At 36.3% G+C, this 254,270-nt stretch overlaps 1 protein-coding gene and 1 long non-coding RNA gene across 11 annotated transcripts; one reads left to right on the plus strand and one right to left on the minus strand.

The window, feature by feature from the left end:
• The first annotated feature begins 10,367 nt into the window (after nt 1-10,367).
• On the plus strand, nt 10,368-209,416 carry HMGCLL1 (3-hydroxy-3-methylglutaryl-CoA lyase like 1). 9 transcript variants are annotated; one of them, XM_077903580.1, is made up of 9 exons: nt 10,376-10,596; nt 58,570-58,650; nt 58,876-58,983; nt 85,503-85,598; nt 87,560-87,708; nt 97,471-97,534; nt 99,294-99,482; nt 204,643-204,768; nt 208,396-209,416. In XM_077903580.1, exons 1-9 carry the CDS (start codon nt 10,489-10,491, stop codon nt 208,504-208,506), a joined length of 1,032 nt encoding a protein of 343 aa, XP_077759706.1. In that variant the 5' UTR covers nt 10,376-10,488; the 3' UTR covers nt 208,507-209,416. The 9 variants fall into 9 exon arrangements, with proteins under 9 accessions (XP_077759707.1, XP_077759710.1, XP_077759709.1 ...); XM_077903588.1 differs by lacking the exon at nt 10,376-10,596 and adding an exon at nt 33,537-33,557; XM_077903586.1 differs by lacking the exon at nt 10,376-10,596 and adding an exon at nt 49,761-49,835.
• On the minus strand, nt 66,466-227,853 carry LOC144317337 (uncharacterized). Of its 2 annotated transcripts, XR_013383304.1 has the most exons (4): nt 227,777-227,853; nt 206,293-206,464; nt 134,721-134,920; nt 66,466-66,627 (listed from the first exon to the last, which is right to left on the minus strand). It is a non-coding gene; the product is annotated as an uncharacterized LOC144317337 (long non-coding RNA). The 2 variants fall into 2 exon arrangements; XR_013383305.1 differs by lacking the exons at nt 66,466-66,627; nt 134,721-134,920 and adding an exon at nt 204,709-205,120.
• Nucleotides 227,854-254,270: the final 26,417 nt, after the last annotated feature.

The following is a 254,270-nucleotide window of genomic DNA, read 5'->3' on the forward strand; positions in this document are numbered from 1 at the left end:
TGAAGACCATACTTACAAAGGCAAAAATCTTTAAAAAGTATGCTGTATGATAGTTTTTATTTTGAGTGAAAATATCAGTTCTGCCACACATGTTAAGATAGAGAAGTGGCAAAAGAAATCTAAGTTTTTCAGGCTCTTATTTGTAAGAAGATAATATTTGAATGCTAAGAGATATAGGATTTCTAAACTAATTTTAATGATTTTGTTTTGAACTAATGATAATACAAATATATAGATCCTCTTAATATTTGAATCATTATAAAGTAAGAAAACATGTAGACAGCTTTAGGATATTTATGGGTCTCATACTCCTAATAATGGTTCTGTCAGGATATGATCCCAGGAATCTAATTCCTTGGACTGAGCTTTAAATCCCTGCCTGGGAAATCTGGTCTTTGATGGAATTTCAACAACTCAGTGAACAGGACTAAGGGGATGAGGGAACCTACTTATTGGGAGAGGTTTTACATTCGTAGGAAGTCTATTTTCCATGGGTTAAAAGTTTGAAATCATGGGAAAAAAATGTAAACCAGAAATGATCCATGATTTTGACAGATTCCATTCTTGCTTAGTGTGATTTCAGCAATGCAGCTCTAGCCTGATGATAAAAAATGTGTGCTTTGAAATCAGACTGCTTGGGTTTGAATTCCAGCTGTCTTACTGACTAGCCATGTGATATCATGTGACTTAGTTAATTTCTCTGTGTTCACATTGGCTTATCTGTCAAGTAAGAATTACAGAACCTTTCTCATTAACTACATAATGTGTACTTAAAGTACTTAGGATAGTTCTTGTCACATGATTAACTCACTGCCATCATCATCATTTATACCAGTGATTCTCAACCACTGGTGGGTTTTGCCTTCCAAGGGACTTCAGTGGTACCTGGAGATAACTTTGGTTGTCATGACTTAGGGGAGGCTACTGACATCTTTTGGGTTAGAGCACAGGATTCTGCTAAAATTCCTACAATGCACAGGACAGCCCCCACACAAAGAATTAACAGGCCCAAAATATCAATAGTGCTGAGGTTGAGAAACACCAATTTAAGCTATTCTGTTGCTGGAAACGAAGTTTAAAGGCAAACATTTTTAAAATGTTGCAAATAATGCTGATTAATCCTAACATTAACTCTGTATTTTCCAAGTTTCTGTTAAGCAAACTGTGAGTTATCAAGAATCAGAAATCTCTATGGAGTGGCAAAAGTTTCTGAGGAAATAAAATATATAAGGTGACAAGTGTGTTCCTACAACATAGAGTAAGAAGGTGAAACAGAAGATGCTGGAAGAAAACTAATGGGAGCAGGGACTGAGCAGGACGAAGGGAATCTCAAGAACTTGATTTTAGGGATCCTGTTCTCTTTCTCACTCCCATCTGGGGCTCTCATGGGTCTATAACTTTTTTAGTTAATTTCAAACTTTAAAAGAGTTAATGAAAAGTTATCCAAACATTATGAATCAGTTTTTGAAAGTTGCAAAAAATAATATTGCATTATAGGATAGCCATAGATTATTGCCTTCAAAATTCATATAATATTCCATATTGAAGCATTTCCATTTGTGAGTTTAGTGGAGATTTGAGGCTGGAAAAATACAAAGCATTGAATAATGCCACTTATTATTTTACACTGTTATGATTTTTTACCCTTATAATTTTTAACTAAAATTTTCTTGGAGTGATGGCATTCTAGTTAGAAAGGGATTCCATTATCCAATTAGTGATGAACTCTTTAGAGAATTATACTTCCAGGAGAACACTGGGAAACTGTTGGCATGACAACTACTTTTCCATGATGGAAAAAACTTCCTTAAGTGGTAGAGTAGAACTTCTTTAGTTCAGGAAAAAAAAATACCATATGATATTTGGAGAAATAGACGAATGAGTATTCCAGGTGACAGAGAAAGAAAAAATGAAAAGTAAAAAATCATCAAGAATTTAAAAATTATAATTCTTATTATATAGATATTGTGATAAACTTATAGCATAGACATAAGTTTATGGCTTAAATAACTTCTAAAAAGAGAAATATCACCACCACCACATGGGATCATCAAGATGAAGTATCCATCTACAAATTTTCTTGAGTACTTAGAGCTTTGTCTTAAATCCTCAAATAAGACAGAGAATATATAGATGCTGGAGTTATGAAGAGAGTTCTTTAATCTTATGTTAACCTTACGGAAAGTACTTTTAATGTCATTAAGCCTGAAAGGTCCTCAAATTTCCTACTTAAGACAAAATTGGATTGTATTTGGAACAATACAATGTTCCATGTATTCTCCATGTATTGTGGAAATCTCATAGAATGCAGAATCAGAAGACTGAGCTCTAAAGCAAACATTATAACCTCTCTGAGCAAAGCTTTCCTTTCCTACAAAGTGTTATGAGGAACAAATGGCTGTGTGTATGAATAATGTCTGTCCATCATTTATTCTTGAAAACCATGACATGAAAATGCTAACACAAAGGGTTTAAGAGACACAATTTTGAATCTCTCACATTTCCTTTTGAATTTGCTATAGTTGCTCAAGATCTCTGAGCCTCAGTTACTGCAGCTGTTAAATGGAGATGAGAATTCATACACATAGTTAAAATAACCAGTGGAGTGCTTAATAGGTCTTGTCACTTAATAAATACAACCTTTCCTCCCCCCTGCTCACAAGAACATGTATGACATACTTACAAAATCTAAAGTTATATATAAAAGTCTGATTTGCAAAATAAATACTTTAAAGTTAGTCTCTTTAGCACCTCCAGTGGATTTATGTGTTTATGTTCATCTCTGTCAAAACTGAAAAGGATCATTATATTTGTAATTTCCACAGTGAAATAATCACGAACATAAAAATATCATTAGATCAGGTGTTTTTATTAACTTTTTAATTTAAGGTTATTTCCATGTCTTGATAGTTCTTGGTAGTAATGTAGTCCATTATCAGTTGATCTTTCTCTTCCCATCCTGCTGCTTCTCTTCATCATGGTGGGCTTGGTCTGTCTAATCCTCTCAAATGTGCCCTCCTTCCTGGTGCCTTTTCTTATGTTCCTAACTGAAAATGGAGTGTGCTCTGCTCCTATGGTTCTCCACTTATATTATCACTTGGCACTTATTATAGATATTTAGTGACATATTTCACTAGAAAATTAGAAGTCTCTTTGTTTTATTTTTATTTTATTTTTTATTTTTTAAAAAAATAGATACTAACTTTTTTATTTTTATTTATTTATTTTTAATTTATTTATTCAGAGAGAGAGGGGCAGAGACACAGGCAGAGGGAGAAATAGGCTCCGTGCAGGGAGCCTGACATGGGACTCAATCCTGGGTCTCCAGGATCACACCCCGGGCTGCAGGCGGCGCTAAACCGCTGCACCACCAGGGCTGCCCTCTAACTTTTTTTTAAAAGAAGATTTTATTTATTCATGAGACAGAGAGAGAGAGAGAGAGAGGCAGAGGGAGAAACAGGCTCCATACAAGGAGCCTGATGTGGAACTCGATCCCGGATCCTGGTATCACACCCTGAGCCAAAGGCAGATGCTCAAGTGCTGAGCCACCCAGGCATCCTGAAGTCTCTTTGTTTTAAAGACTGTTGATCATTACTCCCCCACACAGTAGTATAGTGCCCTATACTTATTATACATTAAATACTCAATGCACATTTAATGAACATGGAAATTATGCTATAATGTTTTTTAATCTAGAGTCTATAACTGTGGCATTTAGTGTCTTACATTCATGTAATTAAAATGCATCTGTTACCAATATCTTAGATATTATATATGTATAATTTTATTTTTTTTCTTTGAATGTCACCACTAGAATGGGAGACCCTTAAAGTCATAAGGGTATGTCTTACATGTTTGTTCATATTTATTTTCCCATTTACTGGGCATCAAAAAAAATATTTTTAGTGAATTAAACTAATGTTCTATAGAAGTCATTAAATTTAGATTTATAGATTCCCTCCAACTGGAGCAATATAACACATATACATTCTTAACTGAATTTGATTTGATTTTAAAAGAGGAGAAAAGGTAGAAACTAAAGATTATTGAACACCTACTATGTGTAAAGCAAAATACCAAGTGCTTTGTACTTGTATTTGATATCAATTTGCTTTCTCATTCAATAGTGATTGATATAGATTCAAAGGATGATAAGTGTTCATGGGTAAGAGTTAATATAGTTCACCTATTAAGGTCACATTTACTATAAACCATCAAAATATATCAACTGATTGATAAAAACGTTTTCCAAATAGAGTCTGAGTTTGTAGTTAATGGAATGGAAAAATACTTTTATATCTATTGACAAAAATTATGTGCACTGCAGCCATCTAATGAACTGATAATAATGAACAGTCAATGTCTGTACCTTTTATTTTACAATATAGCTTGCAATGCTAATGCTTTTGGATTCTTCTGAATTAGTGAAAGAAGAAGTAGACTCCTACATCTGGAGAAATGTAGTTTGCAGCTTTGTTCTGATTTTTGTATCTAGTGCCAGGTATCCATCACCTGGGTGGGGTATTATTTTGGTAAAATAGATCTCATTACTTACTCTCAAAAAAATGCTCTATTTCAGAACAATGCTATTGTTAATGGAACTTTGATTTTAGGGACCAAATGCCAAGAATGTTTTTAAACACACTGTTATCCTTCCCATCAATTTAGATCAGCCAGACAAAACATATGTGAGAAGTTATCTAAATTTTTCAGCAATAAAACCGAGATGATGAAAGCTTCGCTTCCCCTTAGGTATCATCCAGTATTGGTAACCAAGTTGTTTTCATTCTTTCTTTTTTATTGTTTAAGGCTGGAGCACATTAGTCTTGTGATACTTGCCAAAGTTCTACAGCATCATTGTTTGAGACTCACCATATGTGTCTTTGATCCCTGCCCAGTAGGTACCTTGGCTACATGCCAGTTTGGCACTTATTACTATTACTATTTTGATTTTTTTACGTGCTTCTGATTTTATCCATGCTGTCATCATACAAACCCTTAAATAGCCATCTTTGGGGCAAAAGGAACTCCCAAAATAACCTGTTTTAACTGGACTTTTCTTCCCCAAGAACTTACCACTTGAGAGGATTGATAATGGTCAGTCTACTTAGTTTTGGGTTGACTGGTCTCTGAAACACAAACCCATTCCCATTCGGTTTTTGAGAGGCTTTGTTTAAGATACAGACAATGCACAACTATGGAATTTATTATTGTCATTTTATATGGAGAAGATATAGGGAGCAGGATGGGAGTGGGTATAGATAACATATGACTTAAGCCTAGCTTTCTTTCTTGTAGATTAGTCAAAATATCAGAACTGTACAGTAAGTTTCTCAGTTTCTCCAAGTAAAACTTAGTGTTCAGTTCAGTTCGCCATCTCCCAGATTCTAATTTTACTTTCCAAGAGGTGATAGGAACTTTGGGGACTGAAAAGTATCTACAAACACAGTAATCATTAAAAAGGTTTCAAATTAGAATTCTATTTAATATGGAGGACAAAGCTGATGTGAGAGATGACTGTCCCTACCCTCAGACACTGATATCAAGGATGTACCCAGGGTCTAAATATTGCCAAGAAGCCCACAAGAGTGTACAGGTCTTTATAGCCAGAGGCTGGGGCTCTTATCACATGGGAATGGGATATCCAGTGACCATCTGAGAAAAGGAGCTAATGGAACCAAGGTCATGAGTCATTTGGTCTCCAAAGGCAGTTCCATGTATACAAGATGGAAAAGGCTCACCTGACTATGTGAGTGGCAAATGAAATCCCTGCACGAAAACTGAAGCCAAATTCCATTGTGCGTGCTTTTAAGTTCCAGGTTCATAATATCCTTGTGGATATTAAGCTAAGATACTAACAAAAACAAAAAATAAATCCTAGAGCTGTACACTAAACTTATTGGAAACCCCAACCAAGCCAAAGTGTAGCCATCCTTTTGGGATGTACTAATAGCCTATACAGGATTCCCATAGGGAGCGAAAAAAAGGCTTGGGATGCCTGGGTGGCTCAGTTGGTTAAGTATCTGCCGTAGGTTAGATCATAATCCCAGGGTCTTGGTATCAAGTCCCATGAGCCCCACGTTGGGCTCCCAGCTCAGCAGAGACCCTGCTTCCCCACCCCCTCTCTTTCTGCCACTCCCCCTGCTTGTGCTCTCTCTCCTAAATAAATGAAATCTTAAAAAAAAAAAAAAAAAAGCCTTCACCAAGGATAAACTTATAATAGTAAATTACTAACCATATGAGTAAACACTGTATACACGAAACCAATTTTGTTTAAAAACATAAATAGAAATTAGGGATGCCTGGGACGTTCAGTGGTTGAGCTTGTGCCTTCAATCCAGGGCACGATCCTGGAGCCCTGAGATTGAGTCCCACAAGGGGTTCCCTGCATGGAGCCTGCTTCTCCCTCTGCCTGTGTCTCTGCCTCTCTCTCTTTCTCTCTCTCTCTCTGCGTGTCTCTCATGAATAAATAAATAAAATATTAAAAAAAGAAATTGACAGAAATACAGCATCCTAGATTTCTATTGCTGCACTGTTTTTGGAAGATTAATTAGACAATTATTTACACATTCTATCATATTCTAGCTATTTCCCTTTCAAAAATAAATATAAGACTTTACTGTAGAAGATTATTATTTTGATCATATATATGCATATATAGATATCACATAGCCATTAGCATCATAGTTTGAAAGAATTTAATTCAATGTTGTATGAAAAGGGCAGAATAAGAAGCCAAGGTAGGAAAAATTTATTTTCTCTTTGAGAGAAAATGTTAAAATATTTCTTGCATTAGACTGATGGCTGATTTCATTGATATCTTCAAGTATCTTTTGTATTTCCCGAAGTGTGTGTATTATGGAACAAGATGCAAATGATAGTACAGCATGGGAGAGCCCTGAAATTTTAAGAACTGCAAATACTTTGATACCTGTGGAGTTAAGAAGAAGTTTGGAAAACCAGTAGGAGATGAGATTGGAATAACTATCTTCAAGAAAAACTGAGTGTCTCATTTTAATAAACTTCTCTGCAAAGGTTATAAGAAATCTCTAAGAATTTTAAGCTTAGAAATATTGATCAGGTACATATTTTAAAAAATTGCTCAGGCTGTACAGTGTGATCTTTGAATACAAAATAAAACAAAACAAGAGCACTGTGGTAGTAATAGCTAAATTTTATTGGGTGCCTACTATGTGCCAGAGACCAAGTGTTGATCACTTTTTATATTCTAGCTCATTTAATCTTTACAATGGCTCTGTCAGGTAGGAAACTTTATCATAATCCCCCTACACATAAAGAAACAGAGGCTAAAGAGCTTGCTGAAGACCATTCAGTTTGCAACTGGTGGAACCAGGCTACCATCTCAGGTATTCTAAAACCAGCTCTTGGGGTCTCCCTCACTGTGCTACGGTGGTGCCTTTCAAAGAGAAATGTGGCAGAGAGAAGTCAATAGGAGAGCAGAGAGAGACAATAGGTCCAAGATGGCAGTTAACTTCTCTTTTTGGGAGACTGGAATTTTGGTAGGAGCTTAAGGAGGGAAGGGAGTCAAGAACAATTCAGGAAAGACAGGTACACGTGAAGGTTTGTTTTTTTTTTTTTTTTAAGATTTTATTTATTTATTCATGAGAGATACAGAGAGAGAGGCAGAGACATAGGCAGAGGGAGAAGCAGGGACCTGCATGGAGCCTGATGTGGGACTCGATCCTGAACCCCGGGATCACACCCTGAGCTGAAGGCAGATACTCAACAGTTGAGCCACCCAGGCATTCCATGTGAAGGTTTTCTATTCTTTCTTTTTTTTTTTTTTTTAAGATTTTATTTATTTATTCATGAGATTCACAGAGAGAGATGCAGAGACTTAGGCAGAGGGAGAAGCAGGCTCAGGCAGGGAGCCTGATGAGGGACTCTATCCCAGGACAGGGATCATGCCCTGAGCCAAATGCAGACCCTCAACCGCTGAGCCACCCAGGTGTCCTTTCTTTTCTTTTCTTTCTTTCTTTCTTTTTTTTTTTTTTTTAAGACCATGTGAAGGTTTTGAATGAAAAGTTACTTATATTCACTGAAGACAACAGGAAATTTAATTCCTTTTAATTTACAATGATTTTTTGTATCTTCTTATATTTGAATGATTGAAATACAATGAAAGAGAAATAGCTCAGTCCTGATGCATAATGATAGAACAGAGTGCAGATCATAATATGCCACACACACGGTGATTTTTAACAAGTATTTCCTATGCTGCTCTGATGAAGCCAAGTTTCTTAGCTTGCATACAGGGGTAGAAAGAGCTACATTGCCACCACAGGGATGTGTTGTATCTATTCTCATTTCATTTAGAGCTTTCTTAATTTGCATTAACAGGAATACATATTGAAATTTCATTCTGATCATGAAAAGAAAAATGCACGCTAACTTAACATTAAATTTTCAGCATTTATAATTAACTTTAACATCAAACCTTACCTTCTAGCAAAAGCCCATCTATTTTCCCTCCCTTTCATTTGATAGATTAAACATTCTTAAGATATTTAGTCCTTATTAGTGCTAATGACTTTGGTAGTTACAGGAATTATAGTTTAAATTTTTGATACAGCTTTTTCCATATGAAAGGCATTAAGTAAGCCTGTGTCAACAAATATTTTCCTTTTTATAAGGCTTTTCTGAAAAAACAAAACACTATATTACTATGGTGAACTGATTGGGAAATGACATTTTCTGAAGAACTTTCCTATTTAGCAAACTATTAAGCAGTAAAGTTCACTTCTAGGTGTTTTTCATAGCAAAGGAACATACAGTATCTGGCTTAGAAGTCATATTCTTCAAAAGTTTAGGCTTCACTATGAATTGTCAAAACTATTTCAAGTTTTGAAGGACTGACTCCATTCTGAAGATTACCTTGTTTACTGTCGTTCCAATCGGTCCTTTTAAATTCTTTCAAAAACTCTGTTCTCTGTTAGAGTATTACAGCAGGGAGGGGAAAAAAAAGGTAATAGGCATTGGTGCCACCTGAATGCATTACAGTTGTGGAGGAAAAATAATTAACAGTCGAGCTCTGCTAAAAACAAAACAGAGTGGATTTAACCCTAGGAATACACACCTATAAAATAGTCACTTTCAGGTAAATCATAATTGGGATTTTGTGTGCGTGCTTTAGGAGTTTTAAAGACATCCAATAATTGCATGACTTCACTTTGGTAGGGCTCAGGACACGTTCTCCAAGTTAACGCTCCTTGGTCAAAGCTGTGAGATCTATGATCCCCTTATCCTCTTTGTCCTTTCCAGTGCTGTTCCACTAAGGATCTATATGATATCTCCCCCCTTCTTTGCCTTTTTCTGTCCTTAACTGCTTTGTTTCTATGGCAAATGGAAGTCTCACCAGTCTCCCAAGTAGTAATGATTGCTTCCTTAATCTGAGTGTTAAATTACTTCTAAGTATGTTTGTACTATGTTTTACAAGATAATCTTTGGATCCTTTCATCTGGTTGTGCAACATCAGCCAGCTTCTGATTTCTATTTGCTGCAGGGACCAGTAGAGCTGACTGGTATGCCTGGCCATGCATGCTTGGCTGCTCAAGACTCTTCTTGATGAATATCTTTTCAGTTGCAAGCTGCTGCACCCACTCTGAGAAGTTTTAGAGTGGGTCCAGGTGATGTAAATATGCCTGTGAAGGAGAGGAGGTAGGGAAAAGGTCTGTTCCAGGGCCATCTTCCCAATCCCCTCCACACCAAAGATCACTCCTCTTCTAATACCCTAAGGATTTATGTAGCACTTTTAGTTCCAATGAATTTAGCCTTTTTTTAGGGCTTCAACAATTTTGAGTCGGGCATCTCTTAAGCAACTCAATTCCAGTTCAGTGCTTAACCTGTAGTACCGACTTACTGACACCAAGTTATCTGTGACATCTCTGCCATTGCAGCGCTCTCTATATTTATTTTCCTCTTTGTTAGAGCTGTATTTTACCCTTGCAGACGGGCTCAAGACGGTTTAAAATCGAGCTGATCGTCATCAATCACCTACGCGAGTGAGTCCAACGCTGGACAAACCCTACACTAAGCACGAAATCCTGCAGCTGGAAAGGAGCAGACTCACCGGCACAGAAACGCATGCGCCCTTCCTTTTATTTGCACCCTCTTTCTCGCTTAGGCTCTGAACCAGGTGAGAAGCCGGTCAGTGGGGCGTGTGCGGATCGCCCCGCACGCCCGGCGCAGCGAGGGAGAGGCGCCACACCTGGGCGTCCGTGGGCTCCGTTCCGCTTCTCCGCGTTCCGGGCGCCGCAGGTGCTCCCCGCGCTCCCTGCCCGGGCGCGGCCGCCGCCGCCGCAGCCGCCGCCGCCGCCGCCGCCCGCTCCCCACCCTGTCGGCGCCGACGCAGTGCGCGGAGCGGGGCTGGTGCTCGCCGCCTGCGCCCGGAGGGGCGCGCTCCGGGCCGGCGCAGCTCGCTCCGCGTCCCTCTCCTCCCGGCTCCCGCCTGCGGTCGCGGGCCGCGCCATGGGGAATGTGCCATCTGCGGTGAAGCACTGCCTCAGCTACCAGCAGCTTCTCCGGGAGCATCTCTGGATCGGGGATTCAGTGGCTGGGGCGCTCGACACTGCGCAGGTACCACCTCGCGGCCCAGGGCGTCCCCATCCTTTTGCGCACAGCCGGCTGCTCTCTCCCGGTTATGTCATCCACCGCACCCCAGGGCCCTCCCTGCAGCACTTCTGTCTGGCTAGGCCTCACCTGGTAAAAGGTTCCCCATCATCTCTGTGCCGTGAACACGTAGACCCGCCTCCACAGCTCAGACCCAGCAGAATCTCTACCTGTGACAGCCTTTTGCAGGACGCCTAGAGGAAACGGGTTCTTCTGCTTTTCTCTTGGAGGGGCTGCATTATACTCCATGCCTAACTGTAGCCATTCCTCCAGGGATAGTGCCTTTATTATCTTTATTTTATCCTCCCTGTACCGTGTGACAAAGAGGACAATGGGTGGCAGGAAAAGGCGTGACGCCAATGTATAAGGCTAGGAAGACATCGTAGGGTGAAATTATCTAGCATATCCTTAATTATTCCTAATGCATTTATGCTTCGACGCACTTGAACAAGCTTGGGGGGAAAGATTGTAAGGACCAGCAATTTCGAACCAAAATTTATTCCCGTGTGATTCCTGAAAGCCCATTTTAAGGCAATAGGCAACTTAATTGTCTACGTGTTTGCAGCTTAATGCATCTCAGACCAATGGCAGGTAAATGAAAAAAGAAATTTGCTTTTCCTTTAAAAGAGCTCAGAATTAAAAATTTCGCCAAATAGGAACAGTGGTTATTGTTATGTGAACATTAAAGCATGGAAAAAGGAAGGGGCAGTCTAGGGGTTGGACTCTTTTTATTTTTGCTGGATGCAAAATGTTTATCCGTGATTCATCTCGTGAGCAGAATAATGACTTGTGTTAGTTATACTATTTCAGTGGGTGAACATAATTTGACTACGTGGCTTTAAGTCAACTATTTTAATACTAGGTATCCTTTTTCCTGTAGTTTTACATTTAGTGTATTCTCAGTTTATGAACGTGTGAAATTGTGATCTTTGTTCTGCAAATCAGAATTCAGCATTTGTGGATTCTTTCAAAACCAGTCAGAAGATACACTGCAGGACGCGTGGGTGGCTCAGTGGTTTGAGCCTCTCCTTTTGGCTCAGGGCGTGATCCTGGGTCCTGGGATGGTTTCTCATGGGGCTCCCCACAGGGAGCCTGCTTCTCCCTGTGCCTGTGTCTCTGCCTCTTTATCTCTATGGCTCTCATGAGTAAATAAATAAAATCTTAAAAATACATTGTTTCTCATTACTTAAAAGATAGCCATGGTCATCTGGCTCAAAGCCTGTTGCTGAGAGCGCATGAGAGGGAAAGTTCTTCTCATATGTTCACATGTCTATTTAATTTTTCTACATTCTAATTTGACTTTTTGCTCTTACAACTTTTTTTTTCATAGTTTGTTATAGAATCAGGAATCCTCTTTTTATTCCCTAACTCTGAGACTCCATGATGTTGCTGTATTAACATTGTTTTTCTCTCTCTCATATTCTGATTTTTGGACTGTGAGGGCATTGATGGAAGCTAGGCTGCTATGTGAGGATGTCTGCCCTGTTAAGATGTGGAAGCAAAGTAATAAAAAATGACTAGGAGTGTGAGAAATAGCTATTCCTTCACTAAATATTGCCATTTTATCCCCTGACTTCTTTGCCTGGGAAACTCTTACTCATTTTTCAAACACGGCTTAAATGTCACTTCTTTTTACCAACTCTGCCCTACCCAGAGTTAATGCCCACATTTCTGTGCTTCCATGGCATTTTATGCATAATTCTGTCTCAGTCCCAATCTTGTTGAATGGTAATTTTTTATATCTTGTCTTATTTGAACTCTGTATCATTGACTTCTGACATTGACTCATTGAAATTGGTCTTCCTTGGCTTCCATTAAACAACACCTGTAACTGCTTTAAGCCGTACCTCTCTGGCTCCTTGGTCTGGAACCAGACTGACTCAGTGGCCTATCCCTGTCTGGTTAATGACCAGGTTCCTTGTGACTTCCTATCCACACTCAGGGTTTCAGTTGCTATTTATATATATGCGTTCTCTGGGTTTATATTCCTATCTCCCTCTTAGGCTCCAGTTTTATCATTCAGCTGCTCACTGGACATTATCACTTTGGATATTTCAAAAGCAATTCAAACTCAACATTTTCAAAATTGGATTCGCTTTCTCCTTCCTTCAACCCCACACCTTCTCCAGTATTTCTTGTCAGAGGAATACCATCACAATCTGTTCAGTTCTATATGCCACAAGGCAGGAGCTCCTCAGGAGGCAGCAGCTCTTCATTTCCTATTTTCATTTAATTTCATCCAAAGTGTCACTAAGTTCTGCAATTTTACCTCTTGAATTTCTCTCAAATCCATCAATTTCTCCAACTTTATTGCTACTGCCAATTTTAAAATGGCACTGTCTCTTGTGGACTACTAAACAATTGGAGTCCTTCAACCCAGGGTTATATAATTAGTTGGGAGATAGTCTGTATTTTGAATGGATCCCTGCCGTGTTCCCCCTCTCCCCCTCACTTTACAGCTTTGTACTCATTTCCATTACTTTCAGGAATGAATACCAAAGGTTTCAATGTGTCTCTGAAGCTTCAAAGGGTGTATTTACTGCATTTCTCTGCAACATCAACTTAAGATATTTTCTTATTCTTGCTTGCCACAGTGGCCCTCTTTGAATTCTTTGTAATGTTTCTTCTTTCTCTTTGTTTTCCCCTCTGCTGGGAAGATTATTTTTTAACGAATTAACTTCTGTTCACCCTGTGGATCTCAACACAAATGTTACTTTCTCATAAAAATCTTTCCTAGACTCTTAAGGCAAGCAACTCCTGTTTCCTAAACGGCTCAATGAACAATTCATTATATATAATATGAATTATATATTTATATTTGTGATTATCTGTTGTGTAGTTCTCTACCAGAATCTAAGCATCATAAAAGTAAGGGAGAGATCTACCATTCTTAGCAACTAACAGAATGTCTGGTTAGTTTTTCATGGCCAGTAAATACTTTCTGAATGAACGAATTAACTACTGTTTATCTGCTGTTTATGGGACCATGAAATTCTTTGAAGCATTTGCCAAATTAGTGATTGGTACATTGTGGTACAATAATAAATAGTAGTTAAATGAATCCTAGTGTGATGAGAATGAATACTTGAGATCAATACAGTTTGGTCTTAGTGATAGAAGATGGATATTGTCAACTCTCTTACCTTTTCATCTCACAGGAGCTAGTCAGGCTTTGATGGGAAGAAGAGCTAAAAATAGTTTTTTTTTTTGGGGGGGGTGATGAGATAGCATGGTGCTTAACCAATTACTGTAAAATCTGGCAGAAAGAATCATGAGAAGGACCCCTGGGATTTGAAACAATTTGGTAACCATTGGGGAAGATACAATATTACATTTTGAAAGAATCCTGTGTGAGATAATGGAAGATTGGAAACTTAGATCTTTTTCTGCTACCACTTCATTGTGTGAGTTTGTGTAGGCAATATCCTGGCTATATCTTAAAATTTTAGTCTACAGGTGAGGTAATAATGTATCCCTGATAAATGATTAGGTTGAAAAATAAATATGGGCATGTGTATATGTAAATATTCATGTATTTGAAGTTTAACAATTTATTATCCAATACACAATGGATCAGTGTGAATACAAGGTGTACAGTACTACAGCTCCACTGATTAAATTCTTTGAGTCTCTAATTTTTTGCTAATAACACTGATTTTGCAGAAGATTTTTTTTTTTTTTTTGCAGGAGGTTAAAATTGATGATCATCCTATAGTTCAAGCTATCTTTTAAGCCTATTGTATTTTCCATTTGTCTCTTCTAAAATGCATATGAAGAAGCTGGTTTAATTGGTATGTTTAAGATTTTGATTAAATGTAAGGTAACTGGTAAAGCAATCTCTTTTTGATTTCCAAGTGCTGTTTAGGCAATAGCTAATTTTTTTTTTTCATATATTAATACCCTGTTGTGACAATAAAATTCTCCAGGGTCTAAATTCTAAATCAAATAATATTTTAAATGCAGTGATGTATAAAAGCAAAATTATAAATGGACATTAAAATTATAGTACACTATATCCTGTCCTTTAAGTTATATTTGCCCTCAGAAAAAAATACGATTCAAAAAAAGTATTTGATGTTAAAAGTTCTCAGGAATCTAACCTAAATATATTTCTGAATAAATTTAATAAGAGGATAATGTGACTATATACTTTTTAGTTTACAGTTATGCAGTTGTTAGTACATTTACTAAATAGGATGACTGGGGAGGAAGTTTTAGAAAAGAACCAAGGTACCATCTCACTTTTTTTTTTTTTTTTAATTTGTCTCAAGTGTACTTTTTTCTCTATTATTCTCCTCCACTTTTACTCCTTTTATGGCATATTTTTATTATTCACTTCCCCCCTGCCATAGCTTGTTAATTATATACCATTTTTACTGCACTCTTGGTTGTTATCTCTAAGATGTCAACATATGACCTGGACTTATTAAAATATGTAAATTGGTACTTTTGCAACTTATTAAACATACAAATATAGTATTTAAGCCTCATTACTGACTTCTACTTTTTATATTGTATATGTTAATTTTGTTATATTTGTAATATGTATGTATACAGTTAATATACTTTTTATGTTTAGAATATATTTCTTTGCTCTTCATTCCTTTATCTCCATTTTTCCATCTGAAATTCTTGTCCTTCAGCTAGTAGTTCTTTTACTATATTCTTTAGGGAAAATCTGATGATTTTTCAGTTTTGTTTGAAATTACATTGATTTTGATACATATATACATATAATAAGCATAAATATAAGTTAATATTGACCATAGATATACATTCCATATAAGGAATTAAAATGCATGACAACAGCACAAAATATAGATTTCTCAGTAGATACAATGGAAGCAAGAGACAATGAAGCACTGGTCTTATTTTTGCCTCTTTAATGGTAATGAGTCTTCTCTTTGTCTTTGGTTTCCAGGAGTATGACTATGATGTATCTAGATTTAACTATCTTTGCATTTGCCAATAGTTTGTAGCATTTTTTGGATCTATGGCTTGATGCTTTATTGGTTTTCATAGGTTTTGGAAAAATTTCAACCATTTCTCCATAAGTATTGCTTCTTTCTCTCTTAATCTCTCCATTTGAATTTATAATTTGAAAAATCTTAGAACTTTCCCTATGCTCCATCTATTTCTTACACTTATTTTTGTGTTTTTCATATTTTTTCTCCATCAGTCTGAATATTTTCTTCTCACTTGTATTCCATTTCACTAATTCTCTCTTCAGTTGTAATTTGCTGTTAATCTAATTTATTGTGTTTCATTTTATATTTTTGAGTTAATGCATTTCTATGTAATTTTTAAAGCCATTTTTTTGTTCTTTGCCATGATTTTTCATCTTGTCATGAATTCTTGAATATTAGAATTATTTTAAGTTCCATGTCTGATAACTCCAATGTTTGTATCTCTAGTTGGTCTGATTTATATATTTTTTGTCTTGGAATGCTTATTGATTTTTGAATGTCTGTTCAACACCTGAAATGAAAACTATAGACATAATTTGAAAGTCCTCAAAATAGCCTTCTCCATAAAGGATTCTTTTCCCCCCTATTTACTCATTTCCCCTTGTTTGCCCCTCCGCCTACTTCTGGCAACAAACAATCTGTTCTCTGTATCTATGAGTATTTTTTTTTATCCCATGTATAAATGATACTTTATTGTATTTGTCTTTCTCTGCCTGGCTTATTTCACTTAGGGTAATGCCCTCAATATCTATACATCTTGTCACAAGTTGCAGGATTTTTTTTTTTATGGCTGAAAAATAAGCCTGTGTATATATACTACATCTTATTATTCATCTATTGATGGACACTTAAGTTGGCTATTGTAAATGATGCTGCAGTGAACATGGAGCTGCAGGTACCTTTTCAATATAGTGATTCCCTTTCCTTTGGATACTTAGAGGTAGAATTGCTGGATCTATTTTTAATTTTTAGAGGACCCTTCATACTGTTCCAAGGGGCTGCACCAATTTACATTCCCACCAATAGTACAGGTGTGTTATCCACCCCCCACACCATCCTTTTTAACACTTCTTAGATTTTTGAAAGTAAACATTCTAACAGGTATGAAATGCAGAAAGGGTTATCTTTAGCTTTTAGCAAGTATAAGCATATCTTACCTTAAGCCAATCAGATATTTAGCTGATTTGAGTCAGGGTCTACTTTATTTGTAAGGATTTGTCTTTTTTCTTCATCCTTACTTCTATTTTGTCACTATTCAGGGGTTCTAACTAAAAAGCCTAGGGTATTTACCAGAGTGTTTCCTCCTAGGTGGGCCTAAAAATCAAAGTATTTTCTCCACAGCCCCTAAGAATTCTAGAAGCTCTGATGATCTTCTCAACTGTTGATGTAGAATTGGCAGATGTTTTAAGAAGTCATGGCAGGGTGGGTCTTACCATTTTGCTTTTCTTATGCATGGCATATTGGCCACTTAAGTACTCACTACCTTGGCCACTCTCTAAGGCTGTCAAACAAAAGTTTTCATTAATGTTTTGTCCAGATTTTCTGGTTGTTCACAGAAATTCACTGAACAAACTAGTTAAAATATTAATTTAGCATATTACAAACATTTTGAGACAGTTACATTCTAGATAATATGCAAACTGTTTAGAGGAACTATTTATTTACCCAGCTTTACAAGATATAATTAACATATAATGTATAATTTTATGGTATACAGATTTGATACACTTAATTATTGCACAGTGAATACCGTGTTAGCTTTAGCTAACACTTGAATCACATCACAGAATTATGATTTTTTTGTGTGTGGTGAGAATATCTATGATCTACATTTATAGCAAATTTCAAGTATATAATATAGTATTCATCACTTTGCTATACATTAGATTTTTAGAACTTATTTATCTTATAATGGAAAGTTTGCATGGAGTAATAATTTAAAGCTCAAATACAGAATTAAAAGATTGGCTGCTTCATGTGAAAGTGATACTTCATGGAAAAACAGACTATCCCAATGGTTTTCACTATAAATAAAAATTATGAAAGAGAAAAAATATTTTAAAAATAAGAAAAATTATGTTCAACTTCAAAATCTGGCTTTAGAGAGGCAGTATAACTACTCCTTCCGTGTGACATAGTTCAGTAAAATTTGTTGAATGAAGCAATGATTAAATGCATAGTCCCTTCATAATTGGTCTTTATTGATAGAAGTTTATCTCAGATCTGTTTTTTTTTTTTTTTTCGGACATGAAGTTGGTGAACAAATTTTGTTATTGTCATTAACTTTTTCTTTTTAATATTTTACATTGCCTTATTTCATTACTGGTTCATTCTTTCTTTTTTTTTGTTGATTTGTAAGCCTTTATAGAAGTCTACATATTTTATCAGTTTATTTGAAAAGGATTTTGTAGGTTTCTTGATCCTCTTGCCTATATGTGTATGTTTGTATCTTTGTGCATTTGTATGACATACTAGCAACTGATTTCTATTTTTTGAAAAAAAAATTGTATCTCCCTGTTTTCTGAATTTACATTTTAATTTTCTTAATTTGAACATTTAGCTCATATTATTTGTCTTTTTTAAAAAAATAAGTGCTTTAAGACAGTTCACATCCATTTTTCTGTCATTTTATTTTAAATTGTGTCTCTAAAAAGCTAATATGTTTATATGATTGTGTCTATCCTTAATTAGGTGGATTTACCTTTGATTATATGTGATTATGTATAACTATTGATATGTTTATTTTCTGCCATATCTAATAGCCTCACCATTTTATACTTATTTTTGAGGCTATTTGTACTTCTTGGTATTTTTTTATATTTAAATTGATATGCTTGTTTGGAACAAACCATGTATTTCACAGAGTGAACTCATTCATTTTTTTTTTTTTTTTTTTTTTAAGATTTTATTTATTTATTCATGATAGTCACAGAGAGAGAGAGAGAGAGAGAGAGAGAGAGGCAGAGACACAGGCAGAGGGAGAAGCGGGCTCCATGCACCGGGAGCCCGACGTGGGATTCGATCCCGGGTCTCCAGGATCGCGCCCTGGGCCAAAGGCAGGCGCCAAACCGCTGCGCCACCCAGGGATCCCATCATTCATCTTGAAGAAAGTCTGTTTCATTATTATTACACCATGGGTCCTCCACATATTACTAGGTATATTGCCACTCTCAAGACTCTCTTTGTTAACAAAAAATATCTGACAGGTAGGTGGAAGTAGAATTCCAGAGACTTGTAGTACTGATGAAGCCAGAGATTATAGTCATGGGCACAACAAAGTTAGAAAGTTGAAAATATTTGTGGTCAGAATCTTAAACAGTGAGCAGTCACAAGCAATAATAAGCCCTTTGTATAACCATGTGAATTAATGGCTCAGCTAAAGTAAGATTCAGTAAATTTCAGTGGAAGTTGATTATTGGATAGAAGGTTCACCATGACATTAAGTACACTGCAGAGTAATATCAAAATTTCGGGTTAAGAAAACAATGGCAAACTAAGTTCTAATGGCTTTGATGTATAAGGGATATAAGTCCTCAGAAAGGGCTAAAGGACTGTATGGCCAAATCACATGGATCTCAGAGGAGCAAGAATTATTGTACAAATAAAGAGTGACAGTTTTCAGGAAGTAATAGAAACTGCAGATGCCATCTGTACTTCTGGTCATTAAGCAAGGTTATAGAAAACTGAGCAACCTCTACATGAGAGAGTTACCAGTCAGTGCTTTCCATAAGGGTGATCAAGGCTTGATTTAAGGCCAGAAGATGATGGGAATGTTCAGGAAAAGGGTTGTGAATGTCATGGAGCTTGTGACTACAGGTTGAGTTTCCAAATGGAAAAATAAAGAACTTGAATCTTTATATAACTAGAAAGGCAGAGAACTACATGAGGTTCTATAGAGGAAATAGATGGTTGTTGGGAATAATATATAGGGAAATGACTAAAGAAAACAGGATTGTGAAGTAAGGTGGGTTACCTAGTGTTTGATCCTCAACAGTCTTGTGATGGATGTGGTTCTCTTTGGGTATCTCTGTATCAGCTAAGTCTTAGATTTACTGCATTTCAAGAGCATCCTTCTCTCTCGAGCATGTAGACTCCATATCTTGGAGTCTCCTTTAATTTGAATTGACTTATATGTGCTTTTGAAAAAAGAAAAAAAAGAGAAAGCTTTTTGTCAAGGTTGTTCACATGTTGATTTCCAAAGAGAAATGCCAGAAATGTGAATGCAGAGACCAAGAGCAGAAACCCTGATGGTTGTGGCTTGGTCTCTGTACCATTTGGAAGAACGCTCCCATGTACTTCATCCTATGCATACTGCATCTAAGATGCAGACTTTTTATAACTTTTTCCTATTTTTTAAACCAATTAAGATACATTATTTTGTATGAGTTCTCTATTCAGAGTACTTTTATGGTTCGGTAGCTATCACTGTGGAGAGTTCAATATGTACTAGACACTGCCTAACTGTTTTATGTATAGTAACTCATTTAATCCTCCCAACAACCCAGTTTATAAACTGAATAATGGGGATGCAGAAAGGTAAAATAATTTGTTCATGTTCCACAGATAATGAATAGCAGAGCTCAGAAATAAATTCAGGCAGCTTCTAGTTTCAGAGCCCCCAATTTTTACTAATATGTCAGTGTTTCTTCAACTTTTCTGGTGATAAGAATCATTTGAGGTGTTTATTAAATGTACCAGAAATTCTGATTCAGTAGCTCTGAGATGGAGCAAAACTATCACTTTTTTTACATTTTTTTTTTTTTGCTTTGTTTTTGAAAATCCAGTGCTGAGACTGCCATCCCTCTATCCTGTATCTGCTTTCAGAGGGTCTGCTGTCATATCATGTTTTCTCTAGTCTATCTTTCCAGAGCTCCTGGCTGCTGTCCAGGAAAGACTCCTATGAGTTTCAACTTCCCTTCTGTCCTCTTTGAGGTTGAGACTAGAGTTCTGCCTGGAATAGAATTGCATTGGATACAAAAGGAAAAACAACTTGGTTTCCAATAAATTTCCTGTTCCCTTCAATCTCCAATACTTTCTGTCCTTGGATTTCTGTTGGCTCCTGTATTTCTTGCTTTCTCTTATTCCAGCTGGCTTTCACATCCTTCCCTCCCCCACTCTGTGTTCTTGTTTTTTTCATTAGCTGTGAGCTCCTCCAAGTCTTTTGGCCTTCTTTATGCTTATTCACTCTGTGCTGTAACTTTCCCTGACCCTTTCTTCTCTCCTTGCCTATCCCTTTCCAAGTTTAACTTTTATTTTTGTTTTTTATTTTTCCTCATCAACTAAGGGGTTAGACAGAACCATGACTTTATGGGTCACTGTCATGGAACAGATCATAGTAAGAGAGAGAAAGCAGAATCATATATTTGGGGAATATTGTTATTAACAGAAATTCTGATTTGAAAGTGATTGTCCAGTCTGCTTGAAGCCCTAATAATAAAAGCAACATATAGAATCCCAGGGTTCTCCTGCCGGTCTCTCTTGTTGGTTTAAGTGGGAGATGCAAATCGCCTGTTACACAGGTGAACAGAATTTAACCTCTGGAAATATTTTCTTTGGTCAAGACTATACTTAAAAGATAAGTACATAGAAATGCAGGACTTGGACTCTTTTATTGTATACTTAGCTGCCTCTGGCATCCAGATTATCCTCCTGTGCCAGTGGATATTTGATTTTTGTTACTCTTGATGGACAATTATGTGGGGATGCTTTAAAGAAACCGCGGACATTTTTCAACATTGGCATATTTTCAACAATGTATACCCTATTCATAATACTCAGCAGGCAGGAGTTATGTTTAAATTACCAGAAGTTTGCCATCTTCCCCTTTGGATGATCTTCCTTTTCTGAGAGATCAGAATTCATTCCTAAATGAACACTCAGGTGTTGTTTCATATCTTCTACATCTGACCAATTTGGGGCCAAATTTTATGTTCTGTTCTTCAGAAAATAATTTTGGTTAGCAGATCTTGCTCCTGAAACATTCATTCTAAAATCAGACTTTATATAAAGACTTTTATGTGAAGATAATTGAGAACATTATTCAAGTTTATAGATGTTTATATTTTTAGATTTTCTTCTTTATATGAAGGCCTAGCAATAATGTAAAGGAAGGCCAAGTAGTGGGAAGGCTCTCTGAAAAATACAAAATGTAAACAAAAACTGCTATTTCTACATAGTGATGAAGGGACCAGAGTTGTTCCCAGCAGGATTTTGATAAGAGGAAATGATATTTCCTTCCTTGGTTTAGAGAGAGGAAGGGCTGTGCTCTGGCTCTCTGGTGCTGGCAAGGTGTTAAGGAGCATGGTGGGCAAGAAGGGGAGATAGAACCGCTAGAGCTTCTGTCCCAATGGCACTATTCAGCCATGTTTTCATTTTTCATTGTTGTCTCCTGAAAGCTCATTTCTTTATCCTGCTTTTTATTTGAATCCTGCTTTTTACTGCATTCCTTCTTTGTGACTTGGTTAAAAACATAAACCTGTAAATACATTTTAATGCAGTGCTGGGGGAGTCTGTGAGGATGATAATAGTCTTTGTGTTGGACGTAGATTTGAGGTCAAATGGGATTTGGATAGATTTCTGGTCAGAATAAGATGATTGAAGATTTATGGGCAGAATTAATAAAATCATGGAGAGTTATTCATTTAGTTGTGAATATTTCTGTGTCTGAGTATATACATGTCAACCTACATCTGTATCCTCTATTTGGTCTCTTGTCTCTTACATGGAAAAAGAATTTAAAGGCCCTAATCTTAAAAATTGCCTTTTTAGTTTTTTTTTATGTTTGATTTGAAGATGGATGCTTATGTTTTGCAAGTGGTGAATCTCATGAGTATTTTGCTTATCTACCCCTCCCACCCACCCCCACTGCCAGCCCCATTCCCTGTATAGTGCTTGGAAGTTCCATCTTCCGCATTGAAGTAGTTTCCTACCAAATATGTTTGAAAAGATTGAAGTATCTCTATATTTAATACATGATATTTTTAGTGCTAGATTGAGATCTTCTCAGGAGACGAAACTATATTTTATTTACCTTTCTGTTATCCAGGAGACCTACATACTCAGGTCTTTTAAAAATATTTATAGAGCTAAATTGTTTCTATGTGTTAAATACAGCAAGCATCCACAGTACAAACTTCAGGTACTTTCAGCCAAATTAACAGACTTTATGATTGGCAAAAGCAGTATCAAAAATATTATTTTTGTAAACTAGAGTTAGTTTTAGCTGTACTGTATTATTTTTCATATTGGACTCTAATGTCAATTTTTAAATCCAGGTGCTAATTTTTTTTTTTCTTTCCTGGCTATGAAGGTAGAATCTAGCTTTTCAGTCACTTCCCATATCTCTGTTTTTACTGAGTTAATTCACACGGTGTACAATATGCATCTTCTCAGGACTCTGTTTTATGGAAGAAGTAGTAGAAACATTGACGGGTATAATAATAATACCCTCAGGGTGAAGCAGCTTCTCTATTGCAGTGTCTAAGCCATGGTCTCTGGTTTTGGATTCAGTGTTTGGGCTGAATATCCCACTGATAGTAAGCGCATCAAATGTCACCTTATGCTCGTTAACTTTCCAAGTCACGCTTCCTTGGATTTGTGAAGTAGGGAAATGCAGATGTCAGGAAACTTCGACTACATAAAAACGCCTTCAATATAAGTTTCACTCTATGAAATCAGCATTTCATAAAGTCTTTTTGGTGAACTTTATTAACAAGCAATGGGATCTAGGAAGCTTGGCAAACAAGGAGGCAGGAAACCCCAAAGAGAACATGTCTGTCAGACGTCTTTCCTTCTGGGGCTTGCTTCCAAATGTTTTTGGATCTTGAAGGAAGTGGAGTGGCTCTCTGCCACCACTCTCATACATCTGTAACCCACTGAGTGTACAGAGTCTGGCATTCACTTTTTAAATTCTTTCCTCAATCTGTATTTATTTCACTGTGAAATAGAAGCTGATCACATAGGTTGATGTTGAAGTCAAAATATGAATCTTATTTTACTTAGGCACAATTTCTACTTTCTGAGAATTTTGATTTAAGGACTGAGAATTCTCAGATTTTTAAAAATGCTGTGGCACCATTCAAATCTTGCATTTTATAGAAATCTGTGGACCTGGTCAAATATAAAAGTTGAGGGCAATTTGGAGTTCTGTTTTCCTAGGTTTTAGGGCTGTGTTTAAAAGACCTGTGGAGTAACAGATGTAGTTATTCAGAGTTTGACTCATGAATGTCTGCTATCACTTAGTCCCCATTCCCTTATGACATGATTTTAATATTTAATATAATTCTGCTAAATGTATGCTCTAGAAAATATTGAAAGAAAGAACGAGCTAAGGGAGATGGAACATAAGCCTCTGTAAATACTCATCTCTAGAGAGGTAGATCTCTTAAATATCTATTTGCCTTTAAAGAATGTACACAGATACTGACCTTTTGATGAGAAAGGAATAGTGATAACTTGTTAAATAGAATGTATATAATTTGTCTTAATCAAAAATTATTATTTAGGGGCAATAGTATTATTTTAGCCTTCCTGCTCTCAATTTGCAACTGATTTACCAAATAGGACAAATGAGAGAATAGAAGAGATACAAAATGCTACATCAACTGTTAATAGAGTATTATTAACAAGAACTTGAGAATTAACAAAGCACTGATTTTTTTTTTAATATTTATTTGACACAGAGAAAGAGCACAAGCAATGGGAGCGGAAGAGGGAGCAGGCTCAGCAGGGAGCCTGACATGGGGCTCCATCCCAGGATCCCTGGATCATGACCTGAGCTGAAGGCAGATGCTTAACCAACTGAGCCACCCAAGTACCCCTCACACAGCATCAGTATCAGCAGCCACTCTTTGCCAGATGGCCAACTTATTCCAGTGACTTTGCTAAGGGCATTATTTAACTTCTGAACTCTTAGATTTGTGTGAAAAAGATCCCATTATGTTCACTTTTAATAGGAGTTGAGGGAGGCTCAGAGTTAATAAAAATCTCTGCAGGCCACATAACTAGGAGAGACAATGGACTTGAATCCATATAGGTCCAAAAGCCAATATTTCTCATGCTATATCCTGTCAGTCTATTGACCAGTACAAACTTCAATTATAAGAAAATTGTTTGTACTCATTTACTATAACTTCTTTTCATTTAACATAATCAGTAAGGTTCTAGATTAATCTATCACTTTAAGGAAGGAAACTGCAGTTGGTTACAAATGACTTGGGATGATTATAGCTCATCTTCCCTCATTAGTTCATTTTGAGATCCAGTATTTAAAAACCGAGGTGGATGAAGCTGAATGAATCATTCTTATTTCAGAGAGAAGTTATTCAGATTCTTTAAAATGATGCCATTGTTCTTCATAAATCTTTCACAGCCTTCCCCTTTTGCTCTGTACCTAACTAACAGCAGCCCTTCATTTACTGATGGTTTTATAGGATATTTCTGAGAAATCTATCCCTTCTTAGTTTTTCAGTAGCTAGATTAAACTTGGGGCAAGTACGGGGCACCTGGGCGGCTTAGTGGTTGGGTGGCTTAGTGGTTGAGCACCTGCCTTTGGCTCAAGTTGTGATCCCAGAGTCTTGGGATTGAGTCCCGCATCAGGCTCCCTTCACGGAGTCTGCTTCTTCCTCAGCCTATGTCGCTCCCTGTCTTTCTGTGTCTCTCATGAATAAATGAATTTAAAAGTATTAAAAAAAAACTTAGGGCAAGTACAGTTGACTTAAAGTCATACCAAAAAGGTCTGATTTATATAAAATGCATCATATCCATACCAAATATTATGTATGTAGACTTCACACACCTGAAAGTTCCTGGCTAAGTTTTGTTGGAAAAATCTATTTCTTTCAACTACTGCATCTTTATTCTTTTTTCTAAGTGGTCATCCAAAACTGTAGTGTGTAGAGGAAAACCACACTATAATAAAATAAATGGAACAACAACAACAAAAAAACTTGGTCACATAAAATGTGCTGATGTTCTATTGTGAGGATAATAAAAACTCCTTATTAGTAAGACCTGAGCTGTTTGAAGCATAGAAAGCAAGAATTTTCTGTTTGATACAGAAGGTCAAAAAGTAAAGATAATGAAACAAATTGTATATAATTAATCATTGAATAAAAAAAGGTAATGGGTGGGGATCCCTGGGTGGCTCAGTGGTTTGGTGCCTGCCTTTGGCCTAGAGCGTGGTCCTGGAGTCCTGGGATTGGGTCCCGCATTGGGCTCTCTGCATAGAGCCTGCTTCTCCCTCTGCCTGTGTCTCTGCCTCTCTCTCTCTCTCTGTGTCCCTCATGAATAAACAAATACAAATCTTAAAAAAAAAAAAAAAAAAAAAAAAAAAAGGTAATGGGTGAGAAAGAAAAAATAATCACATAACCACAAGGCAGTTGTTCTAGCCCTACAAGGTATCCCTAAGAGAAAATCTTCAAGATGTTTCCATTTGAGAAATAAATGAGAAACCAGTCACATTATGACTGAACATTTGAGTTGAATTTACACCATCACAGATGCACTTTCATGTTGCTTTGCTGTTTTCCCATTTCTGCTTAGCAGTTCTAAGAAGCAATGCTGAAGTAGGGAAAGTTGAGGTGGCCTCTTGCTGTAGTTCCTCCTTTTTTCTTGCCACTGGGGCTGACTTTGTTCTTTGGGAGGATCAAGCTGTATGGCTGCCCGATCCACCCCAGAGGAAGCCTCAAGCCTCTTGACTTTTCTTTTTTTAAAAGATTTTGTTTATTTATTCATGAGAGAGACACAGAGGGAGGCGGAGCTATACACAGAGGAAGAAGCAGGCTCCTTGCAGGGCCTGATACAGGACTTGATCCCAGAGTCTGGGATCACAACCTGAGCCAAAGGCAGATGCTCAACCACAGAGCCACCCAGGTGCCCCAAGCCTCATGACTTTTGACACGACTTTTCTTTTACTAATGAAAGCAAAAGCAAGAGAGGAGTAGCAGCTTCTTTTTAAACTGTTGGTAAAGGGAAATAAAAATGATTATTGTTATGAATTTTGTATGAACTCCTGATAACTAGTTTTGATGAAACCACAGGCAAAACTTGGTATCAGATTAATTAATTACTCAAATTCCATGTACTAACTTTCTTCTGTTTTCGTATTCCTAATGTAGTTGGAGAACTTATCCATTAACTAATAGGAATAGGAGGAAGTAAATGCCAGGGAATAATAAAAATGGGCCGAGACATGCTAGAAAATAGATACCTCATTAATTTCTAGGAAGAAATCCTGTGTGTGAAAAATTAAATTTGTGCCTAATCATTAGTAACATATACAATTCTCATAGATGATAAAGACCACAGGAGTTGAAAACCAGAAAAACAAAGCATATTCTTACATACTTTTGTTATTTTTGTATTACTATTGTGGCAGAGTATAATTATATTTGGATTGTAGGGTATGTGTTTTATTTTTCACATTTTGGCCTTAACATCCCTATAAGCACATATTAACACTTTATCAACCCTAGTTGATACTTTATAATTAAACATTGGATACTTTCCAAGTGCTGACACATTTTAGTTGCTCTAATTTTCATCTGGACAAACATTTATAGCTCATAATCTTGTTCCCGTGATTATGTTTATCATCATGTGCAGGCATATATACCTACTCACTGAAAGTCACCCCATCCATGTCCAAATGTGTTTATGAGTATGAATGTCCATCTTCATGTATGTAGGTTTAGGTCTATGAATATATGTAAGTTCATATTTATTACTGTTGGGTAAATGATAGTATATCAAAGCATGGTTTTTTTTGGAGTCAGAACACTCAGGGGAAATGATGAGCTGGGCAAAGAGAAATTAGGAGCTGGAGCAATTGAGATGTGTCTGAGACTGATAGAAGAAAAACTGGGAGAGACTACTGAAAAGTGGGCATTTAAAAGAAGAAATTGATTTATTTTTTTATTTTTTATTTTTTTAAAGATTTTATTTATGTATTCATGAGAGAGAGAGAGAGAGAGAGAGGCAGAGACACAGGCAGAGGGAGAAGCAGGCTCCATGCAGGGAGCCTGACGTGGGACTCGATCCTGGGACTCCAGGATCATGCCCCGGGCACTAAACCGCTGAGTCACCCAGGGATCCCCAAGAAATCGAATTATATAGAATCTTCCACAGTGCCTCTCATTTATCCCCCCTGCCTTATAGTTGATTGCTTGAGTTATTCTACTGACATCTTCTAGTGTCCTTGAGATTTCACTATATTATTTCAAACTTGAACCACTATGAGTTATTACATCTGGTATTACGTCACTTTGGACAGTAGGATCTATTCTTGCCACACCAAACCTGTGTAAGTCAACCATTGATGTTCCAACTTTTTCCTTCCTCAAGGACTCTAAAGAGGCCCTAGAAGCCCGATGGCCTGGTGGTGGGGGCAGCAGATCCTGAGGCCTTTCCTGAGCAACCATCTCCCATTCTCTCAAGCTGTTCAACATTAACATAATGACTACATATATGTTTCTTCTCGTGTGCTGTAATATACATAGATGTTACAAATATTGGTATTTCTAAATACCACCAAAAATTTAATGGGAGGTAGAAAAATGTTCAAATGACTTGAAAACTTTATAGAGTTTGTGGAATTGTTTGAGATTCTGCTTTTATGGTTTAAAATTTCATCTGTTAATTACTCTAGCATATGCTGGAAGACTAGTTTGAAATGGTCCCGATGAGGAAAGATAAATCATTTTCATTTAGACATGAAATAATGGTATTTGAAAAGAGGAAGTTAGGAAGTGCTATTCATGCTATGAAATTAGAATGGAGATCAATATAAAGATTGTGATTTTAATTTTTATTTTTACATTATATTGGCAGAGGGATTTTATTGAATTTGTAGTTGATAGTGATGGGCTCTTAAATGTAATCGTATAGCTTTTCTTTTAAGTTGGCTTAAACAAGACTCCTGGTTCTCAAATTGTGGTCCTTGGATCAATAAATAGTATCACCATTATCTGTGAGCTGGTTAGAAATGCAAATTCATGGACCCAGCTTGACCTAATGAATAATGATCTCTGGAGATGGGCCCAAGAAACTGTGTTTTAATAAGCTCTACAGGGGATTCGCATGCACATTAAAATTTGAGAAATACTGATCTAAAGGAATTGCCCATGACTAAAGGCCATTATGATCTATACAGGAAACAGCTGGAATGATGAGGCTTGAGCTTTGTCTTAGTCTTGTATTATAAAGACCTTACTTCCAAAAAGAATCTCCATTAACTGAGGTTGTAAAACAAATATGATCAAAGTTTTTAAAATGATTTTATAAGAATACAGTTTAATTATATTCAAAGTTATTAATATGAGAGTCCTAACAATAATTTTAATAAACACTGAATACTTTTAGTTTAGAATAAGTGGTTTGTTGGCATACTTGTTCCCTGAATAAATTGAATAAATAATGCTGCTGAAATAAACTAGTTATGTGTAGAATAAAATTAAACTTTATTGAGCAACCTGATAAATTTTGTTAGAGATTGAGTTTCCAAATAGAAGCTTAGTTTGCTTAGCTGGAAGGAATAAAGACTAATTAGTCATTGCATGTAACCTGTTTGTTAACTGTTCCTCTGAGGGGAAATTGAAAATCAGCCTTTATGGTTTATTTTTTTAATGGAAATTGAAAAAAAGAACATTGATTTACTGCCTAAAATGGCTGATAAAGTTTGCATCCAACTTTAGTAGAGCTGTGCACAAAGTTTTTTCTTTGTTTTGATGTTTTAGTCTGCAGATGTTAGCTGTTTTTGTGAGGAAATAATGGTGTTAGCTATGAGTTTTCTTGGAAAGAAAGAGCTTAAAAGCTTTAGAGTGCTGGAATCACAGTCTGCACAGCCAGATGAACATGGATGGAATGTTAGGTGAAGCCCATGGGGAGTCATTCCACAGCAGCATCTGGAAGGAAACAATAAGTGACTGCAGGGTTTACTTTTCAGGCAAATGATTAAGAAGTGATTAAATGAAGGTGTTAGGATGTGAGGGAGGGAAGGAAGCACTGAAGGTGTATATATAATATGGAACGGAGGGATTATGGAGAAGACTTAACAGAATGAACCATAGATCACAGCTGAACTTATAAAAAGCTGGAATTGGAATTTGAACAGACTAGCTTATAGGTATCACATGAAACAGAACGTGAGATTCACATAATACAGAACATACTCGAACATATTTATTTGAAATAGTAAAGGACAGTGATGATGTCTAGTTATTCAGAGCCACTGGAAATCATTTCTTAGAGTTGGAAAGACATCCTGCATTATACCTTTAGAGTCTTACTCTGATTACATTGGCCCTACTTTAAAGTCCTAAGAGAGCTCTGGGTTTTGTAAATAAAAATCCAAGGCTTTGATCAAGTAAGTGGTTGTGCTTTAGCAGTTTGATACCACCTTGTTCATAATACATAATGACAGTGTTGCTTTAAATTGCTTTCTACAGAAATTTTTTACTCTTTTCGTAAATGATCAGATCTTCCATTCCTTTTCTCTTAGTGGCTATTTTCCACTCTAAACTGTGAATGAATGAATGAATGAATGAATGAATGAATGAATTGTTGAATAAAGGAAGGAAGAAATATAAAATCTCTATGTTTAGATGTATAGGGATAGGAAAAATCCAGCCCCCCCTCCCCCCCCCCGGTTCTTTGGGCTGGTCTATTAGTTAAATGAAAGAAAATAATTTCATTAAAGGAGTCCCACAAAAACATAAGTAGCTCAAGGATAGTCCAGCAGTCGAGGCTTATACAACATCCCAAACCAAGGAGAAAGGGAATAGGGATCTGGAGCTTCAAAGAAGGGAAAGACAATTATTAGGAAGATGGGAAGAGCAAAAGTTTGGTAAATGTCATGCTACACAGAAAAAGTGGGACACAGGAATTTGGACAAACAGGCTCTGCAGAGCTCCCCCTAGCTTACCACACCTAGCCTATAATTCTTACAGTTATCTCTGGTGATAGCTCTCTTCCTGGACCAGGTCTGAATCTAAATTCTTAAAGGCAGTTAATGGGGAAGTAAAAAAGCTCTTTGAGTCTTTTGGGTCTTGATTGTCTTCAGCTCAAAATAATCTATATGCCAAAGTGACAAATTCTGGGGAGACTCATTCTGAACCCCCTTCAGTCTCACCTATAAAATTTTGCTAAGAAGTTTGACAGTCCAGAATTTGAGTTGGTAGATTATTCCATTTCCCTAAACTAGTCTCTTACTCCTGAGAATAGATGTGTTCAGTTAGATAATTGTGTCTCATTTCAGGAGGTGGTGATGCAGATGGACTCCCAAAGCTAAGTTTATGGTGCAATCAGGTTTTATTCATTCATTCATTCATTCATTCATTCATTTTAAAGATTTTATTTATTCATGAGAGACACAGAGAGGCAGAGACAAAGGCAGAGGGAGAAGCAGGCTCCCTGCATCCCTGATGCTGGACTTGATCCAGGACCCTGGGATCACAACCTGAGCTAAAGGCAGACATTCAACTACTGAGCTACTCAGGTGCCCCTGTTAGATTTTTAATAAGAGACATTCCTATGGAAACAAAAGAAAAAAATGGTTAATGATTAGACTGTAATCCCAGTTTCTGAGCTCTGAAGGCAGCTAGTCAAGAAAATTTCTAGATGTCTGGCTTGAAGCATCCTCAGATGGAGTGAGGGCAGGGAGAGGCTCTCTGATAGACATTCCTGGTTTGTAGTTTGAATGTCTTGGTGATCTTTCTAGGTGGTCACCCAGCAACTGGTATGATTATTGTCTATACGTAAACTGTTGTGTTTTCTCTGAAGTTCATAGCAAATTGTCCAACTCTAGCTTGTATGGCTTAGGGAAAAGGACAATTTTAGTTGTTAATGATTCCAAGTCAGATAGGACAATTTTAAGTTTGGAGAATTTTAGCCGCATACTGAAAAAAAAACTGGAAGAATTTAGGATTCTTGTCCAATTTATAGATAGAAAACAAAACCTTGGACAATTAACGCACTAGAATTTGATATTCACAAAGATTTATATTATTAAAACATAATTTTCTCTATAATCCCTATTTTAATCAAAGTAATAAGGTAAACAGACTAATCTGTTCATAAAATCTAATATCAATAAATTTAACCTAATTATTTACATAATTATAGCAAAAGTAGTGATTGATCATATAGGCTCTTTTAAATCTGCTTTTCTGGAATTTTTTTCTTTGAGAGAGAGCACATGCATGCTGGGAGTGGAATAAGGAGAGAGAATCTTAAGCACGATACACACTCAGGGCAGAGCCCAAGGTGGGGCACAGTCTCATGACCCTGAGATCATGGCCTGAGCCCAAATCAAGAGTTGGTTACTCAACTGACTGGGCTGCCTAGGCACCTCCCAATTTTGCTGGAACTCTTTATAAAACAATCTCATATTGAACTCTAAAAGCCTCTTGATGTGAGGATGTCAAGCCAATGACTTGCCATTAGACGTCACCAGCAATACCTATAGTTTCAGGTTAATTTTTCTCTTCTTAAGGTCTACCAAATATACTGAGGTTTCTATACTTGCCAGAAAGTAACCTCATTCACCTGGCAAAGCTGATGGGAACCCTATGAGTAAGGTGCCAGGCTGATTTTTCCAAGGGGTTTTTATTAGCTTCATAGAGTCAATCTTAGTTCCTTAAAGCTATCTGGTCATATCTGAGTTTGTGCACATCATTCTCCAAATATGATATTCCAATCAAAGCTTTGGTGACATAGCCTACGTTTCAGATTGTGTCCTGTTACAAGATGAAGAGATTCTTACTGAACTTAGGCAAATAACTATATTGCCATGAAAATAAGAATACTCCCAGAGGGTTTTCAAATTCTGGAGGGATCAGGCAAGGAGAAAAAGATGTTTTGTCTTTGCTTATTAAGATATATTCTGCTAAATTGTTCTAAGTCACAGCTTAAGAGAACAGATTTTCTTATGTTTGGAAAACATGTGATTAAAGAACTGGTAATATTTTAAACAAAAAGTCATAAAAATTAAAATCTTCCTCATCAGTTCCTCAAGCCCATGTAACCAATTTGTGTTGATTTTGATCTTTTGTTAGCAGTGTTATGAAGCCATCAGTTTTCCCCCCATGGAGTTCTGTAATTGCTTACTTCAGTGGTATGATTTGAAATTTAACAAAACTGTATTTTAGAGTGCTTATCAGAATCCTTTCATAAATTTCTTTGAAGCTGAAACACTTTTGGAGAAATACTTCTGCAACAACATAAAAACAATAACCTTAAGTGACAAAGGCTTAAAAATGTCAATGGCTAAAGGTCAGATGAGAGTTCATTATAATGCAGTTGACAAGGAATTTGGTTATTTCTGTGACACACACAATATTTTAAGATAATCAGAATTACAAATGATAACATTGTAATGAGGATACACCAAATTTCTAGGAATGTTTTATAATTTCTGGAATACTTATAAATACCTACAAAGACAACATAAAAAAGACAGCTTACTATTACTATTCTTTTGACAATGGTTCCCATGTAATTTAATATATGAAGCTTAATTAGTTTAACATCTTTTTTTTTTTTTTTTTTTTCTTTAAGGGACAGGAACAACTCTTTCGAGACATTCCAGGGACCCTCTGAAAAATCTCAAAGTTGGTTCAAGGTCAAAGATATCGTTTAGAACTTGATTTTGGGGAAATTTGTCAAAAATTTCAAAAGATTTTAAAACAGTCAAAGGGGATCATACAGAGGTCACTGTGAAACCATACTTAGTTATCTATTTAGCCATAGTGACAAAGACTTCAAAGGCAAATACATAAAATAGTTTAAAAAAAAACCCTAAAACAAAATCCATAAAACTTTGCTTTTTTAATAGAGAAAACTCAGTTTTCTTGAGTAATCAAAGACTTGATAACAGAAAGCTATTTTTATAAGACAAATTGTCAAAATTTTTGTTTTCTAGGTATATTAAAGGTAAAGAAGATCCTTTTACACTGTCTTCTCAAGGTCAGTCCAGTAGTTCAAGAAACCTGTCTTCTTAGTAGATGAAAGAAAATTAAATTCCAGTTTTACATAAGTATACTGTTGATAATAAAGCTTATTTTAAATATACTTATAGTAACAATTCAATTTTAGCGGCTTGATTACATAGGTAAAATTTAAGTCCTTTTTAAAATTAATTTTGGCAGTACCATCCAGAGTTAGAAGATACCACACATCAACAATACACATATATAGACAGTCATGATCATAAAGACAAGCACAGACCTCATAGTTTCCATTCTAAAATTTTAACCATGGAATAGATATTTGTGCAGAAGGCACATAAGGCGACTTTTTTTTTTTCCCCCTAAGGTTCAAATAAACTTTTCTCTTTCTTTTGAAACATACCTTTCTGAAGTTGGCATTTTAAAGTAATGACCTAATTAAGAATTCCCAGGGAAGGTGAGGTAAAACATTTACATTTCAAAGGCACAGTGAAAGAATGCAAGTTCCTCTTAGAAGGACTCTTCCTCCCCTAAGGCCAGAATTTTTACAGTACTTAGAAGTCTTTTGAGATATATAGGGGAGGTTTTGGGATTAGTGAAAAAAGGATTAGTGGCCTGTGTGTTGTGCCTGGAGCTGCATTTCTGGTTTTTCAAAGATTTTTTAGATAAGGACAGTTGCTTTTAATTCCTCAAAGAACTGGGGAATATTCTGGATAATAAAGATTTGACCTATCCATCCACCTACATTGGAATGTTTTCCTTTTCCTCTGGACACATTAAGCTTAGAGCAGAAGGTCTAAAAAGAATACTAGGCTATGAATATCAGCTTCCAATGTGGCCAAGATTTCTAATCAGAGTTATTAAGTCCTTTCAAATATCTTGTCATATTTCAGCTGGGACAAATGGTAAATATTTCTGGTAGTACTAAACAACTCTGTGGACCCAAGAGGTGTCCTTAAGGAAGGTGCAGAAGATATCGTCACAAGATCTGGAATCATTCATAAGGATAACCAAAAGAAAGAACTGACAACCTGCATAGTCCAGCCAGATGGAAAGCCAACCCAGATTCTCAGGGCACAAAATAGGACAAACAAGAAGGCAATACCTACCTCTGAGACAGAAAGGATCAATAACCAATAGGTCTGGATTTGGAAAGGAAGAGATGTCCTATTTTATTTTCCTCTCTGGACTCTGGGCCGCATAGACAGAGATGCAAAAGAGCTGAATCTGGCAAGAATCTTTGCTTGTAGCTGGCTTCTGCCAGTTTTCCTAAGGTCCCCTCAGCAGATTCCAATATCTGCCAGAATTTGGCAAGATTTTTCATTAATTTTAATTTCCCTTAGCTATTTAAGTTAGCAATTTACCAGAAAATTCCTCAGAGTCTCGTCAACCCCAGGAGGTTAGGAAAGTCTGTATAAAACATTCAACAACTCTCCTTTCTGAATTCACAGTTCAGCCTTAGACCCATTCACTGTAGGGTGAAAACTTCCAGTACTGCTTCTATTAACCTCTGTACATTCACTTCTAGCTGATACATTTCCTTATTATTTGCAGGAGGGTCTGGGAATTTGCTGAGGAGACAAATGGGGTAGTTTTTAAAGAAGGGAAATTAACATCGGGTTAATGTGGACCCTCATTTTTATTATAAGTCTAATTTCTGTTCTTAAGAGCATCCCTAAGATTAGCCATTATAATCCTCTGTGTCCTCTTTTTAATTTGGTCTTTCCATACCTTTCCATAGGTATCAATAAGACAATTACTTAGGATGAGTACTCTTAAAATGTTTTTCTTTCAAATATAGCAAATTCAAAGGATCTATCATTTAGCCATTGAGGAGTAGGATCTTATAGTCTTAATAGTGACTCAAACCAATAAGCGTTTCTGCAAAAGCCATCCCAAATGAGAGTACAAAAGATGTAGCCCTCACAAAAGTCCAGAAAGTTCACTTCCAGGGTTAGTCTAAGAAAGCAAAAAACCTTTCTTGTCACACTGGTTAGAAAGGTATAGTGCAAGTGGTCTATAGTGTCTCATAAGAATATGAGTTGCCTCCAGTCATAGTCCTGCTAATCTGCGACCCTGGCCAGGTGCTTCTGGAATAGGACTTTGCCAGCACTAACAACACACTGAAGATTGAGATGACCAAGATCCTTTATGGACTGAGACCTTTTATGACAAACTCCCCCTGAGAGCTGGCACAATTGGACAAAGGGAATGCCACCTCACCCTGGACCCAGTCCAGCTCAAGTTGGACTAAGTCTTGTTTTTCTTATCAGATCCACATCCTATTTGGCTCTTCTGGTTTCACACTGATACGTATATCTTTTGGTTGGTGGAGACTAGCAAGAATATTCTCTGGTTTTAAAGCCAAGCTCTCAGGACATAAAACAAAATGACTATCTCTGGGAGAAAGGAATCAATAGAAAATAAGAATACTCATACCAAATTTTGGCAGAGTTATACCTAAGAAACTAGTTTAAACAGTATTTTTTCCTGGTAATCCAAATTTAAAAAAGGAAAAAGGACTCTCACTACTCTTGTTCCCATTAGATCCTGCAGGTAGAGACTGGGGAGACTGACATGGGAAGAATTCTTACCTCTGCTGGTGTTTGTCAAAAGTCCTAGGATCTCTCAGCTACAAAAGTCCCGGAGTGAACAGTGTCTAGCCTGCTGAAGGTCACTTGTAGGCACAGAAAAATTTTCATTCTCTTTCTAGGTATTTTTTTAGGGGGGGTGGATTTAGGAAGGATAGGACTGGTGTATTAATTAAACTGACCAGAGACAGATTAATAGGAGAAAAATGTAATTTCATTTCAAAGACACAAGAGGCTCAGAGACAGGCAATTAGGTTTATATGTCATCCTGAGACCAACAGAAGAGGGTAGGGGTCTGAAGTTTTAAAGGGAAGAAGGATAATTCACAGGAAGCTGGGAGTAACAAAAGGTTGGTAAACAAATGTTTGTCATGACATGCAGAGATAGTAGGATATAGATATTTGAATGAACAGGTCCTGCCAAGCTCTCTTCAGTTTACCATTCCTAGCTTATATTCTTCATAGTTAATCTCTGATAATAGCTTCCTTCTAGACCCAGGACCTCTATGTGAATTCTTAGAAGCAGTTAACAGGGAGGTAAAAAGCTCTGTCTTTAAGGGCCTTGATTGTCTTCCGCTCAAAATAATCTGTATTCTGCATTTTGGGGAAGCTTGTTCTGAACCCCTTCTAATGGTAGGAGATGGTTTATTTTTCCACAAAAGGCTCATATTTATCATTAAAAACAAAAATCGAGTTCATTTCTGAATAGGGTTGGTTCCATTACTAGGTGAAAGGTCTGGGAGTATTTGCCTACCCAAAATTTATTCTGGGTTATCTCAGGGTAAAGATGGAACATTGATAACCAAGATCATAGTCCTGACAGATTCCATGGTCAGGAATCTCACTTTTAGTGAGATTTCGAATGTTGGGATAGTTCTAGGATGGTGGATCCATTGCAAGATAGAAAATTTTTTAAAAAATCAAGAAGCAGGTTTGGAGGAAGTAGTGTTGAGGACAAGTCTTTTTTTCATTGCCAGTTCTGTTTATATAAATATAGGCACTGGAAAAGGCTCACTTTCTAGGACAGTCCAGGTATTGGGATTAAAGCATTCTTGATGGAATGGCTTTGCTTATTTGTGATTATTCTTGGTTATCATAGTAACATAGACTGAAAGTGATAGGGGCAGAGACAGGGATCTTACCTGTCACTATGAAAACTTTATTATGATAGGGGTAGAAGGGATATATAGTGAAATTAAGTCTGTATTCCTTCAAAGTAAATTAATGTAGGAAATTTAAGTGAGATGGTCAAGTAACTTATGATCCATAGTTGAGTACAATGAGGGTAAAAGGGAGTAATTTTAATTACCCTAGGACAACAGGTATAAACCAGGACCACTTCAAACAAAAAGGAATGTAATGGCTACCTTATATTTCAGAGTGTCTTATTGTAGTCATCCATGAATAACCCTTCAAGCTTTTTAACAGTCCTGACTTTAAGAAAATTTCATCCTCATATTCCACCTATTTCTGTTAATTCTTGTGTTAAATAAAAATTACAGAAACCCTGTTCTTTGTAAGGTCATCCTCTACCTATTACATTATAAAATTGACCCTTTTTACTTTTTTTTTTTTTGTCTGTTTAAATGAAGTCTGAAACAGAACTGAGTTTTCTGGGTAGGTTCTACCTGAATTCTGGAAAGGCAGGGTGTTTTAGATTGACCCCAGCAGGTTAAACTTTTGTCTAAGTATCCTGTTGCTCACTTGTTCAGCTTGAGAGTAAGACTCTGTGGAATGAATTAGGCGTAGTCTTAAGTACATGGAGCACATTTAAGTACTGTGTGCTTACCAGCTGTACTCTATTTAGGCAACATAATTTATTGAGTATTCCCCCTACTTCCCAATATATGGAGAACATTTAAGCAGGGCTAGATTTCGGCGTACATGGAATGAACAAATACACACATGATGTGATTTAAGAAGGATCAGAAATTCAGCCGCCACAGACCACCCCTCACTAGCCGGCTCACATTTCCAACATTAGAGACACCTCTGGGGTTTAAGATAGAGTGTCTCTAAAATGAAATTGGCCACCTGGAAAGGAAAGTGTAATAAAGCCGGTAGCAAACCTCATCAGTTGCATTCAGAGCCCCAAGGAAACAAAACATAAGTTTTAATTAGAATTAGGGCCAGGAAAAGTCAGTATGTTAGAAAGCAGAGACAGATGAGAAGTCAGAGAGAGAAGCAGTCTAGAAATTACTGAATGCAGGGCTGGGGTTGCTGTGGACAAGTGTCCTCAGGAAGCAGGAGGTACAGCCAGGTAACCTAATGGAGTTCTGCTCCAGCCTGGCTTGAGGTTTGAAGCTCCAGACAGGGCAGCACTGGAGTTCACAGTGAAGGTGGGAAGGAGTTAAATGAGGAAGCAGATTTTGAAAGACTGGGAATAAGTCTTTACCTAGGCGCCCTCTATACTGTCAAACCCTTTATTTTCCTTTATTACTTGTTTTTACTTTTTGCTCATTCTTCTCCACTTAACACAGGCCTTCTAGCTCTTCCTATAACAGTTAACACACCGGATACATTTCCCCCCAGTCAACTCAGAGAATGTGGCACAAGCTGTTAGAAGGTCCTTTCACAAGACCTCTGTATAACTTGGCTTTCAGTCCCATCACCTCCTTCTATTCTTTTCTCAAAGTACACCTTCTTAGGTAAACTTGCAACATGTCTCCTGTCCTCCAAATTCCTCTTCCATTTCCCTCATTGATTTCTTTGTAACACTCATATTTATTTATTTTATTTTATTTTTTGCTGTTGTCTGCAAACTCCATGAAGGAGTCTTTTGCCTCTTGTGTTCACTGCAGTATGTATGCCATGCTTTATCCGATGAATGGATAAAAGAAAGTCCAGCTTACTAGTCACAGAATCCTACAGAGCCCTTGGTAATTGATGCTGATAGCAATGATCACAATTCTTCTACTTTAATATAGGGGCCCCTCCCCCCAAAGATTCTGCATACCTGCATACTGGTAGGTGTTTAGACCCTCAGGGTCAAGACCGGATATATCTTGGTCTCTATCATAGCCACTAATACCAGTAGAAAATTTCAACTCTATCCCACCCTGCTCAGGAGAATCTGTACAACAGAAACATCTATATTCCTTTAGACCACAGGACATTCTAAGAATAGCAGTGGTCCAGATGTGTGACCTAACTTCGTTTAGTTGAAGCTTCTTTACCACATGCAACTTCTGTGTTTTTGAAAGCTTTCCTTAGACAGTTCATGTGCAAATAATGATTCCAGTTGTCATCCAAAGACTAGAAGAAAGCACTACATACAGTGAATTTTTGTTGGTTTTCTAAGTCATAATGAGTGTGAACACCCTTTATTATGTGACTAACTTGTATAAACTCTGATTTAATAAATCCTATCCATTTATTTATTCCATAAGTGTTTACTGAGCATGTTCCATGTGCCAGACTCAATTCAGAGAGCTGGGATACAGCAGTGAACTTAAATGAGTCCATACGCTCAAGGGACTCTTAGTCTAATGGGAAGAGACAGACAATAGATAATTAAATAGATATACACACAATATGCTAGGTGGTGATGAATCCTAGAAGAATAATAAAGATTAAGGGCAATAAGATGGTGAAGAAGACTTTAGTTGTTGTTGTTGTTTTTTCCCATATTGGCTTTATAAAGAATAGAGACATGAAAAAAAGAGGAAGTGAGTCACAGAGCTACATGGGGGGAAGAGCAGTCCAGCAGGGGAAGTGTTCAAGAGATTGCAAGGAATTCATTGTGGTTGGAGCAGGAGTGAAGGAGGAATGGTAGAGGAGCTCAGGAAAGTAATAAGGTACAACATCTTGGAGGCCTCAAAAGCCATGGTAAAAACTTTGAATTTTTCTCTAAGGGAAATGGGAAATCATGGAGGTTATTGAACCAGAGGAATTATGTGATTGGTTTTATGTTTTAAACGAGTTAGTACGGTTGCTGTCTTCCAGAGGGGGTGGCAAGAGTAGATGTGAAGAGGCAGCCTACAGTGCTCTTCCAGTAATCCAGGTGAGAGATGATTATTTCAAAGATAGAATATGGTTTGCTGACTGACCTGATAGAGGGCACATGAAGAAGAGAGGAATCAAGGATGAGTCCACGTGTAGGCTTTAGCTGTTACCTTAATCTATTGGGGTCACTATAATAGAATACTATAAATTGGGGGGCTTATACACAACTAATTTATTTCTCAGTTCTTGATAATGGGAGTTCCCAATATCAGGGGGATGGCTGATTCAGTGTCTGGCGAGAATTTACTTCCTTCTTGTGTCCTCACATGGTGGAAGTATAGTGAGAGCTCTTCAGGGTCTCTTTTATAAGGGCACTAATCTCATTCATGAGGTGTCCACTGTTATGACATAATCATCTCCCAGAAGCCCTGCCTCCAACTATTATCACATTGAGGATTGGGTTTCAACAGTCACATTGAGAATTTGTGAGGGCACACATGTTCAGTCTTACAGAAGCAGTTTAAAAAGAAAAATATGTCATTTACTGAGATGTGGAAGCTTTTAGGAGGACAGATTGTAGAGGAACAAAGAAGTCTCAGTTTTAGACATAACCACCCTTAGGGTCCTGCTCTGGACTCCATGCCTCAAAGGGTCACGTGCATTGGTTTAACTTTTTCGAAATTATCTAAGTCTCCTTCCACTGTTTTGAATGTTTCAGTATATTTTATTCTCTATATATTTTGAATATCGCAAATGATGAGATTTCTGAAAATTCTGATAAATTTTGCACTCAGGAAGCTTTTGTATTCCATTTCCTATAGTGGCAGTTATAATAATTAGTGTACTCTGAGAGTGATGACAAAATGAGTAACTGGGTTGCTTGAAAGCATTATGAGCCTATGCTCAAGAGTATGGGTCAGCTTCATTCTGACCCAATGACTCAATGCATCTGATGCTTCATTACACAAAAAGATCTACATTGTTCTTCTTGTTGTTGTCATTCTTCTTTTTTAAAAAAAATTTAGATCCTCCGTACCTTCCTTTGATGTTGAAAGGAAGAAAAAAATTAAAATCTAGCTTGTAGAGAGGATTATGGGCCTTTTTTTGTTACTCTTGCCTTGAGCATATGATGCCAATCAGAATTATTAATTATTTAATTTGCTTTTTAAATTCATATTTTTTTCCAGGAGGACATTTCCAACAAGTAAGTAACTGTGACTCCTATGTTCATTTAAGGCATTCTTCAGCCAGATTTTGAATATGAGCTCTTATTTACCCTCTTAATTGAGTGCCCTTCTGTTGCCTCTCAAAGGTTCAAACTGAGGTTGACATTGCCAAGTGGAACAGGATGGGTGGAGTCGATGGTGTCAGCACTGGAGGTGGATAAAATTGTTGGCAGGCTCCAGAATAGGATAATGTCTCCAAAGTGTTCTGAGCTCCTTGTTGAAAGACCTTGAATAATTTCCATGTATTATTTTGATTGTGGCTAGAATTACAGTAGCTCTGCTATTTACAATGATTCCTTTCATTGTAAATTTTAAACAAATTGGTATATTTTAAAGTGATAGTGGAATAATTTTAAGCTATTCTTTTAAAATATTCAAGTCTTTGTGTTAGTCTTAAAGGCACATGATAAACATTGATCAAGTATTAACTCTTCACTAAGTTAAATGCTTTATATTCATATTCAATCTTCACAATATACTTATAAGCCAAGGACTGCTTGGCTCAGAGGAGAGTCACATTCCCACTTTAAAAGGAGGGTAACGAGGAATAGTAATCAAATTATTTCCTCAAGTTTGTGCATCCAAATATGTAGTAGAGCTAGGTTTGTGCATCAAGTACCTGGTAGAGCCAGGTTTTTTGTCTCCAGAGTTTCACTACCACATAAGATGGCCCTTGCACTGTGCTTTTTAAAAGCCTCCTAGGATTTGCTTTAGTAGTAGTATTAGAAACAAAGGTACTAGAATAATGATTTATTTTAGGAAAGTTTTAACTAGGGTAAAACCACGAGAATTGATTTCTATATCCAAATGGCTTTCTTTGACCAATTTCTAGCATTAGCTACCCAGTTAGAATTAAGTGAATGAACAAAACATGACTGCGTGTGCCTTTTATTTGTCTAATGGCCATTATGTGTACAGTATGGAGCACGGCTTTCCCACAAATCTTCATAGCTGTTATGATCTTTGTTTTATTTCACGTGTTTTCTCAATGCTTTGCCAATGCTTTGTTTTATTATTTTTTAATCAAACTATTGTTGACACACATTATGTTAGTATCAGGTGTACAACCTAGTGATTCAACAAATCTATATACATTATGCTGTGCTCACCATAAGTGTAGCTCCCATCTGTCACCATACAACACTATTAACGATACCATTGACTATATTCCCTTTGCTGTACTTTTCCCTTTCACCTATTTGTTCCATAACTGGACGCCTGTAACATCCCACTTGCCTTCACCCATTTTGCCCATCCTCACACCTCCTTCCCCTCTGGCAACCATCAGTTTGTTCTCTGTATTTAGGAGTCTGTTTCTGCTTTTTGTCTGTTATTTAGATTCTGCATATGGGTGAAATTGCATAATATTTGCCTTTCTCTGACTTATTTCACTTAGCATAATATCCTCTAGGTCTATCCTTGTTGTTGCAAATGGTAAGATCTTCTCCTTTCTATGGCAGAGTTATATTTCTGTTTGTGTATGTGTGTACCACATCTTTATCCATTTGTCCACTGAGCGACACTTATGTTGCTTCCGTATCTTGGCCACTGTAAATGTTGCAGTAAACAGAAAGATGCTTATATCTCTTTGAGTTAATATTTTCATTTTCTTTGGGTAAATATCCTGCAGTATTACTGGCCCATGTGGTATTTCTGACTTTTTGAGGAGCCTTTATACTGTTCTTCACAGTGGCTGTGCCAGTTTACATTCCCACCAACAGTGCATGGGGGTTCCTTTTCTCCCTACATCCTTGCCATCACATGTTATCTTGACTTTTTCATTATAGTGCTTCTAACAGGTATAAGGGCATACCTCATTGTGGTTTCATTTGTGTTTCCCTGATGATAGTAATACTAAGCATCATTTCATGTATCTGTTGGCCATTGTCTGTTTTCTTTGGAAAAATGTCTATTCAGGTCCTCTGCCCATTTTTAATTGGATTATTACTACTTTTGGTGTTGAGGTTTATAAGTTCTATATTTATTTTGGATATTAACCTCTTATCTCTAAATATTAAGATACATAATAATATGAAAATTAATGAAAAGAAACTACTAATACGGAGCTGGGAGGCCAGAAGGGGTGGCACTCATGTTCTATCACTCCTTGTCAATTGCAAACACAACAAGACGAGATTTATCTTTGTAGATTGATACTAGTTTACTAGGCCAGCAGAAGAAAGCAAGGTTTTTCTCTTCTATCCCTCTCCTGAAACAGCCTGGCCAATGAGAGGCTATCACAGATCAGCCAGTGAAAAGCCACTGTACTTTGAACTCCTACTTTACACCAGTGGAGTTTTTGTTTATAACAGCCTCCCCAAATGTTCCTTTATAAAAGAATATTCCTCACCTTTGTTCTCCTGACTTGCCTATGGTTTTGTTCTTAGCCTGCTTGTCCCAAATTGCTTTTCTCTGCTATTTCTGAATAAACACTTTTTTTTTTTTTCTGGTAAAATAACTGGCAGTTTTATTTTATTTAAGGTTAACAGTAGTAAGAACACTAACACCATACTGAACATCACAAATAGATTTTGGCCTTGTCTGTTAGGTACAATCATTAGCAATAGATAACTGGAACTGGTATCTACATAGATAGCAGATACTAAAGTAGATAGCTACATTGAGAAGGCCTAGGAGCCCATACCTGGACTCAGTGTGAAAGACTGCCATGTTTTATTACTGTTTCCTGCCCTCTGTCTGAATTAGAGGAGTGGTAGTATGCTTGGCATTTTGGGTCAGTATATGCCCTATAGAGACAGGGTTGCTATTGTATTGATCAGACTTCTTGGCACTTTTAATTCTATACTGAATGTTAAGCACTTTTGTTTTGTTTTGTTGAGAGGTCTGAGTTAAAAAAAAATCAAAGTTCCATGAATTACTTCTATAATTTTTTAATATATTTGGAGTATCCTTTCATACTGTGAGAACTTCACTCATTGCTATAGTGGATCAATGTGATGTTCTGCAGAATGTCCAGATAGTTCAGGTCCCTTTAAATACATTAGGATACATGGTAGGAGAATTAGTATAGTCCTGAGAGAATTCTACAAATGTTTACTCTTATTTATCCCAAACAAGTGGGAGTTGTTTATGCTCTTCTATCAGGTATACAAAAGAGCACATCTGTCCAATCAATGGCTACCTACATGTACCTGAGGCAATGTTCATTTATTTTTGCAAATATATTACAACAGATACAGAAGTTACATTTGGGGTTGAGTTTGTAGAAGTCCATTGTCATCCTTCAAAATCTTATTATCCTTCTGGTTTTAGTAGAGGTGGTACTGGGGATTAAAGTGGGTTATGATGAGGCTATCACCACTGTATTCTTCCTATATTCTTTAAATATGTATTGGCAATAATCTCTGCCATTTCTCTCAGTTCACCCAGTGTACTTCTTTTATTTTCCCTTCTTTTCTTTCTTTTCTTTTCTTTTCTTTTCTTTTCTTTTCTTTTCTTTTCTTTTCTTTTCGTTTCTTTCTTTTCTTTTCTTTTCTTTTCTTTTCTTTTCTTTCTTTTCTTTTCTTTTCTTTTCTTTCTTTTCTCTTTTCTTTCCTTTTCCTTTTCCTTTTCTTTTCTTTTCTTTTACTATTTTGTTATTTCAGCTGAACAGGAAATGAGAAGAGTGGACAGTTTCAGAATCTCAGAAGCTTCCACTTGCCTTTCCCTGCTCTAGTAGTATTTATATTACAGGTCAAGTGACAAAAGTGTGGAAGCTATTAAAACTCCCAAATATGTCTATTTCAATTTATATATTCAGAGACTGGAAAATGGCCATAGAGGAAAAGGGTAAACAGGTTCTTGGAGGAATACTTGTGTGCAGAAATTTGGTACTTTTGACTTAGTACCTGTGAGAAGTGGAACAAGTAGGAGTAGGCAGAGGAGAGGTGTAACTGCAGTGTGACACCAAAGGTCTCCATCCCACCCAGGTCTCTGGGGCTGGTAAGGTCCTTTGGAGTTCCATTCACTGCCTTACATCAGAGGGAGTGGGCAGTTCCTGTATTAACCACTCATTGGATGATCAGAGATCTAACTATGGGTAAGGTGGCTTTCTTTAGTTGAGGCAGTCCCTGAAAAAAGGCTAAATGAAATGTCGTCAGGTGCCAGAACTGCAGCTTCTAGGATTGTCTTGGTCCTGAAAGGGATAGCTTATGAGCACACCAAAACATGCATTAATAATAGCAAAATTTCCAAAGACCTAGATTCTACCTAATTTCATTATCTCTGTCTCTTGTTCTGCCACATATAACACTCAACAATTCATCACTCACAGATACCAAAAAACTGTTAACATGTCATGAGATAAGAGACACCATAAGTCATTAGTGTTTTATTTTCAAAGAATTTTTGGTGTATTCTCAGGGATTTTGGTTTTTGCCAATCAGAAAATACATACTGGGGATCCCTGGGTGGCTCAGCAGTTTAGTGCCTGCCTTCGGCCCAGGGTGTGATCCTTGGGTCCTGGAGTCCCACATCAGGCTCCCTGCATGGAGCTTGCTTCTCCCTCTGCCTGTGTCTTTGCCTTTCTCTCTCTCTCTCTGTGTGTATCTAATAAATAAATAAATAATCTTTAAAAAAGAAAATACATATTACCTAGTAGAATATTTTGATAAAGGGGCTTCGTTAAGATCTGAAAAATTTTATTTAAAGTTTGAATGGATTCTCTAGTCTTCTTGTGCTTAATAAAGAGTATCATAAAGCTGAGAACTCATAGGACCTCTCTGATGTGATTTCATAGTTTGCCATTGTTATCCAACCAACATGGCAAAACAAAAAGTAATGTAAAGCAATGTAATTAATTGCTTTTTGCGAATGATAATGGAAACCCAAAATTAAATAACTATTTAGAACAATGAGTTGTGGCTTCTTAGCCACAACTTGCCTTAGTAATAAGGCAAGTTTCTGCAGCAAAAACACTGCTATACCAGCTTGGGTGTATGAACTTTAAAACTTTGACAAAATTATGTATTCCAATAGTTTTCCTAAACTTTGTGGCTATAAGGTCATGCTGCTTGTATAGCTAGTTTAACATAGATAGTTGTGTATTCTATTATAAGCTACTGTTTTCAGAAATTTGTCTTCCTTTATGTTCTGTCTCCCTTTCTGATATTTCCCACACATTTCTTCTCCTAACTCTGGGAAGCGAACTAGGGGTGGTGGAAGGGGAGGAGGGCGGGGGGTGGGGGTGAATGGATCACGGGCACTGAGGGGGCCACTTGATGGGATGAGCACTGGGTGTTATTCTGTTTGTTGGCAAATTGAACACCAATAAAAAATAAATTTATTATTAAAAAAATTTTAGAAAAATCTGCCAATTTTAAACAAGCTCTTTCAGAAAATAGGAAAGAGACACTTCTCTTTTTTTTTTTTAATTTTTTAAAAATTTATTTATGATAGTCACACAGAGAGAGAGAGAGAGGCAGAGGGAGAAGCAGGCTCCATGCACCGGGAGCCCGACGTGGGATTCGATCCCGGGTCTCCAGGATCGCACCCTGGGCCAAAGGCAGGCACCAAACTGCTGTGCCACCCAGGGATCCCAAAAGAGACACCTCTCAATTCATTTTATGAAGCCAGCATAACTTTGAGGGAAGGGGAGGGAAGGAAGGGAAGAAAGAAAAGAAGGAAAGAAGAAAGAAGAGACAGATACACTTCTTCCTCAGTGGGCAAAAGCTTGGACATGCATGCCATGGAAGAGAATATCCAAATGGCCAATATGAAAAAAATGCTCAATTAATTGGTCATTGGGAATATAAATTAAAACTGCAATAAAGTATCATTACATGTACAAGATTAGATAAAAAATTTTAAAAACACAGAAAAAAAAAAAGAAATTTGTCTTCCTAAAAAAATATTTCCATGATGAAACTTGGTGTATTAGATGACATATCACATTTTTTTCCTGGGAGTTGGAGTTTTTCTAAGTGTGTATGTGTGTGTGTGTGTATACATTTTCAATCAATATGGCTGCTTTTTGGATTTGTAGGAGCTAAAAACAATCTTAGTGGTTAAATAATATATATATATGTAATATATATATGTAATAATAATATATATGTAAAATATATTTTTATATATTAGCAAAGACATTAAGGAAAAGCTAACTTTCCATACTTAAAATATTGCAAGTCCAACGTTTTCTCTTGGCTTTCTAATGAACACTTTTATTACTGTTTTAAACTTTAATACTGTGATAATGATAATAGTAATGAAAAAGCTATAGATGATGTTGGCTAATTTTTCATAAAGTTTATTTTATTAAATTGCCATAAGTGCAAGAATAAATCATTTTTTAAAGCCATGATTTTTTAAAAAAGATTTTATTTATTTATTCATGAGAGACACAGAGAGAGAGAGAGGCAGAGACACAGGCAGAGGGAGAAGCAGGCCCCATGCAGGGAGCCCAATGTGAGACTTGATCCCAGGACTCCGGGATCACATCCTGAGCCAAACAAAGGCAGACGCTCAACCGATGAGCCACCCAGGCATCCCAAGAATAAATCATTTCTTAAGCTAAATAATGTAAATAATAGCCACCACTTAAAGAAGCATAGCTGTGTATGCAAGATCTCATGCAATGTATCCATACATTGAAGTTTTTCTTTTTTAATTCTTTTAAAATCATCTTAATATATTCACTGGACAGATTATAGAATTCTCGCATTAAAAAGGACTATTCTTGATTTCTTCAATTTGTTTCTCCTTATGTTTCATCTCACTTTTATTTCTATTGATTTCCATTCATGTTTCATGAACTTAATTATGTTAATATTCTGTATTTTCAATCATACACTAATTTATAATAGTTATGATTTTATATTAATTTATAATAGTTATGATTTTATTAAGGCATTATAATGAATACCTATTAAATATGTGTGTATATATTTATTGCTCCAGACACTTTTATTTATTTATTTTTAAAGATTTATTTGAGAGAGAGAGAGTGAAAGCAGGGGAAGGGGCAGAGGAAGAGAAAGAGAACCTACAAGCAGACTCCCTACTGAGTACAGAGCCTGATTCAGGGCTCCATCCCAGGACCCTGAGATCATGACCTGAGCCAAAACCAAGAGTCAGCCACTTAACTGACTGAGTCACCCAGGTGCTCTACTCAAGACACTTTATTTTTAAATTTAATTTTATTTAAATTCAATTAATTAACATATAGTATATAATTTGTTTCAAAGATAGAGCTTAGTGACTCATCAGTTATGTATCACACTCAGTGCTCATTACATTATGTGACCTCCTTAATGCCCATTACCTAATTAAGCCATCCCCCCACCTGCCTCCCTTCCAGCAACTCTGTTTGTTTCCCATAGTTAGGAGTCTCTTATGGCTTGTCTCTCTGATTTCATCTTATTTTTCTGTCCCTCCCCTGTGCTTATTTTGTTTCTTAAATTCCACACATGAATGAAGTCATGATAATTGTCTCTGACTGACGTATTTTGCTTGGCATAGTATCCTCTAGTTCCATCCACATCATTGCAAATGGAAAGATTTCATCTTTTTGATGGCTGAGTAATATTCCATCACACACACACATACCATCTTTATCCATTCCTTTGTTGATGGACATCTGGGTCCTTTCCATAATTTGGCTATTATGGACATTGCTGCTATAAACAGTGGGGTGTGGGTGCCCCTTCAGATCACTGTTTTTATCCTTTGGGTAAATAACCAGTAGTGTAATCACTGGGTGGTAGGGTCAAGACACTTTTAAAAATGGAATTTATTTAACAGGGAAATGAACTTTAGTGATACAAGTGTTAGGAGCCTCATTCAAAAAAATTTTTTTTAAGATTTTGTTGAGAGAGAGAGCATGAGCAAAGGTCGAGGGGAGAGAGGAAAGCAGGCTCCCCACTGAGCAGGGAGTCCAGTGCAGGGCTCTACCTTCTGGGGATCATGACCTAAGCCAAAGGCAGGCACTTAACTAAGCCACCCAGGCACCCCCCCTCATTTTAAAATTTTTAATAAATTTAGATCTTATGCTGTCCATCATTCTATATTTCAATCTGCTGTATTGGCAGATAGTCTTGCATAATATTCTGCTTTTTTGTAACTGCTCTTATTTAAGTGCTCATAAAATTTACATATTCCCAGAAGGAATTCATATTTAATTATGCTTTATATCTACAGTGACACCCAGCATTAGTTTTCCATTTAGTACCTAGAACAAATATTAGTATGCATACATAGAGAAGAGTGTTCACATTTTTATTTTTTTATTTTTTTTTTATTATTATTTTTTTAATTTTTATTTATTTATGATAGTCACAGAGAGAGAGAGAGGCAGAGACACAGGCAGAGGGAGAAGCAAGCTCCATGCACCGGGAGCCTGACGTGGGATTCGATCCCGGGTCTCCAGGATCACGCCCTGGGCCAAAGGCAGGCGCTAAACCACTGCGCCACCCAGGGATCCCTGTTCACATTTTTAGAGCTTGTTTTTAATCTCTGTTAAACATTGACCCAATGCAATTGGGAACAAAGTCCTGCACACATTCCCCTTTTCCTTTTGGCTGTCAAAAATTATTAAAAGGTAAGTGGATACCTTCTTTACCTTTTGATTTTGTAAATTAAGATATATTGTTCATAAAATTTGAAGTGACTTAATAGTACATTACAAACTTATTTTTACCTCATTACAAGTAAATTCTTAAACTGCCAGAGATTGCTTTTGAGTCAACTTTGGGACATGGATATTCTGAGAGAAGGGTTTCAAATATCAGCTTTGTTGATTCATCCCTTCATCCTAGAAAGGCACTGGAGAGAAAATGTCTTTAGATTGCTCCAGAGGGCCAAGGTTTCCGTACATATCTATTTAATCAGTGATAATGCTTTATGTGTTTCTGACTATGTTAGGTTAAAAGGGAAATATCTAAGAACAAATATGAGAATGTGGAGGTTTTAATGTTACTACAAAATGGACTTTGTGCATATTTAAAATGAGATGAAAAAACTAGATTCTTTTGGAAAAGTGGACAATTAATGCTCCCTTAAAAAGTTCAGTTTAGTTTCAGAAGAAAATCCTACAATTTCTTGATTCAGACTTCTCATCTGTGTAGTGGGAGCATTTGATTTGGCTGGCATAGCAGTTCTCCGTGGGAAGAATACTGGCTATGAAACAGGATATGTCAATATTATAAAGACTTTATTTACACATAAAATTACTCCTCAGGAAATGAAGTGAGTGGAACATATAAAAATCTGTCAGGAAATTTCTACGGTGTTTTCTTAGAGGGGAGAAAAAAGCAGTATTTGTAGAGTGAATAGTAAGGAATCATCTATCACCATCAGGGGGGTTGATTGTATATACAGAAGCCACCCAGATATATTTTATGTATAAATATAAAAAATAAATACATGCACACACCTCATTAAGATTTCAGAGAAACTCCCATCAAAATATGCCTTCCATTTAATTTTATGTAAGATTGAAAATGTGAGTAAAGCAGCCCATTTATGTTCTGCATAAAAGAATGGTTCATTATTTCTCAACCTTAAGCTCAATAGTTTGTGGTATATTTAATCTCATCCTAAAGAAAACTAGAAAAGGAGCCAGAGAACTTAGTTGGGTAACCTTAGAAAGTCACTTAATCTCTCTTTCAGTTCTGCCTACCTCAAAGGGTAGCTTCACAGATGAAATGTAGATAGAAAAGTGCTTTGGAATAATACAGCAACGTGTAAATGCAAGATAGTATTGCTTTTGTTGTTCTATGAAAGTGAACCATTAGAAATCTGATACCAAATGTGGGCATACATTCAGCCATATAACATGGCTTTTTGAAAGCCTTGTTCTGGATAATACAGCTTTTGTTTTTCACTAGTATCCTCCACTACTCCACATTCAACAGGATACACTGAGCTCAGTAACATAGAGCTTTTAATGCTATAAAAATAAATTCAGACTTTAGACCTGTTCAAAGACTATGTAGCTAACTTCTACACACTTAAAAAAAAAAAAAACCCTCAATTCCTTAGAACTATAAGTCTATAAGTCATTTATCAACTCTCATAAATTCACTGTAAAGAAAAAATTGCCATGGCTACACTGCCTCCCCTCCATCCCCCCCCCCGAAGGTAGCATGCAGAGCCCTATGCCACTAAAGTATAAGCTTGTTATGGGCAGGGGTTTGTTTGTTTTATTGATTCATTTCTATATATCCAATAACTATAATAATATTGCTGATATATATTGAATAAATGGAGGGCCCACCTTTTCTAAATTTTAGATGTAAGCTTATTAATCCATTTAACGGACAATATTCAAGTGTTTAGTATGTGTCCATTCTGATGACTCTGAAGGGATCTTTGGTTTTGTTTTTGTTTTAAGTAGGCTCCACACCCAGCGTGGAGCCCAACATGGGGCTTGAACTCACAACTTTGAGATCAAGACCTGTACTGAGATCAAGAGTGGATGCTTAACTGATGGAGCCACCCAGGTGCCCCTGATGACTTTGAAGGTTTATAATAAAAAATGCAAAATAGGCAAAGTGGTAATTTAAAGACCTATTTTAAGATAAGTCTCTCTGGGATCATAGAAATGAAATTCATGAATTCTATTTGGGGAGCTCATAAGAGTCTTGAGTAGATGACTAATTGAATCTTAGATAATAAGAGTTTGTTGCTGAGTATTAATTGAGGTAATAAAGATGTTGAGCAGCAATTCTTTATGGATCTCTTGCATTTCTGTATGACTTATTAGCAAGGCATTGATTAATTTTCTTTGGAAATATCTTTTCAAGGTGTTTGTCTAGTAAGCAACTTGGGAAATAGAGCAAAGGACAGGCATGCTAACTGCCCATTATGAAACACTCAGGTTCCCCAAGCACAGCTCCTGTCATACTCAGAGAACCAGTGTGAAGAAATGTTGTTGCTCTGACTACTGCTATTAATGTGAACAATAAAGCCTTTGTCTCTGATTCAAGAGCTGCATATCTTCTGCCAGCACCCATAATCTGTGGCAGGGTTGCTTATGAGCTAGAATGTAGGGTAAAATCTTAGTCCTTCACAGGTTGTGACAGATTGTTAATAAGAATGGTATAGAGAGGAAGGCACGACTTCCTGAAAGAGGAAGAATGAGAACTTTTCTGATGGATTAAAGGTATTTGAAGGAAGTCAGTGGAAATTGTTAACAGATATATTGACCAGATTTTATAGTCAATTGAGCAAAATATGGTCTGTTTTATTGTATGTTAATGATAAGAAATTGGGAAGATGGTGGCTGTCTGGTATAAAGGAAGCAGATTCAAGGGCTGAGTAGTGTCTTGGTTATGCTAACTTTCCTAGGGACAGGGGAGCCTCCTTGGCCATCTGGCAGTCAGTCTCAGGTCCACCTATTGTAACAACTAGCACTAAGATCAACACTATGTGGGCTGAAGGTTTTCTTCCCTCTTTCTGTCAACAGTTAGTAGGAGTATAGAAGGAATAAATTTGGCCAATGTTACAGAAAGAACCCAGGTAAATCATAAAAAACTTTAGTTCAGTTGGGAGTTGAGGGGGTGGGGTAAGTAATGCTTGTGATAGAGGAATAGCAGTAACCGGACCTTCTTACAGCTTAGCCTGTCCTGCTGTCTGTCTGCCAAAGTTAGATATAATTGGAGATGACAGCAAAAGGTCTCTAAGTCTGTGAATCCTGGCTGCTATACAGAAACTTTGGCCCTCTTGGGGAGATTTGGCTGGGATAGACAAACTCCTGTGAGGAGCCATAGATGAGTCAGTCATTGACTAGTATGGAGGATCAAACTGCCCCAGGTTGTGTTTATAGTGCCGAAAGGCAACATAGAGGAGAATGAGAAGGGAGCCAAAGAATTCTAAATGAATTTTATAGACAGCCTTGCCACTTTGTAAAACTCCCTTAGCCAATATCTTGTGACTGGATGAGGACTTAGAGATGTTATCTTGATGATGGATCATGTGCAAGTCCAGTCCATGTCAGCCAAAGGGAACAAATCCCATTATCCTGCTGGAAACCAATGCAGTTATATTTGCATTGGTTTCCCTGATGCTGGGTTCAGGGGTTCCCTAGGTTAAAATCAGCAGTGATAGTAATAATGATTTTTATGTGTAATGTAGGGCTTGTGTGGTTTCCAGATATCGCAAGTTCATCTGATTGAGCTGGTAAGGAGCTACTAAGCTACCCCAAATTGGGAGGAAATGTGCCTTATTGATATAGAACTGATCTCTCCCTCTGTGCCCCCAGATCATTCCCAACCTTCTTCTTCCATCTGCTTTAAGAAAAAAGATGGTTTTTAGTGCATAGTTTCCCATACATACTGAGAAACTTTGGGGAGAGGGAATGAATACTCAAATGTTTATGGCTATCATATAAAGGCATCAAAGTCATCATCCTATTCAGTACCATGACAGTGGGGAGTCTTGTTTCAACTGATGGGGTTTGGGCAGTGTTCACAGTGGGAAAAGAGAACCCAAGTAACCTTTTGGGTCAATTCAGTGTACTGTTGTCGATTACACATCTGAACATATAGCAATAATTGATGAGTGATATGACTATAATTGTTGGTCCTGTAAGTGCCAGAGGAGATCATCTCAAATAGGAAGAACTGCATGTCCCTATGATGGTGATTTTACAAATTGGAACTTTTAACACAGTCAGGCAGCCTCCACCTGGAGGTGCTGGTTAGGATTTTGGACCTCTCCCTGCCCTGACATAGCTACCAGTTATCTTTTGAAAATCAGGTATTCTCTTGCTGTTGAATTTTAGTTGAAACTGGACACCTGAGCAGTGGAGGCCTTGAGAAACAGGCTTCTCTGGCCTGTTTCCATTTTGGGAGTTCAGCTTGGACCCTGACTAACAAGGTAGTACAATCTCAACAGGCCTCACTAATCAAATCAAAATGACATATTCAAGAAAGCAGTCAGCCTGTCCCCAGTGCAGTCTCAGCTTTGCACAAAAAAGGTAGCAGCTGCCCTCTGCTGCCCACCCCACTGCCTGAAGCAGAGTTACTAATTCAATGGTGCCCTCCTGTTCACAGTGCTTTTCCTGATGCCTTGGCCTGGCTGGCTGATGTTTTGGCTAGGCCAAAACCTGATGATGTCCACAGGGCTGCTGCAGTTGTAAAGTCTCTGTAGGAGCTGTACAGAACTAAAAATGGGTGTGGTCACTTTACCCACTCAGGAGCACTAAAGACTATTAATTTTTTTTTTCTGACTTTGGGGTTATGGTCAGTGCCCTAGCTTACTTGTCTGCCATTTGAACATCTACAGATTGACAAATCAAAGACATATGTTTGTGTGCTCTGCCTGTGGGTGTTAGGGATTAGGGAGCTAGCACAAATCCTGATCCTCTAGCTACTGCTATTGGTGTTACAAGCCTTTTTTCTCTCACCCAGAAATCTTGTGCTTTCCACCAGCATCTTTGGCAGGCCTTGCTAGTTAGCTTACAACTGCCCCATTCTTCATAATTGGTAACTATAAGGATATACTTCTAATGTAAATGGTGTAGGAGAGTTGACACTTATTTTGTCTATATAAAGCATAAATTAACTGCTTCTTATTGGCTTGGGATTCTTATTTAAGCAGTGATTCAGAGATGGAGGCTCTTTCAATTTTTTTTTTTTTTTTTTTTTGTCTTTGTCAGCTTTCAAGTTTGCCATATTCCTCTGCATTAAGCTGGCCAAAGGGGAAGGAGCATGGAGGGATATGCATGGAATATTTCCATGGACCAACCCTAAAAGTAGTACATATCATTCATCTTTATATTCCCTTGGTTGGAATTTGTTCAGAAATAATTCTTATGTAGGGGAGAAATGCAGTCCAGGTCTACGCCCATGAAGAAGAGAAATGGGTTTGGTGGAAAGTTTTTCCTAAGGACAGAAGGAATTTCCAAACCAACAGAAACTTCATGTGTACAGACATGAAGGTGTAGAAGACATGATTTTATCATGGCTAAATTCAGAGAATGCATGAAAGGAGAGTGTGGTAGAAGATGAGAGGCTTGTCATGAATCATTTCACTTTAAGCTGATAGATCTCTCTGAAGGTCTGTTGGATGCTGAAAGATTTTAATCCTGGAAAATCAAGATTAGCAAGACTTTTTAGGGAAGTTATAGCAACAGAAAGGCTGAGAAAAAAAATGACAATTTTAATGAAGCCAGTGAGAGAAGAGTTTCACTAATATAATCAACAGGTAATTATTGAGCACAGTCTAAGTATTACGCATTGTGCTTGGTGGTGGGTGTATGCCAAAGTCAAACCAGTAATAAATGGACCACGTAGATACAAATGGTAAGAGAGAAGGTAAAGAATAGCATGTTCTGGAGAAATACCTGCGGAAAGGCATGCGGTGGGGAAAGTAATGAGATAGGTTTTGAATCACTGACTTCTATGTACTTGAATAGCATTTAGGTGAAATTTTTTTGAAGGCATTGTTGATGTATTGCTGCAGCTCCTTAGAGAAATCAATACAGAGATAGTAATCCCTAGAAAAAGACTGGAAATCACCAAGAGAGGGCTCTCACATCATATATATTCATGTATGTGTTGATTGATTTGGTTTGCTGTTAACAAGGGTAACTTGTTAACTCTTTGAGCTTACTGAACACACTTTAACTTTCTTTTTTTTTTTTTTTCACTTTAACTTTCTTATTTCTCAGATGCATGGCAGAGGGAATAGAGATACAAACCTAGAAAGACAAAAGAATAGTATTATATTCAAGAAGAAATCTAAAATAATATCATGTGAGCACATATATTGCTTTTGTTACAATAAGAAAGTCTGCATTGTGTGAATGGAGGTCTCAGTCCTTGGGTTCCCCATGAGAAGATTTGCTAGGGGATCTGTGCTGGATAGACCTCCAGAAGGAAAGTAGTAAGCACAAAGCAGTTAATTAAAGCACAGTTACACTCCCAAGGTAGGAGAGTGGGCAGGTTCCCGGACTTGGAAGCGCCCCCAGGTTGTTCTTGGATTGGATATTATTGGGTCTCTCTGGTCTGAGAGGGACTGTGAAGTGCTGTGGGGTGGTCTCTAATGGGGGCTGCTTCCAATCAAATGGGGAACTCCTCCCACAGGTTGGGAGGGGGGATTTTTAATCCTTGGAGGTTTGTACTAGGAACCATCCTGCCAGATTTTTCCATCCTGCAGGGCTCTACCCACAATGCAAATACATTTTAATGAGTATAGAGGATACCCTGGGGCAGGGGTGGAAGAGGAGAGGGCATGTTCCACACCTGTGGCTCTTTGGTCTGTCAGCCTTACGGTCTGAGAAGCCACAAAGTCAGGATGTTGTGCTTCCAGGCATTTATTGTGCAGCTTCATTGTCACTCTCCCTGCCTCCAGTTCATGTCTCTCTCATTCCCCTTCAATGGTTGGGACTCTGCCTCCAGATGTTCTCTCCAGCACTCATATCTAGCTTCTGCCTAACACTTTGAGACGGCTGAATTTGGTTGCAGTTCACACTTTAGTTTTTCTAGTTTATTTCTACAACAATGTTGCAGAGGAGGGTTTTAAATTCTTGAATTGAATTCAGCATATTGTTATACCTTAAAAAAACACTGTGTTCTTTGTGTACTTAAAACACTGCTGTTGAATAAAGAAGTGCTCTTCCTCCATGAATGCTCCAAGCCAATTGCTGTTGCAAGTGTAGTTTCAAGAAGCAATCAGCGATAATGAAAAAACATGGTTTAAGATTGGCCAGTTGTGTCTTTGTTTCTGCAGTCCCAGGACTAGAGTTAATAGGAAAGAAGAGTGAACTTTCATTTACTCTACCTTCCCATGCCATCTCTATCATTTAGTGCCTGGTTGAAACCATGGCTTCTGTAGATGAGATGGTTTCTTGATTGCCATCCCAAACTGAGTTTAAAGCCAAGGAACCCCAGGCTGCTTCTTAATCCTGCACCCTTCCAGCTGCAGGGATTACAACCTACTCAGAAGATGTAGAGATGAGAAATATTTTCCTTTTTGGTTAATTTTTGCTTGTTGCCCAATTTCATGGTAGTGCTGAGGTTGGTGTGTAAACATTGTAGCAGGGATCATCCTGGTTCTTTTCTTGAGTTAGCACTGAATGCCAATAAAACCTCATATTGCCTATAGACCCTAAAAGGGCCAGGGAGCATTTTTCTGTGTCATAGAAACAGACTGTGTCCTGCATCCAAACCAGCCACTCCCCAGTATTTGTTGATGTTTGCTACAAGGAGAGAGTGAGACAATACATATTGGTTAGCCCACATTCATCATCCCCGTAGAAAGGCAAGATGAGAAAAGCTCTGAAGTACAGGTCCGGCTGATTTTGATTGAGATTATTCTAATTTTAACTGCAATACAATGTTTAGAAAGGCTGTTCTTATTTTTCCTGTTTTAAACTAATGTCTTTCTAAATATGACGTGTCCATAGTTCTTGGTTTAGAGCCAGAGGTTCCAGAGTCCAAACCTTCTGCTGTTCCAGATTTTAGCAAAAGATAGAGTATTAACACTGGCCTGACAGCTAGGTGTTCCCAGTGGAATATTGAGGGTTTCAGTCCCAATGGAGGGGCTGTGTCCTTCAGTAAGCTATGTCTAGGTGATGGTTGTGCTATGTGACACAAAATAAATAGTATATCTTTTTCTCCGGTCTCAGCTGTTTGGGCACAGGCCAGAAAACCAAAGTAACATTACTCAAGTTCAGGGTATAGAGTGTGGCATCTTTATCATGACTCTGCTCTGTAGAAGTCTGTTAATACAAAGATGTAATTTTATTTTTATTTTTTAAGATTTATTTAGTTAGAGTGAGAGAGTGAAAGCAAGAAAGAGAGCAAGTGAGCATAAGCAAGAGAGGCAGAGGGAGAGAGATTGCCAAGCAGACTCTGTGGTGAGCATGGAGCCAAATGCAGGGCTTGATCTCAAGACCTGAGATCATGACCTGAGCCAAAATCAAGAGTAGGACACTAACTGACTGAGCCACCCAAGTGCCCCAAAAGATATAATTTTTAAATGAATTCTAACAATAGCAAATTTGCCATCACATGTACAGTTACTCAACAAGTTTGCACTTTAGGTCATACATGGTACCTTTCCCATAGTTATGGTTTTAAAATTAATCTTTTCAATTTTAATCATAATTAGATTAAATATCATTAAACTAGAAGAAAAAATGACATCATGTTGCCAGTAATATAAACTTAGTATTTGAATTATAGCATTGTATTGATTTCTTACCATTTTAGCTTTCTGGGGTGAGAAATTTACTTAACAAAGTGTAAATGTTTGACTTTTTAAATAATCAAGTTTGATGTTCTAATAGCTAACCTGTTTTTCTTGCCTTGTATTTTCCATTTCAGGAAACATCTCAGTTATCTGGACTCCCTGAGTATGTTAAAATAGTAGAAGTTGGACCTAGGGATGGATTACAGAATGAAAAGGTAGTTTGATATTAGTTTTATATAGTTTATTTTGAATGGTAAATCAAAATATTTATTAATATCCTAAAGACTTATATGGGTTTCATGGTTTACATGATTGTTCTCAATTGGTATTAAATTCACGCATCTTAAATACGATTTGCTTTTGTTGAGAAGTAATTTTCTACTTATGTTCAATGGACTCTATATAAATTACTTATAAAATAATGTTTAATGCTTTCATAGGTTATAGTTCCTACAGATATAAAAATTGAATTTATCAATCAACTTTCCCAAACTGGCTTGTCTGTAATAGAAGTGACCAGCTTTGTGTCCTCCAAATGGGTACCACAGGTATGTAAATCCATAATTCCCTAACTGAATATTTAATTCAACTTTTCCAAGGTTTAGCGAATGCTCTGATATAAATTGTGATATTAACCTGATATAATTACTAGTTTACTATCTTTTTACAAAACATTAGCCCATGCATTGAGACATGATTAAAGAAAAATCCCTATCATGAAATATCTTCTATCTATTAAGTTTTAAAAAGTTTTTTGGAACTCTGTCCTAAGCCTGAGTATATGATTCGATATATTGAGTCAATAAGTCACTTAAATAGCAACTTAGGAGCCTCCCATCCATTTATTATTTTACTGACTTGATGAATAATCTGAATATCTTCAGGTGCTTTAGCTTTTTTTGTCTTAGAATGAAGTATTGATAAGTGGCCTGATGATTCCTTCCCCATGTAATCTCATATTAATCAGAAATGTAGATATGAAAAAAAAAAAGAAATGTAGATATGTACTCTTTGCCATTTTGGGGGGGTGAGCCAGGAGGAGCTAAAAGAGAGCTTTCTTTTTTTTTCTTAAAGGTTTTATTTATTTATTCATGAGAGACACAGAGAGAGAGAGAGAGAGAGAGAGAGAGAGGCAGAGAGAGAAGCAGGCTCCATGCAGGGAGCTCAATGTGGGACTCAATCCTGAGACTCCGGGATCATGCCCTAGGCCAAAGATAGGCACCCAACTGCTGAGCCACCCAGGAGTCCCAAAGAGAGACAATCTTAAGCAGGCTTTACACTCAGCATGGGGCCTGACACAGTGCTTGATCTCATGACCCTGTGATCTAAAACCAAGAGTCAGATGCTTCACTGATTACTTTCTCATCTCATTCCCTTGGTTCTATTATTCTCTAAAATCCTCCTTCATTTACTTTCCCAATTGCTTTTTCTCTATCATTTCCCTACAAATTTAGGGTTCCCGTAAGATTCTGCCCTCAGTAATTTTCTCTGACTGTGCTCTCTTCTTTGTGTGTCTTTCCACCAGCACTAGTCACTTTAAAAGGATGAAAACTCTATATTTCTGGTCCTGCTTTTTCTGATAAGCTTCGGCTAGATGTGCCACCAGTACCTCAAACTCAGTTGAGTCAAAATCAAACTTCTTTCTGACCATCCTGCTTTATGTAAATAGCTCGTCAGTTCTCTATGGAGTCCTGGACCTCAGTACTCAAAGGTCTCTCTTTCATATCTAGTCAGTTACATAAAAATTATTTTTCCTTAGCATAGCCTATATTTCTCTCTTGGTAACATTAGTAATCCACGCTCTTATTAACCAATTATTGTGGTAGTCACTTAAGTGATATTTGTAAACATTATTTCTCCTTTCCTTATATTCTAAAATCTTCTAAGTTCTTTATTTTTATTATTTTTTAAAAGATTTTATTTATTTATTTATTCATTCATTCATTCATTCATTCATTTATTTATTTAAGAGAGAGAAAGAGAAAGAGCCAGCCCAAGTGGAAGGAGGGGCAGAGGTAGAGGGGGAGAAGTACGATTTCCTGCTGAGCACAGTGCCCAATGCCAGTTTTGATCCCAGGACCTTGAAATCACAACCTGAGCCAAAGGCAGGTGCTTAACTGACTGAGCCACCCAGACACCCCTCTAAGTTCTTTAGAGATTCCTTTCTCCCCATTAAAAAAAAAAGTCTGGAAACTAGTCTGGTATTTCAGGTCCTCTATACCTTAGCCCTTTTCCTTTCCTGCCTTAACTCTATTTTTCTACTTCATTTTGCTAAATGGTCTGCCAAACCAAATTGCTTCTTCCCTAATTATAAGTCCTACCTCTGTATCTAAATAGTACCTTATCTAAACTTACTTATGTATATCTCAATTGCTACACTGCTCTGTCAAAATAAGATGATGCAAAAAGGCTTAAAATAATAAAGCCTTTTCAATTGCAAGACATTAGAAGCACCAGAAGCCACAATAGAATTAATAGTAATACATCACTTTTCACAGAGGCAGTTTTCAAATATCAACGTTACTTTTATTTTTTTCAAAAACAAAAATGTAACTTTTCTTCATCTCAGTTGTCACTGTTTATAATCATATATGTTTTGGTAAACATTTCTTAAATTACCTGCTTCCTTGACTATAAGAATGATGGAGGTAGCATCCGTGTCTGTCTTGTTCATCACTGTGACCCTCACTTAGTGTCTAGTAAGTAGGTGCTTAATAAGTTATTGTGAAATGAATAATGAACCAATCAGCCTGAAACAATAATAATGCATACCTTCAGTTTTGGGGGATGGACAACTGACTCTTTTGTTCATATATTTGGTCCTATGTAATGAAGGCCACAAATCTTTTCCTTAGGAAGGCACAGATAGCCTTATGAGACCGGACATATTTCCTTGATATTACCATTTTATAAAATGGCTACCCATTGTTATTTTATTAGCTATCATTAATTTTAAGGGAATGTGAGACCCTTTTTATCATATTTAAGTCTTCATGAAATTGCTTCTATTTGATTTATTTAGTGCTCATTTCAAAAATTTGATTACTGTTGGAGAGAAACTGGAAAGGTAGGTATAACTTGAGGGTAACGGCAGGAAAAAGGAGAGGTCTTGGTCATTTTAATTGATGATTAATCAAAGTTGTATTTCAGATATTATATTTTACTAGATCCTCTCCAAGATATTTTTATTTTCCAATGTTTTTGTAAAGCTTCCTACAAAATATTCTTCTTTGCTAAAATGATGCCCCTTGTCACATTCTATTATACAACACTGGAAATTATTTGATAGATTATTCTTGAAACTAATCTAGGACATATTCAATGACATTTAGAAAGATGAGGCTGGAACCCTCCCTGGAGGGCCATACTTCCTGTTTCTAGTTAAGAGAAGAGATGGTTAAAGCAAAAGGGAAGGCAGTCCCTCTGTATGCAATAATAGGAAAATGCTTTCTGGTCTCACGTTAAGTAGATATGTAATGAGACAATAAAGTAAGATGATTTATTCTGGGCCTGGTATGGAGGTGAATTCAGGACTTAACCTATTGAGATTTAATGAATACTTCCTAGACTCAAAGTATTATTGAATAAATGATGGAATTCCCCACGTAGCTCCTGAGGACAGCTGTGGTGAGGTGGAAATACCTTTGGTACTATGTTTCTGTCTACATTCTGCCCTGAACTTGAGTAAGTGATTTAACCACCTTGAACCTTGGAAGTCCCAGCAGTGCTGCCTATAGCATGAGGATGTTTAGGGCAATAAGGCCCATGAACAGATCCCTGCATGTGAATGCCCAGAGTACAGAGCACCTGACCCCTGACTAGCACCCCATAGTGTTATTTGAGTGAATGCTTAACCAGCAGATAGGCTGACTGACTGACCCTGGACTGCATACAAGTAACTTCCTTCTTTATCATGGAAAGCCTTTTTCTTAAAGGCTTTTTCTTAAAATGTGTTTAAATATTGGATCAGGTAGGCCCAATCTGAATAATTGAAGATACTTATCCTTCAAATACTGAAGAATATGTTACATACTTTTACTTTTCATGTGGTTATATGCATTCCAAACAAACAAACAAAAAAGTGTTTTAAATAAATCACAAATCTATAAAAAAAAAAAAAGGCGGTGTGCCTGAATCAAAAATAGTATCAGATTGATTCTTCCAAAGTTGTACCAGTCACTTACTACATAACATATCAAGGGATTTTTCAAAGGACAATATTGAGAATATCCCATTTTTGCAATTTGAATTTCCATAGTTGTGTTTGTGTTGTAGATTTCACTGAGCTTGCCTGAGCAGAGCAGTTTTTATTGTTGTGGTTAGAGATTATCTCATCATGTAATTCTGCTTTCATTTTTTTTATGCTCATAAAATGTCACATCAGCAGAACTAATTCATAATGTTAATTTTTCTTTTGAAATTTTACATCATAATAACTCATTTTTGAATAAAATGTCATGACATCAGACTACTCTAATGTCTGAAATGTGACAGAACAAGTTTAGTGCAACAGCTTACATGTGATTGAAGTAATTTCTACTTGTTTTAAAGACTGTGAGTTTGGCTCTAAATCAGTCTTCTATTAATTCTTTGCGTTTTCTTCCATTTCTTTCCCTTAAACATAGGTCATGGGAATAGTCTTCTAGTTTATGTTTAGATTGCTGCTTGTTCACTTATTCTTTTTTTAGCATTTTAAAGCGTTTTTACAGTTGCCTCCCACTGTTTTGTTTGGCAGCAGCTTTCTAAAGCAGCTAGAAGAAAAGTTCCACAGTAGCAGGGTGCCATATAAAACAGGATCCCACTCCTATAATCTAAATGGCCAGAGATGATAAAATACCTGCCATTAATAAAAACATGTTCTTTACAACTTATCTGGAAAAAAGATTTCCTAAGAGTGACATATAATATACGAACATTTGAAATGAATCCAGATAGCCCCTCACTTTCTATGGAATGAACAATAACAGCAGAAAGAAAACATGTTTATAGAGATAGATAGACCTACTGCAATTTTGGAATGCGGCTCTTAGTACTAAGCTATTTATTTTTTTAAAGAAATTTTTAAAATTTTGTTTATTTTTTCATGAGGGGCAGAGACTTAGGCAGAGGGAGAAGCAGGCTCCTTATAGGGAGCCCGATGTGGGACTTGATCCCTGGACCCGGGATTATGCCCTGAGCCAAAGGCAGATGCTCAACAGCTGAACCTCCCAGGAGCTCCTAGTACTAAGCTATTTAAATCATTATAAATACAATAATTTCCAAAAGTGAAGTAGCATTTTACATTCATCGTATTTACCGATTTGGTTTTAAACATTTTCATTCACATGAGTGATTAAAGTGAACATCAATCATTTACTGAAAAATAAGACTACATTAACCTATACACAGCACTGTATGTCTATATAGGTCATATGCAAAGTCTCAGCAAATGCTTCCTTTTAAGTTAACTTTTAACTGTTGAAACCAGTGGGTACCAAGTCATGACACAGAAATAGATTTTCTATGTAATAGTAGAAAGAAGTATACAGAAAAGACTATAACACTCACAAATCAGTTGAACAATTAAAAATATTGCCGAAGTGCAACGTGAGCAGTAAGGAATGTATAAACTTTTCCCTGCCCTCCTTTTAGTGTGTAATAGAGGCCTTTTTTAGTAATGAAAACAGTTATTGGATTGAAGTTCCAAATTCAAATTTACATTGATGAGATGCAGGAGGCTGTAGCTTCTGAGTGTCCTCCTGCTTCTCTTTCTGGCTCTGTTCTTGTTAAAAGGATGAGTGTGTGTGGAGAAGAAGCAAGGAAGAGTGTAAGTTAGCAGAGATGTCCAGTATGTAAGTGAGAGTGTGTGTGTGCATGCACACACACGCATATGTGCACATGCCCGTGTGTGCATGTGACAGAGAGAGAGGGAGAGAAAGAGGTTGAGAGAGCATATGCCCTCACACAGAGAACACCCAAATTATTTTGTTTATGAGGCAAGATAACTGACGGTAATTTCATTATCTGGGAAGTGATCCCGTGAAAGTCTCATTCATTATTTCCCAGATGAATTGGCTCCTCCCATCTCCCCAAAAAGGATGCAGGAGAAATTTACCAAGACCACAGTTCCTGTTTCATGACAACAGGAGTCCTTTTACCCCTGGCTAGTTGGGGAGGAACAGCTGAATGAGGATCAGAATTTAACCCTCTCTACAATGGAGTTTGCCTTAGTGTGCTCAATGCTCAATTCTCTGTTTAGGACACTCTTTTCTGCTACACACTAAGGTTGACTTTCAATTAATTGCTCTCCTACTCCATACCTTTAGGCCTTCCATATACCATTTCTAAAGCAGAGATGTGTCTGTGTTAATTATCATAGTCAACACTAGGTACCAGACAATTGGGATCAATAGACTAGTCACTGGTGATGCCTCCATTTCCTTTTCATATCTCCTGAATTGGTAGTCCAGTTGTACACACTAGTGCTGCTTCCTTATAAAAAGGATTCTATCAAAGTTTTTGTTTTTGAGAGAGAAAGATAGTGTATACACACATGGGGGGAGGGCAGAGGGATAGACGCCTAAGCAGGCTCCTCCCTCAGCCCAAAGCTCCCCACAGAGCTCCATCCCACAACTCTGAAACCCCCAACCCCAGCTGAAATCAGGAGTTCCCACATCTAACCTACTGGGCCATTCAGATGTCCCCAGAGAAGTTGAAAGTTCCATTTTTTTAAAAAAAAGTAATAGTTTCTAACTCTACTAGACCGTTTTTTTTTCCAACTTATTTGAGCATATTGAATTTCTTACATGTCAAATAATAATTGCTCAATATTTGTTCAATATATGACCTCAGAAAAGAGATAGACACAAAGTTCTTTAGTATATGAGCCCTGATAATTATTCAAAGTAAATGGGGATAAAATTATGAAAGCCATATCAACATAGATAAAATATGTTACCTCTTCATGAGAATAAAAAGCAAGCATATAATATTTTCTACCTCATTTTTTCCTCATCATATAATGAAATAAGCCACAGCCTCTTCAGATTGTTTCAGTATGTCCAGTGTTTTTCCATTGATTGTGTAACATGTGGCAAATATTCTATATGTATGTGCATATGTGTATTCACATATGTGAACCGGCAGTTGCCATATGCCCCTGAAAGCTAGTAAAATGAATGGTTCTTTTGATTATCTGCATAACAAATAATCCCCAAATTCAGTCTCCTGACAAACAGTAATAACCATTGCTTTTGCTTATGGTTTCTATCAAGATTTTTGACATGGCTCAGTGGGGCACTTCTGGCTAGAGGTGGCTAGAGGTTTTCCAGAAATGGTGGTCAGAGCTGGAATAGCAGCCACTGTGAGGCTGGGGCAGGTGAGGACTGGTTGGATACCTCTTTTTCCATGTGTTCTTAGAACTTCCCTATGCGTTCTCTCTGTATAAGCTATTTTGGATTTCTTTATAGCATGGCAGCTTAAGACATTTAAAATGGTGGCTTAGAGTTGCAAAGGTGAGTGCTCCAAGAGGCAGGCAAAAATGGTGTGCCTTTTATAACCAAGTCTTATAAATTTTATGGTATTATTTTTCCATAATATATTAGCTGAGGTAACTACAAAGCCATCCAGTTTCAAAGGGAAGAGATAGATGTCCCCTCTTGATTGAGGAGTGGTCTTCTAGAGGAGTATATGAGAGGGTAACTAACATTGGAGCTGTTTTTATAATCTGTGACTCTTGTATTTTTAAAAATGATACAATAATTTAGTTTCTTGTTATTTCTTACTAATAATTAAAGAAGAAATATAGGTCATAGAAAAGCAGATTCTGCATTCTAGAATTCCTAAATTCCAAAAAAGTAAATATTTTAGCACTGTTAGGACTGCTAACATTTACCTCACTCCTACCTACTCCCTTTATAAAATTGTTGCACTTCAAATGGGTTTCAGATTGGTATTTGAGTGGGAGAGGATTGTTGCCTAGACAAATAAGAGATGAAGGGGAGAAAGCTGCCTTCACAGCCCTCTCGACATCTTTTTCCTCCTCACCTCTGGTTAAGGCAGAAATGTTGTAGAAGCTGTTGAAACAGAGTCTTAGGCCTTTGTCTTCATAACCACTGCTACTCTGGAGTGAAGCCAGCTTTTCCCCATGTCTCATTTTCTAAACATGAACCCAAGTAAAAGAGGAGGCCTTGGGAGAAGAGAATCATGTCCTGCTGGAAGATGGGGACAGAAAAATACAAGAAAAAGCCAGAAAGCAAGAGGTAAAAGTTAGAGACTTGTAATTGGTCTCCATATCCCCAAATCCCTGCAATCCATCTGAAGATGGTGAGCACACACAGCTGCAGGAGCACACACACCTTCACTGTAGAATATATTATTTCTATATAACCAGAAGCTGTGCCTTCCATGTTTAGACCCGCTCAGTAGAATTGAACTTCTGGATTGACATGTTTTCAGATAGTCTCTTTTAACCTATCTGGCCTGTCCAATATGTATACATGGTTCAGTTCAATGTGTTATTTAGGTAATGTCTGCTTCCTTTTGAGAGAGTAAAGAGTGGAAAGTCCTTTTAAAAAAATGTAGCAAATAACGTATTCTAGAAATGGAAAGTAGCAATTAGATTTTTGTTGCTCTTTGTGAGCAGGAAACATCCTGCATCATTTTAAGTTACTGTATTAAAATATTTCTCTAGATTTGCATCAAAACTTTTCTCCTTTTAAATAAGAGTAATCACATGTATTCATAATACTATACCGTAGGCTCTCTCTGCAATATGGTGGTGAGTTTGATTTATATACTATACAAGTTTTGCTTCTAAAATAGTGGATATTACTTACTATAGCTTTACCAATAGTGATGATGTAAATTTTTTACATTTCTCTGATCAAGGGGGAGAGCTTTGCTTAATCAATCTCTATGTTTTTAAGCAGTGATTAACCTGAACTAAAATATTTTGAAGTAGTTTTTAAAATATTGTACAGTTAGATCATCAATACTGTTCTTACATGAGGCAAGCAAATTGTGTAAAGCACAGTCAAAATTTTCAAAGCATAAAGCAAATTTTTAAAACACTTGTCTCAGAAAAGAACATGGAAATATAAAAATGGGTGTTTCAGTTATAATAGGGACACTGCTGTTTTTTTTTTTTTTCTTGTTGAACTGGCTTAAGGTTATACTTTGCAATAAAATTGGAAAAAATATGAGTTGCTAACATTGTACATATTACTCAGTGTTCAACACCAACTTATTCTGTAGCTAAGATGTAGTTTCACTACTGTATCCAAAGCAAAAGCAAACCTTATAGTTAAGAGCAATAATGTCAGCAATTCTACTGCTTAGATTTCCTTATTTTTTCATGCTGAAGGTATAATTCAATGTTTTTGGACTTTTTTTCCTCATGAGGCCAAAAACTGTTACTATACTCAAAGATTTATTAAGCTCAGCATGTACTGATTTTATGATTACTTAATTTGATCAACTGCATTTTGACTAACAAATTGGTTTTTTTTTGTTCTTATGTTTATAAAAGCAATCATAACCAAATGTTTAAATACTTTATCTCACCTTTATTCACTTATACTAAATTTATTGTATTTATCATATTTTCTCTAAGTTTTCCCATGAAAGAAACAGTTGTTCAAAGCCAATTTTTGTATCTGATTAAACCAATCTTAAAATCTGGTCTTGTGGAAGATCTATATGCATTGATCGTTGAAAGGTCTGGATATAATATAATTGTATAAAAGCTGAATAGAGGTACATTTTAGCAGAGGAAAGACTTGAGTCTGACTTTTTAATGCTCTTTTTTTGCATTACTCTGATTAGTTTGTTGATCAACATGTCAGTTTTGTTTTAGTGTAAACTCATTCCATTGGTATGTCTTCTGACTAAACCACTTAAATGCCATCTGCTATAAGAGAAGCAGAGTATGCCAAGGAACTAAATTTTTTTCAAAAATTGATGATCCCTGTACACTGAGCATGGAAAATGAAAATATTATACCAATCATTTTTAAATAGAATGATTGAAAAGACTTATTTTGTTAACATGTTTATAAAGAATTATGATTTCTAGTTAATTTTTAAAAAGTGAAGTTTCTTTTTGTCTAATTTTTAGGTGTACATGTGTGAACATACACACACACACATATACACATGCTCTGATCTAAAATGCCTGGTTAAATTTTTGGAAAGCTTTTTAGGAGTAATAGGCAGTAACAGAGAAGTAGATAAGTATGAATAGTAAAGTTAACATTATATCCCCAAAATCACATTAAACAATAGATAAATTTTATATTTGAAAATGTACACACTGAGATATGTATGCTAGTGTTTCACTTCTTCCACATCTGATAAAATTAGAGGACTATAAAGTTGTATTTTCATATAGTATACCTGTCAATCAAAAGCATATTTTATAAATTATTGATTTTATTATGTTTTAAACATTTTTACCCAAATTCACTTACCTTGAATAGTCCATTTATAAAATTAAGTCTGATCATAATTACACTTTAGAAAAGAATGTTTTATGCCATCTATGAATTTTGGATATTTATTCATTGTTACACATATAGAACACTATTGGAAGAATGATGTTCATTTTATAAAGGTTTTGGACAACTTCTGGTTGGTGACTGCAAAGGTTATAGTTTTCATTGTTCTAGGTATTCACATTCATGTTTGCCTTTTAAACTGCATATTTAAGTACTTTTTGAAATACCAACATGTCAAAGCTGGTTCATGCCAGTAACTTTAGAACACTAATACAACTTACTCCTAGCTTTCATGTACTTCTGTGATGTGAGACACATTAATAAATTATAACACTACTCTTAGTTAAGATTGATGAATTTTGTATTGAATTCAGCTTATAATATGTAGTAAGAAATGCATTTCTTAGTAACCCCCAAATAGTTTTAGTTTTCTCCAAGCTCTTAGCTTTTTATGACATTATTACATCTACTGTTTAGATATAACATACACATTTTCTGATGGAATGATAGAAAATCTGAGACCTGACTTTTACTCATTTATGATATGATTGGCAAAGTATGTTTTTATCCCTCTATGGCTTGGATCCTTTCCGTTTATTCATTCAGCCATTCATTGCTTTTATTGTATCTATTAAAAACTGCAGTGAGATCTTCATTGAGCTCAAAGCTCAGTGCATTCAAACACCATTGAATAATGGGTATTTGCTTACAATAACCATGATATTGACATAATGAGGCAATTGTAAAATGAAAATGGCTAGTGGGAATGAAATCACTAAAAACAAAACTTAGAGGCTTTAAAATCAAGTGACTATCTGTAAATTATTTATAATAATACAAAACCTGGTAACCAGAACACGTTAAGCAGTTTGCCATTGGTCACTCTGTCCAATGTTTTAAAATTCTGCATTCTGTATTGTTCACAAGAAAGAAATCTCCAGATCCACCTAATGGCCAAATCATTGTATCAACATCATACAACTTTCACAGTGATGGCAGTGCTTGTCACAATAATGAGACTGTTTTTGCTACAACCCATATTGCCAGTGAAATATGGCTTATCAATCTAGGCTTACCCTCTTATCAGTGTGACTATCCACTGTGCATGGAGATGGCTTATAGAAAGAAGTGAAGGTAGAGAAGGAAACTCCATTTAGTTAGTATAGAATAAGTAAAATTAGATACAGCATTTTAAAAATGACTTCTTCCATGCATGGAAAATAGCAATGTTGACATTGTTATTATCAAACACAAGGCATGATATATGAGAGACAATACAGTTGAATGGAAAGAAAATTATATACTGGGAGCTTTGAGACATTTTGCTCCTACTTCAGAGTGATGTAGGGACCATGATTGTTTTGACACAGGAAGACCAGGAGGGTGGTCACAAAGGCATTGATCTGAACAAAGAATAACTGATATGTATTTGTTATGTTTACCTTAAGACACAGGGAAACATTATTGAATATAATAGCTGGTCTTTCTATCTGAAACACAGGTCTTCCAGTCTAAAATATACAAATCCATTGGGCAGATACGGTTAATTTTATAACTTAAAAATGAATATTTGTAGACATTAATGAATTATGATTAAAATGTCCTTCCTGGATTTGCATAAGCATAGGAGTCAGATGTTACTTGTTTTGGTCACTCTTGAGAAGCATGTGTGTTCCATACAATACAGGGCAGTACAAAAGTCCTTAGAATACAAAGGTAATGTTGAATAAGGAAGTACAGGAAATTATACACCATACCAAATTAGTTTTAAGGCTTTTGGACTTAAGAAGTTTTTTAAGTGTGGTGTCAGACCATTTTAGTAGTGTAGCCAAAGCAAGGTATTGAGTAGGGGGAAGAAAAAAAAAAAGTAGATGTTCAATTTTCCAGAGATTTCCTGTGTTTATTATTATAAGACTGTGATTTATTAAAACTGTCTTAATTCTTCAAGCAGACCAAGATTTCCTGTGTGCTACTGAGGCTAAGATATATGGGGTTTGTGCAAAGAGTCTGTGAATGAGACAGGGTTATAGTACCCAGGCTACAATGCTATTCATAGTTGGGTAGAGCATTTTCACCCAGAATTGTCAAGAAGAGCTCTAGTCTCTCATTTTTTCTTATTACTGAAATTATGAAAGTATTATTACATTTAAGAGGAGTTACTGCTCAAATTGAGTTTTGAGTTACAGTGTCTAAAACCACATTACTTACATTTTTATAGTAATCGATGGCATGTGTTGAAGAAATTGTACATTCTGTATTGAATACTTTTCTGCTATACTCCTGCATGTAGAAAGTAATACCATTGGTTATGTCTCATCTGGCTAGTGGAAATGGCAGGGAAATGCCTTCTGACATTTCCTGCTTATTTTGAACTTATGTAAATGTTGTCTTAGGTGATGCATGGTGGTGGTGGGGCAAACAAAAACCAAAAAGTACTTCAAAAATATATTTTTTTAAGTGATTCAGCAGACTATATTATCAAGCGGGGAAAAAATGAGGGTATAAGTCCATGAATTTAAGTGCATTTCCTGGCAGAATTTTACAATGGTTTATTAAGCAGAGAATTTATAAACATAGATAGACTCAGAAATATGGATGTATCAAGAATAAGACATTCCAAACTACTTTCTTGATAGATTTTTTTTTCTGGAGTGGTAAGGAAAAGGAATACTATAGATGCCATGAATGTGTATTTCAGGAAGATCCTTAACTGTCTTGATATTGTTAAGAGCATAATAAGAAAATTCACCAAGATTCTAAATTTCCAAACTTCTGTTGTTTTTAATCCATGGAATTTTTTTCACCCTAGATAAGACATTATTTGGAACTTCAGTATGTGCTACAGATAGAAAAACTACCTTAAAAATATTTGTATAGATCCCTCCAAGATCCTGGGAGGTGCTCTAACAATGTCCTTACCTCGTCATATAGTTCAGTGAAATTTACAAAAGTTAGATATGTTTGCATTGTTCTTAAAGAACCTTCCTCTCATATTGCAGTTGTTTTAGATCCACATAACCTGCATTTACCTCTGAATAAAAATAAAATGAATCTTCTTTATTAAAGCAGGGGTGAGAGTCTCAAATACACTGATTTCTCTTCCCTTTAATGGAAGCCAGCAAAAGCCTTTGTAACTGAGTCAGCTGTGTTTCAATATTGTTGATGTCTAGCATCTCCTGAGAAGTTTTGAGACTACAGATTGCTAGGTGCTACAGGAGAGCAGAACCAGAATCTGTACAGATGGGTGTAAGTAATCTGTATTTTTTTATGATACCTCAAATAGCTCTGATGATGAATCAAGTTGAGGAGACACTGGTTTAGAAAATTAAACCATGTGTCACTACCCAAATTATTTAGCTTGAAGATGGGATCTTTCTAGGAGCTTCTCCCTTGACATGACACATGAAATCTTCAGCAGGACTAACATAAAGATACAGACAATAGAAGATATAGGGAGTATGTTTATCAGAGTTTTAGAGAATGTGCTTTATAGTCAGATAGTCCCATCCAGACTCTCTCTCTGTCACTAGCTGGGTGATCTTCCTCATCTTTGATACCTCCAGTCATCTTCTACAGAAATTATCCCTCTCATTGGGGTTGTTAAAAATGTTTAAAGAGGTAATGTATGTAAGGAATTCAACACATACAGACCTAACATATAGACTGGCATAGAGCAAATGTTTGTTTTTATCATTATCACCATCACTAACAGTAAAATCTTAGAAGAATTAGTAGAGAAAAAAAAATCATGGTCCCAGATGGGTTGAATTAAAACAGAATAAAGGGCAAGGATGAGAAATTTCAGTTAACTTCAACAACCATTTATTAAATGCCTCTTTTATTCAAATTCTTCAAGGAGCTAATACTTTGGGGAGAGAGAGACACAAGACAGTATACAAAATATGATGAGAGCAATGTTAGGCACATACATAACTATGGAGATAATAGAGACATGTGAATCAAACTGGTGTTTGAGAATGTCTTAGGAGTTTTTGAGCTGAATATAGGATGAATTAAATGAACTTAGATGAAAAATGAAGAAATAATTTTCAGGCAGATGGAATGGTACATGCAAAGGATCGGAGATGCAAAGCAGCTTGACGTAGTATTGCAAACATTTTGCTATGGCTAGAGGAAATTTGGGAGCACTTCAACAATAACTAGATGGGCTATTAAGGAAAAATAGGACTCTGGAGTTCTCAAAACATCCAAGGGCTTAGCTACAAGCTAGTCTGGAATCTCAACAGTGGGGGGAGGAGAATAGGGGTCCATCCAAGGAATGAGTAATTGATATAATGCTGTCCTCCTAGGTATATTGTGTTTATGGGTGTCTGATATAAGATGATACCAGTTTGCTGGAGTCTAATAAGTTAGGGTGGTGTGATCTAACCACAGCACTCTGGACAATGGTGATGCTCATGCAGAGCAATAGAAAAATCTTATTCCATTGGGTCTATATGAGTTGAAGGAGAAACTTAATCTAAAACTTTTATTCTTCACTCCAGGATGGAGTTTCAGACTCTTCTAGACCATGCATATATACATTAGAATGTCAAAATGATTAAGTCCTTCCAGTCTTCATTTGTGTATCCTATAAAAGACTAAAAGGGACCTAATTTGTATCCTACTATAGGAGTTTGAAAAATCACTTTCCTTACCTCTCCAAGTGTCTTATACCCTACATGTGTTTTAGAGTATCTTGTTCTCTAAATGATTCTTTCTTTATGCTTCTTAGGTTCTGAATATCTATATTCAGATATGGAATCAGTCCCCTGATTCCATATCACAGTGGGTACCTGGCTTGCACCACCAAAGATCAAATATATGGGTCAGGGTAAGGGAAGAATCCATGTGACAATGACAGAGCTTTCTTTCAATGATGATGGGTCATGGAAAATGCTCTAACTCAACTTTTACTCTGTTTAGGATCTTTTTTTTTTTTAATTCCGTGGAAGTTGTCAATGTTAATCATGCTACCCAAAGAACCCATACTGTTATAGTCTCTTCTTCTCTTGTTAATTTAACTTCCTACTGATGCTTGTGAAGAGCTGTCAAGTTTAACTTTGTTGCCTCTGTCAAGGTCCCTCATCACAAACTTTTGAATAAGAATATGCAGTTATCCAATGAGCTAACATTAGGCATGTATGGCTCGGTTGCCTTCCTCTTCAAGGATTGTGTTTTTGGTAAGGTGCCATGTATGGTTTGATCCCTGAGGTGATTCAGTTTTGAGGGTAGTTGGCCAGCCCTTAGGTCTCATAACTCCAAATGAAGTAATAGTTGTACTGTTGCTGATAATATTTGGACAGTTCAGTGTTATCTTTCTGTTGCTGAGATTTGGGAATCACTAGGGGACAGAAGCTAACCATGTCTAGGGAACTTCCAATTTTGAAGCTATCAGCTGGAGGATCCTCATTAAGAAGAGAGAGTGTATAATGTTAAGTATAAAATTAGGTAGTAAAATTTATTTACTATTGATTTTGAATGAGCAAAAAACCTCATGAAATTTTAAAAGTTTCAAGTATTGGGATCCCTGGGTGGCGCAGCGGTTTAGCGCCTGCCTTTGGCCCAGGACGTGATCCTTGAGACCCGAGATCGAATCCCACGTCGAGCTCCCAGTGCATGGAGCCTGCTTCTCCCTCTGCCTATGTCTCTGCCTCTCTCTCTCTCTCTCTCTCTCTGTGTGACTATCATAAATAAATAAAAATTTAAAAAAAGTTTCAAGTATCAAAGATACCTTGAAATTAAGGAAAAGTATTTTAAATATTAAGGGTCTGAGGTTCCATCATAATACTCTTTTTTATGGGAAGGAAACTTAACATGAGATCTACCTTCATAACAAATTTTTTCTGGGCACCATACAGTATCACTAAATATAGGTAGAATGTTGTACAACACATTGAGAACTTAGCCATCTTGCATAACTGAAACTGTACCCATTGAATAATGACTCCCCATTTCTCTCTTCCCCTCAGCCTCTCACAATCACCATTGTACTCTCTGCTTCTATGAGTTTGACTATATTATAGATACCTCATATACATGGAATTATTCAGTATTTATCATTCTACATTTGGCTTCATTTAGCATAACGTACTCAAGGTTCATCTGTGTTGTTGCATTTGGCAGAATTTTCTTTAAGGCTGATGATGTTTTGTCCTAGGCTGATGCCACATTTTCTTATCCATTTGTTCAACAATGGAGATTTAGATTATTTCCACATTTTGAATATTGTGACTAATGCTGCTCTGACTTGGCAATGCGGATATCTGTTTGAGATTCTGATTTTAATTCTTATGTATAAATACCTAGAGGTAGGATAGCTAGAACATATGATATTTATATTTTTAATCTTTTGAAGAACTTCCACACTGTTTTCCATATGGCTGTGCCATTTTGCATTTCCACCAACAATAAATAAGAGTTCCATTTTCTCCACATCCTTGCTATTTCCTATATTTTTTATACTAGCCATCCTAACAGGTATAAGGTAATATCTTATTGTGGTTTTGATTTGTGTTTCCTGATAATTAGTGATGCTGAGCATTTTTTCACGTCTTTTGGCCATTTGTATGTCTTCTTTGGAGATACGTCTATTCTTTGCCCATTTTTAATTAGGTGGTTATTTTTGCTATATGGTTGTCAGTATTCTTTATATATATTGAGTATTAACCTCTTATCTGATGTATGGTTTCTAAATATTTTCTTCCAATTTGTAAGTTGCCTTTTTCACTCTGTTTGCTGTGCAGAAGCTTTTTTACTTTGGTGTAGTCTCACTTGTCTATTTTTACTTTTTTTTGGATTTTTGGTGTCATATACAATAAGTCATTGCCAAAATCAGTGCTATGAAGCTTTTTACTTGTCTCCCACCAGGGGTTTTACAGTTCCAGGTCTTAAATTTAATCCATTTTGGGTTCATTTTTCTGTACGCTCTAGGATCAGGATCCAATTTCATTCTTTTATATGTTGGTATCTAGTTTTTCTAGCACCATTTGTTGAAGAGAATGCTTTTTCTCCATTGTGTATTTTTGGTACACATGTCAAAGATCAATTGAACATATATGTATCAGTTTATTTCTGAGCTTTCTATTCTGTCCCATTGGTGTATATGTCTGTCTTCATATTGTTTTAATTACTGTAGCTTTGAAATATATTTTGAAATTAGGAAGTGTATCCATATTTATTCTTTCTCAAGATTAATTTGGCTATTTGGGCTTCCTTGTGATTTCATATGAATGTTAGGATTATTTTCCTATTTTGGTTAAAAATGCCATTGAGATTTTGATAGGGATTGCATGTTTCATTTAGAGATCACTCTGCATAGTGTGGACATTTACACAGTACAAAATTTTGGAATCCATGAACATGGGATGTCTTTCTGCTTGTTTCTAGCTTCTTTAATTTCCTTCATCAATGTTTTATTGTTTTCATGTACAGTTCTTCCACCTCCTCGGTTAACTTAGTTCCTAAGTATATTATTATTTTTGATATTATTGTAAATGAGATTGTCTTAATTTCCTCTTCAGATGATTTGTTGTTAATGTATAGAAATTTAACTGATTTTTAAAACTTTTTTATTTAAATTCTATTTAGTTACATATAATTTATTACTGGCTTCAGGGGTGGGATTTAGTGATTCATTAGTTGCATATAACACTCAGTGCTCATTACATCAAGTGCCCTTATTAATGCCCATGACCCATTACCCCATCCCCCACCCATCTCCCCTCCAGCAACCCTCAGTTTGTTTCCTAATGTTAAGAGTATCTTAGTATTTGCCTCCATCTCTGTTTTTATCTTATTTTATTTTTACTTCTCTTCCTCTGTGTTCATCTGTTTTGTTTCTTAATTTCCACATACAGCTGAGATCATATGGTATTTGTCTTTTTCTGACCGACTTATTTCACTTAGCCTAATACCCTCTAGTTCCATCGATGTTGTTGCGAATGGCAAGATTTCATTGTTTTGACGGCTAAGTAATATTTCACTCTATGTATATATCATATATTCTTTACCTATTCATCTGTCCATGGACTCTTTCCATATTTGGCCTATTGCAGACATTGCTGATATAAACATTGGGGTGCATGTGACCCTTTGAATCACTGTATTTGTAACCTTTGAAGAAATACTTACTAGTACAATTGCTGGGTTGTAGGGTAGTTCTATTTTTAACTTTTTTGAAGAACTTCCATATTGTTTTCCACAGTGGCTGTACCAGTTAGCATTTCCACCAACAAGGTAATAAAGTTCCCCTTTCTCCACATCCTTGCCAACATCTGCTGTTTTCTGAGTTAATTTTAGCCATTTTGACTGGTGTAAGGTTGTATCTCATTGTGGTTGTGATCTGTATTTCCCTGATGCTGAGTGATGTGGAGAATTTTTTCCTGTGTCTGTTGGCCATTTGAGTGTCTTCTTTGGAGAAATATCTGTTCATGTCTCCTGTCCATTCCTTGATTGAATTATTTGTTCTTTGGGCATTGAATTTGATAAGTTGTTTTATAGATTTTGGATACTAGACCTTTATCTGGTAAGTCACTTCTAAATATCTTCTCCCATTATGTAGGTGGTCTTTTAGTTTTGTTGACTGTTTCCTTTGCTGTGAAAAAGCTTTTTATCTTGATGAAGTCCCAGCAGTCTCTGCTTTTGTTTCTCTTGATTTTGGAGATGTGTCTAGGAAGAAGTTGCTGTAGCAGAGGTCAAAGATGTTGCTGCCTTGTTCTTCTCTAGGATTTTAATGGATTCCTGCCACACAATTAGGTCTTTCATTCATTTTGAGTCTATTTTTGTATATGTTGGAAGAAAGTGGTCCAGTTTCATTCTCCTACATGTGTCTGTCTAATTTTCCCAACTCCATTTGTTGAAGATACTGTCTTTTTTTTTTTTTTTCCTATGGGGTATTCTTTCCTGCTTTGTCACAGATTAGTTGACCATGGAGTTGAGGGTCTATTTCTGAGTTCTCCATTTGTTTCATTGATCTATGTGTCTGTTTTTGTGCAACTGATTTTTGTATCCTGCAAGTTTACTTTTTCTTTCTTTCTTTTTTTTTTTTTAGTTCTAAGAGGTTTTTTTATTTTTGTTTACATGGTGCCTTAGAATTCTCTACATTTAAGATCATGTCATCTGTAGACCCATGGGTGTCTTAGTCAGTTAAGCATCTTACTTGATTTTGGCTCAGGTCATAATCTTAGGGTCACAAAATTGAGCCCTGTTTTGGGCTCCACGCTCAGCACAGAATCTACTCAAAATTCTCCCTCTCCCTCTCTTTCTGCCCCTCATCCTTCTGTCTGTCTGTCTCTCAAATAAATAAATATATAAATATTTAAAAGATCATGCCATCTGTGAACAGAGATAATTATACTTCTTTCTTTCCTTTGCATGCCTTTAATTCTTTTTCTTGCCTAATTGCTTTGGTTAGGACTTCTAATTTTTGGCAAATAGAAATAGAAAGAGTGGGCATCCTGTTTATTCCTGATATCAGAGGAAAAGTTTTTCACTATTGAGTACAATGATAGCTGTGGGCTTTATGTATGGTCCTCATTATGTCAGGGTAATTTTACTCTATTCCTGAAGTCTTATTTGTTTGAGTATTTTTATCATGAAACAGTGTTTAATTTTGTCAAATGCTTTTTGATGAAGCTTTTTTTGGTCAATTTTTGACATATATTTAGATGATCATGTGGCTTTTATCCTTGGTTCTGTCACTGTAGTGTATCCCACTAATTTCTTTGTGCCTGTTGAGTCTTTCTTGTATCCTAGGGATAAATACCATTCGGTCATGGTGTATGATTCTTTATATATTCTGGTTGGTTTGCTAGTATTTTGTGGAGGATTTTTTCCTCTGTATTCATTAGGAATATTGGCCTGTGCTTTTCTTGTAGTGTCCTGTTAGTTTTGGTATCAGGGTCTTATAGAACAGCTCCTAATGCATCGTCTTAAAAAATGAATTTGGAAGTATTCCCTCCTCTTTCATGTTTTGGAAGAATTGGAAGAAGGATTGACATTAAGACTTCTTAAATGTTTGGTTGAACTCATCTAGTCCTAGACTTTTCTTTGTTCAGTTTTAAATTACTGATTCAGTCTCATTGCTAGTTGTAGTCCTGTTTTGATTTTCCATTTCTTTCTTTTTTCTACATTTTCTAGTTCTTAATTAGCCTCTTTCATATAATAACACCTTATAATATTTTCTGTGAGAAGCTAGAAAGATGATTCAGTCTTTTGTGGTGTCAAGGTCCTGATTTTGTTTTTTTAAATATATTTTTTGACAGGTTAGTAAAGTGTATTTCAGTATAATAATCCATTTTTGGTAATGTCTTGTTACATTGTATCTAACACTTTGTGATGTGTAGCCTTATACGCATATAGTTCAGAAGAGTTACTATAGTTTTGTGCTCTTCACAGTGAAGAATTTTGATAGATATTCTGTCATTTTTGTAAAAGATAAAAACTAAAATATGAATTATGTATTATAATTTTATATACTGTATATTGAGTATATTTCTGATAAGAAAGGACTTCCACTTAATTTGACACTGATGAAAACTGAATCATTCACTTACAATTTTACACATATAATGTTTAACAGAATTTTCTATAGGCTAGCTTCTGGCAGTATACATTTTGAAACTTGTTTCTTCTCAAATAATTACATATTTTTGGTGCCAGATATTGCAGAACATGGTGAATATGGAGTCTGCTCAACTCTAGGGTAACAATTTCATTAGGAGGTGTAATTGAGTACTATATGTTATACAATGTATTTTAAGTATTTTAAATATATAAGAACAATATTCTTGAGGAGCAGAACAGTCATGAGCTGTCTCTAGTGGGAAAATTTGTGCCTGAATTCATACATAAAGAACTATAATGTAAGAACTTAAAGGAATCAAATGCTGTTCCAATCTTTATATACATTACTTGAAGTCATTATAGGAGACCCACTGTATAGATTAAAGCAACATTTTGTGTAATTGTCTTTTTGTTTTCTCATACTTCTTCACTGCTCAAGAGCAGTAAAACATCTTGCCACCAAAACATATTTCTCACACTCAGCCTGTTTTCCTCCAACTTTATTGCTAATTTGATTATTTAGATTTTCTATCAATCTTGTCCTCTTGTTCCTAGCACTTCTCAGTTTTCCTCATAATATTCTATAAGGAGAAATCATGTGCAACAGTCTTGTTAGAGTGAAACGGAGGAAAAATTTGAGTTCTTTAGTCAGTGGTTGGAGTGAAGGAAGGGGCAATAGGTAATGCTCACCCATGGATGATTCTTGACTTGGTCATACTAGTTATAACAGGGCAGAGAGAAAAGGAGTAAAAGTAGAGTTCCATATTTAGGTTGTAAGATCCAGTTGTAAGAGGTGGTCAAGTAATATAATTTGGCAGATACCACTTACAGATATCACCATGAAGATGGAATCTCTTAATACTTTTCCCCTCATTTTAATTTTAGATTCTACTCTAAACACCTTTGCCATTTAACAACACAATGCTAGCTTGAATTCTTAATATTTCCATCCATAAAAACAGTACAATCTCCTTACCTTAAACAGAGCCACAGAGATGCATTGAATAATTTTCCATGGTGATGCAAAACAATTCAAATCCTCCTATCTATTTTGCAGTCTTGTTAGTGACTAAACTCCTATTGAGTTAAAATAATAAATGTAGCTTTTTTATTGTCATCAATGTGTGTGAGATTTCTATGTAAAATTTTATAATGCAACTCTGGAACTTAATGGCATTTACCATGTATGATCTTTGTAATTGCATTTTTTCTGGAAAAAGGAAAAAAAAATCAGTCTTAAGCGAATAGGAATCAGTTTGTCTACAAAAAATAGAACCTCTCAGTTTTTTCTGCACTTCTATCAATAGTTAACTATAAATATGTATTTCACTTTATTGAACATCTCAGACAACATATATTCAGTTGGAACTGAACAAAGTCTACTTAGTGAATATTCTGTTTTCTCTGACAGCAGTTATTTGGGAGAGAGATAAATAGTAATAGATATTTTTACTTTCATTAGACTTAAGAATGAAAGAATTGTGTGATTTTAAAAAAAAGATTCTATAAAATATTTCTCCAATAATTGTCTGAAGAATTTTAATAAAAAAGTATGTTTTAAGTTTAGGCTTATCAAACCCTTCCTTTTCAGTACATAAAAGTTCAATTGATCATAGAAAATATATGGACATATATGTGAATAATCTTGTTCTATGAATATTTTTAAATAGTTTCAGGCTCTATGAATAGTTTTGCTTCAGTAAACTTTTATGAATAATTTGCTCTGTTAAAAAACTGGCCCCTGAGTTATTTACATTTAGCCTAGACAAGATTTAGTTTAAATATTTGTCATTATTCTAGTTTACCAAGAAAAATGTTTTTTTCTCTTGCTCCATAAAACTGCAGATCACATGACATTTGTATTTTGTGGTCTGTTATATATATATGTACACACATATCTTTTCCCACTGTTCTGTGTATTATATATGTATAAACTGTGTCTGCTTCATTTTTCTATGCATGTTAAATATGTAGTAAGTGTATAAAATATTGAATCAGTATTCAAACACCGAAGTCAAATTTTAAAATGATTTTCTTAAGGTCTTAGGACACTTTAAAATTAACTTTGGTATCCTGGTATCCTATCGATGTAAATTAATAATTTGTGTACAAAATATAATTGAAACTTGTTTTTTCTCTCATTAAATTTATGAGAAACCCTTTATCATTGTTTATGATTTGTGCATTATCTTGAAATCCGAATAAACTCAGGAAATTTGAATGAGGATATTATGTAGTTAGAAGAGATTATAGTATTCAGATAATGGCAAAATATTAGTAAAATGTGTAAATATATAATGTGGAGTATCTAAGTCTAATTACTCCATGACAATAGCAAATAAAATCTCTAAACTATATGATTGTTACACTCTAAATTTTATGACCTTTTGCATATCCTTAATACCCTTGTAAATTGTTACACAAATATTATTACTTGAATCCATATATAAATGTGGATTCCTAAGATTGGTTAGCCATCATACAGCTGGTTATGTTGACCAGATAGACATAGGTATTGCCATTTCCAGACTGTGGCCAGATAATACCAAAGTATATTATCAACCAAATTATGGAGATTTTTATGATCTTAAATGAAAAGTCAAAGCAAAATCTTTAAAGTACGTTAAATCAAACCAGATGTAGAAAGGTTTCATTAAAATGAGAAAATGGTGCTATAAAGGAATATTTCCATTATTTGAATAATAGCTTAAACTTCAGACATTTAAAATAACATCAAGATTGAAGTATAGCGGGAATCCCTGGGTGGCGCAGCGGTTTGGCGCCTGCCTTTGGCCCAGGGCGTGATCCCGGAGACCCGGGATCGAATCCCACATCGGGCTCCTGGTGCATGGAGCCTGCTTCTCCCTCTGCCTGTGTCTGCCTCCCTCTCTCTCTCTCTGTAACTATCATAAATAAATAAAAATTAAAAAAAAAAAAAGATTGAAGTATAGCATAAGCTTCCTAAGAGAAAAAGAAAAAAGCAAGAATTTTATACCTTTAATTTAAATCTGTTCTATTTTATTCATTGTAATAAAATTATATCCTATCATGATCTTCTAAACCTCTTTACATAACTGTCTTTATTGACCAAATTTAGACAGAATGCTACTTTTTAAATGGCCTCATTACAATGACTATTTTTTAAAGATTTTATTTATTTATTCATGATAGACACAGAGAGAGGGAGGGAGGCAGAGGCACAGGCAGAGGGAGAAGCTCCATGCAGGGTGCCTGAAGTGGGACTTCATCCTGGGACTCCAGGCTCACTCCCTGGGCACTTAAACCGCTGAGCCACCCAGGCTGCCCCACTGTGACTATTTTAAAAAACAAAAAAGCACTGATTTGTTGGATTCAAATTCATGTATTTATCATAATTTTACTAAGGTGTCTTTAATGATTATCAAAGTTCAGCTTTCATACTTGGGAATTTGATTACTATCATTTCTATTCATTTTTTTCGTTTTACTGATTGAAACATCTATTAAATTGTTATTTCATTCATTCAGATTTTTGTTTATTTACATGTATAATGAAATAATAGAATTCAGGTAAATATGCTGGCTGTTGTCTGGTGGCCTTAGTTTCTTTGCACATGGACTGCTGCACATGGCCTCTCTGCAGAAGCTAATTTTTCTCACCGAATGTTAGCTGATTTCCTTGCAGTGGTTTCATCCAAAGAAAAAAACCATACGAGAGCTGTATCCTTTTCCATATCCTGGGCTCTCAGGTCACATGCTGTTATTTTTGCTATACTCTATTGCTTAGAGCAATCACAAGTCGGCCTAGGTTTAAGTGGGAAGTAAACACAGTTCACCTCTTGATAGGGACTGTTGAGCTTCTAGAAGAGCATTTGGGATTAGAAATACTGGTATGGCCACTTTTAAAATTTTATTTTATTTTATTTATTTTAAAGATATATTTATTTGTTAGAGAGTGAGTTGAGGGGAGGGGCAAAGGGAGAGAATCTCAAGCAGACTCCTCACTGAGTGTAGAGCCCAACCCAGGGTTTAATCTCAAAACCCTGAGATTATGCCCTCAGTTTAAATCAAGAGCTGGCTACTTAATGACTGAGTCACCCAGGTGCCCCTGTCTTTTTAAATTTTTATATGCTGTAGTCATGTTCTTTGTATCCCATACTTACAATTTTCCTAGACTGTTATAGGCCCTACCAACTTTTCCTTATTCTGAATTCTTTTAACCTGTGCTCACATTTATAACCAGTATATTCCTTTGAATTGTTAAGTTTCCATGTGCATCTCCCCAACCATATTGCAAATTATTTAGTGCAAGGACTTTAGTTTCCTATATTTATATTTGTCACAAGGTCAAGCATAGGGTTTTGGACACAAAAGGTGCTTACTAAACATCTGGCTTCAAATCAAACAGACTTAAAATTAGAGACTTGGCTTCTATGCATTATAGATGAACACAGTGATTAGTCTTTGTACAAAATGCATATATCAAGTAGCAGATAGTAAATGTGATCCTGAAGAAATAAGCAAAAATCATATTTTAGAAATAAATGTGTTTGGATTGACTGAAATCTGGAGGCTTAAATGTCAATGTTATGATGGCAGTCAACTTTTTTTGCATCTTAAATATATAATTTTAAATTTAAAATGTACTAAAAACTCATTTAATCCATCTTCATTGAAAGTATTAAATTTGACTGGCATTTCACTGAAAATAATACCAATAGACTAATAACAGTAAATATTATAATATTTCACATTTTAAAAAAGTGTATATTAAGAAAAGCATTTGTACTTCAACTCATTTTTATTTCATTTTAAAATTAAAAATAGTATTTATTGTAACAAACCACAATGTATAGAGAAAAAAACGTCTTTCCTCATCCATTCCCATATTGAAGATACAGACTTTGGTTTGGTGCATGTTTTTATAGCTTTCTCCATGATCATTTTGTAGACTTTTCATTGTTTATATATTATTCCTTTTACTTGTTTTTCCTGCCATAATTCATTATTCTTAAATATATAAAGCTCATGGTTATGTCAATGGTAATTTATGTGATGATTATGAGATTTGATCATCAGTTTTTTGGTCTAGGAGGCTAAATTAAAGACTGTGGCAAACAGATTTGATATTTTAATTTAAATTCAATTTTTAAAGATTCATAGAAAATACAGAAAAATAAAGGCTTGGAAGGATGGGTTAAATTTTCTTACTATGTACTCTGTTGTATGCATTTATTTGCATTATGAGAACAAATAGTAATCTAATGATAGTAATGTATAGGACACTATGACTATTACTAAAACATTTATGCTAACCAAACAATATAGTAGGATCCCAGTCTTGTTAAATTATTCAAACAGATGCATGATTTTTTTTTACTAAACAATGTAAAATTTCATACATTGAAAATTATCTGAACATAAAATTTTCATACGGAAGGAAAATGCATAGCATACTGTCTTTAAAATTCTCCCCCACCTAAGGGTGCCAGGGTGGCTCAGACAGTTAAACATTGGGCTCTTGGTTTCTGCTCAGGTCATGATTTCAGGGTCCTGAGATTGAGCCATGCATCGGGCTCCATGCTCAGCCGAAAGTCTTTCCTAGACTCTCTCTCCCTCCCTCTCTCTCTGTCCCTCACCCTGCTTGTGTTCTCTCTGTCCCTCTTTCAAATAAACAAATAAATAAATCAATAAAATCTTAAAAACAAAAAAAAACCTTTTTCCCTAGTCATAAGGATATTTTATTTGAAGCTTGGGCTGTGAAATGAAGAGACTAAAGATCAGTGAAGTGAAAATAGTAAAGTTAAGAATTGCTGACTATTTGTAATCAGTCATTTAACCAGATCCTGTTATGTGAATAAATTAAACTCAGATCTAGTTTTTAATGTATTTGTGACTTTAAGAACTACTTATCTTTAGCTATGTTGGCATAGCTTGTTTTTCTGACATTAATTTATAAAATATAATTGTGTGTGTAATTATAACCTTCCTAAAAGCTAAACACATGCTCAATAAGTATTTAAGGTTAAATAAATATTATGTATTTCAGATGGCTGATCACACTGAAGTGATGAAAGGCATTCATCAATACCCAGGAGTTCGATATCCTGTCCTTACTCCTAATCTTCAGGGTTTTCACCGTGCTGTAAGCGTGCTACTAATTATTTTTAAATCAGTCTGCTTCTTATTGTTTTAAGGATCTTTACAAAGTTAAAACAGTATTGGATGTACCTCCTTTGTTACTCTGTATTAAATGCTATTCTCATATACACACATGAATACATGGCGATCGATAACCTCAGGATCTTATTAGGGAATGAAGTGTTCCACATAAATGGCCTTTGCAGTTTAATGATTCGGGAATCAAAACACAAAAATACAGTTATCCATTTTGATGAAATTCTTTTGAAAGCATAATTTTTTGCTTCCCTCTTTAGTAAGGAATATAGAATTTAACTTAAATATTTCTCAGTATAATTATTAATAGAGTGGATCATTTCTGTCAACTTTTTTGGATCAGCTTTCTGATTCTGTTCCTTCCCTCTAGGTGAAACTAATTACTGTCATTTGCAGCTGCCTATCACAACTTTCCCTGTTCCTCTCCTGGTTGGTTTCTTCCAGTCCTATGTGACTTAAGAATTTATATGCAAAAAGTTTTAATAATGACACATACAAGAAGAATCAGGGCAATTTTAAGTAAAGGTTTGAAGTATTATGCTTTCATGGCTTTACTGTAAAAGTTTTGCAGTAGCTATTTCTGGTGTTCATGAATATTTTTCACTTTTGTCATTGGGACTGTGCTACATAAAGTAAAAGTTGTGGGTACTAGTTGATATATCACCCATTGTGTATCTTGTTAAAACCATTATTCATTTGTTTATTTTGATATTTTTTATCCCATTGTAAAGAAAGTAAGAGGCATTTAAAAATTATAAATATTGCTATCGTTGGTCTTAAGAGAGTAAGGAATGTCTCCACCTTGAAAAAGACATAAAAACTGAGAGCCCACTCTCCTGCTAGCTTGGAAGTGCAGATAATGGAGTGCAAGAAGTGCTTTGGGAGTCAGGCACACCTGTGCTCAAAGCATGACTTCAGAACTTTTAGTAGCTTTGGGACCTTGTGCTTACGATTTAGCCACTTTGAGCCACAGTTTTCTCATCTATAAAATGGGAAAAGTGGAACTTGGCTTATAAGATTGTGGGTTAGAAATAGAGCACACAAAGTACTACCAACAGGACTAACACATAATAAGTGTTCAAATAAGTAGAATTTTAATTTTAGAAGCTAAAAATTCACTTACAAGACTAGAGGCAGATATATTTTTTTTAAATGTTGGAGAGAAAAAAATGACAGATTATTTCTTCTTAATATATTAAGAGAGTATCAGAAAGAGAGGAGAATCTTTCACAGTGCCAGAGATACATTATTAGAAAGTCTTTAAAAATCCAGCTGGAAAATGAGAAAACTTGGTATTTGAAAATAAGTCACTAGAGAAGCCTGGAGCAAGGACAAAAAATGGCAAAAGGGAAAAATGATTAGGTTAATATTTTGGATTTAAAGACTAGCAAGGGGATGGTTATAGCAGTCCAGGTATGAAACAATGGGAGCTAGGTTAAGAGACAGGAAGAAAATTTCAGGCAAAGTCTAAAGGATGAATCGGAAAAACATTTTTCTGTGAGGTTATAGGAAGAGGAGAAGAACAGAAAGCATTTACTAGCCTCTATTTTAATAATAATTGGTCTAAAAATAATGGTTCACTTAGATATTAAAAATTTTTATTGGGATGCTAGTATTTTCCATAATTACAGTTAAAATATTTCTGGAGCTTACACATAATTTAGGAAACGTAAAATTAAATTGGAATGCCATCACTGTGTTTTCTGTGCCTCAGATTTATGGGTGTTGCATTTGGAGAATTACTTTCTTATCACCAAATATTTTTAAATTTGAAAAGAGCAGATGTGGCAGGATGAGCAGACTCTAATTTTAAATTCTAAGGCAAATATTAACACAAGGATGCTTCTATCCGGTGGTTAATATTTCTTCTATTGCTATCATTTAAATTTTTGAAATTACTAGGTTTTGCCTTTATATTCTCTTTTTCAGGTTGCTGCTGGAGCTACTGAGATATCAGTTTTTGGTGCTGCATCTGAATCCTTCAGCAAGAGGAATATTAACTGTTCTATTGAAGAAAGTATGGAGAAATTTGAGGAGGTCGTTAAGTCTGCAAGGCACATGAATATTCCAGCACGAGGGTATTTATGAAATCCCATAAATGCTCTTTAGTTAATATCTATTGTGTAAGCTCATTTATGAACCATGTAGACATTATTTTACCACTCATTATATATGTAGGGTATCTTTTGTACCTTGTATGATCAGGGCCACCACTGTAGGGTAATACATCTTGTGTATCTCACTTAATAATTATTAGTTTATCTAGCTTTGAAGTGTATAATTCAGCTAAGGTCAGGGGCAAACATGACATTGCAAACCTGACATTGATAACATGTTACTCATGTTATTAATACTTACTCAAATGCAGCCATCTATTGATCTCAGCCTACTGTGGGTTGATAAATTTATATTAACTCATAGTAGTGTTTGGGAAGGAATCCTCTAATGTGGTTTCCACAGCTTTAACTTTTTTTTTAAAAGAACCATGACTTTTTCTTCAAATACTACATTATGTCGAACCTCAATAGCATACCTAAAACATAAAATTGAGCCTTTGAGCTGCCCTGGGAAATTTGGCTCATCATTTCACCCATTCAACCTCCCCTTCAACAGCCAGCTTCCTTGTTTTCCCTTTATGACCCTAAAGCAAAGGTAAATGAGGGAGGAAAAGAGAGAGACTTGTTTTGATTCTTGCCTATTTCCAGAACCAGCAGTTGCAGCATGCACTGCAAATAGGCTCTACTCCCAGGCCTATGCTCTGTAAAATGTGTAATAAATGTTTACTTAAGAAACAATTTGTTTCTAAGATATTAGCTAATTGTCTGTTGCTTTTTATAACTATAGAGATATGATAATCTTACCATCTTAACAAATTAAAATGCTTCTCCTAAGAGAAGCCTGAGAGCTGTAATTGGATTTAGGTACAGGTTGTGCTTCTTTGATTGAGGTGAGCAAAATTCATAGTGGTAAGGGAAAGTTCAGTGGTTAATGAAAAGGCAACACCCAATTTTCAGTGACAGTATGTGAATAGGGTTAGAATCTACTCAAGGTCATTTGGAGAGCAAATGGAGTTAGACCACACCACAGGTAGCTATCTCCTTGGTTGGCTTACTTTTGTACCTTCTTTTTCCTCTTTCCATAGTAAGAGTTTCCAGAATGAGTGTTTAAAGATACAAAATTGTTTTTGTAATTGAAATATACACATATCATGGAAAGCACATACAAGAAAAATTTTAAAGTGTGCAACTCACACTTCAAATAGGAAGGTTTTGTTTTTCAGATGGGAAGGGTTTTTTAGTGTTAAAAGATGGATGTCAACATAAGTTGTATAATATATTTATCTTAGTTTTTCTCTTATAAAGTAGGACAGGTAATGTGTTAAAGCTAATAGAAACCCTAAATCTTCTTGAATATGATTGTTGAACAATTAACATTGTCCCATCAGCAAAAAAACTTCTAGCCATGCTACAAACTTAAAAAATTTGCCAGGCCTTGGTAGGGAGGTCACAGAGTGCAAGTTGGATGAGAAGTGACCCACAGTCTAATGCAATCAGCAGAGTATATTGGAAACTTGCTATAGAGCTCAACAATACACAAATTTATGTTTTCCACTGCAGATTTTGCTCCTTTGGAGCACAACTCAGATTTTCTTCAACACTGTTCATTTTTAGAAATATACCTTTCTGGATGTGAGTTCGTTATTTGTGCAGTTGAGAATTATCTTTCTCCTCCCCCAAACTTTTATAGAGTTTAAATTAATTTTTACTAACAGTCAAGATTTTATATGCTCATTATTAAAAGTCATAGGTCATTAGTAATCATTTAAGAGTCATGCTCAACTAGTGGAAACCAAAGTAGATGCTTCAGCATGTCTTACTATGGCAACATGGCAACAGCTGCATCAACATGTACTTGATCACCATCCAGAAAATTTATGTCATCAGCTGTCAGATTTAAAGGCCATAAGGCAATACACATTTTATAAATGCTCACTAAAACAGTTTAAATTTTTATAAAAATAGGTAACTTTCATAGGGTCTAAATAGCAGCTTTTGCTAAAGTTATAAAGGCTATTGTTGAATTCCCCCCTCCCTGAAACACACATATACACATGCGTGTGTACACATTTTTTACATGTGCTCAGGACTTTACATAACATCTGGGACACATTGGGAAAACATACCATGCTAAATCATTGACATAAAATGCAAAGTCAGCTAACTACTGCTGAATATACATTATATATGAATGAGCAATGAAATGTCTACATTTTAGACTTCAGCTTTTAAATGTGTAATTCATATGATATATGTTCAAAATGTGTAGGTTATTTTTCTATTATCTAAATTTTTAAAAAGTTAAAAAGGCAAAGAAAAATGTCCGTGATAAAGGTAATTGTTTTCTCTATTTTTATCAATGCATTGTTGAAATAATTATCTCTTGGTTTGTCAAGATCCTTTCAAAATTGAAATGCCTCAAGATATGACGTAGTACCCTAATATGTAAGTCATTTAGTTTTATTCCTTCTTGTCTAAGTATCAACTTACCTTGAATGAAGTCACAAGAATCACATACTCACTTTCTCTGTGATAATATTAGTTTTAAAAAAGGAAATTATCACTAAGGAGCTATTATTAATTTTACTATTAAAATGCTTATACATATATTACAAATTCACAAAGTCAGCAGTTGTGTGTATCAAAGCAAAACTTTTTTACGTAATTACATCTTAGGCCTCTCCTATAAAATCGCTTAAAATGAGTTGATCCATGATTATTCTGAAAGTCTGAGCCTACTGAAAGTTGATAGAATTGTATTTGTAACATTTTTTTCCTAGAAGTCAAACAAAATTATCCATCCATTGTTAAAAAAAATTACACAATTCAAAATTATTTAACTGTGAACTGTGCTGAATTTTTTAAATTCCAGAAAAGAAAAAGGTGCAAAATAATGAGAACAAAGAGTAAAGGACAAATTAGTAGTTAAATGAATATAGATAATTGTATATTATCTATATGTTTATTTTGGAGAGAAAAACAAAAGCAATTTTAGGAAGTGATAATGTTTTACTTTTCAAGTTAATGGTTCTGTTTTCTTTGGGTAAATAGTAGTGGAATCACTGGATGGTATAAAATTACTATTTAATTTTTGAGGAACCTCCACTTTGTTTTCCACAGTGCCTGCCAATTTACATTCCCACCAATGCACAAGGGTACTTTTTTTTTCTACATCAGTGCTAACACTTGCTATTTCTTAAATCTTTTTGATATTAGTTATTCCGAAAGGTATGAGATGATAGATAAGTCCTTGTGTTTTGATTTACATTTCCAATATGATTCATGACGTTGAACATCTTTTCATTGTCTCTTGGTCATATATCTTTTTTGGAAAGGTGTATTCAAGTCCTTTCCCCATTTTTTAATTGGATTATTATTATTTTTTTTACATTGAGTTGTGTAAGTTCTTTATATATTTTGGATATTAGCTCCTTATCCATTATATCATTTGCAAAAATTTTCCCCCATTTTATAGGTTGCCTTTTTATTTTGTTGATGGCTTCCTTCAGTGTGCAAAAGCTTTTTGTGTCGGTAGAATCTCAATAGTTCATTTTTACTTTTTTTTTTTTTACAGTGCATATTTTTTTGCATCTCTTGTTCTTAGTGCCTACTTTCTTATCCAAGACCAATAAAAATCCAATCTGGCTTCAAGACTTTTTTTAAAAAAGATTATTTATTTATTTATTCAGAGAGAGAGACAGAGGGAGAAGCAGGCTCCATGCAGGAAGCCCGATGTGGGACTCAATCCCAGGTCTCCAGGATCACACCCCAGGCTGTAGGCGGCACTAAACCGCTATGCCACTGGGGCTGTCTTGGCTGGAGGACTTCTGAATAAGATTATATAAGTGTATCACTGACCAACTTCTTTGATGAAACCCTCTTGATGTTAGGAAATTATTGTGCTTAATGATTTTTTGACTAGCTGCTAGCTCTGTATAATTTCTAGGCTCTAAAATGGCAATCTTTCTAACTGCTGTGAAGTAAGGGCACTTCTTTCTCCTCAAAGTCGTCATTTTTCACTGGTTTTCCCTTTGAGAGAGAATTTTAACACAAACCCATTTATTCAAGAACTTGCATCCTGCTTATTTGTTAGCCAAACCATTTTGCCCATGTTGTATTTCTCATTCTTTCTTTGTCAAAATACATGTTGTTACAGATTCTGATCCTGATCCTGAAGGTAGTAGCAATATTATTGAGTGTGATAGTGAGCTTCCCAAGTTTCAATTTTTTAAATACACAGTGACCAGCAGTTAGTGTTTCTCATAACTAATGTAGCAAATAACTTCCATTGGATGATCTACCCCAATGGAATTCAGTTGCATGTATAGCATCATCTTCTAAGTGGACAGTTTATTGGTCAAGTTCCTTTCCAGCCTCTGTTAAACTGAGGCCTTTGTGTTGGCCTGGAAGAAAAATTAGAAGAGCAATTCAAAGCATCATTTACCAAACACGGTACATAAAACTCTAAAAATGAGACATCTGTTAAAGCTATTTTCTGTCATACATATGGTTTGAGGGTTTATACTTTTTTTTTTAGCCTTACATATTATTCTGGCACTGCTGTGTATCAGAATAACACATACCCAGCAATAGTTAATATGTGTAAGCTGTATTGGTACAATCATATCTCAACAGCTTTCATACAGAGCCTTTGAGTAAAGAATGTGTTTTTTCATTTCTCATGAAATTAGCATTGTAAAGCAAAAAAGAGCATCTTAGCAGAATTGTTCCTTGAGACTAAGGAACAGTCTTTATTTCTTATATCATCTGAAGCATTAAGTGTTCAACAGGCTCTCAACAATCAACTTTTGGTTGACTTATTAATAATGGAATGTTATTTTGTATTGTTTATAAGTGGATGTACTCTGCATGACTGCATCAAAACAGCTCCTACATTTAAATATCTTAATTATGTTTAATTGACATCACATGTCATCTCCTTGCTCTTGGCATTGCATTTCTCTTCTGAGGATAGCAGTGGTTGATTGTTTCCATTTAAAGTGTTTGCAACATTTATTCCAGGCTTTTCCTCATCCTTTTGGGGTTTTTTGGCAAAATGATTAAAGTATGTAGGATAATTGTGGAAAGGTAGCGTTGGGTAAGGCTTCACTGTAGGTACTTTTTTGACTCAGTTTCACCAGGTAAAGTTGTTAAAGACTTGAATGCCTGTTTCTCTTTTATCATGATTTTGCACAATACCGATAAATGGCCTTAACAAGCACAAATAAAAATAAAACAATTCACATTTCTATCTGCAGAGTTTATTGTAACCCATGCTTTGAATTTTATCATGATGAGCTTCAATATAGTTAGTGAATCCTTTATTATTTTGTCATCCTATATAATGTTTAAAATATTATTCTAAGTCTGAACTCATATGCTATCCTCTCTGGCTACAGGATTTAGAACATTAATGGTCTGAATGAGGCTATCCATTTAGAGTAAAGATTAGGAATTTTGTAGAAAATTATTCAGATGATGAAAATGGGACCTTAATACATATGTGCATTAGTTCATTCAAGAAATATTGACTGTTTTATGTAATGTACTGTCTAATGATACTGTGTGGAATATGAAAATGAAAAAGTGGCCAAACTTTGAAGAGTTTCCAGCAGACTGAAGAATAATATTATATATAAATATTATTATATTGTCAAAAAACCAAATACATTAAGAAAAATATCTTATTCAGGTTTAAAGTAATACTGTACTAAATTTCTCTGGTTGTTAATTACGTTGGAGAAACGTAATGCAGAAGGTGTCAATAAAATGAAGTCATTAAAGATAGGTAAATATATGGAAGCATAATCAGAAATAATGGCCTTTTCAGGTGGGGCAGGAAATCTACAAAGAACAAAGGCATAGTGAAGAGAAATCTCAAGAAATGTTTAAGTAACAGGAAAAGGTTTACTTTCATTGGAATGGGAGTTTTTGAAGCTGTGTAATGGGAAAGAGGTAGTAAGTTATGCTGAAGTTTCACAAATTGCTAAACTTGAATACCAAACTTATTTGGTAGACAATGAAAGGCAACTAAAGATTTTCAGAGTATAAACCTATGTAATTAGATCTATGCTGTAGTCATATTATTTTGTCAGTAGTTACTAGTGTACAAATGAGTGGAGTGACACCAGAGGCAAGGAAATCCCTTAGGAGATGTATGCAGCTGTCCTGAAGAAAATACTCAGGGACCATTCTGTACTCTTTGGGTGGGGGGGGTGGCACTACAAGCGGTCACATGCTAGCTGGAGCCGAAGAACCAACCAACCCAGTTACTGAATATGTTCTCAAATATCAGCTTTAAGTGATTTGGCAGAACAGATTCTGAAAATTGCTATTATTTTTTTTTAATGGCAAATGCAGGGGAAACAGGAATGAGCACCATTTTGGACAGAGTAAACTTAATATGGCATGTGAATGTGTCAGGAAATCAGTTTGTAATGTTCGTGAGATTTGGAGTTATTCCTGGAATTATCTATCTATGTGATGATGAAAGCCAGAGACTATGGGGGACTGAGTTGATGCAGAGGCTCCCTTTTGTTCCCATTACTAACACATAAATATAACCACTTTTAAAACATATAGCCAAACTCAGAAAAGAAAGTCCTCAGATTTCATCAAAGAAAGTGTGGTAAGCATGCAGGTTGATGCCACTAGCATATGGGGTATCTATTTCAGATGTAACTCCTAGTGTCTTGAAAATGAAATTTTAATGTCTATAAGAGGAAAAGATAGATACTCTACTAAAGTATAGATTTGAAAGTGATTATTCTTGGAGCTAGGAATCACCTCCTTGCAAATGCAAAGTCAGTAGAACTTGTGGAGTATTCTGAAAAACCAAATTAAGTAATTCAAATAGAAATTTGTCCAAGAACTGGTAAAGTCCACAGGGAAAGGGTAAAAAGAAGTCAGATCTTGTTTACAGAAACATTTGAATAACTCAAGACTCTCATGGAACACCTACAGAAACTAAAATAACTATAAAAAGTCACAGTAAAAATTATATACCACATGATGATACAAAGTACCCTAAGAAAAAAGCAAAAAGAAAAAGCAGGAAAACTTTAACAGAAAAGAAGGAAATAGAAGAATCTGAATAGAAGATGATAAAATAACCCTTCAAAATATAGAGGCAAAGGAAGAACATAGAAGAACAAATCTTTACAAAAAATAATGAAGCTTTTGCATAAAGAAACTTTTCTTGAAATGAAAAATACATTTATTAAATAAAAATGACGATTGCATTGAGCAGCAGATCACAAAAAGTTGAAATGGGTATCAGTGACTGGAAGTAGGATTTAAGGAAATTGCAATAATAAAACAGAAAATTTTAATAGAACTTTTAAAAGTGAGGTTAAGAGCAAATGCCTAAGAAAATTTTCAGAAAGAGAAAAAAGGGAAATTAGATATGAGAGGCTTGATTAACCACTACCTTGAGGATTTTCTAGATTTGAAGAAAAACATCAATGTAAATATTAAAGAAGTATAACAAGTCCTGACATTCTCATGGTAAAATGTAGAATATTAGATATAAACAGAGACTCCTAAGGGTAATAGAGAACAAATTACTATAAAATTGGTATAAGGCATTACCATTAGATAGCAAAATTCTCATCAGCAAAACTGAGACCAGAGATGGTAAAATATGTTTAAAATGGCAGAATGACTGTTAACCTAGAATTTTATACCTAGCCAAACTACTATACAGTAGTGAGGGTGAGATAAAATCATTTGCTGACAAAATGGTCTGCAAGACTCAGCCATTACTGAAAGAAATATCGAAGGATGTAGTTCTATAAAAAAATATGTTAAGCCAAAAGTAAGAAACTGGATAAAAAAAAGAAAAGAAAAAAGAAATGGAGAGGTTATAGTATGGGGTTTCAGCAGAGTATGAAATAATTTCAGATATGTCTGTGAGAAATTTAACCACCAGCCAATCAAAAATAGATAAAAGGGGCTATGGCATAGTAGTGAGGAGATTCTTTAGACTAGATACTCTCAAATCTATTTATTATCCCTAGTTACCCAAGGGATTACAGGGAAAACTTGAGTGAATGAAAATGCATGTGGACAAAGTTAAAGTCACAGCACAAAGTGATATCATTCCCAGATAAGTTGGGAATGAGAAGTTTGTTTGCTTTTATTGTTTTGCACTTGTTTTTTTTAGGATTTTTTTTTTTCATTTTTAGGGAAATAACATGTAAATACATGGCTTTAATTTTCTATTTAATCACATCTAGATATTTTGGGTTTAGAAAAAAGGTGATTATACAGACGTGTACACACAGACACACACACACACACACACAATTTATCTATGATCATTGTATCCAAATTGAAAATATGTGTTCTACCAACCTCAGCCATCTTTTCCAAGTGTTAGATATACGTAACATTTCCTTTCCACTTGTGTTGATTAAATTTATATAGATTAGTCAAACAAAATTATAGTAACTATTAGAGCAGAGAAATAGATTTCCTCTCCAGCATAACTTCTAAATTTTAATTGAATTAGCCTCTTTACTCCTCTGTCCTCATCACGCTACCTCCTAATTTATTAAATTGATTATTTTAATTTCAAAATAAAACTTTTATTCACATTTTGATACTTTTGAAATTAGATTACATGTTGGAATCAATAGGTATGGGTTGAATCATTGAATATATAGTTTATTTTTTTACTCCAAAATCTTTTATGAAATTCATAGCGTATCTTATAATGGACAGCATCTTAGAATAATGGAAATACAGTCTTATGGTCTGTCTTGTTTTGTCTCCACTTTTCCTCTGACAACCACTTCCAGAGTTCTCTAAGAGTTAACATTTCTGGAAAACTACTCTGATCTTGTCAGTACATTACCTAATAATTTTGAGTGATCTCAAAGTTCAGACTCCTTGGCGTGGCATTCAAGGGCCTTATTATCTAAAGCCTGTGATATTCTGGCTCAGAGAATTGGATCTCCAGCCTCATTTCCTACCACCCCTCTCTCATGTGAATTGCTTCATCCCTGACAATCAACCACATGATGCATTATTTTAATACAAGTGTTGTAAAATCTCCGAGGAAAGTTTAATAAAATGAGATTGGTGTTGAACTGAAAATAGCTAAAACAGGCTTTTTCTAAAGCTTAATACTTTAAGATGGAAAAGTAGCATTATTTCAGGAAAGGCTTGACTTTTTTATTAAATTGTCGAAGAAGCTTATGGAATATCTTTATTTGGAGTCTTTTAAACATAGACTAAAACTCTTCTGTTTGGGATGATTTAGGTATACCCATGAGAGATAAACAAGATGAACTTTGAGGCTGTGGCCAGGTTTAGGAGTTTGGGGGTGATTAATGACTGTATCTAAATGAGGCCAAAAGATCCAGATGGGAGTGAAGAGAAATTCAGTTAGTCATCTACATGTTATCTCTCTGATTCCAGAGACCTGGATATTTGACAGTTGGATGTATGTACTTATTTAAATAAAACTATGTAGTTTGGTGGTATTTTTTGCTTTGAATGTTCATGTGTTACTATAGTATAAAAAACTCCACAAGATAAACATCTGTTATATTATTCTCTTCAGCCATCAAATAACATACATCAAATTGTAATTACTAGATAAAAATGTGAGTTAAATTGAAAATATTCCAAAATGGCTTTTATTAGTTCTGAGAATAATGGATTAGTGTAAAATACATTTTGATGACTTTTTATCAATTTCTTTATTTTTATAAAATGAAAACAGAAATGATTTATCCATCATCTATATATTTATATGACTCTGTGTTTTAAACTTAGGTATGTGTCTTGTGCCCTGGGCTGTCCATACGAAGGAAACATCACACCACAAAAAGTGACAGAAGTAAGATACCCCTGGTTTCCTAGTTCTTAGTAAAATGATGTATATTATTTTTAAAAGGGGACTATTTTCCTTACTGTTATTGCATCTGCACAGCAAAATTTAAGAAGAACCATGAAATGGAAGACAAGTTTGATCAAGTTATTAACTAATTAACTGTTTATAGCTCTTGAAAAAGTTAAGTAACATTTGAGTCTTATCATTTGGGTGCTCAAGGTAAAAGAATAAAAACACCTGTTTCATTTTTTCCTGGGTAGAACTCAGGGAGCGACCTTTCCACGGTCCATCAGAATGTGAGGGCACTTGCTGCACACACACTTAAACTTCACTTTGGTTGCCCAGCTAAGGTCCCCTTGTTTTCGTCCTGCACACTTTGGCACTTGTGTCAGAGTATACACCACTTTTGCTGGACACTGTTTCTGTGACCTTGAGATCCTATAGCTCTTACTGCTGAGATTCAAGTTCCTTTTATTAGCAGTTGTGCGGGAAATTGATTATAGTCACTAAAGACCTGCTTATTGACATTCACTTTCTATTTCCTTCTCCTACTTATTAATTGATACCAATGAATACAAGATACTCAGTCTTTGAGACTATAATAGGCTCTGCAGAACTCATTTGTATATGAAATATTAATTTGCATCTGTTGTTCTTTTCATATATTTTGTAATGTGGTACTGAAGTAGTGAAGATTGCATTGTTAGAAATATCAGAATTTAGGAAGGATAAACTTTCAGTTTGGCTAAAGCCATTCCTCTTTTGTACTTTCATTTGAACTTTTGAAATTTACTGTAGATTTTTTTTTCAAATGACTGCTATCCCATAGTCTATTTTGTAAGAGAGACCTTTGCACACAGAGGTCTATAGTATAAAATAAAGAAGCTTCAATGTTGTAGTCCTTCACCTGCATGGGACCCTTCTAAGACTTTGTTAATAATTTACATTCATAATTGCATATACTTTTCTTAACACTTCCAACATGTCCTTACTAGCATCATCATTAGTGTAATTCTAAAAACATTAATAATGCTTAGAAAGAAAATATGCTAAGTAAGAGTGTTTGTTGCCTATATTTTACAGAAGAGAGACCAGAGCTTTAAAGGGTAATTCTACCCAGTATCACATTACTAGCATGAGTGGCAGCTGAGATTTAAATCCAGGCTTGTCTGATTCCAGAACTCATGTCTTTGTTAACATACCATGCTTCCTCCTTGCAAAGTCCTATTGCTCTTTCAAAGGGACATTAGTAACCTAGCTTAAAGGGAACTTACAGTTTACTTTGCACAAGTACATCCATTTATGAGCCAGAAAAAATAAGTTAGAAATATATAGTAACTACCAATCACAGAACTACTTATTTACAGAGCTGGAATTAGTATTGATATCTCTTGAACTCTAAGAGCACCTTGAGAAATACTACTTCCAAAGTAAATTTGTAATGCTTCTGTTTGATTAAAGGGTTGAGAAAGGAAGCCTCTCATAATTGAAATTGTAGCTTATAATTTCATAACTGAACAGTGTAGATAGTTATGACTCTAAGGCAAACTTTAGAAAAAATATAGTCATATCTTTGTAACTTTTATATAATACTTAGGATTTAATAAACAAGGAAAAAAGACCAGAAAACTAAAATATAAGGTTTTCCATGAATACAAAACTAATCTTAGTTGTGACTTTTACTTCTAGGTTATTGCTAAGAAATAACAGGGTTTGAATCTGTTCATTTCCATTGTTTTTACTAACTCCCAACTTTTCCTGACAGGTATCTAAGAAACTGTATGGCATGGGCTGTTATGAGATTTCTCTCGGAGACACCACTGGAGTGGGAACTCCAGGAAGCATGAAGAGAATGTTGGAGAGTGTCATGAAGGAAATCCCATCTAGTGCTCTTGCTGTTCATTGCCATGACACATATGGACAAGCCTTAGCAAATATCCTTACGGCCCTTCAGGTATTTTGTGTTATTTGTGTATGTGTATAAAATGGATATCCTTACTTATAAATGTTAAGAGCTTTAGTGGGATAATATTTATAAATTGCTATGAATGTAATGTTTAACAGTGTCTACCACATGACAAGCATTCAGGAAATTTCTGTAAATTACACACTTCTTTTTAGGGCAATTATGTCTCCTGTTACTATTAATTTGATTTGATAAAATTTGTTCTTTTTTACTGAAGGGTAGTTGACATACAATATTATACTAGTTTTAGGTGCAACATAGTAATTCAATAATTATGTACATTAAGAAAAGATCACCACAGTAAGTGTAGTTCTTCTTGGTCACCATATAAACTTACAGCAATATGGACTATGTTCCACATGCTTTTCATGATTATGACTTTGTTTTGTAACTGGAAGTTTGTACTTCTTAATACCATTCATCTATTTTATCCATTTCCTCTATCCCCCTTCCTTCTGGCAACCAGTATTTATGAGTCTATTTGTGTTTTTTCTTTGCTTGTTTGTTTTGGTTTTTAAATTCTGCTTATAAGAGAAATCATATAGTATATGTCTTTTCCTGTCTCGCTTGTTTACAGAAATGTATTATTATACACACAGAATTTGTCTTTTTTATCTGGCTTATTTGCAACATCTATGTTGTTGTAAGTGGCAAGATTTCATTTCTTTATATGGCTGAATAATACTGCCTTGTGTATATATGTACCACATCTTCTTTATCCTTTCATCTATTGATGGACATATAAGTTGATTTCAGGGCAGCCCAGGTGGCTCAGCGGTTTAGCACCGCCTTCAGCCAGGGGGTGTGATCCTGGAGACTCAGGATCGAGTCCCACGTCGGGCTCCTTGCATGGAGCCTGCTTCTCCCTCTGCCTGTGTCTCTGCCTCTCTCTCTCTCCCTCCCTTGTGTCTCTCATGAATTAAAAAAAAAAAAAAAAAAGTTGATTTCATATCTTGGTTATTGTAAATAATGCTGCCACGGAATGGATAGGTGCCTATATCTTTTTAAATTAGTGGTTTTGTTTTCTTCCAATAAATGCCCAGAAGTTGAAATACTGGGTTGTATGGTATTTCTATTTTTAATTTTCTGAGGAAAGTATATAACTTTTTCCACTGTGGCTGCCCCAATTTACATTTTAACCAACAGTGCACTAGAGTTACTATTTTTCCACATCCTCACTAGCACTTATTATTTCTTGTCTTTTTGATACTAGCCATTCTGACAGGTGTGAGCCAATATTTCATTGTGGTTTTGATTTGTATTTCCCTGATGATGAGTCATACTGAGTATCTTTTCATATGTCTGTTGACCATCTGTATGTCTCCTTTAAAAATATGTGTCTAGGGACACCTGGGTGGCTCAGCAGTTGAGTGTCTGCCTTTGGCTCAGGGTGTGATCCTGGAGTTCCAGGATCGAGCCTCGCGTTGGGCTCCCTGCTTGCTTCTCCCTCTGCCTATGTCTCTGCCTCTCTCTCTCTCTCTCTCTCTCTCTCTCTCCATCATGAATAAATAAATAAAATTAAAAATAACAACATAAAAATGCATGTCTATTCAGGTCCCCTTCCTATTTTTAATTGGACTTTTCTTGGTGTTAAATTGTGTAAGTTCTTAATATATTTTGGACGTTATCCCCTTATTGGAAACATCATTTGCAGATACCTTCTCCCATTTGGTAGGATGCCTTTTTGTTTTGTTGGTTTCCTTCACTGCGCAAAAGCTTTTTATGGTGGTGTAATCCTAAAGTTTAATTTTGCTTTTGTTCCCTGTCCCTGAGAAGATGAGTATAGAAAAATATTGCTAAGCCCAGTGTCTAAGAGATTACTGCCTGTGTTTCATATTAAGAGTTTCATGGTTCCTGGCTTCATATTTCTGTTTTTAATCCATTCAAATTTATTTTTGTGCATGGTGTAAGAAAGTGGTCCAGTTCCATTCTTCTGCATGTAGCTGTCCAGTTTTCCTAGCACCATTTATTAAATAGATAGTCTTTTCCCATTGTATATTCTTGACTTCTTCTTTTGAATATTCTGATGTCCTTTGTCACAGATGAACTAACCATCTCTGGGTTTATTTTTGGCTCTCTGTCCTGTTCTTTTGATCTATTTGTTTGTTTCTGTGCCAGAACCATTCTATTTTGATTAGTTTAGCTTTGTAGTATATTTTGGAATCTGGGATTGTGAGACCTCTAGCTTTGTTCTTCTTTCTCAAGATTGTTTTGGCCAATAAAGGTATTTTGTACTTCCCTACCAATTTTACAATTGTTTGTTCTAGTTATGTGAAAAAAAATGCTGTTGGTAGTTTGAAAGGATTGCATTGAATCTGTAGATTATTATGGTTTGTATGAGCATTTTAATGATGTTAATTCTTCCAATCCATGAGCATGATGTAGCTTTCCATTTCTTTTTGTCGTCTTCAATTTCTTTCATCAATGTCCTATGGATTTCAAACCACAAGTCTTTCCTGCTTGGTTAAATTTATTCCTAGGTATTTTATTCTTATTGATGCAGTTGTAAATGAAGATTGGCCTTTTTCATTTTTCTTTCTTTCACTTTGTTATTACTGTCTAGAAATGCAACAGATTTTTCTTTATTAATTTTGTATCCTGCAACATTGCTTAATTCATTTTGTGGTTCTAACAGCATTTTTGGTGTACTCTTTAGAGTCTTATATATAGTATCATGTCATTTGCAAATAGTGAGAGTTATACTTCTTCTATAAAAATTTGAATTTTTTTTTGTCTGATTGCTGAAGCTAACTGGCAAGATTGGATATCCTTGTCTCATTCCTGATCTGAGAGGAAAAGCTTTCTGCTTTTTACCATCAAATATTATAACTGCGTTTGTCATACGTGGCCTTTAATATGTTCCATTTAAACCCACTTTTTTTAAAGAGTTTTTATTAAGTGATGTTGAATTTTGTCAAGTGTTTTATCTGCATCTATTGAGATAAGATTTTTATTCTTCATTTTATTAACGTAGTATATCATGTATATTGATTTGTGAATATTGAATCATCCTTGCATCCCTGTAACAAATCCCCCTTGATTTTGGTTAATTATCCTTAATGTATTATTCATTTTGTTTGATAATATTTTGTTGATGATTTTGCATCTATGTTCATCAGAGACATTAGCATGTAATTTCCTTTTTAAAGAGTGTCTTTGTCTGTTTTTTGTATCATGGTAATGATGGTTTTGTAGAATGAATTAGGAAGCTTTCCTTCCTCTTTAATTTTTTTGGGATAGTTTGAGAAAGATCGATATCAACTCTTCTTAAAATATTTGGTAGAAATAACCTGTGAAGCCATCAGGTTCTGGACTTCTGTTTGTTGGGAATTTTTTGATTTTTGATTCAATTTCATGGATCAGTCTTTTCAGATTTTCCATTTTCCTGTGTCAGTCTTGGAAGAGTATATATTTCTAGGAATTAATCCATTTCTTTTGGGGTGTCCAAATTGAGATGTATAATTTATCATAGTAGTCTCTTATAATTCTTTGTACTCCTGTGGTGTTGGTTGTTATTTCTCTTCATTTGTTTTTGATTTCATTTATGTCCCCTCTCTCTCTCTTTTTTTTTTGTAATGAATCTGGCTTTCAATTTTGTTTACCTTTTCAAAGACCCTGATCTTAATTTCACTGATCTTTTCTACTGTATTTTTAGAATTTATGTCATTTATTTCATTCTGATCTTTATTACTTTCTTCTACTAACTTTGGGGTTTGTTTGTTCTTTTTCTGGGTTCTTTAGGCATAATGTTAGATTGTTGAGATTTTTTCCTGTTTCTTGAGATAGGCCTTTTTCTCTATAAAATTTCCTCCTAGAACTGCTTTTGCTATGCCCCAAAGATTTTGAAGTAATGTGTTTCTGTTTTCATTTGTCTCCATATACTGTTTGATTTGCTATTTAATTTCTTTGGAGACACACTCACTGTTTACAAACATGTTGTTTAGTCTCCACTTGTCTGTTTTTTTTTTTTTTCTTGTAATTTCTAGCTTCTTTCTGTCATGTTTGGGAAAGATCCTTGATATGATGTAAGTCGTCTTAAATTTACTGAGACATGTTTTGTGTCCTAACATGGGATCTCTTCTGAAGAATTTTCCATCTACACTTGAAGGAATGTGTATTCTACTGTTTTGGGATGGAATTTTTGTATATATCTATTAAGTCCATCTGGTCTAATGTATGTTTAAAACAAGCATTTCTTTATTGATTTTCTTCTGGATGATCTACCCATTGATGTAAATGGGGTGTTCAATTTCCCTACTATCATTTAATTACTGTCAATTCCTCCCTTTATGTCTGTTAATAATTTGCTTTATATATTTAGCTGCTTCTGTATTTGGGTGCATAGTTATTTATAATTGTTATATCCTATTGTTGGCTTGATCCTTCTTTCATTATGTAATGTCCATTTTGTCTCCTGTTACAATATTTGTTCTAAAGTCTATTTTGTGTTATGTAATATTGCTGTCCTAACTTTTTTATTTCCATTTTTCATGGTACATCTTTTCCATCCCTTCACTTTTCATCTATATATATCTTTAGGTCTGAAGGTAGTCTCTTATAGGCAGCTATATAGATGGTCTTGCTTTTTTTTAATTCATTCAGTCACCCTATATCTTTTGAATGGGAGCATTTAGGGTATTAACATTTAATTATTGATAGGTTTATATCTATTGCCATTTTGTTAAGTGTTCTTTGGTTGTTTTTGTAGTTCTTTGTTTCTTCTCTTGCTCTCTTCCCTTTTGATTAGTGACTTTCTTTAGTACTGCTTGAATACCTTTGTCTTTAATTTTTGTGTAGGTATTATCAGTCTTTGGACTGTGTTTACCATGAGGTTCATATGTAACATCCTAAGTGTATAACAATTAATACTAAGCTGATGGTGGCTTGAGTTAGAACACATGTAAAAGAACTACATTTTTATTCCTCTTCTCCATGTTTTATGTATATGAGATAGAAAATGTCTATTTTCTCTGTTGTTTTGTGAATCTCTTGATTGATCAATTTACTACCATTGGATGTTTGTATACTTGCTTTTACTAGTGAATGTTTTTCCATTAATAATTTTCTTCTAGTTATTGTCTTTTCCATTTATCACTTTTCATAAAGCTGGTTTAGTGGTGATGAACTTCTTTAACTTTTGTTCATATGGGAAACTCTTTATCTCTCCTTCAATTTGAATAACCTTGCCATATAGAGCATTCTTAGTTGTACATTTTTTTTCCTTTTAGCACTGAGTATATCACGCCACTCTCTTCTGGCTTGCAAAGTTTTTGCTGAAAAATCAATTGCCTGACAGCCTTATGGAGTTTCCCTTGCATGTAATTAGTTGCATTTCTCTTGGTGCTTTTAAGATTTTTCTCATTATATTTACTTATTCTGTGTCTTGGTGTGGACCTATTTGAATTCATCCTGTTACTGGCTCTTTGTGCTTCCTGGACCTGGCTGTCATTTTCATTCCCCAGCTTAGGGAAATTTTCAATTATTTCTTCAGGTAATTTTTCTGTGCCTTTATCTGTTACTTCTTATTCTGGGATTCCTATAATGTGAATACTAGTACATTTGATGTTGTCTCAGAGTTTCCCTAACCTAAACTTGTTTTTTTGTTTTTTAAACAAAATATCATTTTTGTTGTCTTGGGTACTTTCCATTGCCCTTTCTTCCAGATGCCTGATCCATTCTTTTGCATCTCCTAATCTACTGTTGATAGTGCATTTTTCATTTCAGTTATTTTATTGTTCAGCTTTAACTGGTTCTTTTTTTAAAATTCTTTTGTTGTTGTTGTTATTGTTGAAGTTCTCACTGACTTCATCTACTCTTCTTTCAAGTCCAGTGAGCATCTTTATAATAATCATTTTGAACTCTTTGTCAGGTAGATTACTTAACTCTATTTCATTTAGTTGTGGGTTTTTTTTGTTGTTGTTGTTGTTTTTATTTTTATTTTTATTTTGTTTTTTTGGTTTTTTTTGGAAGCTTTATCTTATTCTTTTGCTTGAAGCATATTCATTACCTTCTAATTTTGTTTGACTTTCTGGTTTGTTACTATGAGTTAGGTGAAACAGCTATCTGTCCCAGTCTTGAAGGGGTGGCCTTATATAGGAACATCCTCTTTGTAGACTGCATGTGTCTGGAAGCTTTGGCTATCTGGCTGGAGTCAGGGTAGAATTGGGTAGGGTGCCTTACACAGGAGGATCATTGGCAGCATGGGTACAGGCAAGAGATATTTTGAGTTGTTTTGTGACCAGGATGCCTTGGCAAAATGACTGGGGCTGCAGTGGGTATATGCTGGGGGTGTCATATTGTATGCTATATGGGAGCATCCTTGGTGGGACAGCTATAGCTGGGGTAGCATTAGTTGGGGGGCTTTGCTGGAGGAGCTATATTATGGGGACTACTAGAGTTGGTGTGGGATCAGGGCTCACTGAGGAAGCAAATTGACTAGAGTGCCTGGGTCCTGCTCTCATCTGAGCTATCATTCTGGAGAGGGAATGGAAACAGTGGTGCTCCCCAACACCCCCAATCCCAGAGAGAGAGCAGGGCAGCAGTTCTCCCATTTGATCGATACTCTAGAATTAGTAAGTAGGCTTCCCTAACTTAAAGTCTAAGGGCCCTTCAAACTACTGCTTTTTTGCCACACTGCAGGTCAAACAAATCTCTGCACAGCCCCAGCCCTATCCTTCCTTCTGCAGTTCATAGGATTGGGGTGAGAATTCCATTGCTACCCTGTCTGCATCTCCCCTGCCTTTCTTCATATGGTCTCTTCATCCTTTGGTGTGCAAAAGCAGTTCATTTTGTCCACAGTTCCTCTACAGGAGGAATTGCTCCATATATAAGTGTAGATTCCATGTTTCTGTGGGAGGAGGCAAGCCCAGAGTCATCTTAAACCACCATCTTGAGTCCCTCAGTCTTTCATTTATTCATTTTAAAGTATTAGTCCTCTTAGGGCTATGTCTGCTTTTACTAACCCTTACATGCTCTCAGCCATAAAATTTAGTAGACTAAAGTATAATAGCATTTTGAGGAGTAAAAAATATAGAGTATTCTATTATGATCATGTAACTAATGCTTTTGTTGATAATTTGGTGCTCTATTAGAGGATATAGTGTTAAAATATTCTACATTTTGTTTAGCATGTTTTTCTGATGTTACAGGCATCCTTTTGGAAGAACCCCTGGTTTTTATCAAGTATATTCTTTTAGAAGACATCTGGAAAGTTAGATGATTGAAAATTACATATTAAATTCTAATTCTAATAACTTTATTATTTGGAATTGTTAACACAATACATACAAAAAGTATTTTAAGGATATGTCTTAAAATTAGTGTTATTTTGTTAAACTCAGCTAAAAATAGGTTTGTGTGATTTTTTTAGAACCCAAGATTTTGACAACTAAAGATAAGACTGACTCAAAACTTTCTTGTGAGGCTGAAAATCAATATGTAAAGCTTTATGTCATAGACTTCAAGAGTACAGTTGTTTGGCAGAAGTTAAAAAACAATGTGAAGATCAAGCCCTACAAAGGGCTTATTTTGACTTTGTAGCATATGTGCACAAATCTTTAGTTATCCTCTGGAATAGGATATGAATGAGAACAGAAAATGATATCCCATGGATTTTTGGGCATGGGAATTTTTACAATTTTCCCTTCCTAGGTATTCTGGTTCCTAAAACAATAGAGAACTAGGTATCACTTCAGGATTCCGTGTTTAGGTACAACTGTAACTTATTAAGTGTTCCTGACCAGCAGGTTCCTGAAGACCTCTGTCTCCCACTGCCCACCCCTCATTTATACATATGAATATTCCTTTTTTCAATTTATTTCTTTCTCTCTTCTCTCCTCCTCCTCTCACTTCTCTCCTTCCCTTCCCCTTCTTTTTGTCATTCCTTTATATGGGTGTATCTTCTATATGGTAACACTTTGAGTAGTATTTAATTTGCATAGCATATTTACTATATAATGAATGACAATTTAGTTATTTGTGATTCGGAGGCATAATGCAAAATATGTGCACCCAAACTTCTGCTTCTGGAAACTTCCTCTTGAAAATGCCAAAATTCAAAATCCTTCTGATACCCTATTATAATTTTAATGGTTAACAATGCTTATTTGAGGAAATGACGTTTAAAATTAGATATAAAGCATGACAACTAACCCATAAATGTGTGTGCATGCACATGCACATGCCAGTGTGTGAAAAGAGAAGTTCAAGCAGATGAAACACCACTTGGGCAAAAGGCATTGTGAGAGAGGAGAATTATGTCCTAGGAACTAAAAGAAGTCAAATATATTCAGAAAAGAAGCTAAGCTTTTTGACATATGGTGAATTAGCTGAATTGGAAAGAGATGAGGACCAAGATTTGGGGGCATTTTCTCATCCTGCAACAGCCATATAAATGGTCAGGAAAAAAACCCAGGCCCAAACAAGATGGGGAACATGGATGAGAACCTGTATGAGGTGGAGACCCCTCCAAAAATTCCAGGCCCTCAAAGGGAAAACCAGCAAAAATTCACCTCACAAGGGGAGAAAGCAAGAGTATTCATTATGGCTTTGGCTATGTATAGAGGTAAAACACCTAGTCTCTCTTTATACTTCATAACAACCTTTTGTCAGCCCCTCATGTAGATGCAGGGTTCAAATTCATATCACCTGCAGAATGAAAGACTCAGGGAGATAAATTATTTTTGAGTGGTTGTGGAGTAGTGGCATCTTCAGATGCCAGGAATCATATAACTATTTTTTGAAAGAACACACCTTTAACATAAGATGAGCTATTTGGGGTATGTATGTATGCGTTGTGTGTTAGAGAAGGGAAGGGACAAAGGGGTGGGTATTCTTGTCAATTCATGTGGCAGTTAGTAGAAAATGTATCTACAGTTGCCTATAACTGTGTTTTCTGTTCTTGTACTGTGTGCACTGGCATCAGGTATAATGGGAGGTGGGACAGCAGAATGGAGGCAGGGGGCCCGGGAAAGCAGTAGTGTACTTAGTAGTGTACTTCCAGCTCGTCTTTACATTGCCCCAGAGCGTAATTTGTAGTCACCATATAAATAGGTAGAAAAGAGGTAACAGTGGCTTTACATGATGTAAAGCAGGAAGGCTAGTTTAAGTGAACAAGTGAAGAAGTGACCAAAAAGCAGAGGCCTGCTGAGGAAGCTAAAAGTTGTTCCTAAGTTCTTTGGTCTTTTTTGTCACCCCCTTTTGTATAGTTTTGAAAGTCAGTGACAACATCAGAAAGAAATACTGCTGCTTTCTCTGAAACTGAGTGTAGCTGGGACAATCTTTAATGTTTTGAAACTTGTATGTTCATAAACCTAGCTGGATATGGCACTGGACTGTCCCTGCAAATGCACATGTACTAATCCCCAGCAACACTGAATAGACTGAATTCTCCAGGGTCCTTCTCCTTTTCTAGTCTCCCATCCCCTCCCCAATAACAACGGCCACAACAACAAAATAACCAGTTTTACCTTTAGTGGAGGAAAAAAGAAATGTCTTGGAAAAAATGGCTGGTGTTTAAATAGAGGGGAAATCAGAGAAAGTTCCGCTTCGTCATGGACAGAGCTAACCTTGGCTTTGGGAAGCAGTGGCCATACTTCATTTTTTAAAATGGAATCTTTGAAGTGGCTTCTAGTAAAATTGGTGGTGGATGTGGTGTGGATATCATTTGCTTTAATTTAGGGCTTGAGAAACAGTTTACAGCGCTCTAAACTGGAAGTTAATATTAAGTCAAGGAGACATATAATAAGTGGAAACTTGGCCACAATGGTAGGAAACAAATGAGAGTTATAAATGGAACATCCCCCCTCAGTCTGGAAAGCACATACTAATCGTGTAGTAGAGATCTTTCTTGGGCTCCCAGGTTTTGTATGTTTTTATTATATGGCTTATTCAACTGTACGTAATTGTATGGAAGTCAAGAATTCCTAATTATCAGATATTTAATGTAGAGAAATAATTTTGAGACTATAGCTTTAAGTGTAGGATATTTATAACCACTCAAAACTGAAAGAGCAAGAAAAGGAGGTGACAAAACATACATCTTAGTAATGGAAGAAATGTACATGAAGCAATATACTTACTTAATTTTTTATGTAAGAAATTGAGTTTCACCCTTCTCATGTTCCCAAGTTACCTGAGTAAAACACTAGTGAACAAATCATTTCATCTGTTTAATACCAGACAATTGCATAACTTATTTTTTTACTCAAATGATTTGTCTTCATAACCAGGTAAAAATGGAGTAAAACAAATATCCAGTACCACAAATCACAGTACATGTTGATTGATAGGATGGGGACAAAACAAAATAGGCAATATTTAGCTTTCTCCTCAAGAAAGCTACTTTGTGACTTTTTTTCTTTCTTAAGTTTAACAGACTTAGTTTTTGTGCCTTTCTTAATAACGTTTTCCATATGTTTAGTATTCTCTGTTAGAAAAGCCAAATTATTTTCCTAATGTTTTATATCAAAGCATTCATTTTTATATTGCCTCTTACTAAACCATACTTAAATGCTACCAAACAGCAAATGTTTTTATGTAATTTATTTTTGAGGTTCACAAGGAGGATTTTTCAAAATTCCGTTCACTAGTCAGAGTTGTCTCCATTCTCAGTTCTGCATCTGTAGAATGCATACAATGATGTCTCCCTCCTTAAATTATGCAAAATTGAAATGAGATATAGAGTTCCTAGAATGATTGACTTGGTAATACTGCATTTAGTACTATTATTACAGTCATTACAATTAAAACTACTAATGACAGTAATAATAACTTATTACTCCATTTATTTGTGAGTAGACCCAGGAGATATAAAGAGTTTACATGCATTAGATGTTGTTCGTTATTTTTAACATCAATAAAGATCTAAATAGAAATCAATGAGCATGAAAGAAAACAAAAAGGTGAAAATTGGATGCCCTTAGAGAAGTTTTACCAAACATATCAATATAATCAATATTTATCAGACACTTGTAGATGTTAGATACAGATGTTAAAGTCTGAGCAGTACTGCTGTAAAGAAGATTGTTTTAGTCTAACTTTATATTTTCAAAACTTTATGACTGTAATTTTTTTCTACGCAATTAACTTTCTCCAGCATGGTATTATGTTGGAAAATCCTCTTACTGTAAAGTGGGATAATGTGTAAATTATAAAAAAAAAAAAAAAAAAAAAAGTGAGAGAGAAAAGAGGACAAGAAGTTCAGCAGAAATTTAGTATTGTCCAGATTTCAGGTGTGTACTACTGGGGCTCCTGAGCCATAAAAGTCTTTGTGAAAAAAATGAAAAGTACCTTTCTGTTTTTTATCAAGTGTTTGGATTACTTGCTTATATCAGTGATGAAAAACAATCGAATATTTGAATAACGTTGCTTTCTTTGATTTATCTCCAATATCCTTTTATTAAATAAACTTCTCTCTGATTTTAGCAATAAGTGATCAGTTTTTTGTTTTCAGAGATAACAGTTTTTACTGATTTCAACAAATGCACAGGTTTTTAAAAGAGGTAGAAAAGCTTCTTAGCTAGGTGGCATTTTAAACTGGCATTCAATTAATTAGCATATAAAAATACATGAAATTCTATTGTCATATGCTAAAAATTAAAGTTTTTAATCTTTATACAATGGATTATGCTTAGATCATAAGGTTGAAGCTTACTCAAAAGGAGAGCATGTCCAAAAATGCTATGCCTCTCCCATAGCAATGCATCCATACTGATTAAATAGGAAAATGTTATAAAAATTATAAGGTTTTTTTTTTTTTCCAACATAGAGAAGGTTCTATGAGAACCTGAATGCTGAATTCATCAGAATATTTTGTTTTCTCTTTAATTGTGGTTTAATTATGCAAAAAAAAAAAGAAAAACAAAACAAAACCTTGTTTTCCCAACTATAATCAGAACCTTTATTTTATAGTTGATTGACCCTCTGGGATAAAGGGATATATATATGGGGAAGACTATTTACACCTTGTGATCTCTATTCCCACCAGTCAGAGCTTTCAGGATCCAGGAAAATCCCTAATACATATTAAACAAACCATCTTTTTTGGAGTAGGTTGGAGATGCAGTCCTGGAGATCAAATGTGAACAGAAAAATAGAATCAAGAACCATGTAGCTCAGAGTGGAGAGTGGACCTGCTTGATGTCTCTTCACTTCCTGTGAGCCTGAATGTTGTGCTGTTTGCTTCATTTTCTTGAAATTACCTAGTATTCTCCCAGTGGGTACTTTTTGTTTTTTTTGTTTTTTTTTTTTTTTTTAAGATTTGCAAGGAACATTATGCTAAGACCCTGAGTTTTCCATTATCTATAAAATATGATAATGAGAACCTTTCATATTTTTCTAGATTCCCATTTCCTTATATGCAAGATATCACCCTGGAAGATAAATCAAAGAACATGTTCATATCTCTTTCATGACATTTTTTTATCAATTCATAACAGATATAATCAAAGTATCTTCTTTGCTCTTTTTAGAAATTTTAATTTTATTAGCATGACCATATTATTCCAAAGATTAGATTAATCAATGTTTCTTTGTCTTTACCTCTCAGTGTACCAACTAAGACAGAAATCCTGGCCCGAAGCTCTTATATCATTTTCTTTGCATATAATCAAGTTTTGAATCAGGAAGGTAGACTAACCTTGGTAATTTTTTTTTTTTGTACTGTTATTTAAAAATTAACCATTTTAAATTTAAAATGAATCCATGTTGTTATCACCCTCAGGAAAAAGATAACATTTACTCATACAATTATTTCCTCCCCACTTAAGTCTTTCTTCTCTTTAGTACTTAACTTTGGCTTTTATATTATTGGTGGCTGTTTGGGCCAGGATATGATATGATTCTTCCCTTGGCATAAGAGATGGAAATTTCAAAACTCACTATCTTTTCAAGCACCTCTCTTATTTATTCTGTAAATGTCTCATCTTATTGTTTTAATCTTGTGTTCAAGATCTTGTTTTCAACCAAGAACTCATCACATCTCTCTCAACACATATGGTTTTAATTTGGCAATCTTGTTGTTTTGCCCTCTTTGTATAAAAACACATTCAGATTTTCATTTTCTATTTTTTTCCAAGTTTTTTTCCTCAAACTTTTTTTGTCTCTTGGAAGTTCATATTTACCAGGAAACTTTATATACACAAATAATCTTGCCATTCAATACAATGTGGGAACACTCATTTTCTTTTAGAATATTGGTTTGAAATTGATCAGTTTAGTATTAATACAAAGTATTATTCTCTTGACTAGTTTTTTGGCTTACTGTAATGTAACCAGTTGATGGTTATATGCCTAGCACTAAAAACAAAAACAAGCACACAGAAAATTGGAACCACTGATAACCCTAATAGCCAAAGTAAAAAATCCCTCAGCTTTATTATTTGAACAATTTTCTGATATGTTGCCAGATATTTTTTTTTTTTTTTAGATATTTCTAATTCTGGGCTTGAACTAGGTGGTAGTAATAATATATGTTACTAATGTAGCTGTTAGATCACATTGGCTGATTTTTATAAAACTACTTCTTAACTGTTGCATACCAAACTTGCTTATAGTACTCTTCGTAAAAGTTAGATTCAAGAATAGTTAGTAGAGAAAGAGAAACTTAATAAATGCATGTCAAGGGATGCCTGGATAGCTCAGTGGTTGAGCTCCTGCCTTTGGCTCAGGTTGTGATCCTGGGGTCCTGGGTTTGAGTCCTGATCAGGCTTACCACAGAGAGTCTGTTTTTCCCTCTGCCTATGTCTCTGCCTCTCTTCTGTGTCTTTCATAGTATATAAATAAAATCTTAAAAAAAAAAAAAAGTGCATGTCAAATGTGGAATCCCAAACTGGAAGATATACAAAGTCTTTTTCCCCTTTATAAATTTCTTTAATAGAGAGCAGAACATAAAATAGAAATTATGCCTATCAATTGAGACCATTAAGAATTATAATTTATTTATGCTCTTTTAACCAAAAATTTGTCTTCCTTCCATGGGACAGTTTCTCTGCTATTTGGTATGATAGATAAAAAGAAACAGATGAAATACTATGACTTTACTTAATATTTTCATTTCTCAAAATATTAAAATCATGTCAAATTGCTTAAGTAATGTTATTTTCACCTAGGTTACAAATTTAAATTCTGTGGACTTAAATTTTTAAAAATCGGTGTCAATTATAAAAACTAAAAATCGTTATGGATGTACATTTCTAAAGACTTATCAAGTAAAATATTTTATAATAATTGTCTTTTGTGGTTTTATTGAGATATAATTGAAATCACTGTGAGTTTCAGGTTTACAGCATAATGATAACACATTTATTGTGAAATTATTACCATGATAGGCTTAGTTAGCATCCATCATCTCATGTAGATACAATAAAAAGAAAAAGCAAGTAAGGATATAAAACTTTTCCTTGTTAAAAGAACTCAGGATTTACTCTAACATTTCTATGTATCATACAGCAATGGCAACTATAGTCATCATGTTGTACATTTCAAATGTTTATCTTATAACTGGAAATTGGTACCATTGGTACGTTTTGACCACTTTATTCCAATTCCTCGTCCCTCTACTATGGCTTCTGGTAACAATAAATAGGATCTTTTTTTCTTAGTTTGGTGGGATGTTTTGTTTTGTTCTTTAGAGTCCACATATAAATCATACAGTGTTTGTCTTTGACTTATTTCATTTAACATCGTGCTCTCAAGGTCCATCCATGTTGGCACAACTGGCAGGATTTCCTCATTTTTTATGACTGAGTATTGGATATATAATACCACAACTACTTCCATTTACCTGTCAGTGGACACTTACATTGTTTTCATGTCTTGACTATTATAAGCCACAGTGAACAAGGGATGCACATAAGTTTTCAAGATATTGTTGTAGGTTTCTTTTGGATATATTCCTAAGAGCGAAATTTCTGGGCAATACAGTATATTTTTGAGGATTATAATATTGTTTTCCATAGTAGCTGTACTTGTTTACAATCCCACCAACAGTACATAAAGGTTTCCATTCTGGAACGCTTGGGTGGCTCAGTGGTTGAGTGTCTTCATTTGGCTTAGGGCGTGATCCTGGAGTCTCGGGATCAAGTCCCACATCTGGCTTCCTGAATGGAGCCTACTTCTCCCTCTGCCTTTCTCTGCCTCTCTCATGAATAAATAAATAAATCTTAAAAAAGAAAAAAAAAGGTTTCCATTCCTTCTTGATCTTGCCAGCATTTGTTATCTCTTGTCTTTTAATAATGGTCATTGTACAAGTGTGAGGTAATAACTCATTGTCATCCTTCCTTCATTTCTTTAGGATAGATTAGTTTAGAAATATTGGCTGACACTTTTATCTTTTTTTTTTTTTTAACATTGTATTTATTCATGAGAGACACAGGCAGAGGGAGAAGCAGGCTCCATGCAGGGAGTCCACTGTGGGACTGGATCTCAGAATCCTGGGATCACAATCTGAGCTAAAGGAAGATGGTCAACCACTGAGCCACCCTGGTGCCCCCTCTAAAAAATATATATATATATATTTGAGAGAGAGAACACAAGTGGGAGAGGCAGAGGGAGAAGGAGAGAGAATACAAAGCTGACTCCATCCTGAGCACAGAACTTGACATTGGGCTCAAACTCATGACCATGAAATCACTACCTGAGCCCAAACCAAGAGTGAGATGCTTAAATGACTGCACCACCCAGGCACCCTGGCATTTTTTAATTTAAGTATTTGAGCATATTATTTCATTCTCTCTGGCCTGAAAATTTCTATTGAGAAATCCACTTCTATTGAGAAGTCTTATGTGTGTTCCCCTGCATAGACTTCTCTATTTTTTTCTTGCTAATTTTAATACTCTTTTTTGTCTCTGACTTGTTTTTTTTTAAATAGTTGACACAAAATATTACATTAGATATAAGATCCTACTATAACACCATTGACTATATTCCCTATGCTGTACCTTTTGTCCCTGTGACTTATTCATTCCATTGCTGTGACTCTGTCTCCCATTCCCATTCACTAATTTTGCCCATCCTCCTACTCCCCTCCCCTCTGGGAACCATCAGCTTATTCTTTGAGTCTGTTTCTGTGTTAGCTTTTTAAAATTTTCTGCATATAAATGAAATATTGTATTTGATCTTCTTTGACATTACATTTAACGTAATTCCCTCTGGGGCATCCATGTTGTTGCAAATGGCAAGATGTTATCAATTTTTATGGCTGAATAATATTCCATTGTGTATATAATTACTTCCTTTTTTATCTCTTCATCTATTGGCACTTTGCTTCCATATCTTACTGTTATAGATAAAAATGCAGTGATCATTAGAGTGCATATATAGCTGGTAAATACCCAGTGGAATTACTGGATTATATAGTATTTCTATTTTCGTCTTTTTGAGGAAACTCCATACTGCTTTCCACAGTGGTTGCACCAGTTTACATCCTCAACAACATTTCACAAGTGTTCCTTTCTCTTCACATCCTCACCAACACTTATTTTTTGTCTTTTTTTATTCTAGCCATTCTGACTAATGTGAAGTCATAGCTCATTGTGATTTTGATTTGTTCTTACCTGATGATTAGTAATATTGAGCATCTTTTCTTTCATGTGACTGCTGGCTAGGTTTATGTCTTCTTTGGAAAAAAATCTCTATCCAACTTATTTGTCCATTTTTAATGGATTATTGGTTTTGAGTTTTATATGTTATTTTAGATATTAACTCCTTACCAGATATATCATTTGTGAATATATTCTCCCATTCATTAGGTTGCCTTATTGTTTTGTTGATGGTTTCCTTTGCTGTTCAAAAGCTTTTTCAATTTGGTCTAGTCCCAATAATTTATTGTCTTTTGCTTCTTTTGCTTGAGACATATAGAAAAATGTGACAAGCCCAGTATCAGAGAAATTACTCCCTATGTTGTCTTGAGGATTTTTTTATGTTTACAGGTCTCACATTGAGATCTTTAATCCATTTTATGTTTGTGCACGATATGTGAAAGTGGTCCAGTTGTTTTTTTTTTTTTTTTGCATGAGGATATCTAGTTTTCTCAGGACCACTTATTGAGGAGACTGTCCTTTCCCATTGTACATTCTTGCCTCCTTTGTTATAGATTAATTGATCATATAAGAGTTACTTTATTTCAAGGCTCTCTATTCAGTTTCTCTGATCTGTAGGTCTATTTTTGTGCCAGTATCATAGTGTTTTGATTTCTATAGCTTTGTAGTATATCTTGAAATCTGAGTTCGTGATGCCTTCAGTTTTTTTGTTCTTTCTCAAGTTTGTTTTGGATATTTGGGGTTTTGTGTGGTTCCATACAAATTTTAGTATTACTCTAGTTCTGTGAAAAATGCTGTTGGTATTTTGATAAGGATTGCATTGAATCTGTAAATTGCATTGGGTAGTGTGGACATTTAACAATATTAATTCTTCTAATCCATGAACATGGAAAATCTCCACATTTGTACAATCTTTAATTTCTTTTATCAAAATTTTATAGTTTTTAGAGTATAGATCTTTTACCTCCTTGGTCAAGTTTATTACTAGTTTTTTTATTTTTTTTTGGTGGTTTGTATTAGAATTGTCTTCTTAATTTCTCTTTCTACTATTTCATTATTAGTGTATAGAAAAAGAAAAACTTTGCATATTAGTTTGTATGCAACTACTGAATTCATTTATTCTTATAGTTTTTTTGGTGGAGTATTTAGGATTTTCTATGTATAGTATCATGTCATCAACAAATAGTAACAGTTGAACTTACTTGCCAACTGGAATGCCTTTTTCCCTTGTCTGATTGCTATGTCTAGAACTTCCAGGACCATGTTGAGAAAAGTAGAGAGTGGGTATCCATGTTTTGTTACTTATCTTGAAGAAAAGCTCTCATTTTTTAACCACTGAGTATAATGTTTGCTGTGTTTTTTTCATGTATGGCCTTTATTATGTTAAGGTGTCCTCTAAACCCCATTTGTGAAGAGGTTATATCGTGACCTGATGTTAAATTTTGTCAAATGCTTTTTCTGTATATATTGAGATGGTCATTTCATTGATATTCTTCCTTTTGTTAATATCTGTCACCTTGATTGATTTGCAAATATTGAACCATCCTTGCATCCCTGGAATAAATTTCATTTGACTGTAGTGAATAGTACTTTTAACATATTGTTGAGTATGATTCGATAATATTTTGTTGAGGATTTTGCATCTGTTTTCATCAGGAATATTAGCCAGTAGTTTTCTATTTTGTAGTCTTCATCTGTTTTTGGTATCAGGGTAATTATGGCTTTACGGAATATATTTGGAAGATATCTTCCTCTTTTATTTTTTAGAAATATTGGAGGAGAACAAGTATTAACTGTCCTTTAAATGTTTGATAAAAATTCACCTTTGAATTTATCTGGTTCTGGACTTTGCTTGTTTGGAGGTTTTTGATTATTGATTCAGTTTTGTTGTACTAACTTGTCTGTTCAGAATTTTTATTTCTTAAGTTTTGGAAGACTGCATGTTTCTAAAAATCTATCCATTTCTCTTAGGTTATCCAATGTGTTGACATATGATTTTTAATAGTATGGTTTTATAATCCTCTGTATTTCTGTGGTTTCAGTTTTTCTTTTTTATTTCTGATTTTATTCATTTGGATTCTATCTTTTTTTCTTGATTGGTCTGGCTAAAGATTTATCAGTATTGTTTCTTTTTTCAAAGAACTAGTTCTTGGTTTTATCAATGTTTTCTATTGTGTTGTTTTTTTTTTTTTTGTCTTTGTTTCATTTGTTTATTCTGTGATCTCTATTATTTCCTTCCTTGTACTAACCTTAGGCTTTTTTTTAGTTTTTCTAATTCCTTTAGTCATAAATTTAAATTGCTTATTTGTAATTTTTCTTGTTTCTTCAGGTAGGCCTGTATTGCTATAAACCTCCTTCTTAAAACTGCTTTTGCTGCATTCCAAAGATTTTGGACCACTGTCTTTTCATTTGTCTCCATGTATTTTTTTTTCATTTTCTCCTTAATTTATTCATTTATTCATTGGATATTTAGTACCATGTTGTTTAGCTTCCATGTGTTAGTGTTTTTTCCAGTTTTTTTCCCCTGTGATAGATTTCTAGTTTCATACCATTGTGGTTCATATGATGCATGTGGATCATATAATGCATATGATCTAAATCTTAAACTTAGTGAGACTTGTTCTATGGCTTAACATGTGATCTAAATTGGAGAATGTTCCATGTGTATTTGAAAGAATGTGTATTCTGCTGTTTTTGTATGGAACGTTCTCTATTTTTCTGTTAAGTCCATCTCTGCTAATGTGCCATTTAAAGACACTGTTTCTTTATTGATTTTTTTTTCTGAATGATCTATCCATTGATATAAGTAGGGTGTTAAAGTCCCCTACTATTATTGGATTATCATCAACTTCTCCCCTTATGTCTGTTAATATTTGCTTTGTGTATTTAGGTGCTCTGTTGTTGGGTGCATAGATATTTACATTGTGGTAACCATTTTGGATTGATCCCTTCTGTCTCTCATTGCAGTCTTTATTTTAAAGCCTGTTTTGTGCATTTGAAGTATTGCTATGTTGGTGTTTTCCCCCTTTCCATTTGTATGGAATATCTTTTTTTATCCCTTGACTTTCAGTCTGTTAGTGTCTTTAGGTCTGAAGTGACTCTCTTGTAGGAAGCAAATAGATCTTATTTTTTAAAAAATCCATCCTTCCACCCTGTCTTTTAATTGGACCACTTACACTATTTACATTTAGAGTAATTATTGATGGTATGTACTTATTGCCATTTTGTTAATTGTTTTCTGGTGGTTTTTGTAGTTCTTTTCTATTCTACTCTTGACCTCCTTCCTTGTTATTGATGACTTTCTGTAGTGTTATTCCTGGCTTTCTCCTTGTTTTTTGTGTATCTACTATAGGTTTTAGGTTTGTGATTATCATGAGGTTCATATATTGCATACTAAGTATACAGCAACTGATAGCAGTTTATATTGTTGATGGTCACTTAGTTTCAAGCATATTCTAAAAGAACTTTTTTTGCTACCTGCCCATGTTTTATGTATATGTTGTCATATTTTAGATCTGTTTTTCATAATTTTCTACTAATTATGTTATTTTCTTTTCCAGTTAAAGAAGTCCCAATAGCATTCCTGGAAGGCTGGTTTAGTAGTGATAAATTCCTTTAACTTTTGTTTGTCTGGGAACTATATCTCCATTCAATTCTGAATGATAACCTTGCCAGTTAGATATTGTTGGTTGTAGTTTTTTCTCCTTTCAGCCCTTTGAATATATCATGCCACTCTCTCTTGCCTGCAAAGTTTCTATTGAAAAGTCAGCTGAGGGATGCCAAGTCCCACACTGGGCTCCTTGCAGGGAGCCTGCTTCTCCCTCTGCCTGTATCTCTGCCTCTCATGAGTAAATAAAATCTTAAAAAAAAAAAAAAAAAAGAAGTCAGCTGATAACCTTATGGAATTTCCTTTGTACTTTGTTTCTCTTTTGTTGCTTTTAAAATTCTTTGTCTTTAACCTTTGACATTTTAATCATTATGTGTTGTCCTATGGACCTCCTTGGATTAATCTTGTTTGGAACTCTCTGTACTACTTGAACATGGTTGTCTATTTCCTTCCCCAGGGTGGGGAAGTTTTCAGCTATTTTTTTCAAATAAGTTTTCTACCCCTTTCTCCCTCTTATCTCCTTCTGAGACTCCTATAATGTTTCTGTGATTGATATTGATAGAGATCAACCCTTAAGCTGTCCTCATTTTTTAAAATTATCTTCCAGCTCAACTGATCTGTCTCCTGTATATACTCATCTGATGATATGTTTTTCAATTCTTAGGTGGTTCTTTTCTGTATTTTATGTTGATTCTGTATTTTCTTTTTGTTGAAGTTCTCAGTGAGCACTTTCCTCTCCATTCTGCTGAGCCTCTTTATGTTCATTATTTTAAAATCTTTATCAGACATATTGCCTATCTCCATTTTACTTAGTTATTTTTTTCTCAGGTTTTGTCCTGTTCTTTCATCTGGGCATATTTTTCTGCTTTGCTTATGTTTCTGTGAATTACAACAGGTACTTAACCAAAACCTGAAGGAATGGACTTATATATGGTCATCCCCAGTGTAGACAGTTTGTCTGGTTGACACTGGCTGGCTAGAATTGTACCTAGTTCCAAGGCACTCTGTGCTTGGGCTACCATTGTGACATGATCACAGCTGAATTGGGCATGGCTTGTGGGGCAGTCACCAGACTCTCTATGCAAATAGAACTCTGGTTGGGTAGCTAAAGCTGAAGTGGGTGTAAGCTGGTGTATCTGTGTGCTCTCTTCAGCAAGTGTATCTTGGCAGGACTGTTCAAGCTAAAGTAGGTCAAGCTGGAATGTCCTAGAGTTCTCAGACAGGGATGACCTAGTGAGGGCCTAAAAACAAGGTGGGCACAAGCTAAGGGTTCTCAGGGTACCTTGGTTGTGTGAGGAGACATGAACCTATAAGTCTTGGAGCACTGTGCACCAGAAGTACCTTAGCAACCTATCTGGAGCCAAAGTACTATGGGCTTGGAGTTTGCTAGTGTGCTTTATGCCAATATTTTCTTGGTGGCATAGATGGAGCTATAGTGAGTCTATCTATAGATGGAGCTATAGACATCATGTGCCATGCTTGGGCCAACTCGGTCTGGTGTGGACTAGGGGCTCAGGGGTCACTGAGGCAGTAGGCTAGCTTGGGTGCCAGGACTCTGTCCATATCTACTACGTCATTGTGGAGAGGGATCTTAAACCATGGTTGCTCACTAGCCCCTTAAATTCAGAGTGTTTCAGTAGCTCCTTGCTATTTGGAAGGATTCTAGTGCTAGTCCCATTATATTATAGTTTCTCTTTTAAACCATGGTTTTTTCTGTCTATTTTTCCTGTGCCCCAGTGTGTCTAGGCCTGGTATGGGCTAGAGGCCCAGGACTCACTGAGGTCACTGGTCAGCTATGGCACCTGGAACCTTGCTCCCTTCTGTGCTATTAAGCTATGGAGGGAACTTGAATCATGGATCTCACCAACCCATCAGACCCAGAGAGAGGTCTAGTAGTTCCTCTGCTATTTAGCAGGGTTCTACTGGCTGCCAGTAGGTTCTACTTGGCTGATTCCTTTATATTATAGTAGCTTTTTTCAACTTATTTGTTTTTCTGTGTCCTAGAGCAGAGAGATCTGCTCAATTTCTCTCAACCATCCCTCCCCATCGTAGTTTGCAGTGTTGCAGAATACCGTTCCATTCACTAGCATGCGTCCATCTTTCTTGCTCTATGTTGTCTTTATCTTTTGCTGTGTAGAAGTTATTCAGTCAGCACTACCTTCTTCAGGAGGCATTACATTATACATTGAGATTTGCTGTGTCCATGGAGGAGGTGAGTTCATTGTCTTATCTTACCATCTTAGACTGGGATTCCCTTCTCTTTGACTTTTATAAGAGATTTTTTTTAAAAAAATATTTATTTATTTATTTATTCATGATAGACATAGAGGCAGAGACACAAGAGGAGGGAGAAGCAGGCTCCATGCTGGGAGCCCGAAGCGGGACTCAATCCCATGACTCCAGGATCTCACCCTGAGCCAAAGGCAGGCGCTAAACCACTGAGCCAACCAGGCATCCCCTCTCTTTGACTTTTATTTCATTAATAATAAATTTATTTTTTATTGGTGTTCAATTTGCCAACATACAGAATAACACCCAGTGCTCATCCCGTCAAGTGCCACCCTCAGTGCCCGGCATCCATTCACCCCCACCGCCCCCGCCCTCCTCCCCTTCCTACACACCTAGTTCGTTTCCCAGAGTTAGGAGTCTTTATGTTTTGTCCCCCTTTCTGATATTTCCTACCCACTTCTTATCCCTTCCCTTCTAATCCCTTTCACTATTATTTATATTCCGCAAATGAATGAGAACATATGTTTGTCCTTCTCCGATTGACTTATTTCACTCAGCATAATACCCTCCAGTTCCATCCACGTTGAAGTAAATGGTGGGTATTTGTCGTTTCTAATGGCTGAGTAATATTCTATTGTATACATAAACCACATCTTCTTTATCCATTGATCTTTCGATGGACACCGAGGCTCCTTCCACAGTTTGGCTATTGTGGACATTGCTGCTATAAACATCGGGATGCAGGTGTCCCGGCCTTTCATTGCATCTGTATCTTTGGGGTAAATCCCCAACAGTGCAATTGCTGGGTCGTAGGGCAGGTCTATTTTTAAGTCTTTGAGGAACACCCACACAGTTTTCCAGAGTGGCTGCACCAGTTCACATTCCCACCTACAGTGTAAGAGGGTTCTCTTTTTTCCGCATCCTCTCCAAAATTTGTGGTTTCCTGCCTTGTTAATTTTCCCCATTCTCACTGGTGTGAGGTGGTATCTCATTGTGGTTTTGATTTGTATTTCCCTGATGGCAAGTGATTCAGAGCATTTTCTCATGTGCGTGTTGGCCATGTCTATGTCTTCGTCTGTGAGATTTCTGTTCAAGTCTTTTGCCCATTTCGTGATTGGATTGTTTGTTTCTTTGGTGTTGAGTTTAATAAGTTCTTTATAGATCTTGGAAACTAGCCCTTTATCTGAGACGTATTTGCAAATATCTTCTCCCATTCTGTAGGTTGTCCTTTAGTTTTGTTGACTGTATCCTTTGCTGTGCAAAAGCTTCTTATCTTGATGAAGTCCCAATAGTTCATTTTTGCTTTTGTTTCTTTTGCCTTCGTGGATGTATCTTGCAAGAAGTTACTGTGGCCGAGTACAAAAAGGGTGTTGCCTGTGTTATCCTCTAGGATTTTGATGGAATCTTGTCTCACATTTAGATCGCTCATCCATTTTGAGTTTATCTTTGTGTAGTGCAAGGGAGTGGTCTAGTTTCATTCTTCTGCATGTGGATGTCCAATTTTCCCAGCACCATTTATTGAAGAGACTGTCTTTCTTCCAGTGGATAGTCTTTCCTCCTTTATCGAATATTAGTTGACCATAAAGTTGAGGGTCCACTTCTGGATTCTCTATTCTGTTTCATTGATCTATGTGTCTGTTTTTGTGCCAGTACCACACTGTCTTGACGACCACAGCTTTGTAGTACAACCTGAAATCTGGCATTGTGATGCCCCCAGCTATGGTTTTCTTTTTTAAAATTCCCCTGGCTATTCGGGGTCTTTTCTGATTCCACACAAATCTTAAAATAATTTGTTCTAACTCTCTGAAAAAAGTCCATGGTATTTTGATAGGGATTGTATTAAACGTGTAAATTGCCCTGGGTAACATTGACACTTTCACAATATTATTTCTGCCAATCCATGAGCATGGAATATTTTTCCATCTCTTTGTGTCTTCCTCAATTTCTTTCAGAAGTGTTCTATAGTTTTTAGGGTATAGATCCTTTACCTCTTTGGTTAGGTTTATTCCTAGGTATCTTATGCTTTTGGGTGCAATTGTAAATGGGATTGACTCCTTAATTTCTCTTTCTTCAGTCTCATTGTTAGTGTATAGAAATGCCACTGACTTCTGGACATTGATTTTGTATCCTGCCTCACTGCCAAATTGCTGTATGAGTTCTAGCAATCTTGGGGTGGAGTCTTTTGTGTTTTTTTTTTCTTTTGTGTTTTCTATGTAGAGTATCATGTCATCGGCGAAGAGGGAGAGTTTGACTTCTCTGCCAATTTGAAAGCCTTTAATGTCTTTTTGTTGTCTGATTGCTGAGGCTAGGACTTCCAGTACTATGTTGAAGAGCAGTGGTGAGAGTGGACATCCCTGTCTTGTTCCTGATCTTAGGGGAGAGGCTCCCAGTGCTTCCCCATTGAGAATGATATTTGCTGTGGGCTTTTCGTAGATGGCTTTTAAGATGTCGAGGAATGTTCCCTCTATCCCTACACTCTGAAGAGTTTTGATCAGGAATGGATGCTGTATTTTGTCAAATGCTTTCTCTGCATCTAATGAGAGGATCATATGGTTCTTGATTTTTCTCTTGCTGATATGATGAATTACATTGATTGTTTTATGAGTGTTGAACCAGCCTTGTGTCCCGGGAATAAATAATTTTCTTAATGTACTGTTGGATCTTGTTGAGAATTTTTGCATCCATGTTCATCAGAGATATTGGTCTATAATTCTCTTTTTTGGTGGGGTCTTTGTTAGGTTTTGGAATTAAGGTGATGCTGGCCTCATAGAAAGAGTTTGGAAGTACTCCATCTCTTTCTTTCTTTCCAAAGAGCTTTAGTAGAATAGGTATGGTTTCTTCTTTAAACGTTTGATAGAATTCCGCTGGGAAGCCATCTGGCCCTGGACTTTTGTGTCTTGGGAGGTTTTTGATGACTGCTTCAATTTCCTCCCTGGTTATTGGCCTATTCAGGTTTTCTATTTCTTCCTGTTCCAGTTTTGGTAGTTTGTGGTTTTCCAGGAATGCGTCCATTTCTTCTAGATTGCCTAATTTATTGGCGTATAGCTGTTCAGAATATGTTTTGTAAAATAGTTTGTATTTCCTTGGTGTTGGTAGTGATCTCTCCTTTCTCATTCATGATTTTATTAATTTGAGTCTTCTCTCTCTTCTTTTTAATAAGGCTGGCTAATGGTTTATCTATCTTATTAATTCTTTCAAAGAACCAACTCCTGGTTCTGTTGATCTGTTCCACAGTTCTTCTGGTCTCGATTTTGTTGAGTTCTGCTCAAATCTTTATTAACTCTCTTCTTCTGCTGGGTGTAGGATCTATTTGCTGTTTTTTCTCTAGCTCCTTTATGTGTAAGGTTAGCTTTTGTATTTGAGTTCTTTCCAATTTTTGGATGGCTGCTTGTATTGCGATGTATTTCCCCCTCAGGACTGCTTTTTCTGTATCCCAAAGATTTTGAATGGTTGTATCTTCATCCTCATTAGTTTCCATGAATCTTTTTAATTCTTTCTTAATTTCCTGGTTGACCCTTTCATCTTTTAGCAGGATGGTCCTTAACCTCCACGTGTTTGAGGTCTTTCCAAACTTCTTGTTGTGATTTAGTTCTAATTTCAAGGCCTAATGGTCTGAGAATATGCAGGGGACGATCTCAATTTTTTGGTATCAGTTCAGACCCGATTTGTGACCCAGTATGTGGTCTATTCTGGAGAAAGTTCCATGTGCACTTGAGAAGAATGTGTATTCAGTTGAATTTGGATGTAAAGTTCTGTAGATATCTGTGAAATCCATATGGTCCAGTGTATCATTTAAAGCTCTCGTTTCTTTGGAGATGTTGTGCTTAGAAGACCTATCGAGTATAGAAAGAGCTACATTGAAGTCACCAAGTATAAGTGTATTATTATCTAAGTATTTCTTCATTTTGGTTATTAATTGATTTAAATATTTGGGAGCTCCTACATTCGGGGCATATATATGGAGGATTGTTAAAGGATCTATCCAACAGAGGACCTAAGTATGATATAGTGTCCCTCTTCATCTCTCACTACAGTCTTCGGGGTAAATTTTAGTTTATCTGATATAAGGATGGCTACCCCTGCTTTCTTTTGAGGACCATTTGAATGGTAAATGGTTCTCCAACCTTTTATTTTCAGGCTGTAGGTGTCCTTCTGTCTAAAATGAGTCTCTTGTAGACAGCAAATAGATGGGTCCTGTTTTTTTATCCAGTCTGAAACCCTGCACCTTTTGATGGGGTCATTAAGCCTGTTCACGTTCAGAGTTACTATTGACAGATATGAGTTTAGTGTCATCATGATATCTATTCAGTCCTTGTTTTTGTGGATTGTTCCACCGGACTTCTTCTTAAAGGGGAATCTTAAGAGTCCCCCTTAAAATTTCTTGCAGAGCTGGTTTGGAGGTCACATATTCTTTCAGTTCCTGCCTGTCTTGGAAGCTCTTTATCTCTCCTTCTATTCTGAATGAGAGCCTTGCTGGATAAAGTATTCTTGGCTGCATGTTCTTCTCATTTAGGACCCTGAATACATCCTGCCAGCCCTTTCTGGCCTGCCAGGTCTCTGTGGAGAGGTCTGCTGTTACCCTAATATTCCTCCCCATAAGAGTCAGGGATTTCTTGTCTCTTGCTGCTTTAAGGATCTTCTCTTTATCTTTGGAATTTGCAAGCTTCACTATTAAATGTCGAGGTGTTGAACGGTTTTTATTGATTTTAGGGGGGGATCTCTCTATTTCCTGGATCTGAATGCCTCTTTCCCTTCCCAGATTAGGAAAGTTTTCAGCTAGGATTTGTTCAAATACATATTCTGGCCCTCTGTCCCTTTTGGCACCCTTGGGAACCCCAATTAAACGTAGGTTTTTCTTCCTCAGGCTGTCGTTTATTTCCATTAATCTGTCTTCATAGTCTTTTAATTGTTTGTCTTTTTTTTCCTCAGTTTCCCTCTTTGCCATCAACTTGTCTTCTATGTCACTCACTCATTCTTCCACTTCGTTAACTCTCGTCGTTAGGACTTCTAGTTTGGATTGCATCTCATTCAATTGATTTTTAATTTCTGCCTGGTTAGCTCTAAATTCTGCAGTCATGAAGTCTCTTGAGTCCTTTATGCTTTTTTCTCGAGCCACCAGTAGCTGTGTAATAGTGCTTCTGAATTGGCTTTCTGACACTGAATTGTAATCCAGATTTTGTAACTCTGTGGGAGAGAGGACTGTTTCTGATTCTTTCTTTTGAGGTGAGGTTTTCCCTCTATTCATTTTGCTCAGTGAAGAGTGGCCAAAAACAAGTTGTATTGGGAAAAGGAGAAGAGAGGAGAGAAAGAAGGAAAGAAAAGAGAAAAAGAGAAAAGGAAGAAAAAAAGAAAAGAGAGAGAAGAAAAAGAAAAAGAAAGGAAAAAAAGAGTGGGGGAAGCAAACAGGAATCAAAAAGAAAATAAAAAAAAATACGGGGGAGTATCTTCTGATTCTGTATACTTTAAGTCCCTTGAGTTCCCCTGGAACTTGTCCGTCTAGTTGTTCTGGGGGAGGGGCCTGTTGTGAATTTCAGGTGTGAGCACTTGGGGGAGCTGCTCAGCCCCCTCCTGGTGCAGGGCTCAGTGGGGGTTGTTTACCCCGTGAGGCGCCAGGAGGAACAACCGCAGTGGCAGGGCCAGCTCTGGCGCCCCGGAGTCAGCCCCCTCAGGAACTCCGGAGCTCTCCGTCTGCAGGGCCTGGAGGCTCCGGGGCGGGGCCGCTGATCTGCTCAGCTGGGGCAGGAGCGTCCTTCGGTCCTGGGCCCTCCCGGCCTCTGCCTGTCCCAGGGGGAGGCCGCATCCTGGGCTGTGTCCCGGCGCCCTGTGCTCCCGGTCCGCGCTGTTGGATTCGCTCCCGCCCCGCAGCCCCCTCCGTGGAGCCGCCCCCGAGCCTCCCCCGAGCTGCTCCTGGAACCGCACAGCCCCCTCCTCTGCCCGAGCCCCCCGAGCTGCTCCCGCCCCGCAGCCCCCTCTCCGCAGCCGCCCCCGAGCCACTCCAAGAGCTCCCGCCCCGCAGCCCCCTCCGCGAAGCCGCCCCCGAGCCCCCCCCGAGCCCCCGCCCCGCAGCCCCCTCCCCGCGGAGCCGCCCCCGAGCCCCTCCGAGCTGCTCCCGCCCCGCAGCCCCCTCCGCGGAGCCGCCCCCGAGCCCCCCGAGCTGCTCCGGGTCCCGCCGTGCGTGCTGCAGCCCTTAGGGAGCTCGGCGCACTCTCCTGGGCGCAGGTGTCTGTTAGTGTCCCCGGGAGCCCGAGGGCATCCCCGCCCTCCTGGGTCCTGCTCCACCTCCCTGCGAGCCCCTTTCCCCCCGGAAGGTCGGTGCAGCTCCTGCTTCTCCAGGATGGGGCTCTCCTGTCCTGGGGACACTCGCCCCGGCCTCAGCCCGGCTCCTCGCGGGGCCCCTCCCCCTTGGAGGCCTTTTGTTTATTTCTTTTTCCCCGTCTTCCTACCTTGGTAGAAGCACGAACTCTTCTCACTGTAGCATTCCAGCTGTTCTCTCTTTAAATCTCAGGCCGAATTCGTAGATTTTCAGGGTGATTTGAAGGTTATCTAGGTAATTTGGTGGGTGGGGACAGGTGGTTTGGGGACCCTACTCTTCAGCCATCTTCCACTCTCCTCCTTTTTGACTTTTAGTAACTTATAACATATCTGCATGTAACATTATTTGTACTCAAAGTATTTGGGCCTCATGAGCTTCTTTGATGTGGATGTCTACTTTTCTTCCCATGTTTGGTAAGTTTTCAACCCATATTGGTTTTTTATTTTATTTATTTGACACAGAGAGTACACAAGCAGGAGAGCAGCAGGGAGAGGGAAGAGAAGACTTCCTGCTGAGCAGGGAGCTTAATGCAAGGCTCTACCCTAGGACCCTGAGATCATGACCTGGGCTGAAGGCAGACGTGTAAAGTGCAGAGCCACCCAGGTGCCCCTCAACCAATATTATGTTTTTTATAAAGTTTTTTTTTTTTATTTATGATAGAGAGAGAGGCAGGCTCCATGCACCGGGAGCTCGTCCTGGGACTCGATCCCGGGTCTCCAGGATCGTGCCCTGGGCCAAAGGCAGGCGCCAAACCGCTGCGCCACCCAGGGATCCCCAACCAATATTATTTTAAAGATATTTTTGTCCTTTTGTCTTTCTCATCTTCTTCTGTAATTCCCATGGGAATATGGTTCTTTTTTTTTTTTTTTTTCATTGTATCTCATAAGTTTTTTTGGCTTTTTTCACACTTTGATTTTGTTTCTCTGGATAATTTCAAACATCTTATCATACAAGTTGTAGATTATTTCATCTGCATGGTTGAGTCTGATTTTGTAATGTTCTTTGGAATTCACACTTATTTTTTAGCTTGTTTGGTTTCATAGTTTCCATTTAACTTCTCATTTTGTTCATGCATCATTTTCCTAATTTTGTTTTGTTGTCTTCTGTTCTTATAATTCACTAAACTCCTTCAGGAGGACTCTTCTGAATTATCAGATGGTTTTTAGATTTCCTTTTCTTTACAGTTATTGAAGCTTTATTAATTTCCTCTCCAGTTTCCTATTTATTTGATTTTTCTTAATCCTTGAGTCTGTATGTTATTATCTGCACATTTGAGTAAGCAGTCTTCTCTTTCAAACTTTGAAGATTTGCTTTGTAGGAGATAGTCCTTCACCAGTCAGTTCAGTTTGAGTTTCTGTACATGTCCACTGGTAATATCCTTGGGCAGGTGGGACCTACCATTAGGATCTATTTTGAAAAAAGCAACTATTTGAGGTAAGGACTGGGGGGATGCCACAGTTTGGGAACAGCTGGAAACTACTTCTGGCTTGGTTCCACATACAAATGAGTTTGTAGAATGGGCTCTAGCTATGGTTGCCAGGATTCTCTTCTCAGGCTTACTAAATAGTTATGATTGACTACTATATTTATTAGTAGCTGGGGATATGGATTAGCTTCTCTGCCCTGACAGGGCTCTTTGTGGTCTTAGAGGACCCATGTTCCATGTTCCCTGACCCAGTAGGGCCACTGGCTTTACATTGTTGGTGATGAGCTCTGTCTGCTGTCAACTCAAGCATTGTTCTGTTACACAATATTCAAGTATTCTTATCAGCCTTTCTGCTCAGATGGGGTGAGGATCCATGCTCTATAGTGGGTAGGGCTATGACAGTTCTCCTGCCTGGAGAGAACAGGTAGGGCAAAGTCAGGAGCTACACCCAGCAATGGGCAGTGCTATGAATTAATTCCCTGTCTGGATGGAACAAGGGAACCAACCCTTCATGCTTGGTAGCGGTTTTGCTCTGAGAGTGATTGGCAGCATATATATCTATAGATATATAGAGATATGTAATTTGAACAGCAAAGTGCTCTAAGTAGTGAGAAGAATGTATGCAAGAGTAAGTTTGGTTAGTGTTTGACCTTGGAGAGTTTCCTGTATGAGCAGAGGGAATTTCAGGTAAGTGTCACAGGAACCAAAGGGTGACAATGTGTGCACCAAACATGAAAAAGCTATTTATTTTGTTATTCTTTTACTGGCAATGGACAACTATTTGATGTTTGCAAATCAGGACAAATTGATTAATGCCTTGCTACAGGAAGTTCACTCAAAATTTGATGTGGAAGATGAGTGGTTTTGATTTTGGGTGATGCAGAGATAAAAAGGCAAAATTAGGAACACCTGGGTGGCTCAGCAGTTGAGCATCTGCCTTTGGCTCAGGGCATGATCCCAGGATCGAGTCCCACATCAGGCTCCTTACAGGGTGTCTGCTTCTCCCTCTGCTTGTGTCTCTGCCTCTCTCTCTCTCTCTCTGTCTCTCATGAATAAATAAAATCTTAAAAAAAAAAAGGCAAAATTACAAAGACCAGAGACACAGACACTAGAGTAAAGCCTATTACAATAGTCCCTTTCTGGTGATAAATGATTAGAGGGAAAACAGAATGAAGGACACATATGAAAAATGTTATTTCAAAGCAGACTCCATGGGACTAGAAAGTGCTCATTTATTTATTTATATTTGAGTATGTATAGATGAGGGTGGTTTAGGGAATCAGTTAATGACTCCCAAGACTGTGGGTTTAGAAAACAGGTGATTAGGATATTTTATCTTTTCAAGATATGGTGAACTTTATATGAAGAAATGCTGCAATCTGTTAATGATAGCAATCCACATTTCATGAATCTATGTTCGACATGACCATAGCAAAATAATTCCTCTGGGCTGCCTCAATCCATAAGGTAAATAGATTTCTGAAAGGCCTGTCTGCCAAATAATTTAACAGTGCAGTCAAAACTAAATTCTACATTTATTATCTTACTGTTTAAAGCAGTTTTAAAGGGGCATATTAGTTTTTTCTAGCTTTATTGAGATATGATTTAAATACATCACTATGAGCTTCAGATGTAAAGCATAAAGGTTTGGCTGCATATTTTGTGAAGTGATATAAGTTCAGTTAATAGCTATAAGTTTAGTTAACATTTCATACACAATAAGAAATGGAAATGGAATATTTTTCTTTTTAAGGAGAACTAAGGATTTACTCTTAACAATTTTCATATATGTTATACAACAGTGGCATTATGATTACTATGTCATATATTATATCACTAGTACTTATCTTCTGGCAGTTGGTGTCTTTGCCCACCTTGCTCCAGTTCCTTCTGTCCACCTTCCACATCTGGTAACCAAATATTTGATCTCTCTAGGGTATTTTTATGTGCGTGCTTTAAATTTAGATTCTAGATTTAAATGATATAGTTCAGTATTTGCCTTTGTCTAACTTAATTCACTTGGCATAATTTCTTCAAGGTCCATCTATGTTATTGCAAGTGGCATGATTTTTTTTTATTGCTGAGTAGTATTCCATTGTGTGTAGATACCAAAACTCTATCCATTCATCCATGAATGTGCACTGAGGTTGTTTTCATGTCTTGACTATTATAAATGCTTCATTGAACATGAGGTACAGATCCATTTTTGAGCTAATGTTTCCATGTCCTTTTGATATATTCCCAGAAGTGGAATTGTTGGATCATATGGCAGTTCTATTCGTAGTTTTTGTTTGTTTTATGAGCCTCCATACTGTTATCCTTTGTGGCTGCACCAGTTTGTAATCCCACCAACAGTACACAAGGTCTCACCTTTTTTTTCACATTTTCACCAGCATTTTTAAATTTCATGCCCTTTCAATGGTAACCATTCTAATAGGCATGAGGTAATATACCATTGTGGTTTTAATTTGAATTTCCCTACTGATGAATGATGTTAAAATATTTTCATGTGCTTCTGGGCTATTTGCATCATGTCTTTAGAAAATTTTCCACTCAGACATTTTTCCATGCCCAGCATGGAGCCTAACACAAGGCTTGAACTCACAACCTCAAAATCAAGACCTGAACTGAGATCAAGAGTCAGGAGCCTAACTGACTGAGCCACCCCAGTGCCCTCTGTTGCCCATTTTTTTTATTGGATTTTTATTTTTTGGTTATTGATCTCTTATCACACATGTTTTGCAAACTTTTTCTCATTCTGTAGATTTTTCATGTTAATGATGGTTTCTTTTCGCTACACAGAAGGTTTTTAGTTTCACATAGTCCCACTTACTTCTTGTTATTTATACTTCTGGTGTCATAGCCAAATAATCATCACCAGACTTATGTCAAGGAGTTTTTACTGTTTCCTTCTGGAAGTTTCACGATCTTACATGTTGGACAGTAACTCATTTCACAACTTTTGTGAGTAGTATAAAATAAGAGTCTACTTACATTCTTTTACATGTAAATATCCAGTTTTCTCCCCATCATTTATTAAAGACTATCTTCTCTCTATTAAGTATTGTTGAATAACCTGCCAAATTTTAAATGTATTGCTTGAGGTTATTTCTGGGCTTTTGATTCTGTTGCATTGATCCTTTAAATATTAGTACCATACTGTTTGGTTACCATAGCTTTGTAAAATAGTTTGAAATTAGAAGTTTGATGCCTCCTACTTTGTTCTCCTTTCTCAGGATTGCTTTGGCAATCTGAATCTTTTGTGGTTCCATATAAATTTAAGGATTGTTTTTTCTCTACCTATGAATCTTAATAGAGATTGTATCAGCTCTATAAATGGCTCTTAGTACTATTGACATTTTAACAATATTCTTCCAGTTTCTTTCATCAATGTCTTCAGGGTAGAGATCTTTTATTTTCTTGCTTTATTTTTCAGAAAATTCATCGATTAGATCTAACAGTTTTGTGGTTGAGTCTTTAGGATTTTCAGTATGGAAATCCATGTCATCTGTAAATAGAGACCATTTTACTTCTTCCTTTTTAATTCTAATTGCTTTATTCCTTTTTATTGCCTGATTGCTCTTGCAAGGACTTCCAGTACTATATTAAATAGGAGTGGGGAGAGTGGGCAGTCTTGCCTTAGTCCTGATTTTAAGGAAAAGCTTTCAACCTTTCTCCCCTGAGTACAATATTAACTGGGGCTTATCACACATGGACTTTCTTGTGTGGTGACCCATTCCTTCTATATGTATTTTATTATTATAAATGAATGCTCATCAGACACTTTTCCTGCATCAATTGAGATTATAATGAGATTCTTTCATTAAAGTGATGTAATTAATGTAGATGTTGAACCATCTTTGCATCCCAGGGGTAATACACACTTGATTGTGGCAAATGATCCTGTTAATGGGCTGCTCAATTCAATTTTGGTATTATATATATGTTCTATATATAGAATACAATATATTCTCTATATATTCATCTATATTCATCAAGAATACTTGTGTGTAGTTTTCTAGTGGTGTCTTTTTCTGGCTTTGGTATCAGGGTAATATTGTCCTTGTAAAATGAATGGGACTGTTCCCTGATGTTTGAGAAGGACTAGTATTAAATTTTAAAGTATTTGGTAAATTTCACTATTGAAGACATCTCCTGGGCTTTTTTCTGTTGGGAGATTTTTAAATTTCTTGTTAATTCAGCTTTGGTAGGTTATAGGTTTCTAAAAATTCTTCCATTGCTTCTACTTTTTCCAGTTTGTTAGCATATAGTTGATCATAGTAGCCTCTTATTCTGTTTCTTTGATATCGGTCGTAAGGTTTTCTTTTTCATTTTTTTCTCCTTAGTCTAGATAAAGCTCCCTGAATTTTTTCTTTTTAAGATAAGCATCCATTGCTATGAACTTGCTTCTTAGAAATGGTTTTGTTGCATCCACAGTTTTGGTATGTTGTGTTTCCATTTTTGTTTACATTTTGTTCCAATGATTGTTTGGGAATGTGTTAGCTTATATTCACTTATGAATTCTCCTGTACTGAGTTCTAATTTCATACTGTTGTAGTCAGAGAAGATAAATAGTATGATTTCAGTCTTCTTAAATTTGCTGAGAAATTCTACCCTAGAAAATGTTCCACATGCACTTGAGAAGAATATGTGCTCTGTTGTTGTTGGATAAAAGGCTCTCTATATATTCTTAGGTTCATATAGTCTATAGTGTTGCTCAGATCCTTGGTTTTCTTGATTCTCCTCTGGAATATTTATCCATTGTTGAAGCAGGGGTATTAAAGTCCCTATTATTTCATTGCTGTTTTTCTCCTTCTATTAGTTTTTGCTTCCTTAAAGATGTATTTGTTTTAGAGAGCAAGCATAAGTGGGGGAAAGGGCAGAGGGAAAGAATCCCAAGCAGACTCCCCACTAAGCATGGAGCCCAACACAGGGCTCCATCTCACAACCTTGAGGTCATGACTTGAGCCAAAACCAAGAGTTGGACACTTAATCTACTGAGACACCCAGGCACCCCAGTTTTTACTTTATGTATCTACTTGTGGGAATTATTTCTATCATTATATAATGACCTTTGTCTAAATACCTGATTTTTTTTTAATTTTTTACTTACCATTTGCTTTGCTTGAAATATTTTTTTCCATCTCTTCACTCTCAGTTTATGTGTCTTTAAATGCTAATGGAGGGATCCCTGGGTGGCTCAGTGGTTTAGCGCCTGCCTTCGGCCCAGGGCCTGATCCTGAAGACCCAGGATCGAGTCCCACATCGGGCTCCCTGTATGGAGCCTGATTCTCCCTCTGCCTCTCTCTCTCTCTGGTGAATAAATAAATAAAATCTTAAAAAAAAAGAAAAAAGGCTAATGGAGGTCTCATATAGGTATCATATGATGTATCTTATTTTTATTTTAATCCATTCAGCTATTTTATGTCTTTCATTTGGAGGATTTCATCCATTTTTATTTAAAATAATTACTGGGGTGCCTAGGTGGCTGTCAATTAAGTATCTGCCTTTGACCTGCCAAGGTCCTGGGATTAAGTCCTGCATTGGGCTTTTTGCTCAGCAGGGAGCCTGTTTCTTCCTCTCCCTCTGTTTATCCTCATTCTCTCTGTTAAATAAAATCTTAAATGTGGTCAAGTCTGCTTTTGAAGCTATTAGGAGTTATAGAATTCTTAGTTCTGAGACCTTATCGTTTCTATTACTCGTTTTCCTAATTTTTATTATTTGTACACGTTTGTATAGTTCACTAAACTTCTTAAAAGTATTATTCTGAATTATTTGACAATTTATAGATATAAATTTCATTAGTTATTATACTTTATTAGTTTCTTTTGATGGTCATCTTTACCTGATTTTTTTTTGTGGTCCCTGATCCCTTATGTTGGTATCTTTGGAAAAGCAGGCTTCTTATTAAAATGCAAACTTTGCAGATTTGCTTTGTCATAAATAGTCCAGCCTACTCTGGGTTCTTGAAGTGTCTGCTGGTAATGTCCTTGGCCACGGGGGCCTCCTGTTAGTGTTTATTTTTAGCAAGTCAGTTGTTCAAGCTTGCAATCAGTGGTTGGAGTTGTACCATTGGGTAAATGAAGTTGGATTGAACATTTGGCTTGGTTCCCTGCCCCAATGAGTCTAAAGGATGGATTGGTGTGGTGGGTTCTCTAGTATCCAGTCACAACCATCCGGTAATTTGACCGTAGTCAACTTTTTTCCCTGCCATGGTGGGGCAACAAGACAAGAATATTACTACTTTGTACAGCTTCTAGGTGCCCTTATCCTCCCTTCTGGTCAGTTGGGGCCCAGTTGGGCTGTAGCAGGTTTGGCCATTACTTAGCAAATTGGCCTGGGTGGCTCAGTGGTTGATCGTATGCCTTCTGCTCAGGGCAGGATCCCAGAGTCCCGGGATCAAGTCCTACATCAAGCTCTCTGCATGGAGCCTGCATCTCTGCCTCTCTCCCTATGTCTCTCATGAATAAATAAATAAATAAAATCTTATTAAAAAAAAAAAAGAATCAGGCAGACGTGAGTCCATTGATTTCCCTGGTCAGAATGCACCATTAACTTGGTTCTGCAGTTAGCTAGTTGGGATACAGCCTAAATGAGCTTACTCTGCCAAGATTGGAGTATAGACTATTACAAGCTACTACCGCTTTCTCCATCATAGGCAGCAACCCCTCAATCGATATAGGGACAAGACCCCAGGAGGATGTCGCCCAGCCAGATATCACCACTAGGCTTCCCCCCACCCCCACCCCAGGAGGGACCGTCTTCCTCAGGGGAGAACTCTCAGCGTGGTGCTGCCCCTACCTAGGAGAGGGGCAATGCAGTCAGCAGGAAGCTGCTTTTTTTTGCCTTTCTAATGAAGCTTGGTCTCTTTGATGCATGAGGGTGCTTCAGCCTCATTCCTCTCTTCTAGGATTGGATTAGGGGGTGTCTTGTCCATGAATAGCTATTTTTGTGAGGGAGAGCAAAGTCAGGAACAGCTGATATTGCCATTTGGATGATGTCATTCCTCCTATAGATGGGGTTTTAACACCTAAAAAAATTGATTTTTAAATATTTGGAAACTATAGCTAAGTACAAAGAAAAAATTCTGCACTTACAGTCTCACCATGTAGGGGAAATTACCATTAATTATTAAAATAGGTCATTCTCAATCATACAGTATATATATATATATATATATATATATATATATACACATATATATATACACACACACACACATAATGTTTTTGATAGTATATTAAGCTAAAAAACTTGTACCTCCTGATACCTATACCATGCTTACTCCTACTTATAGGCAATTATGGGTAAGAATTAGTTTTGGGTAAGAAGTAAATTTGGAAGTAATTAGCTATAGTTAATATTTAAATCAAGGGGATGCATTAGGTAGTGAAGAAATGAAGACAAAAACAGGAACACCAAAGTATTTCATCAGTAGGAGATCAAAGGGGATAATGAATAAACTAAGAAATAGTCTCATAGGGTAGGAGAAAATGAAAGCAGTCTTGAATTCTAGACTCTCAAGAAAGAAGTATATCAAGGAGGAAGAAGTAATCAACTATGTTAAATGCTAGATAAAGTAAGATGACCACATATTTATAACATTTTCTTCTCAATGGCTTCTGCCTTTGGAACTGTGTTTAGAACCTTTAAATTATAAAACTTGTTAACCTGTCTTGTCTTTGGCTTCATTTCTTATATTCTAATCTTTAATCCAACTGTTCTTTATTTTTATTTATGGTACAAGATAATAATTTTTATATGTAATTTCTTCTTTCTTCTCCAAGCTATGACACATGCTATATTTTATACCTTTTTGGGTTTTTTCCTCACATGAGGCTTACCAAGATTAGATCAGTTGCCCAAAGCCACCTACTTGAAAGGTAGTAGAATTTCTTGTTTCTGTCACATTGGTCTATTTATTTCATGCAAGTATCCCACTTTTAATTAATGTTACTTCGTATTAGAGATTTAATTAATAGGGCATGACCTCTGTATTAGTCTGTCAAACCCTTATTTTTAAATACTTGTCTCATTTAATTTTAACTAAACTGACCCTCTAAATATCCATTAAATGTATACATTAGTATTCTTAAATCAATCCTGTCTCTCCATTCAATAAATTGGTATATTTTATATTATTTATATAAAAATGAAATTTCTTTTTTTAATGGCTGTAGAGTTTTGCATTAAATGGAATCTTAATGATTTTTTTCTAAGATTTTATTTATTTATCCATGAGAGACAGAGAGAAGCAGGCTCCATGTAAGGAGCCTGATGTGGGACTTGATCCCTTGACTGCAGGATCACACCCTGAGCCAAAGGCAGATGTTCAACTGCTGAGCCACCGGAGCCACCGAGGTGCCCCTGAAATTTGTTTTTAATCTGTAGATGGCTTACAAATATAGATTTCTAACTCTGGATGAGATTTTAATATATGCTTCTGTTTTTCCTCCTGATTTTATATTGCTTCTTCCTTATATTTTATCAATCTTTTTTTCCCTTCATTCAGAAATTGAGTTTCCCTAAAGCTCATTTCATCATTAATTTCTTGGGGAAAAAGTTTCCTTACAGGATATGGAAAATGTTTACAACATTAATTTCCTGAGGTAAAAAGTTGAGGTTTGAAAAGGATGCTTTGAGAATTAGATTCCTTTTACTTTGATCTCATAACTCTAGATAACTAAATAAAGCTCATATTTCTTAGTAAAATGTTTTCAGTTCAGTAAACATTCTTAAAGGAAACATTTGCTTCAATAACCAAAACCCACTGTTTCCAATGAAGGTCTAAATTAAAAGAATACTGTTTCTATTCTGTAAGGAAAGAAAATCCTATTTATTTTCCTACATAGACATTTTGGAACACTTCCCCTTGAAAATACACAAGACTTTATGGATAACAGACCTCTAAGTGAAATGTTTTAGTATTCAGATCAGCTGTAAGAAGGCCAACAGTTATCCATAGTGTGTCTACCAAAAATATATATATAGCTTTCTGAATTTGATCTTAGTTTATTTTTGACTCTCTTGCTTAAATATAAAGGCACAAGACTTTTCAAGAATTAAAAATCTCTAAAGTTTGTGAGACTATGTTAATTCAAAATAATTGTGATTTAGAAATGTTAATATGTTTGCCAATGTGATAATGTTGTTTGCTTATTAAAAATCATGGTATTTACTGCAGGGTTAAGATAAAAATGGTGAGTTCCTATCTGAAATTCCAGGTGAGTGGGTTATTTGTGGTATGGGTAGGAAGATGTTACTAAATTATGGAGAATTTAAAGAAAAAAAAAGTGGAGGCAACATTAGGGGAGAGGCAGATGAAGAGTAAGTAGCCCCTCTTGGCCATTTGGGCTGAAAAGTAAACTGAAAAGACATTTGTAAGGAAATATCTATGGTAAATGTGCAAGATTGAAGGGAACAGTGATACACATAAAGTTAGATGAACAGATAAATATATTGACTACTTACCTTCTTAAATTTTGAAAAGGCACATGAAAATCTTGCTGTAGATTTTAATGCAGTGCTAACTTGTTTATCAAAGTGACTTTAATTGGCTGGAACTAAGTTACAGGTAACCTCTTGAAAAGGAGTGCCCTAAAATCTGGCTTGCATCTTGTATCCCACTTACTTGTTTTTACCCCTGTAAGAATTATATATCATTTTGGGACCTCTTACTAATCCAGGATTAAAATGGAATCAGTGGTTTTTAGTGAGTACAGAAATCCTAAATCAGATTAATTGGAATTGGAGATTAAAATGAACCCTGTTGAACTGTGGTCAGCTAAAGAATAAAAGTAGATCTACACATGTACTTTTATAATTATCTCTGTATATTGTTATAACCTGCAGGCTTTTACACAAATGGTAATTTTTTTTCAATTAAAAAGAAATCCTTAAGTATCTTCAAGTGAGTTTTCTACATTATACTGACATCCTCTACTAATACAAAACTGGGGGGGGGACCAACATGTATATAAAGTGTAAGATTATATGAGGATCACTTGTGGTTACATAAATGAAAAGGTTAGGATGAGAGAGGCAGGAGATTTGTAATTTTATATTCACTGAAAACGGGTTCAGGAAATTTATAAAGCTCCATATTTCAACACATATGCAGCACCCAACTGTAATGTAAGGAAAAGTATGCTGTTTCAAGTTTGTAATAGAACAACAGGGGTGGCAAATTGTTCTCAGCAGACAGTAGAGGCTCCCACAGAGAATGTAGAAAGGCTGGTAAAGATCTTTATAAAGCCCAAGTCTGCAGAGGATGACCCCCGCATCCATAAACTCAGTGTCGTGAGCTTTAATATGGGAGAATGGACTGTATGACTTTGAGATTCTTTTCAGTCTAGTTTAAGGTCGAAGACACTTAAGACCTGAAGACATTTCAGACCCATTGTCTTCCAATTAAAAAAAAAAAAAAAACTTGGTAAGAAAAATTGGTAAAGAATACATTTCTAGAAGGTTTCTCCCCCAGTGTATTAATATTATATTTATCATGAAAAGAAACTGAAGTGAAAATCTCTATCAGTATAGTTCTATGTGAGAATAACCTGAAAAAGAGTTGGTTTACAGGGTTAACATCACTGAGGTGGTAACATAATTCTACTTGTGAGAAAAAGTGAAATCAGGAATAACATAACTACTCTTCATGGACAAGACACTCCTGAGGGAATTGTAGAACACAGGAAAAAGGCTGAAGTATCACCTTGCCCCTGAGAAACCAAGACAGATTACGTTAGAAGGGTAAGATGAACAGATACATGATAAGCGTATTTCCCTTTTCCTCCGCTATACAGCACCATGCAATAGGTCTACCCTTAGCCTCCCACTCCTCCAGTGGGAAGAAAGTGCCCAGGTGTCACATTCAACCACCTCTCTCCTAGCACTGTGGGTGCATCTACTCTGATTTCACCTCACAGAGCTCACAGGGATGATGCAGGGCTCAACCATTGGGAATCTAATTATATCCAAGAAAGAAGAAAGGGCTTCCAACAAACAGTACTTGAATCTTAGTAGAATGAGTTTCTATCCACATAGTATCCACATAGTCCAAATACTAGTCCCATCTAGCAATTTTGTTCATCTGCAGATCCAGGTTGGTGGTATACTCTAAGCAGAGACCACAGTGGGCTGGAAGTCTGCCTAATTTGAGCTCCAAAATGAAGAATTTTTCTTGCCCTGGAGCCTAGTCTACCGATGCCTGCACAGAAGAGCTGAGTCATAACTCCATCAGCTCCTGATTACTCTCTACTTGGGAGGGGTCAGAAATCATATTCAGGAAATTTTGAGAATCTGAAGTAGGCCATCACAGACCACCTATTATGGAGAGTAGCAAAGTACTATTTGAAAGGAAGAATGAGAACTCCTGAAAACTGTAAGCAGGCAGGTGGACAGAGCTACTTGCAAGCAAAACCAGGGTCTCTCTTCTCGGGTACATGTGCTTGTGTCAAGACATTTGTGGGTCACAGCAAAGGCAATTCCAACAGGGAAGTTCATAATGGTAAATATTCCAATAAATAGGGAATAAAGAGACAATTCCATAGATCTTTTCTATTAAGAGCTGGTTCTTTGAAAAGATTAATAAATTGGCAGACTTTTAGCTGGACTGAAAATCAAAAATGAAAGAGATGTTAGCCACCAATATCACAAAAACACAAAGGATTAAAGACTACTATGAACAATTACATACCAAAAAATTGGACAACTTGGAAGAAATAAATTCCTAAAGATATATAACCTACCAAGACTTAATCGCAATGAACTAGAAAATCAACAGACTGGTTACTAGTAAGTAGATTGAACTAGTAATTAGAAACCTCCCAAGAAACAAAAGTCTGGAAATAGACTGTTTTACTGGCGAATTTTACAAAATGTTGAAATAAGAATTGATACTAGCCCTTCTCAAACTCTTCCCAAAACTATAAAAAGAGAATGCTTCTAAATTCATTATATGAGGCTAGCAGTACTCTGATATAAAAGCCAGACTAGGAGGCTACTAGAAAAGAAAATTATAGGCCACATTCACGACAAACTTAAATGCAAAAATCCTTAACAAAGTATTACCAAGCCACATTTAACAGCATATTAAAAGGATCATATACCAGGGCACCTGGGTGGCTCAGTGGTTGAGCATCTGCTTTGATTCAGGTCGTAATCCCAGAGTCCTGGGATTGAGTCCCACCTGCTTCTCCCTCTGCCTATGTTGCTGCCTCTCTTTGTGTCTCTCATGAATAAATAAATAAAATATTTTTTTTAAAAAGAATCATATACCTATTCAAGTGGGACTTATCCCAGGGATGCAAGGATTCAACTTCATAAATCAATCAACATGTGATATACCATGTTAACAAAAAGAATGATAAAAACCCTATCATCTCAGTAGATGCAGAAAAAGCATTTAACAAAACTTCACATCTATTTACAATAATAATTCTCAACAAAGCATGTATAGAGGAAAGAGCATGCAACAAAGGCCAGAAATAGCAAGCCTGCAGCTCACATTATACTCAGTCATGAAAAGTTAAAAGCTTTTTCTCTAAGATCAGGAACAAGAAAAAGATAACTCTTTCCATTTTTTTATTTAGCATAGTACTGGATGTCCTAGCCAGTGTAGTAAGGCAAGAAAAAGAAATAAAAGGGATCCAAAGTGGAAAGGAAGAAGAGAAAGTGTCACTATTTGTAGATGACATACCACATATTGAAAACCCTAAAGACTCAACAACAACAAAACTGTTAGGAATAATAAACAAATTCAGTAAGTTGCAGGAATGAATTTAACCAATGAAGTTAAAGGCTTATACACTAAAATCTGTAAGATACTGATTAAAGAAATTGAAGATACATATAATTGGAAAGATACTCCACATTCATGGATTGGAAAACTTAATATTGTTAAAATGTCCATATTACCCACATCCTCAGACTCACTGTAATCCCTATCAAAATGACAATGGCATTTTACACAGAAGAGTTTTAAAATTTGTATAGAACCACAACTAGTGAAGTCACTGTGGATAACAATATGGAGGTTCCTCAAAGTTAAAAAGAGAACTACCCTATAATCCAGCAATCACATTACTGTGTATTTGCCCCAAGAATACAACAACACTAATTCAAAGGGATACATGCATCCCTATGTTTATAGCAGCACTGTTTACAATAGCCAAGATAGGGAAGCAGCCCAATGTCCACTGATTGATGAATAGGTAAAGGAGATATATACATATGTCTACACACATAGACACACAGGAATACTATTCAACCATAAAGAATAGAATCCCACTATTTTCAATGACATGAATGGAGCCAGACGATATATTGAGATTTTATATATATATATATATATATATATATATATATATATATATATATGGCATCATAATGCTAAGTGAAATAAGTCAGAGAAAGAAAAGTACCATATGATTTCACTTATATGTGGAATTTAAGAAACAAATGAACTAATGGGAAAGAGAGAAACTAAAATATAGACTTTTAATTATAATTACTTCCAAAATAAAGAGAACTGATGGTTACCAGAGGGGGAGTGGATAGGGGAATGAGTTAAATAGGTTAAGGAGTGCACTTGCATTGAGTGATATATGGAACTGTTGAAACACTATATTGTACACCTGAAACCAGTGTAACACATGTAGTTTAAAAAGGCCCAAATAGACCAAGTAATATTGAGAAAGAAGAACAAAGGCAGAGGCAAAATACTCTGTTATTTCAAACTCTATTATAAACCTACTGTAATTAAAATAATGGTACATGCATAAAAACAGATGCATAGATCAATGAAACAGAAGAGCATCCAGAAATAAACCCACAAATACAGGGTCAATTAATTTATGACAGAGGAGCCAAACATATACTACAGGGAAAGGACAGTCTTTACAATAAATGGTGTTGGGAAAATTAGATAGCTATATGCCACAGAATGAAATGAAATTAGAATCTTTATCAAACACAAGTATTAATTCAAAATATATTAAAGACTTAGGCAATGAAGAAAATTTAGGCAATTATCTTCTTGATATGAGTCTTGGCTATGATTTTTTGAATCTGACAGCAAAACGAAAACAACAAAGCAAAAATAAGTGGGACTGCATCACACTAAAAAGCTTCTACAGAGCAAAGAAATTTGCCAACCAAATAAAAAGAGCCATTGAGTAGAGAAAATATTTACAAGTCACATACTGGACAAAGGGCTAATATACAATATATGTAACACATATCTCAAGAAAAAATCAGATTAAACAATGGGCAAAATATCTGAATAGACATTTTTTCCATAGAAGACACATAGATGATTACAAGGTAAATGAAGAGATGTTCACCATCACTGAGGGAAATGCTAATCAAACCAGAATGGTATATCTACTCAGACCTATTAGCATGGCTATTATTAAAAGGACAAGAAGTGATGAGGGTGTGAAGAAAAGAGAATCCTCATTCACTGTTGGTGGGAAAATAATTTCATTACATCCACTATAGAAATGGTATGGAGGTAGTTCAACAAACTGAAAAACGGAACTGCCATATAATCCAGCAATTCCACTTTGAAGTCGAAGCTGTCCAAAGAAAATAAAAATACTAACTTGAAAAAATGATGTATGTTCACTGTATCATTATTTATAATAGCCATATAAGGAAACAACCTAAGTGCCCACTGATGAATTGATAACAATGTTATATATACAATAAATATTATTTAGCCATAAAAATGAAACTGTGCCATTTACAGCATGTGTGGATTTCAAGGGCTTTCAGATGATGGAAGTCCAGTAGAGATAAATACTGTATGATCTCTCTTATATGTGGAAAGCTCTTAGGTAAAGAATATATTGGTGGTTATTGGGGAGTTACTGAACTATTTTGGTTTTGTGTTTTAAATTTAAAGAATCATTTATAATAAAAATATGGTAACTTTAATCCTTTTCAAAAATATTTTTATAGAAAATTTCAACAAAAAGCATTAGTGGCCTTGAAGCCACTTTTTCTACCGTACCCAGGTTGAAAAGTGAACTTTTACCCCACTTATTACTAAATACAGCCTTCAGCCCTTCCAAACAGGGAACTATACCAGAGCACATAGAAAACTGTGGAGCCCATGCAACACCCCTGCTTACAGGGGCACTTAACCAGAGAACACTGCTTGGGGTCTTCCCTACCTGCAGAGCAAAACTGGTGGCCTCACTCAACTGGGGAATTAAATGTACACTTTTGCCTGAGTAGAGCCCCCAAACACCAACCCATACAGGCTCTAAGTCTTCTCTTGCTGCCCTCCCCATGCAGGGAAATTAATTCATAGCATCACATAATACTGACTATATTACCAAGTCATGACCACCTAATAAATCTGACCAAAGAATTAAGGTAACTGATGAACCCATTCTACAGACTCATTTGGGTATGGAACCAAGCCAGCAGTCCTATCCACGTGTCTTGGCATACTTACCCCCAACCTCAAGCATGACCATTTGACTTGTCCCAAAAGAGACAATAGTAGTAGGTATCATCTGGCCATGGATATTAAAATCAGACATATTCAGAACCAAAACTGAGCAAACTGTTAGAGAACTGTCTCTGACAAAGAGAATCTGACAAGTCTGGAAGAGGAGACCACTTAGATGCTCAAACAACATAAGGAATCAAGGGTCATGAAAAATGAGATAACTATGACATAGAGGAAATTTAAAAAAACTCTAATAGCTGATCCTAAAGAAATGGAGATCTGTGAATTCTCGATTTAGAATAAATAATCCTCTTAAACATTTGTGAACTACAAGAACACAAACTTTATTAGGAAAACAATGGATAAACAAAATGAGAAGTTTAAGGAATTATCCATACATGTACACAAAAACCTAGAGCTAAGAAATACAATAAATGAACTAATTTATTCCTTAGAGATCATGCAGAAGAAAGAATTGGTGACCTGAAAGGACATTTGAAATTATCCAGTCATCAGAGAATAAAAAGAAAAAAAAAAAGTGAGGAAAGCCTAGAGGCTTATGAACACAATGAAAAGAAACAATATTTGCATTATAGGAATTTCAGGAGGTGAAGAGAAAGACAAAAGACAGAAAGTGTATTTAAAACAATATTGACTGAAAACTTCTCAAACCTGGGAAGGGAAATAGATATCCAGATTCCAGAAGCCCAAAGGACTCCAAAAGGAGTAGCCTGAATAGGGGTACATCAAGACATAATTTGTCAAATATCAAAAAGAATTTTATTTATTTTTTTTATTTATTTTTTATTGGTGTTCAATTTACTAACATACAGAATAACCCCCAGTGCCCGTCACCCATTCACTCCCACCCCCCTTCCTCCTCCCCTTCTACCACCCCTAGTTCGTTTCCCAGAGTTAGCAGTCTTTACGTTCTGTCTCCCTTTCTGATATTTCCCACACATTTCTTCCCCCTTCCCTTATATTCCCTTTCACTATTATTTATATTCCCCAAATGAATGAGAACATATAATGTTTGTCCTTCTCCGACTGGCTTACTTCACTCAGCATAATACCCTCCAGTTCCATCCACGTTGAAGCAAATGGTGGGTCAAAAAGAATTTTAAAATAGCAGGAGATCAAAGAAAAGAGGTACATTATGAGGGAACCCTCATAAGACTGTCAACAGATTTCTCAACAGAAAATTTTCAAGTCAGGGGAGAATGAAATGATATATTCAAAATATTCAAAGAAAAAAATCAACCAAGAATTCTATACATCAGAAAGCTTTCTTTCAGAATTAAGGAGGGAAAAATGGCTCTATCAACAAAACAAAACAAGTTGAGTTAATTCATCACTTCTAGTCTTGCCTACAAGAAAAGCTATAGAGTTGAGCAGAAATAAAAAGGAAGCTAATTATGTCCTAAACAGACAGAAGACAATATAAAAGTTAGTGGTAATGGAAATATGTAGTCAAAGTTGGATTCTGTACTCTGGTAATGGTGGTATATAATTCAGTTACAACTATTTAAATAAAGTTTAAAAAATGTAGTTATGGTTGTTTTTACTACAATAATATATTATTAGATAATATAAAATATGTAAATTCTAATATCATTAACCTAAAAATGTGAGGAAAGGAGAAATAAAAGTGAAAAGTGTAATAATTCCATTTTTTGAGGGTTATAGTTTTAAGATATTTTATGTAAGCCTCTTTGTAACCACACAGAAAAACCTGTAGTAATCACACAAAAGAACATGATAAGGAAGTCAAAGCATACTGATACCACAAGAAATCAAAACACAAGAAAAGATAAGTGGGATAAGAAAAAGGAACAATGAATTCACAAAAGAAAACAGTAAATGTTATAATAAATCCTTACTTTCAGTAATTACTTTAAACCTAAATGTATTCAAATTTTCAATCAAAAGGTATAGAGTGGCTAAATGGAAAACAAAACAAGATCCTACAATACACTGCCTACAAGAGACTCCTTTTAGCCTTAAAAGTAAACATAGACTGAGATAAAAATAATGGAAACTCTCATTTCAGTGGTAACCACACAAAAAGCAGAGGGAGCTATAGCTGTATTCGACAAAATATGCCTTAAAAATAGTAAAAAGTTACAATAAAGGCCATTATATAATGCTAAAGGGGGTTAAGAAGATTTAACAACTAAATATTTATGTCTCCAACATCAGAGCATTTAAGTATATAAGACATAAACTAAGGGAGCTAAAGGAAAAATTGCATAATAATAGTTGGAGACTTTAATAACCCACTCTCAATAATGAATATTATATTCAGAAAGATAATCAATAAGGGAACAGCAGTTTGAACAACACTAGAAACCAAATGGACCTAATAGACATATACAGAACATATATCTGGTTACAAGACACTATAGACATGTCTCCGAGATATTTTAAGTTTGGTTCCAGATCACCACAATAAAGTGATTATTGCAAAAATGAGTCAAATGACTTTTTTTTAATTTACCAGTGCATATGAAAGTCATGCTTACACAATGGTGTAGTCTAATAAATGTTCAATGACATGTCTAAAAAATGTATACATCTTAATTTAAAAATACTTTATTGCTAAAAAATACTAAGCATCATCTGAGCTTTCATGGAGTCATAATCACTGATGACAGGTCACCATAACAAAGTATTGATGAGAAAGTTAAAATATTGAAAGAATTACCAAAATATATCATAGAGATACCAAATGAGCAAATGCTTTTGAAAGAAAAAAAAAAATGATGCCAGCAGTCTTATTTGACTCAGGGTTAACACAAACCTTTAATTTGAAAAAGAAAAAAAAAAAAAAAACACCTGTGAAAGACAATAAAGTAAAGCTCAATAAAACAAGGTATGCCTATATACATTTTTCTTAAGTTCACATCACAGATTTACTAGGAGTGTCCATATGTTAGGCCACCAAACAAGTCTCAGCAAATTCAGGAAGACAGAAACCATACCAAGCATCTTTTCTGACCACAGTATAGAACTGGAAATCAGTAAAAAGAGCAAAACTAGGTATTTCAATATGGCTTGTGTATTAAATAACTTTCTCCTACACAACCAATGGATAATAGAGCAAATGAAAGAGTAAAGAAGTATATTGAAACAAAAATGGAAGCACCACCTACCAGCATTTATAGGATACAACAAAGCAGTTCCAAGAGGAAAGTTCCCAGCAATAAACACCTTCATTAAGTGGCAAGAAAGATCCCAAGTAAACAACCTAATCCTATCCCTTAAAAAGTAGAACAAATTGAGCTCAAAGTTTCCATAATGAAAGAAAAAAAAAAATCAAGATTGAAGCAGATATAAATGAATAGAGAACAGGAAAACAATAGAAAATATTGACCAAATCAAAAATCAGTTCTTTGAAAATATAAACTTGACAAACTTTTATCTAGACTATCCAAGGAGAAAATAGAACTCATAACGAAATTTTAAATGAGAATGGAGACCTTACAACAGCTAACAAAAAATATACAGGCTACTATTATTAACATATGCCCAAAACCTGGACAACCTAGCAGAAATGTAAAATTCTTAGAAATATACAGCCTACAAGAATGAATTGGAAAGACATTTAAAAATTGAGTAAGAAACTGAGTTGCTAGTAAGGAGATTGAATCAATTATCAGAAACCTCTCAACGAGGGAAAGCCCAAGATCAGAGGGCTTCATTGATTGATGAATTTTATCAGACACCTATATAAGAATTTATACCAGTCCTCAAAACTTTAACTGATAAGCAGGTAATGTTTCTAATCTCATAAGGCCAGAGTTTCCTTGATTTCAAAGCTAGCAAAGGATACTACTAGAAAACTGGATAACTGCAGACCAATATTCCTGATAAATATGGATATAAAATACTAATACATTGAAATCAGTGGATTAAAGGGTCACTTGCCATAACCAAGTGGGTATAATTTTGGGATACAAGGATGGTTCAACAACCACAAATTAATCAACAGGATACATTAATAAAATAAAAAAAAATTAGGGGTGCCTGGGTGGCTCAGTTGGTTAAGCATCTAAGCTCAGGTCATGATCCTAGGGTTTTGGGATCAAGCCCCACATCAGGCTCCCTGCTCAATGGGGAGTCTGCTTCTCCCTCTGCTTGCTCTCTCTCTCAAATGATTAAGTAAAATCTTTTAAAAAATAAAAATTAGAATTGTATGGTAATTACAAGAGAAATTAAAATAGTATTTGACAATATTAGACATCCATTCATGATTAAAATACTTAATGAATTAGGATATAAAGAACAAATATCAATGTAGTAATGGTCATATATGACATGCCCCCAGATAACATACTCAACAGAGAAGAGTTAAAAACTTTTCTTCTAAGACAGGAACAGAACAAGGGTTCCTACTCACCACTCCTATTCAACATAGTATTGGAAGTCCTTGCCAGAGCAATTAGTCAAGAAAAATACATAAAATTCATGAGAAGTAGAAAAGAAAAGAAATTGTTTCTATTCGTGACATGATTTCATATGTTGAAAATCCCAAAACTCCACAAAAAATTAACATAGAAAGATCAGTAGCATTTGTATACACTAATAACAAATTATCTGAAAAAGAAATAGAGAATATGATTCCATTTACAATGGCATCAGAAAGAATAAATACTTGGGCATAAAGTTAAGGAGGTAAAAAGATCTCCACTCTTAAAACCAAAATACATTGATGAATGAAAGCAATGACGCATGAATGGAAATGTATCCTATGTTCATGGGCTAGAAAAAATTGTTAAAATGTCAATATTACCAAAAGCCATCTATAGATTCAGTGCAATGCCTATCAGGATCTTAATTGTATTTTTTTTTCTTTTACAAAAGTAGAAAGACCTATCCTAAAATTTTGAACCACAAAATTCAATTTTTCCAAAGCAATCCTAAAAAGAAAACCAGAACAGGAGACATCATACTTCCTGATTTCAAACTATACAACAAAGCTGTAGAAATCAAAATGGTGTGGTACTGAATATTTAGAAAAAATCTTAACCAGGAAGGTAAAAGATCTGTACTCTAAAAACTCAAACATTGATAAAAGAAATTGAAGACAAAACAGACAAATGTCAAGATATCATTAAAAATGTCCAAACTACCCAAAACAATCTACAAGTTCAGTGCAATCCTTTTCCAAATTCCAATAGTACTTTTTGTAGCACTAGAATAATAGCAAAATTAATATGGAACCACAAAGGTCCCAAATAGCCAAAGAAAACTTCAGAAAGAAGAACAAGGCTGAAGATATCACAATGCCAGATTTGAAAATAAACTACAAAGTTGTAGTAATCAAAAAAGTATGCTGCTGGCACAAAAGTGGACACATAGATTAGTGGGACAAAATAGCCCAGAAATAAATTCACACTTTCATGATCTATTAATCTACAACAAAGATGTCAAAAATATAAAATAGGGAAAGGAAAGTCTCTGTAATAAATGGTGCTGGAAAAACTGAGTACATACAAAAAGAATGAAACTGGATCATTTTCCCACACTGCACACAAAAACTAACTCAAAATGGATTTGAGACCTAAATTTGAGACCCGAAGTCATACAACTCCTAGAAGAAAACAAAGGCAGTTTTCTCTTTGACATCAGCATTAACATTTTTCTAGGTATGTCTCCTAAGGCAAAGGAAATAAAACCAAAAATAAATCATCAGGACTATGCCAACATGAAAAGCTTTGCACAGTGAAAGAAATCATAAACATTGATAAGGCAATGTATTGAATGGGAGAAGTCATTCATAAATATTTGATAAAGGACTAACATCTAAAATAAAGAACTTATACAAGTCAAAACCAAGTAATAATAACCCAATTGAAAAAATGGGCAGAGGATCTGAATAGACCTTTTTCAAAGAAGACATAGAGATGGTCAACAGACACATGAAAAGAGCTCAACATGGCTAATCATCTGGGAAATGCAAGTCAAAATCATGGTGAGGTATCACCTTAGATCTGTCAGAATGGATAGAATAAAAAAAGAAATAAGTGTTGTGAGAATGTGGAGACAAAAGAGTTCTCGTACACTGTTGGTGGGAATAAAAATTAGTGCGACTGTGGTGGAAAAAATTATGGAGGTTGCTCAAAGAGTATAAAGTAGAAATGCCATTTCATCCAGTAATTCCACTATTTACCTAAATAAAATGAGAATACTAATTTTAGAAGATACATGCACCCTATGTTTGAGCATCATTATTTACAATAACAAACATATGGGACCAACCCAAGTGTTCTTCCATAGATGAATGAATAAAGAAAATGTGGAATATTATTCAGCCATTAAAAAGAATGAAGTCTATTTACAACAACATGGATGGGCCTAGGAGGGCATTATATGAAGAGAAGTAAGTCAGACAAAGACCTATACCATCTGATTTCACTAATATATGGAATCTAAAAAACAAAACAAAAATCAGAAACAGACTCCTAAATAGAACTGATGATTTTGAGAGGAGACAGGGGTGAGGAATGGACAAAATAGGTTAAGGGGAATGGGAGATACAAGCTTACAGTCATGGAATGAGTAAGTGATGGGGATAAAAGCCACAACATAGGGAATATAGTCAATGATATTGCAATAGCCTTGTGATTGATGGTAGCTACAGTTGTGGTGAGCATAATGTATAAAGTTGTCAGATCACTGTTGTATACCTGAAACTAATGTAACATTGTCAATCATACTTCAATTAAAAAAATAAATACAATAAAGGCAAAAGGAAAAGTACTAGCATGAAAAAAGATGTATAGATCAATGAAAAATAATTGAGAGCCCCAAAATAAATCCACGAAATATGTTCTACTAATATTTGACCAGACACCAAGAAAATTCAATGGTGAAAAGATAGCCTCTGAAATGAATGGTACTGGGACAACTGGATATTCACATGTAAAAGAATGAAACTAAACACTTACCTTAACACTACTCACAAGAAGGAACTCAAAATGGATTAAGGACTGAAATGTAAGATCTGAAACCATAAAATATCTGGGGGAAAACAGGAAAGAAAGCTCCTTAATACAGATCTTGGCAGTGATATTTTGGATAGCATACCTAAAGCACAAACAACAAAATAAAAAATAAACAAGTAGGATTATATCAAACTGAAAAGTGCACAGCACAAAAACTATTGACAAAGTAAAAAGACAACCTATTGAATGGGAAAAAATTGCAAAACATATCTGATAAGGAGTTCATAAAGAACTCCCACAATAGCAAATAGCAGTTCAATAGTAAAATACAATCCAATTTAAAAATGGGCAGTATACCTGAACAGACATTTTTCCAAAGACAATATGCAAATGCCAACAGACGCATGAAGATTCTCAACATCACTAATCATTAGGGAAATACAAATGTAAACTACAATGTGATATTACCTTATGCCTGTTAGAATAAACATCATCAAAAGGATGAGAGATAACCAATGCCGTTGGGATGTGGAGAAAAGAAAACCCTTTTACCCTGTTGCTGGGATTGTAAAAATTGGTACAGTCACTATGGAAAAGAGACTGGATATTCTCAAAAAGTTAAAAATAGAACTACTTTGTGATCTAGCACTTCCACTTCTGAGAATATATTCAAAGAAATGAAAATAGTAATATGAAATATATAAACTACTCATTCAATGAAGTTCTATTTCTTTCAATTTCTGATAATTTATATCATTCTATGAATTTTCCTATCATCTAACTTTTCAAGCATGTTGGAATAAACTTCTCATCTGCACCCCCAACGTGCATAGCAATAGCATCCACCATAGTCATGATATGAAAACAATTTAAGTGTTCATCAACAGATGAGTGGATAAAGTTGTGAAACATACAGTGTGGAATATTATCCAGCCATAAAAAAGAAGTTTGTCCATGTGACAACATAGATGGACCTTGAGTATATTAAGTGAAATAAGGCAGAGAAAGAGAATACTGTATAACCTCACTTATATGTGGAATCTAAAAACAAACCTATAGAGAAAATAAAATCAAGCTCATAAATAGAAGGTCAGTTTTGTGTTTTTCAGAAGTGAAAGAAAAGGAGAAGAAAAATTGGGAAAATATCTTCAAAATTTGTAAATTTCAAATTATAAGATAAATACTGGTGATGTATAGCATGAGACCTATAGTTGACAACGTTTATAAATATACAGCAGAGTTAAGAATAAAACCTTAAGGTTCTTATCACAAGAAAGGTTTTATTCTTTTTTTGCTTTTCCTAATTTATCTATATGAGATGATGGATGCTAATCACTCCCAATATATGTAAGTCAAGCCATTATGCTGTACACCTTAAACTTATGCAGTCATGTATATTAATTATATCTTTAAAAAACTGGGAAAAGTCGTTTAGTGATAATTAAGGTGCCATTTAAAATGCAAATTTTCACTCCACATAAGACAAGGAGACTGACCTGCAGTGGTGCCTCACTAATGATTTAAGAGTTTTGCTACATAACTAAAATCTGAATAAGCAAAATGTTTAAACATCTGTGTGATTACTAACCTAGATTCATGTCTGTTTTTGTATTTCCTCTAAATAGTATCTTCAAGAACTATTTTTGTTACCTGCAATATTTTGGTAGTAACTCTCATTTTTAAACACATATTTGTTCTTTTATAATCCATTAACCCAAAGATGTTACTGCTCTGTAAATTTTTAAGACTTCACTCTATCATGTCTCACAGATAAATCCCTAAGTTCATTCATATCTATTCCTTTTTCATTTGTTCTTTTACTTCTCTCCTATGTTAAATTCATCTGGAAGTGTTGCAATGTTTCTTCCTAAGGTCTATAAACAGTTTATTACTTTTCTGTGAAACTTTGAATGGCTTTATGAACTTCTTCGATTATTTCACTTTGATGTCATAAGGAGAGATGAAAAGATGGAAGGAATGTACAGTGTTATGGTAAACAAAACATAAGAAAAGGTTATGCCAACATATTTGAAAAATTAGGTGAAGAGAAAATTTGTAGAATGTTATAAATGATCAAAAATTGAGAAAAGAACTAGATCTGCACTGAAATAGTAGTTTACGTTTTTTCCACAATGAAGACATCAGACCCAGTTGCTTTTATAGGTGAGTTATATTGAACATAAAAGGAAGTAGTTTCTGTATTACACAAACATTTTCAGACAAACTGAAATACAGAACCTATCCCATTTCATATGTAATACACTTCTGGTTCCCAAATCAATCAAGGACAGCATATAAAAGGACAACTATAGCCACTCTCACTCATGAATATTGATGCCATATCCTAAATAATTAGTAAACCAAATACAGTAATGTATAAAAAGATAACTCATTAACTAAGGACTTGTTTTATTCCAAGAATTAAAATTAGGTTCAATATTATATATTAGGAATCGCTATTTTAAAAGTTTTTTTAAAAAGAAAACATGAGAGACTCCAAATTCTGGGAAATGAACAAAGGGGTGGTGGAAGGGGAGGCGGTTGGGAGGATGGGGTAACTGGGTGACAGGCACTGAGGAGGGCACTTGATGGGATGAGCACTGGGTATTATACTATATGTTGGCAAATCGAACTTTAATAATGAAAAGATACATTGTTATCTCAGTGTATAATGTGTCTATACCATACATTTGGTACTCAGTGTTTCTCACTATTCAATTTTTTTTCACTTGCCTAAAATTTAAAAACCAGTCTTTTTTTTTTTTTTTAAAGATTTTATTTATTTATTCATGAAAGAGACAGAGACATAGGCAAAGAGAGAAGCAGGCTCCTAGAGTGGAGCCTAATGTGGGACTCAATCCCAGGACTCCAGGACCATATCCTGTGCTAAAGGCAGAGTTCACCTGCTGAGCCACCCAGGTGTCCCTTAAAAACAAGTCTTAAACACTAGGGGAGCAAATTCTTAAGTTGCAACGGGAGCAGCTAAGGTTGTTGAAGCCCCAGTATAATATTAGATATGCAATTCCACTATTCTCCTCCCAAATCATTTCATGAATCCAGTATAACCTTGTCAGTGAATCCTACAAGAATATTACAATAAAGAAAAATCACAGTCAAATCTATTTCATGACATCCTAAATAAAATCCTTTGAATGTAATCTACTGACATAAAAAAACCACTAATCTATTTGGAAAGGAGGTCATAAAATCTTCATTATTTCAGATGTTATCATTGCATATTCAAAATCTTAAAAGAATTTTTAGATAAGTTATTAAAATCAGTAATTAAATTTGGGAAGACTACAGAACACAAACATAATATACAAAAATCAACGTTATTCCTATATATACCAATAACTAATACTTCATTACAAAATGAAATTTCCCATTGTAGTATTATTAAAATATCAAATAAGGCATAAATCTAACCACAGATGTGTACTATTGCTTTGTAGAAGGGAACATAATATTTTATGGAAAGAGTTTTTAAACATTGAGAGATAAATTTCTGGCATGAAATATTTAGTACTATACAAATGCTGTTTTTCACCAAATTGATCTATACATTCAATGCAAGCCCAATACAATTTTCAGCAGGGATTTTTTTGTATTGGGCGGGGGGGGGGGGGTTGTGGAAATTTACAAGTATATTTCTAAAATTGATGTTGGCCTGCAGATCTAAAACAGTCAAGGTAATCTAAAAGAATTTCAAATCTGAGTAATATCAGATTACTATTATTATAAAGATAAAAATCAAGAAGATAGCAAAGTAATAATGCAAGGATAGACATATGAACCAAAAACAAAAAGACAAAATAGAAAGCTGAAATAGAGACTCAAATACATAGTTATTTGTAGTAAAAAGCATCAATAGAGTTTATTGGGAAAAGCATGATCTTTTCAATAAATCGTGCTTGTTCAATTGGATAACCACATAGAAAAAAATCTTAACCCTTTCCTCCTACTATACATAAAACCAGGTCCTGAAGGCTTCTAAATCTAAGTGTGGAAGTAAATAATATAAGAGAAAATAAAGAGTGAACAAAATAGAAAAAGATCAATAAGTCGACTATACTGAAATTAGAATTTTCTGTCCATAAAAAGATATTATACAACCATAGTATCAGTTCCACACATAAGGAGATTGGAATCATCACCCTCATCCTTAAAATGAGAAAAAAAATCTAACAAATTAAATGAATTTTCTTGGACCCATCAGGGAACTGAGATTGCAGGCAAGTTTCCATCCTGAAATATGGAGATAGCCAAATCCACAGATGCACAACTGAGATCTCCTTACCTGTTAGTAACACTTAAATGATACTTTTGACAAACTGCTGGAGACTAAGCATGGATAAGCAGAATGGGGAGAAACTCCTAGAGCCATTCTCAAAGGAGTCATCACAGTTTCTTGAGCTTTACCTCAAGAAACCCCACCAAGTTCTGATAGGAGCTGAGAAAGCTCTTCCTGTGGTTTGGCAAGAAGAGAGGAAGAATATTCACTATGCAATATTACCAGAGCATTCTCCTTTCAAAGGCCTGTTCTCTAGGGAAAAAGACTTTGCCAGAGCCTTATCCTAGCTGAGGAAGGATATCCATGCCCCTCCAGTCCCTGCCAGACTTCATGTCTTACTAACGAGGTAGAAAAAGAAAAAAAAAAAAAAAGTGATACTATTGGAGAAACACCTGTGAAGGTCACCTCCTAAGACACAGGCTCACTAAAAGTCTAAAAATATTTTTTTTAAAGATTATTTATGAGAGATACAGAGAGAGAGAGGTAGAGACACAGGCAGAGGGAGAAGTAGGCTTCCTGCAGGAGCCCAATGTGGGACTCAATCCCACAACCCCAGGATCATGCCTTGAGCAGAAGGCAGACGCTCAACCACTGAGACACCCAGGTGTCCCAAAAGTCTGAGAATCTTAATATTATAAAATGCTTCCTCTTCCCCTACACCTTATAACACCAATAAGTCCTCAGCATAATAACACTGAATTAAAGTTGAAAGGGCTACAAGATATAAACTCTAAGGAGGAGTATTTAGGGAATCCCACATAAAGAGGTAATGCAAAATCAAGGAAACTGGAGAAATTTGAAGCCTCTGGTTATTACAGCTACAACAAGCATTAAAACAGCCAAACTCCTAGTTAGACTAACTAATTCTCACACATGTTCAGCCTATTTACCTTAGCTTCTGCCATCAGATACAACATGTCTGGCTTTCAATAAACAACTAAAAATCACAAGATAAGCCAAAAGCCAAGAAGGAAACAAGAAACAAAAGCCTCAAGAGACAAAATATCAGAATCAGATTCAGATATAACACAGATGTTAGAATTTTCAGACAAGGAATTTAAAGTAACTATAAGTACAATGTTAAAAGCTTTAATGGCAAATGCAGAAACATGCAAAAAAAGAGATGTGAATATAGCAGAGAGATGGAAAATCTAAGAAGAAATTAAAAGGAAATTCTAGGGGAGTAAGAAGTAGCAGAAATGAAGACTGCCTTTGACGGACTCATCAGTAGACTGCACATAGCCAAGGAGAGAATCAGTGAGCTTAAAAATGTCAAAAGAAACTTCATAAAACTGAAATGCAAAGAGAAAAATAATGGAAAAAATAAAAACAGACTATACAACAACTATGGGATGATTTTAAAAGGTGTAACATATGTGTTATTGGAATACCAGAAGGAGAAGAAGAAGAGAACAGAGTAGAAGAAATATCTGAAGCAATCTGAAGGTATTTCAAAATTAATGTCAGGCATCATACCACAGATCCAAGAAACTTGGAGACAACAAGCAGGATAAATATAAAAGTAACTACACCTAGGCATATCATATTCAAATTGCAGAAAACTAAAGACAGAGAAAAAAGAAGCCAGAGGAAAATAAACATCTTAGTTGTATGGAAACATAAGAATTACATTGGATTCTTCATTAGAAATCATGCCAGCAACAGGAAAGTAGGGTGAAATACTTAAAATATCTAAGGAAAAAACCCATAATTCTAGCATTCTATATTTGAAAGAGTTACTCTTCAGAAGTGTTGGAGAAACAATGGCTTTTTCAGACAAAAAATAATGGATTTCATCATCAATAAACTGCCTTACTAGAAATGATAAAGACATTCTTCATAGATAGGGAAAATTATCTATGTCAGAAAAATCAGATGCATAAGAAAGGAAGAGCAGAGAGGCACCTGGGTGGCTCAGTAGTTGAGTGTCTGCCTTTGGTTCATAGTGATCCCAGGGTCCTGGGATCAAGTCCCACATCAGGCTCCTCACAGAGAGCCTCCCTCTCCCTCTGCCCATGTCATTGCCCCCCACCCCACCCCCTCTGACTCTATAGAATAAATAAAATCTTCTTTAAAAAAGAGCAGAGATGTAATAAATGAAAGTAAAATGCAATCTTTTATTCAAAATACTCTTAGTACATCTAGTAAACTGTTTGTTCAAAGTAATAATAGCCACAAAACATGCAGTAATTTTAGCCTAAGGATAAATGAAATGAATGACAGCAATGTTAGAAGGGATGGGAGGGAGGAATTGGGGATACTCTCTTATAAGGTACCAGCACTATACATGAAATGCTATCGAATTATTTGAAGGCGAATAAAGTTAAAAATGTGTATTGGAAAGTCTAGGGAAATCACTAAAAGCTTTTTAAAAGAATTATAACCAATATACTAAGATACAATAGTCATAGAAAATCCTCAGTTAAAACCAGAGAAGGTTGAAAAAGATGGAGAAAAATTCTTTAAAAATGCAACAAATAGAACACATTTACAAACATGATGGATATTAATCCACCTATAATCTCTAATCATTTCAAATGTATTTGTATATATATTTTTTATATACACTATATACATTAATACATATAGTATAAATGCACCAATTTGAAGACAGAGATTGTCAGAATGGATAAAAACTTAAACCAAACTATTTGTTGTCTACCAGAAATCCTTTTTAAATGAAGACTCATATATACATACCATAATAATACCAATCAAATGAGAAGTAGGGTAGCAATATTAATTTCAGTCAAAGCAGACATCACAATGAGGAAAATTATGAGGAATAAATAAGCATATTAATAATGACAAAAGGATAATTATCCAAGAAGAAATAACAATTGTAAATATATATGCATCTAACAGGACAGCATCAAAACTTGAGGCAAGACTGACAGAAATGAAACAAGAAATATATAAGTTCCCTCTTATATTTGGAGGCTTTGACATACTTCTTTCAGTAATTGATAGCTCAAGGAAGTAGAAAATCAGTAAGGATAGAGTTGATCTGAACAGCACTATCAACCAATTTATTCTAATGGACATTTGTAGGATATTCCACCCCAAAACAACAGGATGCATACTAATAAAATATGTTAGTAATAGGAGTAATTGGTTATGGTAATTTGGTACAGTTAATATGGTAATTCTTGGTACTGTATTCACATTTTTTTCAGAAAATCTAAAGCTTCCAAAATATTAAGATTATTAAAACAGAAGGAGATGCATTATGAAAGTAAAATTAAAAAAAAAAAACATGATGTGGGGAAACATAGTTGCAGTTCATATATTTGATGAAGGAATAGTAATACTGACTACATGTAGAACTCCTACTAATCTATTAAAAAAATAAAGATTAAAAGCCCAAGAGATACTGAAAAAATGAGTTGAAGAAACATTTTTACAACAGAGCTTATACTAATGGTCATTAAGCTATGAAGAGTTCGACTCCATTAATCATCAGAGAAATGTAAATTAAAGCAACAGTGAGATACCACTGGGTAGCCACAAGAATTGCTAAAATTATAAAGTCTGGTAAGTATTGGCAAGACTTCTGAACAGATGGCACTTTTATACAGTGCTGGGGGGAGTTTAAATTGATACCATCACTTTTTAACATATGCATACTTTAAAACTCAGCAATTCCATTCCTAAATATATACCAACAGAAATGTATACACTTACTCACCAAAAAAATATGTTCAAGAATTTTCACACTAATACTCTTTGTAATAGCTCAAAATTGGAAGTAACTCAAACGTACGTCAGCAAGAGAACTTATGTAAAATGGTGGTATCTACATTTATCATTAATGAGAATTAATAAAACACTACTACATGCAACATACTTGAATTTCAAGAAAACTTGTTGAGCAAGGGAAGACAGACATGATAAAGTATATATTGTATTACATTTAATAACATTCAAAACATACAAAACTCATCCATAGTGATGGATGTTAAGATGGGAATAGTATAATGTGGGAGGGGGAGTTTCAGAGGGGCATCTTGGACTGGTAATATTCTATTTTCTGATGTGGGTAAGCTTATGAACACTCACTGATATGTACACTTACGATTTGTGCTCTTCTCTATATGTATGTTATACAGGAAGAGTTTCCTTAAAAAAAAAAAAAAAAAAAAGCAAAATGAAAGAAACAAGTAAGGAACTGGTCAAAGGACTCCATTAGGCATTATACACAAAAAGGAATACAAATGCCACATAAACATAAAATATGTATTCAACCATGTTTTTAGTTAGAAAAAAGCAAATGAAAATAAATTCCATTTTATGCTGCCAAATATCTCAAAGTCAGATATTCCAGGGTTGGATATACAGAATATCCAGCGCTGGTAATGGTGTCAGGTTACAGAAAGTCTCATACTGCTAAGCAAAATATGTGGTGATACAACTACCTTTGAATAAATTGGCTCTTTATAGTAATTTTGAGCACATACCCTGTGATACAGTTCATTCCCAAGATATATACTTAGGAAATCTCTTGTACATATATAGGAGGAGACACAGCAAAAACAGTTTGTAGCAAGCTGGTAATTAAAACTAAATCTGCCCCAATTTACATCTCAAATGAATTGAATAAAGTAGGACATATTCACATAATGAAATACTTTGTGATAAGGAATATCTAGAGCTATGTGTAATCACAGGATTCATCTCAAAAAAACTAATAATGGGTATAGAAAAACTATTGAATATCTAAAGTAATATTTCAGGTATATGAAATTCAAAAATAGACAAAATTAGCAATCATAGTATATTGCAACACTATAAAAATTCTGCAAATTTTTTTGAGCATGTACATACCCTATGATGCAGCAATTCATTCTGAGATATATACTTAGGAAATATATTGCACATATATAGCAGGAGACACGGCAAAAGAGTTTGTAGCAAATTTAATAAAAACTGAATTTTCTGTAGGAGGAGGGACATGTAATCAAAGATAATTCTCAAAGGGAATTCAAAACTATTGGTGATGCTCTATTTCTTAAACTGTGCAGTAAGAAGCATGTTCATTTTATTTTGTTTTAAACTGTATGTCTACTTTAAATATGCTTTTTACATTAACAATGACAAATTAAAAGTTAAAGAAAGAATGAAATATGTTAGTATAACCACATTTGGACTTTTGGCCATAAAATCTTGAACCAAAGCTAGCAATGAAAAAAAAAAAAAACATTATTGTGTTAACTCCTACAGTTATTTTACAAAGTGTCCATCCACTATCTTTTTGCCCATGGTCATTTGAGAACACAGTAGAGGGATCTATAGGGTAAATCACCAGGACTTAGTTACCCAACAAAAAATGTGGCTGGTAAAATGATTCTCTACTGATGTTCCTGAAACCAGAGACCAGAAATGCACAGTGGAAATAAGACCTTTACTTTTCTTGTGCCAACACAAACAACAATTATAGATTCATGTGAGAAAAGTTATAAGAAATATTGCTTGGTTTCAGTGGTTCGAACAAGTCAGCAGATTCTGTAATTGTGGCAGACTGGACCCAAAAACTTTACAGTCTTCAGCAAGGAATGGCTCTTAGACATTAAACTGATCCCTGATAAAACAACCCCAGGGTCATGAGAAGGCTACTCTGCCAATTTCATTTCACTGTGGGACCCACTGACATCTGGTTCAGCTGCGGAAGCTGGAAAACTTCTTTAAAATTCTCTTGACAGTAAAAATGGACATGTGGAAAACATTCTAATCTGTTAATCTATGGTGCTCCTGAAAAAGGGACATTTGGCTTTATACTTCATGATAATAAATATGAAACCTCTAGATCTAGCTCTAAATAACTTAATGGCATTTGAGTAAAGAATAGAACTTTGATTTCCCAAATGTGCCAAAAGATGAATATGCACATGCATCACCCCAGGATGGAAGAAGCCCCCGGATTCTTAGTTTACACTTGGGTTTAGTATTTTGTCCCCCTTTATTCTGGTTCCATTTGGCCAAAGAAAATAGCAAACAGTAGCAAGTGGTTTTTCCTCCCTTTCTATCATTCCCTCTCTCTAGCACTTCTGCTCTTGCAGCAAATATTTCAAAAAAATCAAAGGAATGAAACAATAGGACTATTTTTTTTTGTATATATATTTCCATGTTTTCAATAGCTAACCTTTAGGATCACTGCATAAACATCTGTCTTCAAGATCAATAGATTGTAGAAGCTGCCTATCTTTCAGTGTCTACAAGGTATACAGAACAGTTGTAAAACATAGCCAGGATTAGGACTTGTTCCTCACTTCAGCTTCCACGTGGTTTCTGCCTACTGCTCCCCACTTCATGTAGCTGTTCACTTGCTTCAAAATGCTGTTTGACAGTTTTGGCTTTTGTCATTTTAAGTCATTTGTCTTTTGTTCCAGTCTTTCTTTTTTTAAACTTCCACTAAGTTCCTCTTTTCAGTGTATATATATATGTATATATGCTTATTTTTAAATGTTTGTTTTTATTGAATTTCGATTTGCCAACATATAACACCCAGTGCTCATCCCATCAGGTGACTTCCTCAGTGCCTGTCACCCAGTCACCCCATCCCCCTCCACCTTACCTTCCAAAACCCTTTGTTTCCCAGAGTTAGGAGTCTCTCATGGTTTGTCTCCAGCTCTAATTTTTCCCACTCAGTTCCCCTTCTTTTCCTTATAATCCCTTTCACTATTTATATTCCCCATACGAATGAAACCATATGATTGCCCTTCTCCAATTGACTTACTTCACTCAGCATAATACCCTCCAGTTCCATCCATGTCAAAGCAAATGGTGGGTATTCATCCTTTCTGATGGCTGAGTAATATTCCACATCTTTATCCATTCATCTGTCAAAGGACATTGTGGCTCCTTCCACAGTTTGGCATTGTGGACATTGCTGCTATAAACATTGGGGTGCAGGTGTCTCGGTCTTTCGCTACATCTGTATCATTAGGGTAAGTCCCCAGTAGTGCAATTGCTGGGTCATAGGGTAGCTCTATTTTTAATTTTTTGAGGAACCTCCATATTTTTTTTCCAGAGTGGTTGTACCAGTTCACATTCCCACCAACAGAAGAGGGTTCCCCTTTCTCCACATCTTCTCCAACATTTGTTTTCTGTCTCGTTAATTTTTGCCATTCTTACCAGTGTGAGGTGGTATCTCATTGTGTGTGTGTGTGTGTGTGTGTGTGTTTAAAGATTTTATTTATTTATTCATGAGAAACAGAGAGACAGAGAGGTAGAGACATAGGCAGAGGGAGAAGCAGGCTCCATGCAGAGAGCCCAACTTCGGACTTGATTCTGGGTCTCCAGGATCATGTGCTGGGCCAAAGGTGGCGCTAAACTGCTGAGCCACCCAGGCTGCCCCTCATTGTGGTTTTGATTTGTATTTTCCTGATTGCAAGTCATGTGGAGCATTTTCTCACGTGCTTGTTGGCCATGTGTAGGTCTTCTCTAGTGAAATTTCTGTTCATGTCTTCTACCCATTTTATGATTGTTTTGTTTCTTTGCTGTTGAGTTTAATGAGTTCTTTATAGATCTTGAATACTAGCCCTTTATCTGATATGTCATTTGCAAATATCTTCTCCCATTCTGTAGGTTGCCTTTTAGTATTGTTGACTGTTTCTTTTGCTGTGCAGAAGCTTTTTATCTTGATTAAGTCCCAATAGTTAAGTTTTGCTTTTGTTTCCCTTGCCTTCATAGATGTATCTTTCAAGAAGTTGCTGTGGCCAAGTTCAAAAAGGGTATTGCCTGTGTTCTCCTCTAGGATTTTGATGGATTCTTGTCTCAATTTAGATCTTTGAATTTATCTTTGTGTATGGTGTAAGAGAATGGTCTAGTTTCATTCTTCTGTACATGGCTGCCCAATTTTCCCAGTGCCATTTATGGAAGAGACTGTCCTTTTTCCAGTGGATATTCTTTCCTGCTTTGTCGAATAGTAGTTGACCACAGAGTTGAGATTTGTCCCAATTTCAAAATACTATTCTAAAAGCCCTGGATTGAAACTCATAAAATGAATTAGAGAATAAAGGAAATATGCACAATTAAATATAGGTCTATAAATACATGCTACTCAAAAGGTTTGCTTTCTCTATCCTCAAACATCGTGTGTGGTCCCTAATCAAAATAAATATGCCAATACACAAAAAAATAGATCATTTAAAGATAAGGAACAGCCATTACTTCTGGTAAGCCAACTCATTTTTTCTCTGATTTTATTTATAGCATCTTAGCTCCTAAATGGCGGACTATATAACAGTAGTTACAAGCAGGGCTTCTAGAATATAAATGTTTAGACTCCAATTTTGGCTCTGGCTTAGGGAACATTACTTTACTTCCCTATATCCCATGTTTCTTTGCCTGTAAATTTGGGATATTAATAGTATCTACTCATGAGCAGGTGTGAGGATTAAATAAATGTGGGTACATATTAATCACTAGAAGTGTTCTCTTTTCTCACTCTTCATATTTGCTTCATTTCTCACCTAACAGACAGTCTAGCCTTTGTACCAGAATCAGGAATATCATTCAATCATTCCACATTTACACTGGGAAGTTGGCATCTTCTCTAAATCTTTTTCTGTGATAGGGAACTAACTGGGTATGGCAACATTGTATCATAAAAGAATTTTTGTGTGTTTCTCAGGAATTCATCAAACATCTATTGAGTACCGTCTATAAGATACTGTCAGAGAAATTAAGAAAATTCCATTAAAACATCACCAGAAAGAACACCTAAGAATAAACAATCTTGGAGGTGAAAAAATCTATATTTTGAAAAATATAAAACATTGATGAAAGAAATTGAAGATGACACAAATGGAAAGCTATTCTGTGTTCATGGATTGGAAGAATTAAAATCATTAAAATGTCCTTACTACCCAAAGCAGTCTACAGGTTAATGCAATCCCCATCAAAATACCAACAGAATTTTTCACGGACCTGGAACAAATAATACTAAAATTTGTATGGAAGCACAGAAGACCCCCAAATCACCAAAATAATCTGATAAGAACAAAGCTGGAGATATCACAATGTCAGATTCCAAGATTTACCTCAAAACTATAGTAAGCAAAATAGTATGGTACTGGCACAAAAACAGATGCACAGATTAATGAGACAATGAGATACTTGGCTGGCTTAGTGGTTGAGCATCTGCCTTTGGCTCAGAGCATGATCCGGAGTCCTGGGATCGAGTTTCAGTTTGGGCTTCCCACGAGGAGCCTGCCTCTCGCTGCATGTTCTGCTTCTCTCTGTGTGTATCTCCCATAAATAAGTAAAATCTTTTTAAAAAAGATTAATGGGACAAAATAGCCCAGAAATAAATGCACACTCACATGGTCAATTGATCTACAATAAAGGAGGCAAGAACATGCAATGGGGGAAAAGACTGTCTCTGTAATGACTAGTATAGGGAAAACTGGAGACCTACATGAAAAAGAATGAAACTGGACCACTTTCTCACACCATACACAAAAATAAACTCAAAATGGACTCAAGTCCTAAAAATCCTACATGAAACCGTAAAAATCCTCAAAAAAAACCCATAGTAATCTCTTTGAAATCAGCCTTAACATTTTTCTAGATGTGTCTCCTCAGGTAAGGGAAACAAAAAAAGATAAACTAGTGGGACTACACCAAAATGAAAAGCTTTCACACAGTAAAAGAAACCATCAAAAAATGATATGGCTACCTACTGAATGGGAGAGAATATTCACAAATTACATATCTGATAAGGAGTTAGTATCCAAAATATTTAGGAATTTATACAACTCAACACCAAAACAAACACCGAATAATCCAAATAAAAAATGGCAAAGGAGCTGAATATACCTTTTTCAAAGAATACATTGGCAAATAGACACATGAAAAGATGCTCAATGTGACTAATCATCAGGCAAATGCATAATCAAAGTGAAAATAACACATCGCCTTATACCTGTCAGAATAACTAAAATAAAAAAGACAAAAAAAAAAAAAAAAAAAAAAAAACAAGAGTAGGTGAGTCTATAAAGTAAAAAGAACTTTCACATACACTGTTGGTGGGAATTTAAATTGGTGCAACCAGTGTGGAAAATAGTATGTGGATTTCTTAAAGAAAATAAAAATGGAAATAACAAATTATCCAGTAATTCCACTACTGGTTATTTACCTAAAGGGAAAAAACCACCAATTTGAAATGATATATGAAGTTCCATGTTTATCATAGTATTATTTAAAATAGCCAAGATATGGAAGCAACCCAAGTATCCATCAATAGACAAATGGAAAGAAGATGTGGCATATATACAGAATGGAATATTACTCAGACATCCAAAAAGAATGAGATCTTGCTATTTGCAACAACATGGATGGGATTTGTAAGGTATTATGCTAATTTAAATAAGCCAGAGACAAATACCATATGATTTTACTTACATACACAACTGAAAAACAACCCAAAAAACAGTCTCTTAAATACAGAGGACTGGTGGTTACCAGAAGGTAGGTGAGGGGATGGATGAAAGAGATAAAGGAGATTAAGAGGCACATACTTTCAGTTATAAAATAAGTAAGTCATGGAAATGAAAAGTACAGTATAAGGAATATAGTCAATAATGTTATTATAAGGAGGAGGGGCAAGATGGAGGAAGAGTAGGGTCCCCAAGTCACCTGTCCCCACCAAATTACCTAGATAACCTTCAAATCACCCTGAAAATCTATGAATGCGGCCTGAGATTTAAAGAGAGAACAGCTGGAACGCTACAGTGAGAAGAGTTCGCGCTTCTATCCAGGTAGGAAGACGGGGAAAAGAAATAAAGAAACAAAAGGCCTCCAAGGGGGAGGGGCCCCGCGAGGAGCCGGGCTGAGGCCGGGGCGAGTGTCCCCAGGACAGGAGAGCCCCGTCCCGGAGGAGCAGGAGCTGCACCGACCTTCCCGGGCGGAAAGGGGCTCGCAGGGAGGTGGAGCAGGACCCAGGAGGGCGGGGATGCCCTCGGGCTCCCGGGGACACTAACAGAGCAACTGCGCCCCGGGAGAGTGCGCCGAGCTCCCTAAGGGCTGCAGCGCGCACGGCGGGACCCGGAGCAGCTCGGGGGGCTCGGGGGCGGCTCCGCGGAGGGGGCTGCGGGGCGGGAGCAGCTCGGGGGGCTCGGGGGCGGCTCCGCGGAGGGGGGCTGTGAGGTCAGGAGTGCGAATCCAACAGCGCAGGCCCCGGAGCACGGCATCGGACACAGCCCAGGATCCGGCCTCCCCCAGGGACAGGCAGAGGACAGGAGGGCCCAGGACAGCAAGGACGCTCCTGCCCCGAGCTGAGCAGAGCAGTGGCCCCGCCCCGGCGCCTCCAGGCCCTGCAGACGGAGAGCTCTGTAGCTACTGCGGGAGCTGACTCCGGGGCTCCAGAGCTGGCCCCACCACTGCGGTTGTTCCTCCTGGGGCCTCACGGGGTAAACAACCCCCAGTGAGCCCTGCACCAGGCAGGGGACTGAGCAGCTCCCCCAAGTGCTAACACCTGAAAATCAGCACAACAGGCCCCTCCCCTAGAAGACCAGCTAGACGGACAAGTTCCAGGGGAAGTCACGGGAGTTAAAGTATACAGAATCAGAAGATACTCCGTGTGTTTTTTTTTCTTATTGATTTCTGTTTGCTTACCCCACCCTTTTTCCCCCTTTCTTTCTTTTTCTTTCTCTTTTTCTTCTTTTTACCTTTTTTTCTTCTTTTTTTTTCTTTTTCTCTTTTCTTTCCTTCTTTCTCTCCTCTCTTCTCCTTTTCCCAATACAACTTGTTTTTGGCCACTCTGCACTGAGCAAAATGACTAGAAGGAAAACCTCATCTCAAAAGAAAGAATCAGAAACAGTCCTCTCTCCACAGAGTTACAAAATCTGGATTACAATTCAATGTCAGAAAGCCAATTCAGAAGCACTATCATACAGCTACTGGTGGCTCTAGAAAAAAGCATAAAGGACTCAAGAGACTTCATGACTGCAGAATTTAGAGCTAATCAGGCAGAAATTAAAAATCAATTGAATGAGATGCAATCCAAACTAGAAGTCCTAACGACGAGGGTTAATGAGGTGGAAGAACGAGTGAGTGACATAGAAGACAAGTTGATGGCAAAGAGGGAAACTGAGGAAAACAGAGACAAACAATTAAAAGACCATGAAGACAGATTAATGGAAATAAACGACAGCCTGAGGAAGAAAAACCTACGTTTAATTGGGGTCCCCGAGGGCGCCAAAAGGGCCAGAGGGCCAGAATATGTATTTGAACAAATCCTAGCTGAAAACTTTCCTAATCTGGGAAGGGAAAGAGGCATTCAGATCCAGGAAATAGAGAGATCCCCCCCCTAAAATCCATAAAAACCGTTCAACACCTCGACATTTAATAGTGAAACTTGCAAATTCCAAAGATAAAGAGAAGATCCTTAAAGCAGCAAGAGACAAGAAATCCCTGACTCTTATGGGGAGGAGTATTAGGGTAACAGCAGACCTCTCCACAGAGACCTGGCAGGCCAGAAAGGGCTGGCAGGATGTATTCAGGGTCCTAAATGAGAAGAACATGCAACCAAGAATACTTTATCCAGCAAGGCTCTCATTCAGAATAGAAGGAGAGATAAAGAGCTTCCAAGACAGGCAGGAACTGAAAGAATATGTGACCTCCAAACCAGCTCTGCAAGAAATTTTAAGGGGGACTCTTAAATTTCCCCTTTAAGAAGAAGTTCAGTGGAACAATCCACAAAAACAAGGACTGAATAGATATCATGATGACACTAAATTCGTATCTTTCAATAGTAACTCTGAACGTGAACGGGCTTAATGACCCCATCAAAAGGTGCAGGGTTTCAGACTGGATAAAAAAGCAGGACCCATCTATTTGCTGTCTACAAGAGACTCATTTTAGACAGAAGGACACCTACAGCCTGAAAATAAAAGGTTGGAGAACCATTTACCATTCAAATGGTCCTCAAAAGAAAGCAGGGGTAGCCATCCTTATATCAGATAAACTAAAATTTACCCCGAAGACTATAGTGAGAGATGAAGAGGGACACTATATCATACTTAAGTCCTCTGTTGGATAGATCCTTTAAAAATCCTCCATATATATGCCCCGAATGTGGGAGCTGCCAAATATATCAATCAATTAATAACCAAAGTTAAGACATACTTAGATAATAATACAGTTATACTTGGTGACTTCAGTCTAGTGCTTTCTACACTCGATAGGTCTTCTAAACATAACATCTCCAAAGAAACGAGAGCTTTAAATGATACGCTGGACCAGATGGATTTCACAGATATCTACAGAACTTTACATCCAAACTCAACTGAAAACACATTTTTCTCAAGTGCACATAGAACCTTCTCCAGAATAGACCACATACTGGGTCACAAATCGGGTCTGAACCGATACCAAAAGATAGAGATCGTCCCCTGCATATTCTCAGACCATTAGGCCTTGAAATTAGAACTAAATCACAACAAGAAGTTTGGAAGGACCTCAAACACGTGGAGGTTAAGGACCATCCTGCTAAAAGATGAAAAGGTCAACCAGGAAATTAAGGCAGAATTAAAAAGATTCATGGAAACTAATGAGGATGAAGATACAACCATTCAAAATCTTTGGGATGCAGCAAAAGCAGTCCTGAGGGGGAAATACATCGCAATACAAGCAGCCATCCAAAAACTGGAAAGAACTCAAATACAAAAGCTAACCTTACACATAAAGGAGCTAGAGAAAAAACAGCAAATAGATCCTACACGCAGCAGAAGAAGTGAGTTAATAAAGATTCGAGCAGAACTCAATAAAATCGAGACCAGAACTGTGGAACAGATCAACAAAACCAGGAGTTGGTTCTTTGAAAGAATTAATAAGATAGATAAACCATTAGCCAGCCTTATTAAAAAGAAGAGAGAGAAGACTCAAATTAATAAAATCATGAATCAGAAAGGAGAGATCACTACCAACACCAAGGAAATACAAACAATTTTACAAAACATATTCTGAACAGCTATACGCCAATAAATTAGGAAATCTAGAAGAAATGGACATATTTCTGGAAAGCCACAAACTACCAAAACTGGAACAGGAAGAAATAGAAAACCTGAACAGGCCAACAGGAAATTGAAGCAGTCATCAAAAACCTCCCAAGACACAAAAGTCCAGGGCCAGATGGCTTCCCAGGGGAATTCTATCAAACGTTTAAAGAAGAAACCATACCTATTCTACTAAAGCTCTTTGGAAAGATAGAAAGAGATGGAGTACTTCCAAATTCGTTCTATGAGACCAGTGTCACCTTAATTCCAAAACCAGACAAAGACCCCACCAAAAAGGAGAATTACAGACCAATATCCCTAATGAACATGGATGCAAAAATTCTCAACAAGATACTAGCCAATAGGATCCAAGAGTACATTAAGAAAATTATTCACCATGACCAAGTAGGATTTATTCCCGGGACACAAGGCTGGTTCAAACTCGTAAAATAATCAATGTGATTCATCATATCAGCAAGAGAAAAACCAAGAACCATATGATCCTCTCATTAGATGCAGAGAAAGCATTTGACAAAATACAGCATCGATTCCTGATCAAAACTCGTCAGAGTGCAGGGATAGAGGGAACATTCCTCAACATCTTAAAAGCCATCTACGAAACGCCCACAGCAAATATCATTCTCAATGGGGAAGCAATGGGAGCCTTTCCCCTAAGATCAGGAACAAGACAGGGATGTCCACTCTCACCACTGCTCTTCAACATAGTACTGGAAGTCCTAGCCTCAGCAATCAGATAACAAAAAGACATTAAAGGCATTCAAATTGGCAAGGAAGAAGTCAAACTCTCCCTCTTCGCCGATGACATGATACTCTACATAGAAAACCCAAAAGACTCCACCCCAAGATTGCTAGAACTCATACAGCAATTTGGCAGCATGGCAGGATACAAAATCAATGCCCAAAAATCAGTGGCATTTTTATACACTAAAAATGAGACTGAAGAAAGAAAAATTAAGGAGTCAATCTCATTTACAATTGCACCCAAAAGCATAAGATACCTAGGAATAAACCTAACCAAAGAGGTAAAGGATCTATACCCTAAAAACTACAGGACACTTCTGAAAGAAACTGAGGAAGACACAAAGAGATGGAAAAATATTCCATGCTCATGGATTGGCAGAAATAATATTGTGAAAATGTCAATGTTACTCAGGGCAATTTACACATTTAATACAATCCCTATCAAAATACCATGGACTTTCTTCAGAGAGTTAGAACAAATTATTTTAAGATTTATGTGGAATCAGAAAAGACCCCGAATAGCCAGGGGAATTTTAAAAAAGAAAACCATAGCTGGGGGCATCACAATGCCAGATTTCAGGTTGTACTACAAAGCTGTGGTCATCAAGACAGTGTGGTACTGGCACAAAAACAGACACATAGATCAATGGAACAGAATAGAGAACCCAGAAGTGGACCCTCAACTTTATGGTCAACTAATATTCGATAAAGGAGGAAACACTATCCACTGGAAGAAAGACAGTCTCTTCAATAAATGGTGCTGGGAAAATTGGACATCCACATGCAGAAGAATGAAACTAGACCACTCTCTTTCACCATACACAGAGATAAATAAACTCAAAATGGATGAAAGTTCTAAATGTGAGACAAGATTCCATCAAAATCCTAGAGGAGAACACAGGCAACACCCTTTTTAAACTCAGCCACATTAACTTCTTGCAAGATACATCCACGAAGGCAAAAGAAACAAAAGCAAAAATGAACTATTGGGACTTCATCAAGATAAGAAGCTTTTGCACAGCAAAGGATACAGTCAACAAAACTAAAGGACAACCTACAGAATGGGAGAAGATATTTGCAAATGACGTATCAGATAAAGGGCTAGTTTCCAAGATCTATAAAGAACTTACTAAACTCAACACCAAAGAAACAAACAATCCAATCATGAAATGGGCAAAAGACATGAAGAGAAATCTCACAGAGGAAGACATAGACATGGCCAACATGCACATGAGAAAATGCTCTGCATCACTTGCCATCAGGGAAATACAAATCAAAACCACAATGAGATACCACCTCACACCAGTGAGAATGGGGAACATTAACAAGGCAGGAAACCACAAATGTTGGAGAGGATGCGGAGAAAAGGGAACCCTCTTACACTGTTGGTGCGAATGTGAACTGGTGCAGCCACTCTGGAAACCTGTGTGGAGGTTCCTCCAAGAGTTAAAAATAGACCTGCCCTACGACCCAGCAATTGCACTGTTGGGGATTTACCCCAAAGATACAGATGCAATGAAACCCCGGGACAGCTGCACCCCAATGTTTATAGCAGCAATGGCCACAATAGCCAAACTGTGGAAGGAGCCTTGGTGTCCATTGAAAGATGAATGGATAAAGAAGATGTGGTTTATGTATGTTCATATGTATGTTTATGTATGTTATTTATGTTCCTCAGCCATTAGAATCTACAAATACCCACCATTTGCTTCAGCATGGATGGAACTGGAGGGTATTATGCTGAGTGAAGTATGTCAATCGGAGAAGGACAAACATTTTATGGTCTTATTCATTTGGGGAATATAAATAATAGTGAAAGGGAATAGAAGGGAAGGGAGAAGAAATGTGTGGGAAATATCAGAAAGGGAGACAGAACATAAAGACTCCTAACTCTGGGAAACGAACTAGGGGTGGGAAAGGGAGGTGGGCAGGGGTTGGGGGTGAATGGGTGATGGGCACTGAGGGGGGCACTTGATGGGATGATCACCGGGTGTTGTTCTGTATGTTGGCAAATTGAACACCAAAAAAAATAAATTTATTATTAAAAAATAAAATAATGTTGTTATAATATTAAATAGTGATAGAGGGTGACTACACCTACTGGATGAGTACTGAGTAATTTACAGAATTGTTGAATCAATAAGGTTATACCCCTGAAACTAATATAAAAATTATATGTTAATTGTACTTTAAGAAATGATATTGTACTTTACTAGGTGGTAAAATTGGTTATCTAAATTGTGTATGTATCTGTGAGATATTAGATCATTCATTTTTCAATAATTTCAAAATCATTAAACTTGAATCCACTGTTACCTTATAAAGTACATTGTTAGACATAAGAACTCACATTCTTAAAGTTTTTAGTGCCTCCATGGCACCCTTAAGTTTTCAAAATACATCCCCAACCCCTTGTTGGGCTGCCCTAGGCCTATTACTATAGCCCTATCGTTTGCCACACTCCTCTTCACTCAAATCCCCTGAAATGGAGGCCTTCACATGGGCAGGCTGTTCTTTATGGTACACTTTTTCTCCTTTCTATCTCTGTACAATCTCCATTTGTCTTTTAAGTCACACTTTACAAAGACTTCCTTAACAGATGTTTCTGGACTGTGCTCCTCTGCCATATGGCATATCTCCAGTTTTGTTGCTGTTTACACAATATTTCCACAGGCTTATTTCTTTTTAATTTCAGCTTGAGGTATAAATGACATCGATACACACACACACACACAATGGTGCTTTGATGTATATATACATTGTGAAAGGATTCAGCACTTTACTCATTATCAGTTTTTGTTTTAAAGATTCTACATGTAAGTTATACATTTGTCTTTCTCCATCTTATTTATTTCACTTAGCATAATGACCTGAAGGTCCATCCACATTGTTGGGAATAAGAGTATTTTCTTCTTTCTCCTGGCTGAAGAATATTTCATTGCATATATATGCCACATTTTCTTTATTCATCAATCAATTCATGGACATTTAGTTTGTTTCCATATCTTTTGTGAATAATGGGTGTTCAATATCTTTAATCATCAGGAAAGTGCAAATCAAAATGACAATGAGGTATAATCACACATCTGTTAGAATGGACCAACAAAAAAGACAAAAGGTAATAAATGCGGGTGAAGATTTGGAACAAAGGAAACTCTAGTACTGTTGGTGGGAATGCAAATTGGTTTAGCTTCTGTGGAAAACAGTATGAAGGTACCTCAAAAAATTGAAAGTAGAACTAGCATATGATCCAATAATCCTGCTTCTGGGTATATATCTAAAGGAAAGGAAAATAGGGTATTGAAGACATATCTATACCCCTATGTTTATTTCAGCACTATCCACTGCTTATTTACACATCAGTGTTCCACTTATTAGTGAGGAAAAAGAGTGTGTGTGTCATGGTTAGTCAAAGTTCTAGCACAGTGTCTTACACCTAGTATATACTTAATGTTCAATACCTATCTTCAAAGTGACTAAATATTGCTAAAAATATACTGTTTAAATAGGAATACTCTATTTCTTACGTCGATGATAAGGAATTTTTTTACTTGATATCTTTGTGGAAAAGTAGGACTACTTTGATACCACAGAACCTAAGGATACTAAAAGAACAGAACACCTTCACTTAATGGGGGAATACATGGGGAGTCTCTGAAATGATTAAAATGTTTAAAAATTCAGAAGTTGATTTTTGTTTGTGTAGATCTGCTGATTTTCCTTAAGTGTGCTCTGGTTGAATTATGTAATTCAGTTTTAGTTGGTGTTAGATGTAAGGTGGAGCAGGAATTCATTAATATCCATTCAGGTAGCATGGCAACTTAATACTAGATGTCTATACAGAAGAAATCTGAAATGACTCTTGGTTGAAACATTTGCAGAAAAAATATATGAAAAAAAATGTTCACAAAGAGAAAACATTTATATATCTGTATATAATATATATGTATTGTATATATGTATACATATATATTAGATAGATATAATATAGGCATATATTTGAACTACAGGCATGGAAATCAATAAGATAATGTTTTTTACATGTATGTTGGAACTTCTTAAAATGAGATCTTTATTAGTTGAAGCCATAACTTTATTACAAAAACATCATTTCTTAGAAGAAGCAACCTTTCAGTTGAGGAATAATTACTTTATGTATAGGCAAATTTTCAGGCAGAATGGACACTGTGGTGAGAAAATGGAAATTACAAACAGTATGAGGAAATCTACAAGAAGTTTTATGTCATTGGAATATGAACTTCAAGATAACAGTAACAAAGAAAACAGTCATGTATATATAATGTAAGACAATGATGAAAGATAAGGCTTGACAGCATATCCCGATGCCAAAACATGAAGGGTCTCACTAACAGTGGTAAGAATCTTCTATTTCATCCAGTAGGTGATAGAGAGCCACAAAAGATTTTAAGCAGGGAAATGATATTAGAACTTTATATTTGTATTTTAGAAAAATCTTTCTGAAAAAAAAAAAAAAGAAAAATCTTTCTGGTAGATCTGTAGAGAATTGATTTAAGGAATATAGGACAAGGCAGATCAGGTTATAGTCTCTTGCAGTGTACCAAGCAAGAGATATTAAATACTTTATGTATAGAGCATATACCATACAGAGTAGGAGAAGAAAGCTATTGGAAATTTTTTTAGGAGCTACTATTAGTAGGACCTTATGATTGGTTGCATATGGAAGGCAAGAAAGAGAGAGAAAGGGGAGAGGGAGATATGTAGCTGATTCCCATAGGTTTTGCAGGAGTGACTGGATGGTCAATGATCAAAGCACTGTCCTATAGATACATGTAACCTGCTATTGCTGTTCTACAGATCAGAGAACGGTTGTGCCTGAACTATGAGAGAGGCACTGGAAACAGAAGAGTTAAAGCACAAGAGTCATTTCAGTTTGTCAGATTAACTCACGAAGTAGAACTTCTTTTATTTCTTATGACACTTAATGACAAAGTTCTTGTTCTTGATTTCACACCTCATTTCCTTGAGCTACCACTATTTTCAAGGTTCATCCCTCATAAGCTTCCTACAAAACTGTTTCCCTCTGTTTGGCTAGTGATATTGCCTCTTGATTAACCAAAATAATTTAGTCCATCAGGCATAATTTTGTTCAAATTTCTGCCCCATTAACCACAAAGGTGTATGGAGTAGGGTTCTGGGACTTGATACTAAGCCTCAGAAGGTCTACAAATAGATTCTAAACTCAAAAATCATATGGTCTGGCAAACTTTCATCCAGCTTTTATTTTCACCTTAATATATCTTGGGAAAATTATTCACTTTACTAAAAAAAGAAAACCTTAGGCCCAAAATGGCATCACTTAGGTTAAGGCCTCAAGTCAGTAAATCAAGATTTAATACCTAACTTAACTGCAGTTTCAACCCCTAAGGAATGTAACCTTTAACCGTCAACATGGGAATTTCCTGGTCAGCACTAGGAAGTTTACTGATAGACCCCTTGTATTCTCCTTAGGAGGGTGACCTTGCTTAAAACAATGGATTCTTTGCTAGTAATTTCATTTTTTCTGTTCCCTCTCTACCTTTAAAACCTTTTTCATTTCTGTAGCCCTTTGGAGTTCCCCTCTACTTGCTAGATGGGTTGCTGCTTCATTCATTAATTAGTAAAGCCAGTTGGATCTTTAAAGCTTACTCTGTTGAATTTTTGTTATTTAACAACTTCCATTACTAATGGCAGTACACAGTAGATTAAGTGCAGTAGTTTGGGAGCCAGACCAATCTTAAAATTTACATGACATACAAACAAATATAAAGAAAACTTTAAAAGTATTTTAACTGCACATATTTTAAGCTGTTAAAAAATTTAATCTAGTAAGAATGAATACAACATGACCCATTGGTATGAACTGAATATTTGTGCCCCCACCCCAGCCAAGTCATATGTTGAAATCCTAAAGCCCATGTTATATTTTTAGGAGACAGGAACTTTTGGGAGGTAATTAGCTTATAAAATAGAACCCTCATGAGTAGGACTAGGCTCTTATGAGAGGAAATGATTTCTCTCTTGATCATGAAAGAATACAACATGAAGACAGCCATCTGCAAATCAGAAAAAGGGACCTCACTAGACATCAGATCTGTTGATGCTGATTTCCCAGCCTCCAGAATTATGAGAAAAAAATGGCTGTTTTGTAAGTCACACTGTTTATAGTATGCTAATAGCCCAAACTAACATTCATACCAGGAATGAATGAAAGATCAGTTAAATATCAGGAAATTGATGTAATCATAATATTAATAGAAGAGAAAACCATTTCTTAAGGAATGCAGAAAACAATTGATAAATACCTGTTCTTGATAAAACCGCTTTAAAGTATATGGGAAACTTCCTGAAGCTCATGAATATTATCTATGAAAACCTTACAATGAATATTATACTAAATGGTTTTTTAATTGAGTCTTTTCTAAAACAAGGTATCTAGGGACACGTGGGTGGCTCAGTGGTTAAGCATCTGCCTTCGGCTCAGGTTATGATCCTGGAGTTTCGGGATCCCTGCGGGGAGCCTGTTTCTTCCTCTGCCTATGTCTCTGCCTCTGTGTCTCTCATGAACAAATAAATATAGTAATAAGAGTATTCAGCAAAGTTTCAGGCTGAAAAATATTCTAAGTAACAGTGCCCCTACACAGAATAGTTACCAATCAATATATAACAGACTAAAAAAAAAAAAAATTCAGCTTAGCAACAGAGAAACTAGAGAGTACAAGAAGAAACCAAGTATGTGTTAAAACCAAATATATACTAAACCTTTAACATAAAAACTATACATACTGAAAATTCAAGAAATACAAAGAAATCAGGATAAATAGCTAGATATAGGACATTCACAGATATCTTAAAGATGGCAAATGCCCAATATTGATTTATAGAGTTTATATTCTTCGAAATGATCCTAACAACTCTGCTTATGAAACTTATAAACAAAATCTATAAATGTCATGTGTGAATATACCCAAACAACATCATGCTCAATGGTGAAAAGTTGAAAGCTTTTCCTCTAAGATCAGAAACACGACAGGGGTGCCCCCTCTTACCACTTCTATTCAACATAATTATAGAAGTCCTACTCAGAGCAATCAGACAAATAAAAGACATCAAAGAAAGAAGCAAACCTGTCTTTGTTAATAGATGATACCATTTTATATAACTAAAAATCCTAAACTCTTCCAAAACACTGCTAGGATTAATCAAAGAATTTAGTAAAGTTGAATATACAAAAATCAATAAATAACAATTGGGTTTCTATATACTAACAACAAAACATCTGAAAAATAAAGAAAACAATCCCATTCATAGTATCATCAAAGACAATAAAATACTTGGAATAACTTTAACCAAAGAGATAGTAGATTGCTAAGATTTTGATGAAGGAAATTGAACACAAATGGAAAGATATCCTGTGTTAATGGATTGGAAGAATTAATATTGTTACAACGTCCATATTACCCAAACCCATCTACAAATTCAATGCAACCCCTATCAAAGTTCCAGTGGCGTTTATTATTCACAGAGATAAAAAAAAAATCCTAAAAAGGCCCCAAATAACCAAAGCAGTCTGGAGAAGCAAGAACAAAGCTGGAGGCATCATGCTTTTCTTATTTCAAACTCAAATATACAGCTATACTACAAAGCTAACCAGAATGTTTCTGGCATAAAAATAGACACATAGACCAATGGAACAGAATTGAGAACTCAGAAATAAATTCTTGCATATGTGTTCAACTAATATTTGCAAGGGAGCCAAGAATTTTCAATGGGGAAAGGATAGTCTCTTCAGTAAATGGTGTCAGGAACTGATAATCACATGCAGAAGAATGAAATTGGACTTCTATCTTACACCACTCACCAAAATTAACTTGAAATGGATGAAACTCTTAGAAGACCTAAAACCATAAAACTTCTAGAGGAAAACATAGGGAAAATACTCTTTCACATTGGTCTTGGAAGCAGTTTCCTGGATATGACATCAAAAGAACAAGCTACAAAATGAAAAATAAATTAAAAGAGGCTATGTGGGACTACATCAAACTAAAAGGCTTCTGCACATCAAAAGAAACAATCAGGAAAATAAAAGAACCTGTGGAATGGGAGAAAGTATTCTCAAGTCACATATCTGATAAGGGATTGATATCTAAAATATATGAAGAACTCCTACAACTCAATAGCAAACAACCTAATTAAAAATGGGCAAAAGGGGCATCTGAATGGCTCAGTCAGTTAAGCATCTGCCTTGAGTTCAGGTCTTGAATCCAGGGTCCTGGGATCAAACCCCATGGAAGGCTCCCTGCTCAGCTTCTCCCTTTCCCTCTGCCCCCAGCTCATGCTCTCTCTCTCACTATATCTCAAATAAAATCTTTAAAAATGACAAAAGAACTGAACAGATATTTTTCTAAAGAAGACATACAGATGGCCAACAGATACATAGAAAGGTGCTCAACATCATTTATCCTCAGGCAAATGCAAATCAAAACCACAAGATATTACCTCATACCAGTTAGAATGGCTGTCATCAATGCCCAGCCAGCTGGTGAGCCAGGTGGGCAAGAAACTACTGCACCTGGCTTACAGCAAGCCCAGTGGTCTCTGAGGAGCACTGCCGGATAATTTGTGTACAGCAGGGCAAAAGCTGCCATTGCACTGGCCAGCTGACCTTCAACCCCAGCCTGGTGATGAACTTCCAGCTGACATTCATGCTGTGTCTAAATTTATGCCTGTAGACCAAGATCAAGGTCTACTCAGCTCTACCATCATTCCTTTCACCTCTGGCTTCAACCAATCCCTGACCCCTAAGCACAGGCTTCCAAATCATCAAGAAAAATCTGTACAGCTCCCAAGAGCTATTCACTGAGGAGTGTTGAGCTTTGGCCTGAGGACCTACTCTACCGCTATGGCAGAGACAACTGAATTTTGGGGGTGGTCATTGGCAGGTAGGAGCTGAGGGCCTTATGCCTATTGTTAGGAAATGGACAACAGCCACCTAAGGGAAGAAAGATTGAGGTAGGAGGGAACATTGTATTTCTTAGGAAGCTCACTGGGGTATACAGGTGGCTCCCAGTTGGAGGCACATGCTCTTCAGTACTATAGCATGAAACAAAGTCCTAGGGGCCAACCAGACCTCTGGCTGGGTGTGTCTGTAGCATGTGCCTTAATTTTTTTTTTTTTCGTTAGTGACAATTAAGACAACAGTAATGTGACAGAGCCAGGTGAGCAGCTGGGCCGCATAGGTCTATGCAAGGATGTATGCTCAATGGCAGAGGCCCTGGATAGATAGGGAAGACAGAGAGGTGGCTTGTGTATCTCATGGTCTTAAGGGAACCAATGTGTTTCTTCTGTTTTTGTAGGGTTTTTTTTGTTTTTGTTTTTTGTTTGTTTTGTTTTGTTTTGTTTTTTGCATTTTTGTTGTCGTTGTTGTCTTTGTTTGGCTTTGTTTTGATCAGAGCTTCACTACTGACCTGTCCTAGGCAGCTATCTTAGGGATGCATGAATGTAAGAGTAGAAAGGGGTGGATGTTGGGATCACTTAAGGATCTTTGATATCTGAAATTACACCTGGGAGCTGCCTTTGGCCTGTCCCCAATCCAAAAAGTTGAGGTGTGAGTGGGATGGGTCTGATTGGGGTGAGGGCTGGAACTCCTCCCCAACAAGGAGTGCCATCTGGGTCTTCCATTTAGAATCCCTTATATGAAGATGCTCTCTATTCATAAATATACTTGATGTCCAGGTATTAAGACCTATGCAGTATTTTTTTCTTTTCTAATAAAAAAAGTTAAAAAAAAGACATATCTGTACCCGACGTTCATTCCAGCATTATTTACAAGAGTCAAGATAAAGAGACAACCTAAGTGCCCTTTGATGGATGAAGATTTGATATGAACACACACACACACACACACACTCAGCCATGGGAAAGGAAATCTTCTCACTTATGACAACTTAGATGCACTTTGAGGGCATTATATAAAGTGAGATAATTTAGAGAAAGACAAATTCTCTATGATATCACTTATATGTGAAACCTAATAAGGCTGTTCTGAGAGAAACAGAACAGATAGTTACCAAGGACTGGCAGGTAGAGGAAATGGGGAGATACTGGTCAAATGTTAGAAACTTTCAGTTATAAAATTAATAAGTTCTGGAGATCTTATGCACAGCACGGTGACTATAGCTAATAATACTATATTATACAATTGAACATTTCTAATTGAATAGATCTTAAATATTCTCACCACAGAAAAAGAAATGGTAACTTTATAACCAGGTAGAGGTATTGGCTAATGCTGTGGTGGTAATTATTTTGCAATACGTATGAAATTGACATGTTGTATACCTTAAACTTACATAATATTATATATCAATTATCTTTCAATAAAGCCCATAAGAGGGATCCCTGGGTGGCGCAGCGGTTTGGCGCCTGCCTTTGGCCCAGGGCGCGATCCTGGAGACCCGGGATCGAATCCCACATCGGGCTCCCGGTGCATGGAGCCTGCTTCTCCCTTTGCCTGTGTCTCTGCCTCTCTCTCTCTCACTGTGTGCCTATCATAAATAAATAAAAAAAAAAAAATAAAAAAAAAATAATAAAGCCCATAAGAAAAAGCAAAGCAAATGAAGAATATAAGGCAGAATAAACAAGAAAAAGTTTTAAAATAAGAGAGCCTGCCTTACGAAGTTCCAATCAGGAAAGATTTCCTTATGACAAAGCAGCCTCCAGGACTGATTTCATGAGAGCTTAGGCATATTTACAACACCTGGGGAAATGTTCAATACCTAATCCTAAAAGGCTAGAAAGTAGGAGAGGGTGTTGATTTTACCTGTGGAGATCCACACAGAGGAAACTTTATTTTACTATTAGTCCTCACTAACTTGTTAATCTGTGTGAATTTGAGTCACAATTAGAATTGAAATTTGGGCTTAGCTTTAGCCATATTTTTTGTGTTTGGAGAGCTTTGTTTTAGGTTAAATTTACTTGAGAAGTCCTTTAGATGTGTATCCAAGTGGGTATATAGAGGCCTGGTAGTAGAGTGCTTTCTTAAACAAAAAATTAAGTCACTAAGTCACATTTTCAGTGTTACGGCCTCAAAATTTAATATCATAGATATAACTTTTTCAATTCCTGTCACACATTAGCAATTAACAATTTCTCTTGGAATTGAACATTAATATTCACAGTTACTGTTTCTAGAAATGTGTATCTTGACAGAAGTTTTAATCCTATATAATTATACAAGAGTCTCATTACCAGTATAATATTTAAAGTAGATAAGAAAGGAATAAAATTATAATCAAGACATTTTAGTCTGAAAAGTATTATTTGGTTCCTGATTTCCACCTGTTTTGTATTCTCATTTTTTAAAAATGATCCTGTACAGAGTATGGCCCTGGAGGTGAGACTCAAGACAATCAAAAAAGTTTGGAAATATTTTATACTAAAAGCATGCCCCGTGTGTTCTCTCAGGAAAGCAAAAGTATATGGAGTAGAAAAATGAACAGCCCACTCAGAAACAGAACAAAAGACAAAGCTCACTTTCTTTCAGTGATGATTCCATCTGGAGAGGTGCCAAAGGGTTACAACATTTAGGGAACAAAAGTAGATACTTTGTTTGAGATACTAGAAAATCTGCAGTTGACCTACAATTTCAAACCAAAATTTTTATGTTTCCATTGTTATATTTAGAAATACTTGAATCAGAATATATGTTATTATCTTGTAGGAGCACTGAAAACTTGTATGTTCTAGCATAACTTTTCTGGAACCTTCTCTTTAATAGTCCTAAAGCAAGGAAAATAAGGCATAGCAGTAGACACAAGTTAAATTATGGACTTGATTTTTCATTTGCTTTAAAATAGTTACAGAATTTTTTTTTTTACATTACAAAGGCCATTTTTTCCACATCTCTCTCTCTTCTCAGGCAAAGGCTGTATAGACTCAACATCCCAACCCTAACATCATTTCTTTGTGAATATTGACAACACATATTGTTCCACATGGGAAGAGATTCTTTATACCTTCCATGCACAATTTTCCTCCTTAAACCATGTTTTAATTGTGATGGAGTCATTGTTAGGCATATACATTTTGCACTTAACTACTTCTGAGAAATCTATTGGCTAAAATACACAGCAGCAATATGAGATCTGAGCATTTGAGGCATGCCTTTAACAAAGGACATTTGTATAATTAGTTTAGTCTTAGGTGATATTCAAAATAATCCTTAGACCATTTTACAGGAGCTTATCCAAGCAGAGCTAAAGATGACTGGCATTTTCAGTAACTATTTGCATTCTCTATTTTAGATCAATTTAAAGAATTTATAAGATTCTATTGGCAAAATATTATGGATTGTATTTTGAAATGTGAATAAATATCTAGATGAAATTAAGATCATATAGTTGTTATTCCAGATACAGAAGTTGAAGACAGCTATGTGTGGCAAAGAGGAGAGCTCTTGTAGTCAGGAGGTGAGCAAGGGTGGGCAGGGAGAAGAAAGCTAGGAGGCAGTATAACTGAGGAGGAGAACAAAACCTAGAAATTTAAGAGGTGAGCATACGTGGTTAGCATGGGAAGAACGGAAATAATTTTGGATGTGATTCCAACAGATAAACTTTCACCTGAAAGTTTTGAGGAAGGCAAGCTCCCAAGAGAGCAGATGGCCTCTTTTGAAAAAAGAAGTAACTCCTGTTTTAGAAAACAGTAAGCATAGAGAAGCAAAGCAGTTATTTTTTTTTTAAGATTTTATTTATTTATTCATGATAGTCACACAGAGAGAGACAGAGAGGCAGAGACACAGGCAGAGGGAGAGAAGCAGGCTCCATGCAGGGAGCCCGACGTGGGATTCGATCCCGGGTCTCCAGGATCGCGCCCCGGGCCAGAGGCAGGCGCCAAACCGCTGCGCCACCCAGGGATCCCAAAGCAGTTATTCTTATTACATCTTTTTAAAAAATTCTAAGGTATTTTCATACAGTCTTATTTGTTGACTCTAATTTCAACAGAGATTTCTATTAGTTATACCACAAAGGTCCCATAACCACATGCATATATTGCATATGTGATGAGGCTAATGAGTGTCTTGATTTGCTTGTCATTCATATGGATCACAATGAATCACTCAAACCTTCTGCCATATTAGTAAAGTCATTTACATTCTTAATTAGCTTTGCTACTATTTAACATTCCTCTAAATTATAAGTAGGATGACTTCATTACTAATGTGTTTTAGGGTAGTTTTGCAAGGCTATGTATTTTGCAGCATCTTGAGTAGCGTTATTGGCTATCTTGAGTACTTCTTTAATTTATTTAAACCCAGAGTCCAATCAAGTACATGTACATTTAAAATATAAAATATTTTGTAGAATGTTGGTCTACTTTTATTGTGGTCGGTATTTTTTTGAAGTTCTGATCAAATGATGTTTACCATCTCTTATTGAAAAGGTGGCTTTAATTTTAAATAAAGTACCAAAATAAGTTTTCATTAAGTGAATGTACTAGTCAAAGTTACATGAAGGAAGAAATTATATTCTTGTTCTTACAATGTGCCAAGTATTCTACTCAACAATATATTTCAAAAGTAGCAAATCTTTGCCTGTTTGATTCCCTCCCCCCTTCCCCCATCATTGATTACCAGGCATTGACGCACTAGCTACACCTTTTCCAAAGCAGTACTATTTGGAAGGTACAGTATTATTTGGAGAATATGATTTGCCTTTTTTTCTAAACTTTCAAAATATTGTACATGTGTCGCTCACAGTTGGAGATTTGGGAAAGCCAAGGAATGTGTTCCACATGTTTCTTTTTTTGACTCGCCAAAAAACAATTTACTCTCAAAAAAAATCTTTACTACCTTACAGAATGTCTAGATGACTAAAAAATACAATGGGTCATTATTCTTAAAGATGTTTATACCTCTTGCCAACAAAGAACCACAGAATAATTTTACAAATTAGATTTGGGTTTTTTTTTTTTTCTTTTTTTCCATATTTGAGTCACAGAGTTAAAGGATTTTGGTTCCAAGTCCTGTAGCAGCACCCTAAGGGCAAAAGTCTTAATAAAACACATTAAATTGTTTCTCATGAGGAGATATTACAACTTATATTTTATGTCTCATAGAGATTTCCTACTTAATGTTACTTGGTCAGATAAGTGTTTAAATGTTGCTAGTGTTTCAATAATAAGAAATGGTGACATTAAAACTTATCTTCATACTAAATTTCATAAGTTCCTGGGTTACAAAATACTGACTGACAGAAAAATGTGCAGATACGTTGGCTACACAGCTTACTAGTAACAGAATATTTTTCCTCACTTGGATAAAAGTGACAAGCGAATTCAATACATTTCTTTTAGAAAAGTGTTCTGCCCATGGATCAGATCAATATATATTCACTTTTGAATGTGTGTCTTTTTTTGTTTTTTTTCTTTTTTCCTAGCCAAAGGACATAATGTTCCTGGAAGAATCCATGGCTTACAATTGGAACTATGACTTAAAAAAAGAGTTGAGTGTATATATCTATCTATATATATATATATATATATATATAGAGAGAGAGAGAGAGAGAGAGAGAAGCATGATTTACAGTATAATAAACATGTTCTTCTCTTAATGTTAAAAATGTATTTTTAATTGTTATGTATTTTATCACTGGAAGAATATATTAGAAGCACAAAATATGTTCCTTGATTCATCTAACACTTATAGACTGCCTGTCTACCATGTGCAAACCTGTGCTATAAATGTATGACATTTGGCAGGTGTAATATTAGCACCCTGAATGACATTTTATTGAAACTTTATAGGAAGCTCTTAAGCATCTCTCATTTCCTTTATAGTTAGGAGAGTAACCATGTACTCTATCCTTCCTCTTTTTTAAAAAAGAGTATCTTTCTTTACTCTCCAAGTAAGACTTCAAAGGGGAATATTTTAACAATTCACTTTTCAAATATGACAAGTGAGACCCATAGAAGTAAAGTAACACTTCCAAAGTCAAATACCTAATTACTGAAGAACTAAAAGCAAAACCAAAGGCCATGTATATCATGTTCCCCTAAACCTTGTCTGGTGTGAAACAATGTTTATAAATATGTGGTTGATAGAAGGAACAAAAACTTGGGTAAAATTAATTTTGAGTGCTTTTTCTGACTTCAATTGTCATTTGTCTCTGGTAAAGTGAAAATGAGTTCTTTGTGTACATAAATAATTCACCTTTGAGTTAAAATCAACTTGAAAGTCATATTTTTGGTTTTTACATATATTGCAATAAGCAACTAGCACATTTTGCATAGATAACTATATAGTGCTGTAATTCATTTTGTATAAAGTTTTGGATTTCTCTTATACTTAGTGAGATATGATGATTGGAAGAATTCCACCTCTGTAAAATTTCAAATACAGCTTTAGAGAAACATGCATGCATTTGTTAGATGGCTTACAAACTTTTGATATAAATTCCTTCTGGACATGTGAGATGATGTGAGTAATTGATACAAGACTAGGCACTGGCCTGAAATACTGAGCAAGAACACACATATTTCTATTAAAAAATATAATAGTACTTACAGATGTCTTATGGACATTAGCTGTAAAGAAGATTCTGAGAGTTCTAAATTACACATGAATTATGTGATATGGCTGAAATATATGTACACACATTCCCACCAATACCTCCGTATAGACATGCAGATCTACTTCTATATGTATATACAGCTACCTTAAAAATATTCAATAATGTAGCGTTTGACTGAAAGTTAAAAAGTATTTGTGTGCGTACATATCATGATCTTCAAAAACCCATTCTACTAACCATCTAGGTTTATAATACTGCATCTAGCCTTTATCTTTGCCCCCATAGTGAGTTGTACGTACATGGAAACCACTTAATATGTTTAAATAAATAGTAAATGAATGGTATTTTGGATACTTCTACAAAATTCTGCTACATAGTGGAAGGAATTGAGTGAATGTAAAATGTCAATAAACAGGAAACTGTCATTAACAAGTTCAGTCATTGGTGTTGTTTTTAGTTCTTTTTAAGACTCTTTCCAAGTGCCATACTCTGTAAAATCATCCTACTCTTCAAGGCCAGATTCATGTCATTTCCCCCATGCAACCTCCTCTAATTACCTGAGCCTGAAATAACTTCCTTCCTCCTTGAACTATTTTCCTAACTGACCTGCATTAGTGCTTCTCATAGTTTTCTGTGTTTTCACGTAGACATCATAGCTTTTCTACTAGATTATAAGTTTTTTCTATCAAGGACTGTGTCTTAAATATACTAGAATGCTAAGCCTTTTGTAAGTGTATGCTTGGTAAATATTGGTTGAATGATTTATTCTTTAGCTTACATAATGCTGAATATGTTCCTAAGAGCTATCATTTCATAGTAATTTTGATGAGGTCTCCCTATGAAATCAGAACTTGTTGAATTAATAGACATTTATAAAATTTGTATTATATTGTCTAGTAAGAAACCAAATCTCCTATGCTCAATTACAAAAGACCTTTGTTCAAGTAAACATGTTTTATTTGACAGGAAAGCATAAACATGACTTCAGTTAATTTGTTAATAGCTTCATGAGCTTTGGCCTGTGACACCTCCCTAGTCTACTGTAGTTTCCAAATCCAAAACACTGTGGCCTATCAAACAGCAAAATGTTTCATGATATGGGTAAAAGTACAATGCCCCCAGAAGTTTTTCCATTCTATGGCTACCACTGAAAAAATCTGATTGAGACTCCAGTCTGCTACACTAATGATACTGACCTTATCAAAATACACTTGTCCACAAGATCTGGCCCTGCAACACATCTGTCTCACACTGTCTCCCTGGTTCCAGCCACTGCAGTCATCATGGTCTTTTTACTGCTCTCAACACACCAAGCATCATCCCTTTTCAAGGCATTTGTCCTGACTTTATTTTGCCTTAAATTATTTCGCATAAGTACTTAAGTTCACTTTCCTACTTGTCAAGCAATTTCCTTGGAAGAATGGAGTAAATTGGCATCTTCTCCTTGTCACTTGTTTCCTACATTATTTTTGTCATTTATCCATCTCAAGTGTTTTTCTCCTCCACCAGAGAGTTGGCTCTGTAAGGGCACAAATTTTGTACATGTTATTTTCTGTGACTATACCTGGAGCCCCGAACAGCATAGGAACTCCTCAAATGTCTGTGCACTGGTGGGATGAATAGTTGTCACTACTGAGCATTAAATGATGTTTTAACTTTTCTAAAAACAGAGACATGAAGAGTTACAAGAGTGCTAACATTCATTTTTTTAGGATACTGAAATTTAAATAGAATATACCAAGTGGCTTCTACCGAAGGAATTTGGTGAAACTTTCAAAGGATCCTTGTTTGATGTATGAAAGTAACAGCTTCCTCCAAGAAACTGTTCCCCATAAGTTCAACCATGTACTTCTTGTGAGAGTGTAGAAATTGCAGCACTTTCCTTACACACACACACACACACACACACACATATCATATACCAACACCCCTCCTAAGTATATGTTACAGTGGACTCATGATCCTAGTACAAGAAATCTTTGTGCTCTAATACACTTGGCTTTGTAGCCAGTCCACAAATGGACACTTTACCTAAGGTGGCTCAATAAAGACCCCTGTCCCAGTATTGTCCTGGCTGGAGCTCATGAAAAAGTACTCACTTTTCTTATATAAAAATCCTGTGACCTTTGGCATAATAGACATGGAAAAATAAAGCCAACACAAAAAACAAAATGATTGGGGGTGGGTGTTGGTAAGACAGAGGGGGTGGTTGGGGGAAGATGGGAGGGTGAAGAGAGAAGGAAGGAGAGAGGGAAGAGACAGAGAGAAACAGAAAGGTTCCCGTCTTTCCCAAGATTAGCTCCAAATTCTTTCTACGATGCACTTAAGTGAACCAATAGGTTTCCTCTAGTTTTTTCCCTAGTTCAACCTAATCATCCTGATTAATAAAGATTACAGCATAGTAAAATTAATGAACAATTATCTCCAGCAGGAGTTTTTAAGATACATGTGGGGAAAAAAATCCTCTAGTATGACTGACTTCTTAGTGTTTTACAATGACTATCAATAAATGCAAGAAAATAACCTTAAAATGGGATCCAGGGAAGCTACCTCCGCAAGTGTCTGAGCTGATAAGATACTGGTATATGTCTTTCTGATAAACTAAACTGATATAAGGCTAGAATTCAAATACTTAGAAGAGGAGGGACTGTATACTCTAAAATATTTTTTAAAATATTTTCTCAATTTGCCTTTGGTAGGAGCTAGATAGAAGCAAATTCAGACTGAACTTCATAAAAGGAATACTTGGATCTTTCAGGGTCCAGCCAGAAAGCAGGAGCCATGTAAGTGAATCGAGGAAATTGTGCACAGGTGACAGGGGAACCATAAAACTGAACATTAGGCAGCAAAGCAACCAGCAATGAGTAGGGCCTGGGTTGAGGCAGGTGACCAGGTGCCTAAGGCACACCATTTAGGGGGCACTCATTCTCAGGTGCTGATTGTACTTGCTCTACCCTGAGAGCGAGTGCCTCCTTATAGCTTGCCCCTCAGTGTTCTCACTTTTAAGGAGGCACTCCTGAGATTAGTAGGAACAGGAAAAGGAAACCACCACATCAACATCAATGAGGCCCCTTGGCTAGACAAAGAAAGAAGACACTGTTACAGGAACCCACCATCCAGAGTCACCAAAAGGAAGGTGGGACTGTCCATGGCCAACATTTAGAGCCACTGAAGAAACAGGCTATGCTAGAAATACCACCTGAAACAGAAAGGGGAGGGGGTGGATATTCTGGATTCTCCCTCCAACAGAGCTTTCTGTTGGCTGAACCAGTTGGAATCTAGTTCATAGAGGAGTTGGGGGAATGTAGACTGCACAAGTCAGTCCCCTGTGTTAAGGAAAAGAAAAGGAACAGACCAAACCTCACAGAGCAAGCAGGCATTTGACCATCACAGGGCCATGCACTTTGGAAATCAGATGCAGGTGGCAGCTTTCTTGTTGTTGTGAACCTTGAGGAGTCTTACTTTATTCTTGCCCAAACAGGATATTTGGCCCTATCAGTCTGTTTTTTCCATGGTTAACATTGTATTTTCCTATATATTTCATAGGTGATTTCTTTTTCTCTGAATGTTATCTAACCAAGTGAGGGAATAGTACTTGGACTCAGATCTAAAAATTCCTACCTGCTTCTCTATTTTCACTTTCAACTAAGGGTGGCATTGAGTTCTAAGTGCTTGGAAGTATTAAAGTTAAAACAAATCCTAAAATATGTTGTAAGTCATATGGAAGCTTTTGTAATTCTAGTGGTATTTGGCAGCCTTGCTGCAAATACCAAATATGTGTGGGCTTGACACCCTTCAGGAGAGTCTTCAACAAACTTTTTCCTTAAACTATGTTTTATAGGTCTTTTTCTTGGCTATTGGCAGTGGACTCCACAGTTATATGCCATCTAGAAGATTACTGCATGTGGCCTTCCCAAGAAGTCACTGTGTCTTTGCTTAGAATTTGCCTCTTGTGTTCAGATGCCAAGAAATGGCCCTACCACAGAAATGTTACCTCAAATCACAATAGCAGCAGCACTTAATATTTTTATGTTGTCTATGTATATAACTTTATGACAAAATTAGATGTTATTGAGCAAGCTAAGCTAAACGTACATTTGCAGAAAGACTTAAGATTGGATAAAATTCCTAGAGGCCAGAGCCAATAACTTCACTTACTATAGAAGGGATTCTTTCTACGATCTTTAGATGGCCTTTTAATAGTTTCAGTGGCAGAGAGAATTATTTTGAGAGCTAACCACTTAAGTTTAGGCAGCATTAAATGGCTACAGAGTTATCTCTCATAATCAAGCAAAATCTACCTCTGTAGACTCTACTTTTTTTTTTTTAAAGATTTTATTTACTTATTCATGAGAGATACAGAGAGAGAGAGAGAGAGAGAGAGAGGCAGAGACACAGGCAGAGGGAGAAGCAGGCTCCATGCAGGGAGCCTGATGTGGGACTCGATCCTGGGCCTCCAGGATCAGGCCCTGGGCTGAAGGCAGCACTAAACCACTGAGCCACCCCGGCTTCCCTATGTCTACATTCTTGACCACATAATGCTCTTGAACTTTGCAACTGCAACTATTATCTACCACTGAGTCTTACCCAAAATAAATACCTACAATTGCATCAACCATTGATTATATCATAGTTTCTAGATGTGGTTTGCTCCAAACCTGCTTTACCTCCTATATATTGAAACGTAATTATATTTTTGTTTTTCTACCTTCTTTGAGTTAACTGGTTTCAACTGGAGGAAAATCTATTTTGGTTTCATGTATACTCAGCTTTCTCTCAGTTATATTCACTGCTTAGAAAAATTAACACCATTATGACCATAAATATCTTGTGGATATTCTGATCAGTTGTGTCTTTAGAATAAGCAAGATTTCTGGTAAATCATTTATAAACCAGATTGTGTGCACCTGAGTGGCTCAGTCAGTTGAGCATCCTACTCTTGATTTTGGCTTAGGTCATGATCTCAGGGCTGTGAGATCAAGTCCTGTATTGGGCTCCGTACTGGACATCCCTCTCCCTGGCCTCTCAAAGGAAGGAAATCAAATTGAACTTGAACTATTTGAAATGAACAATAAGGACAGAGTGGTAATATATAGTGATTAAATATTATGAAATGTTTTAAATTTTCTATGTAAGTGACAGTATTCAGTTTAATGAACACTCCAGTTTATTTATTTTTTTTTTAATTTTTATTTATTTATGATAGTCACAGAGAGATTGAGAGAGAGGCAGAGACACAGGCAGAGGGAGAAGCAGGCTCCATGCACCAGGAGCCCGACGTGGGATTCGATCCCGGGTCTCCAGGATCACGCCCTGGGCCAAAGGCAGGCGCCAAACCGCTGCGCCACCCAGGGATCCCAACACTCCAGTTTAAATGCCAGTTTACCTCCTAATAAATGGCTGAATACATATGTTAATCAGCTTAGTCATTTCCTCTTAAAACTCAATGTCTCCTTTCTTCTGCTTTTTGACTCTTGTTCCTATGAGATAAGTTTGAAGGGAGTTTGAGTATCCATCCACCACTGGCCAGGGGTTACCTTGTGTGATGGCATTCCTCGTCCTCCCTTCTCTCCTTGATGCTTCTCTCCAGCCTGTTCAGCCTTCACCCTTCTGGTAGTACCCTAACCATGACAAATGGATATTGGCCCATATGCTGCTCCTTCCTGGTCTTGATTCTAGTTATCTCAGGCCCACCTGTGCTCTCTCCATTCTAGTGTGAGACTACCTTGGGTCCCACTTGACAGGTTCCTCATTTCAGTTTTGCTGTCCTGGCATCTCAGTCAGCTGGTTGGGGAGCTTTTGAGTCTTATACTTCCTCTAGCATACACTTTTGGAAGCAGTACCAGTCCCCTGTATTGTAGGGCTCCCCTAAACCCATCTGGAATTTCTATCACCGATTCCCCCAACCATACTCTTTGTATTCAGCAGAGAGGAAGAGCCTTCAACTTAGGGACCCAGGAAGCAGGTTGTCACAGCTTTTTAAATTATTTCACTGCCCAATGGAAGCCAGTTCTTTGGATTACAAGAATGCTTAACCATGAATTTGAACATTACCAAAGCTGTACATCACCCCAGATATAAATGAGCAAAAGCAAATAGGTATGCAATGAAAGATTAAGAAATATATATATATATATATATATATATATATATATATATTTTATTTGATTTTATTTATTTATTCATGAGAGAAAGAGAGGCAGAGAAACAGGCAGAGGGAGAAGCAGGCTCCATGCAGGGAGCCCGATGCAGGATTCGATCCTGGATCTCCAGGATCACACCCTAGGCTGCAGGCAGCGCTAAACCACTGCGCCACCAGGGCTGCCCTGAAAGATTAAGAATTAAAACTAGTTTTGAACAAGCAGGGATGCTTTAAGGAATGACATGTTAAATATCCAGTTTTTTACATCTATAATGATTTCCAAGAAAGCAACTTCTACCTTTCATTAGAGTTGATTCTCTATCCCATTCCAGTTAATGGATCATCTTAGTTACTAAGCTAGAAATCACTGCTTTTGTCAATGACACCTCTTACTTCCAGTATTATACATTCATTTAGACATGATTTTACCTCATAAATGTCAAATTTGTTCTTTAACACAAATCCTTTTCCCCTTCTGCTTCATTTTAAATACTCATCACCAGTGACTTCATCCATTGCACTAATTTTCTAACAAGTACTTCTACTTACATATTCTCAACCTCCTATCCATCTCAATGATTGCTCCCCTGATAACAAAATTTGAGTAAAACAAATGCTGATGATGTCATGATTATTCATGAACCTTAAGTAGCTCTTTATTTCTTAGGGAAGAAAGCTCATCCCCCAGAGAAAGGCATTTAGGACCTATCATGATCTGGAGCTGTACTCCTTCCACACCTCAACAGCCCCTATAATACAAATCTCATTAAAGTATTCTCAGTACATCCTTGGCCTGTACATCATAGGTGCATTTTCTCAAGCTGTTCCCTCTCTGTAGAACATCTTTTCCCTCACCATCCCCCACTTGTCAACATCCTTCAAGGCCCAAAGCAGAGCCAAACTATTCATCAACCTTTTCACCCTGCCCCTCCTTCCATGCTCCCCTACAAAATATAGAAACCGTCTCACTGGTGTTTCTGAATAGCTCTGTTTGTAATTCTCATAATAGCTACCACACTCTACTTTGTATTATCGTTCTCTATACTTATGAATATCTTCCCTGCCAGGTCATTAACTTAATGATGTGTTAGTTATTACTCTTTGTTTCCAAGTAACAGTAGCCAACTCCTGCTACTTTAAGCAAAAAGGAGACTTTGTTATGAGGATACAGCGATGTCTCATGGAAACCTTTTAGAGAGGTATACACACAAGTTGAGAGCAGAGATTTGGAGACTTTTCCACCTGATCCTGCATCTCAGCTTACATCACTTACTAAATATGTAACACCATGCATGATCATATTAAATGTCCTGTGTCTCAGTTTTCTCATTTATAAAATGAGGATGGTAATAGTACCTACTTCCTAGGATTACTGTGTGTTTTAAGGGACTTGGAATGGTTCTAATTAAATGTTATTTCAAAAACCAAGGTAGGACAGAAATGAAGCTGGACCTAAGACTGAGAGGCTATCTGGAATTCAGGTGACATTTCCAATTCAACGATGCTTCCTTTTCCCTCTTACTGCAGACTGAACTTCTTTACTTCCCATTGCTCATGTAAAAAGTTGCTTGCCCATACCTCATATGCTATACATTTCACTTTTTAGAAACATAGATTATATATTTGTTTCTGTTCTAAATTCCTGGGGAGGAGACTGATTGACCCAAATGAGGTCCATCAACTGTACCAAGCATTTATAAGGAGTCACTGAACAAACAAGTTCCAGGAACCCATCTTTATGGGAAGGCAGAATGAAGAGAAGGAGATTTAGGGAGCAAGTAGGTAGTGATCCACTGAACTGTTTCATTTACTTTAGAATCCTCCTTATGGAATTCTATGTTTCCAATTGAATTGTATCAAGTTCATTTATTACCATGTATGGTTATACTTGCACCCAGGTCTTGATATTGCATGCATTGTTATTTTAGGCACACTATTTGCTCAATTCTTTCAGAAATATTTGAGTAATAACTCATTATGTTCTGAGTGCTATGCTACCTACTGAGCCTATAATGGAGATAGAGGAACGTTCTTGCCCTTATATAGTTTGTATATCTTACCTGCTGTTTTGGCTCCCTCCTCCTACCAAAACTTGGTCCTCCCATTATCCCAAGCCCTCCCTGGTTTATGAGTATTGGTAACACTGTAACACCTAATTCATATCAGCATCACTGTGCTCTCATTCTATAGTTTTTGGGTTTTTTTTTTTTTTTTTTTTTTTTTTTTTTTTTTACCTAATATTTAGTTGCACATTTACACTATTGCATAGGCCTCCCACTAACATTCATTTAGAACTGGAAGTTGTTTACCTCCTACCAAATTCCAAAAACATGAAGGCCTAAATTCTAGATCCATCTCTGGAACAATGACCTCTGTGACTAAGAACTTTAGGGCTTAGTTCCCTTTGAATCAATCAATCATAAGGAAAACTGACTAAATTAGTTATAAAAATCTGGAATTTTTAGATGCTTATTAAAAACTTACTTCTATGTGTATAGGTACTTTTTTTATTATTTACATGGTGTCATTTATTTACTGTCCCCCTTTCTTCCTCCTCATTATACACCCGCCTCTTTGTGTACACATCAAAATGTGTGGTAAGAGCAGGGTAGGGCAGAGTCCAAGAGAAGCTCTAGTATCAGGGAGCTAGAAATACTATAACTTGTTTCTGATATCTCAGCAGATTAACTCAATTACTGTGTTTCTGAGAGTATCGATCATTTATTTCCCTGAAAACTTTGGGGTCTGTGTTCCTTCGACATATCTCTGTACCTCTGTTCATCTTCCCCCCTCACTCTGTCTCAAAGGACAGTTTTTTCCACTAATTTCTAAGCTCAACACCATGTTTCTGCCCTAATCCCAAACTTATCCACACCCTCTAAGGCTTTTATCTCTGTGAATTTTCTCTTCTATGTATGGTATCATTCTTTACTTCCACTTACTTACCTCTGTCTTTTAAGGCTTCCAGGTTACAGGTCTCAATATTCTCCATCTCTCTCCATTCATATACCCCCAATTATGCCCTGATTTTCTTCTTTATTATCACATGTCTTCTGTCTCTATATCCTTGACATATACTTGTTAAAGCCAACATTTGCTGAGTGTTATGTGCCAATCTATGAGATAAGCATTTTTCATGGAAGATCCCACTGAGTCCTCAACAAGCCCATGACTGTGTACTATTAGAGTCATCTTACAGTTGGTGCATCAGAGAAGTAACATCAACATCACACAGCTAACAAGTATAGAACAGGTTTACGTACAAGTCTCCCTAAACTGATTTTTTTTAAGTACTAGACTATATGTCCTCTGTTTGTTTTTCAATTGTCAGCTCTCCCCTGTCCTGTCTCTAATGAAACCATTTAAAAATCTGTCAATTTCGGGATCCCTGGGTGGCACAGCAGTTTGGCACCTGCCTTTGGCCCAGGGCGCGATCCTGGAGACCCGGGATCGAATCCCACATCGGGCTCCTGGTGCATGGAGCCTGCTTCTCCCTCTGCCTGTGTCTCTGCCTCTCTCTCTCTCTCTCTCTCTCACTGTGTGCCTATCATAAATAAATTTAAAAATTTTTTTTAAATCTGTCAATTTCATAAATCCAGTAGATTTTTCTTGGTTCTTATTTTCCTTAAGTAGGTGAAGCATTCATCACTGTGGTATAAGTATTTAGAGAAACTTTAAGATTCTTGGGTTTCTCAGTCAGTGAAGTGTATGATTCTTGGTCTTTGCTAGGATCATGATTTCAAGGTCATGAGATCTAGCCCCAGGTCAGACTCCACCCTGAGCTTGGAGCCTGCTTGAGATTCTCTCTCTCCCTCCCCCGCCAACCCCGTTTGCTTACTTTCTTTCTCAAGAAAAGAAAAAAAAAGTATTTAGAGAAACTTCCTATTCTGGCTTGTGACATTGGACCTCCTCCTGAACTCCTTGTCTCTTTCACTAAATAATTTTCCTTCTTCTACCTCTAAAAGGCATACTACCTCTAAAAGGTGAGTGTTAACTAAATAGTAGGATGTGAATCTCTAATATTCTGATTCCTGTTGAGCTTCTTCAGAGAATTCAAAGTGGAGTAAATCAAAATAATTTTTTAAACTTTAATTGCTCTAAACTACCTGAAGCAAATAGAGGAGCACCATATTATGGGTATGCAAATGTATTATGGGAATATCAAAGTAAAGGTAAGGAAATTATAGCACAAAGGGTGGTTGTATGGAATTGAGAAGATCCTGCTGTAAGGTCTTTCCCTACATGTGGTGTGGATAGTTGAAAGTAGACTTTTACAGTTTATATTGTAAACCATAGTGTAACTACAACAATTTGAAGAGGTAGAAATATTAAATTAGTAAAAGAGATAAAATGGATCATAAAAAATAACAGAAGGTAGAAAAGAAAAACAACACAGATGGAATAGAAAATAGTTGAAAAATGGTAGATTTTAATCTATCCCATCAGTTGGTATATTAATTCTAACTGGCTGATATAACTGCACACCCCAAAATGGGTAATGGCTCTAACACATGGATGTTTGTTCCTCACCAAACATGCTTTTGTCAGTGGCCATCTCTCCTCCAGGTGGTAACTCATGGACTCAGGCTCCACCCGTCTTTTTTTTTTTTTTTGTCTCACCATTCCCTAAGGCCTTACTAGAATCTGCATTTGACTATTGACAGAATTTCTAAAAAGACTTATCCCTAGAAATGGCGCCTGCATCACTTTGCTTGCACATCATTTGTTAACCTACAGTCACATAACAACACTTAATTTAAAGGGCATTTGGTTATGACACCTAGCAGAGTCCCAGAAGAGGAGGAAAGAAATTTTTGGTAAAGAGTTGGCATTATCTGCCACAGATGAACAGGTAAATGAAAACAATTATTTTCACACTTTATTATGCTTTAAAGTCATCTTAGAATATGAAACAATGGACTTTACAAGAACAAAAAAGTCAGTTTTCTGGAGATAGACAATAGAAATCTGCCTTTTAAACTAGGACTTTAGGTAATTCTGATACTCAGGTGGTCCCATTCTGAGCAACACTGTGCAAGGCAGGATGGAACCACTGTGATGACTGGACCGGGATATACTGACACATGAGAACCAGTTCTTTCCCAGACGAAACAGAGTCTCTTTCCACTCAAGTATGTTCTGAGGAGCAGCAGCTTCTGCATAATTCAGCAGTTGTTAGAAATTCAGAAGCTCAGGTCTCACCTCAGACATCATAAATGTTTGTTCATTTGTTTTGGGTTTCTTTTAGATTTTACATATAAGTGAAATAATATGTTTTTTTTTTTTTCCTTTCTCTGTCCCATTTATTTCCTTTAGTACAATACCCTCTAAGTCAGGCATTGTAAGTGAAATCTTATGCTCATTCAAGTTTGAGGGGAACTGGCTTAATTATTTTGTGCCACTAGGGTGGAGGGAATAGGTGGTTACTGAAGTGCAGTATAGAAGCAATATCCACTCAAGAACAGGCAATGGGGGATCCCTGGGTGGCGCAGCGGTTTGGCGCCTGCCTTTGGCCCAGGGCGCGATCCTGGAGACCCGGGATCGAATCCCACATCGGGCTCCCGGTACATGGAGCCTGCTTCTCCCTTTGCCTGTGTCTCTGCCTCTCTCTCTCTCTCTGTGACTATCATAAAAAAAAAAAAAAAAAAAAAAGAACAGACAATGGTAGAGGATTCCTATAGCAATCATCTCTATAATTTGGACTGAAACCAATAAATGAAAAAATAGAACCTGAAGGAAGCCAATATAGTTTTGGGGTTTTGTTGTAGCAGAAGAAGGGGATGACAATGAAACAAATACACATTACATGTGTGGTATATATTAATTAGAAGGATGCTATCATGCTCGGTATCATTGGATACTGACACGAATGATACCAAGCATGGATGGTATCCTCTCCTATCTTCCAGTTTCTTATAATCACTTTTCTATACCATTAAATATTCACTGAAAATATTTAATGGTTTCCCAATAGCCCATCTTATGTAATTTGTTAACTATTTCCTTATTACTGGATATTTAACTTATGGCCTTTTTTCTCCTGTTACAAATCATGGTACAAAGAATACCTTATCCTTGAACATGAATCTATATTAACATTTCTGGCTATTTTCTTGGGCTAGCTTCCTAGGAAAAAAAAAAAAAAAAAGCCCTGGGACAATGATCATTTACTTTCTCAACTCTCTTATTACTATGTTGTGTAGATTTTTCAGAAAGTTGAAAAAAGGATCTTAAAAAAAGGAAGGTTTTTGATATGTTAGTGTTCTCTTTCTCAGTCACAACTGCCCCTTCTGGTGTTATTACATGGATTAAATGAACAATGCATGGGAAATGTTTAGTCATGTGCCTGGCATAGAGTGTTAATTGTTAACAATTGACATTGGACAGTATACTGCACACAGCTATCTGCATCCTTCCTCTGTCTTCTACTGTTTGAAGTAGGAAATAGTGTTTGTCTTCCTAGAACCTCAGTCACCTCATCAGTAAAATGGGCATGGGTTACTACCCATTTCACACTAACATCGTGTGGTTTTATCATATATAAGGCATAAGACACAGTGTCTGTGACAAAATAAGCATTCAATAAATGTTCACTAATAGTATTTATTTTCTCTTACTTAAATTGAGAATTTTCTTATCTGTTTTCCATTTCCGTACCCACCCTTCTACACACACAGTCCCATTTCTATCTCCATTTGAAATATACTCAGTGAAGGTAAGAATATAATCTATCTCCTTATGTATAGTAAGGCAAAGGAGAATGAAACATGTAGGAAAACCTATTCAAAGATGAAGAATGTTGGGGCACCTGGTTGGCTCGGTGGCTGAGCATCTGCTTTGGCTCAGGTTGTGATCCCAGAGTCCTAGGACTGAGTCCCCATATCAGGCTCCCCGCAGGAAGCCTGCTTCTCCCTCTGCCTATGTGTCTTGTCTGGCTCTCTCGGTCTCTGAATAATAAATAAAATCTTAAAAAAATATGAGGGATATTACATGAAAGTTAGTAACCAATTAAGTTAGCTGAATTATCCTTCAACAGCAATATATATGCTTATCATCATTTACATACCAATTTTGGCATATACTTCCCTTAATTAAAACACTGGGCTTTATTCATGTATGCTAACAGTACATTACCTGTGATTTATATAATATGTTACATCCCTAGTACACATGAATGCAAATAGTGTTATTTTTAAGGTAGTATAAATCAATATATAGTAACTATTTAGAGTTGAGAAGTAGCTCAAGGCAAGATCTGAGCTTATTACAAAGAGTGCTATGCTTCATTAATGCTATCTGGCCTGATCACTGGAAGACAAGTAGCACCTTATGCTTAATTATAGTTCTCTGTTGGAGGGTATATTGACTTAGAAATGGCTGAGGAGATAGCTACTAGAAAAGTTAGTACATTTTTAATGTTTATCCCATATGAATATTTGCCTTTTCCCCACATAACTTAAATCCAAAAATGAGTAACTTAAACCATCAGATATTTTAGGTAAATCTAACATTATAGACTTTTTTTTTAAAAAAAAGTTGATCATAGAAAGAAAGATGTCATTTCAAAACTTAACATATTAAAATTGTTTAAGTTCCTTAAGATTTTAGTATCCTCAACACCTAAAATGTTAGATTTTATTAAATATTGTGAAATCATGAAAATATAGGACATTATAACTTTTGCAAAATGATTTGACTCCTCTTAAGGATTTCTCATTTTCTTTGGGAAATAAGTTCTTACAGCATCAAGAAAAAGTCAAGATGTATTTTTCATTAGCATATCAGCATGGTCAGGTCATCTAAGCACTACACAAGATTAATACTCTGCAGAGCTCACCTAAGACTGTAGCACAAAATGATGTGCCCATTGTATATCTACAATCAATTTACCATTTTCCAGGAAAAAAGAGGCTACTAATATTTTATTCATTTTTCTCAGCCCCTAAGTCCAAGCACATAAGTATAGAGCTCAAGAAGACAGAGCACATGTAACTGAACTCAACAAGTTTATCATTTCCTGGTCACTGGATAAATAGCTTTAATCATGAGCTTGGAGAAAGGTGGGAGCCAAGAATACCTCAACCCTTTGAGTTCTGGATTTTAGTTTAGGGAGAATTACTAGCTACAGGATTCTGTATATATCCCATGTCCCTGGCACATAGAATGCACTTCATAAATAGATTTAAGTCAAAGGAAGACTAATAAAAAATATACTGAGCAACAGTTTGTATTATATACCATTAGTAAAAGTTTCCTCATTTGCAAAGAAAATATTTATTTGTATAATATAAAGTGATTTATTTACATGTTTGTTATTCTGGGGGGTTGGAACACAGTGGGGTTGTAAACTCTTGACTTTAACTTGGATTTTGAAGCTACATTGCCACCTTGTGGTTTCTCATCTAAAGATGCACTTTCCTTCAAAACAAAAAACAAATGCTTTGTTCTGCAATCTGTGGTGCAAAAAACTCACTCATGCTTGCATGTGTGAATGCACACACACGCACACATGCACACACACACACACCCTGGGAACACACACATACCCACACCCCTGGGAATGTGAAAACATGAAAGTAGTGGTTTCTGTTCAGAGATATGGGAAAGGGAGTATCTACAAAAAATCTTTTAATGAAGATAATCTCTTGTAGGATAAAATCATCTAAGATCCCATCTATTATCTTTAAATGTCACTGTGTTTACTATATCATTTCAGTAAGTACAAAAAAATGTCACTCCGTTTACCATCAAAAATCAATGAAGAGAATGTTTTCCTACTGTCAAGAACTTGTTTTCATCATTGTATGTATCATTTCTAACAGAATAGGGATAGCGATATACAGAAAATATACAGGGTAAAACCAAATTTTTATAGTTGCAGAATTTCAAAACAGCTTATTTCTTTTTTTAAAGATGTATTTGAGAGAGAGAGAGAACACTAGCAAGCTCATGTGAGGGAGGGTAGGGGGAGGATAGAAAGAGAGAGAGAATCTCAAGAAGACTCCCTGCTGAGCATGAGCCCAACTCGGGGTTCAATCCCACAACACCAACATCATGACCTGAGCCTAAACGAAGAGTCAGATGCCTGACTGAGCCACCCAGATACCCCTAAAGCACTTATGTAAAACAAGATCATAGCTTAGTATATGGGTAATATTATCCATTAAGATTTCTAGGGAATAGAATTATACATTTAATAGAGGTCAGAATTTAGGATTTAACTACATGAAAAGTGCTTTTAAAGTAGTACTATGATTTTTTAAAAAGAGAATTTAAAAGGCACTAATATCTTAATGTTCTCCTTCACAGGTAATATATACTTTAATAAACTTCAAATTTGTGAAAAAAAAAATTGCTTTGAAGCCACACAGTGGGTAGAATTCATTCAACTAATTTGGGAATAGAACTTATTGATAGAAAATCCCCAGGTCTACAGTTATTCTGATGCTAGGAAAAAGGAAAAGGGCGTTTTCCAAGTAACTTTTCATTCAGATCATGTATGTATTTAAAGATTTTGTATGCAGATTGACCCTACAGTCTCACATCTTAGGAAGAGCACTTCGTTGCAAAATAATGATGTTAATCAAGAAAATCAGTCTTAGATTCATTTATGTTCATTCTTGTTTACATACTATTATTCTACTACAGGCAAAAGTTTACAACCCCCCCCCTTTTTAAACTATATATATAATTAGAATGAAATGAATTATCTGTTTTTACACCATCTGGTAATCACTGCTGTTAACCAGTTTGGTCTATCATCCAAAAAAAAAAAATTTTTTTTTTAACCTTGTAGGAATCCCTCTTAAGTCTCAAGGGGAAATCTAGAAGAATGATTCAAAAAGCACAGTTCCTTTGGTATGAGAAAGAGACACAGGGACCAACTAAAAGAGCTGCAAAAAACAAATCTCAAACAACCTGATCCACAAAATATAGAAAGTAATACTGGATTCTAAAACAAATTGGATATAAAAAAATACCTGGAGTCCCTACTGATAAAAAAAAAAAAATGTTTGAATAAATCAAAGAGAACATACAAATCTCCCAAATGGGAGAATTCCAAATAATGTCCATAGATACTCTCTGTCTCTTAAGCATGATTTGCACATAGTGACTTTCCTCTGGAAAGTGGGGAGTGAGGACTTCCTTTCTGCAGACCCCTGACAAACACTATCCCAGCCAGGTGATCAAAGTGCTTACCAGTCATAAATCCTGTTGATAGTATCTATCTTTGCTACAATGTATTGAGAATGGCATTTCACCTCTGTGGTCTTCCTCGAAATATTTTAGAATTCTAGTCTAACCATTAAGAAAAACATTGGACAAACCCAGACTAAAGGCCAGACAAGAACATTAAGTTCAAAATAAGGAAATCTGAATCATGTATAGACTTTAATAATAATGTACCAATGTTTGTCCATCAGCCATGACAGATTTACCATAATCACAAGATCATGTAACAGTATAGGAAACTTGGTGTGTATTTTTTTTTTTACCAGTTTTCTGATGATCTGAAACTATTCTAAAAAAGTTAATCAAAAAAGAAAAACAAAAGGAAGTGTGACACCCCCCCCCCCCCCCCCCCCCCCCGATTAGCAGTGAGAGCAGCATCCATGATCTTGTGAAAGACTCAGATTCTCAAGTCTGAGCCCAGATCTCCTGAGGCTGACTCTGGAGATGTAGCCACAGTGTATGGTTCCGATCCGTGAATGTGAACAGCTGACCTAGCAGGCTACCCAAGATTTTTGCTTTCAGGTACTTCCCATTTTAGCAGAGGCCATGTTACTTTTTTCTCCAATGCCCTGGAGTTAAATAATCAGATTAGGCCTCTTGGTAGCTTCTGATTATCCAATTGTCACCTTTTATAGAGGCATGACATGCCTGCCTCTCTTCCCTAGTCTTCTCTAACCCTTTGATCTCCAGGGCCCCTTTCAGACCCCACTGTGATAATGTCTACAAGGACATCTCCAGCACATACATATCCTCTACCCTCTGATATCCCCATACACATGGCCTATACCAATTTGCATGCTTCCAGAAACCATAAATCCCAGTGTGAATTCTCTGGAGACAGATGTGACCTTGGGCAATTTTTTTGATCCTGATGTGCTTGAGTCTCTTCATTTGTGATTTGGGGATAACAGAATATCTACCTCATGGATTTCTGGTGAAGATTGTGAGTTAATACTCATAAGATGTTAAAAAAATACTCATAAGATGTTAGGAATAATATTCAACACTTAATAAAGACTCAGTAAATGTGAGATGATGCTATTGTTAATGGTAGATGTCTTGCCTCCCGATCACCTCTTCACTTCTTCCAAAGCAGCAGGATCGGGTAAGAGAACGACTCAATAAAGATTGAGTGAATTCAGTGTCAAATGAGCCCACAAAAATCCTATTTCCAAACATAGTGACCCTACTATTACCACTAGTCTTCTAAGTCACCTTGACTTTGTGTTGGGGTATTGGAAATATTTCGTGTTTATATAATAGTATTAGGATAGAACCAGGGAATTGGTTGGAAAATCTACCCAACCTAGAAGTGAATTCATCTTACTTCAAGCTGGTTGTGCTGTTATCACTGAATAACACCGTTTTAATTTTGATCTAAGATTATTTTACTTCCTGAGATCCTTAGAGTTTCTATTAGCCTAAAAGAGGAAAATTAGGTAGAAAAGAAATCAGCACCCGGGGGACTGTTCTAGCAGCAGGTGAGTAAGTGAGTATGTTTGGATAACGGGTTTAGATTTTGCTCATTTGCTCTTTGGAACAGGTTAAGTAGAAATTCAACAATTTACATGCCATAAATAGACAAGCCCTGAGTGTTCTGGTTTGTTTTCCAGATGGGGATTAATGTGGTGGACTCTGCAGTATCCGGATTAGGTGGCTGCCCTTATGCAAAAGGTGCTTCTGGGAATGTAGCCACTGAGGATTTGATATATATGCTTAATGGCTTGGGGCTCAACACAGTAAGTCATTTAACATATTTTAATATTCATGCATGCCTTGCAGATACAAATGGGAATGTGTCTCAGATTTGGGAAGCAATTTTGAGGTCAAAGTTTTACTACACTTTTGCTGTTTGCTAAAATGCACAGTGGGAAAATACAATAAAAACTCTTCAGGGGGCTTTATAAAGTAACTTATTGCTGTAGCTCCATCACCAATAATGCTACCATTTCACATTTTTATAGTGCTTCATGACCTCTGAAGTGTTTTTTCATGTATCATCTGATTTGATTTCACACACTGTGAGTTACAGCTTATGTCTTTGCCATTAGGATTGTTGTTTTTGCAGTTTTGTTTTGGATGGATGTTTTCCTAGGAGGAAACAGAGATCTTGATTTTCTTGCGGTGACAACTAGAGCTTCTGGAAAAGAGCCCAGGGCACGATTGGAATGGTCAGGGAAGAGGAGAGCTTAATACTACTTAGCATGTGAGACACTAGAGAAAAAGAAGGGTCTCTAAAAAAAAAAAAAGTACCTGAAAAGTCACATACTCTATAGCATCCACCTAAATTAAATTAGCACTTTGTTTTGCCACATGCTTGTTAAAATTACTTATTAGTCTTTAAGACAGAATTTAGGGCAAGATATAGAAGGCAGACAGAATTTAGGGCAGATATAGAAGGCAAGAAAAAGGTTCACAAATGACTAGAAGTTCAAAATGTTTTCTGAGATGTAAAAGCATCATCTGGATTACAAAATGGAATTTTCTCCCTCTCCCTCTCTCTCTCACATCTTTTTTTCTCTCCACTTAAAGTTCTTTCAGTACCACTTGCCTGGAGTCTCCATTTCCACATCATTTTATTTCTCACCTCTGTTCCTGGCACTTGCTTCCACCACCACTCAGATGGCCTTACTCCCCCATACTCGATTTCACCTGGAGTGAGGTGCCACCATCCCAAAAAGTCTTCTTGTGTCTCCCTACCTAAACCCCCAGGCTCATACCTTGGGTTCCTTACCTTAAGACTTCCATGCCAATGTGTGTGCTTCTACCTCTAAGCCTACCCTGAGGTTTTATTATGATCTTATTTCTATGTCTAGCTTTCCCTGCTAAAGAACAATTATGGCAGCTATGCCCATTACATAGAGATGCTCAATGGCATTCACCGGGGGATGGGTATCACTCGGGATAAACATTAAAAGCTATTGCCTGTCTTTCCTGGTTAGGAATAACTAATTATTTCATTTACAAAGTAGCTTAATCATTTCTGGTAGAAATGTATGGCTACGACAAAAACTGAGACAAATTAGATCTTTCCTTGGAGATTTAGAGGACTGAATTGAACCTAGCCATGCTTTGATGCCTATTATATATCGGGTCATGTTCTAGAACTTGAGGGCTGAAATGCAAATAAGCCATGGCTTTACTCCTAAGAATTCAAAATTTAAATAGAAAGAAGAGCCTAATTCAACCAGTTTCACAGGCTAACAAGCCAAGATTCTTTGTAGAATCCAGTGCTATTATGGTTTCTGTGCCGTATCACTTACCAAGAGCCATTCATTTGACTTATATTTTGGTTGTTTGTTCTTTAATACCCTTGTTGTAGCTATGTCAGCGCAATTCCTTAGTTCCTTCTGAGGTATTCATCTTCCACACTGGTATGCAGACTTCAGACTTGCCTTTAAATTCGTCTTCCATGCTACCACAAGAGGATTTCATCTAAAAATACAAATATGAATATGCCTTGTTTCTGCTTGGATTCTCATTTCCTGAAAAGCAAAGCTGTGTTCTGTCATCTAATATGGCCTATTCATGCCTTTTCAGGGTATCTCTGCCTGTCATTCTACAGATATAGCATGGCATTCTTCAGGTGTTTTGTATCATTCTTCTGCCTACCGAACCCCCTCGGTCCCCCTTCTCAATGACTCATACTGCCCATATAAGACTCGGGTCAGAATTTACCCTTCCTGACACACTCCTCTCTGCTTTCTTTTCCTCAGTGGATTGATTGTCTCATCCTGTGCCCTCATAATCACCTGGGTATATCTCTTTCAGTGACTTTAATTACAATACAAGACGCCCTATCAACAGGCATCCATATTGCTTATTTGACACTAAACAGCCTGAGAACAGAAACTTTATTCTACAAGGGGTTCCTGAAACCCCAGAGCATATCACAGTACATGAGACATATTTAAGCACCCGATAACTGATTCAGTAATAAATGCAATGCTATTTTATGATGATGTCTGTTAGGTAAAATGATAGAGAAAGGCCAAAATGAAATTTTTGGAGAAAGTGTCAGCAAATTCCAATGCATACTTATTATCAATGGAATTCTTGGAAAGCACAAAACCCTGGTGACTAATATCTTTCTATAATCCTTTGCTGGGTGTAATTCAAAAATTAGAGACACATGTAGCTAATTATTCACAATACTTAAATAGCACTCCATTTAGGATGTCAACTAAAATGTGTCTAACATATTCTACCCTAAACCCATGCACAGGACAAAACAAGTTATCTGGAACGAAAGCAAATGTTGGTACCTTAAGAACAACTTTATAGCAAAAAGACAATGAGAATCATTTATAAGTATCACTTTACAAAATTATTTTCTTGACCATTCTCAAGAAGAGAGAAGTGAACTACAATGGAAACATTGCTTTAAAGTTTCTAGATAGAGTTGACTGTATTAAAATGATGCTCTCCTTATGGTCATTGTTATGAAAAGGTCCTGTGTTTGTATTTGTCTTTAAGAAAATGACAGACTTACATAAATACTAAGAACTACTTAATAGCAAGGAAACCTGAGTCTGTTCAATTTTAAGTCCACATTGTTTCTAGTCCATGTTAAGGGAAGACATAGAAGTTTATGAAATGCTACCTGAGGGCAAATCTCTGGGTAATCCACCTAATGCTCTGCCTCCCCTATATTGACAGCTGAGGTGCTGGGTGGGGACCTTTTGTTACACCAAGCCCAGGAGATGAGGAGCATGCCCCGAATTTGGCCCTCAAACCCAACCGCCTATCTGTCACTCATGGATTTACCTAAGCTTTTCTTGATCCTGTTTATGCTTTCAGACAGTACAACTTCTCAACCAAACAAGTTCCAGATGTGTACTAAATACTACTTCATTTTATTTGACCTACAACTACTACCTTCAATATCGTACCAATAGTGTTTCTGAATACTGTTAAAATTATACATTTACTTTTCCTGTATTTCTCATAGTTTTATCAAGTTGTTTCTTTATATAGTAAAAGTGTTTTTTCTTAAGCCCTTATCTATGAACAACTCTAAACCATTCTGATTGTAACTGCCCTCCACTGGCATTTTGTAGATTGTTTCTAATTTTGTCATTGCCCTTTCTAGAATGTAGATACCACCATGAATTACATTGAGTTTTTTCAGGTATGGCTAGCCTATGATTTTTATATAAGAATCAGATTCAAGATATGCTCTAATAAAACATAAAACTCTAAAATGCTTCTTATGTGATTCATGAAGAGACAAATGTTACCCTCATGTCAACAATAATCAACATTTTTTATTTCAAATTATTAATTGACTACTAATAACATGAAAACAAATCTGTTTTGTCTTCTTTTTCCCTAATCTACCTGGTATCCCTTCTTTCCCTTACTAGGGTGTGAATCTTTACAAAGTGATGGAAGCTGGTGACTTTATTTGCAAAGCTGTGAATAAAACCACAAATTCTAAAGTAGCACAAGCCTCCTTCAATGCTCGACTTGAATGAACTTGTGACTTAAAGCTGAGAAGACCCATTTCAGCTACAGATACTCATCTGAAAATCATTACTGTCAACTTTTTCTGAAATGTGAAGTAATAGACAAGCGTGGGAAAAAATATTTTAAAGAGTATTGCTAGATAGATTACAAAATCAGTGGAATGCAATACCAATCATTGGTAAACTGCAAACTGAAGCTAAATAAGATGATTTGTAGACATGCTTTTGAACTTGGAGAAAAGTCTACTCTTTTGCTCTTATAGAAATAACTTTTTAATTTAGTAGATGGGAAAATTGACTTCAGATTTCCCTAAGTATCAAATGCTGTGTTAATACTTAATCAAGCTGGCTTAGCACAGTATACATATTGTCAGTAGTTTATGAGCTCCTGCATAGTGCACAAAGTGTGTGGCCTTGATATTATGCATTATGCCTCTGGATCTCAACTTTCCATTTGCCAAGTCAGTTAAATTATGGACCAAGCGCCAAATCTCCATCTGACCGTACATAATTTTTAGCAATAGAACTTTTATATTTCTAGTATGGCTAACATCTGTTAACTATTTCAATGACTTTATCTTGTTCCAAGAGGCTGTGGTCAATGGCAAGTTGCCATATCCTGGAAACATTACGACCTCCCATGTTTGTTATATGCATCCAGTTTACCATACTTTCTCTTTCATCAGTTTTAGTAAAAACCAGGATGATATTATTCAAATATCAAAAAATATAAGGTTTTTCATTTCATGTCTCAGTTGTAATGATAAGAATAGATTGATACATATATTATAATCCACTTTGGTAATTTTCAGATCAAATCCAAATTGCTGAAGGAAAGATCACCATGATCCTAAGAATATTAAGGCAGTTTTTATTTCATGAAAAAAAAAAAAAAAAAACTATTTTCCTTTGATTAAATCACATCATTTTTTGGTTGACTTTATGGCTATTTTTATTTTATTTTATTTTATTTTTTTATGGCTATTTTTAATGTTGAAATGACTGAAATTTTATCTCTTGTAATAGAAAGCATTGCCAGAAATAACAAAAATTAATATATCAAAGTTGAGAAGAGGAGCTGGAAGACTGTTAAGAAAAAACATTTCTGTAACCTATGCAAATCATAAGGGGACAGAATTATTAAATGTGGGTCTGAACCATCAGTTCTATTATTTATGTAGACTTCTCCAGTAATATTTGGTGATCTTATCTTTGAATAAATTTGAATATAACTTGAAATATGAAAGTGAGCATTGTGGACTTTGTATTAAATATTCATCACAACTATTGAAATAAGAAATTCCAGAAAATATGAGAAGCATTGATTACAACTAAATTAACTTTAAAGATAGTCATAATAATCACAAGGGAAGCATATTGGTAATTGACAAAACCACACTAAATTCCCACAAAAGAGGCTAACTCATCAGGTTGTGATGGGTGTTAGAACAGGAGCTTATTATCCTAAGTACTAAGTCTTTGCATTTGGGTTAGTATTGGTTGGGGGGTGGGAATAATACGGAGAGGAAACAAAATCACAGCTCGTTATGGATCTACCTGTTATATTCTCTTGTGGGTCTTTCTTCAAAAGAACACAGCCCTGTGCACTGTAGCAGTAATGGGACACCTGCCCCAGTGTGCACAGCAGGATATGTTCCCCATCTTCAGAGGAGACTAAGTTTTCCTCTCTTAGGGACCTGTGGGGTTCTTAGTTTGAATTTCTGGAAAAGGATCTGTTGGTGCAAACTGCTTATAGGAACAGCCAGGATTTGCTGTTTTGAAATATAAACCATGGACTCTTCAGAAGGCAGAGCAAGTAATCAGAAACTCTAGGTGCAGCTTAGCACACACTTACGCAGCACACATCTTACTCTACAGATTCGTTTTTGAGAATACCTCAATGTTTCCTATTCACATTCACCACAAGAAAGTTCATGTTTTAGTTATATGTTATCCTTTCCCCACCCAAACCATCTAAATCTTTCTGCTACATTGGAGTTTTATTTCTGGTTTTGCAGGAAAAAAAATCACTTAAGCACATAAAACTGCCTGAAATCCATAGGCAGAGAATCCCCCCAAAATCCACATTTCAACTAACCAGGAAACCTTGGAATCACTATAGGACTGACCCACCCAACAAACCCACATATAAACCCATACTAGAGTTAGCCTTGGGGAAAGGCTTAAGATGGCAAAGCAATTATGACCTTTACTGAAGTACTTATCTAAACAATCTTCTATGGCATCTTCCCTTAAAGAAAATATACTGTGTTCTGGAATATGTGACATTTTATCACATGTATATGCTGATGACCTATTATAGATGAAAACTAAGCTGGAGTCCTCTGAAAACTACAGATTTTCTAAGTTCCAGATCCATGAAATTCACAAAGCCAATAAATGGTAACTAGGACTTTCTGAGAAAATGCAGGATGCCCTTTTATGTTATTCTGATTACTATAACATTTACTTCCTTTTTAGCTGCACTTATATAGCTATTCATTACTATATATGTGCATTCTAAGCCTCCAAAATGATCAACTCCAGATATGAGAATGACAGGTTATACAACATTGAGTAAGTTGGCCGCAAATATCATCACTATCAAAATTGTCAAGAAGAAATAAAATGAAGGCCGGGGCACTAGGCAGAAATTGAATTGAAATAACAGACATGTGAAGAATTGCTCTGAATACCAATAACCATTTGCAAATTGCTCTTGTGGGCTAGAAGATGTAAGTTTTGTATCATGTGGGGCAGACCAGAAGTTAAAAGAACAGTTTTGGAGACAGAAAAAAGAGAGGAAGAGACTGGACAAGGAGGGAGGCAGGGAAAAGAGGTTCAGGAATGGAGGATGGTGGGGGAGAAAGAAAGGTGGGAGAAAAGGGCAGAGAGAGGGGTGAGAGGCTATCGCCTGCCTTGAGCAGCTCCAAAGGCAGGCACATTCTGCTATTGTGGAGTCTATCAGCTGGGCTGCTATAAGTTGCACATAAAAAGCCTTAACTCGGGATGCCTCAGTGGCTCAGTGGTTGAGCATTTGCCTTTGACTCAGGGCGTGATCCTGGGGTCTTGGGATCGAGTCCCACATCAGGCTCCTGCCTGCTTCTCCCTCTGTCTCTCTCTTTTTTGGTCTCTCATGAATGAATAAATAAATAAAATCTTTTTTTTTAAAGCCTTAACTTCATAGGCCTAAGCAACAAACTTCTCTTCAATATTTCAGAAATACTGCTTTTCCATCGTCACTTAGTTCAGTTGCTCAATTATGTTACAAGTGACAAGATTCTTCCCACTGTCCTTTTTTGGGGGGAGGTCTTTGAATATTAGCTCATTGGCAGGCTCCCACTCCCCAGGATCACAAACGGGTCAGTGCACCTCACAGCCTCACATTCCACGCAGTGCCCAGCAGCTGTGGAGGTTTTTATTCCAAGTGTCTTAAAAAAAAAAAAAAAAATCAATGAATATTTTCCCACCGCCATCCCAAACTTCTCATGTTTCATTGAGAAGATCGTTATATGCTCCTTCCTTAAATGGTAACATAAGAGAGGAATAAACCAGTAGAACAGACCAACTAAGGTTATGGGTGACCTTCAACAGATCAGTGTAACAGTGGAGAAAAAACCTGATGGGAGTACATTTTATGGTGAGATGGTGGGGGAACTGAGGCAGAGGAGTTAACCCTAAGGAAGGACCATATTTAGCTTCTCTGAGACAGGAGCAAAGGATGGAAACAGAAGAAGTTTTGAAGTTGACAGCTATGGGTTTTAAGGGCAAAGTAGATAATCCTGGTCATCTTTTTTCCAGGAATATAGGAAGTGAGGTCTTCAGTCATTAGTTCAGGGTGGAGTGAAGGCTTGAGAAGAATGGTATAGCTTGAAACCCACCTAGAGCTGATTAGAATTTATCTTACTCCATCCAACTTTTCCAGGAACTGTTGTGAGCTAAAATTAAGTGTATATATCTTTACCACTCTGTTTGACCTCCCACCTACTGAAAGCACTTCTTGGTTTCTAGGGACCACACTATGTATGTCCCACCACCTCTCTGGTCCCATGTTCTATCTCTAATTTTTTAGTCTCCTCTTTCTCTCCTTTTTGTTTAACTATAGACTCACAAATACAAATTTGCCTATATCTCTACCAGTCAAAATGTATACCACAGCCAGCAGTATTACTATTGCTTGGAACCTTTTTAGAAATTCAGTATCTCAGGCTCCATCCCAGGCCAAAATCCTCAAAGAACTCATATGCTTGCTAAAGTTCGAGAAGCACTTGCCTATTTGATACTTCTTCTTGGGTGTCTAATGGGTACCTGAAGCTTTGTGCATTCAAAATACCTGTACCAGTTACCCCTCATGCATTGTGCTGTAGCCCAATGTCTTTGCTCTTCAAACAACCCCAATTCAGACCCACCTCAGCTCCCATACCTTAATTATTTTCTCTGCCTGTAATGTTTTCCCTGGATCTTAGCCTGGCTCCTTCTTGTCATTCAGGTTCATCATAGATATCACTTCCTTAGTAAGTCTTTGTGGCCACCCCAGTCTAAAGAAAGGCCCCAGTAACTTTCTCTCATTTTGTTTAATTCTTATTATAGAATTTTTAACTCTTTGTATATTTAGTTGTTTATTGTCTTTCTTTCCCCCACAAAATATATGCCCCATGAGAACAATGGCTTTACTACACTTTAATTTACTTCCTTAGTGCTCAGAACATAATGCTCAGCTTCTGGCATAATAGCTGTCTAGTAAATGTTACTGAGAAGGAAAAATAAAAATAGAAATGAAATTAAATCAGACATTTGGGAACTTAAGGAAGGAAATAATTCTACTTGAACTCTGTCTTTTAAATATATTTCTTAATTTTATCCTTAGCCCTCATTCTTTAGGATTTATCTTTAAAGTAGTTTGACAGCAAAGCTTATCGAAAATCCTTCAAATCTATGTTGAATGACTGAACTCAAGAGTGGATACATATATACACCAAAAAGATTAAGAAATGTTAGAGTAACTAGTTTGTCAGATAAACAAATATTTTTTAAACAGTAATTAAACCATCAAAATTAGTACAAAAGTGATAATATTAAAAAAAACCTTCCTGACATGGAAGAAAGGCATTAGCTACCTTAAGAAGTGCTTATAATTCCTCTTTACATCTCTGTACCCCCATATTGTACACATTCACACAGTCTCCTGCATGCACATAAGACCATTCCATTTGAGCCAGTAAGCTCAGTTTCATCATCTAAACTTTCTAGAACCTATTTCTTTTCCTATCCAAGGAATCATAACAGCACTGCCTATTTACAAGACCACTGTAATACATCATCAAGGAGAAAGCCTGTTATGCCAGCTGTCATTTGTGTGATTAAGAGACATAGAAGTTTCATAATAATTTGATATCATACTCATTAACTCAGTATTTCTTCAGTAGTTCCCATTTATAGGTATTTCATAATCCAGTCTCAGCATGGATATAACCTTCAATTGTCTATGGCTGACACATAAACTTATTCTCTGTGGCCTCCATTTAGGCTACACATTTGATCCATCAATGGAGGGAGGATGGGAGTGGGGTGTGGATAATCATACTGATGCCTGAACTTCACCTCCAAAGATTGACTTTTTTGAGGTAGAGTAGAATATTAAGTACCAGGTTTGATTGAGTTTGTTTTGTTCTTAATGTATACAAAGCAGTCTCATGTGAAGCCAGAGTTGAAATCTCTATTCTAATATTGTGGTTTTCAAAATGTGGTTTCAGGGGGCACCTGGGTGGCTCAGTCGGTTCAATGTCTGACTCTTGACTTTGGCTCAGTTCATGATCTCAGGATTGTGAGATCAAGCCCTATGCTAGGCTCCATGTTCACTGGGGAATCTGCTTGAAGATTTCTCTCCCTTTCCTGCCCCTCCACCAACTGACACTCACTCTTAAATTTAAAAAAAAAAAAAAAATCTTAAAAATAAAATATGGTTCCAGGACAAGCAACACAGCTTGCTTTTTTTCTTAGAAGCTTTATTCAGATAAACCTGGGTCATTTGGCAGTCAGCTCACAAAATCTGGATCATTAATGTGTTTATAATCACATGAGGGACAGCAATATAATACCAATTTGTTAGAACGCGATTGGAATTTAACAGAAATGCAAATTCTTGGGCCCAAAGCCAGATCTACTGAATCAGAAGCTCTGGGTTGAGGCCCTGAGGCCCAGCAATCTGTGTTTTTACAGGCTCTCCATGGGATTCTCAGGTACACTAAAGCTTGAGAACATTGCTCTAGAGTGAATTTCTTTCCAAAACAGTGATTTACCACCTTTGTAATTAAGGGAGATAAATGGGCCCGAGTCAGTTTATTACATGTTCCACATTCATACAACAAAACATTCTTTCAAACTAACACTCATATGATCTAAACAGCCCTACCACTTCGCATTTCCAATGTGAAAAAAGTCTTATAAAGGATAAGCAAAATATGCAAAAAAAAAAAAAAAAAAAAAAAGTCAATATTGCCTGTCACATTCCTCTGCTTGACTATATCCCAGCTCCATAAGATGCAAGCACCATGTGAATAGAGTCATCAGAATTTCTCCAGGAGACCTGGATCTGAGATAAACCGGTTTTCTCTATGTGGTATTCTTCAAGCTTATTAGTATAAAAATAAATTAAAGTGAGTATTAGGGAGCACTTGGGATAGTTATAAAGGAAGACTAGAAATAATGCCTCAATTGAGGGAAGAAGACAGTGTCACCAAACTACTTGCCCAAGGAGAGAGAAGGTATAATGAACTTACTGCATATCCATCAGTCTTGAGTCTTTTCTGGCACCATCTGGTCTATTACTCAATGGTGATACAACCTTGGTCAGTTTACCTAATACCTTTAAACTTGAAACCTCAGTTCCTTCACCTGTAAAACTTCAATAGTAGTCCTTGTTTATAGATCTCTTGGATTTTATAAAATACTTACAAGTGTTTGGCAAAGTGCTGGACACTTAATAGTCAATAAATGTTAACTATTGTCAGTTTTACTATCCCTTTCTATGGAACTGCACTGGAGTAGAACTCCTCCTCCATTATGAGTTGTTTAGCTCTAAGGCTCTTATAAAAGATCACCCTTCATCCTATTCCATGTAAAGCATGCATTGTCTTGAAGAGCTTGCCATGAGCCCAGAAGAAATGGCTCACCATCAAACCTCAGAACTGTGTAATCTTAATTGACAGTCTTATGCTTTAGGTATTATGCTGCATCATCGACCCATGCATTCTGAATTGATTACCTTCTATATTTCCCATAACTATAGTTTCTATAAGAACTTAAGCATGAGATGTTTACTGTGTAAACTAATTTAATGAGTAAATCTGTTTGAAAAGTATCACAATAGGTTCAGTATCCCTGCAGGCATCACCTAACAGCAGGAATTTTCTGCCTGCCCTAGTTGAGCCATTGCATCAAGCTTATGTGGCATATGGAAGGGCTTATACTTTCCTAGGAATCGAGAAGAAGTATCTCAGAACTTCTGAAAACTGTCTTACCTGAACATTACTATCTCTAGCTAAGTCTTTAAGGCCCCTGTCATTGATAAAGTTAACCAATACATCACAGGTTAGCCAGACCATTACCCTGAAGCATCTGAATCTTGAAAAGATGCTCCCCAATCAGGATTTTGCAGTGGCCTATCTGTATATGAATGCCAATGTATTGGATTGTTGGGCAGACAATCAGGAAGCATTCTACAAGGCCTGCAGCATTGTTAGAAAACACTGTTTACTCTTCCTAGGAGCTTCATCTAAGTGCAACTGGATCATCTGGGAGTCAGCTGACAAAAATCAACATTCTGAATGTGTGTATATGCTAAAGAAGAAGGGAATAATTGAAATTGAAATACCAAGAACTTTTTTTTTTGGAGAGTAGTAAATTGAAAATATTTAGATTGTTAGATTTTGTTACTAAAAAACAATGTAGGCCCCCGAAAAAACTTCTTATCTTCTCATTTTAAAACGTTGCAAAATGACTGTTTTAGTGTACCTAACAATCTCAAAACTTTTCTTTTTGGAATGCATTTGTTAAAAACATAAAAATCTTATAAGTATGCATAACGACATTAGAAAAACAGCAATATTTTACTGAATTTCAAAAAAACTTTTCTACAGAACTGTTATATGGGATTTAAAACTTAAGTCATAGTTTTGTAATCATAGCCCCCAATTTACTTCTATTTAGATTAATTTATCTTTGGTAGCTTTCTTCTCCAACAGCTTTATTGACATATTATTGACATACAACGTTGTATAAGTTTAAGGTATACAATGTATTGATTTACACTGTGTAAATTTAGATATTACACAATGATTACTAGCACAGTAGTTAGCTAACACATTAATCACATCACATAATTACCAATACTCCACTGTGATAAGACTATTTAGAAGTTATTCTCTTAGCAACTGTCAAATATAATATACAGTATTATTAACCATAATCATCATACTAGAATGATGTAGCCCCTTTACCAGGGGCTAGGGTTGAAGAAAATGGGCAAGTTTTGGTGAAAGAGTACAAAGTTCTAGTTATCAAATGACCATGCTCCAAGGATCTACTGTCTGGCTTTTTTTTTTTTTCTTTTTTCTTTACTAAGTCTGTAAACTCAGGTATCTTTCACATTTGTGTAAAGAAAAGCCTATCTATAGACCTGTCTTTAAACAAAAGACAAAAAATAAAATAAACAAAAAATAATATGTCTTGGGTTTGGCATCTCTAAAGGCCTTCACAGATGTTGAGGATCAGAGGAGTTTAGGTTAGAATTATAGGCAGTAAGAAGGGAGAATTATGTGATGACAAATGTTAGAAGCATGTGTGGGGGTAGATGTGTTTTTTAAGGGGTTTATACATACATGTAAAGGATGGTGGACAACACAGACATTGCTATACTCCTAGTCTGCTTCTCCTCCTGGTATTTTAGCACTTGGATGAGTAGAAGCTATTCTCTGGTGGACTCTAACAGTACACCATCATCATTAAATATTTTGTGTGTATAGGAAAGATTGTCCTTCAAATTGGCATTTAGGGAAGCCATGCATTCATGTCAATGATACTACCTTTTAGAATTAGATTGCATTGTGTCTTTTCCATACAAAAACAAAACAAAACAAAAAAAACCCCTAAAATTTCACTGATGTAGTCACATTGTCTCTTTATTATGCTAATATTAAGATAATATTCACCATATTATTTTACCTTTTGCTAATAGTTAACATAATACCAATCCAACCACCCACATTATTCACTAAGCCTATCCAAAAGATATTCAGTTATTTCTAAAACTTGACACAAGAGGTATTTTCAATTTTCTAGTTAATTCACAAGAGTGCAAAAAATTTTCTAAAACCATTTCAGTGAGCCATAAACACATTAGCATCATTGGCAGAATATTTGAATAGGTGCCTAGAGTTGCAAGTCAGCAGTTTTGAAGGGGTATCATCTATTTCTATCTTTACATTGTTTGTTTTAGAAAAGTAATTTTTTATGTCTCATAACTTGTATATAATATCATTTACCTAGATGAATTAGGGACAGGCTGTTAAAGATACAGGACTTTCCCAGGTGAGTGAAAATTTCCATGTTATATCCTAACTACCTAAAGAATCAAATTTCTGTAGGAAATAATTAGCACTCAGTATTTATTTCTCCTCCAGTTTTAAAAACTCCTCACAACAAACACGACCATTCTCAAAATGGATTTTCATCTACTATTCAAGTTTACCTTTGTTATCCTCTACTACTTTACACAGTCTCCATTCAAATGCCCTCAAAACCAAACTACCCCCCAACGTCCTGCCTTTCCTTATGCTCCTTGGCCTCTGCTATCTTCTCTCTTGGGTAGCTGCTCTTCATCCAGCATATTCCCACTGGAACTTGTTTATACTTGATCACTCTTCAGTGTAATTATTTGCTATGTACCCATCTGAGGGGACTATGAACTTCTGAAATCAAAGTCTGTATCATATATACTTTTATAGCCCCTGTGACTCATGATATCTAACACATTATAGAACCTCATGAGTATATGTTGCATGAACAAATGAATTGACATACTTTTACCTTAATAATATGGGGGCCTTATTATAAACTTCATTTATTTCTTTTAGTTCATTAGTTAACAGTCTCAGTTGCTATTAAGATATATAGGGTAAAGTATAAGCCCTGCCCTCAGTATCCCAAGACTGTGTTGTTTTGGGAAACTATGCCTTTATCTTCCTAATTTGGCAGAGCTCTTACTCTTATCTCACCTCTTGGCATTTTCTATTCCACCTACTATTTAAAAATCCCTGAAGATGGAGAAGCTCAGCAGAATCTCAGAAGCCAAGATATATTTAATGTTTGGAACACTTTTCCTAGAAATGCCTCACATACACGTTAGTATGGTGTTAATGAAAAGTATAGGTTCTCTTGTGGGTTAAAAAAAAAAACAGGGGCATTTGGTGGCTCGGTCAGTTAAGTGGCCAACTCTTGATTTTGGCCTGAGGTCAGGATCTTAGGGTCATGGGATCAGGGCCCATGTCAGATTCTGTGCTGAGCATGGAGCCTACTTGGGTTGTCTCTCTCCCCCTCTGCTCCTTCCCCTACTCACTCAACTCTCAAACAAAAACAGAAAGAAAAGAAAAGAAAAGAAAAGAAAAGAAAAGAAAAGAAAAGAAAAGAAAAGAAAAGAAAAGAAAAGAAAAGAAAAGAAGAAAGAAAGAAACAGAGGAATACATTAGTGACCTGGAGGATAGAGTAATGGAAAGCAACCATGCTGAACAGAGGATAGACCAACAAATACTGCATATGGAGAACAGACTTAGAGACATCAAGCTTAGTAACATTCATATTATAGGGATCCCAGAAGGAGCAGAGAAAGGGGCACAGAAAATATATTTGAAGAAATAAGAGCTGAAAACTTCCCTAATCTGAAGAGGGAAACAGAGATCCAGATTCAGGAGGCACAGAGATTCCCTAACAAGTTCAACCCAAGGAGGTCCACACCAAGACGTAAAATGGCAAAAAATAGTACTAAAGAATTTTAAAGGTTGTGAGAAGACATCTACATATGAAGGAAACCCCATAAGATAATAAAGTGATTTTTCAGCAGAAACTTTGCAGTTCAGAGAAGAGTGGAATGATGTATTCAAAGTAGTGAAAGTGAAAAATCTGTAGGCAAGAACACTTTGCACAGCAAGGCTATCCATCCATCAGAATAGAAAGAGAAAAAAAGAGAAAAAAAAAAGAATAGAAAGAGAGATTTTCCCCAAACAAAAGTTAAAATAAATCATGACCTCTAAACCAGCTATTTAAAAAATGATAAGGGAGACTAGGAATGGAAAACAAAAATCACATGAGTCAAGAAAAATAGGAAGCACAAAATAAAAGGATATAAAAATTGTTACCAAATATCTGAAACATGAAGAGAAAATAAAGAGTTTAAATTTAAGCTCAATTAAACTGATATATGCAAAAGATGTACATAAACTGAATGTGAACAAAAAAACAGTAGTAGATATGCAAAAGAAATAAGGAATAAGGAACCCAAATATGTCACTAAAGAAAACCAAAGAACCATGAAAGAGAGAAAGAGAAGATAGATCAGAGAAAAATGACAAAAACAACCACAAAACAAGTAACAAAATGTCAACGAATACGTATCTATCAATAATTACTTTGAATGTAAATGGACTAAATTCTCCAGTCAAAAGACCGGGTGGCAGGAGATTTTAAACAAACAAACAAAAGTGTATTTTCTGCCTACAAGAGACTCATTTCATACCTCAGGACACCTGCAGATTGCAAGTAAGAAGATGGAGTGATATTTATCACGGAAATGGAGGTCAAAAGAAACCTAGAGTAGCAATACTCCATCAGACAAAATAGGCTTTAAAACAAAGACTACACCAAAAGACAAAGAAGAATACAACATAATAATAAAGGGGACATCCAAAAAGATATAACCATTATAAATCTATATGCACCCACATGGGAGCACCCAAATATGAAAAATGGTTAATAACAAACATAAAGGAATGAGTTGATAGCAATACAATAATAGTAGGGGATTTTAACACACCACTTACTTTGATGGACAGATCATCCCAACAGAAAATAAGGAAGCAGTGCCTTTGAATGACACACTGGACCTGAGGGATTTGACATATTCACAACATTCCATCCTAGAGCAGAATACACATTCTTTTCTCTTTTTTTTTTTTTGTATTTTTTTTTAATCAGAGTTTGATTTACCAATAGAGTATAACACCCAGTGCTCATCCCATCAAGTGCCCTCCTCAGTGTCCATCACCCAGTCACCCAAACCCCCCACAGACCTCCCCTTCCACTACCCTTTTTTCATTTCCCAGAGTTAGGAGTCTCTCATGCTGTGTCACTCTTTCTGATTTTTCCTCATTTTCTCTCCTTTCCCTATAATCCTTTTCACTATTTTTTATATTCTCTGTATGAGTGAAACCATATGATGATTGTCCTTCTCTGATTGGCTTACTTCACTCAGTGTAATACCCTCCAGTTCCATCCACATAGAAGCAAATGGTGGGTATTTGTCATTTCTAATGGCTGAGTAATATTCCATTGTATATATAGGCCACATCTTCTTTATCCATTCATCTTTCAATGGACATCGAGGCTCTTCCACAGTTGGCTGTTATGGACATTGCTGCTATAAACATTGGGGTGCAGGTGTTCCGGTGTTTCACTGCATCTGTATCTTTGGGGTAAATCCCCAGCACTACAATTGCTGGGTTGTAGAGTAGCTCTATTTTTAACTCTTTGATGCACCTCCACACAGTTTTCCAGATTGGTTGTACCAGTTCATATTCCCGCCAACAGTGCAAGAGGGTTCCCCTTTCTCCACATCCTCTCCAACATTTGCTGTTTCCTGTCTTGTTAATTTTCCGCATTCTCACTGGTGTGAGGTGGTATCTCATAGCGGTTTTGATTTGTATTTCCCTGATGGCCAGTGATGCGGAGCATTTTCTCATGTGCTTGTTGGCCATGTGTAGGTCTTCTTTGGAGAAATTTCTATTCGTGTCTTTTGCCCATTTCATGATTGGATTGTTTGTTTCTTTGCTGTTGAGTTTAATAAGTTCTTTATAGATCTTGGATACTAGCCCTTTATCTGATATGCCATTTGCAAATATCTTCTCCCATTCTATAGGTTGTCTTGTAGTTTTGTTGACTGTTTCTTTTGCTGTGCAGAAGCTTTTTATCTTGAAAGTCCCAATAATTAAGTTTTGCTTTTGTTTCCCTTGCCTTCATAGATGTATCTTGAAAGAAGTTGCTGTGGCCAAGTTCAAAAAGCATGTTGCCTGTGTTCTCCTCTAGGATTTTGATGGATTCTTGTCTCACGTTGAGATCTTTCATCCATTTTTGAGTTTATCTTTGTCTGGTGTAAGAGAATGATCTAGTTTCATTCTTCTGCATGTGACTGTCCAATTTTCCCAGCACCATTTATTGAAGAGACTGTCCTTTTTCCAGTGGAGAGTCTTTCTTGCTTTGTCGAATATTAGTTGACCATAGAGTTGAGGGCCCATTTCTGGGTTCTCTATTCTGTTCCATTGATCTATGTGTCTTTTTGTGCCACTACCACACTATCTTGATGATAAAGCTTTGTAGTACAACTTGAAATCTGGCATTGTGATGTCCCCAGCTATGGTTTTCGTTTTCAATATTACCCTGGTTATTCGGGGAATTTTCTGTTTCTGCACAAATCTTAAAAGATGATTTGTTCCAACTCTCTGAAGAAAGTCCCTGATATTTTGATGGGGATTGCATTGAACGTGTAAATTGCCCATGGTAGCATAGACATTTTCACAATATTAATTCTGCCAATCCATGAGCATGGAATATTTTTCCATCTCTTTGTGTCTTCCTCAATTTTCTTCAGAAGTGTTCTGTAGTTTTCAGGGTATAGATCCTTTACTTCTTTGGTTAGGTTTATTCCTCGGTATCTTATGCTTTTGGGTGCAATTGTAAATGCGATTGACTCCTTAATTTCTCTTTCTTCAGTCTCATTGTTAGCATATAGAAATGCCACTGACTTCTGGGCATTGATTTTATATCCTGCCACACTGCCGAACTGCTGTATGAGTTCTAGCAATCTGGGTAAAAGAATACCCAAGTCTTTTGGGTATTCTTTGTATAGCTCATGTCATCTGCGAAGATGGAGAGTTTGACTTCTTCTTTGCCAATTTGAATGCCTTTAATGTCTTTTTGTTGTCTGATTGCTGAGGCTAGGACTTCTAGTACTATGTTGAATAGTAGTGGTGAGAGTGGACATCCCAATCGTGTTCCTGATCTTAGGGGAAAGGCTCACAGTGTTTCCCCATTGAGAATGATATTTGCTGTGGGCTTTTCGTAGATGGCTTTTCATATGCTGAGGAATGTTCCCTCTATCCCTACACTTTTGATCAGGAATGGATGCTGTATTTTGTCAAATGCTTTCTCTGAATCTATTGAGAGGAACACATAGTTCTTCTTTTTTCTCTTGTTGATGTGATCTATCCCGTTGATTGTTTTATGAGTGTTGAAACAACCTTGCATCCTGGGGATAAATCCCACTTGGTCACTGTGGATAGATAAGAAGTGGATAAATCTCACTTCTTTTTTTTTAAATTTTTTTTTAATTTATTTATGATAGTCACACACACAGAGAGAGAGAGAGAGAGAGAGAGAGAGAGAGGCAGAGACACAGGCAGAGGGAGAAGCAGGCTCCATGCACTGGGAGCCCGACGTGGGATTCGATCCTGGGTCTCCAGGATTGTGCCCTGGGCCAAAGGCAGGCGCTAAACCGCTGTGCCACCCAGGGATCCTTAAATCTCACTTCTTAATGTACTGTTGGATCCTATTGGCTAGTATCTCATTGAGAATTTTTGCATCTGTGATCATCAGGGATATTGGTCTATAATTCTCCTTTTCGGTGGGGTCTTTGTCTGGTTTTGGAATTAAGGTGATGCTGGCCTCATAAAACAAGTTTGGAAGTATTCTGTCCCTTTCTATCCTTTGGAACAGCTTTAGTAGAATAGGTTTTGTTTCTTCTTTAAACGTTTGATAGAATTTCCCTGGGAAGCCATCTGGCCCTGGACTTGTGTCTTGGGAGGTTTTTTGATGACTGCTTCAATTTCCTCCTTGGTTATCGGCCTGTTCAGGTTTTCTATTTCTTCCTGTTCCTGTTTTGGTAATTTTTGGGTTTCCAGAAACACATCCATTTCTTCTAGATTGCCTAATTTATTGGCGTATACCTACTCATAATGTTTTAAAAATTGCTTGTATTTCCTTGGTATTGGTGGTGATCTCTCCTCTTTCATTCATGATTTTATTAATTTGAGTCTTTTTTTCTTTTTAATAAGGCTGGCTAATGGTTTCTCTATCTTATTACCTCTTTCAAAGAGCCAACTCCTGGTTTTGTTGATCTGTTCTACTGTTCTTCTGGTCTCTATTTCATTGAGTTCTGCTTCAATCTTTATTATCACTCTTCTCCTTGGTGTAAGTTTTTTTTTTTCTTTCCCATTTTTTCTCCAGTTCCTTAAGATGTGAGGTTAGCTTGTATATTTGAGTTTTTTCCAATTTTTTGAGGGATGCTTGTATTGTGATGTATTTCCCTCCTAGTACTGCTTTTGCTGTATCCCAAAAATTTTGAATGGTTGTATCATCATTTCATTAGTTTCCATGAATCTTTTTACTTCTTCCCAAATTTCCTCGCTGACCCATTCATCTTTTAGTAGGATGCTCTTTAACCTCCACGTGTTGAGTTTCTTCCAAATTTCTTCTTGTGATTGAGTTCTAGTTTCAAAGCATTGTGGTCTGAAAATATGCAGGGGACAATCCCAATCTTTCGATATTGGTTGAGACCTTATTTGTGACCCAGTATATGATCTATCCTGGAGAAAGTTCCATGTGCACTTGAGAAGGATGTGTATTCAGTTGCATTCAGATGCAAAGTTCTGTATATATCTGTGAAATACATCTGACCCAGTTTATCATTTAAAGCCCTTGTTTCTCTGGTGATGTTGTGCATAGAATATCTGTCATTTGCAGAAAGTGTCATGTTGAAGTCTCCTATTAGTGTATTATTATCTAAGTATCTCTTTACTTTGGCTATTGATTGATTGATCTACTTGGCAGCTACCACATTAGGGGCATAAATATTCATGATTGTTAGATCTTCTTGTTGGAAAGACTTTAAGTATGATATAGTGTCCCTCTTCATCCCTTACTATAGTCTTTGGGATAAACTTTGATTTATCTGATATGAGGATTGCTACCCCAGCTTTCTTTTGAGGACCATTTGAAAGGTAAATGGTTCTCCAACCCTTCATTTTCAGGCTAGAAGTGTCCTTAGGTCTAAAATGAGTCTCTTGTAGACAGCAAATAGATGGGTCTTGCTTTTTTATTGAGTCCAAAACCCTGCATCTTTTGGGGGATCATTTAGGCCATTCACATTCAGAGTAATTATTGAAAGATATGAATTTAGTCTCATTGCAATACTTATTCAGTCCCTGTTTTTGTGGATTATTTATTTGGGCTTCCTCTCTCTTTTACAGGGTCCCCCTTAATATTTATTGCAGAGCTGGTTTTGTGGTCACATATTCTTTCAGTTTCTGCCTATCTTGGAAGCTCTTTATCTCTCCTTCTATTCTGAATGAGAGCCTTGCTGGATATAGTATTCTTGGCTGCATATTCTTCTCATTTAGTTTAGGACCCTGAATACATCCTGCCATCCCTTTCTGGCCTGCTGTGTCTCTGTGGAGAGGTCTGCTGTTAATCTAATATTTCTCCCCATGTAAGTTAGGAATCTCTGGTCTCTTGCTGCTTTAAGGATTTTATCTTTATCTTTGGAATTTTCAAGTTTCACTATTAAATGTCAAGGTGTTGAATGGTTTTTATTGATTTTGGGGGGGGGGGAGGGGACCTCTCTATCTCCTGGATCTCTCTATCTCCCTCCCCAAATTAGGGAAGTTCTAAGCTATGATTTGTTCAAATATGCTTTCTGGTCCTCTGTCCCTCTCGGTGCCCTCTGACACCTGAATTATATGTAGATTCTTCCTTCTGAGGCTATCATTTTCCTTACCCTTTCCTCATAGTCTTTCTTTTTCCTCAATTCCCTTCCTTGCTGTGAACCTCTCTTCTATGTTGCTCACTCTTCTACTTCATTAACCCTTGTCATTAAGACCTCTAGTTTGGAATGCATCTCAACTGATTTTTAATTTTGTCCTGATTAGATCTAAATTCTGAAGTCATGAAGCCTCTTGAATCCTTTGTTTTCCAGAGCCACCAGTAGCTTTATAATTGTGCTTCTCAATCAGATTTCTGACATCGAATTGTAATTCAAATTCTGTAACTCTGTGGCAGAGAGTACAGTTTCTGATTCTTTTGTGGGGAGTTCTTCCTTCTAGTCATTTTGCTCAGCGCAGAGTGGCTGTAGGAGTGGGCTGAGTCAAGAATATCAACCATGACCTAAGTAAATTTCACCCTAGATGATTCTGACGAGGTCAGAGCCCAGAAAATGAAAACAAAGCCAGAACAAAATAAAACAAAAGTACCACTAAAGCGAAAAAATTTTAAAACAAAGTAGTAAAAAATAAAAGCCCAAGAATCCCAAAGAAGAAAAAAAAAAAAGAGAGAGAGAAAGAGAAAAAAAATCAGAAAAAAAAAAAAAAGAAAACAAGGAAGGGGTGACAGGGAGACGGTGGTGGTAATCAAGTTGTAGTGGAGGGAGAATGTAGTCTACCTGAGGATCCTAGAGGGTAATCCTCTTGGTTCTGAGTATATTGTTCTGTATGTTAAAAGATGCTCAGTCCCAAATTTATATAAACCAGAAATACGAGTAGAAAGCCCCACCATTGACCACCAAAACCTAAATGCGATAGAAGAGGGGGCAGAATGGGAATGAAGAGAGAATATAATCTCACAGAATGAACCAGCACGATATACCACTTGGTTCTGGGTGCATGCTGGTCATGTTTTAGAAGGTATCAACTTCCACCATTGTAAAACAAATGAGGCAGAGAAAACAAACACAAAATAAAAAAACATATCTTGTATACCTTCCAAAATTGAGTATGTTGAAGGGAACCTAAAAGTGGAAAATATATCTAATACCTGTAATTGTAGAAATCTAAAAGACAAAAAGGAAGAGACTTAAAAATGAAGAGGTGGTAAAATATTGTAGTTAAGGTGGAAAAAGAAAAAAAATGGAAAATTTTAGTCTGATAAAAACGAGTTGTACTGGAAAAAGAGGGGAAAATGAAGGGGTATCCTCTGGTTCTATATACTGTAAATCCCTCGACTTCCCCTGGAGCTTTCCAGCGCTGCTGGGTCCAGAACCTGCTCTTCCCCTGTCCTTCTAGCTGGTCTTCTGGGGGAGGGGCTGCTGTGCTCTCAGGTGTGTGCACCTGGGGGAGCTGCCCCAACCCCCCATGCCGGGTGCCAGGGTCAGTGGGAGCTGGTTACCTCGTGAGGCCCGTGTTCCCTGGCAGCCCTGCCTCTCCCAGGCACAGTGACACCAGGAGGGACAACCCCACTGGCGGTAGCCAGCTCTCCAGCCCTGGAGTCAGCTCCCGCAGTAACTACCACAGTCTCCCAGTCTGCAATGGCCTAGGTGCTCCAGGAGCGGCAGGGGGCGCTGACCTGCACAGTTTGGGGGGCCCAGCGGCAGGAGTGTCCTCACGGTCCTGTGTCCTCCCAGCCTCTGCCTGTCCCGGGAGAGCGCAGGATCCTGGGCTGTGTCCCCCAGCGCTCTGGGATCTGGGGCCTGCGCTGCTGGAATCGTGCTCCCGAGGCCGCGGCTCCAGAAGGCAGCAGGGAGCAGCCCCCTCTGCCCAGAGCCCCCGCCTGACCCCCGGCTTCTCCCCGAGGCCCCGCCGCCGGGCGCTCCAGCCCTTTACCGAGCTCCATCTGCAGTGTGGGGCACTCTCTCCGGGTGTACCTCCTCTGTTAGTGACCCAGGCACCTGACGGCCCCACCGCCCCTCCTGTGGTCCTGCCCGAGTTCCCTGCTGAGCACCTTTCCCTCCGGGAAGAATCCGGTGTGGATTTTGAAAGTTCCTGCTTCCCCAGGGCTGGGCTCTCCTGTCCTGGGGACTTTCCCTGCAGGCCTTAGCTGGCTCCTCCCGGGGCCCCTCCCCCACTTGATTTTTTTTCCCCCTCCTTCCTACTTTGTTAGAAGTGCAAACCCTTCTCTGCGTAGCTTTCTGTTTTCTCTTTAAATCTCAGGTCGAATTTGTAGGTGTTCAGGATGATTTGGAAGTTACCTAGGTGAGTTGGTGGGACCGGATGAGCGGAGGCCCCTGCTCGCCCTACCTCCCCCCCACATTCTTTTCAAGTACACAGAGAACATTCTCCAGAACAGATCACATATTAGGTCACAAAACAAAACTCCATAAATTCAAAAAAGGTGAAGTCATACCACGCATGTTTTCTGATCACACACTTTGAAATTAGAAATCAAACACGAGAAAAAAAAATCTAGGAAAACTTCATCTTAATTTTAGATCCATTATATACTCCTATATACTTGCCTGTTTCTGTGCCAACCTTTATCTGTCTCTGTCATAATGGCTCCAAATTACTTCATTTGATTTGACTCGCTACCTGGCCTCAAACTCTAGCATGTGTAGACAACCATGTACCATTTTGTAAATTTACTTATTACCTGTCTTTAGTTCTTTGTTACAATGCCCAAGTTAAAAGACATAGTATATACAGAATAATATAAAATTTACAACTCTGAAAGTCTAGGCCTTTGCATACCTTATAAATTTTCATTGATTTTTCCGACCTTTAACAAGTATTTATAAATGAAGTGGAGAATAAAAACACACACACAAAAAAATGAAACCAAGAGCTGGTTCTTTAAAAAGATAAACTGACACACCCTCAGCTAGACATACTTGAAAAAAGAAGGCTCAAATAAAAATCAGTAACAAAGATATTACAACTGATACCAAAGCAATACAAAGCATTATAAGATAAATATATACCAATGGATAAATATATACCAATAAATTAAATGACATAAAGATATAGTTAAGACCTAGACATTTTTAAAAAAATATTTTATTTATTCATGAGAGACAGAGAGAGATGCAGAGACATAAACAGAGGGAGAAGCAGGGTCCATGCAGGAAGCCTGATGTGGGACTCCATCCCGGGATCATGCCCTGAGCTGAAGGCAGACACTGAACCACTGAGCCACCCAGGTGTCCCCCTATACAATTTTATAAGAGTATATCATGAGTATATAGGAAATATGAATAGATTAATTAGTGATAGGGAGATTGAGCAGTAATTAAAAGCTTTCCAACAAACAAAAGTCCAGGACCAGACAGCTTCACTTGTGGATTCTACCAAACATTCAAAGATGAATTAAGAATATTAATACTTCTCAAACTCTTCCGAAAAAGAGAGAGAAAGAAAGAGAGAGAGAGAGAAGGGAGTACTTTCAAATTCATTTTCCAAGGGTGGCATTACCCTGATACCAAAACCAGACAAGGACAACAAAAAATTACATGCCAAGATTCCTCATGAACATAGAAACAAATATCCTTAACAAATATTGGCAAACCAAGTTTAACAATACATTAAAAGCATCATAACATGATCAAGTGGGATTTTGGGGATGCAGGAATGATGATTCATCTGCAAGTCAATCAACATGATACATTAACAAAATGAAGGTTAAAAATCTCATGATCATCCCAAGATACGCAGGAAAAAACATTTGACATAGTTTCATATGTATTTACAATAAAATAATAAAAAAATCCTTTCAACAAAGTGGGCATGGAAGGAACATACTCCAACTCACTAATGGCCATATATTATAAGCTCACAACATCATATTCAGTGAAAAGGCTAAAAGCCTTTCCTCTAAGATTGGTAACAATATAAGGATGCTCACTCTGACCTTTTGGTCACTATGACCTCCAACATACTATTAGAAGTCCTAGCAAGAACAATGAGGCAAGAAAAAGTATCTAAATTGGAAAGAAAGAAGACTATTACTATTTGCATATGACATGATATATAGAAAATTCTAAAGCCTCACCATAAAAACTACTGGAACTGATAAATTCAGTAAAGTTGCAGTATACAAAAATAAATATATAGAAATCTTTTACATTTCTCTACACTAACAAGGTATGAGAAAAAATTGAGAGAATTCCACTTAAAATTGCATAAACAATACTTGGTGTGATGAGTACTATGTATTATGTGTAAACGACGAATCACTAAATTCTACACCTGAAACTAACATTGTACTATTAACTAAAATTTAAATTAAAAAAATACACCTCAGATACAAATTTAACCAAGAAGGTGAAAGACTTCTACAATGGTAACTTTAAGACATTGATGAGAAATTGAAGACACAAATAAGTAGGAAGATATTTATGACCATGGATTGAAAGAATCTTAAAATGTCCATAATACCCAAAGTAATGTGCAGATTCAGTGGACTCTCCATTAATTCTAATAGCATTTTTCAAGAAATGCAACATAGAAAGAAATTATAAAATGTGTATAGAACCACAAAAGATCCTGAATAGTCAGCAATCTTGAAAGAATAAAGTTTGGGGATGTGTGGGTGGCTCAGCAGTTGGCCTCCTGCCTTTGGCTCAGGTCATGATCCTGGGATCTGGGATCGAGGCCTGCATCAGGCTTCCTGTGGGAAGCCTGCTTCTCCCTCTGCCTATGTCTCTGCCTCTCTCAGTCTGTGTATCTCATGAATAAATACATCTTTTAAAAAAAGAAAGAACAGAGTTTGAAGTATCAGAATCTGTTCAATAAATGATGGTGGGAATACTGGACAGTTACATGCAAAAGAATGATACTGGACGACTTCCTTATACCATATACAAAAATAAAGTCAAAATGGCTTAAAAACTCGAATATGAGAGCAGAAACCATAAAATTCTCAGAAAAAAACCCTAGGCAGTAAATTCTTTGACATTGGTGTTGGTGAGGTTTTTGTTTGTTTGTTTTTTAAGATTTTACTGCAAAAGCAAAGGCAACAATGACAACTAAAAAAACAGGTGGGACTACATCAAACTAGAAAGTTTCTGCAAGTCTAAGAAAATCAACAACAAAATGAAAGAACTTGATTAGAAAATATTCCCAAATCCGGTATCTGTTAAAGGTTAAAATCCAAAATAGATCAATTCCTACAACTCAATAGCAAGAAACCACACAATCTGTTTTAAAAGAGGGGAAGATCTGAATAGATACTTTTCCAAGGAAGACATACAAATAGTCAATAGGTACATGAAAAGATGCTCAACATCACTAAGCATAAGGGAAATATGAACCAAAACCATAAGGAGGTATCACCTCCCACATGTTAAAATGTTGATCAAAAAGTCAAGCTTTGGTGAAAATATAGAGAAAAGGCCACCATTATGCATCATTAGTGGGAATGTAAGCTAGCACAGCCACTATGGTAAACAGTATGGAGGTTCCTCACAAACTAAAAAGAGACCTACCATATAGTTAAACAATTCTATTTCTGAGTATTTATCTGAAGGAAACAAAAACTAACTTGAAATATGTTTATTGCAACATTATTTACAATAGCCAAGAAAGGGAAACAACCTAAGTATCCATTGACACATGAATGGATAAAGATGATATGCTTATGTGGATATGATTTAGAAATACTTGAACATATATGTATGTATGTATATATGTGTATTTATATATGTATATATGATGAAATATCATTTAGCCATAAAACAGAATGAAATCTTGCTATTTGTTACAAGGATGGCCCTTGAGGGCATTATGCTAAATGAAATAAAGAAAAAATGTCACATGACCTCATATGTAGAATCTTGAAAGAATTAAAAAATAAAGACTAGCTCTTAGATACAGCTAACACATGGGCGATTCCCAGAAGTGAGGATGGAGGGGATAGATAGGTAGGCAAAACAGGTACAAATTTTTAGTTTTAAATCACAGAGGGGTACCTGGGTGGATCAATCTGTTAAGCTTCTGCTTTTGGCTTGGGTTGTGATCCCAGGGTCGTAGGATAGTGCCTGGCATGGGGCTCCCTGCCTCACCCCGAGTCTGCTTGTCCCTCTCCCTCTGCCCCTTCTCCCACCTATGCGCTCACTCATTCTGTCTCTCAAATAAAATCTAAAAAAAAAAAAAAGTGAGAGATGCAGTACAACTTTGTGACTATAGTTAATGCTGTATTCTATCTTTGAAAGTTGCTAATAATCTTAAAAGCCACAAGGAAAAATTTTTATAATTATGGTGACAGATGTTAACTAGATTTATTGTGATAATTTTAATATATAAAATACTGAATCATTAAGTTATATACTTGGAACACATTATAGTTCAATTATACCTCAAAGATGAATACAAAGCATTTATTTTTTCAGCACCTATTGTATGCTTAGGATTTTGACTGCCTGCTCGTGACAAGCATGGAGGAGTACATGGATGCGGTTACTGATCTATGCTCTATGTAATAAAATGTCTGACTCCCTTTTGGCATGTAACCACTGACAGCTTTTAAATCTCCCCCAGCCTTCCCTACCACATATGGGCAAGTTGAGAGGAAAGCCCGGGTGCACCTACCATTGTTGCTTGTGAGGAAGTTTAAACCATGCAATCACCAGCAAGTAAGTTCAAACTGTAAGAACCTCCACCTTGGCCCTACCGCCTAGCCAGAATAAAATCCAGGGCCAATCATCCCCTTTCTTCTTTGCACAAACCATCTTTATATCTGCTTGTATATCTTCTCTGGTCTTCTCAAAAAGATTCAAAATGTGAGCAATATACCTCTTCACATTTTGGTGTATTATATAGAAGCATCCTCAGTCTCAATATTTGAACCAACTTTGGGTGGAGGGCTGTCCTGTCTATGTAAGTGACCACAACACTGTAATGCTAATATTTCTGCTTCACCATGATGAAAGTATGTTTTCTTCATCTTTCTGCTGGTTTCCTCTGGTCTCAAAATAGCTTGTATAGATCCAATCTTTACATTCACATTCAAGGTCAGAAATGAGGGCAACAGCAGTCTTGCTACATCTGTCTCTTTATCAGGAAAATTCTAGTCTTCCCAGTCATTAGCCAGAATTGTGTCATCACTATACTTAGTTGTTAGAGAGTCAGGGAATTCAAGCATTTCTCTTGAGCATATTGTTACCCTAAATAAAATCATAATTTTATGTACAGAAGTGAGACTGGATCCTGGGAAAGCAACTGTCAGCCAGGCCAAATAGGGGCCAGGTTGTATGATGTGCTAGAGATGTAACTATGAGTAAAATCAGCCATAGGTCCTTATAGAACTATCTAGAGGGGGAAATCAAAGCGACAATTGTACTTGTGATAAGTGCTATAAAGAAGAAACCCATCTTTTTTCTAGCTGTGTATAGAAGATATGACCTTGCCCAATGTGTCCATCCATAAAACATAATTTGTGAGGTGAAGTCTAAAAAAATTATGGTGCTAAATAAAAGAGAAAAGACTATTTCATGCGAAAGGAACAGCAAGTGTAAAGATCCTTTGCAAGGAAGGGGCATGAGGCATGTGGAAAGCTCAAGGCGGCAAAGGGGAAAATGGGGGAATATGAATGTATGGACACAAGTTGGTTAATGGAGTGCTTATAAATCATATAAAATGATTTCAGCTGGGCAGATAATTGGGAATTATATTTGTAGCCTCAAAGCTCTTTTACAACCATGTGCTCAGTGCTTAAGACACAGTAATCACTCTGCACCTATGTATTTGTTCAGTAAAAGACCGAAATTTTAAAATGACTAAATTACTAAACAAGAATCGTGTCATATAATGTCATTTCAATAAAATGTTACCAAACACCACCCAGATCCTTAATGACTAATGAAATACAAAAAAAGAGTTATAGAGTTTTCTTCTTGTTGACTAGCTATTAGGGAATATTAGGAATGAGAACAAGATATTTTAAATAAATAAATAAATAAATAAATAAATAAATAAATAACCTTGAGATTCTTGTAATGGGGAAAAAGGAATGGATGGTCAATTCCTTCCCCATTATTGGCCATAAAGTTGATATTCTACTGAAGGTGAGGGGCTGTAGTAATGATATCAAGAGCAAATTGTTTCTTTGGATCTGGATTCTCAGATCTGAATTAGAGGATGAAATAGAATATGTTCCAGAAAACCAATAGGGCATAATAACAAACTAGAGATGTATAATGAAGGCTAAATAGTTATGACTTATGTGTTGTCCTGTTTTGCCCTGGAATAAAAAAACTGAATATGAAACAATCTGAAAGCTTAGAGAATAGTAAGGAAAAATAAACCCTCCTCTAATTAAATTTTATTTGACTCCACGGGATGTTTAATAGTTTTAGCATTATACTGGGCACAAGCTAGATCATTTGTAAATGGTTGGATCATTTTCAACAGAAACTGAATTCGTATTTTGAGAGGAATTTTGATAAGCCCTAGTCTATATAGCCTTAAAATTTCTAGAAAACAAGACCTAGAACATCATTTAAGGAAATAATTAGGTCTTTAAACTTCTTTGTAACCCTCAAAGCACTTAAAACACTGACTATAAACTGCTGATGTGGAGGTATTTACTTGATGTCATTTTTGTCAGTATCTAGGCCTTTTTTCAGGAATACTGGCATTGTTCTGAAAGATAACCTGTACTAGAGGTTTTCAAATCTACAGTTCTTTGTAGAATCATGTCCATGTGAACCAATAGAAAGTACTTAGCATGGAATTAATAAGAGTTTTATTGATTCAAGGTGCTTTGCACCAGCTGTCAGACACAGACCAGACTCCTTAGCTATTCTTCACCCTGAATTCATAAAGAATAGCATCCCCACAGGACAATGTTAATTGGAAGCATATTTCCCCCCATAATGCAAACTCAGGGTCACAACAGGTAACCTGAAAGATTGTTCCACCATATGTTATCCCCAGAAAATATATTCCCCAAATATCATGATACACAAGGGGCAAAGATTACATAAGTCTTAAGATAAACTTCCCATCAAGGCAGTTTACCATAACCAAATGGTTGGGTTTCAAATGAAGGCAAGATGCAATTTAGATTCTGTTATACATTAGGAAAAAGAAAATTATGTTATCCACCTGTTTGAGGGTCTGTTACTTTATGCTAAGCTTCACAGTGTGCTTCAAGATATTCAAGCATGAGAATATATGGTCATATATCCTGGAAACCAGAGAATGTACATCTTTTTATTATAGTAAGGTTAACTGGATAGTACCATTTTCACAGACTTTGAAAGAAGTCTATTAGTAACATAATTTTCAGTTCTCATGACAAGTCAAAGCTTTAATTAACAAAAGATACTTTCCAGTATTTATGTTTACTTATAACTACATTTCAAATTTCATGGCAACATTCAATCATTATTAAATGTAATTTTAATTTCATGAGGAAATTTGAAGCCTTCAAAAATTATAAGCTTAAATACAGAAGTTTTCAATTCTGATAGATTTCTAAATCTCTGGTATAGAATTATCTAGGTATAAGCAATTATCAAGACTAACAAATATCTACCTTCTATGTAGTGTAGGTTAAATCATAGATCTTAGTTTGGGCAGCTGTAACGAAATACTCTATAAGCAAATTTATTTCTCACAGTTTTGAAGGCTGAAATCAGAGTTCCAGGATGGTTAAGTTTTGGTGAGAGCCCTCTTCCAGGTTGCAACTTCTTGTATTCTCACATGGGGAAAAGAAAACTAGACAACTTGGGTCTCTCTTATTAAGACACCAGTCCCATTCATGAGGGCTCCTCCCTCATCAGTTATCAGGTAACATCAGTTACCTTCTCAAGGCCCACCTCTCAATACCATCACATGAAGGCAGGGGATAGGATTTCAACATATGAATATCAGGAGAAATACAACCATTCAGTCCACAAATTAATACTGAAGTTGAAGTGAATGAATTTGCATGTTACTTTCTGTCAGACTCAGGACAGCAGGTGAAGAGTGTTGCCAAAATGCTTTAATGCTGCCAGGATTTGATACTAATTACATAAATATCTTTGCAAATTTTGTAAATTAAGTCACTGCAGTGGACTTCTTAGCTCCAAGAAGGCAGAGTTTCTTTCACATCCAGATTCACCACAAGCACGGGTATATAATTGGGTTTCAGTATTTCTCCAATATGTTGCCTTAATATACACTTAGTGGTGCCTTAAGAAATTAACCGGAGTGTGATAATGGGAAGCAGGAGTAATTTTGTACATGAAGGGAAATGACACCTAGAAAATGAAAGCTGCCTATACAATAACCCAAAATGGTTTTAAGCACTGTGGTAATTGGTTAGACTATGAAGTTCATAGCTTATTAAAGTTCTATTTTCATACATAAAATGATGGCACCTTAAAAAAATACGAAGGCAATTCATAGATTTAACTTTAATACCTCTTAGTTGTCATATGTAATCTATTATGTACATAATTTTTATATTTCACAAATCTGGTTTGCCTTTTTTCAGTTATCCTAGTTGATCCCCCTTTTAATTGGTTTTAGGAACACCTATCACAAGTGTCCCCAGGCTACAGGCTAATTAGTTGCCAAGGAGAGAAAATCATTGGGTCATTTCCAGGTACTTTGGCCTATTGGCGATTGGTTCCTTACACAAAAGTAGTGAGAAAACTCACTACCATCAAATTGGATTTTCCTAACACTTAACTGGTAATGTGGATCATTCAGCTTTTCATCAGCCTGTTTAAATACTCAACCCCCTCCGTATCCCAGAAAGCTTATGAAAACACACTGTACAAAAAACTTAAGCAGAGAGGACATTTGGAATCAGAAAAAAATCCAGTTCCAATCCCAACCCAGACCACTTTTTAAACCTGAACAAAATTCTTCAAACTCATTATTGCCTATCTACAAGAAAAACCTAATATATACCCAACAGAACTCTGATGAGTATTAAATGTGTCAGTCTTATAAGTGGAGTTCAGAATAATTAATTAAATGCTATCTATTTTGATGGGCTATCTTGTTATCCCCAAATATCTCCTGAGCCTCTCCGTAGCAACAATGTACTTCCCTGTTTCACTGATTCAGACAGCCTTATGATTTGCTTTGGCCAATGAAAAATTAGCAGAAAGGACAGGTTTTACTCCTAGATCAACATTTTAAGACCCAAGATGTACCTTGTCATGATTTTTGATTTCCCTCTGGTGGTATTCCAGGGAGAAGCTGCTTTATCAGCCTGGACCTCCCAGTGACAGCAGCAGGGCAAGGTCAGAACTCATCTGTAATTAACTTGTAGTGTGATCAAGCAATAAACATTTGCTATTGTGATTCACTGATATTTTGTGACCACTCATTTCTTTTGAAATAATCCAGCCTATTCTGTTTTATATTCTTATTACTAGTATTATAAATAATGAAGACAAATGCTTATAGATAATGAAAATTATAAAAGTCTGTGTAGTCAGGGATACTTTGTCAATGTTAGACACGAATTAAACTCAACTTTCTATCAGCCACGTTATAAAGGCAAACATTAGACTTAGTCTGTTATATAACAATCAATTAAGGGCAGTCAAACTGATGAGGAAGCAAAGGTCAGTTGAGGACAAAACACAGGCTGACACTCCACAACCTCCCTCCCCTCCATTCACTACTGGGTGGGATATGTGTGACAGTCCTCCAGGAAACTCCCAACTGTCTTCAAAGTTAATGCTTTGCTAGAGGGGAAAAAAAAACAATAGCTTGACAATAGCAAGCCTCCCATATCCTGAGGGTCGTCTTTAGTATATGAAAGTCCTTTCAGGCACCTTTTTCCTTACCTTCCCCTATTTCCAGGCATACAATCAGTCATTGCTCACAACCCCAGGTAGCAGCTTTTTCTGCTAATGAGTCTTGTCCTCATCCTTTAATACAATCACCTTTTCACAAAAGACACCTCAAGAATTCTTTCCTGGCCATGGGATCTGGACCTTGCCAACATTCCAAAACCACATCAAAACTCTTCTAGTTCAGAAATAGTTTCTGAATAGGAACTATGGGGACACCTGGGTGGCTTAGCGGTGGAGGGTCTGCCTTTGGCTCAAAGTGTGATCCCAGGGTTCTGGGATTGAGTCCAGCATTGGGCGCCGCAGTCTGCTTCTCCCTCTGCCTAGGTCTCTGCATCTCGCTGTGTGTCTCTCATGAATAAATAAAATCTTAAAAAAAAAAAAAAAGGGAACTATGTCCCATGAATCTTCGCACACACACACGAGCACACAAAAGTGTGCGACTAGCAAATTAAATCCAGTGTGGGAAAATTGTATGGTTTTCAGTCTTCTCTGGCCTGTGGCAATGATTATAGTTACTTGCAAAATGAGGAGACAAGTACCACCACCAAATCCCTACTCTGAATGAATCTATAAAAGCAGTCTTACAGTTTTAAATTAGGGGTGTTCCCTGCTGTAACAGTCACTCCTGTTTCCTACCTGCAGTGGAGTTAGGACAGTATAAGAAATGGAAGAGATGGTAGCAGAATCCCCACCTCCCCCAATCCCTACCTTTTCTTTCTTCACTCGGCTCTCATCTACTCTTCACATTTCCCTTGTCTTCATTTCCTCTTTCTTCTATTAACTCTAGCTTTTAGTTGAACCAATGTACTAGGAACATAATGGAAAAACCTTCAGCCATCAAAAAATACTCCCTCATTTTCCTTGAATTGGGATTCTCTATAGCTCCAAACCTAATGAAGCAACAGTATTCATTACTCCTAAGATTTAGTACAGTTCTTAGAAGTTAGTTGTACAGTTAGGTAGTCAGAGCAGGGGTCTCCAACAAGAAAAAAAAAAAATGGAGTCAGGGCAGCTAAAATAAAACAGCACTGACATCCTGTTCTGCAGCTCAGATAGGACCACACTGACATTCTGTTTTGCAGCCTTTGCAGAAATGACTTCTGCAAAATGTCCTAAAATAGGACAATTAATCACAAAGCATCACAGGAAAGGGGCAGGTAAGATCTCAGCCCCCAATGTCAGAAAAAAGGATCACCAGCACAGACCTCATTAGTAGACAGATATGTGACTAATACCCTCATTGGCATTACTCAGCACACCCTGGTTGCTTAAGATATTTCCACCAAAGAGCTCATAAAAATCCCTAAATTTAGAAACTCAAAGGGCAACCCATTTGGGTCCTACTCCTTCTCCCAGAGCTTTGTACTCTTGCTTAATAAATTTTGCTTTGCTGACCATCAGTCTTTGTCTAGTCTACCTCTTTATTCTTCAGAGAAGTATAACCAAGAATTACTAGCACCAAAGGGACAAAAAATCTTAGACCAAAGAAGTCACGGTTGCATTTGAGCTCAAAAACTAGCCTTTTCAAGCACATGAAGAAACAAAAGCCAGGCCTTGTTGACAGAGTATTTTCTAAATTTTATTAACTTTCCTGTACATATCATGATCCTTTTCAGGTAGATTTGGGTGGTAGGGCTGCACTAAAAGCTGTAGCATGAGAAATATGGAGACTATGTTGCAAGATACATTAAGACAGGAAACTTTGACCCTGGAGAGATGAAGGGAAGAGAAAGGCAGAAGCAGGATGTTCAACTTTGGCATCCTGTCCTGATCCTTTCTTCACCACTACATCCCCCTCACACCCAACACTGACTGATTCCACTCCCAGCTCCCCACCACCACCCCCCGGTCACCATCCCACCCCATCCACAGTAGAACACACCATGGGTTTGGTATCAGGTCAGAAATGATGAACAATGTTAACAACCATGTAAGTTTGTGGAAAAGCCAGGTTAAGAGTTCTTACTGCTTTTCTTTCAGCAAAGGTGTAATTAGTTATACTGTCAACTTGGCATGTCACTGGAAACTCTAGCAGAAAGGAAGCCATGACTGAAGGAGGGATTTGAAGTTAATTCCAACAAAATACTGTATAATATGACAACGTGCAGAGAGACTAAAGGACCATTTTGCCCCTCAGAGGAATACAAGGAAGCTGAGACCCTCTCTAAGGAGCCAGAACTAATACAGCCTTCAAATAAGAAGGCTGCCTATCCAAATGTCCCTCACATTAAGAAGTCAGATTAATAATGTTCCTATACCTTAATGCTTAGTCCCTAAATTGGAGGAACCATAACCAAAATCTGGTTAACTTTGCCAATTTTCTGAATATTTATACACAAATAGAAAAATTATCTAATAGTTATCTGTTCTTTCCTGCTAAATAATTCAAAGACTTAAACACATAGAATCTATTTTTGGATATGATTGGAAATCAAGATTCTTGTCCCCCAGGTTTATCACGATGTAACTGACATAACATTGTATATGTTTAAGGCATAAAATGTGATGATTTGATACACTTCTTTATTGGGAAATTGCCATAGGAGGATTAGTTGACACCTGCATCATTTTGCATGATTACCATCATTTTAGGTGGTGAGAACATTTGACTACTATACTAGGAACTTTCAAGTGCATATAAAATGCAGTATTAAGATGTTCAAATAGAGGGGAAGATGGTAGCACAGGAGGATTCTGAGGTCATCTTCAGGGACACACTGAAGAAGCAACTACATATAACCTAAATCACTGTAAAAATGATCTGACATTGGCAGAGCAGGCTTTCAATAGCTATAGGTATCAAGAAAAACCCACAAAACTACATTAAGGAGGAGGTATGATAGGGAACTAGGCCTCTCCCACTTGTGGGTCCCTGCTACACCAGGATATCACAGGCATTGAGGGACATCCTGAGAATTGAGGCCATCAAGCCCTAAATCAGGCAATAGCAGCTATAAGGATCTTCATTGGAAGGTAAACACTCAACCAAGGTTTTGGGGAAAAAAAAAAAAAACAGTGGCGCTTAGCTCTAGGAAGGCCAGAAGGCTGCAGGAAACCAAATATCTTTTTTAGAGGACAGAGTGATAGATCGCTTGCCTGAGACTCAGCATGGAAGCAACAGTTTGGAAAGCACTTGAGGTATCCATCAAGATTCTTGGATAATTTTAAGATGTGTACCAGAGGATCAAAAATCTGCAGGAACTTTCTCTGGGAATATAAAGGCTGTCGCATACTATTTTTCTTGCCTTTTTGTTTTTTAAGCCTAGCAACTTGACACTTATGGCAACCAGTTCTGACCACCATCTATGTTGGTAGAATACTTACCTAGCCCAGGTGTTCATCTGGGGACCCACTCTGCCCAACTCCTGTGCCAGAAAGTGACACTCTAAAGCAGCTCCCACTCTGCCACAACCAGCAGGTAACCTCAGTTGAGGCCAGCATGCCTTAGAGCTACTACTGCACCACCACACTGTCAAGTAGCAGCCACCAGGATCAGAACTCATTCCCCATCCCCCAACAGCTATTCCTGCCCGGTGGAGGAGAAATGGGGAGCTAGCCCCATGAACTAGCACACCCACAAACACTGCTGCCAGGCAAGCCCTGCTCTGGAATGCACCAATGGCAGTCATGATTGATCATTACAGACAGCCAGACTGAGGGCCAACTCCTCCCACTAGAGCACCCATAGCAGTCAAAGCCTCACCACAAGAAGGCACATTCAGCCCATGCAGGGGCTACCTCTGGAGCACCCGGTTATGGTGACCAAGGAGGGATTGCATTTTTGGAACCTACATGATGCCTTCTATATAAGACTACTACTTTCAAGACCAGGAGACCTAGCCGAACTACCTAATAGACAGTAACAAACAGGGTCAAACAAATGAGGAGAGAAAGGAATAGAATCCAAACAAAAGAACCAAACAAAAACCCAGAAAAAGAGCTAAATGAAATGGAGACTAGCAATCCACTTGATAAAGTTTAAAATAGTCCTAAAGATGCTTACTGATCATGAAGGCAGGCAGGGTGGATGAACTCAGTGAGAACTGTAACACAGAGATAGAAAATATGGAAAAAAAAAAAGTTGACAAACACAAGATATGAAATGAAAGATACACTAGAGGGAATAAACAGCATATTAGAAATTAAAGAACAGATCAATGATATGGAAGATGGGAGAGGAGAAAGCACCCAAACTCAACAACAACAACAAAATGAGTACAGTATCAGGGACCTCTGTGACAACATCAAGCATACAAACATTTGTGTTATAGGAGTCCCAGAAGGAAAAGAGACAGAAAGGGACAGAAAGCCTGTTTAAGTAATAGCTGGAAAATTCCCTTTTCTGGGAAAAGAAACAGACATCAGGTACAGAAAGCACAGAGAGCTGAACAAAATGGGCCCAATTAAGTTCACACACAAAACAACAACAAAAAAGCAAACAGTTACATACAAGGAAACCCCATAAGCCTATAAGGTAGTTTTTCAGCAGAAATTTTGCAGGCCAGAAGGGAGTGACACAATATATTCAAAATGCTAAAAGGAAAAAAAGAATATAACCAAGAGTACTCTACTTGGTAAGGTTATCCTCCAAAATAGAAGGAGAGATAAAGAATTTCCCAAAAAAGCTAAAGGAGTTCATCACCATTAGACTGGTCTCTTAAGAAGAAAAGGAAAGGAAAAGGCCATAACTTGGATTAATTATGAAAAGAAAGAAAAAGAAAAAATTTCACTGGTAAAAACAAGCATATGGTACAGGTAGCAGATTTATAAAGTGGGTATGGAGGTTAAAAGACAAAAGTAATAAAATCAATTTTATCTACAAAAATTAGTTGAGACAAAATAAGAAGATGTAAGACATGACATCATATGCATAAAATGCAGAGGAGGGTAAAAAATATAGAGCTTTTAGCATGCATTCAATTTTAAGTGACCATCAACTTAATATAGACTGCTATACATAGGATATGATATATGAACCTTATGGTAACCACAAACCAAAAGCCAATAATAGATCCACAAAAACTGGAGACAGGAATCCAAGCATAACACGAAAGAAAACCACAAGGGAAGAGAGCAAGAGGACAAAGAAGAACTATAAAAACAACCAGAAAACAATAAAATAGTTCTAAGTACAAACTAATCAATAATTAAGTGTAAATGGTGTAAGTGCTTCAATCAAAAAAAAAAAAAAAAAACAGGGTGACAGAATGGAATTTAAAAAAAAATAATCTATATGCTATCTTGCTATCTACAAGAGAATCCCTTCAGATCTAAAGACATATATAGATTGAAATAGAAGAGATGGAAACAAATATTCTATGCAAATGGAACAGAAAAAAAGCCAGGTTATTAATATCTATATCAGACAAAATAGACTTTAAAACAAAGACTATGGGATGCCTGGGTGGCTCAGTGGTTGGGCGTCTGCCTTTGGCCCAGGGCATGATCCTGGGGTCCTGGGATCGAGTCTCGCATCGGGCTCCCTGCAGGGAGCCTGCTTCTCTTCTCTCTGCCTGTGTCTCTGCCTTTCTCTCTGTGTCTCTCATGAATAAATAAAATATTTTTAAAAAATTAAAAAAATAAAACAAAGACTATAACAAGAGCCAAAGAAGAGCATTATGTAATGATGAAAAGATCCTTCCAAAAATAGTATGTGACAACTTTAAAAATCTGTTCATCTAATTAAAGAGCAACTAAATGTAAAGCAAATATTGGCATAAAGGAAGATATTGACAGTAATACGGCAGTAGGGGGTTTAACACCACATTTACATCAATGGATAGATCATCGGGACAGAAATTAGAAGAGTATAGCAGCTTTGAATGACACATCAGATGGACTTTACAGATACATACAGAACATTCCATCCAAAAGCAAAATGCACACTGTTCATGTACACATGGAACATTCTCCAAGATAGATTACATGTTAAATCACAAAACAAGTCTCAATAGGAAGATCAAACTTATCATATCAAGCATCTCTTCTGACCACAATGGCATAAGACTAGCAATCAATTATAAAAGTTGGAAAAACCCCACAACACGTGAAAGCTAAACAATAGGTTACTAACCAACCAATGGTCAACGAAGAAACCAAAGAGGAAATAAGAAATACCTGAAAGCCAAAGATGGAGACAACAGTTGAGAAATCTTTACTACTGCAAAAGCAATTCTAAGAGGAAGTTTATAACAGTACAGGCCAACCACAAGAAAGGGAAAAAAATAAAAATAAATAAAACAACCTACTCTTATACCCAAAAGAAACTGGAAGAGCAAAAACAGTCCCAAGTCAGAAGGAAGGAACTAAAGATTAGAGAAGAAACAGATGAAAAAGATACAAAAAATATTAGAAAAGATAATGAAACTAAGATTTGGTTCTTTGAAAAGATTAAAGATACTGATAAACTCTTAGCCAGATTTAAAGAAAGTACTCAAAATTAGGAAAAGAGAACTCACAACAGACACCAAAGAAAAACAAAGGATTATAAAAGACTACAAAAAAGTTACATTCCAAGAAATTGGACAACCTAGAAAAAAATTCCTAGAAATAAACAGTCTCCATGACTGAATCAGAAGAAAATCAGAATAGATCTACTAGTAGTCACAAAACTGATTCAGTAATCGACGAACTCCAATAAAAATAAAGGTCCAGGACCAGGCAGCTTCACAAGTGAATTTTTTTAGCATTTAAAAAAGAGTTAACAACTCTCCTTCTCAAACTATTCCAAAAAATTGAAGAGGAAGGAAATTTTCCAAATTTTACAAGGCCAGCATTAACCAAATAGCAAACCAAAACCAGATAAAGACAAAGACACACGCACACACACGCATGCGCGCACAGAGGCCAATATCACTGATGAACATAGATACAAAAATCCTCAACAAAATATTAGCAAACCACATTCAACAACACATTAAAATGATCATTTGCCACAATCAAGTGGGATTTATGCTGAAGATGCAAGATAGATCAACATCTGTAAATATGGTATATCATGTTGATTTATTAACAAAATGAGAGTGGAAAACTGTATGATTAGCTCAATAGATGTGGAAACAGCATTTGACAAAAATTATCATCTATTCATGATAAAACCTCTCAAAATGGGTATAAGGGAACATACCTCAACATAATAAAGGCCATACATGACAAACCCACAGCTAATATACTCAATGGTGAAAAGCTGAAAGATCAGAATACAAGGATGCCCACTCTTACAACCTTATTCAACATAGTACTAGAAATCATAGCCTCAGCAATTGGATACCGAAGTAAACTGCATCCAAATTGGTAAAGAATAAACACGCAGTTCAGTGGAACAGAATAGAGAGCCCAGAAATTAATCCACACTTATAAATCAATTAACCTGTAATAAAGGAGGCTAGACTATACAGTGGAGAAAAGGGAGTCTTTTCAATAAATGGTGGTGTGAAATTGGACAGTTATATGACCAAAAATGAAACTGGACTATTTTCTTACATCATCCACAAGAAGAAACTCAAAACGGATTAAAGACCTAAATTTGAGACCTGAAACCTAAAAAGTCTTAGAAGAAAACATCAGCAATAATGTCTTGGACATCAGCCTCAAAAGTATTTTTCTGGATAGGTCTTCCCAGGCCAGGGTAACAAAAGCAAAAATAAACAACCCAGAGTACATCAAATTACAAAGCTTTTAGACAATGAAGGAAACCCTCCACAAAATCTTAAGGCAGCCTATTGATTAGGAAAAGGCATTAGCAATGCTATACCCATTAAGGGGTTAATATCTATACTATGCAAAGAACTTACACAACTCAGCTTCCCAGAAACAGAAAATGGGCATAGGAGCCTGAACAGACTTTTTTCCAGAGAAAGCACACAGATGGGCAACAGACACATGAAAAGATGCTGAATATAACTTATGCTCAGGCAAATACAAATCAAATCTACAATGAGATCATCTCATACCAGTCAGAATGCCTAGTATCAAAAAGACAAGAAATAACAAATGTTGGTGAGGATGCGGAGCAAAGGGAACTATGAATATAAATTGGTGCAGCCACAGTGGAAAACAGTATGGAGGTTCCTAAAAAACTAAAAATAGAGCTACCATATGACCAAATAATTCCACTTCTGGGTATTTACCCAAAGAAAATGAAGGCACTAATTAGATATATGTGTCCCTAGGCTTATTCCTATATAAATTTATAGTAGCCCAGCTATGGAAAAAACATACATGTCCAGATGAATAATGAAAATGTATTATCTATACACAGTGGAGTATTACTCAATCATAAAAAAATGAAATCTTGCCATTTCTAAAAATATGGATGGACCTAGAGGGTATATGGTAAGTGAAATAAGACAGAACAAGACAAATACCATATGATTTTACTTCTATATGTAATCTAAAAAACACATGAACAGACAAGAAACAGATTCATAAATAAAGAGGAAAAAATTAGTGGTCCCCAGAGGGGTAGGGGTAGGAAAATAGATGAAGGGGTTAAGAGGCACAAACTTTCTATTATAAAATAAGTCACAGAAATGAGAAGTAGAACATAGGGAATATAGTCAATATTATTGTAATAGCTTTGTATGGTGGCAGAAAGAATGTAATTATGCTTTCTGTGGTGAACACTTTTTATTTTTTAAAGGTTTTATTTATTAGAGAGACAGAGACAGATGGGGGAGATGGAGGGAGGGACAGATGGGGGAGGAGAGACAGAGGAGAGACAGAGGAGAGACAGAGGAGAGACAGAGGAGAGACAGAGGAGAGACAGAGGAGAGACAGAGGAGAGACAGAGGAGAGACAGAGGAGAGACAGAGGAGAGACAGAGGAGAGACAGAGGAGAGACAACGAGTGGGGAGAGGAGCAGGCAGTGGGAGAAGGAGAAGCAGACTCCCTGCTGGGCAGGCAGCCCAGTGCAGGACTCAGTACCAGGACTCTGAGGTCACAAAATGTCAGTCAGCAGCCTAACTGACTTAGCCACCCAGGCACCACCCTGTGGTGAACATTTTACAATATATAATTGTTGAATCATCTATGTTGTACATCATCTATCTTGTACATCCGAAGTTATAGGTCAACTATATTTCAATTAAAAATAAAAACACAGTGTTGGTAACTATAGTCACCAGGCTATACATTGTATCTCCAGAACTCATTCATCTTATGAATGGAAGTTTTTATTCTTTGACCAACCTCTCTCCATTTCCACCTAGACTCCAGTGTCTGGTAACCACTGTTCTATTGTTTCCATGAGTTTAGTTATTTTAGAATCCACATAAGTAATATTATACAGAGTTTGCCTTTCCTTGACTTATTTCACTTAGCATCATGCCTTCAAATTCTATCCATGTTGTTGGAATGGCAGGATTTCCTTTCTTCTTATGGCTGGATATTCCATTGTATGTGTACATATGGATGGATGGAGATCTTCTTTATCCAACCATCCATAGATGGACTCTTAGATTGTTTCCATATCTTAACCATTGTGCTGCAATGAACATGAAAATGCAGACAGATCTTGAAGATTCTGATTTTATATCTTTTGGATTTTTCCCACGAGTGGGATTTCTGCATCAAATGGTAGATTATTTTTAATTTTTTGAGGAAACTCCATACTCTTTTCAATACTGTCTGTACCAACTTATATTCCCAGTGCACAAGTGTTCCGTTTCCTCCACTTTTTTTTGCCAAGACTTCTATTGTTATTTTTGCTAACAGTCGTTATAACAAGTATGAGATGATATCCTATTGTAGTTTTGATTTGTATTTCCCTGATGGTTAGTAATGCCGAACATCTTTTCATCTGTCTGTTCGACATTTTTATTTTTTATTTATTTTTTTTTGTTGGACATTTTTAAAGAACTAAATGTCTAATCACTTTGCCCATTTTTAAGTTGGAATATATATATATATATATATATATAGCTGTTGAAGTTGTCTGAGTTCCTTATTCATCTTGAGTATTAGCCCCTTATTAGACATGATTTGCAAATATTTTCTCTGATTTTATATATCGCTTTTTATGGTTTCATTTTATTTTCAGAATCTTTTTAATTGCATATAATTTCATTTATTTTTGCTTTTAGTAAGCAAGATTAATCTTAGTAAAAGCCTTTATTACCTACTTAAGAATTTAACTCAAGTTTATTCAATTTTAGGAATTGTCCATTTCTAAACATCCTCTTTTCTTATTCATTCAAAAGCCGTGCATTTACCTAACTAGCAGGAACTGTACAAGACATTGCTGATATACTGGTAAACAAAGAAACCGGTCTCTGGCCTCAAGCAGCTGGAAGCCAGAGAAAAAGATAACTAATCAGATTATCACACAAATATGTGATCACACATGTAGTAATTGCTTCACATGAGAAGTACACAGTATTATCAAAGGGTTTGACAAGCTAGCTAGAGAGGTTCCCCAAGGAAGCAATCATCCAAAATCTACATGTTGCATGGGAGTTACCTTGGTGAAGAGGGGAGAAGATGAATGGTAGATCTAATATGAAGGTCAGTAGTAAGAAAGAGCTTCTCAATTTTAAGGGAGGAAAACAAAACCATTATGGCTGGAATACAGAGTGTGAATGAATTGGGAGCCTCATACAAAGTTAGGCTCGGGGAGGTAGGCAGGGGTCATCACATAGGGATTGGCAGTAAGAGTCATAGCTAACAGTTATTGAGCCCCTGCTACCTGCCAACACTGTTCTGTGGAATTTATATGTATCAAATAATTCAATCTTAACTTTATGAAAGATACTTATGATCCCTTAAATAATTAATGATAATCAATCGAAGTATGGAAAATTTAAGTAATTTTCCTAAACTCACTGAATTAAGGAGTATGGAATGATGAGTTTCCCACCAGGAAGTCTTGCTCTGGGTACTATGTTTTCCATCATTAAGTTATAGTAATTATTGCTTTAGGCTATGTTAAATTTATTATGTAGCCTAAAAGCTATGAGAAGGCATTTAGACATTTTAAGTAATGGACAGGTAAGAAGTAACATGGACAGACTGGAGGGGCAAGCATGTCTATAAGAAAAGAAGGGTCTACTACATTGGTCTCAATAAGAGATTGTCCAAACAAGACTTAAATTTCTATTTTAACTAAATCTTTAACATTTCTTGTGTATAGAAGTACTTATCACCAGGTCAGAAGAACAAGTTTTCCCCTGTAGTCTAGGATTTTAGAAATGCTTAGTGAAGTAAGCATATAAATACCTTGTTTTTCAATTTCCTGTTTTCCAGTGAACAGATTCATCATATCCAACCATAGAGCAGCAGGGAATCAGATCATTGTTTATCCCTATTTTCTAGATTCCCTCTTAGTGCTAGGAATAATACATCATATCAGTAATTGCTCAACACATACAAGGTCACGGTTTTCCAGAGCTGGGACACTGCCTGTTTCTCCTGTGAAAGAACATTTTATATCTATCTCTCCATCTTGGGGCAAGAGTAGTCACCCTTGGTTTTGCTGATAGCCACAGCATTTCAAGCTTATATGACATCGCTACATGCTCTTCATTCTCTTTATGCTCAGTGATTTCCAGGACAATCCAGGACAGTCTCACACGCTATTTAAGTCCCAGTTTCCCAGACCATCCATTTTGTGCTTGCTTATTCCTTCACTCTGTTCATTTCCTAGTTGAATCCCATCTTTCATTCCTTCTTGCCCTTCCATTTCCTTGCACTGGACTTCAGAAATTCACAGTTGGTCATCAAACAATTCATTGCTTCTTTGGCCTTTTCATGTTACTTTCTCCCTGCTCTCATTCAATGATTCTGACTTATGGGCTGGATATTAGAACTATCATAGAAGATTCACACTAATGTGCTAGACTATGTCACATCAGTTAAATCCAGAAGGAAGGAGCATGGGCATTTAGTAAGTCTAAATGAGGGGAGGAGTGAGGAGGTGAGGAGGTGAGGAGTATACAGGGTTGAGAGCCATTAGATCAGTGGTTCTCAAATGGTGACCTTCATATGAGTAGTGGCAGCATCACCTGGGAACCTGCTAGGAACGCAAATTCTCAGTTTATCCCTGGTCAATTAAATATAAATGCAGAGATGGGGCCCAGAAAACTGTGCTTAACAACCCTTTGTGATAAGGACAGAGTTTGAGAACCATAGTTTTGGGCCAATGTGACTATTGCCTTGAACTCTATCCTCCCAGTTTTAGGCAGTTTCCTGCCATAACTCATTTCTTTCTGGACCTGGAGGTTGGGTTTTATATTCTTCCAAAATGTTTCTACTTGTTGTTGCTTCAAAATACCCCAAATCTTTGAAGAGAATATCGTCAAATTTAGTTACTCATTACCTGATTCTTTCAGGTACTATACTGAATTTTTTTTTTTTTTTTTTTTTTTTGGTCATTTACTATTCTCTCAATTCCCTCTTACTCATGAGTACTCCAGTGCCTGGCTCAACTGTTTTTTTCCCCGCCTCCATTGCTATTCTTTGGTGATGTTAACATCCTTTCAGTGGTGTGTTTACTACTCAACATATGACCTTTATTCCTTGTTAGCTTCATTTATAATACCTTTTCCTCAATGTCCCCATCAATTCAGTAGCCCTATTAAATTTAACTTGTAAAATTGATTCAGGTCTCATTTTTCTACCTCTCTTGTACCACCATTCCCACCCAACAACCCCGGATCTCCACCAAGACCACAAAGCTTTGACTCTAGGACTTATTTGTGGTCTTCCTAATCATTGCCAAAATGACTCAACTAACTTTTAATTAAATTCCCCTCCCTCTTCTTCCCTCCATTGAGCTTACCTGCAAAAATTCAACTGTGGCAAAATTCAGCTCCTTACCCATGACTAGTTGATGGCAAAAAAAAAAAAGTAAGAATTTAAAAATTAAAAATAAAAAAAGTCACCCAACTTTGACATATTTTGTGACCACAAATATCATGCCAGGTGATTCAAGTAATTATAATTATATAGTAGAAAGCCCATATATACTTCTTACCCTATGCCAAGCATTTACAATCAATCTATAAACCTATTAAACCTAATAGTCCTTTCTTTCAAAACCTTATAACATAAGTGCTATTAACCTTATTTCAAAGTTGAGGGAACCAAAGCTCAGAATTTAAGTATTTTCACCCAAATCACAGAACAAGGAGCCAACAAGAATTTGAACCAAGGTAAGCTTAGGATGTTGCTGCTACAATACTTCTCTAATAAATTTACTTATCCATTCTCCAAAATAACCATTTCACAATCTCTCTTCCTTCTCCTATCTACTCCCCTCAGTTAGCAGTTGATGACTTCACATTCACAGAAACTCCAAACACACCCATCATTGAAATGCTGTCCTTAGGAGCAAAACTCTAACACTTGCCTATATTCATTGTTTTCATTTTCTCATGCATCTCTCTTCACTTCACTGTAACTGGGCTTCTGTCTCCACCAAGTCAATAACATCTATTCCAGATCTCAAGGACTTATATTTCTGCCAAAACCAAAACTAAGTTACTTGTCCATCATAGATATTTGATGTTTGTGGATACTTCCTAGAGGACTTATTCCACTTTTATATTTATAGCTATTTCTTTTCCTATGTTTACATTGCCCTAATAATACCATCTGCTGTTCTTAGGAGGCTTATTACCTTCAGTGACTCATTAAATTAGTATTTTCAGGCAGAAGAGCAGTCATTGCATTGGTTTCAAAATATTAAAAGACTATAATAAATGTACGCATTCAGTAAAAATAGTCACCTTATAAAATATTTCTGCAGAACCAGTAAATTATGCAATAAGATAGAAAATTTCAATAAAGTCTCAAAGTATTTATTTAGCCATTTTAGGTATATATGCTTTCTTTTTCCACTATTATTTTATGTAAAGTAATAGTTTTTTTTAATAATCATGGAAATACATCCTCCTTAAGCCTTTTTAAGAACTTCTTTTTTTTTTAATTTTTAAAAAAATTTTTTTTAAGAACTTCTATACAAAAAAAAAACTTCTATACAGAGGAAATAAAACTAATATTTATCTTAAAAATACTAAACTGTTGCATAAGGGAAATCAAATATTTTTATGAAAAAATAACTTCATGAACACACTCATACAATATTAACCAAGAATTGAAACCCCCTAATTAGTACTGTAAACATCCAACCAAAGCAAACTCTGGGCTTGCAAATGATTTTTACTTGAAAGATGGCTGTTTTAGGTTTGTAGTTGTGTTTCTACCTAGGCATAAAAAATTCAGAAAAGATTTTTGCCTAATAGTCCGTATTATCTCTGGTATAAATTCAACTTATATGCAGGTATCAAATAGTCCATTACACTCGAAATGAATAGTTACATATTTCATAGACATATTACTAGCATATTAACATAATCTAGCACTCGGTGGAGAAGTTCCAGTTTTATGAAGTTTTAGGACTTTATCTAAAATTAAATCTGACAATGGTCTCTAACTAAAACTTTAAGTTGCTGTTTTAATATTTTTTTATGATAGTCATATCACAGAGAGACAGAGAGAGAGAGAGAGAGAGGCAGAGGCAGGCTCCATGCACCGGGAGCCCGACGTGGGATTCGATCCCGGGTCTCCAGGATCGCGCCCTGGGCCAAAGGCAGGCGCTAAACCGCTGCGCCACCCAGGGATCCCCCTTAAATTGCTGTTTTAAAGGCCAATTTTCCTTCTCTTTGTACAACCAAGATAATAGATACCTGTGTTACCAATCCCTGATAAAGGAAAGCACATTTATTGAAACTGACTTGACTGTGCAGAAAAGTTTTGGAAACACCCATTCTACCAGCCTAAGTTTCTGGATGCAACCAGTGTGGTCTGAATGAATACTCAAGGCTCACAGCAGCACTGAGGGAATGAGTTGAGAAACCTGAGTGCAGTGATTGCAGCTGGATACCCATATTAGAGTTTTGAGGAGCAATGTGTGAAATAATAGATAAGGACATGTAAAAAAAAATACCAGCGGGAATGCACCAAACACACATGCTAACCTGGCTTGCCTTTAAAGCTGTGATGCCATCATTTTGGCCATCAGTTTCTTAGGTTTTATACTTCAGTGGTAGAGCTCACAATTTTGCTTGTTCTAAATAAAGTAACAAGAGAATTTCCACTTACTCTTTAAGTTGTTCATATTCACTTCACCATACATGGCAATGAAAGGGATGCGTGTTTCAATAAGTTCCAAAAATATGTTCTAAGAAGTCCCACAGGGAATTCAAAAGTAGGAAGAGATAGGAGCCCCGGCTTTAGAGTAACAACAAAGTCCCTGTTTTCTTTCTGCCTTAAATCTCTTCCCAAGAAGCCTTTTTGATTCACCTTGCTGAGTTTCAGCTGGTGCCACTCTGCTGGCTGCTTGTGCCAAGGAACACCTGTGGTCTTTTATGCAAACAATTCTAGGGAGAAAAAGAGGCTGTGGGTAAATATGCAGAAGGAGCTAGAGGCGCAAAAACTTGTAACTGGAATAACCAGACTACTCTGAAGGGAATTTCATCAATGCTTGAATTCTTCTGAGAAAGTCTGTGATAAGGTAACCCTTCTTCCAATGTTTTTTTTTTTTTTCCCCAGAAATCACGGCAACCTCTGGTGGTAAACTTGCTTTCTCATCTTGGGAGGGAAAGATAAAAGGAAGATCTTAGAGAATTCTAAATTCAATGGTCTAGCTTAGATCTCACTCAGCGGTACCACAATCATATTTTTCTGGTTGGCTACTGGATAACTCCACATGGATATCCCAGTGGTATTGAAGTCAATGGTTCAAACCTGAAATAATTACTAGGATCGTTAGTTGGGGACCCAAAAGGGAACAAATTAGTAAAAAGTCCAAGTTATCTAAAACTGGATGGATATAAGAGAGTTTGAGTTTGGGAGTCTTTACACAGGTGTAGGTAGTTGTAGGAAAACCACAAAGAGTAATCCCGTAACTCAGGAACTCAAGGCTAGTATACAGCTGAGTCATTAATGCTGCCAGTCATGCAGGGAAAGGGAAATGTTTCTGTAATCCAGAAGGAGAAGTTTATGTAGAAAAAGCCACACTGGACAAAAACAGTGACATTCTGTCCAGGAGAACAGTCCAAGGTGGGCCCTCATGGAGGAATCCAGAGGAATATCTTCCCCCATCTTTTCACCATTGGCTGAACCCAACTGGAAGCCAGAGGACAAGAGAACCCGTATTTTATCCAGGTCAGCCTCCTGGAATATATACAAGGAGGAGAAAGGTGGGAACAGATCTGAAGAAAAGTGGCATACTGCCTTTTCCCATTCCAAGTTCATCTTCCCCCTGTATGAGCCAGTTTTCTAGGTAGCACCATGGTTTACCTAAGGCACAATCAGAATCCTACTCTTAATCTCTGTTCCTGGCATGATCTTTACAATGTTATTCTCTGCAAATGTCTAATCTCAAATCCCTATCCATTCTATTTATGTCCATGCAATTCTCTCCTGTCACTGCTACTCTCCATCACTCTGATACTCCAGCCTATCATTTCTTAGTAGCATCTATCACTTTCACAAATTACTGTCTTTATTTTTATGTTTCTCAAATTTCCAAGAGGACTCTTTTCAGAACTCTACCTCCGATGCCTAGTATAGTGACTGGTACATAGTATATGTCCACCAAATGTATGCTGAACACATGAATTAATGCAGGCCCTCAATATTTTTTAGCTTAACACTGCAGTGCACTTTTAACTGACTCCTTGACATCAGTGTTAGCCATCTTCAGTCCATCATTTACATTTCTGCTGACATGCCTCTTCTCATTCATAAATCAGAAGTCACTCCCCTTTTTGAAATTATTTAATGGCACCTTAAAGCTTTCCAAATGAAGAAGTTCATTCATTAAACAGTTTTTATTGAACATATATAAAGGAAAATCAGAGATGATTTTAGATTCCAAATTCACACAGAATGTTTACAATTTACTAAGAGAAACAATAATAAAAAATAAATTGTAGTAAGGTAT

This window comes from Canis aureus, chromosome 7, assembly GCF_053574225.1.
Source record: "Canis aureus isolate CA01 chromosome 7, VMU_Caureus_v.1.0, whole genome shotgun sequence".
In the NCBI taxonomy this organism is placed as follows: domain Eukaryota; kingdom Metazoa; phylum Chordata; class Mammalia; order Carnivora; family Canidae; genus Canis; species Canis aureus.

Excerpts from the sequence above, each read along its gene's own strand:
- HMGCLL1 (XM_077903580.1), top strand. The coding sequence starts at position 10,489 with ATGGGGAATGTGCCATCTGCGGTGAAGCACTGCCTCAGCTACCAGCAG. Across the intron at positions 58,984-85,502 it reads CCTCCAAATGGGTACCACAG|ATGGCTGATCACACTGAAGT; the intron begins GTATGTAAATCC and ends TATGTATTTCAG. Across the intron at positions 204,769-208,395 it reads ATGGCTTGGGGCTCAACACA|GGTGTGAATCTTTACAAAGT; the intron begins GTAAGTCATTTA and ends TTCCCTTACTAG.